The 274431-nt window shown below is 42.9% G+C and overlaps 1 protein-coding gene across 1 annotated transcript; it reads left to right on the forward strand.

Moving 5' to 3' along the window:
• Positions 1-8405: 8405 nt before the first annotated feature.
• VPS41 (VPS41 subunit of HOPS complex) lies at positions 8406-193927 on the forward strand. Its single transcript, XM_030307719.1, has 29 exons — positions 8406-8453; positions 18173-18211; positions 49687-49794; positions 56090-56167; positions 86416-86490; positions 94904-94966; positions 96907-96972; positions 115897-116016; positions 117381-117527; positions 125047-125113; positions 138470-138567; positions 141971-142100; positions 143719-143834; positions 145130-145186; positions 146424-146485; positions 147872-147953; positions 151989-152081; positions 156811-156938; positions 158700-158844; positions 160963-161004; positions 161152-161202; positions 165228-165365; positions 173601-173655; positions 175833-175973; positions 177502-177638; positions 189961-190060; positions 190169-190213; positions 192079-192158; positions 193197-193927. The coding sequence occupies exons 1-29, from the start codon at positions 8433-8435 to the stop codon at positions 193275-193277; spliced, it is 2565 nt and encodes an 854-aa protein (XP_030163579.1). The 5' UTR covers positions 8406-8432; the 3' UTR covers positions 193278-193927.
• Positions 193928-274431: the final 80504 nt, after the last annotated feature.

Here is a 274431-nt window from a genome sequence, read left to right on the forward strand (position 1 = left end):
GTTAACTTTTGGAACACAGTTGGGGACCGCCATTGCTTTTACCTAGATCAGTAGAAACTTCCTCCTCCTTTTTCTCTTCTCTTCCTCTTCTTTTTTCACTTTTTAGAGTCTTTGTGTTTGAAGGATGCCAGATGTATGGAAGAGAAGGGGTCTTGCTCCACAAACATACCTTGAAATTGGATTCTTGCTGAAAAATGGACCTGGTTTCACAAATGATATTTGGATCCAATGGCAGGATGTGTTTAAGCATTTTGTCTCCAATTTTTGACTGAAAATGAAAGATTCTCTATGAAATAGTACATTTGCTTGGCACAGCTAAACACCTGGATTCTGAACAGATTGAATTCATGCTTTAAGTTAAAAAATTAGTTTTGTGCTTTTCTGTCAAAAATGTGAAAGAAGTTGAGTAAGTGGATTGCACATGAGCAGTCTATGTCTGGGGAAAATCCAAACAGATGGCCTCTGAACTATTGCTTAGTAAGACATAAAATAGGAAATCCAAAGGATGAATAAAGGATTTCATAAATTATTCAAAATTACCACATTAGACTATTTCCAAAAAATGGTTTTTTAGGCATTTCTTGATATTTTCAAAGAACTTTTAAGACAACTTCAAGGGACCTCTGACCAAGCCATACCATTTCTACAGTTTTCTTAGGAAATATTTAAGTAAACAAGTGTTAAAAGAAACAACGCTTATCACAATATAGTTTATAATAGTGAAATTTGAAAGCAATCCAAATATTCAAAAGTAAGGGGTTGGCTACATAAATTATGATAATCAACTCAATAGAAGACTATCCAAGCATTGACAACTGTACAGCTCTATATTTATTTACGCAGAATTACATTTTTGATATATTAATAAATTTAAAAATGTGCCACAGAACTGTAAAGTACAATCCAGATTATGTTTAAAATTCACCTTTAGGTATTCCTCCTATATAGAAAATCTGGAAAAATATCCTCCGAAAGTATTGCAGTAAACGTAAGAAAAAATCCTTCTGGAGTCTCTTCTCTCTTATTCATTACGGCGTTATAATTGACAGATCACTTACATATTACCTTTTTCATTTTACAAAGAAATTAATCTTCACCATTCCCCTTAGAAGTCCATAGACGTGAGGTATTAACATACATAGAATGATGATCATTTATGAGAAATTACCATGGAAAGAGTAACCACTGGGATTTTCTATCCTCACTATGGGTAAGATACTACTCTATGCACACTGTAATTGTACAGAAAAATCACATTTTCTTAAAAAAAGAGAGAGAGAATTTTTTATTAGAGCACTTTCAGGTTCACAATAAAATTGAGAAAAAGGTACAGAGATTTCTCATGTATGCCTCTGGCCCTACACACGCATCACCTCCCCAACTATCACCATGCCCCACCGGAGTGGTCCATTTGTTACAGCTGATGAACATACACTGACACATCATTATCCCCCAAAGTCCATAGTTTACACCAGGGTTCACTCTTGATGCTTATTCTATGAGATTGGACAAATGTATAATGACACATATTCATCATTATAATATCATCAGTGTATTTTCACTGCCCTAGAAATCCTCAGTATTCTTCCCATCTATCCCAACCCCCTCTAGGCCACCCCCAGCTCCTCAGCCCTGGCAACCACTGATCAATTTACTGCCTCCATAGTTTTGCCTCTTCCAGAATGTCACTTAGGTGGAAGCATGAAGTATGTGAACTGTTCAGATTGGCTTCTTTCACTTAGTAATATGCACTTCGGTTTCTTCCATGTCTATTCATTTATTGATAGCTCATTTCTTTTCAGTGCTGAGTGAAATCCTGTTGTCTGGACTTAAAACAATTTATTTATTCAGTAAATTTATTTATTTATTCTGTAACTGAACTGGATGTATGGTTATGTTTTCACCCACCGGACATCTCGCCTGCTTCCAAGTGTTGGCAATTGTGATTAAAGCTGCCATAAATGGGTCTTTACGCAGGTTTTTGTGTGGACATGCTTTCAGTTTTGGGGGGTAAGTACCAAGGAGTATGATTCCCGTGTTGTATAATAAGAGTGTGTTTAGTTTTGTGAAAAACCGACAAACTGTCTTCCAAAGTGGCTGTACCAATTACGATTCCCAACAGCAATACATGGGACAACCTTGCCGACCTTTGGTATTGTCCGTGTTCCAGATTTTGGACATTCTAATAGATGTGTAGTTGTGTATGTCATTGCTGTTTTGATTTGTATTTCTCTGCTGACGTGTGATATGGAGTATCTTTTCATACGCTTATTTGCTATCTGTGTATCTTTTTTGGTGAGGTACCTGTTAAGGTCTTTGGCCCATATTTTAATTATTTTTTTTGCTTTGTTTTCTTTGTTTTAAGAGTTCTTTGCATATTTTAGGTAATGGTCCTTTATCAGATAAGTCTTTTGCAAATATTTCCTCCCCATCTGTGTTTTGTCTTCTCATTCTTTTGACATTGTCTTTTCAAAGGCAGTTTTACATTTTAATAAAATCTAACATCATCAGTTTCTTCCATGGATCATGTCTTTGGTGTTGTAGCAAAAATGCATCACATACCCCAAATCATCCAGGTTTTCTCCTATATTATCTCCTGGGAGTTTTATATTTTTGCATTTTACATTTAGGTCTATGATTCATTTTAAGCTAATTTTTATGAAGTGTGTAAGGTCTGTGTCTAGATTCTTTTTTTTTTTTTTTTTGCATGTGAATGTCTGTCTAATTGTTCCAGTACCATTTGTTGAAGGGACTATCTTTGCTCCATTGTATTGCTCCTTTGTCAAAGATTGGTTGACTATATTGATGTGGGTCTATTTCTGGGCTCTCCATTTCTTCCAATGATATATTTGTCTGTTCTTTCACCAATACTACCTTGTTTTGATTACTATAGTTTTACAGTAAGTCTTGAAGTTGGGTACCATCCGCTTTCCAACTTTGTTCTTCTCATTTAATATTGTGTTAGCTTTTCTGGGTCTTTTGCTTCCCCTATGAACTTTAGGATCAGTTTGTATCTATAAAGTAACTCGCTGGAATTTTGATTGGGAATGCACGAACACTATAGACCAAGTTGGGAAGAAGTGCCATCTTGACAATATTGAGTCTCCCAATCCATGAACATGGAATGTCTCTTCATTTATCTGGTTCTTTTTTAATTTGTTCATCAGAGTTTTATAGTTTCCTTATATAGATCTTGTACATATTTTGTTAGATTTATATAAAAATATTTTAATTTGGGGAGTGCTAATATAAAAAGAATTGTGCTTTTTTTTTTTAAAGATTTTTTAAAAATGTTTTTTATTTATTTTGAGAGAGGGAGTGCAAGCACATGTGTGGGGGGAGGAGCAGAGAGAGTGGGAGAGAGAGAATCCCAAGCAAGGTTGTCAGCACAGAGCCTGACATGGGGCTCATTCCCACCAACTGTGAGAACATGACCTGAGCCAAAATCAAAAGTCAGACATTTGGGGTGCCTGGGTGGTTCAGTCGGTTAAGTGTCTGACTTCAGCTCAGGTCATGATCTCATGGTTCTTGAGTTCAAGCCCTGTGAGTTCGAGCCCCGAGTTGGGCTCTGTGCTGACAGCTCAAAGCCTGGAGACTGCTTCGGATCCTATGTCTCCCTTTCTCTCTGCCCCTCCCTTGCTCACACTCTGTGTGTGTGTGTCTCTCTCTCTTTCAAAAATAAACATTAAAAAAAATTTTTTTTAAAAGTCAGATGCTTAACTGACCGAGCCACCCAGGTGCCCCAATATTAAATATAATTTATTGTCAAACTGGTTTCCATACAACACCCAGTGCTCATCCCAGCAGGTGCCCTTCTCAATGCCCATCACCCATTTTCCCCTCTCCCCCACCCCCCATCAACCCTCAGTTTGTTCTCAGTATTTAAGAGTCTCTTATGGTTTGCCTCCTTCCCTCTCTGTCACTTTTTTTCCCCCTTCCCCTCCCCCATGGTCTTCTGTTAAGTTTCTCAGGATCCACATATGAGTGAGAACATATGGTATCTGTCTTTTTCTGCCTGGCTTATTTCACATAGCATAATACCCTCCATAGTATTATGTCTTTAATGTCAAATTCTACTTGTTCGTTGCTGACACATAGGGAAGCAATCGGCTTTTGTATACTAAACTCGTGTCCTGCAAACTTGCCATAATTGCTTATTAGTTCCAGAAGGTTTTGATCAAATCTTTCAGATTTTCTACAGCTAATGCCAATGGCTAACAAAGACAGTTTTATGTCTTCCTTCCCAATCCTTTCCAAACTATAAACTTTTAATTTTTTTTTTTTTTTTTTTTTTGCCTTGCTGATTCCTAAATGGTGTTGAAACAATGTGTTGAGAGGGGACATCCTTGCCTTGTACTTGATCTTAGTGGGAATGCTTTGAGTATTATGTTAGCTGCAGGTCTTTTGTAGATAGTCTTTATCAACTTGAGAAAGTTCCTCTCTATTTTCAGCTTACCACGAGTTTTTATCATCAATAGGTGTTTCTGCATCTATTGATATGATCATGCGATTTTTCTTTTTTAGTCTGTTGATTTTATGGATTACATTAATTGATTTTTGAGTGTGAACCAGTCTTGCATACCTGAAATAAATCCAACTTGGTCATGGTCTCTAATATTTTCATACATTTTTAAACTTGATTTGTTAATATTTTGTTGAGGCGGATGCCTGGGTGGCTCAGTTTGTTAAGCGTTTGACTTCGGCTCAGGTCATGAGCTCACGTTTCCTGAGTTCAAGCCCTGTGTTGGGCTCTGTGCCAAAAGCTCAGAGCCTGAAGCCTGCTTTGGATTCTGTGTGTCCGGCTCTCTCTGCCCATCCCCCGATCGTGCTCTGTTCTCTAAAATGAATGAATGTTAAAAAAATTTTTTTTTAATATTTTGTTGAGTATTTTTGAATCTGTGTTCATGAGAGATATTGGTCTGTCATTTTCTTTTCCTGTAATGTCTTTGTCTGATTTGGTATTAGGGCAATGCTGGCCTCATAGAATGAGGAAGTATTCTCTCTGCTTCCATCCTCTGAAAGAGGCTATGGAGAATTGGCATGATTTCTCCTGTAAATTTTCAGTATAATTCACCGGTAACATATGTAGGCCTTTCGAAAGGTTATTAACTATTGATTTGATTTTTTAAAAATAGATATAGATATAACATTGTCTATTTCCTCCTGGGTGCTTTTGGAAGATTGTATCTTTAAAGGAATTGGCCCATTTCATCTAGATTATCAAATTTGTGGGCATAAAGTTATTCACAGTATTCCTTTATTATCCTTTTAATACAGAATCTGTATTGATGTCTCCGCCTTCATATCTGATATTAGTAATTTATGTCCTCTCTTTTTCTTAGTTAGCCTGCCTTATTGATTTTATTGATCTTTTCATAGAAGCATCTTTTTGTTTTGTTGATTTTCCCAGTTGATTTTTTGTTTGTTTGTTTGTTTTTGTTTTTGTTTTCATTGCTCTGCTCTAATTCTTATTACTTTTCTTCTGGTTGCTTTGGATTTAATTTGTTCATCTTTTCCTAATGGGGAAATTTATGTTACTGATTTTAGATGTCTCTCTTTTTTTTCTAAATTATCCATTCAATGCTATAAATTCCCCTCTAAACACTGCTTTTACTGCATGCCACGATTTTTGATAAGTTGTGTTTGCATTTTCATGTAATCAAAAATGCTTAAGATTATTTCTCAAGATTTATCTTTTGACCCATTTGCTATTTAGAAGTGTTGTTTACATTCCGTGTATTTGGGATTTTCCAGTTATCTTTCTGTTATTGGTTTCTAGTTTAATCTGATTGTGGTCTGTGAGGAGGAGTGTTATGACTTCTGTTCTTTTGAATTTGTTGATGTGTGTCTAATGGCCAAGACTGTGGTCTATCCTGGTGAATTTTCCATGTTAGTTTGAGAAAAATATTTATTCTTACTTTTACCTCCGCAGTTTGTTTTTTTAAGCTTATTCATTTATTACTTTTGAGAGAGAGAGCGAAAGAGAGAGTGTGTGCGTGCACACAAATGGGGGAGGGGCAGAGAGAGAGAGGGAGACAGAATCCGAAGCAGGCTCCAGGCTCTGAGCTGTCAGCACAGAGCCTGACATTGGGCTCCAACTCACAGACTATGAGATCATGACCTGAGCCAACGTTAATGCTCAACCGACTGAGCCATCCAGGTGCCCCAGCCTCCACAGTTTAAAGGTGGGAGAGTGGACTGATGGGAAAAAAAAAAAAAAAAAAAACAAGTGATTTGCCAAAGAATGAAAGACTGTTGGGCTAATTACTTCTCAGACTCTAATGTTCATATATATACCCTGGGGAGATATTAAAAGCCAGCTTCTGGCTCTAGATCTTTGGAGGGGCCCTAAACTTCATTTCTAAAAGGCTCCCAGGTGATATTGATGCTGCTGGTCTGTGGACCACGCTTTCAGTAGCAGGAGGTGAGAAGATCTCTTAGACAAGGGAGCCAAAAACTCTCATTTCATAGGAGGAAACTTGGGGCTCTGAGATCACAGATGAATTTCATCTTGCCCACAGGCACAGTGTGAACCTGCTATCCTGTGTGGGGTTCTTCCTCTCATTCATCATTCTGTATCTCTGTCTCTTCACTTTCTGGTCTGTCCAAAAGGACACAGAAGATCCAACGCTCATCATATTTTGTTATAGTCAAGAGAGTATACTGAACAGGTGCAGACTTGGGGACTCCAGAGTCTCTGAGGTTTGCATGAGCAGAGGATAATCTGCAGAAACTTTGGCTACATCTTTAGTTAGACCCACTAGAGTTTTATGGGTGTGTCTAGATCATAATGGGAAAAGGCAAAATTAGAATTAGGTAGAAGGGCTAGACTTCCGTGGAGGCTGAACTGAGGGTTCCTGCACCTTTTTAGTCTGTGTAAAGCTTCCTGTCAGACATGAAGTAGTGGGACTTGAGCAATGTTTGGGTCCCGGTTGCTTTGCAAGAGATCTTAGGAACTCAGACTGGAAAGGTCAAAACTCAGAGTACTCGGTGCTTGGTTATGGATATCTAAATGCCTTGGGTTGGCCTTTCATCAATCCTTTGTGACTGAGTGATCAGCAGACTGGGAGAGGGACAGGAGCAAGTGTTAGAGGAAGAGGTCATTCAGGCCCTGGAGAGAAGACAAGTGTCTCCCATGAGGTCACTTAGGCCATGAGAATCATGGGTTGACCAGGTTATAGCTAGAGACCTCCTTCCATGCCTTCCTTGTAAGTTGGAGTCAATGAGGCACGGGGGCAAAAAGGGCATCGGGCACCCACCACGTGCCGCCATTTGTGACACCTTTTTCTAGTTATGAATTACTGGAGATGATTGGAAAGAAGAAAATGTCTGTTTTTGGATAAGATATTGCAAATTCCTGAGGATTAGGAAGGAGAGTTTTATAATGTTCAGAAACATGGTGGGGGGATCATTCGTTTTAAAGGATGGACAAAAGACAATGGTTTTACAGATTTTACCAAGGATAAATTTATATTCTATCTTAAATATTTAACTATAGAACATATCTAATAAAAGTTTAACAACTAATTTAATTAAACAATGGAGATTTTTTTGTTTTAAATTTCAATATACAGATGCCAAAAGAAGATGTCAAATGAAAACAGCAAGCAGTACAAGCAAGCCAAATATTTTTAAAATATAAGTTCTTATCTGGTTCTCCACTGCAAGGACTGATTTATGCTTTATAGTCACTGAATATATTTGTTAAAAAGGACAAGACACCTTTTAGACTAGGAAGCATTTGCTAGTCTTTGGCATTAAACATGGCTAAATTCTATTTTTTAAAAAACTTTTTAAATGTTGTATTCATTTTTTGAGAGAGAGAGAGAGAGAGAGAGAGAGAGAGAGAGAGAGAAGAGTGGGGGAGGGGCAGAGAGAGAGCGGGAGGTAATCAGAAGCAGGGTCCAGATCAGATCTAGGCTGTCAGCAGAGAGCCCTATGTGGGGCTGGAACTCAGGAACTGTGAGATCATGACCTGATCCAAAGTCTGATGCTTAACCGACTGAAGCACCCAGGTGCCCCAGAGATGGCCACATTCTAATCCTAGTTCTGCCTCTTACGGGTGTGTGACCTCTGAGCCATGGTGTTCTCCTCTATAAATAGGGGTAACACTAGGGATTGCTGGGGGTATTAAATGAGAAAATGTTTGCAAAACTATAACCCCAGGGCTTCATACATAGCGAATATTAGTAAATAATGTCATAATCATGGAACCAGTAAGAACAACAAAAAAATAAATCGTGAAATCAACAACGGTTTTGTTCAGATTCTCCAGGGGCCACCTCCATTGAGCTGGGAAAGTCAGAAGCAGAGATGCACGAAATGACGCCCCGGTTCAGAGGCTGCTAAAACTACATTTCCCAGCAGCCCCTGTTTCCAGTGTCTCGGTTTCTCTCATTTCCGGGTCTGTCATGTGACTCTCCGGCTGCATCATGGCGGAAGCAGAGGGGCAGGTAAATGCTGCAACTGTTAGGCCGGGGAGGGAGAGACGAGGTGAGGTGATCCGGGCTCGGAGCGGAGCGTGTGGAAGTGCGGAGCTGCCAGAGGGCGAGGCAGGCCCACCGCGGGACGCGCGAGGGGCGAAAGGCCATTTCGGGGAGCAGAGGAGAGGGTGGGATGGCTGCTCTTGGAGGGCACCCGGGGAAAGCTCTCCGACACACCCCCGGCGTTGGAGGGGCGGCCTTGCTTTGTCGCTGCCCCTGTGACCTGTCTTCAGTGAAATTTTGGCTGGAAGGCAGCCTGGTTGTCCCAGGAACTGACTGCCCTTGGGAAGCGTCGAAGTGAAGACAGTGAGAGTTGGTTTGCAGGAGGGCCAGGAGAGAGTAGATGATGAATTTTGTTTCGTACCTATTGTTTTTAGGTGCAAAGCTAAGTCAACTGTGACGTGCAGCAGTGGTTAAGTGCATTTGTCCTGGAGCAAAAATGCCTAGGCTCCAGTGCTGGTTCTCTTTTTTCTTTTTTTTTTTCTTTTTTTAATTATTTTATTTTTTGAGAGAGAGAGAGAGACAGAGAGACAGACAGAGCACGAGCGGGGGAGGGCAGAGAGAAAGGGAGACACAGAATCCCAAGCAGGCTCCAGGCTCCGAACGCTCGGCACAGAGCCCGTCGTGGGGCTTGAACCCACAGACCGTGAGATCATGACCTGAGCCAAAGTCGGACACCCAACCGACTGAGCCACCCGGGCGCCTTTGGTTCTCTTACTTAATATGTGACTTTGGGCTAGTTACTTAACTTTAAATATAAGATGGAGATATAAGAGTAACATTCTTGGAGAGTAAATAAGTTAGAGGGTAGAATAAGTTAGCACACCAGTTAAAGTGCTTAGTAAAAGTCGGGCTCAGTAAAAGTTACATGAGATTCTTTGTTGCTGACAGAACATCAGGTGGCAATGCCAGCCCACACATGGCTATGTGGGGTTGGAGTTTAGAGTAGTAGATAGTGAAGGCAAAAGAGTTATTTTCATACACGTGATAGTGATAATCAAAGCTTAGTTGAAATGACAAAGTACTATCACGAAGACAGAAAAGTGCAAAGCCCAGAACTAATTGTCCATCTACAGGGTCATTTCAGGTTGGCACAGTTTTTCCTTACAAATTAACAAGGCCATCAGTTTCCATAATTGTCTCTAAAAAGTGGTATATGATGAGCTATACCATAATGAAAGAAGTTTAGCTACTTGATAATTTATTATCAGTGGTATTAAGAATACCACTTGTAACATACTTCATTTATGTAATGCAGCGTTGCCCTAAGTACATTTGATATACATCAGTAATTAAGAAATAAAGTAGAAATTTGGTTTGGGTGGTCGTTGTGGTAATAGGAGTGTTGCTACCAGCCACCGAAGCCTCCTTTTTTTGATTCAGTCACTTCAAAGGAAAAATGCTTGTTAAGCACATGCAGCTTCATGAGTCATTGCTGGGTTTGATGATAGTGGTGAGATTGGTTTTCACACTGTTGGTCTTTCTGGTGGAAATAACAGCTTATTTGTTGTTTGATTTCAAACCAAAACGGGGTGCCTGCGTGGCTCGTTCCGTTGAGTGTCCGAACTCAGATCAGGTCATGACCTCACGGTTTGTGAGTTCGAGCCCCACATTGGGCTTGTTGCTGTCAGTGCAGAGCCCGCTTCAGACCCTCTGTCCCCTTCTCTTTCTGCCTCTTCCCTGCGTACGCTCTTTCTCTCTCAAAAATAAATAAAACCAAAAGCCAAGGCCTTAGATACAGGGTAGTAGAGATGGAGAGAGTTGCTCTCAGTATTTACTGCTGTTTTGTGCAGAAGTTTGGCAAAGCTGTCTGATATAAAAACACACATAGAAAGTTAGTGATATAGTAAGTATGCTTTGAATTTTGATGGTACTTTTCAGTGTAAAGCCTTCACATCACATTTGGTCCTCACAAAGTAATTCTGTGTGGTGAATGTTTGTTCTGATACATAAGTCAGGACCAGCACCTCCTATGTTCCAGGCCTGCCAGTGGCTTCCCATCACACTCTGAGGGAAAGTCAGACTCCTTTATAATACCCTAGTTGCCCTACAGGACCTTGCCCAATTGTTCCTTATTCCTTTTCTCTGACTTCATTTTCTGCTCTTCTCCTCTTCTCCCCTTTTGTCACTCTGCATCAGCTATACTTGGCTTTCTTACTGTTCCTTCAACAGGCTGGCCTGTTTCTACCTCAGGGCCTTTGCTCATGCTACACCCTTTATTGACCTCATATATCCAGGGCTTTCTTCTGGGGTTCCTTCACGTCTTTGTCCACGTGCTATCTTTTTGAGTGAGACCTTTGATTGTTCTTTGAGACCTCTTCCTTGCATTATTTTTCTCCTTAGTGCTCATTACCATCCGACATAGTGTGTTTTAAAGTTTCTACTTATTTGTCCTGTGTGTTTCTGTGTTCATTTCTGTATATTCTCCCCATTTGAACATAAGCTTCATGACGGAAAGAATTTGTTCACTGCTGTTTGCCTGACACCTAGAGTAGTGCCACAGTATGTGTTAAATGATTGAATTTTACACATACGCAACTGGAAATTCAGACAACATAAGTAATTTACTCAGGCTAGTGTGTGTAATAAATTTCCAATCTTCTATTTCCAAATAGAAATGCGTTTTCCAGAGCTCATGTTTTTTCCCACTAGAAAACCCTACCTTTTAAAAAATACTTGAGAACCTAATTGTAATTTTTTTTTTTTTACTTTATGAAGTAGAATGAACCTTATCACCTTAATAAATTTCCTTCAAGTCATAATTTCACCTTTGACACTTCAACAGCCTGAATATAGTTAAAGCAGGCATTCATCTCCCCGACAGGGTCATTCTCAAAAAGACCAGTGGTCCATTGTCAATGGCAGAAAGAAGCAGACATTCACAAATTGTCGTTCTGTTTTTTTAAAGCTGGTAAATAATCGTACCTATGTTATCAATTCTTTTAGATTAAAAATGGTTAGATTTTTCTCACCTTGGTTGATTTGTGCGGTAGGGAGCTGTTGAAATCTGGCCTTGTGTCTACAGAGTTTTGAAGGCTAAAAGTGAACAAAAGTGGAGTTAAATAAATTTGTTAATTGTTCTGTTCGGCCCCCTTGAACCTTTTAGAAAATCTTTTTTTAAAATTAATTAATTTATTTATTTTTAGAGAGAGAGAGAGAGAGAGCATGAGTCGGTTAGGGGCAGAGAGAAAGAGAGAGAGAACTCTAAGCAGGCTCCCCACTGTCAGGGCAGAGCCCGATGCAGCACTCAAACCCACAAACTGTGAGATCACGACCTGAGACGAGATCAAGAGTCGGTCGCTCAACCGACTGAGCCACCTAAGTGCCCCGAACCTCTTAGAAAGTCTTGACCTAATTTTTCCCCCTAAAAAACTTTGAGACCTGAGATGGGTATTAAAATGAGCTGTGATGACAGGTTAGGGCAGAGGAAGCTTTTTTCTTGGCATCATGCACTGGGAATGCAGACCGCCTCCATGATGAGCAAGCCAAAAATAAATCTCTCCTCTTAACTTTTCTTTGTTTTTAATTTTTATTTATTATTTTTTAATTTTAGAAAAAGAGTGAGCAGGGGAAGGGTCGGGGGGGGGAGAGAGAGAGAGAGGGAGAGGGAGAGAGAGAGAGAGAGAGAGAGAGAGAGAGAGAGAATCTCAAGTAGGTTCCATGCTCAGCACATAGCCCAGTGTGGGCGTCAATCTCATGATCGTGGTGACCTGTGCCGAAATCAAGAATCAGACACTCAACTGACCGAGCCACCCAGGCGCCCCTCTCCTCTTAACTTTTCTGAGCCTTGTATTCTTTGATGATTGCTTTTTTTTTTTTTACCCTTTAATTTTAGAAAGAACCAAAGTAATAAGATCTATATTGAATTAACATAATGTAAAATCGTTCATGGGCTCTCAAGCTACAAAATCACTTTTTTGGACATGATTGAACATTTTTTTAAGGCACTGGGAGGTCTTTGTTTATGCTCAGTACAGGGAAGGGAGTTCACAGAAATAACCACATGTGTATAGTTTGGAGAAAGGACTCACACCCTGTATTCTGCCTGGGAATTTTCTAACCAGTAGTTTTACTTAGTTCCAAAATGATTTACAGTTGACCTTCATAATCATGGATGCCCAACAGTATTTGTTGAGACCTCTCTTATGAATAACATTCTGCTTGGAGTCTGGTTGTTTGTATATTTGTCTTATGTCTACTACAGACTGCTGAGTCCTCAAGAACGAGGACAGAGCTCACTCATGCGTGCATCTCTCACAGGGCTAGTGCTTTACAGGTACTAGGTGCTTAGTAAAATGTTTAAATGAATTTATTCGGGAGGAGAATGAATGGCCTTCTGAATTGAAGATGTCAAATTGTAAGTGAGATGCAGTAGAATTTGTGTTATGTTAGCTTCACTTGAAACTTTCAAGAGTTATTCATTCAAATGTATTGTAGATGACATTTCCTAAATTCTTTACTCTGCCAGCTCCCCGGGTACCCTTTCATCTTTCCTACCAACCATCAGGGAACCTGGTCTATTAAAATATTTGACCATCTATTCCTTGACAGGAGAGGAGAGTTTCTTTTTTGAATTTTCCCTGTGCGTTTTAGAATTGAGGATTTTTTTTTTTTTTTTTTTTTAAGAGAGAGTGTGAGGGCAGGAGAGGGTCAGAGGAAGAGAGAGAGAATCCTTCAGTAAGCTCCAAGCTCAGTGCAGGGCCCAAATGGGGGGTTTGAGACCATGACCCGAGCCAAAACCAAGAGTTGGATGCTCAACCGACTGAGCCACAGGAGCCCAAAATTTGGGGAAATTTTATCCTTATTGTAGAGCATTTACTGATTATCAGATGACAGTTCATGAGCACATACACACCCATGCGAGTGTGCCCCATGTGTAAAATAAAAATCACATCAACCAATACTTGCCTGTGGACAGAGGCATTTACGCTCTAGAAATCTTGTGAGTCTGAAATGAGATTATGTTAAAGTGGCCAGGTCAAAGTGCCTTATATGTGGGACTAGAGTTTATTATCTAGACTTGGGCTTTGCTCAGTTATATACTATTCTCTTTTTTTACAGTTTGATAAAGATCTTTTGAAAGCAATTTGACTGATAACTAAAGGAAAAATAAAGCCCCAAACAAGCAGTTGCTAAAAGCACAGAAGCCGGGAAATTTTTAGAGGATCCACTCTTTACTGTGTAACTAAAGTGTAGCCACAAATTAGCTAGACGTGGTTATTGCCTTATAAGTTTTTCTGCTCATCTTTGTCTGGGCTGATTGGCTGGAGTCCGGCATCACTAGCTGATTACTAGCGGTCGCCCCAGTACCCACGTTACCACCTTGGGAGGGAGCACTCATCCAATCTGGGGTCTGCGTTTCATGCATTCCCCATTCTTAGCTGTTCGGTCACGGTTGCCTTTGTCTCTGCCTTGGACCTGGTCCTCCTCGGTGTTCTTGTTCCCAGTTGCTTGTGACTCTAGGCTCTTATTTCAACTCAACAAATCCGAATCTGTGAAGATGGCATGTTTGCGTGGGTCCTACCCAATTCCCCAGACTGACCTTATGCGATTGTGATGTGAAGTCAGATTTGGGACTGGGTCACTGGGTGGCCTGGCTGGCCCCTTTTTCCACACTGGCCAGACGTCCATATTTTCCTTCATTTGCAGAATATGATGAGTGCGGGAGCTGAGCCGTGGGGGGTTAAGCGGGGTACCCTGAGTCTGCCCACTCTTGTCAGCCCCCCATGTACTCTTTCATCTTTCCTACTCAACCAGCCTACTGCCTGAGTGACCTGAACTGGCCACAGCTCCTTTGAGCTTTTAGAAATTGAGGCCTCAGGGCACCTAGGTGGCTCAGTCCATTAAGTGTCCAACTTCGGCTCAGGTTATGATCTCACAGTTTATGGGTTTGAGCCCTGCATCGGGCTCTGTGTCAACAGCTCAGAGCCTGGAGCCTGCTTCGGATTCTGTGTCTCCCTCTCTGCCCCTCCCCCACTCATGCTCTGTCTCTGTCTCAAAAATAACAATAAACAAAAATTAATTACATAGAAATTGAGGGCTCGATGATACCGGGATAGCAGGTACATATCACACAAAATATATCCTTTTGCCTCTGCCTGTGTCACATGTTGGGATCTCTCACACCCTGTCTTCCATTAAGCTCAGCTGTGTCCCAGTTTGTTGGCAAGGAGAGAAGGTGGCCGTGTAGCGTTGAGTGTTTCAGCTCTGTCCCCAGGCCAGGCTGATTGCCCAGAGACTGGTCTCCGCTCTGTTTCTTCATCCTGCAGACAAGGGAGCTGGCCTTCCTCAGGCTCCAGCCTCCATGTTTCCCCCAAATTCTGCACCCTCCCCCAACAAATAGTGTGTATAGATTCAAGAGGTCACATGTCAAGCACCAAGATCATTAGGTTTGGATATATGCTTGAGTTTAGGGGATTGGTTTGCAACAGAAAGGTAAGGTAGCATTCCACTGTCGCCCAGATTTTATCTGGCTATATACTTGTCTCTCTGTGCCTTCTAGCTCATCATTTTTGCTTCAACCAGAACAGCACCATTTTATTATTGTGGTAAAATATGCGTAGTATTTACCACTTTAACCATTTTTTTTTTTTTTAAGTTTTACTGTATTTATTTGGAGAGAGACAGAGACTGTGTGAGAGAGGGAGGGGCAGAGAGAGGGAGAGAGAGAATCCCAAGCAGGCTCCGCACCACCAGCCGGAGCCCGACGAGGTGCTTGAACTCATGAATCGTGAGATCATGACCTGAGCTGAAATCAAGAGTTGGACACCCAACCGACTGAGCCACCCAGACGCCCCACCACTTTAACCGTTTTTAAGTGCATTGGCATTGTCAGTGCAGCTGTCCCCACCGTCCATCTCCAGAACTTCTCATCTAGACCTGTTAAACCCTATCCTAAACCCCCCACCCTGTCCTCCCCCCAGCCCCTGCCAAGCTCTGTTCTACTTTCTGCCTCATGTACTTGGAACCCTGCAGTATGTATCTGGTTTATTTCACTTAGAAAACAACACAGTTTTGTAACTTGTATTTTCATGATTTGTTTGAAGTTCTTGGAAAGATACAGAGTATGAAGCTAAAAAACGGTTGAAAACCACTGCCCCTTTCTAAACCGTAACCTTTCCCACCGTTCAGCCTGGCTTTTGGAGCCCTCTCTGGGACTTTCACTTCATGTCTTCCGATTTGCCCCTCAGTCCCCAGGGCATTAAGCAGCGGGGCTTTTTGAGTGGATGAAGCAAGGAGGGAGCAGACCAGGCTCGTTCCTGAAGTCACTCTTGCATGGCTTTGGTAGGATTGCGGGCAAAAGTGTAATTTTTCTTGAGGCCGCAGCTCAGTTTGGGAGGTTCATGCTGGAGCGGGGGTAAGTTTGAGAATGTCCTGGAGTAAATGTTCTCACTGGTGCCAACAGCCACAGGAAGCTTCTGTGAGAGCCCGGTTTTCTTCTGCAGGCTCGGGTTTCTGAGAGTCTCATGCCTCCTGGTATCACAGCCTGGCACCACATGGTTTTTGGTGCAGAGTCAAGCATATAATTTGATTTTGGGGCGCCTGTGTGGCTCAGTCGGTTGCGCCTCCGACTTCGGCTCAGGTCATGATCTCATCCTGGGTTTGAGCCCCACGTCGGGCTCTGTGTTGACAGCTCTGAGCCTGGAGCCTGCTTCAGATTCTGTCTTTCTTTCTCTCTCTCTCCCTCTCTGCCCCTCCCCTGCTCACACTCTGTCTCTCAAAAATAAATAAAGGTTAAAAAAATTTTAAAAGAAAAGAATATAATTTGATTTTGAGCTTTTGGTTGAAATTGGTGGGTGGAGACTTACGCTTTGGTTTTAACGAAGAACGTAAATGGAACATTTGTCCTTTTACCGTATGTGTCTATATGAATGTATCTCAAAAAAAAAAAAACAACAAAAAACCTTCCTTAGGTTTAATGGCACTTTTCTGAAAAGAGTAATCCAGTGTTCCTTTAAAGTTCTTGAGCTGGGGATAGAAATCTAGGGGCAGGTCATTGGCATGGTCGTCAAAGCCTTGTTTCTCGAATGTTAGTAACTTACTATTCAGGGACAGTCAGGGGCGGAAAGGGTGTCAGAAGTCGTTAAGTTCAGCCTCTAAGCCTCAGTGTTCTTACCTCAGGGGTCATTAGGAAATTCTAAGATGCTGGGTACAAAGCATTTAGCATTGTGGGATATATATAATAGATGTTCAGTAAAGATGTCAGAATAGTGACTGTTAATAATAAATGGAGTGTGTCCAGAAGAGAAGGATCACGGTGGTAAGTGGATGAGAACCAGGATCTGGGGATGGTTAGCACAGAGGAAAAACAATTTAGAAGGGCAGGCATGATACGTGTCATTAACTCTCTGGAGAACTGTCAAGCAGTAGAAGAATTGGATTTTTTTTATGTGTCTCATTGGTGCCAAGAACAAAAAGTTCCTATGGCGAGATCGTAGCTCCAAATTAATAAGCATTTTCTAGTACTTAGAAGAACCTTACCGCGTCGGGGTGTGGAGGAGATTCTCATGTTCATCGTGGTTAATGGCACAACTACAATAAAATTCTTAATCACAAGTCACATTCGTCCCCGTTTCACAGATGGCCTCTCAGAGCAAGTACCGTATCGTCCACAAGGCTGTTGCAGAGGCAGCCTGTCACCTGCAAGGTTCTTAGGAATTTCCTATGAATGAAATTAAAATGTGTGCAAACACCAGATTTGTGTTTAGCTTGCTTCGCAACCAGAACTGAGTAATAGAAGCATCTAACTTTTGTTAAAATGTTTATTTTTTTTCTTGAAAAATATTAGTACTTTCCAAGATGTCCTTGCCCCATTTTTTTCGTTCTTGTATAGCTCATGGATTGTTGCAAAATGCTTACATTCAGTGTCAGCATATTAGTTGTAACCTTTTATTGCTATTGATATCTATAAGTACGTTAAGTAAATCTTCATTTTGCTGACCTCTTTGAGGATGCGTGGCATCAGCAGATTCTCTCTTTCAGTGGACAGGTGAGAGATTAGCAGGATCGAGTCAATTTTTCCCTTTTTGCTTTGTTTTCTCCAGAACAGCAAGATTCATGCTCTAGCAAGAGGGAAACTGTGTTAAATGGCAGAATTCGTCTTCTGGCTAATGGTTTTAAGAGTGGATGTAAATTATACAGCTTGTTTGCACAACGGCTGATAGGTACCACTCTAGGGGAATTCTTTTGTAAAAAGCTGTTTAAGCAAGACCATCATTTTGACTCAACCAGATTAATAGCATAGTAATTAATAACACAAGGGCTTTTCAGTATAAAAATTGGCTCACGGATAATTTGAGACGGCAGCTTCCTCTTCCCTTCCGTGATCAGTAAGGCTGCTTTGCTGGACCCGTTTCCATTTTTAGCGAAGGAAAGTGCCTTCTGTGTCTTCCCATGACAGTTCCCACGGTCATTCGTCAGCCTGCTGACCACCCGAGGGAGGTCAGCAGGAGCAGTGGGTCTGAGTGGCCCCAGAGTGACCATCTCAGTCCTGCCACGCATGGGAAGTGGAGGGAGGCCTAGGAGGGTCACACCATGTGGAGTCCTTTCAACTGTGGTTGCAAATTACCTCCCAGCAGGGCAGGTGGGTGTTGGTGGTAGGGATGTGGTGACCCTTTTCCCTCAAAAATATGTTATATTTTATTCTTTTGTCACCTCTTCTGACCATTCTCCCCCTCTGTGCTTTGCAGGAAACTGAGTCTCTCGAAGAATCTACAGATGAGTCTGAGGTAAGGTGGGTGGTTCAGGAGCCTGAGGATTTCTTGTCGCCACATGATCCCGTGCTTGTTTTGCCTCGTGGGGACTGGGGTGCGAAGGGCCGTACATGATTGAACCTTGGGGAACAACATGCCAGTTGTCTTCAGAAATATATTAAAAAAGTTTTTTAAGGCTTATTGATTTTTGAGAGAGAGAGAGACAGACAGCGTGAGTGGGGAGGGGCAGAGAGGGAGACACAGAATCCCAAGCAGGCTCCAGGCTCTGAGCTGTCAGCACAGAGCCCGATGCAGGGCTTGAACTCACAGACTGTGAGATCATGACCTGAGCCAAAGTCAGACGCTTAACTGACTGAGCCGCCCAGGCACCCCCCAGTCTTCAGAAATATTAAATGGATCGGCTTAAATAAGCAGGAGAAGGAACAAAACACTTTCTCCTGATCTTGAATGGTACTTTAACCCAAAGTGCCTTGGCAGTGGGAAATTTGATACAAAGTTTTACAAACTAATCTTGGCCTCTTTAAAAATCTGAATTTAAAACAACCGCTGTAGGTTCTACCATACTTATTTTTTTCTTCATTCTTTTAACGAGTATGGCATGCTCACTGGTGTAATTTATCAATCACCAAAATTAGAGTTTAGTTCATAAAATAAAAAGGAGGAAAGTCACTTCCTTAAAAACTGTTAAGAAGCTAAGTTTTGTTAAAGTTTGTATTTTAAGGAGAATAAAGTAATATGTAGGGTGGGCTTTTTAAAACAAATTTCTTTTCAAGACTATGCATAGGAAATAGGTTTAAGCATAACAGAAACTAATGAACCTACCAATTTTATGGATGGACTTATTGATAATAATACTTATATTGTTTCCTTATTTCATTTAGCTCAGGGGAGTGGAAAAAATATGTGTGATAACCTGCTGGAAATTCACACCAATGTGACTATAGCCAGTATAATGTATAAATTTGGGTTGATATTGCATATAGTTATTACATGGAATTTGTTTCCTTTTTCAAGGAAAAGGTGGGCTTAAACATATTCATCTGGAGAACATGTTATATGTTATGCTATTATGTGTTTGTAGTTTGGTGCTGCAGGCATGGTTCCTAATACCTTTACTACTAAAGACCTGTGATAATCTCTTTGGGGCTCCTGATAAGGCACTGCAGAGTTTGCTTATAGATATGGCATAACACTTGTTAATTTTTTTTGTGTGTTCATTTGTTTTTGAGAGAGAGACAGACAGAGACAAGATTGTGAGTCTGGGAGGGGCAGAGAGAGAGAGAGAGGGAGACACAGAATCTGAAGCAGGCTCCAGGCTCTGAGCTGTCAGCACAGAGCCCGACATGGGGCTCGAACTCACGGACCCTGAGATCATAACCGGAGCCAAAGTCGGCCGCTTAACCGACTGAACCACCCAGGCGCCCCAAGGTTGTTCTTTTAAAGTTGAACAAACCGAGACCCTGCAGGTAACCTGTCGTAATGTCGTATAGCAGGTTCACGGGAGAAGTGGGTTCAAACTCCAGCCCCCAGCATTTTGCTGTCTAGCTCTGGTAGGTGGGGACTGAGGGAACTGGAGTCCGGCCTCAGGTTTATATCTCAGCTGTACTTTGTACCTGCTGTGTGGCCTTGGAGGTAGCACCCAGCTCCTCTGTTCCTCAGTTTCCTCTTAGGGAAAATGGGGTCGTTGCTGACTGTGTGGCTGCCGTGACGATTAGGTAAGATTGTTCTTTGCACAGCATCTTGTACGGTGCTGGCACCTGGGAAGCAAGCAGTCCACGTAGGCTAGTGATTCTCAGCTTGTGTTTTAAAGGTAGCGCTGGTGCCCATTCTACAGCCTGGGGCTTCCACTTGAGGGCTGGAGAGGCTCCCCGAGACCCTGGGAAAGCAGGTGTTCTCCCCGATACTGTGGCTTCTAATGGGTCCATGGGCCAGCGAGGTAGTCAGGCTGGTGGTGGACAAGTCTGGGCTTTTCGGTGTAGCGAGTTGGTTTATAATCCAGCCTTTGGAGCATTTTGTCTTGGGTTTGTCCATTTGAATCACTTTCCGGTTATAGGATTGAGATTGTGAGACACTGCTCAGTTGCCGAAGAATCTTTATTTTTCCTTTTCTCTTCTTCCCACTAGGTTTTATAATGGTTAATTCAACTTGCACAGGGCAGGCCTTTCCTCCTTATACTTCTGCCTTTTCTTTATTCAAGTGCTCAGGTGTTTTTCCATTTCTTTTCTTTTCTTTTTTTTTTTTTTAATTTTTAATGTTTTTTTATTTTGGAGAGAGAGAGACAGAGAGAGAGAGACAGAGACAGAGTGTGTGCAGGGGAGGGAAGAAGGAGGGGAGAGGGAGACACAGCATCCAAAGCAGGCTCCAGGCTCTGAGCTGTCAGTACAGAGCCCGACGTGGGACTCAAACGCACAAACCATGAGATCATGACCTGAATACGACATGTCCGAATACGGACACTTAACCGACTGAGCCACCCAGGTGCCCCAGTATTTTTCCAATTCTGCAAGCAACAGTATTTAGCGTTTTCAGCCATGGAATTGTAACAATTTATCTGTTTCCTTATGAAATGCTGCATTTCTTATAGACAGCTTTTATATTGGGAAGACCCTAGTGTTAGGTTATTCTAAAGTTGTTACTTAAAACATTTTAAAATTTATTTTTAATTGTGGTAAACTACACATAATGTAGAATTTGCCGTCTTAACCGTTTTTAAGCGTACAGTTTAGTATTGTTTAGTGCAGTCATGCTGTTGAGCAAACCTACCTCCGGAACCTGTTCATCTCGCACAACTGAAACTCTGTGCCCCTTGGATTACAGTTCCCTGTTCTTCCACCCTGCAGCCCCTGGCAGCCACCACTCTACTTTGTGTGTTTAGGAGTCTGACCACTCTAGGTGCTTCGTGTAAGTGGACTCATGCCGTACGTATTTGTCTTTTTGTGACTGGCTTATTTCATTTAGCATCACGTCCTGAAGGTGCATCTGTTGTGTTACCTGTGTCAATTCCCCCCCTTTTTTTTCTCTTAATTTTTATTTATTTTTGAGAGAGACAAAGTGCGAGTGGGGGAGGGACAGAGAGCGAGGGAGACAGAATCCAAAGCACGTTCCAGGCTCTGTGTCATCACAGAGGCTGTTGCAGGGCTCCAACCCACCAACGGCGAGATCATGACCTGAGCTGAAGTCAGGCGCTTAACGGATTGCGCCCCTCCTTCTTTTTTAAGGCTGAATAATATTCCATGGCATATACAAACCACATTTTACCTAGTCATCTCTGATGGGCACTTGGGTTGCTTTTACCCTTTTGTTTTTGTGAACAGCGTGGCAATGAACATGAGTGTAAAACTATCTCTTTGAGACAACTGCTTTTAGTTCTTTGGGGTATGTACCCAAAAGTGGAATTGCTGGATCATGTGGTAATTCTATTTTTAATTTTTTTTGAGGAACCACTCTACTATTTTCCATAGAGGCTGCACCATTTAATGTTTCCAGCGGTAGGGCACAAGGGTTCTGGTTTCTTCACGTCCCTGCCAACCCTTGTTTTTTCTGTTTTTCTGTTTGTTTGTTTTTATAGCAGCCATCCTGACAGGTGTGAAGTGATATTGTGGTTTTCATTTGCATTTCCTTGATGATTCAGTGGTGCTGAGCACCTCTTTACAAGCTTGTTGGCCATTTGTATATTTTCTTCGAAGAAATGTCTATTCCAGTCCTTTGCCCATTTTTTAATCAAGTTCTTTGGGTTTTTGTTGTTGAGGAGTTCTTTATATATGCTGGATGTTAATCCTTGTCAGGTAGAGATAGATATGGATAGATCCTTATCGGAGATAGATAGATAAACCTGTTGTCTTTATCTATAAGTCAACAACCTGTGAGTAGGATATATGGGTAGATGGATTGACGTACAGCTATAGATCTGTAGAGTTGTGATTTAACTGTATCTATATAAAGAATATACATAATGTAATGTATAAAGAATATATTTATCTATATATATATATATCCCTATTCAGTTATACAATTTACAATATTTAAATAATTTCTCCCTTTCCATGGGTTGCCTTTTCGCCATGGAGCATGTTGTTTGATGCATAGAAGTTCTACAATTTTGATGTAGTCCACTTTATCTATTTTTGCTTTTTTCCCTGCCTCTTGGTGTCGTATCCGAGACATCATCGACAAATCTGGTGTTACAAAGCTTTTCCCTTATATTTTCTTCCAAATTCTCATTTTGTGTGTTCAAAATTTTTTTTTTTTCAACGTTTATTTATTTTTGGGACAGAGAGAGACAGAGTATGAACGGGGGAGGGGCAGAGAGAGAGAGGGAGACACAGAATCGGAAACAGGCTCCAGGGTCCGAGCCATCAGCCCAGAGCCTGACGAGGGGCTCGAACCCACGGACCGCGAGATCGTGACCTGGCTGAAGTCGGACGCTTAACTGACTGCGCCACCCAGGCGCCCCTCATTTTGTGTGTTCAAAAAAGGAAAACGAACTGCTCAAAACTCTCTGTTGGGGCACCTGAGTGGCTCAGTCGGTTGAGCGGCCAACTCTTGATTTCAGCTTAAGTCATGATCGCAGGATTGTGAGATTGAGCCCCATGTCCTGCAGTGTGGAGCCCGCTTGAGATTCTCTCTCTCCCTCTGCCCCTCTCCCCTGATCGCTCTTGCTCTCTCTCTCTCTAAAACAACAACAAACCAAATAACCCAAAACTGTCTGTGCTTTTTTCATTGTTCTTGGAACCTGCAACCACATAAAATGAAATTGCTGGGTGTAGTATAATTAATATAATTGACAGAGGTGTATATGTCACCATATAAAACTTTTAAGAATTTTAAGTTGTACTTTGCAGTTAAAGTGGAAATTCAAAACCAGATTTCAACCAAGGGAGTATGTTATTTTTTTAATGTTTATTTATTTATTTTGAGAGAGAAAGTATGTGAGCAGGGGGAGGGGCAGAAAGAGGGAGAGAGAGAATGCCAAGCAGGGTCTGCACTGTCAGACCCAGGATTCGATCCCACGACCCTGGGATTATGACCTGAGCTGAAATCAAGAGTCAGATGCTTAGCTGACTGAGCCACCCAGGCGCCCCTACTATGTTACTTAATAGGTAACACAGTTAAGGGTCTTTCATTCATCTTAATACTAAATGACTTGTGGCAAATTTTGTGGGATAACTGAAGTGGTCCTCATGTCTAGTATTTTTTGTTTCTAATATATAGTCTGCTGTTTATCCCACCTTCATATCATAAGCCAGACTATTTCTTAAATGGTGCTTTACTCTTGAAAAACATAACAAAGAAGTCTGTGTTCAAAAGAACTTCATTCCCATTTTGAAGCTCCAAGATCTTGTGAGTACTTAGGGATGATTGCTGTGGCATAGGTTGTGGCAGAGTGCTACAGGAGCACAGAGGAGTGGATGATTGGTCGGGAACGGCTTCATTTGGGGTCTCCAAGAATTAAATATGGAAGACGAATCTAGGCAGAAAGGCTGGGCAAGTCTTCAGGAAGAAACCGAGTCATGAAAGTACATGTGCGTTCAGCCAACCATGAGGCACTCCCTGTAGCTAGAATTTGGAGGAAGTTGGGGAAATGAGGCTGGATGAGGAAACTAGGGTGAGGTTGTGAAGCTACTAACATGCAGACCAGACAGTTTGGACTTGATCCTGTGGACACTGGGGAGCCAGCTAAAGCCTTGATTGTTAAGGGTGGAGATAGGGGCCGGTGATAGATAAACTGGAAGGAGCGACCCGTGATCAGAAGTTCTAGTGCAGGCCCCAAAAGAGAGAAGTAGGGGTGTAGCGATCTGAGCTGGGCAGTAGCAGAAGACGAAGAGGAAATGTTTCTCCAGTTCACTCAAAGGGAAGTGTGAGATAGTATGTGGCAGACGGGCCAGGTGGAGAGTCAAAGATTCCAAAGCATCCAGTTCAGCTGTGTTGTAGGAAACTGCATAAACTCCACTAGTAGTTAAAGTTTTGAAAAAGACATTTTAAACCTGGAGTTTGGGCGCCTGGGTGGCTCAGTCAGTTAAGGCTTCGACTCTTTATTTGGCTCGGGTCATGATCCCTGGGTCGTGGGATCAAGCCCCATGTTGAGCTCTGTGTTGAGCATGGATCCTGCTTAAGATTCTCTCCCCCTCCCTCTGCCCCTCTCCCCTACATACACACTCTCTCTCTCATACTCTCTCTCTCTCTGTCTCTCTCTCTCTCTCTCTCTCAAAAACAAACAAAAAACAAAACAACAACAAAAAACCCCTGAAATTGATATCTCTATATTCAGGTTTTTTTCTTCTAAAGTGGTACTTTCTAATCCATTCTTGATTCTTCTTATAATGGTTTTGTTCAAGCTGAAACAAATAATATGCTTTCATATTAAATATGCTTTTAAAGAAAAACAAATGAGCAAACTAGTATCTGGGATTTTGTTCATAAAATCTCACAAGTTACTGCTTATAGAAGAAAGTTCTGAGCTCTCCTTGGAGCAGAGATGGTGTAGTGGAATGAGCAGTGTTCACGCTCTACTTTGATAATGAAGATTATTACAAAATCAGACTCATTTAGTGTAGGAAACAGCTCTTGGCACTTTGGTGAGCTCTTTAGGTACAGTAACAAGTCCAAGATTTGGCCCTGATTATTGCTTCAGATGAAGAAACAGACTTACAGTGTTTAGGTAACTGGCCAGGCTCACCTGCTGGTAAATGGATTTGAATCCTACAGTCTGACTCCAAAGCCTGGTCTTCTACTGTGTAGTTACAGTGCCTCCAACTTCACTGTGACCTCTCTAATTTTATTCCATACTCTTCTCTGTGTGCCTTTGTAGAATTGGGCAAGATTAAGAAAAAACTCCCTTGGAACTCTGGCCTGTATATAAAATGATATTTTGGGTGATGTTACAGATTTTGGCTTGTTCACCTAGTAGGAAAAAATACTAGTTTCAGAATCTTGGAACTTTGCTTCTTTTCTGGGGAATAGAGAATTGTCTTGTTAATTTATATATAACGTTAATAATTATAATAAATTCCTGTTTTGCCATAAAATAAATAATGTTACCTATTTAGAAAATAGTAACATAAACATTTATAAAATATTTATAAAGTAAATGTTAGGTATAAGTTTGTCTCCTTTGAAAAGTACATCCATCTTTGTGTGCAGACATTTAGCTACAAGAGTGTTCATTGCAACTTTGTTTATAATATAAAAATTTAGAAACAGGCTAAATATCCAGAAAGGAATTGTATTATCTTTATAATTGGTAAGAGCTTTTTACAAAAATGTCATTTAGAGCAGAGGCTGGCAAGCTTTTTCTGTAAAGGTCTAGATAGTAAATACTTAAAGCTTTGCAGGCAAAGAGGCAGTACTGAGGATATTATGTAGGTATGTAACCATATAAATATGTAAAAACTTGCTCGAAATCTGTACCAAAACAGGCATCTGGCTAGATGGGCTGGTCGTAGTTTACTGATTCCTGATTTAGAGTATAATCCAGTTTTTCTCCACCCTCCAAAATCCACATGTAAGCATAGAAAAAAAGATCACAAGACCATGTTGTCATTGGATCATGTGATTCTTATTTTATTTACTATCATTATTTGCCTTAATTTTCTAAAGTTTTGCAAATAGGCATTACTTACATACTTAGCAAAACAATATAATTATTTTTTTAACAAAACATATTAATCTCTGCACATAATCTTACTGTGTTATGTGTAGATGTTACAGAACTTTTGGGTTGCATAGCAATGGGACTCAAAATGAAACTGCATTGTCCTCCCTTTCTTACCTCAAACTCAAAGTAAGGAGTTAGCAGAAAAGGTTTGGTTTGTTTCTTGCTGTCTTTATTTCATCCAAGATTACATAAGGCAAAAATTGTTCTGAACTCTAGTGTACATTTTTTCCTGAAGATTTTTTTAATGTAATTTATTGTCAAGTTAGCTAACGTAACAGTGTATATAGTGGGCTCTTGTCCATCAAGTGAAGAACGGACAAAGAAGATGTGGTTGTATATATACAACGGAATACTACTTGACAATGAAAAAGAATGAAACCTTGCTATTTGCAAAACGTGGATGGAAGTGGAGTGTATTATGCTAAGTGAAATAAGTCAGAGGAAGACACATATCCTATGTTTTCACTCATATCTGAAGATTTTTTTTTAAGTTTTAATTTTGAGATAAATGTGGAGTCACATGCGGTTAGAAGAAATAATAGAGAGATTCTGTATACCCTTCACCCAGTTCCCAAAGCATAACATCTCGCATAACTTTGGTGCAACGTCACAAGCAGGAAATCAATATTGATAACAATCCAGGGACTTGATTCTGATTTCACGAGTTTTACATGCAATCGTTTGTGCACGTGTGCGTACATGTGTTAGTTCTATGCGCTTCTTTTTTTAAATATTTTTTTACATATTTGAGAGGGAGTGCAAGCAGGGGTGGGGCAGAGAGAGGGAGAGGGAGAGAGAGAGAATCCCAAGCAGGCTCCATGCTGTCTGTGCAGAGCCTGACACGGGGCTCGATCCCACGAACCGGGAGATCATGACCTGAGCTGAAATCAAGAGTCGCATGCTTAACGACTGAGCCACCCCGGCGCCCAGTCGTGTGCACTTCTGTCACATGTGAAAAGTCAGGTGATCACCTCTGCAGTAAAGATGCAAGAGCAGTTCACCACAACGTTCACTTATATAATCACGGCCGCTCCCTCCCCAGCGCCAGCGCTTCTCTCTCTCCGTAGTTTTGTCATTTCAAGCACATTATATGAATTGAACCGCACAGTGTGTAATGTTTCCAGATTGACTTTTTTCCACTCTGCCAATTTGTCTTTGAATTGGCATGGTTTGATCATTCACATTTAAGGTAATTATTGATATTTTGGGGCTTAAGTCTGCCATCTTTTATTTTCTGGTTCCTCTGCTTTTCATTTCTCTTGTTTCTCGTTTCTTCCCTGTGAATTAATTGAAACTCTTTTTTAAATATTCTTAAATATTTCTTAAAACGTATCCATAGTTCTTTTTTTCGAGTGTATTACTTTGTATGGTTTTCTTAATGTTGCTCTAGGTATTAAAATATGCATATATAACGTATCCGTCTACTGGTGTCCTTGATATTTTACCACTACTGGTCAAATATGAAAACCTTACTTCCATTTACGTCTGCCTCCTGTTCCCACTTTTTAAACACAGTTGTCTTAAATATTTACATTCATTGAGTACCCATGTCAGAGAGTTGGTATTAAACTTTTTCTTCAACTATATCTTAAAAACTCATAACAGGAAGGATAATTTACCCCAATTTTTACCCATTCCTGTGTTCATTTTAAAGTTCTAAGCCTCCGGGGTGCCGAGTCGCTCAGTGACTTAAGTGTCGGACTTCAGGGAATGCTCTCACGGTTTGTGAGTTCGAGCCCTGTGTCAGGCTCAGTGCTGACAACTCAGAGCCCGGAGCCTGCTGTGGAATCTGTGTCTCCCTCTCTCTGCCCCAGCCCCGGTTGTGCTCACTCCCTCAAAAATAAACATTAAAAAAAAGAAAGTCCTAAGCCTTGTGTTATCTTCTATCTTCTGTTTCTTCCTATTTAGGAAACTTCTTTAGCCATTCTTTAGGCTTTCATTTTTGAGGGATATTTTCACCAAGTATCACCAGATAGTCACCAAAACATTTGTGGTCGACAATTCTTTTCTTGAAAACTGCTCTGCACTCCCTTCTGGCCTCTGTCATTTCAAATGACAGATGTGCTGTCATTGATACTTCTCTATAAGTAATGTGTCCTGTTTCCCAGGCTGCCTTCAAGTTTTTTTTTTTTTTTTTTTGCCTTAGTTTCCAGAAGCTTAATTATGATGTCTCTTGGTGTGGCTTTCTTTGATTTGTCTTAATTGGAGTTTGCTCAGCTTCTTGAATCTGTAAGGTTATGTCCTAGACCAAATTTGGAAAGTCTTCAGCCATTATTTCTTTGACTACTTTTTCAAATTCACTCTCTCTTCTTCTGGGACTTGAGTAATTTGAATGTTAGCTCTTTTGTTATTGTCCCACAGGTCCCTGAGACTCTGGTCATGTTTTTTCACTCAGTTTTCTTTCTCTTGTTCAGACTCGTAAATGCTGTTGATCTGTTCTCAGGTTCATTGGTTATGTTCTCTGTCGTCTCCACTCTACTGTTGAGCCCATCCACTGAGTTATTTCCTTTGGTTATTTTCTTTTTCAGTCCTAAAGTTTCCATGTCTTTTTTTTTTTTTTTAACTTCCATTTCTTTGCTGAAATATTACTTCATTGGTTTCAAGAGAATTTATAATTGCTTGCTTATTGAAGCATTTTTATGATGGTTGCTTTAAATATCTTTTTTTTAATGTTTATTTTTAAGAGAGAGAAAGAGCATGAGCAGGGGAGAGGCAGAGAGATAGGGAGAGAGAGAATCCCAAGCAGGCTCTGTTCTGTCAGTATGGAGCCTGCCGAGTTTGATCCCATAAACCACAAGATCATGACCTGAGCTGAAATCAAGAGTTGGATGTGTAACTGACTGAGCTACCCAGGTGCCCCAGTGATGGATGCTTTACACTTGATCTTAGCCAGAAGCTGAGAAGCGATGATGATGGTTGCTTTGAAATCCTTGCCAGAGGGGCACATGGGTAGCACAGTCAGTTGAGCCTCCAACTTCGGCTCAGGTCATGATCTCTCACTCCGTGGGTTCAAGCCCTGTGTCAGGCTCCAGGCTAACAGCTCAGAGCCTGGAGCCTGCTTTGGATTCTGTGTCTCCCTTTGTCTGCCCCTCCCTTGGTTGCACTTTCTCTCTCTTTCTCTCCCTCTCTCAAAAATAAACAAACATTAAAAAAAAATTTCAAATCCTTGCCAGAGAATTCTAACATCTGATTCATTTCATTTTTACAATATGCATTTTAATAAAACTCTGTAAATCCTGAAGAGTCATCAATTATTTCAACTTCTTCAAGTCCCTTTCCTTGTGTACCATGTATCGTGCTGAGTGCTCTGCATGGAGTATTCCCTCCAATATGATCCATAATTCTATCAGGTACTATAGTAGGCAGGAGAGGTTGGCTATGCTACAGTAACAATCAGTTCCAAAATTTTAACAGCTTAACACAACATGGATTTGCTTCTGAGTAGAACCAGTGGTGCAGGGAGAGGAAGTTGTGGCATCAACAACTCAGAAATGTCCTCATCTTCTGTAGGGTCTTGCCTGTTAATGGACCAGAAATGATGTGCCATGGAGTACTTTGGGCACAGAGCTGAAACCTGAGGCAGCTCTGCTGTGGGCAGAGATGTATTTTCTTAGACCTGGCTTCCTCTGAGTATAGGTTCCTAGGGTATCGTTTAATTAGAAGTGTATTCCACCTTATCTGCAAAGAGTTTAGTGTGCCATACAAAGGACTTCGCAGCAAGAGCATCAAACTGTTAGCCTAACATTTCAAGATGAAACTTGCACAGCGAAGAGAGGAATAACAAGGGAAACAGCATCAGGCTAAAGAGGAGTGGCAAGGGAAGAGAACACCTGTGGGAGCAGTAGTCAGTCTGCTTTGTACCAGGTGAGGGTTCTGGTGACCTTTTGTTATTTGGGAACAGGACTCAGTGCCTGTAGTAAGTTCCTTTGAAGTGAAGATTGCATGTAAATTACATTACCCCTGGCCTGGGCCCGGCATGTAATAACAGAGAGCTAATTAGTGTCACCACTGTCTTGATTTTTGCTACCATTATTAATAAACATGCCTCCTGAATAGAGACCCATTCACATCTGGCTTAGTTCCTCGCAAATGTCCCAATCAGATTGCTTTGAATATGTTAGATATATTAATTTTAATAAACCAGGTGGACTGACAAATAACCGAACCTATTTAAAATAAACCTAGAATGCAATCTATGTTGAATGAGAAATTAATATTAAAATAAAAGGCAACTTCCAGATGCATCCGCAACAAGGATTGTTCTTTTCATTTTGTTAAAATGAAAACCAGTCATTGTGAGAAATCAGGAGATAGCTTTTTTTAATCAGAAAATGCATCACACAAAAATAATTTATTTATCTTACCTGGTGGGTAGAACATGGTGAATCATTTATTGAAACTCAAATTGATTCTTTACATGTATTAATTTTAATAAACAAATTTAGAGCAACTAGTAACTAAAATGGTAATGTACCTTGTTATGAGATTGATTGCTGAGAAAAATGGAGCATGGGGTTATAATATATCCTTCCAAATAGCCTTTGGATCAAAAATTTGCTCTTTCATTTAATGAGCTATTAATATTAACAGGTTCTACTGATTATTGCATCACTCAGGCATGGATAAACATTCCCTTTGAAGCATATATTATAAAAATTATATTTTTGGAAACTTAGTAGAAACTTTCTGGATGCAAATACAGATTTGTGAACCTGTATTTCTACCATTTGTTAGGGATTAAAAGATGAACACGACTCTGGTATGATGTATCCTTGAACAGGAGAAAAATTAGTCCAAGATGGACTGATTGATCATTTTATGTATTTGGCAGATATTTATGGAGTACTTTTGTTTTCTGGGTTCTAGGATACCCCAGTATTTGATGGAGGCAGACAGTAAACCAAAACTTACATATTAGGTGGTAGCAAAAGTTGTGGATGAAAATAACATTGAATTAAGGGACTGTGGTGCTGTTTTGCCCTGGGTGGTCAGGGAGGGCCTCTCTAATAAGATGACATTTGAGTAAATATATGGGAGAAAGTTGTTGTAGGGAAAAGGAAGAGCAGACAGTACTTTCAAGCAGGGTTGCACTAGATGTCTTTGAGGTTGCTATTGGGGCTGGAACTGAGTGTTAGGAAGTGAAGGAGTGAGTGGCCAGAACAGAGAGGCTATAAACTAACTGATGGACTTTGGTTTTTACTGTAAGATGGGAAGCCATCGGAGGGTATTGTTTTCACGAGAGCACCCTGGATGCTGTTTGAAAAAAGTCTTGGGACAGCAAGTAGGCGGCATGCTACAAGACCACATAGGAGGCTTTGGCAGAGCTCTAGCTAGAGGTGGTGAAGGACTTGGGGTCTTTTTTGAAGTAGAGCCAATAGATTTCTTGACTAGGACATGGGGGTGTAAGTGAAAGAGTGGAATCAAGGGTGAACAACCAGAAAGGTGGAGCTGTCAACTGAGATAGGGTCAGGTGTTGGTGGTGGGGTAGATCAGAAGTTCCATTTTGGCTGTTTTAAGCTGGAGATGTCACTTCCAAGTGGAAATGTCAAGTACGTAGTGAGATAAAGAAGACTAGTGCAGGTCTGGGCTGGAGATGAGAAGTTCTGAGTCAGCATTTAGATGGTGTTTAATGCCATGAAACTGGATGAGATCATTTAGGGCCTGAGGTCGGGTGAATGAGAAGCCTGATGCTTGGACCTGAGGGGTACTACCACATTTTTGAGACCTGCTAGATGAAGGGGAGTCCGCAAAGGACACTGAGAAGGAGTAGCCAGTGAGGTAGGAAGAAAGCCAAATGAGAGTGGTGTTCGAGGAGTTGAGGGAGGAACGCATTGTGGGAAAAAGCATGGCCAACTGTGCCAGGTGGCCATGGAGAGGATTAGTAAGAGGGACTCTAGGGATTCACCCTTGAATCTGCCAAGGTGAGGCCATTGGCCATCCGTATAGAAGCAGTCATGGTGACTCATGGCAGTGGAATGGGCGCAAGAGAGATTGGCTTGGGCAATGTCTTTGATGCTCTTCTAAGTTCTTGTACTGTGTGTCACAAAATGGTACATCTAGAATGCTCATAAGGGACGTATTTGTTGTGTGACTGTTAATGGAGCTGATATGTATTTCGTGCTTTGCCTGTCATGGGAAGGTGTGCATTAAGCATGCTGCTGCTGCTGCTTTGTTACTTTCATCCACCTCTGGGCCCGGTGCTTTCATGAGGGCAGGGCCCCTGCCACTAAGGTCTCATTAGCAGAGCTGCTTGCGAATGAATAGATGAATTGATTACATGACTCCCAACAATTATAGGAAACTGGCATTATGTTCTTTTTTTGGAGATCGTGAAACCAGAGCTTTGAGAGATCCTTTGTCAAAAACAGATATACCGAGGACCTCCTGACTCAGGCTGAGAATGGTTTTAGCCCATGCTGTGTCCTCAGAAGGATCATGATTTAATTTAGGGATAAGCAAGTGAGAACTTTTAGCTTCTGGTTTGGCTTGGGGCATCCAGCTCCAGGGCCCACTATCATTTTTATCCTCTCAGTAATAGACAGAATAATGGTAGGCAGAATAATGGTCCCCCAGAGATGCCTATGTCCTGATTGCTGGAATCTGTGAATATGTTACATGGCAAGAGAAATTAAGGTTGCAAATAGAACCTGAGCTGACTGTAAAATAGGGAGATTGTTCTGGATGATCCAAGTGGGACCAGTATAGTCAAAAGAGTCTCTACAAGCAGGTGAGAGGTAGAGGAGGCTGGAGTGATATGATGTGGGAAGGACTTTCCTGGCTTTGCAGGTGCTGGAAGGAGGGGGCCCCCACAGCCAAGGAATGCTGGTGGCCTCTAGAAGCTAGAAAGGAGAAGGAAACAGATTCTTTCCTAGAGCCTCCAGAGGAATGCAGCCCTTCCAGCATCTTGATTTTCGCCCAGTGGTAGCTGTATTGGAGTGTGAGACGACAAACGTGTTGTTCCAAGCCACTGAGTGTGATAATTTGTTACAGCATCCATAGGAAACAAACACAGTGAATAATGTGATTGGATGATCTTACTCACTTAGCACTTTGCCTTTAGCACAGAAAATAGTTGCAATGAAATTGCTGATACTGTCAGGAGCTGTATTTGTAAAAATGTATGTGTCTCTTTTCTGATACCCAAGAATGTTGTTTAAATAATAATCACATTTGACAATTAGGGCCTGATTCTACCCTGTCAGGACTTGAAAGCATTCCTTTCTCAGAAGACTTTTATGGAAGTGCCATAACAAATCTAATTTCTAAAAACCATAGGTTTCTTTTTACCCATGAGCTCCTTCAGTTTTAATGAAGTTTTTTTTTTTTTTTTTATAATTTAACTTTATTTTTTATTTTTTAAAATTTACATCCAAATTAGTTCGTATATAGTGAAGCAATGATTTCAGGAGTAGATTCCTTAATACCCCTCACCCATTTAGCCCATCCCCCCTCCCAAACCCCTCTAGCAACCCTCAGTTTGTTCTCCATATTTGTGAGTCTCTTTTGTTTTGTCCCCCTCCCTGTTTTTATGTTATTTTTGTTTCCCTTCCCTTATGTTCATCTGTTTTGTCTCTTAAAGTCCTCATATGAGTGAAGTCATATGATTTTTGTCTTTCTCTGACTAATTTCACTTAGCATAATACCCTCCAGTTCCATCCACATAGTTAGTGCAGCCATTTTTAAATATACAGATTCACAGGCGTCCATGTTAACATAATTCTTTCTTTGAGAATATGATTGTCTTCTCCAAAGATCTCAGTGAATGAAATAAATCTCTCAAAATAGTATCCGAAGGGATGAGAGTGGGGAAACCTTTGATAAAGCTTGAAGTTTCAGTCTTTTGTCATCATTTCCATCTGTCACTGGGCGCTTTTGACATATTTGGCCTGTGATGGTGTAGGAGTGCTGATAACACTGACTCCGTCTTGTTGGCTCCTCTGTTGCCACTTTAGGTAACTACTACAGACGCCCTAGGCACACAGGTGGCACCACTGTAGAATACAGACCCTCAGGTGCACAGGTGGTGCCACTTTAGATAACTACTCCAGCCCCCCCTCAGACACAGGTGGCATCACTTTCGATTGCTAGGGACCCTCAGGTGGACAGGTGGTGCCACTGTAGATAACTACCCAGTGATCTCACTACCCTGCCCCTAGCTCTATAAAAACTGTGGGTTGAGGTCCAGGGTTTGTGGAGAATGTGTGGTGGAGGGTGGAGGGTGGAGGGTGGAGGGTGGAGGGTGGAGGGTGGAGGGTGGAGGGTGGAGGGTGTGGGGTGGGGTGGGGGGAAGGGGGAAGGAGAACAGCTACTTGGTGCTCTGGATCGTCTGTCTGCCCGCCCGCCTGATTGTCCCTATTAGTAAGTTACCCTGAATAGAGTCCTGTGTAAATGGTGTGGAGTGGTTTCCTTCACTTTTTTGGCATTAAAGTAACTTCTGAGTCTGGAGGATACTTACCTTCCTCCACCCTCGAATGGATTAGCTGCTTCTGGTGTGTACAGGCTTCCAGTAGAGACCGTAGCTTTCCCCTTCCTTTTCTAATAATGTGTTTGAAGACATTGTTTCAACGATGTGGCAAAATCAGAAGTAATGTATGTTCATTTTTTGAAATCCTATAAAACAGGTAAAGAGAGGGGTAATTAGGTTTAGATAATTTTTCTTTCCCTTCTCCCATCCTTTTTAAAATTGTTTTTATTTTTTAAATGTTTTATTTTTGAGAGTGAGAGAGAGGGAGAGCAAGGGAGGGGCAAGAGAGAGAGGGAGACAGAGAATCCCAAGCAAGCTTTGTGCTGTCAGCACAGAGCCCGGCTCAGGGCTCACACTCAAGAACCCTAAGATCATGACCTGAGCCAAAATCAAGAGTCGGATGCATAACGGACTGAGCCACCCAGGTGCCCATCCTTTTTTTAAATTTTTTAATGGCATTAGTAAACTTTACCAGGATTTTCTTCTTATTTCTTGTTATTATCTTTCATATATCTTCCAGCATCCCCTAGATTTTTTTTGTATTTGAATACTTCCTTGGAAAGTATGTTTCAGTGTGAGAATTTGTGCCCCGAGTCTTCTGAGTCCTGGTAAAGTGCCCTTTAGGCAGATCTGCTGGAGGCAGCAAGGCTGGGGGAGTTAATCTCCACTCGGTAGGGGGGAGGGATAGAAGACCAGGAGTGAATGCACCCAGGCCAGGGTGGAGCTGTTGCTGCCCATTTCTCTAGTGAATGGGGGTGGTTAACAAAACCTCAGAGGCCACCTTGGGGAGAGGTGAGCCCTGGGTCTCAACAACTCCCCCTTCTGGATGATTTCGATTGCCTCCAGAGTTTCTCACTTGGGATGTTAGGTTCTAGAGTCCCTCTTTCCTTTTATAGTGTCTTCAGGGCTGGTTTGGAGGGAAGAGGTCAGCAGTCCCGGTAAGCTGTCTGTCTTGGCAGGAGCTGTGTCTTAGGGTTTTGTAGAGAAACAGAACGAATAGGATCAGAGAGCGAGAGAACATCTGAGAGAGATCAGAGGGATCTGAAAGAGAGAAAGAGATTTGTTGTAAGGAGCTTGCTCATGGGATTATGGAGCTGGCAAATCCCCAAGTCTGCAGGGTGAGCAGCGAGCCAGAAATCCAGGAGAGCCAGTGGTTTCACTGAAAGAGCCAAAGAGCCGGTGTTTCAGTTCAAATTTGAATACAGGAAAAAAAAAAAAAAGCTGCCCAGTTTGAAGGCGGTTAGGTAGAAAGAACTTTGAGAGCTACTTGAGAGGGTTGGCCCTTTTTAATTTTTTTAATTTTTAAAAATTTATTTACTTAAATTCAAGTTAGTTAACATACAGTGCAATTTTGGTTTCAGGAGTAGAACGCAGTGATTCCTCTCTTACATATAACAGCCAGTGCGCATCCCCACAGATGCCCTCCTTCATGCCCATCACCCGTTTAGCCCATCCTCCCACCCACCTCCCCTCCAGCAACCCTCAGTTTGTTCACGGTATTCAAGATTCTCTTATGATTTGCCTCCCTCTCTGTTTATATCTTATTTTTCCTTCCCTTCCCATATGTTCATCTGTTGTGTTTCTTAAATTCCGCATAGGAGTGAAATCATACTTGTCTTTCTCTGACTAATTTCGCTTAGCAGAATACACTCTAGTCCCATCCACGTTGTGGCAGATGGCACGATTTCATTCTTTTTGAACATCGACTAATACTCCATTGTGTATACATACACCACATCTTCATTCTGTTCGTCAGTCAATGGGCATTTGAGCTCTTTCCATACTTTGGCTATTGTAATAGCACTGCTGTAAACATTGGGGTGCGTGTGCCCCTTCGAATCAGCATTTTTTTTTTTTTTTAATTTTTTTTTTTTCAATGTTTATTTATTTTTGGGACAGAGAGAGACAGAGCATGAACGGGGGAGGAGCAGAGAGAGAGGGAGACACAGAATCGGAAACAGGCTCCAGGCTCCGAGCCATCAGCCCAGAGCCTGACGCGGGGCTCGAACTCCCGGACCGCGAGATCGTGACCTGGCTGAAGTCGGACACTTAACCGACTGCGCCACCCAGGCGCCCCCGAATCAGCATTTTTGTATCCTTTGAATAAATACCTAGTAGTGCAATTGCTGGGTCTTAGGGTAGTTCTATTTTTAACTTATGAGGAACTTATGAGGAACCTCCATACTGTTTTCCAGAGGGGCTGCACCAGTTTGCATTCCCACCGGCGGTGCAAAAGTGTTCCTCTTTCTCCGTATCCTCGCCAACATCTGTTGTTGCCTGAGTTGTTCACTTTAGCCATTCTGACAGGTGTGAGGTGGTATCTCATTGTGGTTTTGATTTGTATTTCCCTGATGATGAGTGATGTGGAGCATTTTTTCATGTGTTGGTTGGCCATCTGGATGTCTTTGGAGAAGTGTCTACTCATGTCTTTTTCCCATTTCTTCACTGGTTTATTTGTTTTTGGGTGTTGAGTTTGATAAGTTCTGTATAGATTTTGGATACTAACCCTTTATCTGATCTGTCGTTTGCAAATATCTTTTCCCATTCTGTCGGTTGCCTTTCAGTTTTGTTGTTTCCTTCACTGTGCAGAAGCTTTTTACCTTGATGAGGTCCCAATAGTCCATTGCTGCTTTCATTTCCCTTGCCTCTGGAGACGTGTCTAGTAAGAAGTTACTGTGGCCTGCAGGAAATTTTGAGGAGGATTCTCTGAGTGGAGGGTGGGGGAAGACCAAAGTGGCAAAGAGTACAAAGGACCAGAGAACATCACCACAAACAACAAATCTGCAGATAATACAACGGCACTAAACTCATATATTTCAGTAATCATTCTGAAGGTAAAGACTAAATGCTCCAATGGAAATACATAGGTTGTCAGAATGTATTGATAGATAAGATCCATCTATCTGCTGCCTACAAGAGACTCATTTTAGATCTAAGGACACCTGCAGGTTGAAAGTGAGGAGATGGAGAACCATCGGTCATGCCAGTGGAAGTCAAAGAAAGCCGGAGTAGCCGTACTTATATCAGCCTTTTTGTTCTGTTCAGGCCTTCAACTGATTGGATGAGGCCTACCCACACTGGAAAGCACAATCTGCTTTAAATTAGTCTACCAGTTTAAATGTTAATCTCGTCTGGGTCACCTGGGTGGCTCAGTCAGTTAAGCGTCTGACTTCGGCTCAGGTCATGATCTCGAGGTCTGTGAGTTTGAGCCCCGAGTCGGGCTCTGTGCTGACAATTCAGAGCCTGGAGCCTGCTTCAGATTCTGTGTCTCCCGCTCTCTGCCCCTCCCCCACTCACGCTCTCTCTGTCTCTCTCTCTCTCTCTCTCTCTGTCAAAAATAAATAAAACATTAAATAAAAAATAAACATTAAAAATTTTTTTAAATGTTGATCTCATCCCAAAAATCTTCCTCACAGAAACACCCAGAATAATGATGGACCAAATATCTGGGCATTTCATGGCCCAATCAGGTTGATACAAAATTATCACAAGCCTTGAGAGTTTTGTTCTTTCCATACAGTCATATCCTCGGTGAGATCATCCAACAATGATGTATTTGTTTTTCATTTTCTTGTCTTTGACCTTGACTGAAAGTTCTAGATCAGCTTTGAAAAACAGTGATTAATAGACATCAGTGAGTCCTGTTGCTTCTTTTCATTGTTAAGTGAAGTGTCATGTTGGCTTTGATTTCAAATGGTTGTTCTCAGCTCTTAAAAGAAACCTTTTTATTTACTGAAAGCTTTTCTTTTTTTTCTCTCAAAGAATCAGAAATGAGTGTGGAACTTTGTAAATGCTATTTCAGTGTCTGTCAGTGTGGTGCTACAGTTTTTTTTTCCTTCGGTCTATTAAATAATGAAATCAGATTTCTTAATATTCAGTCTTTGTGTTTCTGTGATATTTGATCTTAAAAGTATTCTATTAATGTATTTGCTGGGTTTAATTTGTGAACTCCTGTTTGGAATTTTTACACTTAAATTCTCCTATGAGATGACTGAACTCTGCTTTTTTCCCTGTGATGTACTCTTTGGGAGTTTTGGTATCAGGTTATGCCGCCTTTTCAGAATGAATTAGGAAGTTTTTATTTCCCTGTTATGGGACAGTTTAAATAACTTAGGCACTTACCTTTTTTACCTTTATTTTTGAGGGTGGGGGTGGGAAGAGAGCATAAGGGAGGGGCAGAGATAGGGTCCCAAGCAGGCTCTGTGCTGTCAGCACAGAGCCCCAAGCGGGACTCGAACTCACATATTGGGAGATCATGCGCTGAAATCAAGAGTCAGACACTCAACCGACTGAACCACCCAGGCGCCCCATAACTTAGGCATTTTCTGCTTGAGTGAGAGTTTTCAATAGAACATGCTTAACAGTCTAGGCCAGATACCCTTCTGCAGGTAGTACTGAGACGACTTTTATTTTCCGTTTATTCTGTTTGTGTTTAAAAAGCGCCAGCCCTTGGACTTAAGATTCAGTTTTCTAGTTGACTAATGCATTCTTAACTTTACCTTTCTTGAGTGTTCTCTGGTTCCCTGCAGTGCCCCCCTCCCTGCTTCCAGCGTTCTCCTGGTCCTGCAGTGCTTATGGCTGGGGCTCCCAGACTGTCCATAATGCCCTGCCATATGTTAGGGGCTTTTGGTCTCTGCTGGTAGGAGAAAGAGGTAGACTGATGGTGGCCAGGGCTGGAAGTGCAGGCATGGAGAAAACAGCGGGCAGAGGTTGCACATAGATGCCACCTCCTGGAGAAAACAGCCCCTAAGGGGTGGGCGGTCCTCTTTCTGGTGGAGTGGGTCAGGCTCGAGGTCATGGGCATGGGGGATGGTGGGAAAGCTAAACATCTTTCTACTTTCGTTCAGATTATGTTTTCATGGAACACATCAAGGTGTGTCATAAACTCACCGTTCATTTTCAGCATTTGTATCAGTTTCTCCTTGATTCTGGTAATACTTCGTCTTAATTGTTATTGCTAGTGTAGGTTTTTAAATCTGTTTCTTCATTGAAATTTTTGAGAAGCTGTCAGACTCTGGTCGGGGGGGCCGGCAGGGTGCTTCTCTGCATCGAATATGGAGTGTGCAATTGAAAGATGTTTGGGAGGTATTTAATCTCCTCTAAAACAAAATAGTCTCAGGAATTGTAGCATTTTCCTTTCCCATATAACAAGAAACACGTGCCTTATAAATGTAGATTTTTCATGAACATTGTTTTAGCTGGCAAGATTTCTGTCTGGTTGCAGTTAGAAGATGATAGAGCTTCATTTCTGTGAATTTCTCTGTAATTCTAATTTCTACCACTAACCGAATAGCCACTAGCTTCCCTCTGGGAAGCTTCCACTTCCCAGCCTCCCTCCATTCCATCCCTCCCCCCGTGTCTGCAGAACACATAGTTTAGATGATCTGTGTAGTTCCTTTTGACTGATAGCTTATGATTTGGATTTTCCTGTGCGGAAATCTAAATGAGAAGGTCGTAGAAAAGCTTCTACTGAACTCGGTCTGCTGGTACCGCGTACTTTTGTTTTCGCTGGTCTTTATTAGGTACCCACAGTTTTGTTAGGTGACGTTCAGAACAGTGAAAAGGCATAAACCCTGCTTCTCAGGATCTTGTGATCACCAAGGGATATTGGGAAGAAAGGAAAAGAGGGTTATGTTGGCTTTCAGGGCGGAAATTGTCCACCTGAATGGCATACCTTGAAGATTGGTGAGGTTATTCCATATTGGTGGAAGGAAATGAAAAGCTTACTTGCTTTTTTCATTCCCCCCCTCCTCTATATATTCTTATCGCTTTCCCAATATAAAATAAATGATGGGAGTTGATCCTGTTTATGGTATATGGCTTAGGGCACGGGAACCTTCACCTTATTTTTTTTCCTCCTTGAATTGAACATGCAATTCTGATGCTACAGGGCAAAGGAGAGACCAGGGTTTATGAAGACTGCATATCTTGTGAATCTTAAGTAGAGCTCTTCAATTATTAGAGGCTCAACTTTTTCTCACCTTCGTACTCCGTGTTGCGGTAAGGAAAGCAGCTTTGAGAGATAAGGATCTGAGTTCAGTAGACATCAAGTTTTGAAGAGGATGTTGAACAATGGCTTTAAAAATAGCATTTATTTCTATAATAACAGAAAATATAGAAAATATGGGCAATAGCTCGCAATAGTGATTATTTGCTATTGTCTTTAGTGGTCACATCAACCCTGTGATGGGGGTCCTGCTATCATTCCCCCATTCTACAGATGAAAAAAACTGAAGCTTAGAAAGGTTACTATTTTGGTGCTTATTCTTCTGACTCCTCTCCCCACCCCCCCCCCCATAAGCTTCTCCAATAAAATTTGGATCACGCAGGGACGCCTGGGTGACTCAGTCGGTTAAGCATCTAACTCTTGATTTTGGCTCAGGTTGTGATCTCATCATTCATGAGATTCAGCCCCACGTCAGGCTCTGCACTATCAGCACAGAACCTTCTTGGGATTCTCGCTCTTCTTTCTCTGCCCCCCCCCCACCTTCAAAATAAATAACGTTAAAAAAATTGGGGTCATGCAACGCACATTTTATGATCTACTTTTTCAATTAATAGGACATTTTGAGAACACTTCCCTTGTTATTAAATAGTCTTTGAAAAATGATTTTAGGGCCTTTATAGCATTTAATCTTATGAAATGTATTTAACCCAGAGTTTCTCAGTCTTGATGCTATTGGCATTTGGGGCCGGATAACGTTTTGTTCAGGAGATTGTCCTGTGCATTGTAGGACGGTTAGCATCCTCTCTGGCCTCTCCCCACTAGATGCTAGCAGTGTTTCTCCTCCCACTCAGTCGTGACAACAAAAATGTCCCCAGACATTGTCAAATAAATGTCTTGGGGGAATAAAATTACCCTTGGTTTAAGAACCTCTTATTTAACCATATGTATTTTATGCTTTTAAAAATATATGGGTATGTATAGACTCATTGTGAATTAACTATCTGTATGAAAAAGTAGACCCATGTCATCTAGATTACATCTATCAGCTCTAATTTCAGCTACTTTCTTTGGTTCATATATTTTCAGTAATAGCAATATTGCTTGGAAGTCAAAACTTAACAACATTATTTGCATTCATATAAGAATGTAATTGCTTATCTGTCACCAGTCTGATGGAAAGGCATCCTGGGAGCATTGACCACAGTTGTTTTATTGTAGATGAATTCCATTATCTCCATGTCACTTTCCTAAAAAGTTTGGTCATTGAGGCAGCTATAATACCTAGGGTTATTAATGGAAACCAGAAGTTACTTTTTCAGCTTGTTTAGGTAGTTTTCTTGATACGTTTTGACATTTAAGGATATATAAAGCCATCTTTTCTACCAGTCATCTTTTTATCTAAAGAAAATTGTATTTTGTAATAGAACTGTTATAGCCTCCAATAATTAATAGTTGCACTTGACCTTTTAAGGTAGTAGCATTCATTTGGTGGGCAGGGGATGGTAGGCAAAACAAAGCTAATTGGAATCGTTAGTCCTTGGTTAATTGTGAATCTTTCGTTCAGGGATTTTACGCAGTTTTTTCTCATCATAGATCTGTTCTTTCAGGAAAAGTTCAAGATTGGCATGAGGTATTTGGAGATGTCCTGTAATGTGCATGTATATGCATGTATGTTTACTGATAACGTTATAGTTTCAAATAGATGTATTTACACAATAATGTATAGTTCTTGACTTTGTTGACAATATGATATTGTAGTGAATAGGTCTGTTTCTTAAAAATTTGTTAGTTATGGGGTGCCGGGGTGGCTCAATCTGTGAAACATCTGACTCTTGATTTCAGCCCAGGTCATGATCTCACAGTTTGTGGGTTCCAGCCCCACGTTGGGCAGAGCCTGCTTGGGATTCTGTCTCTCCCTCTCTCTCTGCCCCTTCCCTGCTTGCTCACGCTTTCAAAATAAATTATCTTTTAAAAAAATTCATGTTTTTGAAACTTAAATTATTTGTTTTGATTGACTTAAAGTATAGTTTGAATTATGCTTAAAAATTTTCATTTGTATTTGGCACAACTGTTTTATTTTTCTCTTTTCCCTCTCCCTTCTCTATTAAGTAGTGATTACAGAGATTTTAATATACCATGGGACTTCTTTCAAAGTGAATTACTTGTAAAGAAAGAACATTTTTTAAAATATAGATTTTCTAAAATTCAAATGTCCTGGTACTAGATTTCAATAGCTTTTTAAAACATATTTTACAATATCAATTATATAGATTTCAAACATATAAGGGTGAGTACCAGTTTTGAATATTTCAGTTCCCCTTAAGCTAATTAGAATTCTAGAGAGAATGTTCTAGGTTTTCTTTTATACCTTCATACCCACGATTATTCATTTGCTTTTTATTAACACTTGATTTTTTACTGCAGAAGTTCAAACTGCATTTTTTTTTTGATGATGGCAGTGTCCTTATTGTATCTAGCTTTAAAGCATTGATTGATTATTTCCTAAAAAGATTTGCCCCTTGTCAGGTGCAGTGGTGACATGAGGCCAAGTAAACAGTTCATCTTATCACACTTTTTTTAAAAAATTTTTTTTAATTCTTTATTTTTGAGAGAGAGTGAGACAGAGTGTGAGTGGGGGAGGAATAGAGAGAAAGGGAGACATGGAATTCAAAGCGGGATCCAGGCTCTGAGCTGCCAGCACAGAGCCTGACGCGGGGCTTGAACCCACAAACTGCGAGATCATGGCCTGAGCTGAAGTCAGACGCTCAACCGACTGAGCCACCCAGGCGCCCTGTCACACTCCCTTCCCTGAATGTTCAGCTGAGGTCTTTCTCCTAGATGAAGCTGGCTGGGACAAAGCCCATCTCTGTAGAGTGAGGTTGTGATTTGTCAGGGAGTGCTCACCTGCTGGCATTTTCCACTAGCTTAACTTGGGTCTTATATCTCCCCTGTCCCTTTCAGCATGTCTAGTATTTTATTTCGGGGGCGGGGGGGACAGAACAAAAAAAATCCCACTGCATTTTCATAAAGAGATAGCATCCAGAAATAACATTTTAAGCTCTGTATTAATAGTAACAATAAAAAATACAGCGATCTTTGTTTGCTGCCTGAATACATGTGACGCACATTTTTTCAAAGTAAAATTCTTGGTCCTCTGGGCAGTGGTATATAAAATATACCCATGTGCGAAGGACCTGGATAAAGTTAAAACAGGATGAAAAATTGGTTCTAAATACCAAAAAAGCTTTTCTTGTACATGAATTTTAAGTTATCAGGTGAAAAGTGCAGTATTTCTTGTGCCTATACACATCTAAGTTAGGTGACAGGATTTCTGCTGTGAAAATTTACCCTACAGTGTTAGGAACAAATGCCCAAATAGTTTCTCAGGTGGAAATCTTTAATTGCCTTAATTGGTTATCCGCAAAAGCCATTCTTTTGCTTTTAAGTTTCAACTCCGTAGGAGTGATATGATTGGGATATCGGATTGGGATATGATAGGATTATGATATGAAATTTGTTTTTCAGATACTGTTTTAGAATCCTATAGGGTGGTTTAAAGGACTTTTAATTAAAAGTGCTATACACTTAGTGAAAATCCGTGTTAGCTGAGGAATTGATTCTTGTGAAAGGAAAGCTGCAAATTTTTCTTGTATGGGTAAATGTCACTCTTTTCATATCTTCGCTTTGCTGCAAGCCAGGACTTATACTGTTCCACTAGGTTGTCATAGAAACGCACTTAACTGTCATCTCCACTCGACTGTTGATGGTTTTATTTGTAGGTTTGCAAGATTATTAAAATTTAACAAAAATTATTGATTTGCCTTTTATTAGCACTGGGTTGTTTTCCATGGAAATTAAAACTGCACAAAAGTCTTTTTTTTTTTCCTCTTAAAAATTTTTAAAGGTGACACTATATTAAATCTGCTTGATTTAAAAAAAATACATATATTTAAAATGTGATCTATAGTCTGCAGCAGAATAACCTCCATGAATTGTATTTTTGAATCACTTTCCATTTTCTTTGTTTACAGCATGCAGAAAAAAAAAAAACAACTTAAGTTAAAAAGCAGGCTAGAGGTGAATTTTTAACATAAAAGATACCTGTCAGAAAAGTGTGCAGTGCTACATCAAGTGCCTAATATTGGAGTTTTCATTTTATTTATGGTTTTTGAAGCCTAGCACGAATGCTTCAGTGAGCTGTGTTGTGAAAGTATTTATTTTTGTATATTTATGTGAGAGAAATTATTTAGTTTTCACTTATAAATAAGACAGGCAAACCTTATTTACAGTAACTTTATCTAATGGCCCGTGGATGACTGCTTTTATGCAAAATAGTCAAGAGGCTAGTATTAACTTTTCACATTGGATGCACATTTGATGTCCAGACTTCAGCAACATGTGGCATCTTATTATAAAGACTAGCATTCAGGGTTCAATTTGTATTTAACACATTTACTCCAGAAGGCACACATCATCTTTGCCACATTTAATGTTAACTTTGTAAGGATTTCTGTTTCTTGCCTGTAGGTACATAAGTAGAAATCTTTCTTTTGTTGCTTTTTGTAATTTTCCTTTTTATAGGTTTTCTTAGACTTGGTTAATTTGTTATTTTAACAACAGGTCACTTCTAACATACGACAGCTCCTTGGGTTGACTTTCGTCAGTTACCTTTTTATTTTTACTTTTTAGAGCATGCAAGTGGGGGAGAAGGGTGGAGGGAGGGAGGGGGAGAGTGGGGGGGGGGAGACAGAGAGAGAATCTTAAGGAGGCTCCATATTTAGTGCAGAGCCTGATGCAAGGCGCAGTCCCACAACCCTGAGATCATGACCCAAGCTGCAATCAGGAGACGGATGCTCAATTGAATTAACCATCCAGGCATTCCCTGTCAGTTACCTTTTTAAAGAAGTATGGATCTTTTAGATAACCGTATGTATTATACTTCCTTTTGTCACTATTCTTAAAGTTATTCTTGCAAAGTTAGTAGTGGGTACATCATCTTTGATTTTTCACACTGTTAATAAATAACTAATAGCTTGTATACACTTGGGGAAGAATATTTGATAGCTCATCAGAGACATGGAATACTGATTTTTTTTTTCTTAAATCAGATTTTTTGCTTTTAAAATGTCATTACTTCTGTAGCTAGCCTGCACAATAGCCCCCTGATGATCCTCACCTGTTATTCCTGTCCTCGTGACCTTCCCCCCCCCAAAAAAAAAACTGAATTGTGGCTGACCTGTATGATAAATGGAATATTGCAGGATTGTGCCTCTTAGGCTAGGTCATATATAACTGCTTTCTCTTGGATCACTCACTGTGGGAGAAGTCCCTTTCCATGTCCTGAGGACACTCAGGCAGCATTAAGGAGAGGTCCATGAAGTGAGGAACGAAAGCCTCCTGCCAGCAACCAGCATCGACTTGACAACTGAGTGAGCCATTGTGGAAGCAGATGCTCTAACCCCAGTCCTGCCTTCAGATGATTGCAGCCTCAGCTGACATCTTGCCTGCGACCCCACGAGAGACCTTAAGTCTGAACCACCCAGCTAAGCCAGTCCTGTATTGCTTACCCACAGAAATATTAAATATTTAAAAATTTTTTTAATTTTGAGAGTGAGCATGTGAAGGGGTAGGGGAGAGAGAGAGAGAGAGAGAGAAAGAGACAGACAGACAGACAGACAGACAGACAGACACGGAGAGGAAGGAAGGAAGGGGGGGAGAGAATCCCAAGTAGGCTCCGTGCTCAGCACAGAGCCCAATGCTGGGCTCGATCCCATGACCCCAGGACCATGACTTGAGCTGAAATCAAGAGTTGGATGCTCAACCAACTGAGCCACCCAGGAGCCCCTAAATTAATATTTAAATAGTTAAAATAATGCATATTTTCTTAAATCAGTACATTTTGGCATAATGTGTTATGCAGCAATAGAGGACTAATGCAGCTACTGAACACTTTTAAACGTTTTCTGTTGATCACATAGTTCATAGTTACTTGTAGGCATAGGGGTTGTGGAGGCTTCTGTTATGATTTGTAGCATTTGATAGGAGATTAGGTAGTGTACTATACAAGTCATTGACTTTAGGGCATTCATAACTGAATTTTGGCTCTGCGTATGTGCCTTGATGAAATTAAAATTTATGATCATAGTTTTATGCTGAAAATCTGTAAAATGGAATAATTATTCTTAACTCTTGAGTGTTTTTTTAAGTCAAGATGAAGTGAGATATCTGATGTTAAGTCTGTTATATGACGTTCTGTTATATGAATGTCACCCTTTCCCCCAGTGACGATGTGGTTCTGCGACCTAGAGGTAAAGACCGCTCTTGCCATTTGAGTTTGCACCTCTGCCTGGTGCGTCATAATCTTCAACAGGCCCAGCACAATCATTTTCCTTTTACTTACTTTTTCTTTTTACTAGGACTTGCCTAGGTGTGATTTTCTTCATATTTATCTTGCTTGGGATTACAGAACTTCTTGAATTTGTGGGTTGATGTCTGTCAGTTTCAGGAAATTCTCAGTTGTTCTCTCCTGTTCTCCCCCAACCCCTGGCTCATTTTCCTTATTCTTCTGGGACTGTAATTAAAAGTGTTAGCCCTTTTCACTGTGCTCCACATATCTCCTATCCTTTTTCTGTATTTTTCATCCATTTTTCTACTCTGGCTTCCCTTTGGAGATCTATTTGACCTGTTTTACACTTCAGTAAGCCTTTCCTTAGCTTTGCTAACCTTCTGGTAAGCCATCTGTTGCATTCTTAGTTTCAGTTTTAAAATTTCTACTTGATTCTTTTTTACAGATTATAATTCCCTGTTGAAAAATTTTCTCTCTTTCATCTGTCTTCTCCATCTTCTTTTATTGACCATACTAATCATAGTTACAGTAAAGCCCTTTTTGATGATTCCAGGTCACCTGTGGGTCTGCTTTTATGGTCTTTTCTCCTCTTTGAGTTTTAGTCACTGGGTCCTATCTTGTGGCATACCTTGTCATTTTTTTTTTAATTGATTTTTATATTTATTCTCATTATTGTGAGTGAGAATGGTAGAGGCCCCAGTACTTTTATACTCCAAAGAGAAGTTTTCTTTTTCCCAGGAGTCCCCTTGTCCTTTATTGGACAGATGGGTTGGGGTTACATACCTTAATCCAGTCAGGGGTTGAACTGAGTCAGAGACACACTGAAGTTTGGGTAAGCTACTTTTTCATGTCCCCTGGGGACCTGGGGTTCCAAGTAACGTGTGGTGTTCATCAGGACCTCGTTTGTTGGTAATTCCTGGACTCTAATTCTTATCTTCTAAGCACATCAAGGCAGCTGTTTTGTATTTTTGAGGCTTTGTGTTTAGCTTTTTAGCCTCATGCCCCACATAGCTTTGGAAATTGGCAATTGTCTCATGGGGAAAATTGGCTGTGTAACAGGCTTACTTCTCTGCCCCTCTCCTCCATTGGGGTCTTAGCCCCTCCAGTTTCCTGTTTTGTTACTTGAGTCCCACAAGTGCCAGAAGATTTGCGGCTTTTCCTACCCTCAGCGGTGGCCATCTTCCGAGGCAGAGCCTGGGTTCTCAGCCTCTTGTCCTATACCCAGAATCAGTAAATGGCTGGAGATTGCCAGCTCACCTTTCTGTGGTTTCTCCACCATCTTGGAATCTTGGCCCTTCTAGTTCAGGTTGCTTCAGCAGCCCTTTAATTGATGCCTTAGACTTGTGCTGTGTATTTCATTCAGCCTTTCTGGAGGCTTAGAGATGGGAGCATTGGTGTGCCTGAAGCTATCTGAATGTTAGCGGGAAAGTGAGGACTATACAATTACAGTACTTTTGAAGGGAATGTCAGTGAGTAGGTTGTTTTCATGAACTTCTGTTTTGGCCGGCTTTATCCTGTCACACTTACTGGTACATGCACATTTTATAGTTTGTCATTACATGTTGGTACAGTAAAATAACATCTTTTCCTGAGTCCTCATAATAATTTTTCGTAATTCTCCTTGATTTAATTTAGAACCATTATAGGCCACATAGATTCCTAACTTTGTTCCATAACTGTGAGGATTAAGGATATCTTTTGTTGTTGTATCAATAGTTAAGTTGAACATAGAAAGTGAGTAATAATACATACAAAACAACTAAGAAATTTTTCACACATTTAAAAAAAATTTTTAATGCATTAGGTTTATTCAGATGAAAGTAAATGGTACATTTTCTAACATAAATGATCATGGGTTACCAGTTTTTATAATTAAAATATTTTTTGATGTATGAATATAGTTTGTACATAAAATTTCCAATTTCCTTTCTTTGATTTTTTTTTTTGGTAATTATATTTTTCTAACTAAAATGAGATATTCTCAAATCCAGCAAAAGTATTTATGGTCTTGAAATACAAAATCCACATCTTTAGAGGTTTATTGTATTCCTGTCTCACTGCTGTTTTTTGTCCATGACGTCAAAGTGACCAGTATTTTGTCCACACATCTTTTATTGGCATATATGGACGTACAGTTTTTGTATTTATTTATTTGTCTTTATTTATTTTTGAGACAGAGAGAGACAGAGCATGAATGGGGGAGGGTCAGAGAGAGGGAGACACAGAATCCAAAACAGGCTCCAGGCTCTGAGCTGTCAGCACAGAGCCTGATGTGGGGCTCGAACTCACAAACCGCGAGATCATGACCTGAGCCAAAGTCGGACGCTTAACCGACTGAGCCATCCAGGTGCCCCTGTTTTTGTTTTTGTTTTTTTTTAAGTTTAGGTATTTATTTTGAGAGAGAGAGAGACCGTGCGAGTGGGGAAAGGGCAGGGAGTGAGGGGGGAGAGAATCCCAAGCAGGTTCAGCACTGTCAGCTCAGAGCCCTATGCAAGGCTCAAAGTCACAAAATCACAAGATCATGACCTGAGCTGAAACCAAGAGTTGGACGCTTAACTGTCTGAGCCTCCTAGGTGTCCCTGGGTAGATAGTTTTATATTTAATATGCCAAGGTTGATTACTGTCGACGGTAAGTATGTATACTCCTGTCCTCAACTTTTGAATGTATTCTACTTGTGAAGTTGTAACAGTTGATGTACCCAATTGGAAAAATGGAAACCTGAAGCTCCATTTTTTTTTTTAATTTTAATTAATTTTTTTGAGAGCTAGAGAGCACAAGCAGGTGAGGGGTAGAGAAGGCGAGACAGAATCCCAAGCATGCTCTGTGCTTCAGTGCAGAGCCCAGTGCGGGGCTTGAACTTGCAAACTGTGAGATCATGACCTGAGCCGAGATCAAGAGTCGGACACTCAACTGACTGAGCCACTGGGGCACCCCAAAACATTAAGATCTTAACCTTTACCTGTAGTTGTAGTTATTGACGATCATGGAGGAAGCCATCTCTGTTCCCCCTTAAGAATAATGTGTTTCGAGTCTATTTCAAATCTGTGATGGCTGTCATTTTCTCTGTTTTTTGTGTAGGAAGAAGAAAGTGAGGAGGAACCCAAACTGAAGTATGAAAGGCTTTCCAATGGGGTAACTGAAATCCTTCAGAAGGACGCGGCTGGCTGCATGACTGTCCATGACAAGGTAAGGTAGCCCTTGCAGAGGATTCTTCTCAAAGTCCTTTCTGTTGTTAAGTTTGTGTCTCCTCTCGACTCCTGATGATTTTGGTGGTGGCTTTTTCCAGTAATTGTATATCCCTCCCACTCTTCCTTTCTTCTTCCTCTCCAACAGAAGAATGAAAACGACAACCAAAAACCTGATAGGTATGTACACGCATGCACACACACACACACACACACACACACACAGAACACATTGCAAGGGTGTATCAAGTAGAATTTAGATAGATGTGAAAGATTTCTAGCAAGTAGTTCTCGGCAGCTCTATCACTGTAAATTCTTCAAACTGTTAGTAGTAGAGTTGGGAAGTGTTCAGACTGGAAATCATGTAACACTCGGTGCTTTCATGACGGGAGTAGATGTTGCATCGGAGGTGTTAGGAATCATTAGAGCGGCCCCAAATGATTACTTACATATTTTATGGGTTAATACGTTCCACATCTGGGGCTCTGCCGTAACAAAACCCCCACCAGCTTTGTGAGTCCCCCACCAGCACCCTTGGCCTCTTCTTGGACCAAAACAAAATGTGTTCTGAGGGGGGAGTATTGGAGGCCTGGCGGTTTGAGCCACTGTCCTCTTCTCCCCTGTGGGCCTCCACAAGTGAGGCAGTCTCCCCAACTCTGATCCATCCCCTGGCTTCATCCTGAATCACCTGTAGTGTTTCTTCATCCTCCTCCTTCCTTCTACCCTTCCTTTTGTTTTTAATGTTTTTTTTTTTTTTTTTTTTTTTTTTTTTTTCAACGTTTATTTATTTTTGGGACAGAGAGAGACAGAGCATGAACGGGGGAGGGACAGAGAGAGAGGGAGACACAGAATCGGAAACAGGCTCCAGGCTCTGAGCCATCAGCCCAGAGCCCGACGCGGGGCTCGAACTCACGGACCGCGAGATCGTGACCTGGCTGAAGTCGGACGCTTAACCGACTGCGCCACCCAGGCGCCCCTGTTTTTTTCTTTTTGAGAGAGAAAGCTCAGAAGCAGGGGAGGGGCGGGGGGGGGGGGGGACAGAGGATCTGAAGCGGGCTCTGCACCCATAGCCGAGAGCCCAGTGTGGGGCTCAAACTCCCGAGCTGTGAGATCATGACCTGAGCAGAAGTCAGACACTCAGCCGACTGAGCCACCCAGGCTCCCCCTACCTTCCTTTTTACTTCAGGTTTCATCCCGCTGTTAATAGAACGCTTGTTCTCTCTTGCTTTAACCAGAAACCGCCTCCCTCGGGGCACCTCTTGTTGTGGCTGTCCCACCATCTACCCCTTCTCATTGTCGCCATCTTCCAGTCTGGCATGGTGACCACATCCCAGCCTGCTCGTCACCTTGCTTCGCTCGCTGAAGACTGGCCTTGCCATCCTTCTTGCGGGCCTTTTTCTTGATCTTAAATTTCAGTTTCCATGACTGCCCCCCAGGGACGCCTCCCCAGAATAGCATGCCCGTTTATCCAGGTGCCTCGTTAACAGTTCCACCTTTTGTTCCATTTTTGCCAGAAGCTCGGCTCCCCCATCATGAGCGCCCCTTCTGCTCCCTCTGTAATCTCACATCTGGTTTTTGTTCTCTGTCCCATTTGGCAGCACCACAGTCCCTTTTGTCACCTAAGCCAAAGCTGGCTCTTCCTCTGCATCCACCCAGTCATTCCTAAGTCCTGGTGATTTTCTCCCTTCCCCTGCCTGTGCTCCCAGACCACTCCCTTTTCTAGTTTAATTTTTTTTTTTGATGTTTATTTATTTTTGAGACAGAGGGAGACAGAGCGCAAGTGGGGGAGGGGGCAGAGAGAGGGGGAGACACAGAATCCGAAGCAGGCTCCAGGCTCTGAGCTGTCAGCACGGAGCCCGATGCAGGGCTTGAACCCATGAACTGTGAGATCATGACCTGAGCCGAAGTCGGACGCTTAACCAACTGAGCCACCCAGGCACCCTTCCCTTTTCTAGTTTAAACCCCTCTGCTGCCTGGTTGCCAGAATCATCTGTTGAAAATACAGGTTTAAAACCCTTGGGTGATTTTCACCATCTGCTACATAAAGTCTCAGCTCCTTCATGTGTGGCACGTGAGGCCCCCTAAGATTCTGCCCTCTCGTGTAACCGGCTTTATGTCTTACCCCTTTCTGCTGTATGGGTGGTATTCTGGTAGCAGCGTGTGGCTGTTTTTACTCACACCCTCTCTTCTGCCCGGATCCTACCCCCATCCCACCTGCTCGAGTCTGTTGGTGTAGGCATTTGTCTTTTCTCTTTGGAACTTATGCACATGTTGCTTCACAAATCCACAGCACTTCTTTCTACTAAAAACAATCTTCCAGGGGTGCCTGGGTGACCCAGTCAGTTAAGCATCCGACTTCGGCTCGCATCATGATCTCACGGCTCATGAGTTCGAGCCCTGCGCCGGGCTCTGTGCTGACAGCTCAGAGCCTGGAGCCTGCTCCAGATTCTGTCTCCCTCTTCCCCTCCCCTGCTCATGCTCTGTCTCTCCCTCTCTCAAAAATAAACACTTAAAAAAAAAAAATCTTCCAGAAATTGAAGTCTGATCATGTAATCCTCTGTAGAATTCTTTAGTGGTTTCCTGATGTCTTCATGATGTGGAAACCTTCTCCCACACCCTTTTCCTCACCTGTCTTTCATCTCCATAAATATTCAGATGCTTTCTGTTAGCCAACCTTTCCAGCCTTATTACCTGTCTCTTCCTTGGACGCAAACTGGATGTTCCCACCATGTAAAACTATTTGTCATTTCTTGACTTTGTCCTGCCCTTTTTTTTTTTTTCCAAAGTTTATTTATTTAGAAAGAGAGAGAGAGAGGAGAGGAGCAGAGAAAAGGAAATGGAATCCCAAGCAGGCTCCACACCATCAGTGCAGAGCCCAACATGGGACTCGAATACACGAACCGTGAGATCATGACCTGAACCAAGATCAAGAGATGAACACTTAAACGACTGAGCCACCCAGTGCCCCGACTTTGTCCTGCTTTTTGTAGGACTCCATGCCTTTGAGCAAGTTGTAGTCACTCTGCCTAAAATGATCTTTACCGCGTCCTGTCCCATCAGCCTCAGGGTGTACAGTCTAACTCCTCCTTCAAAGCTCAGCGAGCTGACACCTGCTGTGTTCCAGAGGGTCTTAGAGATGCTCCCATTTTAGGCATACTCTTTAAATTTAATTAATCAGCCCTTTCAATCTACCTCCCTTATTATACCATCACCTTTGAAGTTACACCTGCTTATTATCGAAGCGTATATAGGTGTTTTTTGTCTGTTGAATGAACCTCTGGATGAAGTGGGGAGCACGGTTTGCCCGCCCAGAGACCACACTTTAACACCATAATTAACCAGGTTGGTCAAGGAGCCTTCTGACAGTGGGAACTGTACTCAGTACTGACTTTTAGAACATGCACTCTTAACATGATGCTCATGTTTCTATTTATGAAGCCTCTGATCCAGTTGAGAGTATCTTGGCTCTTAATTCTAACCTTAGGTGTGCCAGTGATTGACTGTTTCCAGGGAGGGCCTATCAACTCCTGGGGCTTCTTTTCTCATGTTGAGTTAAAGGCACTCCCTGCTCTAATATTTTGAATACTATAAAATGGTATGCGAAACATAGATGATTTTATACAGCTGATCACGTATGAAACAGGCTCCTTCTTGTTTCCTTCGTGGGGTCTGAAGGACTGCTTAGGCTTTTCTTCTGTTTCCACAAAGTCCGCTCATTCAGAGTAAAAGCAGTTAAGCAGTTATTCCAGGGGATGGGATGGGTCAGAAGGATTGGATGCCCAGTCTGCTAGTTTATAAAAGGAGTCAAGTTTCTATAATTAAATATGGAAGGGACTAATTAAATTATGCTTATCCTTTGCCCATCCTGGATTTTAAGTATTCCCAGGTTAAAAATGCAATGGTTACAACAGCTCAAGGCTTTTAATGGCTGGAAAGAATCACATGAAAAACATTTTTTTAAATATTTTTATTTATTTTTCAGAGAGAGAGAGAGAGAGAGAGAGAAAGAGAGAGACAGTGAGCAGGCATGGGCAGAGAGAGAGGCAGACACAGAATACGAAGCAGGCTCCAGGCTCTGAGCTGTCAGCACAGAGCCTGACGTGGGGCTTGAACTTGTGAACCGCGAGATTGTGACCTGAGCCACCCAGATGCCCCTGGGAAGAATCACATTTAAAGGGTTTATATTTACCTTTGTGATTTGTAGCCAAGTTTGCATTTTTGTTGTATTTTGAATAGTCTGAAGCATGTGTAAGGGAAAGTGTGACTCCTCGATAGTCTCAGTAGTTTAGATTGTCTAAGACCTATACACTTGTCTTATCGAGCCTTTTTTTTTTTTTTTTTAAGGGCACATATTTATTTCTAAAAGGCAGCAGCAACAATTGATCTAATCCAAATGATGAAATGTTTTAGTAAACAAAAGGTAGCTTGTCCTAGAAACTGCTGCATTTGTGTTCAGAAGTGTTCTAAAGTAATTATGGTTTCAGGTTGAAACCGGAAAATCAAAATAATTACGTTTTCTTTCTATCTGAAATATTAAGTGAATGAAACTAGCAATTTTGAAAGAAAGAAAAAGGGAAGGAATTAATATTTGGGTGCTCTGTATAGAACCTTTAAAACTTTTGATAAAATCAAGTATAACTGGGACTTCAAGAATGGCCTCCACAGAGGTGTTGCAGAATCATCCAGTGTTAAAGCAGTTTAAGGATCCAAGCCCCCTTAGTTTTCTAACAAACTAAATACAGTATTTATGAGGAGAATCAATACCGTCCAGTACTTGGGGCCCAGTGAGCTTTTAAGACTCATTGTTTCACCATAGACCGCTGCGGAATGAAGCGGAGTATTTGTTTTTAGCTAGTAGTATGTGGGTTTTTTTCTATTCAAATACTGTCCGAGTGTCACTGTGGAGAAAAAATTACAAGCATCTGAGCCATCTGAGTCCTCTGTTTCTGATTAGAATGTTCTTTTGTTTTGGAGGCAACGTCCCGGTTTGGTTTAAATATTCAGACTAATTTCCCCCTAGAATTACCTCTTGCCCCTTCGTTTGCAGGGCCCGGGCATCCGCTTACACCAGGCTGGCTGTCTGCCTTGGATGAATAATCGGCACGGCACCTGGTGCATTCAGGCAGGCCTGTGCGGCCAAATCGTCATACCTAGTTATGTCTGCACACCTGATGTTTTATTAACCAGTATTGATTTTTTTACCCGGGGGACTTTTTTCTTCCTGAAAAAAGGCAACCTTGCAGGAGTGAAAGGCATTGCAGGGGATGAATTTCTAATGAGCCCCTTCTCTCCCTTTTTGTGACTTCTGTTTAATGTAGCTTCGTATTTTAAATGAAATTTCATTTTCAGCAATTCCATTTTGATAAAATCCTTTTAAACCTTGACTTCCTGTAAGGTTATTTTTATAAACATTGTGCTGCTTGGCTAAAACGCTTAGTAGTGACTGTAAATTTCAGCATTTCATTATAGGTTGCAACGAAGCATGCTCACATGCAATGAAAGACCTAGAATTCGGAACATTTGAGTAATAGGGAAAGGAGTAAAATGGAAGAAAAAAATCTCCTGTTCTATTTCAGGTAGTTCTCAACTTTCTTCAGGTTTGTTTAGGGTTGGTTCAAAGAATTAAAGGAACGGTGGGAGTCCAGAACTTTCTCCTACCATAAACTGAATACGTAGTTCAGCAGTTATTTTGTGACGGGAAAGGATTCTTTTTTGCATTAGGATATAAACATCTGTAGTCAGTGTTACCCACTAACTTTTGTAGAGCATCTAATGCTAACTGATGATGTAAATGCTTCTGAGCTTTTCATCCCCCAACAGGACTCAGATTTTGCTTCCTAAAAAACAGTACTCTGTTGTTTGTGCGCATGTACATATATGTTTGTTAAACCCACATGATAGCACAGATTTACACATTTGCCGTAAATTAAGGGGGGTTTCATCATTTCCTTTTGACTTTGAACTCAACTGTAGGTTGTTCGTGCTTTCCCAGCTGCATGTGAATTTGCTGCCCCAGTCCGTCAGGCATTGTGTACAGACCGCAGACACACCATTAGTCGTCAGTAGATGAGGGTCGTCATGAGTCATTCTGACAGCCAGCGTGCACTCCTACGGCAGTCAGCCCTGCTCTCTTCTTTCCCTGAAGCTGGAAACAAGCCTCCTCCAACGCGTGCGCATCTTCCGAGGCACTGCAGAGATCACTTACGCATTCAGAGTGTCGACTTTGAAATTGGTTTGATTGCTAAATGTGCGTTGGTGGGCTCACTAATAAACTCCCCCCTCTGTTCTTCTTGCAGTTTTTGGCACTGGGCACACATTATGGCAAGGTTTATTTACTTGATGTCCAGGGGAACATCACTCAGAAGTTTGATGTAGTAAGTATACGGTGTAAAATAATGTATGAGCTAAATAAACTTCATGCTGAAATTTTATGCTTTACATTATTAATTTTAGCAATGTAATAGTATAAAGAAAGGGTCTCTATCAATTAAGTCAGAGTGCTTAAATGTAACTCTGAATTTTACAGTATGCTAAAAATTATAATGGTGAACGTAAAAGGAAAGAGGTCTATATATATACATACATTTTATGTTTTGGCTGAGTATCTTTTGTATATAAACTCCATTTAAAAGTTAATTTTTATAAATCCATTGAATTGTAATTCTTGAGTTGATGATACTCATCCCTTTGGCTTTGAATGGTATTCAAAATATTTCTCTGTGCGTTTTAAATTAGAACAGTGTGGAATATCTAGGCAAGTTGTTATTTAAAAAAAACTTCTTTTATTAGTGAATACTGATCTCAATTTACATATCGGGGGAGGTTGTAGAATCCTTAAAGTGTAAAGCCCTCTCATTTGGTCGGTAGTAAGCATATGCCCCACCATCTTCTCTAGATGCCAGATGTAACTGAAGATTGATCGGTCACCTTGTTGGTTCAGGTTATCTCTCCTAGATACATAAAGCTAGTATTTTATGTGAATGTTTTCATGCTTGGTCCCTTAGGGGATTATACGGATTGAAAGTGAAGAGCAAAGCTTTTTAATTTATTAATTTTGATTTGGAATCATTGAGGATGAAGGAAATGTTGAATCTGAAGCTGGATTTTGGTGTTTAAAATATACCTTGAAAGCTTCAAGAGCGTCCATGCTACTGTGAATGTGAACACTTGGGGTGAACGGGGTGCTCGTTTTAAAGGGCAGATGCTACTTTTTCAAAGAGTGCATCAGCACCTGTTGAAAGATCGATTGTAAGGGATTGGTGTAGTTTACAAAGGAGACCACAGTTTCTGATTTGGGCACATTGTGTCTGAAAGGAATAGGTTCCTTTGTTTTACTTAAAAGAGACTGAACCACTGAATGTTGATGGATTCTTTTGGAACAGTCCATGAAAGGGACTTGTGTGCACTAATCATACTAACATATCAGGCAAATTGTGGGTTCTGGTTTTTCTTCAGCATCTTTCAGACCAGAGGAATATACTTTTGATCCTCCCTATACCTCTTGAACACCCATCTTGGTGACATAAGCATCTGTTCTTTCAGTTGCCCTCCATTAAAATGTGTAGTTGGTGCTGGGGAGAGCTCTTTTTCATCGTGTTACCTGTATCTCCTCACCTATAAAACAAAAACGAACACAAACAAAACAAACAACAACAAAAAAATTTCACCTTTCTGGTCTCTTGAACCTCCTGCTCCAGTTTGATTATCTGACACTGTGCTTCTAAATCAGTCTCTTTTAAGTATTGTATAGAAATTGCAATGCTTGGGGCGTCTGGCTGGCGAGGTCAGTTAAGTGTGTCCAACTCCATTTGGGCTCAGGTAGGTCATGATCTCCCAGTTCGTGGATTCGGGCCCCTCATTGGGCTCTGTCTGTCAGTGGAGGAGCTTAGGATTCTCTCTCTCTCTCTCTCTCTCTCTCTCTCTGCCCCTCCCCCATTCTCTTTCTCTCTGTCTCAAATAAATACACTTAAAAAATTGCAGTGCTTGATTGCTGAGGATTATGGGCATACCTGCTGGTTCAGTTGCCAAAAGAGAAACCAAGAAAAATACTGTAGGAGTTTATTCATGTGTTTGTTCACTCATTCATTCATTCATTCATTCAGTCCTGTGTCTACTCAGTATAAGCCTTCACTACCTCTTCTCTCCTGTCAGTTGTATCCAGTATATCACGTATCCTCTTTCAGGTAATTTATGGTGTCATCTCTAAATTTGCCCACAGCTTTTTTCTTTTTTTTTAATATCTTCCCATACGACATCTATGAAAAATGTTTTCTAGAACCTTGCCTGCCCCCCTCCCCCCCTTTTTTTTTTTGGCAAGGAGGGAAAGATGGTTTGGTGGTATTTTGTTTACCTTCCCAAAGAATTTGATAATCTTCCGTATTAAGGTTTTTCATGAGACCCTGGCTTCTTCATGATCATTACCGTATTAGGCATATGACTTTCAGGTGACAAGTTTCCTATTGTCCTCTTTTGAAAGGAGCCTTAATGTACAGCTTTTCATCTGAGTTTTTTCTTCTTGTATTTTATTTTTCTGTTTCTGATGATGTGATTGCTTTGTGGGTCTCTGTATCACTTTTTTTTTTTTTTAAGTTTATTTATTTTGAGAGAGAGAATATGTGTGTGTACCTGAGCAGGGGAGGAATTGAGAGAGAGAGAGAGAGAGAGAAGGAGAAGACAGATTGAGAGAGATAATCCCAAACAGGTTCTGTGCTGTCAGTGCAGAACCCATGAACCATGAGATCATGACCTGAGCCGAAAGCAAGAGTTGGACACTCAGTTGACTGAGCCACCCAGGCGCCCCTGTGTCACTCCTTTTAAAAAAGGATTCTTTCAGTAAATACTATGATGCCTTGAATTTGCCGGTTTTCTTCGAATGTAATGATTGCTGTTTTAATCCAAAACTTCATTCTTCATTAGAAATGCAGTGAGAGTGAACAAATATTTTTAAAAATTAATGAATAAACACTCCTGACTGTAGTTTTCAGTTCTAAGTGAGAATAATTTAAACAAATTAAAATTAGAGAAAATAATACCTCACATTTGTGTAACATTTATTTTCTCCAGAAAGATCTCTTTACCCCATTCAATGCATTTTTGGTTTTGATTGCAGTAGTTTTGTTTGGCAGGGGAGCGGGGGCACGGAAGGATCTCTTAACAGAGTTTCCCGAGTGATTGTGCTGTTTGAGCTGGGATGGAATAATTGCTCTAGATGTCTAACTTTACTTTAAATACATATGATGTAAAAGAAAATAATGAAATAAATCATTCTGCATGTTGAAGAAAGGGATTTCTCTGCATTTCCACTTGCAGATATATATTCATGACAACTGAATGCTGTGTTTATGTACACACACACACACGCACTCACACACACACATGCACACACAAAATGTATATAGAAGAGTGTTAGAGTAGCTCAATTCATAATAACTCCAAACTAGAAACAACCCAGATATTCATCGGTGGTAGAATGGATAAGTAAATTGTGGTAGATTCGGAGCACTCGGAAAGAATAAACTGTCTATACATGTAACAACATACATGAATTGCACAGATTTAATGTTTGGCCAAAGAAACCAGACACAAATGTGTACGTGTTGTAGGATTCCTTTTATGTGATGGTCAAGAAAAGGTGAAACTAAACTGTGGTGCTAGAAGTCGAATATTATTTGACCTGGGAGAGAGCACAGGAGAATCTTCTGGAATACTGATGATAATCTCTGTTATGATGGTTTTCCATATACACACACACATATACACACACACACACACACACACACACACAGGTATTTACACACAGGTAAAAATCACTGAACTATGTATTTGAGGTTTGTGCTCATTAGTCTATGTGAGTTATACCTCCCATCACACGCACACGCACACACACACACACAGACACACACACAAACAGAAATACCTATACACTTGTCTGTATCTTTGACCTTGAGCAAAACTCACATTATCCTTTGTCTGTTGAAACAACCCTTTCTTCTCAGTTCTAAATACCAGTAAATTTAAGTTGTTTCCTGTTCAGGGATTTTTTATATGAATGGATCATGCCTACAACTGTATATTCTTATACAATTACATAAAAATGTAGGTAGAGAGGATTCTGTGTTACCCCATCTATGACTGTTCTTTTGTACTTTCTTTTAGATGTGGATTTTGCGATTTCAGAACACTTAAAAGAATATTCAGGTGTTAATGTTTTAACCACATATGTGGTTTTTAGAGGTTATTTCTACATATAACTTTTTGTTAATTCAGACTTAAGTGATAAAGTTCACTTCGTAACTCCCAGAGTAAAATGAAAATAGGCCTCGCTTCTCCTATAAAAGTGCTCAGGTTGCTAAGAAAACTGCCTTTAACATAACATAGATCAGGCCATATTCCCCTGAGTAATGGTTGTCTCCATGCTTCCACGGTATATGACATCTGACTTCAAAATTCTTAGAGGATCTCAAAGACCTGTGAAATATCCACATGGTATTCGTACCCATATAATGCCGTTAAAAATCATTGTAGTTACTTTCTCTTTAATAGCTTCCACTTTCCTTGAAGTATATTAATGTTAAGGCTTACTAGTTAGGAGTACTTTCTTGGAAGCAATGAGCAAATTATTTGGGAGCATTATTCCATGTGTTTTAAGTCTTTGTTCTTTTAAGTGTGCTAGAGGGAGAGCAGAGAATTCCACTGACCGGACATAAATTTCTGCTGTTTACCTCTAGGTGTTTTTCTTCCTTTTCTTGAAATAGAAAACGATCCAGCTTTGCTGTCATGGTGCCGTGGCAGGAGGCATCAGATAAATACGGATGGTCACAAAAGTAAAGGGATAAGAAAACAAAATAAAACAGAACAGGGGCTTATTGGGCATTTTGTATTCAGATAAATACCAATTTTTTGAACTAAATCTCTTAAGAGGTGTGTTCAGGATTCTTCTTGAACTCCAGATAGCAGAGTCCATTGATGTTTCTATTCTTGTTTTTTATTTAGGATTAAACTAACACACTGTGCTTCCTACAGCTAATCTTTTCTACTTCCTCGTGTTCATATGCTAATAAAATCCCAGATCTCTATCACACCTTAAGTACCTTCACAGGATGGTATGGTATCTTAACATCCCTTCTACTGGGGGGGAGGGTCTTGTTTCTGTCCCCCCACCCCCGCCTCCATCAGTCTGATCACTGCCTCTGAGAACACTGGATGGCCCCTCATGCCTCCCCGGGTAGAGTTACTCTAGCTCAACACTCAAGACCCTGGTTTGGTCATATAGCCAAACCTACCTTTGTGACCTTCGTTTTAGTTTCTTTTTCCTCCAGACATTCTGATCCACTGACCATTTTCTGAGTATTGCCTTGGACATGCATGCTTGCTTCCAAGCTTTTTATCACATCTTTCTGGAATGCCCTCCTTCCATTAGTTCCATTCTTTTTGTAATGTGCTTGCCCTGGATTGTTGTCCTGAGGGTCCTCTCCTCACTCTGAACTCCTGTGTTATTACTGTTTTATTTGCACTGTTAACCCCCGGAGGGTCAGTCCAGCTTCACATTCATATATATATTTAAGGTTTAGGAGAGCAGGGGCCGTTCCCTCTGCTGGGCCTCTCTCCTCTTTCTCTCTCTCTTGCTCTTTTCTTTGGGACTGTTTAGTACCCGATAAGCATATATTGGCTGATAATATCCTCTTGAAACATACCCACAAAACTGGTTATTTATCTGTCCTTACTTAACCTCTGGGAGTCAGATCTCTGCTCTCCTATGTATTTTTCAACCCCCCCACTTCCCCATTTGGATTTATGATTAGGACTTTTCATATTGAGATGTGAAACTTAACTCCTACTTTCAAAAAGTAACCCTTTTATTTCATAGTACTTACCAAGTGGTTAACATATACTCAGATTTTTCCTAGTTGCTATGGGTAATTCAGGAAGTCATCCAAGTTTAGAAGCTGAGGACACTTAGCTCGTTCTAGATATAAAAGGTGCCTGGTAAGGAAGCCTGAAGGAAATTGGGCTTGAGCCACTTTGGTTCTGTCTTCCCTGCCTCTGTTCTTGCTTGTCTAGGTTATCGTAGGCCTCCCTCACATATGTAGACATTCCGATCAGGTCATTTCCTCTACCAGACTTTGAGATGTTCCTGGCCTGTGATTGACCATGGTTTCATTTCTCTCTCTGGGCTTTGGGACTTGGCCATCTTTGAGATTGCACCCCTGGCCTTCTGCTTTCTGTGGCTCAGAGGAATTCATCTGATATAAATCAGCTCCTTTTTCCTCTTTCGTGTGTGTTGAGACCTAAGTGTTTGCAGGATCATGCATCTTTATTTCCCTTTTCAGGAAAAGAAATGCTTCCTTCCCATCTCCTCCCTTTGTTAGTCTAATCCTGGAAACTTAGAGTTCCTTTCAGCTTCTTGGACTGCTGTTTAAATATTCACTAACACCTTTTATCCTTCACATGATTTGATTTCCACCTCCTCCGTGTTTTTACCACTTCTTGAACATCCAGTACTTGTGTTGAGATTATTAGAATAGAATAGAATAATAATATTCTATTAGAATAGAATGTGAGCTTCCTGAGGGCAGTTTCTATGTGCAGTTTACCTGTGCATCCTTGGTGCTCAGCCTAAAAACTGGTAAATAAGAGATTGATACAAGTTGGCTGAACTCTGATAGTTCTGTATCTGTAACAGATACCTTATATTTGGACTACCTTCCAGATAATCAGGAGGTTTTTACACCTTCCTTTGCCACATCCAGCTGGGTGTGTGTACATTATGGGAAATTGTATGGACATGACCATTTCTGTCAGAGTTAATACCGATACTTTAGGCTCATTCATAATGTGGCCAGGATGATATTGGGCTGATTATTGATGAAAAGAACCTTTGAACAGATTGAAAAACATAAACTATCATTGAACAAAGAAATTGTGCTCTCCTCTTGGTCTCGTGGCACTTGCTTACCCACCTGATGTAAATCCCATCTACAGTATGTTCTTCCAGATACGGCACCATTACTTGGGAAGCATGGCATGTATCTTTTGATATTATCAGCGTCGTACATTGTTGGCTCAAATGTGTCAGTGTCAGGGATGCCTAAGAGTGATTGACAGGCCTCAGATTCCTAGGTGTTTAAAGAATCTGCCTTCTATATTTGGACTCAGTATTTTGAGTGATAAGAAATGTGTCAAAAGAGCTGAGAATTACTTAAGTGGAAATCATTCTAACGGACGCCAAGGAAAATCATATTTCCAGTTTTCTGCATTTTCGTATTAAATCATCTCCAGTTTGTGGATTATTTATGGGTATCTTGGTAACTTTGGTAGCATCTGTGCCTCGAGGTGGCTAAGAACATAATCAACTTTAAGTTGAAGCAATTAAAGCATTATGCTTACAGAAAATTGTAGTATATGACTCTTTAGCGGTAACTATATTTGGGCAAATACCTCTTAAGTAGCTGAAGTTTAAAGTATTTCTTCACTGAATGAAATCACCCTGGTACTTCACACATTTCAAAGTCAGGGTTGTAGTGATTTTAACTTTCTGGAATGAGTCTGAACTGGGTAGTAGATTGGGGCCTCACAGAAAACCTGTGGATTCCATTCTACATACAGTATAGGGGATCCTCTGTTCTAGTGCTTTCTTTCCGGGTCAGACACAGGTTGCAAAGTGAGCACATTGAAAGGATGATAAACAATGTGGAGACTCAGAAGGTGTGATTAGCTTTGCAGGTGGGAGAAAGTGACAATTTGAGGCGAATCTTGAAGGGTGGATGAGCATTTTTCGATTGTCTGAGCAGAGTGATGCAAGCTTCATACAAAATGGAATCTGAAAGGACACTTAACACAGCCTTTTTATCTACATACAGGTTTATTTTTTTTTCCACTAGTAGCTTGGGAATCGGAGAATGGAAAGGGAAAAATGGTGAGATGCAATGAGAGAGACTTTTTCAGCAGGTTTAGTAAGAGAAGGACCAGAGGGGAAAGAAAGGGAATGTTTTCACGAGAGTATCTTCATGGTGACTGGCTTTGGAGTTAAGCGTGTTTAGCAAACTAAATGAAACCATTATAGTGATGGTAAATCAGATGTCCTGGACCAGGAGGCAGGGGCTTTTATATATGGGTAAGGTAAGAGTGTCTGTGTATAGTTTAATAACAAATAATTTTTACCTTGAGTTGATGGTATATTACTTTTTCCTTAAACAAGCTTTCACTTTCTGTTTGAATAGCTTTGTTTTATTAGCTTTATCTAGAAACTATTTATTTGGCTAAAATTCCCAGGTAGTTTTCACTTGACACGATCATGATATATTGTGATAGTTGGGAACCTCCAGGATATTTTGTTCATCTCCCCACCCAAGACATGAGATTCTTCAAAAGCATTCTTGTCCTTTCCTTTTCAGTCCTTATAAAATAATTTTATATTCAGTCCTTTATAAAATAATTTTATACCTCCAGTAAGAAGAAACTTATTACTTCCGGGGGCAGCTATTAGCTCTTAACACTTTAGATATTGTTAGCTTAATTGGTAGCAAGGAAAAAAATCCTTATTAAAATGAAATACAATGGAATACTACTACTAACAACCTCTTAGAATGGCTTACATGACAAAGACTGACCATACTAGGTGTGGGTAAGCCATTAGAAAAACTGGAACTCGCGTACACTACTGGTGGAAATGGAAAATGGTATAACCGTTTTGGAAAACAGTTCAGCAGTTTTCGAAAACATTAACATGTACCTACTACACGATCTCGCCCTTTTACCCCAAGGAAAGCATATGCTTGTACAATCACTTGTACATGAGTGTTCATGTCAGTTTATTTTTTCTTAGCCCTACAGTGGAAGCCATCTACACGTCCGTCTGCGGGGGAATGGATAAACAAAATGTGGTATATCCATACAATGGAATTCTACTTAATCAGTAAAAAGGAACTACTGATGCATGCTATATAACATGGATGAATTTCAGATCTGTCCTGTTAAGTGAAAGAGGTCAATACTTTTAGTATTAGGCCTTTTAGGCCTACCTATTATATGGTTACATTTTATATAAAATGCTGGAAAATGCAAACAAGTCTATAGTGGAAAAAAAGCAGATCAGTGATTGCTTTGAGATAGGCAGAGGGCTTCTAGAATGGCATGAGGAAACTTTCAGGGCTGATAGATACATTCATTATATTGGTTTTGATGAAGGTTTTACGAGTATGTACACATGTCAGGACTTAACCAAATTTATACTTTAAATATGTGCAGTTTATTGTATGTCAATGGTATCTGAGTAAAGCTGTTAAAAAAATAATAACAATAAAAAGACAAGCTGCAGAAAAGATGGAATAATGTGTTCCAAAAGGTAATGTTTACATATTAGTTCCATTTATGCAACCCCAAATTGTTTGGTATGCATTAAGGTGCTTGACATTATAAATGGCACCATACAGAATGGGGTCTAGGTTATCAAATTGCTGGCTGCTTTGGCTTTTCTTTAAATTGAGTTAAAAAAACTACTTTTATAAATTTTTATTTTTATTTCTTTAATGTTTATTTCTGAGAGAGAGACAGAGACAGAGTGTGAGCAGAGGAGGGGCAGAGAGAGAGGGAGACACAGGATCTGAAGCAGGCTCCAGGCTCTAAGCTGTCAGCACAGGGCCCAGCAGTGGGGCTTGAACTCACGAACTGGGAGATCATGACCTGAGCCAAAGTCGGATGCTTAACCGACTGAGCCACCCAGGGGCCCCAACTTTTATAAATTTTTATGTAACTTCTTATTTCTGACCAATGAAATATAGCTGGGGGAAAATACCCGAAGTTTAGCTTCTACATGAGTGGTAGGAGAATTCTACCAATATTATCTTTTTTCCTGTTTTAGTTCTATTTGCATAAGTAATATATGTCCCTTTTCGGGGAGAGTACCACCTTTTATAGAAACGATATAGTAACTGGGAGTGAAATCACTGGATAGGTAAGGATTTGACATATGATTAAAAGGGGGCTTGTTTGAAATAGTAGAAATGTGCTAAGTATCTTGGGGTACATCTTCCAATGTAGCAGAAAGTCTCCCCTAATTTTGTTAACTTTTTTTTTTTTTTTTTTAGATTTTAGATTAGTATCTCAGAGTATTAAATGCCCTGTGAGGTAGTGAGGTAGTCTAAAAATCTAATTCCATTTTACTTATATGGAAAAAAATTAATATATCAGGGCACTTTGGTTGCCCAGTGATGGAAACCCAACTCAGCCAGGCTCAAACAACAGTGGGATTTACCAGCTCCTGTTGTAAGTCAGTTGAAGTGGGGCCGAGAGGCTCCAATGTTGTCTTGCGGCACCGTCTCTGGGATAGGCTCTTTTCATCCGGTGGGCGTCATGGTCAGCCCACAATGCAAGACTAATGTCACTAATCCTCTTAAGTGCGCTCCTTCGGTAACTTTGGCAAAAACCTGCCAAGAAGGGCTCTGATGGGCCTGGTTGGGTATATACTTCTGTTTTAATAGGATGCTCTGGCCAGGCTCGGGTTAGAAGTAGAACTAGATGGGGGCAGGGTGATCCCCACTCTAATAGAATCAGTTTCTTAAAGTAAAACGCTGCTCTGTTAACTGTCAGGAGCTGTCCAGGAACCAGCTTCCCAGTGCCTTATACACTTGATGAACTCTGCTCAATCTTGGAGTGATATTGGGCTGGGCTAAGGAGTCTAGTGACTGATTCTTTCCTTTGAATGCATCCTTTGAGGTGAAGTCACTTGTTCAGACACTATGAACACTTCTAAGGTTTTGCTATAGATTGTTGCATTTCAGTATACTGAGACGATACTGAACTGTACTCCCAGCAACCCTGTATGAGAATATGCTACTGTATCTTGTCACCAGCATTAGGCGTTGTCATTCAAAAATTCGTTTCCACTTAGATTTCCAGAGAATGGGAATTTGTTGACTTACTTTGTATTTTTCTGGTTACTAATGAGGCTGTTTACTCTTTTGAGAATTGTTAGTTCATCTACTTTGTCAGTATCTGTGTAAAGTTCTAAATTGATTTGTAATTAAGAAGTTCACCGTTGACAAGGAAAAATAACAACATTGATCAGGGAGGATCATGTGATGGCTCAAAATCAGAAGTCACCAGCAAGTCAAATTTAACACTTGCCAATAAATCTTTCTGTCAAACGAAACACTGATGATATGCCATTAGGGTGACGTCCATTTTCACCCTAAATTAATACTTTAAATCTGAACTTCATGATTTTTGTTCATTCACTTGTTTGATTTTTCAAGTTCTATAAACCTGTAATCATAAGGTATTTATAGCACATTTTAACTACATATGTTTGTTAAAATATTACTCTACAACAAGCTCTTATAGATCAATAAGGAAAACACACACACCGTGAAAGAAACAGGACAATAGATGAACAGGAAGTTCTCAGATAGAGAAGCCCAAATGTCTCCAATAACCACATGAAAAGACACCCAATTCTCTAGTACTCCTGGGATAATCAGGAAAATGTGAAATTATCTCACCCATAAGATACCATTTTACACTCCTCAGTTCAGCCAAACATCTAAAAGTCTGCTGAGTACCAGGCACAGACACTGGTGGTGGGCAGGGAATCGGGCCCTTCCAGTGGCAAACAGAAGAGTCTAGACATCTCCTTGCTGGAAACAGGGACAGATGCCTTCCAGTCTAACTTTATCTTTTTTTGTTTGTTTTTTAAGTTTTACTTATTTATTTTGAGAGAGACAGAGACAGCGTGAACGGGAGAGAGGGAGAGAGAGGGAGAGAGGGAGAGAGAGCGAGAGAGCCTCCCAAAGCAGTCTCTGCATACCATCAGCGCGGAGCCCAGCACAGGGCTCGAACTCATGAAACCGTGAGATCGTGACTTGAGCTGAAACCGAGTCAGACACTTAACCGACTGAGTCAGCCAGGTGCCCCTATCTTTATCTTTTAATTCCACACTTGTGGTATTTCAGTTCAGAAGCTTTTTTATTTGAACGCAGCAAATATATGTTAATCTTCTCATTTAGAGTCTGTATCTTTCATGTCTTTGGAGAGAGAATTTTTTTGCCCCTACTGAGTCATAAAGCTACCCTTCTGGGTACAGAGTTTTCCTTCTCACATTTAACTTTCCGTTCTTCCGCAAGAAAAAAACCCTGACTGTATAAAGGGGAAGGATTTATTACTTGGTATTGAGATGGAGTCTGAAGTTCTTGTCTTACCGGGAAAAAAAATATATATACAAAAATTTGCTACCCCCTGAGCCTACCAGTTTCTCATCTTCTTTCCCCTGTAATTTTGACTCGGTTGCATTATTGGAAATGCAGCTACCCCGGAACAGATGTGGAAAGAGAAGCTTTGAGGGGGTGGTTGGAGATGCAAGCTGACAGGGCAGTAATGCCCAGCAGAAGGGAGGCTGGCCAGGCTCTGGGGTTGGCAGGTTGCGGTCCTGAGGCGGGAGTTGGGCAGCGTGGCGCTGCGGCCACCATCGGACGTGGGGTCCATCTCTTGGCTTCCAGCTCTTGAACCACGTTCAGTAGTTCAGGCAGGCTACTGAACCTCCCTTGTGCTTTCTTTCTCTGAAATGTCGGGCATAGTCTCACCCCTGACCAGTATGATTCATTTGAGGGTTATTTGAGATCTGCATGTGAAATATTTGGTGCAACGCTCAGTATTAACTACCACGAGGAATGGGATCAGGCCAAGTGTCTGCCGACATTTACGACACTTCAGAAAGAGAGCTGTTGTTTTTTAATTCATTTATGTATTGGGCTCTAACGGTGTTCATGGTGTCTAGGACATGCAAAAATAGAAGAGGGAGGGACGGAGGAAAGGAAAAAACAGAAAAAGAGAAGAAAGAGAAACTTTCTCAACACTCCCATTTGTAGACTGATTTTGCTGCCTGCTCCATCCGATCCTTTGTTTATTTGGGGCGTTGGGTCCCTTTTATAGTATGTCACAAATAGGTGTGTTTCTGTCATGTTACAAGAGCACGCATACTTAGGTAATGATGCTCTGTGAAACTGTTCCCAGTGCAGGTCCGGTGAGCTGACTTCAGGAATTCCTTATTAGTGTAGAGACATTGCAACTTAGTTCACAGGGTGCTCTTTTTGAGAACTGTTGAGAGCTGACCATCTACTTGGGAAAGTGCCCTAATGGAGAATTGATAAAACAATGTTTTTACACTGGAGAGCATTCTAACGGTTTCCGTAGTGAAAGTATAGAGGCAATGGTGGAAGTTTAAATGGTCCTTCTTTGGCTTCTGCCTGAAAAATAAATTAGGCGTTTTCTATCTGATTAATAATTCGGTCTCCATTATTTAAACCATATGTGCTGCTAACCTTTTTAGGTAAGTGATTCCCCCACCCCAAACCCATGGAAGCACCAAGCTTTTGCTTTCTCAAATGCTGTTTTTAGGCATATAGAATGCATTAGCATTGTTGCTGTTATTATTCAGTTATAAATGAAAGAAGTAAGTAAGAACATCTTTGCTCCTAACAGATCTTTCCTTTATCATTGGTGGTATCACGAATGTGCAGGTCGAGAAATGATGCAGGGTTACCTGTGGGCCCTGGTGAGATGTTCACATAGCTCTGCGGTTGGCATGGATTTACACTCTCTCCGGCTTTCTGCACCAGCTTTTGTTAATGAAGTTTGTCCTTCAAGGTCTGGCACAGCAGATGCTTAGGACTTGGCCAGTCTAGGGGCGCTCTCTAAGATTTAATTTAAAAAAATTTTTTTTTAATGTTTATTTTATTTTTGAGAGTGAGAGACAGACAGAGTGCAAGTAGGGGAAGGGCAGAGAGAGAGAGAGGGAGACACAGAATCCGAAGCAGGCTCCAGGCTCCAAGCTGTCAGCACAGAGCCCGACGCGGGGCTCGAACTCACAAACTGCAGTATGACCTGAGCTGAAGCCGGCCCTTAACCAACTGAGCTATCCAGGTGCCCCTAATACTTGATTTTAAAGAATAGTAATATGCTTGTTCTTTCGTTACAGGGATGATAATCCCATTTCTGTTGTATTAACTTTTATAGAAAAAACTTATATGCTCAGGGCAACATTCTCTGGGGGAAAAGTGATTTTTTTTTTCCTGGAATTGTAGCATTAGAACCCTGTAGGCTAGGAACCTCGGGGTGATGGCCACTTGCAGAGGATACCTTATCCATTGTGCCCCCCCCCCCCATTCAGCTGAATTTACTTGGGTAGTAAAACATCAGTAATTATTTCTATGCTAAATTATTACGTGAAGTAACTTAGACAGGTTGGCTTGTGCGATGCATGGAAGCCTCTGTGTCGTGACACAAGGAACTGCTCTCTGCCCCTTCCCTGCTGAGCCCTGGCTCCCTGGCCTGACGGCACCAAAGTGCCCCCAGCAAGGTCCTGCCTTTGAATCAGACCCTGTGTCTTTCGGAAGTGCTTGTTTCTTCATCAGGCCGGTTGAGTGGGCCAGACGAGGTATAGTCTCTTCTTGAATCTAAATACTGTAGCCAAGAAAAAGCCAATCTTTGCCTAACTGCAAAGATCAGCCTTTTCCAGGCATCTGATGGATGTTCCATCTTCAGGAAGCCCCGTCTTCTTCTCCTCCTTGGGGTTTACTTCCGTCTCTGTGATGTTGATCCTCCCTCGTGTGCCTCCATTACCTTGTATATCCCCGAGATTCTTTCCTGAGCTTGTTCGTTCTTTTGCTCGCTCTTTATGTTGCCGCCACTCTTGGTCAAAGCCTTTATTGAATCTCCCCTGGGTTATTGCAGTGAAACCCAGCTGAGCTCCCTGCCTCATGTCCCCCTTAATCCATCCTTCACACAGCTGCCCAAGTAATCTTCCCAAAGGAGTGCCAGGGTTTTGCTGCTCCCCTCCCCGAAACACTGCTGGCTGCTTCTGCGATGGCTGTGGGATAAAACAGAGCTCCTCTCTTCAGCCCTCAGGCTTCCACTGTCTCGGCTACAGTGTCCCCTGCCCCCCTCACTGTGGCCTGTGCCGTATCTGGGCTTTGTCTTTTGGCTTTTGCTGGAATGTGCTTTCCTGTCTTTGCCTGTGGAAATACCCAGTATCTCACCGACTTCATGACCGCTTTCTCGATGGCCCACACGGAAGAGTGCCCTTTTCGTATTCATTCACTGATTGCTTCTTCCTCCTTCAGTAAACCTTTTGTAAGGATGTAGAAGGGATCTAGAGAATGATACAACACAGCTCCTGTTCTCGGGTCTGGTCATTATGGAGCTGGTTATGTAAATAATCTGTAACATAAGGTACTAAATGCTAAAATAGAAGTGTTACAAAGTGCTGGAATCACAGCCTCTGTACGGAAACCCCTTGAAGGCAGGCAACGTTACTACGTTTTTTGTTTAATCATCCTTGTATCATGTAGGCTTTTTGGTAATATTAGTTGCTCTTTTGCTAAATGCATTTATTCTTATTTTTCTTCTGTATTATTCCCTTGCAGTGCCCAAACGACTTCGCGTTTCTGTGGTGACCCCACTTTCCTTTTTCTGTCACTCCTTCCTTTGTATCTTTGTTGGATACGTGTATACGTAAGGAAAATATTAACTTGGTTAAGAACAGATAGGTTTTTTTTTCATCCTACTTCACACATTGTATTTCACCATTTTGAAAACTGTCCGTTGTGTTTCTTTCCAGGTCATTTATATATGTAAGAAATGTTTATTCTTCTGTGGTTTTCCGGCCACACAAATTGTTTTATGGTGGCATCACAAACGCCACACAGTGTCTGGTAGGCGGCAGGTGCTCAGCAGTTCTTCTGGTACGGGTACTGGAAAGAGAAACTTTGCTGGCTCCTTACACTATTGCCTGGACTGCTTTCCTATTCAAGTTTTCCTCCCTCAACTGCCAAATTTAGCATTGTAGACAACTACCCAAGGCATCACAGGGAGACTTCTCCACAGTGCCTACTCTGAATTGCTCAGCAAATGGGCATTGCAAACTCTAGGGAAAATGTGCTCAGACTCCAAGGACAGAGGACAGCAGCACATTTGTCGCAGCCCCGGGATGTCACGGTCTTAAATGTGAACAGCGTGTCAGTGGTTTGCAAGCCTCAAAGGGGCAAGGACCGCATTTACTGTCTTCTCTGGGCATCCGGCAACGGCCACTGGCAGGTGAATGAAAGACGATTGAATAAATACATAGTAGAAGTTGACCAAAAGCCTGATTCTTGCCTTTTTACTGAAGCGGTGTTGTGATCGGTGCCCAGCTGTGAAGGACTGTGTCGAGGACCTGTTGTGTGCAAGCCTGCCTCCCACCGTTGTGTGTGGGGACGTGGCACGCACCGGCAGACGAGGACGTTTAACAAAAGGAAAACGGCTCTAGGAATCAGCAGTGTGCCGGCTTCTTAGGCGGCAATCCCTTCCAAATCCTCCCCGTGCTTTGAAAGGTTGTTAGGATTTAGAAGGTGAACGTCTGTGTAATAAATCTTCTGCCGTTCTGTGCTCCTGCCTCTGGGAGGTTGTACCATCCCGGCAGGGTGCCTTTCACCGGCGAGCCGTGCCTGGGAGCTGTGGGTGCTGGGCCCCAGGCGCGGGCAGCTGCCTGGGCTTTGAGGGGTTGGACGAGGTTGCAAATGCCGCTCTCAGTTTACAGCATTGAAGTCATAACCCCGCGTGCTCTTCTGGGGGAGGTGGTTAAACCTCCTGATTAGAGGATACTCTTGAAAGGTTAAAGTATTTAGTGGCTCAGTAAAGCATCTGACTCTTGATTTTGGCTCAGGTCATGGTCTTGCAGTTCGTGGGTCTGAGCCCCACATTGGGCTCTGCGCTCACATTGCGGAGCCTGCTTGGGATTCTCTCTCTCACTCCCTCTGTCTCTGTCCCTGTCTCTCTCTCAAATAAATTAAAAAAAAAAAAAGAGGTTAAAGTGTTTGGGAATGTGTCAGCGGCTCTCAAAGACTGATTTGTAAGTATTGTTACAAATGCAGAAAATTTGAGCTCGAGTGTTAAAACAGTCATCATGGCACCATTGAACGGACAAAATCCTTTTCTTTTCCAACAAGGTGACTCTTCCTGAGAACGTCTTTCCACTCTTCTCGTTCCCACATGACTTTTTACTTCTTGTAGATTATTTCCAAGGTATCAGAGTTTAGATCACTTTCTAGGGACGTCGTTTTTCTAATAGGAATTTCAGCTTTTGATCGTCAAAATGCAAGTTAAATCTAAGTGACAGATTAGAGATACTCAATTAATTTATGTTTTCCTAGCGAACTGCGTTCTTGTGGAAGTTGTGGAATATTTATTAAGGCTGTTGGGAAATGTAGACAGTGTACTGTGTGTTTTAGGTTGATCATTTCATATACACTCAGTTTTGCAGGATCAGAGGAAAGCTGTGATGAACCAGAAAGCTACTCCAAGCACTGCGGCCAGATTGGAGTCACTGAGGAGTGCCTTTAATAGATGATGATATCGGGGGAGTAATTCAGAGTCCCTGCATTAGGAATACAGTGGACATTACCTCAAATAGCAGACCAGTCATTGTGTCACATTAAAATAGCTGTCAGTATGCCCAGCATTTTAACCAACATGTCATTTAAACTACTTTTCACTTAGAGATCAACTTTGCTTATGTAATAGGTTAGTACTTTATTTTGAGAACATGTGACTTCTTTTCTTCGAGCTTTATTGCAGTGCAATTGAAGTATGGTGTTACATTAAGTTTACGGTGTGGGGTCTTATGATCTGATACACATATATATTTCAAACTATTTACCACAGTAAGGTTAACCTTGGCCTCACAGAATTGTCGTTTGATGGTGATGTTATGGTGAGGGCGTTAAGTCTCATAGCAACTCTCAAGTATATGATACAGTATTGTTAATTATACCTCAGATGGTACCTCAGATCTCCTGAGCTTTTTCATCTTATAACTTCGTACCTTTGACCAGCATCTCCCTATTTCCTCACCTCCTGACTTCTGCAGCCACCATTTTACTCAGTTTCCGTGAATTGGATGTTACTAGATTCCACATATAAGAGAGATCAGAAAGTATTTGTCTTTTTCACTTAGCGTTATGCCCTCAAGGTCCATCTGTGCCATTGTAAACAGCAGGATTTTTTTTTTTTTTAATGTGTGTTTATTTTCAGAGAGAGAAAGCATGAGCAAGGAAAGGGCAGAGAGAGAGAGGGAGAGAGAGAATCCCAAGCAGGCTCCATGCTGTCAGCACAGAGCCCAACGTGGGGCTCGATCCCATGAACCAGGAGATCATGACCTGAGCTGAAATCAACAGTTGGATGCTTAACCAATTGAGCCACCCAAGTGCCCCAGCAGGATTTTTTTTTTTTTAATGGATGCATAATGATCTATATATATATACACACCACATTTTCCTTATCCATTCATGTATGTGTCAGTGAACACTAAGGTTGTTCCCATATCCTGGCTGTTATGAATAATACTGCAGTGAACGTGGGGGTATAGATCCCTTGGAGGTCCTGATTCATTTCCTTTGGATATATACCCAGAAGTGAGATTGCTGGACCATGTGGCAGTTCTGGTGTTAAGTTTTTGTGGAATTCCCACACTGTTTTCCGTAGAAACTGTACCAGTTTACATTCCCACCAACAGTGCCCTAAGGTTCCCTTTTCTCCGTGTGCTTGCTGGGCATTTGGTATCTCTTATAATATAATATAATATAATATAATATAATATAATATAATAAATAGCTGTCCTAACTCACTGTGGTTTTGAGTTGCATTTCCGTGGTGATTAGCGATGGTGAGCACCCTTCACGTACCTGATGGCCCTTTGTAGGTCTTTGGAGAAATGTCAGTTCAAGTCCTCTGCCCATTTTAAAGTCAAATTATTTTATTGCTGTTGAGTTGTATGAATTCCTTATATATTTTGAGTATTAACCCCCTTATCAGGTATGTGGTTTGTAAATATTGCCTTCCATCCTTCAGGCTGATCATTTTGGTGATCATTGCTTTGCTGTACAGAAGCTTTTTAATCTGATGTAGTTGCGCTTATTGGTTTGTGGTTCTGTTACTTGTACTTTTGTCGTCCTATATAAAAAAAATCATTGCTAAGACTGTCAGGGATCTATGTTTTCCCCCTATGTTTTCTTCTAGGGGTTTTAGGGTTTCCTAGCTTACCTTTAAGTTCTTAATTCATTTCGAGTTAATTGTTGTGAGTGATGTGAGATAGGGGTCCAGTTTCATTATTTACATATGAATATGAATTTCCCTACCATTTGTTAAGGAGACTATCCTTTCCTCTTTGAGTATTCTTGAAATACTCAATACTAGGTGACCATATACGCATGGGTTTATTTCTGGCCTCTTGATTCTGTCGCATTGCATTGTGTGTCTGTGTTTATGTCAGTACCGTAATCCTGTTTTGACCATTATAGCTTTGTAATATAGTTTGAAATCAGGAAGTATGATGCCTCCAGCTTTTTCTTCCTCAAGATTGCATTGGTTATTTAGAGGCTTTTGTGGTTCCATATAAAGTTTAGGAATGTTTTTTTCTATTCACATGAAAAAGAGTGTATTTTTGAAAGTATATAAATTTTTAACTGATGATCAGTTGTCTTGTCGTTTGTAGAATAAGGAATATTTCAGCCACATCATCATACAAAATTTGAAACGTCACTTTTACGCAGCTGTGCCTCCTTTCACCACTTACCCCTCCCCCCCCCCATTTATTCAGAGTGGAGAATAATGACTTTGTGGGTTTTTACGTGTTCTAATTATTTCTCAAGTTGGAATGAATTGTTGTGATGGAGCTTTTTCCATCTGCAGAAACAGCAGCTTCTGTTAAAAGCTGGATTATCACATCAAGAGCCTCAAATTAATGTAGTTATTAAGTCTTAGAGAGGTAGGATCATCTTTAAAACCTCACAAGAGGGGCGCCTGGGTGGCTCAGTCAGTTAAACGTCTGACTTCGGCTCAGGTCATGATCTCACGGTTCATGGGTTTGAGCCCCGCGTCGGGCTCTGTGCTGACAGCATAGAGCCTAGAGCCTGCTTCGGATTCTGTGTCTCCCTCTCTCTCTCTGCCCCTCCCCCGCTCATGCTCTGTCTCTCTCTCTCTCTCTGTCAAAAATAAATAAAAATTTTAAAAAAATTAATAAAAATAAATAAAAACCTCACAAGAATACAGTTTTCTTGCATACTCATTTGAACAGTAAAATGTAGTCAGTATCACAGGGAAATGACTGCCAGATGTGGACCGTCAGCTCTTTAGCCATTCAAGCCTGATACTGAGTACTGAAAACCCGAGATGAAATCTTAGAGCCACGGAGAAAATTTGAGGGTTTATAGTTAAAGGTTAGGTTGTTCTGGCCATAGAATAAGTCAGCGAGAAAATAAATGTTTGTTTTGCAGATTTGTAGAAAACCCACAAGGAGGTGTATTTTTCAGAGACTTCTTAAATCCAGCTGGAGGTCTTGCTCACCTCAGGGTGTATCATCGGGGGAGAGTAAAATAAGCAGTAAAAAGAGCTTTTCCCGAGTATGAAAGAACAGGCGTCTGCTTTTCACACATGTAATGTAAGGGCAGCTTGCTTGCTAACTGTGACTAAAGAGCATGAACCTGCATGGGCAACCATGTGGATGTTGGGATTGCTAACTAGCGGATCTCAGAGAACGAAAATGAAATCCATCTTCTGGTTCTTATTCATTCCACTCCGTGTCCATGGGGACGCAGCATTTGTGAAGGAATCAATTATCCATTTGTTAGTCAGAGGAGCCTTACAAATTATACATTAGCAGATTGATTTCTTAGGTTCACTGTTGGGGGACCGATAGCTTCAGGTGGGGTGATGAGGAGTGTCGGGGGAAAAGAAGTTGCCACAAAGAACACCATTAAAGGCAGCTTTCGAAATGACCGTGAATTTATTCCTAATTGAAGAGCTGACATAATCCATACTAAGTGTATTTATTTCCAGCATTTTACATTAGGTGATTGATTATCACATGAGGTGTACGTGTTGGTGATTTTGCCTTTTCTTTAAATTTAAGAACTTGAGGCCACCTGTAGTGGACTTGGGCTTAGAAGGGGTATGCTGGTCCTCGCCCCCTCCTGCTTACTCAGGCTTCTTTTTTTTTATTTTTTGGTTCCATTAAGGAAACATTTTTGTATGTTCTATAGTGTCAGCTTGACATTATTGATTTTTGAACAAACTCACTTATATTGTCCAGAATTCCAAACATGTCTCCATTAGGAATAAAATTGTAGCTAATGGAAAATACAGCTGAGGCCATTCTTCTCTGGTCTTCCCCACACTCCCCCTCCCCCCTCGGTCCCTTTTTCTTGTCTACATCTACTCCAGTATCCCATCTTGGCAGATACCCCCCTCATCTGCCCACCCCCAAAATCTGTGTGTAAAACAGGCAATTAGAAAATTCCATATTGAAAAAGAATCTTGTACTCTGTTTCCCCCTCCTGTACCCTTTCTGTTTTTTCCTTTATTTCAAGTATACAGAAATGGTACATATGTGTGAGGCATTTGTCCCTGTTTCTGTGAGACATGTTCATAGATGCCAGATCTGTTACTTGTACTAATTGGTTGACAGCTGTAATGTTGAAAATCTGCTATTCTTTATCAAATATTATGGAACTATGAATAGAAACCGATGGGCACAATGATGATAGTTGTCTCTTTAGATAAAAATAGATGCTGCAGGTGTGATGGCTTTACCATTTTGGCATCTTTTTGGTTTTAAGTGAATGAACTGATTACATGATCATTTAAAAATATTTATCTTTGAATTACAAACAAAATAAATATATGTTTGTAGAAAACTAGCAAAACATAGGAAAGGACAATCTAAACAATAATAGGATCTCAGCACCCAGCTATGACCAGTGCTAATATTTTGGAGTATCTACTTCCAGTCACATATATTATGTACAAATACTTGTCGGTATAGTCATATTTATAAACATTGGCTCGTGTCTCAGCAGAGCTAGCCAAATTGTTTGAGTTGAGGGCATAGTCTTCCAGATGAGTGTCTGCTGCAGACTTCCAACACCAGGTACAAGATCTGGGAGGTTCTCCATTCCATTCTCCTGATTGATGATTAGTTAGAGGCCTCACAGAACTCACTGAGAGTTATTATACTGACACTTTATTACAAGGAAAGGATACAGTCAAAAAAAAAATCAGCTCAGGTAAGAGACACATAGGGCAGACCCTGGGATACCAGATCCCATTGTCCTCAGGACATGTTACCGCCCCGGCATAGGTATTTGACAACCAGGGAAGCTCACACTGGTCTTCAGGGTTTTTACTGGGAATCTGCTACGTAGGCATGATTGGTTACTGGGTTGTCCACATGCTTGAATTCAGCTTCCGGGTTGGTTGATACCCTGTGACCCAAAGCCCCCACCCGAAATCACAGGGTTAGTCTTTCTGGCATGGTCCACTGAAAGACTGTCGGGTCTTTAGCCTTTAACAAAGGCATCCCTATCAGGTGTGCAGGTGTGACAGATTATCTCCCAGAAGCCAAGGGCAAAGGACTGACTTCTCTTTGGAGAAAGTCAAATTCTTTATTACATAATACGTTTTTTAAGCTTCGTTGTTTTTTGTTGTTGTTCTTTCAATTTTCATCATTTACATTCCTTGCTTTTAGAAGTTTGGATCATTTCTATTTCTTAGTGCCTTAAGAAAGAAACCTGCCGGGGCGCCTGGGTGGCGCAGTCAGTTAAGCGTCCGACTTCAGCCAGGTCACGATCTCGTGGTCCGTGAGTTCGAGCCCCGCGTCAGGCTCCAGGCTGATGGCTCGGAGCCTGGAGCCTGTTTCCGATTCTGTGTCTCCCTCTCACTCTGCCCCTCCCCCGTTCATGCTCTGTCTCTCTCTGTCCCAAAAATAAATAAACATTGAAAAAAAAAAAATTACAAAAAAAAAAAAAAAAAAGAAAGAAACCTGCTGTGGAAAGCATCTTTGCAAAATAACCTTACTACTACTTATGTAAAACAGGCAATACACATTTTAAAGAATTTTGACACACAATGCCAAATGATCCTTAGGAAAGTTTCTCCAGATTTGGCTCTACACTGATAGGGCATGAAGAGTGTCTGTTTTGGGGTTGCTTTGCCAAAACTGGATAAACAATCTTTGCTGGTTCCATAGACAAAATATCTCATGTTCTTATGTATTTGTTATTACTGAGGTTGACTCTTGTTGTTTACCTATAATTTGTACTATTTTTTTTGAGTTGACTTTACTTGATTTACATGAGTAAAAAAATCCAAATATTTTCAAAACCTAAAGAAAATATTTAAGTGTACACAAGAGGTAAATATTCCTAATCCTTACCTGACGTCTCTTGAATCAGTTTTAAAATTATGGCCATCCCACTAGCTCAACAGTTTCTTCCTCTAGATTCAGACTTAGAACTTACAGTTTAAGATTATAAATTTTACCAACGTATTAACTAGACTTTGTCTCCAATTCTGTTTGAAGTGACTTAGGAAATAGAAAGTATTTCTTCTTTCACTTTGAAATAGGGAAAGGAAGGAGATAGGAAATAAACATGTGGTAAATACCTCATCTTCTAAATGAGCCAGTGTATACAGTTGCATTGATTTGAAGTGAGAGGTAAAGTATAATTTCTAAAAATTTAAAGATAATCACTAACAGGATACAGACAGAATGAACAGCATTTAAGTTCATCCTAGACAGGCAAGAGAAAAGAATTTGGAGTGTAACAAGAGTAACAATGGAATGGGGAAACACACTTCTAAAAAGTACAAAATACTTCACTGTTAACTAAAAGAAAAATAGCCTCAGCTTTGATGTTTGAAATAAATACCAGGCATGTTGACAATAAAAATGTGAGGAAAAAGTAGAGTTGAAGGCAAAAGAGCATATTCGCTAGGAGACCCTATATCCTATTGATTACATGTAAAGGTAAAAGGAAACTCTAACAATCATACCTTTGTGCCAAATTACAGGGCATCTAATATCTAGAGTAAACTTTACTTGAAATGCAGGGAGAAATGGACAGAACTGCAGTTGTAGTGGGACGTTGTTGAAACTTGTTTCTGTCAGTCTTTGATCAAGAAGAAAAAAGTAAATAAGAGTATATAGAAAATAATATGATTTAAAAATATGTGTATTTTGAACCACAAATAGGAGTTACTTTGAAATGCCACTTTTTAATGTTTATTTATTTTGAGAGAGAGAGAGAGAGAAAAAACGCATGTGTATGAGCTGGGGAGGCACAGAGAGAGAGAGAGAGAGAGAGAGAGAGAGAGAGAGAAAATCTCAAGCAGGCTCTGCGCTGACAGCAGACCTCACGAACTATAAGATCAGGACCTGAGCCAAATAGTCAATAGTCTATTTGGACCAAATTGGCCCAAGTCTAATTGGACCAAAACCAATAGTCAGACCCTTAACTGACTGAGCTATACCCAGGCACCCCTGATACGATATCTTAAGTTTCAAAGAGTAATCAACTAAAAAAAAGTTACATAAACCGTATTTCTGACCACAGTTGTAGTTATACTAGAGCTTTATTAATAACTAGATAAACAGATAATACTGTCACCATCCTTAGAAATGAAATAAAACAAAATAAAGTGTTACTTTTCCCAAAGAGGAAATAATTACTGCAATTCTTGTATTATTTTCTGGGCTCTGGCCAGTTGGTATACTCAAAGGCAAATGCCGAATGTATGGTTATTTTATGATTAACAGACAAGCAGTAACAACTAATGCACTATTTACTAATGTCAGGGAATTAGAATAAGGTCAAGACAGTTGTTCTAAGACCAAAAGGGAAAGTAAATATAGAATACATAGAAATTAATAAAGTAGAAAACATTAAAATTATTTTTTCATATTTGCAAATAGGAAAAATAGTAGCTACCTCTTCGTATTGCGTGAGGACTAAGTGGTGTATGTATAAAACTCTTAGAGCCTGATGCATGATAAGCATATAGTAAATGTTAGCACTAGTGGTCATAGTAATGTCACTAGTGTTATTGCAATATGAAAAGAAGAAAAGGTAAAAATAAAAAAAATTTCATCACTAGCAATATGAAATGCAGTATTTTCTGGGAAAAATCTAGATGACCGGAATAGAAGAACTTTTGAGTTGCTTGACAGTCACGGGGAGCAGAACATAATCTAAGAAATAAATCTTTGATGGTATTGACCCCAGACGTTTTCATGGGCAAGTTGTTCGTAATTTTATTTTAAATTTTGTAATGCTTATTTTTATTGTGAAGTACAGCTTTACAAAGCACATAAAATGTGCAGTGAAACAAATAGTTATAAAGCAAACAATCACGTAACTAACATTCTGGAGAATAGACCATATGACCTACCTCCTCTCCACGGCTCCCCTTTCAGTTCCCTTAGAGGGACCCCACTGCACTGACCTTTATAGTTAAAAATGCTTTGCTTTACTTTGTCATTTTCTGTCCTCTATGTGTACTGCCTGTGCGCTATCTTGGAATTTTGTTGGTTTATTTATTTTTTTGAGAGAGTATGAGCTGGGGAGAGACAGGGAGACAGAGAATCCCAAGCAGGCTCCAAGAGTTGGACACTTAACTGACTGAGCCACCCAGGTGCCCCTTGCCTATTTTTGTATGTTGTGTAAATGGAGTCCTATTATACATATCAAGAATGAGAAAAGGGTGCTCACTGACGTTGCTACTCCCAGAATACAACAAAAGTATCAGAATTTACTTAGAGACGTTAAAGAAGGTCTAATAAATGGAGAAATGCTCCAGGTTTATGGATTAGAAGAGTCAATACTATAAAGATATCAAAGGGAAAGCTTTCAACATTTCACCATTAAATAAGAATGAGGAATTTTTCTTTTATTATGCCAAGAGTTTTTACCATGAACGAGTGTTAAATTTGATCACTTTTGCATCTGTTGAGGTGATCTTTTGATCATTTCCTCATTTCCCTGCTGTTTTTTAAAAAAATTTTAATGTTTATTTTTAGAGCTAAAGAGTGTGAGTGGGGGAGAGGCAGAGAGAGAGGGAGACACAGAATCTGAAGCAGGCTCCAGGCTCTGAGCTGTCAGCACAGAGCCCAACGCGGGACTCAAACTCCCAAACCGCGAGACCATGACCTGAGTCAAAGTTGGACGCCCAACTGACTGAGCCACCCAGGCACCCCCTCATTTACTTTGTTAATGCAGAAAATTGTAACGTTAATTTCCCTATGTTATACCAGCCTTAGTATTTCTGGAATAAACATGCTTTTTCTATATATGCTGATCTTACTAATATTTTCTTTAGGTTGTTTCATTCATGCTCATGACTGAGATTCCCTTGTACTTTTCCTTTCTCTTAATATCCTTGTTGAGCTTTGTTATTATAAGGTTATGCTGGCTTGGTGAAATGATTTGGGAAACATACATTCTGTTCTCTGGAAGAATTTGTGATTGGAGGTTTTTATTCTTCAAACTGTCCCTCATGTATTTAATATTGTAGTGAGTGAATAAAACTACATAGTAAGGTAGATAGTGGTGAGAGCTACAGGGGGCACCAAGCAGTGAAGCAGTTGCAATGTTCAGGTGAACATTGGAATTTTATATCACTGGCCAGGTGTCCCTGAGGAGGTGACTACGAGTGAAGATTTGGCGGAAACACATTCTGGAAGTGGTCAAACAAGCACAAAGGCTCGAAGTCTGGAAAACAGCAAGAAGGTCATCGTGGCTAGAGGAAAGAGAACAAGGCAGAGAGTAGATGGGGGGGGGGGAAGTTGGAGGCAGGGCTGGGCCAGACTGTTTAGGACTCTCGGGTCATAGTAAAAACTTCAGGTTTCATCCTGAGATGGGAGGCCATGGGGGTAGTTTAAACAAAGGAATGACATTATCTGATCACCCGTGAACAATAGCTCTCTGCTGACTCTTTGAGAACAGACTTCTGGGAGAGTTAGGGCAGAAGCATGTCGACCAGTTAGGAGACTGTTAGGATAATCCAGACAAGAATGATGGTGGCTTGGACCAGGATGGCAGCTGTAGGGCTGGTGAGTGTGGTCAAAGTCTGGGTAAATTTGGTATAAGAGATGGTAAGAATTGTGCCAACAGATACACAGTAGTGTGTGAAAGGAAGACAGAAGTCAAGAATGGCTCCAAGGTTTTTTGTCCTGACAGCCAGAAGAATGTAGTAGTCCTTGACTGAGGTGAGAAAAGCATTAAGAAGGGCCCTTTTCTAAGAGAGTATCAGGATCTTGGGTTTGGATACGCTTTAGTTGACATGCCTGTTAGGCATCCAAGTCCATCTATAAAATAGGCAATTGTATATATATTGGTCTGAGGTAGGGAGAGGCCCAGTCTAGAGATAAAATTCAGGAGTCAGTTCATGGCTGGGAAGGAAATAACCAAAGGAACAAAGATATGTCAGAGAGAAGAGCTGCACAGACTGAACCGTGAAATACAGAAATCAGGAGATTGGGAGACAAAGAGGGGAGCAAAAAAAAAAAAAAAATTTTAACGTTTGTTAATTTTTGAGAGACAGCGAGCAAGCCAGTGTGGGGAGGGTCTGAGAGGGGGCAGGGGGGACAGGATTTGAAGCGATCTCTGTGCTGAGAGCCTCAGAGCTAGAAATTTAGAAGGAAAACCAGACAAGTATGGTTTCCTGGAAGTAAAGAGAGTTATCAGCAGTGTCACATGTTCTCATGAGGTAAAGTAAGCTAGGCACAAACAGTGACCACTGTGTTTAGTAACATGAGGGTCATTTCATCTTAAACTTCACATGGAAGTTGGGAAAAGCCAAGGAAAGTGTGAAGAATTGTGACTAGGTCTTGCCTCTTACCAGATAGGAGAACATGCTAGGTATGCTATGTATATTATAAATAGGTCAGTGATGGATTGATCTTGCAATGGCCAAAAGAGACCACAATTGAAAACCCACAAGGTCATCTCAGTGTTTGTAAATATTTATTGTATGGCAGACATAGTTCTCTTCAGATGAAGGGTGGATTATTTAATGGGGCCAGCCCAACTGGATATCCTTTTGGAAGAAAATGAGTCCTGAAAGGATTAAACACTCAGACATTAAAATAAGGGATAAAACAATAGCCATCTTGCAAGAAAAGGAAAAAAAAAAAAAAGAGAGAGAGACCACATACACTGTCTGGGTGAGGTATTGTACCCAGACCTCATGCCCTAAAAATAAAAAGGAAATTAGCCAGAAAACAACAAACATATTCATAGAACAATGAGTAAGAGCTGTGAACAAACTAAGCTGCTTGAGCACATTAATTGGCCGACAGACTTAAGAAAAATGCTTAAGTTTATTAGCAGTCGGGGAAACAAATCAATGAATATTGATCATTGGCAGAAAAGTAAAAGAACAAATTTCTGTTGCTATTGGTGATATGAGGGAAAGAGGATCCTTATACCTTGTAGATCTGATTCCCCTGTAATATTGCTACTGTGGATTCTACTCAGGAAGAAATGAATTTTTTTGTAATGAAAAGTTTGGCTTGTTTCTGCCCAGCCACTGAGAACTACTGTTTTGGACAGGACAGGAAACCTTGGCGTTGATAAGGCTTCATGCACCTATTAAATTATAATTTGAGATAGATTACAACCAATTGCCAATTAAATTACAGTCAGAGGGATGTGGGGTTTATATTTGGCGAGAACAAAATGGGTATTAAAATGTTGTTTGTGGAGTGCCTGGGTGGTTCAGTCGGTTAAGCGTCTGACTCAGGTCATGATCTGACGGTATGTGAGTTTGAGCACAGAGCCTACTTGGGATCCTCTGTCTCCCTCTCACTGCCTCTGCCTCTGTCTCTGTCTTTGTCTCTGTCTCTCTCTCTCTCTCTCTCTCTCTCTCTAAGATAAATTCAAAAATATATAAAATGTTGTTTGGTGAGGGGCACCTACCTGGTGGCTCAGTCGATAAAGCATCCAACTCTTGATTTCGGCTCAGGTCATGATCTCGCAGTTCGTGAGATTGAGCTTCGCGTTGGGCTCCATGCTGAGCACGGAGCCTGCTTGGGACTCTCTCCCTCTCTCTCTCTGCCTGTTCCCCAAAATAAACAAACTTTGGAAAATAAAATAAAATATTGTTTGATGATCAAAAGATGAGAATTAGGGAACTGGTAACAGAAGATACTCTAGGAGGAAAGCATTTATCTGAAGAAGATTGGTTTTCTATATTCCGTGCTGCCCATGATAGCATTCCCTTTACAGGACGCCGGTCCACTGCTCTCAAGGTCGGATCCCTGGCTCGTTCTCTGTTGTGATTCTCATCCGTGGGCTTCGGTCTATGTTCCTGTCAGAGGGATCAAATCTATCTTCAAGGTCTTTTCCTCTTTAACATTCTAGGAACTTTTAAGGAGATAGGTTGTTTTTCAAAGATTACATTTTACAGGGGTGTTGCTTGTGTGGTGATCGAGATGGGGAAAGATTGTGGAGTCTGCCGTCTCCACCTGGGACGGGGGGAGTTTCTCTCATCCCCTCGGAAGGGTGGCCTTCTGAGGTCTGGGAGTGTTGGTCTGCCCTGACCTTTGCTTACTAGCTCCAAGATGCGTCCCGCTGAGAAAAGAACATCCCATTTTGTATATTTCCATTTACTCCTGTCCAAAAGCCAACTTATCTTAAGGTTAGAGACTTGAAAAAACTAATCTGCAGATTTCTGTCATAACTGATGAAGGCCAACTTTTCTTTCCATGGTTAGTTTGTTCTATCATGTTTTGAGTAAAGTAGCTGGAAACTGCAGTTATTTAAGAAGGAAAACAAAAGCTGGCCATTGTTTAATGTTGTCAACATTTACCAGTTTTTTAAATAAATGTTTAATGTTTATTTTTGAGAGAGAAAGAGAAACAGAGCATGAGCCAGGGAGGGGCAGAGAGAGAGGGAGACACAGAATCTGAAGGAGGCTTCAGGCTCTGAGCTTCCACAGAGCCCGATGCGGGGCTTGAACTCACGAACCGCGAGATCGTGACCTGAGCCGAAGTCGAATGCTTAACCGACTGAGCCACCCAGGCATCCCCAACATTTACCAATTTTGACTTCTATTAGAAAATCCACCTATCTGAATATTTTAGTAAGTAAACAGCTGTCTACATAGAGAACCAGAAAGCTGTGAAAAATAAAAGTTCAGTTGGGTATTTACGCTTGGGAAAATATATCCAAAATAGAATGCCTGCGTTCGGTCTTCACAGAATTTTTAAATTTGAGATTACTGGAAAGAATAAGGAGAACAAATTAGGGAATATCAACTAGACCCTGTGGATTTCCCTCCAGAAAGTACTAAGCATGAAGTATGAATACCAAGTTGATTCAGTGATTTGTGAGAGAAGGACAAATAGAGTGACTGATGAACTGAACTAAAACGGTGAACACTTTTCTTTACATCTTGATTTTTTTATTTTGGCTTTTGTTGTGTTCTTTTAATGGATCTGGTTGGGAAGGAATTTTAGGAGTATGGAATAAATAGAACAGAACAAATAAAAAGGCATGTAACCTGTAACAAAAATAACATTTTAGCTGGGACTTCAAGCACACGAAATAAAAAATTTTGAGGTGATCTTTTTCCATGTGTGAGAACAAAGCTATATGTCACCATTTTCACCTGCAAAAACAAAATATGTGTTGCACTCCTGCGTCTAAGCTAAGAGATGATTTGTATCACTTCAGTGTTTACAAGGAGCCAAGGTATTTGGTTGTTGACGGATTATTTTCCTGAAGTTTTACATGTTTGTTTGTTTGTTTGTTTTTAATAGAGTCCTGTGAAGATAAATCAGATTAGCCTGGATGAAAGTGGAGAGCACATGGGTGTGTGTTCCGAGGACGGCAAGGTATGGCCATGACCTGGTGTCAGAAGCCATCTGAGGGCTGGGATGTCCCCCAACTGCAGGTGCTTGGAAAAGCCTTCTGCTCACTGTACCCCTGCCTTAGGAGAGCCTTGACTCCTCTTTTTGGGTATTGGACCTGCTTCGGATTGCTCATAATTAAAGTAAAATATATTTTGCACAAATGTGCCTGAGGAAAAGTAATTACAAGAATGTCAATAATGTAACTAGTATTAAGCTGATTAACAGCTGTGGCAGGGCAACGTGTCACCTTAATCATTATCCCTGTGCCACTTATACTTCAGTGACTAGTCTGCAGTTCCTGCAAGACAGTAGTTTAATGCCTTTCTGCCATAAATCCACAAAATTGGATTTTGTGGGTATGATTTCTGTGGGCCGGTGGTTTTCATTTCCACACAAGTTATGAATGTTTCTCTTGAATTATAGAATCTTTTGATAAGCAATCATAGTTTATCAGAAGAATAAAGTGTCTTACAATGGCCACATTAAATAAATGTAAAATCAATATATGTACAGTTTTCTAAAAACCTGGCACCCACTTCCTCAACCGAGGACATACATCATTTGTGTGGTGTGTAACTAACAATTATCAGTGCCTCTTGCTGGTGTTGAGCTGTGACATTTAGTGGCTGTGGTGATTGATTTTCCACTTATAAGAATGTCTTTTTTGTTTTTCAGTCGATGGAAGTCTTTTCTAATGTTGGTCTGCAATGATAAAATTCTAATGCATGGTGTATTTAAGCTACTTCTCTAAAATAACAGTTTCAGGAGAAAGTACATGAAGAGTCCTTCCAGAATCTCACATGATCCTGATCAAGTAGAACGCATTTCCTAACCTAATTTTGTATTTTTACATGACCTAAATTCAGTGGGTCATTAATATGAGTGAATGAAAGATCGTGTACTCCATCTAAAAAATTTATACCCGTTTAATCTGTTAACAAGAGAAAAATGAAGTCCTCCCACAAGAATGTATTTTATTTGTATTTATTTATTTAAATTTTTTTTTAATGTTTTTTTATTTTTGAGACAGAGGGAGACAGATCATGAGTGGGGGAGGGGCCGAGAGAGAAGGAGACACAGAATCCGAAGCAGGTTCCAGGCTCTGAGCTGTCAGCACAGAGCCCGATGTGGGGTAGAGCCTAGGAACCCTGAGATAATGACCTGAGCCAAAATCGGTAGCTTAACCAACTGAGCCACCCAGGAGCCCCAAGAATGCATTTTACATGTCTAAGTTGAATGTTGCCCAAAGAGTCTTTTGAAATGGTAATTAGTAACCTCTTTACTTTCCAAAGAGGACTGTCAGATTTTGCAGTAGTTTCTAAAATTCTGTGGTCCACCAGATTGTCAGAGTTGAGGGAGGAGTTGGTATGTATGGAAATTGAGAATGATCCAAACTGTTGAAACCTTTTTACATTCATGGATTTGTACAGAAAGGTCAACTTTATTTTATTCTCTTAAAGAAAACAGAACAAAAAAGTCCTTGTGGGCTGACAGCCAATTTAATTGAACTGAATTGGTTGAAAGAGAACATTCGTTTTTCTTTTTTTTTTTTTTTTAATTTTTTTTTTTTCAACGTTTATTTATTTTTGGGACAGAGAGAGACAGAGCATGAACGGGGGAGGGGCAGAGAGAGAGGGAGACAAAGAATCGGAAGCAGGCTCCAGGCTCTGAGCCATCAGCCCAGAGCCTGACGTGGGGCTCGAACTCACGGACCGCGAGATCGTGACCTGGCTGAAGTCGGACGCTTAACCGACTGCGCCACCCAGGCGCCCCGAGCATTCATTTTTCAAACTGAAAAAGGATTTTTATTAAAATACTTTGTCAAGGAATTTTTGAAGCTTTAAATGTTGAATAATTATTATTTGTGGAAAAGTGGGAGATTTTAACTCTGTCTGGTGGATCATGACCCTCAGATATCATCTGCTGCACTTCTTGGCAAATAGCTGCTTTTTCGCTTGAGTCCAATTCCTCACTGTCCTATTTTGGTGTTGACCCAGGATACAGTAAGAAAAAAAAAATTTTAATGTTTTATTTGTTTTTGAGAGAGAGAGAGCATGCGAGTGAGCATGAGTGGGGGAGGGGCACAGAGAGAGACACAGAATCCGAAGCAGGCTCTAGGCTCTGCGCTGTCAGGACGGGGCCCAAACTCGAACTCGCGAACCGCAAGATCATGACCTGAATCAAAGTCAGCCACTTAACTGACTGAGCCACCCAGGTGCCCCAACCCAGAATACATTTTTTAAAAATAGTTTTCACGTATGTTTTATTAGCATTGATAAAACTGAAAATAAATCTTCTGGTATGCATAATTTATATAAGCTAGCCAGTATTGTGAAAATTGAGCAGCTAGTATAGAATGATCTGGCAAAGTGGTTAGTAATGATGAAAACATAAAGGTTATTACGAAGATAAACTGCAGATATCTAGACCTAATGCATCTTTACATGGCTGTTGTGGTTTTTCTTTCTTTAGTGTACTAAGACCCGTAGATAAAAATGTCGCCTTCATACGTAAACTAGAATCAATTTAGTATAGAGTGCAGGGTAGAGATACTTTCTCTTAAAATTTTGGAAATGTTGTTCCCTTTTGTCTGACCTTTATTTTTGTGGACGTGTCTGAGGCTAGCATACTTTTGTTCTTTCATGAAACCTTTTTAATTTTTTTTTTTTTTTGTCCTGCCTTAGAGCTTAGACTAATAATAATAACAACAATAAAACAACAGCATACGGCCCTTGTAGTTCAGTTTGCTAAGTTATGTCTTGTTCGGGTCTATTTTCATTAATTTTGTCTGGAACACAGTAAGTCCTTGTGATCCATATACTGAAGTATTGTTTTCATTTCAGGAAAGTTTACTTCAGTTCTGATTTTGATTATTGCTTCAGTTCCATTTATTTTCATTTCTTCAAAGAAACCCAATAATACTTAGGCTGGAGGCAGTTACCATGCAGAGGCTGAGAGCATGGCTCTGTATCCCGCCTGCCCAGGCGGGATTTCCGCTCCCCTGCACTGGGCTGGGCTCACTGCTTGCCCCCACCCCCCACCCCCACCCCCACCCCCAGTGTCTCCATTTCCTTAGCCAGGCAGTGGGCACGCCAGGAGGTCTGCATGAGGATGTTGTGAGGTGTTGGATATATGGCGAGCCCTCCAGGTGTATGTTAACTGTTTTTATTGCTAACCATGCATGCCTTTTTAATTTTATTTAAAAAAAAATTTTTTTAACATTTGTTTTTGAGAGAGAGAGAGAGAGACAGAGTGGGAGCGGGGGAGGGGCGGAGAGAGAGGGAGACACAGAGTCCGAAGCAGGCTCAGGCTCTGAGCTGTCAGCACAGAGCCTGACGCGGGGCTTGAACCCGTGAACTGTGAGATCATGACCTGAGCCAAAGTCGGATGTTCAACCAACTGAGCCACCCAGGCACCCTAGTGAATGGTTAATTCCCTCCTTAACCCACTGTAGACTGACCTTTCCCCCTCCTGCATTATTGTACCGGAACTTTTCAAGGAAAGAGGGTGACTGGATAAGCACTATTCACCCTTCTTTTGAAAATATGCAGGTTGTAAGAAAAATCGGTCTTGTTGTGTGGCACACACACATGTGTGCTTTCATTTCTCATTATTTTTATCCTGCTCACTTCTCTGGAGTGGGGGAGACTTTCTTGTCTGTTTCCTTTGCTGATTTGCTTTTATCCCACTGTCCATTTTGCCTTAGGGAGTAGAGTTTTGTTCCATCTCGGATTTTTAATTTTCCTGAAATCTTTCTCTTGTTCCCAGCTCTATTTTCATATCAGCCAGACATATATTTAATTAAACAAAAAAATTTGCAACTTGTATGTCTTAGAGTGCCGGGCAGTTCAGTCTAATGGTTAGGAATGGAATTCTGCCACATGGTAGCCATGTGAGTGCAGGTAAGTTATTGTCATCTCTCCGTGCCTCAGCCTGTTTCCTTCTCTATAAAATGGGAATAACCATGGCACTTGCCTCAGTGATGATTGGAAATAAGTGAGCTAATACTTATAAATCGTTTGGAATAGTATCAGGAACAGAAGAAACACGTAGTAATTGCCAGCTATCATGATCCTGTCTTTCCGCTCCAGACTCATGAAGGCCTTTTCTTCTTATTGAAGTCACCCAATGGTTTTGTAGTTTCCTTTCTTTGCTGGTTACTAGTAAACACTTGTAAAAGCATGCTTCATCTCCCTCCGAGTCATTGGAATGGCATTCTGCGATATCCTTTTTAGAGACCTCGTGTCCATTTTGTATTGCTTGTTTATCCAGTCCAGAACGAGGAGAAGAGCTCTTTCTGAATGTGGGTTGGCAAACACGTTCTGGGTCTGATTGCTCTCAGCCCAGCCTGTTACCATTTTGGGTAGCTCCGCACAGGGGCCTCATGAAGGAGCTTGATTTCCTCTGACCAGAGGGAGTCAGTTTAAGGCAGCCCCGCCAGCGACAGCCTCTGCTGTCCTCTCTCCCGGGTCTCTGACACTCTCCGCGGGCAGAGAAAATGAAAACCAGCCACCTCCTCTGTGATGGTCTCTTCAGCCACCACCCTCGATGAAATGGCAGCTTACACGTTCATCCCTGTTCTAACCTGACCCGTTACTATTTGGAACCTGGGGTTTGAGAAAGGCCGTTTCAAGGGAAGCACTGCCTGGGAGGTTGTCTGATACTCTGGCTACCTCATTCGTGGTTCTCCTACATCAGATGGGCTGTCACCCGTTTTCTGGTTGACAAATCCGTAGAACTCCATGCTCGAGTGGAGAAGAATACACAACTTCCTTATCGATTCGTGAGGATGGGCTTTCTTGACTTCAGGCAGTAAAACACATACCACATCTCTGTGGTCCTCATATGGCCACCAAAGAGATGGTCTGGAGTGAGAACTCCTCCAGGACTGCAGTAGATGGACTCTACGGCCAAGTGTTCAGAACTTTGTTTTTCTTCGTTAGGTATTTTTTGTGACTAGTTGGGGGAGGTTGTTGGGGAACACCATTTTTTTAAAAAATTTTTTTAGTGTTTGTTTATTTTTGACAGAGAGGGAGACAGAAGATGACTGGGGGAGGGAGGGAGAGAGAGAGGGAGAGAGACACACACACACACAGACACACACACACAGAATCTGAAGCAGGCTCCAGGCTCCGAGCTGTCAGCCCAGAGCCCGATGCGGGGCTCAGACTCACAGACCTTGAGATCACGACCTGAGCCGAAGTCGGACGCTCAACTGACAGAGCCACCCAGGCACCCCAAAGGACACCATTTTCAAAGGGAGCCCCGCAATTTTAACCTTTAATTCTATGATCCTTATTTGGGATGAGATCTTCCTTAAAGCCAAAACTGTCTAGGCAGACATTGAACAGGTTCCTTTCACAGGCGAGTATGATATTTAACAGACAAGATGGCAAAATCAAGAGGGAGAGAGAAAAAATGAGTAAAAACGGTTTTGGATTTTATTGGCTATCGTAGTGTAATTGTGACTGAGTTTCGCTTGTTACATTAGTGAAGTGAACCAAAACATCGAGGGTTTTACAAATCACCCTGCTTGTCCCGATCAAGTTAAGAGATTTGTCTCAAGAAGTTACAGTGTTCTTCCATACTGATAGAGAAAATACAGTTATTTGACCAAGAGATGATTCAATTAAACACAGCAATAGAGACTGACCCCAGAGTTCTAGTCTGACCTCTTTTCTGTTGATTCCCCCCCTTATTGGTCTATTACATCTTCAGTATTGGTCCCTAATGTTTAAAGGGGCACTTATCCCTGGTAATTCATCACTTATTTCACCATTAGATTCACAGTCCTGATATTTATCTTCTCATTTACTGATGCCTCCGTCTTTTTCGGTGGGTTCATACATCATTTATTTACATCTCATGTACTTTTCCCCACAGTAAAAATCACCTAGGGGCGCCTGAGGGGCTCAGTTGGTTATGTGTCTAACTTCAGCTCAGGTCACAATCTTGCATTTCTTGGTTTTGGGCCCCACGTCGGGCTCTATGCTGACAGCTCAGAGCCTGGAGCCTGCTTCGGATTCTGTGTCTCCCTCTCTCTCTATCCCTCTCCTGCTCTGTCTCTCAAAAATAAGTAGACTTTTAAAAAATTAGGAAAAAAAAAAAAAAGTCCCCTAACCTTTGTTCTTAAAATCACCTTTAGCCTGTTGTAGCCACAAGGAAGTTGATTCATTTGAATAAAAAGTCTGCTCCGTTTCGTTTCAGCTTTTTATCACAGTTGTCTAATTCAGAGTCTGACATTCACGTTTACTTAAGTTTGGTAAACATTTGAGGCTTTTGAATGGTATTTTCCTGTTCCACTTTTCTTATACTTTATGCAGAAAGATCTCTTATTTCCATATTTTAGGCTATCTCATATAATGTTAGTGTGTAAGAGAATAGGGTATGAAACACTCATCTTGTTCTTTGTGGCCTTGGTCAAGTCACTTATTTTTCTGCACACTCCTCTTTTAAGCAGGCATAATGGTGTTTGCAGTCCATACCTCATGGTGTTGCTTAAAGGACCAAATGAGGCAGAGCAGGATTTTCAGTGCTAGCTACATAATTCCAGTTGTGGACCTTTTAAAATACCATTTCACTCCACCAGAACTGTTTGGTTTATCTAGGATGGGGTCTTGCCATTAGTTTCCAGGGATCTTAACTGTGGAGTAATGATGATTCCCTCTAAACAATGAGAAGCAAGGTGGTGGGGGGGCATGCCTGAGTTTATCATGTCAATAATGCATCCTAAGGACTACCTCAGGGTAAATCCAATTCCCTCTCTGTCATATCATACCATATGCTGTTGTTGGAACCCAAATAACATACTTGGCACAGGTTATAAAAACAGCAGGCCCAAAATGAGTGTCCTGAAAATTTTATCTCTTACCGAATGAATTTGTTTCCAATAATTATATCGTAAGTTTTCCTCTTTGAACTTGCAAAAATGAACCACTCACCACTTACTAAGATGAAAACAAGAAATCAGAAGTCTGAATAGTTTTATCACTGTTTAAACATTTGGATGTGTAATTATTTTCTCACATAGAGCCATCCAACCTAGATAGCTTCACCAGTGAATCCTTACAAAATTAAAGAAAAAAATAATACCACTCTTCTAGAGACTGGAGACAGAGTGCACACATCCCAAGTGCCCCTAACGGTTAGCTCCAAGTTAGTTCTAAGTGCCCCTAACGGTTAGCTCCAAGTGTTTGAGAGCTCCTGGAATCTTAAGCCCTGTTTGGTAAGAGTGTAAATTGATCAGAACCACTTTGTGAAATGGTTTGGCTGTTTATTAAAAGTGAACAGATGCATAGCCTGTGGCAACAATTCCATTCCTACTTACGTATACCCTTCATAAATGTGTACCTAAGTGCACCAAAAAATTTGTAAAGAGTGTTCATGGCATGCAGCTTGTTTATAATAGCCCCGATCTGGACATAACCCAAAGGACCAACAAATGGTAGATACATGTATTGCGCTGTATTCACACATTGAAATACTATACAGCAATGGCAGACAACCAGGCACTGCTATCCACAGCAGTCTGGACACATGTTACAAGGAAGATGTTGAGTGAAAGAAGCCAGTGAAATAGTTTGATTGTATTTATAAAAAATTCAAACATCAGGACAGCTTCTCTGTGGTGATAGATTTCAGGGTAGTGGTTAATTTGTGAAGGTGTTACTAAATGGGAAGGAACACAAAAGTGCTTCTTGGGCTCTGCCTCTTGATCTGGATGGTGTCTGGAGGGGTATGTTTACGTCGAAAAAATTTGTCAAGCTGTAAATTTGTGATCCGCACCCTTTGCAGTATGGATATTAATCAGTTTTTAAGTAAACCACTCAGAAAAGAGATTAAGTATGAATAAAGTACGGTAGTCTTGAGCAACTTCAAGGGAGGCAGTGGTAAGTAGAAACTTCAATCTTACATTTATACACTCTCAGTAGATTCAACATAAGATTATAAATGAAGTGCAGATCACCTAATCTCTTGCCACATTAATCTGCATGTTTGATTTATGTATGTATGTATGACTCAAAAAAGAAGCACCTATTTCCTTCAGGAAAAGGAAGAAAACAGTTCCTTTAGGGATAGCCTATGGAAGTTCATAAAAGAATATTAATAAATGATTCATAACTATTTCATTTTTAAAAGTTGGCATCCCTTTAATAAATTAAATTTGTGGTGAGTAAAGGGAACCGTGTCCACGAGATGCTTATGAAAGCTTAATTGCTTTGGAGTACTCCCACCCTGATAGAATTGTTTTCATTGGATATTTGATAGAGATCACAAGGGCCCTAGATTATTAAATATTCTACTTTTTGTTAATCAATAGTATGTGTTCTCACTGACCCAGCAGCCTTCTTTGTTGCCGTCCTGGTGAACTGACCGGATCCATTTTACTTTTTAGGTGCAGGTGTTTGGACTATATTCTGGAGAAGAATTTCATGAGACTTTTGACTGTCCCATTAAAGTAAGTATTCAGTAAGTTTTAATTTTTCTAAGGATTTTCTCAACAAAGCCGTAAGGATTATAATACTTTGAGCACTATCCGTCTCCCATCAATTTCATCACCGAGCGTCTCTTCAGCACTTCGAATGTACTAGATACTATTTGATGGTATTAGAAGAGCATAGGATGTGTCTTATGTGACTGTGATCTCAGGCTATCCTCAGGATTTTTGTTTTTTTTTTTTTTGTAGTGAGTGAGATGATACATACAAACACCCAGTCTGTCGTTAATGACCCAAAGTGGTAAAAACAATATTAAGGAGTCCAAAGCCGAGAGAAGTTACTTCTAGCTGTTCTTGGCGGTGATGGCTTCACAGGGGGCGTGATGTTTGAGTGAGCTTTAAGAAATGGACAGGGCAGACAGAGAAGCTGGCTTTCCATGTGGAAGAACGATATAATACAAACGGAGAGGGCAGAAAGTTCAAGTTGTGTTCAGGAAGTGGCAAAAATGGCCTCGTTTAGATGGCGCATAAAACACGGACTTGGCAGGAGAGCCATAGAGGCAGATTGGGGCTGGCTGTATTTTCAGGCGAAGGAATTTAGACTCCGTGTGGTAGATAAGGAGAAATTATTGAATGTGTAAGAGCAGAGAAGTGACATAAACTGAGCTAAGCTTAAGGAAAATTAATACGGCGACTATATACAGTATAGATTGGAGGGCTGATAGGTGCGCGAGGCAGGAGGAACAGTCTTAGATAACAGTTATGGCCCTTAAAGTGACGATTAGAGTTGTTGAAGGAAGAGGTCATTCGTTGTTTTCACTTGTTTATTCAAACACTTATTGATCAACAGGTAAAAGAGAGATAGGATCTGATGTGTGTTTTAGGAAGGCAGCTCTGCCGGAGTGGAGGGTGATTTAAGCAGGAGAGGGATTGCAGGCAAAAGGCAATTTAGAAGGCTCATGCTGTCCTGGAGACAGGGCATCACGGGGTCTCAGTGACAGGAGCAGTCGGGAGCGTTCAAGGTGGAGTCGAAGACGTGAAGGCAGAAAGCCTTTAGGAGGTAGACTTCGCAAGCCTTCGTGTTGGGTTGGATGGGGTGACGAGAGAGGGAGGAGCTGGCCCTTGGCTCTGGACGTGGTGTGTGGCGATGCCACCACTTGCAAGAAGGGATTATTTGAATAAGGACGTTGCTAATTTGGTCTTGAGTTCAGCTAACCGCGGTGTATCTGGTGGAAACGGTGTGGAGGTGTTGGAGACGTGAGTGCAGAGCGCAGGGTAGAGACTGGCCCTAAAAACACAAAGTTGATACTCGTTGAGTAAGATGAAACCATCATTCAAAATCTCATCCAGTTAAAAGCTAACGAGCGGGCAGAGAAGACTGGGAGGGGACTGGCTCAGTGGAGAGCAAATGAGGAACTTCGGCTGCAGGGAAAGGGGCATGTCCTGCACGGTCAGCTCTGTAAGTGCAGTCCTGCAGCCCCATTGTCTCCCACTGACAGAGGCTTGCTGTGACGACCCTAAATGCCTTTGAGGCTGCGTTGCCCCACCTGTTCCACTTGGTGCCCTCAAATCACTGGTGGGCATCCCGAACGAGGAGACAGCTGGGTTCTCTCTCTGGGTTTCTTCAGCTCATGGTGTTCAGTTACAAACATTTGTGAGCTCTTGCTGCCTCGATTGACCCTGAAGAGGAGATGTGCACTCAGACAGTCCTCGCGCAGCCAGAAACTACAACGAACTCACTCCTGTCTTTTAGCTTTCACCTGGCTTTCCAGAAGAGCAAAAACTCTGATGTCCTCAGTTGCAGACTATTGCCTGAAGAGACCACTTCTTACCTAGATCTCAGGATAAGTTTTAGATCCTGCTGCCTATAATACATGAAGGGTTTTCATTCTGTGGGTTGGTTTTCATTCTGTGCGTTAACGGTGGCTCCTTAACCAGTGATGGGTCCTTGTTCCTTGTAGATCATTGCTGTGAACCCGCATTTTGTGAGGACCAGCTGCAAGCAATTCGTGACTGGAGGGAAGAAGGTAAATGCTTTGGTCTACCGTCACATGCCGTCTTGGGGTAGGGGGTGGAGATTCTGTGTGCTTTTTAATTTATCTGTAATATTTTTCACATCTGACTATTCAGTAGGAGGAATTGTGAGAAAGACCGATGGGGTGAAATTCTAAGCCCATCATCTCTCTGGGGAGATAAGATTCATGCCTGTCACGATACTCCTTTGTAGTAGGTAAAGGGCAAGAAAAAAAAAGGGGTGCCTGGATGGCTCAGTCAGTTAAGCATCCAGCTCTTGATTTCTGCTCAGGTCATGATCTCACAGACCCCATGTTGGGCTCTGTGCTGACAGCGCAGAGCCTGCTTGGGCTTCTCTTTCTCTCTGCCCCCACCTCTCAAAAGTGAATAAATAAACATAAAAACAAAAGGAAAGAGAGAGCTGTTACTGGAACTGCCTAGTGCTTTGAAATGTCCCTTCCACAAAAAAGGAGGTAGCATTTAAAAATAACAAAAAGAAATGGGGCGCCTGGGTGACTCAGTTGGTTGAGCATCCGACTTCGGCTCAGGTCATGATCTCACAGCTTGTGGGTTTGAGCCCCGCATCGGGCTCTGTGCTGACAGCTCAGAGCCTGGAACCTGCTTCGGATTCTGTCTCTGTTTCTCTGTGCCCCTCTCCTACTCACGATCTGTCACTCACTCCTTCTCAAAGATTAAAAAAATATATATATTAAAAAAATAACAAAAGAGCAATTAAACATGTTTTTCCACTTATTGTAGAAATCTCTAGCAGGCCTTGATAAAGTTTTAGAACAATTATGGCTATTTTTTAACTGACCTGTTTCTGACATATTTCATGATCTTAGTGCTGTTTTAAAAAATAAGGGAGTGAAATAATCCTTGTATATGTTTACATGTTTGTTTACAGACATAGTAAATTCTAAAATTAAAGAATCTTTCTGCTTATGGAACAAATCAAGTTAATTGTCTTCTGGTTTTTATTAACCAGTGGTATCTTTTAACCATTTTTATAACAAAACGCTGTCACGGTACTGAAACAGTGAATATTAACTTCATACGCAGTTTCAAGCTCAGTGATGATGAGGTAGTCTGCGGTTATTTCCGTTGTAGTGCACGCCTACGGAATGGCACCGTGAGGCTCAGCCACCAAAGGGTTTTTGAGAGTTTCATGGTAGTTGTCTGTTGTTTTCCCCTGGTTTTGCTGCTTCCTAGACTGATAGGGCAGGAAAGCATCCTGGTCCATACCCAGCATTTCTCAAGCCCTGGTTTTAGCTCATCATAGTGGCTGAGTGACGGGTCCCGTAGATCCCCGATTCCATCCCACCGCATGAAGCCAGCATTGCACCAGCTCTGATTTCTGGTTGTGAGCCAGCCAGCTTGCCAGCTCCCGCCCTCTCCAGTTCATCATTATCCTTAGGCTGTACCCTCATTAGCTTCACATAAAAATATGGGATCAACCGGTGGGAATTACGGATTTAATCTAACATTCTTTAGCTTAGATCTGCAGCTGATTCACTCCTGAACAATACAAAACAAAACAAAGCAAACAAACAAAAAACTATCTTACTTGTCTTTGCTGACCTCAGGAAGGAGAAGCTTTAAAATTCCTCTATTAAAGTATTTCTTTATGAAATACTTCTCTAGTTAAAATTTTTTAGGTGAGATATAGCATAAATTCACTAAGCTGTAATTTAAACCCACACATTTTTATTTAAAACTCAGTGGGGATAAAAAATGCTGAGTATTCTTTTGTGTGTTTGTTTTTTAAGTGGCTTAAAACAACAAACTTTTACTGCCTCACAGTTCAGAAAAAAATCACAGAGTGGTTTACTTCTGTAGTGCTGCCTCAGATTCTCTCCCTAGGCTTCAGTCTGCATTTTGGCTGGGGCTGCTGTCGTCTGAAGGCTTGACCGGGGCTGCGGAATCGGCTTCATCTGCCTTCTTAATAATAATCCCTCAAATACTTAAAATTGATAAATCACTTTGGCTTAAGTATTTTCCTAGTGTAGAATGCGGTTTTGTGTTCCAGTTTCCAATTTTAGGAGTTAGGAAGTTCACACTTGTCTCCTATTTCTTGGAGGTCTTGGTATGAAAGAACATACCAGAGATAATAGGAGTGGTGATGTCCAAGTGGTAGGACTCAAACTCTGAAGGTGGAATTTTTCTGTGTTAATTTGTGTACTTAATGATCAGGTTATTCGTGAAGCTTAATTAATAGTTGCTTTTATACTGTGAGGGATACCTGTGGTCTCATCAATTCTGCCACAGTTGTCTTGCTACATGGATGTTTTGCCAACCTGCAGGATGCCTGGGTGAACTGTGCCAATCACATACTCTTCATCCTTCTACTTAGCATCTGTAGGAAGGATAGTGTGACTGTGGCTGTTCGGGCCAGAGCTCCTTGAGTAGATACGTGAGCATCCTGCAGACACCCTAGTCCAACCTCCAAGTGCAGGTAGAGTGATTTGGGAAAAGTGGAATTGATACAAAGATGAATATTGTGATGGGCTGTGTAATTAGAATTTACCAGATGCTGAGCAGGCAAGAACATCAGGGGTTTGGTTCATCTCTTTGGTTATCATGGTTAATGTGTTAAATTAAAAGTGTTAATGTGTCAAGGGCTCAGTATATTGGGGTTGACAAAAGTATATGTTATATTTTGATGTGAAGAATACTATGATTACACATGCCATTGTAAGTGATATTAAATCAATTTGTTTTAGGTTTTTTTTTTTTTTTTAATTATTTTTTTTTTTTCAACGTTTATTTATTTTTGGGACAGAGAGAGACAGAGCATGAACGGGGGAGGGGCAGAGAGAGAAGGAGACACAGAATCGGAAACAGGCTCCAGGCTCTGAGCCATCAGCCCAGAGCCTGACGCGGGGCTCGAACTCACGGACCGCGAGATCGTGACCTGGCTGAAGTCGGACGCTTAACCGACTGCGCCACCCAGGCGCCCCTGTTTTAGGTTTTTAACAGCTTTATTGATATATAATTTGCATACCATAAAATTAACAGTTTCAAGTGCACAGTTCGATTGTCAACTTTTCCAAAGTGGCTGCACCATTTTACATTCTCATTAGCAATACATGAAGGTTTCAGTTTCTCACATTCTCACCAACATTCACTTTTATGTTTTTGATTCTAGTCAACTGGGTGTGAAGTAGTATGTCACTATTTTGTTGTGATTTCCATTTTCCTAATGGTTTTCCTAATGGTTTTTCCTAATGGTTTTCATGTGCTTATTTGTCCATTTGCATATCTTCTTTGGAGAACTCTCTCTTCAGATTCTTTGCCCATTTTTTGATTGGGATATTTGTTTTTGTGTATACTTGCAGAAAATATTTTTATGTATTGTTCATACAAGTCCTTTATTGATATATGATTTGCAAATATTTTCTCCTAGTCTATGAACTGTCTTTTCACATTACTGATGGCATCCTGTGAGGTACCGAAGTTTAGATTTTATGAAGTTCCATTAACTACCCCCACCCCCAACACACACACACTTTTTTGTTTGTTTTTGACACTTACGCTTTTGGTGTTGTATCTAAGAAATTATTGCCCGATCCAAGGTCATGAAGATTTATGCCTGTGTTTTTTTTTTCCTAAGAGTTTCATAGTTCTAACTCTTAAATTTAGGTCTAGAATTTGAGTTAATTGTATGTATGGTAGGAGGTAAGGGTCCAAATTCATTTATTTGCAAGTAAATGGATGTCCAGTTGTCCCAGCCTCATTTGTTGAAAAAGTTATTCTGTTGCTGTTGTCTTGGCCTCCGTCAAAAATCAGTTAACCATAAATGTTAGAATTTATTTCTTGACCGAGTTTTATCAATCTGTATATTTATCCTTGTGCCAATTTAGGCTTTAGAATCCCTAATTTTGCTGAGATTATTTATGGGATGATAAACAAATTAGCTGCTCTTAAAACATTTTGATTTTGAGTTCTCTCTCTTTAAAAAGCCATCATAATTTCTCCTATGTATATTAGAGGCTTAAACATTATTATTTTTTTTTAATTTTTTTTTTTAACGTTTATTTATTTTTGGGACAGAGAGAGACAGAGCATGAACGAGGGAGGGGCAGAGAGAGAGGGAGACACAGAATCGAAAGCAGGCTCCAGGCTCTGAGCCATCAGCCCAGAGCCCGACACGGGGCTCGAACTCAGGAACTGGGAGATCGTGACCTGAGCTGAAGTCGGATGCTTAACCGACTGAGCCACCCAGGCGCCCCAGAGGCTTAAACATTATTATGTAAATGTATCTTCCATTCAGGGACTTGTAACATACACACTATTGACTGATTTCTCTGGATCCCTTAAGTTTCTTATATAAATATGTATTAAGCAGTAAAAAAGTAGTGTTTATTCAATAAACTATAATGATACCTTTGTACACAGTTAAATAACTAGGGATTTCCATAATGTGCACCACTTTGGTGCAGTTTGCAGAAATCTCTAGAGGGATTTCCTCCTCCGTGTGCATGGTATGCAATTTTAAAGATCCCTTATGCTGCATGGTTTTGGCATTGGTGTGCTTTGTTGTAAAACACACTTATTAGGTTGAAAACATTTCAGGAAATATTTCTAATTTCGTTAAAGAATATATCTTTGATTTTAAAAACTAAGAAAAAGGCCTTGAGAAGGTGACATTAAAAAGGGGGCACTATTGGGGAACCTGGGTGGCTCAGTAGGTTGAGCGTCCGACTTTGGCTCAGGTCATGATCTCACAGTAAGTGGGTTCAAGCCCCGCATCAGGCTCTGTGCTGACCGCTTACTCAGAGCTGCTTCAGATTCTGTGTCTCTTTCTCTCTCTGCCCCTCCCCCACTCACGCTTTGTCTCACTCTGTTTCTCAAAAATAAATAAATGTAAAAATTTTTTTAAAAAAAGGGGGCACTACTATGAAATGATCATTTCCATTTTAAAAGTGTTGGCAAGTTTTTAGAAGGATCTGTTTTTTTTTTTTTTAACATAACCAAGTTATGGCATTTTATACCTTTGAAAAATGAGAAAAACAGGACAACATTGGCCCAGTTGCAACTCTGATCTTTCTAAGTGCAGTTTCAACTAGCACCATAAACTAAGCAGAGCAAATTTGAAGAGTCCAGGACTGAGCAAATGGTGATGACTTTGCAGTGATCATATATTGTAGATATTGAGACCTCTCCGTTTAGAACACATAGCAGATCCTATAGAGAGAAAAGAGAGTAAAGACAAGTATCATGTAACTGAGAGGTTATGACCTTCCACCTTTAAAAGAGAAATTATTCTAGCCGGATGAAGGTGGAGTGTGGAGGGAAAGGCGTTCTTAACCCTTAAGAACCCTGATCTTCCTTAGACTGACAGCTAAAGGAATCTTGGAATCACCTGAGATCTTCCGTAAACAGTGGTGAGCGTGGCACGGAGACTCGAGAAGTGAAATTAAGTAAGTGGAAGCCCTACAATGAGACATTGGTAAGAATAATGAAGACTCGCCTCATGTAATATTTTAGTTCTGATTTTATTAAAAATCTTGATTCCTGTAAAAACGTTTCTTCAAGTAATTAGAACGTGCAGTTCAGGACGGCCCTGCAGAACAGCAATGTAGCAGAAAAAAACTTGAGGCTGTAGTTTGACACATTTGTTGATATGTCCTTTTTAAGGTTCTAGCTTTTGAGGTCTTTAGAGATAGCTCCTTATCCACCAGGGACTAGGAAGAGGAAGCGATAGTTCTGTCTGGCATAAACTTTTATTTTTAGGTTTTCAAGGTAACTTCTCAGTAGTTGAATGCCACAGCTGGATTTATGGACTCTGCTGCTTGACACATGAGCATAAAAAGCTTATTCTAAATTCTGTTTTGTTTCCATGTTGGGAAAAAAAAAGGCGGGGGAGAAGAAAAAGCACATCTCTTAAAAGTGCCATTGGGAGAGAGCTTTCAAACTTGTGAACCTGTGGATTTCTTTTTTAAGTGTAACCTCTTGTGTAGCCAAAATTCCAATATGTGAGCATAGCAATGAGGTTTCTAGTTTAGAAATAAGTCTGCCAAGCAGCTCTTACCTGGGTGTTTTTTTTAATTGCTCAGCTTTCTCTGTCAGCAGATAAATTTTAGCTTCCTGTGACCTTTACCTTTGAACTCTGAAATAACACTTCGTAATAGTTGGTTCTACCGCTTTGACAAATTATTAAATTTTCACGATGCTGTTTGCAGCCGAGCTCATTTTTAGAAACGAGATAGTCAGCTGTTTGGCGTGGCGGCAGGGTGGAATGAAGGGACCTGGCCGCAGGGACAGGTTGCTTTGTAAGCTAGAAAATGTCAGTCAGCAAACAAAGGGTCTGTGTGCGGTGAAATGAGGAGAAGCACTTCACTGTTCAGGGCTGAAGGCTCCTGGCAGATTTTACGTGAAGGGCAGAGATGGTAGCATCAGCTAACTTCTGGAAGTTTCCAACAGTGATCTGCAAACTCAGATGGCATTCTTTTTTTTTTTTTTTTTTTTTCTTTCCCAGATTGCACTCTGACTCCTTTCTGGAAGGGGATTCAGTAGAGGAGCCTTTTGTACTAATGCAGATCTTTTTAGAATCCTGACAGCCCAGGGAAACACTCCAGGTGAAATGGAGAGGTGGTTCCTTCCGTGTTTCCTGTCTTCTGCTCAGGTTGGAGCAGGGGTTCTTGGGGCCAGAAGAGATTAGACTGTCAGGTATCCTGCTTGGCCTGCTGTCCAGTGGATCAGCCTTTACAGGTGGTCAGATGGCTCTATATGCAAACGTTACATCCTGGTGGTTGCAGGTGGATCCATTATACAGAGATACCTTCATTTTTCAAGTACTAGGGTATAAATTGCAGTTCCATTACTAGAAATTCATTTCATGCCCTAAATAATACCAAAATTGATTAAAAGCCACCCATTAATAGGAAGTACAGCACAAGTATAACCTTCAGAAACATTTTTTAGGTATGTAACACCAAGTTGTGTTACAGCTATATCGCAAAAGGTGTTTGGGTGGGTTTTTCTTCACATACTGAACTGGCTGAAGCCACAAATAGAAATCCTGTTCTTAAAAAGAGAAATCAGTTCAGTGTCAAAAATAGACATTCTTCAGTGCTTTAAAAAATCAAGTTCGTTTGTCTCAAATACTAATTGCTTTTTTGATGTCAACATGAAGGATTCCCAAAGTCTTTGGGATGGATCCATGGCAACTTTAATTTCTTCAGTGATTTCTCTTGTTTCATAGCCATCAAAAGCCTGTTGACAATAGAAGCCTTTTTTCTTTAATGAATTCAGCTCACTTTTCCCAATGTAATATTTCCATATTGTTTGCAGCCTCCCCCTGAATTCGGATGTAAAACTTACCATCTGTCTTCCTGGAGCAATCAAACCATCTTTTGCTTCTTGCTGAAAATATCTTCCTTTGCATGTTGAGAGCGCTGTGACTTTTCTTAAGTATTTTGAATAGTTAATGATTCTGTAAGAATAATTTCCCACTTGAGATTGCTCATTTTCTCCTGGGGTTTAATACCAGTTGACTGTCGTTAACACTGAGAGGTGTTGTCTGTCTGTCCCTCTCCTTCTATATATAGCTGTACAAACACTGTCATTAACTTTGTTTTTTCTTTTTTTAAGATCAGGCTATTAAAGCAAGGGGTCATAATTGCAACTACTGTGGGTCGGTGTCACCAGTACAAAGTAAATCGTAGTCATTCACAGGACTGTTTGACTTGAATCTGCTTCTTGAGCACAACTTTGTGTCATGGTCCATGTTTGGAGCTGTGAATACACAGTCCTGGATTTTAGGAATGGTGGGGCATTTCCAAAAGTAGATGCCAGGAACGCTGTTGGTGGAAAGCAGCTAAACCATTAGACCATGAATCAGAATGGTGATTTTGTAGGAAAAGGAGGATTCTAAGTCTTTTGAGTGGGAAGAATATGTATGTATATATGTATGTATGTATCCCTGTGGGGTGATTTTGCATTCCTTTGCCTTTGTATTTTCTCCCCCTGTTGTTTGTTTCCTTTCAGTTTTCCAATTCGGTTCCAGCCTCGATTCTTTGATGTTTGTAACAGTGAAAATTGGAGCAAAAGAAATGTCTAACAGTAGTGACTGAGCTGTGTCAGTGCCCTGCAAGCAGAGGAACCAAGTGTATGACTGTGGGTTGTGAGGAAGAGGGTGTCAGAAAGAAGGAATTCTAGGGCTGGGGTTGGCGAGAGGGGATCTGGGCTTTGCTCTAGATTGGATGCTTTCAGGAAGCAAGAGTCATTCTCCCATTGGGTATGTTAATAAGTCTTATCTAGGAGGAGGAAAGAATCAAGGCTAAAAATGTAACTGGTAAAGAAGCAGCAGCGTCTCATTTTAGCCAGGATAGGGACACGTTTGATCACTGATGTGGTTGGAAAATGTTCCTACTTTGTCTGTGTTCAGACATGGTTATGGAGTCGTTGTGGTTTTGTCCTGATCTTTCATGGTTGCAAGGCCAGGTCTGATGTTGGTGTTCTGTGAGATTGTACCCGTTCGCCCAGAGAGCGCCGGGCCCAGCCATGAGTGCCCGGCCGGCTCTGGATGTTAGCTTTTCTCTCTGTTGCAAAAATAAAATGCCCAGCGTTTGCTAGATTGCTTCTATTGCGGTACTTTACAAAAATATATGTATACTCAGATTCTTTTTTTTTTTTTTTTTTGTAGCAGTAGGAAAGCTATATGTGAAATTATTAGCAATACTAGTAATATTCACATTAACAATGTCTGTGCAGGATTATAAATGTTCTTTTTGGCCTTCATTGGCATTTTCTGCCTTTTTTTTTTTTTTTTGAAGAAAATAGCCATTACTTTTATAATAAGAAAAAGTAATAGGGGCACCTGGGTGGCTCAGTCAGTTAAGTATCTGACTTTGGTTCAGATCATGATCTCACCTTTTGTGAGTTTGATCCCAAAGTTGGTCTGTGCTGACAGCTCAGAGCCTTGGAACCTGCTTCAGATTCTGTGTCTTCCTCTCTCTCTCTCTCTGCCCCTCCACTGCTCACATTCTCTCTCTCTCTCTCTCAAGAATAAATAAATATTTTTTAAAAAAAGCAATAATAGAAGAATGCATATCTCAACTATTTTGGCTCTTTTTTTAACTTAACATTGCAAATCATATGAAATTCCCTACATTGTTGAAGTCTAATCTTAAGTCAAGCATTCTTTAATGGTTATATAATATTCCATCCTATCAATAGGTTTAATTTTTCTTAACCATTCTCATACTCTTGGACCATTAGGTTGTATCCAGTTTCTGGCCATCATAAATTGTGCTGTAATGAAGTGAGAAATCTTTGGGCATGAACTTCAGCTATGCTTTTTAATTTTTGCTTAGCACTGATTCCCAAGATGGGAATTACTGAGTCAGGGGTCATGATTTTTTAGGCTTCAGATGCATATCACCAAGTAAAAGTGCATTCCAGAAAACATACCATTTACACCGGCTGGTACCTACCTGTCTCACCACACTGTCTTTACTCATTTTGATACACAAAGAAAGATAGTCCATTGTTCTCTTTTGTAACTTCTTTGTATTATTAGCAATTCTGAACATTTTTATTTACTGGCCACTTACACATCTTCTTTTATGATTTGTCTGACTGTATTCTTTGCTTGGGGCAGCTTTTAATATTACCATAGAAGCCAGGACAATGAAGACTGTCCATTTGATATTTATTGTCAGTTTGAGCACAAATTATTGCTGCTTACTGAATAGCCTGCAGCCTTTTCTCCAACTTTGGCTAAATCCAGAATAATTATTCTTGTTCCCAGGGAGGCATTATGTAGGAGTCGTAATGAGACTGTAGAGTAGACACTGAAGTCTGTAAAAAGAGGACACATACAGGCTCCTCCACAGATGTGAGTCTGCCCTCAAACCATCAACTCTGCCATGTGCATGGAGGCTGTCAAGGACAGACCAACGTGCTCTGTTAAAGGCAAGTTCATTTGACTTGGTTTCTTCTCTGATGGTGTTCCTGATCTTTATTTTTTTTCTTCCCTGTTTGCTTTACTTCGAATCGAGTGAAGTGCTTGTTCAAATACATGAACGTGTGTGTTTGGGTGACTTTTTCTGTTACTCAAGGCTTGGCAGTTTTGTATTTCTTTTTCCTGTCTGCACCACGTGAAGCTCTGCCTCCAGCCACCTGTGATAGAGATTATGCACAGTTAACATCAGAGGTTCTTGTGCGTCGCGCAGACCATTAATTCAAGTTTAATGACCCAGTGGATGACTTTCGTGTTTCCTCTGCTGCTGACGGGGTCCAACCTTGAACCCGGCCCTGGAAAATGTATCCTCAGACAGCCGCAAACCGAAATACAGACCCGAGGCATTTGGCATGAACAACCATGGGACTCATAATGGAAGACTTAAAGTGGTAACATTACTTAAAAATCCTTTGTTCACTTTTAAAATCATACTTGCAGTTGTGCATCGGCATAGGCAGAAATTGCGGATTGTTGGTCTACGTAGGAGCCTACCTCACGTGCTGGCCACAGTCCATTGCTGAACCCATATAGATGGGGACGTGGATACACAGATCTGTATCTGTCTGTCGTCACCAGTTTTTTAATATAAAGGAAACTGCCCCTAAGTGGTACCTCTGGTGTTTTGCTTCTTTTGCTCTCATTGAACCCGTAGCTTGGAGTCCTCGGTCACTAAATTGACGGTTATTTTGTCTTGATATGGTGTTTCTTAAGTTTCAGAACGTTGTTTTGTCTGCACACTTTTCACAGAGTTGGTTAACTTCACGGGGCTTGCCCAGAACCTGTGTTGCACTGGCATCGTATTTACTCAGACATTGCTTGAAAGCAAGTGGTCCATCAAGCAAGCTCTGGAAATCTATGTCCTGAGACTTTCTGTGGTAGCAGTTTTGGCCTGTATTTATCCTCTTTTAAGCATGTTAAATTACCTCTAGGGAAAGGAGATTGAGGGATTATAACTCGTCCAGAAAATAACCACTGAATTTAAGCAATACTGTATTTGGGAAATTCTCCTTGTCTTCACACATGCTTTATGTTCTTTCTTAATGGTGTTTGGGAAAAGCTGTGTGTTTGAAACTTTGGTACTGAGCCAAAGCCAGAAGGAGGTGGTTTCTCCCACCTCCATCCAGATTCAAGACTCCTCTCTGTTGTCAGCAGCCAAACACCATCCCAGGTCTTTTCTGTGGTCACTAATTTTTTCTCACTTGCCTTCTTGAATTAAAATTTTTTAATGTTTATATATTTCTGAGAGAGAGAGAGAGAGCGCGCGCGCGCGCGCATGAGTGGGGGAGGGGCAGAGAGAGAGGGAGACACAGAATCCAAAGCAGGCTCCAGGCCTGGAGCTGTCGGCACAGAGCCCAACGCAGGGCTCGAACTCACAAACTGTGAGATCATGACTTGAGCCAAAGTTGGATGCCCAACTGACTGGCCACCCAGGCGCCCCGCTTTCTTGAATTTCATTCCTAATCTTTTCCAACTTTGGATTTTTAAGTCCCTCTGTGACAAGTCCTGCCCATCCTTATGCCCTTTGTCTATTTTTACTGAGACAGTCTTATTTGGCATGTCCTAAACGTGCTGAGTTTTCCTTTTGTTTCCTTATTCCTCCATTTTATTATCTCGAGCTCCAGCACCCTCTGTGATCGGGCATTTTATCTTTGTGGAGTCTGTTTTCTCCAAGCGCCTCAGTCGTTCCTGCAGGAACACACCTGCCATCCAAGACTTGCCCGTGGGCTTCCCCCACTGCCCACTCTTCCCTGCACCGTCGTCTGCCTCCAAGCAAGCACTGCTGCTGGTGTTCAGGAAGCCTGAAGAGTCAAGTGATTTATATACTTGAAAGATCACAAGATGATTAAAAAGGGGCCAATCACACTCCCTTTCCTCCATCAGGGAAGAGTGGACGATGGGTAATGACGGGTGTTATGTTGCCAGAATCGGTGGCTTTATTACAGCCCGATAGGAATCCCGCCCCGTGTGTGGGAGATTCTAGGATGTGCATCCTTACCTCTCTGTAGTGTAGCAAAGTACTAGATAGATTTATCAGCACAAAACGTAGGAGAATAAAGTATATTGCCGAGGATGTGAGGGCTCCTATTGAAATATAAGTACCGAGAGTGCTGACTGCCAGAATGTGGATTTATGGGAAATAAAGCCCTAAAATACTTTCTCCAACAAAAAAGAGACCTCTTGGAAACAGTTTTTCCTCTCCTTTGTACTTAGCTCCCATTGAGCTTAAATTGCTCTCAGTATTGTGTTAATGACAATTCAATATTATGGGATGCAGAAGATGAACCAAATAAATTAACCAGCTGCTTTTAAAGGTAGTTCACTTGATGACTCACCCTCTAAAATGCTTTGTAGAACATTCATGCTCAGTAGGTCTCTAGGCAGTTTTATGACTAGAAGAAAGAAATGGATTGTATTAAATGTCAGTGAAATACAGGCAGATAGTTTTGCTGTAGTTAAATTAGTGTAGAATATTTGTAAGAAAAGTAGCTTATCTTTCCTTATATCACGGAAGCAGAACTTTCCTTGGCATTCCTGCCAGGCAGTGTGTTTCTGCTTGAAATTCCCATAGGTTAGGATTATAAAAGCAAATGGAGAGTGGATAGTCTGGTCCTTTTCTGGCCTGTATGAAACCCTGTACCCTATAGAATCCAAATCAAATCCCCATCTACTGCCTAGTTGTACTGGGAGAGTTTCAAAGTACAGTAATGGGAATGCTTCGTAAATTACTAGCTGCCATTTAAGGTTTTATACTACGTATGGATTGGAAATGAGGACTCATGAGTGAGGAAGAAAGTAGAGTGGAGATGGAAGGCAGAAATAAGTGCTTCAAGGACCAGGGGAGGTAACTCAGAGGAGAGAAGCAGGCCACGGCTAGCCAACCAGGAGAAGAGGGCCTGGCAGTGATGGGGAGAGCCTTAGCAGGGCACAGACACATTTCAGATCCTTACTGTTGGGGCCCAGTGAGAAGCCAGGTGGCATCCCTGAAATAAAGGAATTGCAGTCAGCTGAACTGAAGAGGAAGACTAACCTTAAAAGTACTTCCCAGTGGTGCCTGGGTGGCCCAGTCGGTTGAACTTCTGACTCCTGATTTCAGCTCAGGTCATGACACCAGGGTCATGGGATTGAGCCCTGCCTCGGGGCTCTGCATCCAGCGTGAAGCCTGCTCAGGATTCTCATTCTCATTCTCTCTCTCTCTCTCTCCCCCTCTCCTTCTCTCTCTCTCTCTCTCTCTCCCCCCCCATCCCCCTCTACCCCTCTCCCCGACTCATGCTTGCGTGCTTGCTGTCTTCCATAAACAAGTACCTCCCAAATTTGTGATCAGAGGTGCACAAATTCTGTCTTTTGGCATTGAGCAAAGGGAACAGGACCGACGTGTCAGGCGCAGGACACGGAGTCAGGATAACTGAGCCTTTTCTCAAGGGATGTACTTGTTCCATCGAGGCTGTATTCGTTGTGTATCAGTCAGTCACAGGCTTCTTTCCTTTAGGTTTGAGAAGTTAGGGCAGATGCCATTGTGTCCAAAACAGCTTAGGGACATCACTAACGATGGGCTGAGTAACTGGAGGATTTGGGGGGTGACGTAGGTAGCCTCCTCTTGCGGCAAACACATTGTGTGCGTAGGCAACAGGGCAGGCAAACTTGCAGGGCGCGGGAAGCCTGCTCGCTATCTAATACTTACTGTGCCCTGTGCATCTAGCAGGGCATGTGTGGCCACTTCCCTGCTGTATTTGCGGTGCTCTGGGGAGATGAAAAGTAAATATGTAAATCCCAGCCAAAAGGAGACAGTATGGTATTTGTTATCTGTGATAGAACCAGCCTGACCCTAAAATGTATACAGAACCAAGAAACGAGGAGGACTTATGAAAGAATCCTAAAGGGGCACCTGGGTGGCCCAGTCGGTTAAGCGTCTGACTCTCTGTTTCAGCTCAGGTCATGATCTATCTCATGGTTTTGTGAGTTCGAGCCCCGCGTTGGGCTCTGTGCTGACAGTGCAGAGCCTGCTTGGGATCCATTCTCTCTCTCTCTCTCTCTCTCTCTCTCTCCCTCTCCCTCTCCCTCTCCCTCCCTCCGTCTCTCTCTCTTTCTCTCTCTCTCTCTCTCTCTCTCTCTCTCTCTCTCTCTCTCTGTCCCTCCCCTACTCCTACTATCTCTGTATCTTTCAAAATAAATAAACTTAAAAAATTAAAAAAAAAAGAATCCTAAATGATGATCTTCTCTAATATATATTTAAGGCCGTTTGTTTACAGATCATTTATTATTTTTCATCCACAAAATAGAAAATGATTGAAACTGAGCTATTTGAGGAACATCAGAAAAGAACACAAATCGTGTCTAAAACTGTAATGCAAATGGGTTAAAATGTGTTTCCTTTACAGAAGGTAGGTAGTGTATTAGCCTCCCCCGCCACCCTTCTTTTTGTTTGTTTTTTTGAAACCCTCATCAGTTAACACAGACGTGTGCCATCTGCACTATGAAAATCTCATTAAAGAAGAAGCTTCTTTGATCCCATGTCAGAGCAGGGTACCCAAGGTTTATCGTAATAGAACTCCGGAAACTCCAACTCAGCCTGGAGACCAACTGGATTCAGACTTCTCCCCTCTCTCCTTTCCTTCCTGCCCTCTGCTGGAGGTTTGCCTTGGAGCTAGAGCAGGAGACAAAGGAAGGCCCCTGTCCGCAGGCCTCAGCTTCCTGCTGGAAGCCAAAACACACCCACCAGCGACAGAGGGCTCCGCTGGAGTGAGTTTGGATCTTGGTTGGAATTGCAACGAGATCTCATGAACAGTTTCCTAAAGTTAATGCCTCATTGAAAAAGTAGGTACACTTTATGTGAATTAATTCTACTACATACTCAGTGTGACTCCAAGTTCCTTCCTTCTCTGAGTTTCAGTGAATTGTTGATGCTGTTTCGCTTCAACTGTTACCTGTGAAATTATCCTGATTATAAAAATAAGAGAATGGATTTTCATCCCCATATGTATTAACATAAAATTAATTCACATGTTCTATGCAGAATAATAAAAATAATATAAATCTCCTATCACCTGTTTCTAGAATTAATTAGGATTACTTTGTATTGTATCCTTCAGGTTTTAATATACGGATACACGTTCATTTTGTATTTAAGGGCCATCATGTTTAATACTGTTTTGCAATCTGCTTTTTTATTTAATGGCCCCTGAACATCCTTTTACATTAATAAGTACATCGATAAAATCACTTAAAACTGGACACACACTTTTTGGTGATCTAGCTCCACCACATTTACTCCAGCATTTCCCAGTTGTTAGTGCATTTCTAGCTGTTGCAAAGAACTAGACATACTTCTTTATTCGCTTGTCTGATCACTTTTTAGCAGAAATCTCTAGGCATGAACTTCTTGGGGTCCTTTTTAAAGCTTTGAATCCCCAGTGCTAAGGGATCCTCCAGAAACAGGGTGAGATGACCACGGGGTAGTTTGAGGGCGCCCTGTTCCCTGCGCACCTGGCCCCCGCCCAGGGTCTGACCTCCTTGTTTTGATTCATCTTTATCAGTTCTTCCTTTTCTTTTTACTTCGTCTGTCAGTTCTAGGATCATTGCTATACTGTTTTGAGTGCGAATTTCATAAAAACACCCATTCTCCCACCCACAAGTTGCCCAGTTTAAAAAAAAAAATTCCTATTATTCTCACATATCTTCAAATGAATTGATAGCATTTTGGAAGTTCTAGAAATCATTCCTTTGGGGGTTTCTTTGTGCTTCCATGAAAATCGCAGATTAACTAGTAAGGCTTAAGCTCTTCAGTGAGGATTTTGAGTCTTCTTATCCAGGAACTTAATGTATCTTTACATTTAGGTGGCTTCCCCTATTATATCTGCTAGTAAAATATTTCTGCTTTTGTCATTGACCTAGCGCATGCACATCTGTTTTTGCCGATGTGCAAATGACTGACTTGTAGAGCTGTGGACTTTCCCTTGCTTACAACTTAGCATCCCCTAAAGTTCAGGTTCACAGCACAGTAGTTGTATTCTCGTTTCCAGAGTGCCCTGGTCGCCGTTTGATTTCCTCCCTTACTCGAGGGTATTGAGCATTTATTTTTTTTATTTCCACTTCATTCTGTTCTTCTTATCCTCGGGCGTTCATTTGCTCAATTTTGTTGTCACCCGAGAAGAAGAAGAATTACTTCTCAAGCCCTGGTCTGTCTGGTGGAAAGTCTCATTCGTGTGGAGTCAGGAGTGGGACATTTCCCCTATTCCCTAGAGAAGTCCTGTTGCCTTCCTAGAATACTGAACTTGTCCATTTTGTTGGGGTTTTTTTCTCGTCCATAGTTACTGAGAGAAGTCTATACCCAGTGTTCACAGTTGAAGTCGCTGTGAATGTCTTAGATTTTGCGAGAATTGGTCTGAATCTGGACATGGCAGGAGAAGGAAGTTTTATGGTTTCCTGTCTGCCTGGACTGGAACCCGATTGTCTGTCGGGGAAGTGGCTACCAAAGGGTGTAATTATTGGTGCAGCAGGGAAGTGGCGTATGTGTTAAGAGCCTGCTCTCCGTATTCACTGAGGCAGCTTGAAGTTTGTGCAAGTGGTTCCCGCCTGTCATATGGCCCCGCCGCCATGGGTGGGCACCCACCCCGTCGCCAGCATAGCTGTCTTCTTCCTAGCTGTGTCCCCGGATGACAGCAGGAGTGGCTGCTTGTGTTCCACTGCCAATGTCGACCGCGACCTGTGTGTCCCTGCGTGAGATTTTCCCCGTGACCCCCGTCCCCCCAACCCCAATACACTGAGTGTGCTGGTATCTGCCCTACCAGCGGCTTTCCAGGTGGGCTTTTTCTTGAAATGGGATAAATCCTGGCCTTCACCGGGGTCTAATTTCTGTCATACTTTACAGAAATCTTAATTTAAAGTTTGGGGCCTGTTGAGTTTTCCTAGCACAGGTGCAGATTGTCCCCCTTTTGTGCCACGTCGGTCACTTCTGGGTGGGATTGGAGAGAGAGCATTGTGATGCCACCTGCACCCCACTTTCCTCGTCATCCAGCCAGCCATTCCTTCCAGCAGGTAGTTGTGGGGTACTCCCCGGGCTCAGCCCGCTGCTTAAAATCCCTTCCATCTGAACCAGGCCACAGACGGAAGGTAGGCATTGTGATCTCAGTTCCTCATGTTGAACATGATGGTTCCTAGCTGCCTGTGTTTAGCAGACTGTGTAGCAGGAGCTATGTGGTCAGGCTTTCTCCTTTCTCAGATTCCAGACTTAACCCTGTCACAAAATCCTGAACACATCGAGTGACCTCCTCGGCTCTGTTTTTTACATCCTGGCCGAGGAAGAGGCAGAATCACAGAGGGCAGATCTCAGGGTCTTTAACTGGGAGCAGGGAGGCATGGTGGTGGGGTTTCTTACTTAGATCATGGACTGGGAGAGGAAGGGATGGGTGAGAAGATCTTTGGGAGCCTAGAGGAGGCTTTCCTGTATCTATCTGACGGGAAGATTAGACCCCATGTGGTCAGTAAAAGCCCTACCTCCAGTCTCCACTGTGGACCGTGCGAGGCCACCTTTCTTTTGCATGGGTAATAGAGAACTTCAGACATTTATGTCATTTTAAAGAGACCGTTCTTGGCACGTTTGTGAAGATGGACGCTTATCTGATTTTAAGGTTTTGGGGTGTGTGTTTGTGTGCCCCTTCTGAGTATAGGAGCCTAACTATTGAGAAAGGTATGTAACAAATATAAATGAAATGTGAACTTACTCTCTTTCTCCTGTTCCCTATTTTCCTCCTTCTTAAGGGTGGGAAGGGACACAGAATACACTAAGGTAAACAGACAATTACTCAAAAGATAGAAATTTTTAAACTTCTGTGATGGAATCTGTCATCAGCATTTCTTTTAACAGGTAAACATCTACTTCAGGATTATATGTCCGAAGTTATATGTTGTAAATTATGTATTATATAAATTTTACATTAAGTTATATTATGTAAATGTCTTAAGGGATTTAAACTGGATACATCAAGGAAAAAGTATTGTAGCCCTTAATAATGCTTGAATTACTAGAACTACATCTTTACCAGTCTTAGAGGTTTTACCAGTTATATTTGGCAATAAAATTTATCCAGCAGATTTTTTTTTAAAGATGTTATTTTTAAGCAGTCTCTATGCCCAAGGTGGAGCTCGAACTTAGAACCCCAAGGTTAAGAATTGCGTGTTCCCCTGACTGAGCCAGCCAGGAACTTCCCAACCCCACACAAGCAGATTTCTTTTCTTTTCTTTCTTTTTTTTTTTTTTTTTTTTTAATAGATTCTTCCCTTTAAAATAAAGACCCTGGATAACTATGACCTTTTTAAAGAAGTTTAATCCTAAAGCAAGTTTGTCTTATTTTATAACACGAATTGCTGTTCAAACATCATTATTAAATTCTTTTTCTTGGGTGAAAGGAAAAACAGGCTGCTTCTGACGATTGCAGTTTAAGCCGTGACTAATATCTTACTTTCAAGGAAAAAATTATGAGGTTTTGATTTCCCAAGTTACAAAATAAATTAATTTCTGGCCAATATTTGAAGAACTTTCTGTGACACAAATCTTTTGACTGACTAATGTGTTTTTCTCCATGAATTTTGGTATTTTGCTGCCATCTAGTGGCGTAACTTCATAGTAACTTCAACATTCCGTGGACAGGCAAAGCAAACTGTCAACAAGAAGCCAGTAAAGAAATCTTGTATATGCGTCTCGGTTTCTTTCTTTCTTTTTCTTTTTAAATGTTTATTTCTTTTAGAAAGAGTAGGAGACAAAGTGTGAGTGGGGGAGGGGCAGAGAGAGAGGGAGACACAGAACCTGGAGCAGCACCAGACTCTGAGTTGTCAGCACAGAGCCCCATGCGGGGTTCGAACCCACGGACCATGAGATCATGACCTGAACCGAAGTTGGAAGCGTAAGCAGCTGAGCCACCCAGGCGCCCCATGTTTCTTGGTTTCTAAAAGTCTGTTTTTGTATTTGTCCATAGCTGCTGCTGTTTGAACGATCTTGGATGAGCAGATGGAAGTCGTGTGTTCTGCACGAAGGGGAAGGGAACATACGGAGCGTGAAGTGGAGAGGCCATCTGATCGCTTGGGCCAATAATATGGTAAAAGCACACCTTCATCTTCCAGATCCTTCTTCAGAGCCGGAAGAGTAGCCGCATTAGGAGGGCTGTGACCAAGAAGAAAGATGCCTCTGCTGCCATGGTCTTTTCTAAAGACCTAAAATGGCAACTGCCATCCTACCTGGAAGGTTAAAGAGACTGGATTGCTCTAGGCTTTCATAATAGAGTAATTCTTAGCATATTCTGGACTTGACTTTGGAATAGGAAACGCGAGGCATGGAGAATAGCCAAGAAAATGAAAAGGCGTCTTAATAATTGAAGGGCTGTGTTGGGAATGCGGTGTTGAAAACACCATTTGCCTGTTAGCCAAGGGCAAGGAACAGTTGCTATGAAACAAGTACAGGATATTGCTGATTTCATTTTCCTCCCAGTATAATCACAGGCAGAAATCAGGCCTGCCTTTTAAAAAGTAGATTGTAATTTTTGGTGTTACGCCCTATTTAAAGTTTACTCAATATGAGTTAGGGCAAGTAGAAAGTTTCAAAATTAGCTTTCGACATCTGGCCTGTCTTTTGGAATTCCAGGGTTTAACTTAATAAATTGGTTCTATTCAGTTTTCAATGGTACAGTTCTCCCAGAATCTACTTTGCTATTCAAGACATTTCTTAAATTTCTCCTGAGTCATAGTAAAGGTAAATAAACCTGTTTGTTTGTTTTTTAATTTTTTTTTTTTTTAGATATTTGTTTATTTACTTTGAGAGAGCTAGAACATGAGCAGGGGAGGGGCAGAGGGAGGAGGGAGGGAGAATCCCAAATAGGCTCCGTGATGTTGGTGCAGTGCCAGACATAGGGCTCGATCTCACAACCAATGAGATCGTGATCTGAGCCGAAATCAAGAGTCGGACGCTTAACTGACTGAGCCACCCAGGCTCCCCCCCTGGTTTATCTGTAGTTAGCTGCTTGCTTGATGTTCCCATTTGAGTGCTGTAAAATGTCAGGTGCAGTTTTCCTTACACACAGTGGTTTTTCAGATTCAAAGCTTTTCTAAAAAAAAAACAACCTCCATTTTTGTAGCAGAACAACACAATTAGAAATGTTACTTGTCTGTCATCTTGGAAATGCAGTGCTTGATATCTGTGCATCTCACCCTTGTGTTGTGTTTGAGCCACTGAAGCCATCTGCTAATAGAATTTCTTCTGTCCAGAAAGAAGGGGAGAGGTTTTCTTTTGTTGTGGGCTCTCGTGGGGTTTGCGTGGATAAGGAGCGTGGCTCCCAGCAGTGCTCAATAAACACTGTCAATATTTTGCAGTGCCAGTTACGGGCGGCGTGTGGCAGTGGCTTTATTAAATTTTCCTTTCCTTTCCTTCTCCCAAGTGGAGGATGCCTAACGCTGTTGTATTTTCCAGGGTGTGAAGATTTTTGACGTCACCTCAAAGCAGAGAATCACCAACGTGCCCCGGGATGACATAAGTCTTCGCCCGGATATGTATCCCTGTAGCCTCTGTTGGAAGGACAGCGTGACGCTGATTATCGGCTGGGGGACTTCAGTCAAGGTGGTTTTGCTTGCCTTTCTAATAAGTCTGTGTTGTTACAGATCCGCTGAGGGTGGTCCAAAGGAACAGGAGTTCTTTTTTTTTTTTTTTTTAAAGAACTTTTTAAAAAAAAAAAATTTTTTTTTCTTTAATGTTTATTTATTTTTGAAGGAGAGAGAGAGAGACAGAGCGTGAGCTGGGGAGGGGCAGAGAGAGAGGGAGACACAGAATCCAAAGCAGGCCCCAGGCTCCGAGCCGTCAGCACAGAGCCTGATGGCAGGGCTCGAACCCACAAACCGTGAAATCATGACCTGAACCGAACTTGGATACGTAACCAACTGAGCCACCCAGGTGCCCAAGGAATAGGAGTTCTTGAATTTCTTCCCACAGCCAAAATGTTTCCCCCTGCTTGTTATTGTCCTGTGATATTCATTTAACGCTCAATTCTCTTCATATGCGTAAGTTTGGAGATACATTCCGTCTTTTCCATGCCCTGCAAAACAGATGGGGAGCATTGTTTGTAATGGTGCCTTCATTTATGATCTTTAGATTTTCCATTGCCCAGTTGGCCTTAGCTCTTTATGGAACATGTGGTCGGTTTCAGTGGTTTCTGGATTTTCCATTCTTTTGTGTTTTTTCCATTTCCCTTAGCTTCTACTCTTAGTTAGAGTTAATGGTGGAAAAAGAATGTTACATCTAAATCATCCTGCTTGCTTGGTCCTAGCTGGATGGAGCAGAGGCCCAGACTTCTTACTCGTAGGATTTGGGCCCATTTGGTGGAACACAAGTAAGTGTCTGTCCTTACTGTGCCTGGGTGACAGAGACACAGCCAGTCTACAAAAGCGGGCCCAGAGCTCACTCGCATTTTGTTTTTACATACCAGTGTTTGTCTTGTATTAGATAGTTCAGAACCCAAAGTCGTTGGCTTCCCTTTAAAAACTTATAGCTTAATCTAAACAAAATAAACTGAAAATTAACCAAGGCAAAAATAGTACGAGAAAGTATCCCAGCAGCAGTCTGGTGGCAGAGCTCAGGCTTTAGAGCCGGACAGATGTGAGATCGGTTCCACCTTCTCCACGCACTTCCTGCGTGAGCCGCAGCCTGACTCTCCTCATCCATAAATGGGAGTGCTGACTGTGCTCCGGTCTTGAGTTTGGGGGAGGATTAAATGAGGTAATGTGTACAAGGAGCTTAGCATAGCATCTGACATACTGTAAGTGCTGCATAAGCATCAGTTGTCATTATCGTGCCAGAAAATTCTAGAAAAGTCACGAAAGAGACATATTTATTTATTTATTTTTTAAAGTTTATTTTCATTTTTGAGACGGAGAGAGACAGAGCATGAACGGGGGAGGGGCAGAGAGAGAAGGAGACACAGAATCTGAAACAGGCTCCAGGCTCTGAGCCATCAGCCCAGAGCCCGACGTGGGGCTCGAACTCATGGACCGCGAGATCGTGACCTGAGCTGAAGTTGGCCGCTTAACCGACTGAGCCACCCAGGCGCCCCTAATGTTTATTTTAAATGTACCCTTCTCTGGGGCACCTGGGTGGCTCAGTCAGGGAAGCATCCAACCCTTGATTTTGGCTTGGGTCACGGTCTCATGGTTTGTGAGATTAAGCCCTGCTCTGGGCTCCACACTGAGCCCAGCCTGGAGCCTGCTTGGGATCCTCTCTCCCTCTCTCTCTGCCCCTGCTCGCACACACATGTGCACGTCCTCTCACTCTCTCAGAAACAAAGAATGTACTCTTCTCTGGAAAAGGAAAGCACGAAAATTGTTAACTCGGTGCTTCTTACTGCGAAAACAGTCATTGTTAACTTGAGGTAAAGTCCTCCTGGCCCTTATGTCGGTGTGATTCAAGTCCTCCTTTCTTTCTTAATTGTTTCCACGTATGAAACGAACTTAGCCTGATTCACATTTAGGATAGCAGCAGAGAAATTGTTTGCGGTAGTCCAGGATAAAAGAAGTAAAAAGTGATTTTCTAGTCTTCCCGCATAGTGTGGTTACTCACCCAGTAAGCTTCTGTTCAGGATATTTTTAAAATGCCTTAAATGGACCAAGTGGCTTTTTGTTGTTGCTTAAAGTTGTGATTTTCTTTTGGTGAGAGACCAGGCAAATGAGCTTGTAGGGACACGTGAGAAGTTTACCGATTGCTACCAGCAATGCTTTCTTCCTTAAGCTGAATGGTGGCCCACAAAGGTAGCATGTCCCAATCCTGCAACCCATAAATGTTTCTCTGTATGGCACGAAATATGATTAATTAAGGATCTTGAGATGGGAAGATTATCTGAATTATCTGGGTTGACCCTAAGTGCAGTCACAGGTATTTGTTTTTTTAATTAAAAAAAAAATTTTTTTTTAATGTTTATTTTTGAGAGAGAGAGAGAGAGAGAGAGAGACAGAACACAAGTGGGGGAGGGGCAGAGAGAGAAGGAGACACAGAATGTGAAACAGGCTCCAGGCTCTGAGCTGGCAGCACAGAGCCCAATGTGGGGCCCGTACCCACGAACCGTGAGATCATGATCTGAGCCGAAGTCGGATGCTTAACCAGCTGAGCCACCCAAGCGCCCCAGTCACAGGTATTCTTAAAGATGGAGCGCCACCACAGAAAGAGGGAAGGCAGTGTGAGTGGGGAGGCAGGGCTGGAGGGACATGCGCAGCCACCAGAAGCCGGAGGAGGCATGTGGCAGATAGATTCTCCTCTAGAGCCTCTGCGGGGGGTGCGGCCCTGCAGACGCCTTGATTTTGGCCCAGTGAAACTGGTTTTAGACTTCCGGCCTTCAGAAGTTCAAAAGAAACATTTCTGTGATTTCTAACCGCTAAGTTTGTCCGGTAGAGTAGCCTTGGGAACGGGCACACTCTCGCCACACCCAAATGAGGATCCAACGTCATTTTTCCCATCAAGTGTTTCTTATTATCAGGGATTCCTCTTAGTAACATTTTGGGCGGTTCTTCTCAGCCGAGAATCCCACTGCATTCCGCTGAGGGAAGACAAGACAGGACATAGCCTTTCCTTCCAGAGACGGTTTTGTTGGGGAGAGACAAGCACACAGCGTAGCAGGGCCTGCAGTTAGCGCCAACCATTCATTCCTTCATTCATGCAGCAAATACTTACTGAGTTCCTGTGATGCGCCAGGCGGTATTCTGGCGCTGCAGATATGTAAATAGATGGATTCTCTCCTGGGCAGCTTTTCGTTCTAGTGAGGGAAGCCATCTTCAAGTGGCAAGTGAACACAGCATGCGGATGGCGGTAAGATACCGAGAGGAGTAGTTAGACAGGGAGATGGGGGGAGGGGTTGGGGGTGTGTGCCACGTAACATAGAGCGGTCCAGGGAAGACCTCTGGCATAATGAACGTGCCCTTTGTCAGAGATCTGGAGGGAGGAGGCTATGCAGCCGTGGGAGGGGGGTGTCGGCAGGGGCAGCACCCTTGAGGAAGAGTGTGACTGGTGTATCTTTGTGGAAAATAAAGCCACCATCGCCAGAGTGGTTGGAGCAGGTGTGGAGGAGAGGGAAAGAGATGGGAGGGAGGGGGGTGCATGGTGAAGGGGCAGATCGTGTTGGGCCTCACAGGCCTTTGTGCGGTCTTTGGCTTTTAATTTGAGGCGGGAAGCCAGCACAGGGGTTTTGAGCCATGGAGTTAGTTAAATGATCCAACTTGGATTTTGAAAGGGTCACTCTGCCACGTGGAGCCAGGCGGCAAAGGGGCAGTGAAGAGGGGAGGTGGGGCCGGGGGCTCCTGAGGAGCCTCGGTGGAAGTTACGGTGTCTTGGGTCAGCCTCTATACTATTAGTGGTTCCGTGTGGGAAGTAAGAAAAAGCCAGAGCTCAGCAGACCCTTTTAAGCTGGGAAACTGGGAGATAAAGCTCCCTTTTACTGACCTGGGAAAGGCTGCCCGTGGAACACGCTTAGCGGGGAAGGCAGGAGTAGATTTTGTGTGTCCACTTGAGACGCCTGTTAGACACGCAAGTGGACAAGGCAGTTGGATGAAGCAAATTAGCGTTCTTGGGTGAGAACCTACCTGTCAGTGTAAAGGCTCTTGAGGTTATTGATTTGCTCTTATGCGGGACATGAGCTTAGCACTCAGTCCTCACCCACGTGAGGCAGGTGCCGGGCTGGAGCTCAGGCCACACACGTCTGAGGAGGGAAGAGGGGAGCCCAGCCTCCAATACCGCCCTGCGTCCTGGTCTTCAGAGGGGCGGTAGCATGGCCAGAGAAACAGTCCGGCCTTGGCGTGAGTTCACTTTTTCCGAGAAGCTTTCCTCCAGCCGGTTGGTAGATGCCCCTGCTCTGTATTTCTGTACTTTCCCTTCCTGCTTGAGTAAAATCCCTCATTTGTCTTCCCCTACTGCACCATAATCTTCCTAAGAAAAAAAGCTATGTCTGTTTCTCAGAAGTCTTTTTTTTTTAATTTTTTAAAAAATATTCTTTTCTTTATTTTGAGCAGGGGAAGGGCAAGAGAGAGAGGCAGAGAGAGAATCCCAACCAGGCTTCGCGCAGAGAGCGCAGAGCCCAATGCAAGGCTCGATCCCAGAAACTGTAAGTTCATGACCTGTGCTAAAATTGAGAGTCAGTCACTTAACTGACTGAGCCACCCAGGCGCCCCTCTCAAAACTCTTGTCGTTTTTTTGTTGTGTTTTGTTTTTAAGTTTGTTTTAAACTTAGAGAAAGCTTGAGTGGGGTAGGGGCAGAGAGAGAGGGAGAGAGTATTCCAAGCAGGCTCCACACTGTTAGCACAGAGCCCGATGTGGGGCTCTAACTCACGAACTGTGAGATCAAGAGTTAGGCGCGTAACCGACTGAGCCACCCAGGCGCCCCTCTCAAAACTCTTAACTTAGGACTGGTGCCCTCTAGTTGCTCAAAGTGTTAGGTAGTATTATTTATGGGTTACTTTCTATGATTCTACCTCACACCATTTGAGATACTACTCATGTTCTTTTATCAGCACATTAAAAATCAGCACAGTGTCCATTTGGCACTGTGGGGCATGCCTGCTAGATAATCGGGTAGATACCCTTGTAAGTGTGGACAGAAGAATAGCTAATGTGTCTGACCAAAAGTCTAACAAAAGGAGGGGGAAATTAGGGAAGACTGGGGAAGTGGACAGGGCATTGTCTGAGATGGACAGGCAACAGAAAGCAATCAAGGGAGAATATTTCCAGTCACTTCCAAGCAAATGCATCTGCCTCCACAGCCTTGGGCCGGATCGAGTCCTGCCTTGGAGTGAGGACTGTCGTGTGGTCACTGCATCGCTGCACAGCAGCTTAGACATGTGTGCATAACATACGAAACCTTCTACTAGTTCACGTCCCCCTTGATCTGTCAGTTCTACTTCTAGGAATTTATCCTGTAGAAACAAAAATCCAAAAGTTTTATATCCAAGTATGTGGATTGTATCATGCTGTTGCTTGCCTTTGGGTTACATAGAAGCGAAAACCAAATGTCTAAGAGGGGATCGAGTAAGAAAATTCCAGTACACGCATGCAGTGAAATACTATAAAGAATTGTGGAAGAATATGCAAATAATATATCAAATTGTTAGGTTAATAAAAGTAGTTTCCGAAAAAAAAAAAAAAAAAGATTGTTAATGTGTTCACTTTGTATCAGAACAATGAATAATATTTGTTTTTTCTCTTCGGGTTTTTTTATATTTTAGAATTTTCTATTTTGTAGCTAAACTTAGGGTAACAGTATTTCTTGTGTTCTTTTATAGCTATCTGAAGAAAAAGGAAAAAACTGATGAAAGTTGTGTATAGTCAGCATTTAACTTTAGGCTGTCTTACCTTGATAGCAGAACTTATGTAAATTTTTGTTGTCATGTTACAAAATAGAATATATTCATTTCAGAAAATACAGCAAAAGGGCGCCTGGGTGGCTCAGTCGGTTAGGCATCCAACTCGTTGATTTCGGCTCACGTCATGATCTCACGGTTTATGGGTTCAAGCCCCAAGTCGGGCTGTCGGGCTTTGCACTGTTAGCTTGGGATTCTCTCTCTCCCTGTCTTCTGCCCCTCACCCCACTGCCTTTCGCTTGCTCGCTTGCTCTGTCTCTCAAAAATAAATAAACTTAAAAAAACAAAACAAAACTGCTACACACGCACGTATATATCCAAACTGTATACATAGATTTGATTTTTTAATGTTTTTTTTAAGTTTGTTTATTTTGAGAGAGAAACTGCGAGTGGGCAAGGGGCCGAGAGAGAGGGTGAGAGAATCCCAAGCAGGCTCCACTCTGTCAGCTCGGAGCCCAACACAGGGCTTGAACTCACGAACTGTGAGATCATGACCTGAGCTGAAATCTAGAGTCACATGCTTAACCGACTGAACCACCCAAGTGCCCCTACATGTAACTTAAAATAGAGGTTGGCAGGGGCGCCTGGGTGGCTCAGTCGGTTGAGCGTCCGACTTCGGCTCAGGTCATGATCTCATGGTTCGTGGGTTCGAGTCCTGCATCGGGCTCTGTGCCGACAGCTCGGAGCCTGGAGCCCGATTCTGATTCTGTGTCTCCCACTCTCTCTGTCCCTTCCCCACTCAGGCTCTGTCTCTCTCTGTCTCAGAAATAAATAAACATTAAAAAAAATTTTTTTTAAATAAATAAAAAATAAAATAGAGGTTGGCAGACTTTTTCTGTAGGGGGTAGCAGGTGCTTTAGGTTTTGTGGGCTCCATACTGTTTCTGCTGAATATTTTTCTCCTCCTGCCTTCCTTCCTTCCTTTCTAGCCTTTCAAAATGTGAGAACTATTCTTAACTTACAGATCATAAAAAGACAAGTCAAAGACAGGTTGTAGTTTGCCAACCCTGATTTAAAGTACGTAATACATTGATTTTAAAACACCTGAGAGGAAAGATAAAAAATAAAAAGCCACTCGAGAGAAGAAGAGCATGATGCCACTTACACAAAGTGTAATTTAGCAACAGTGAAATAAATGACTAATATATAATCAGAAACACAGCCCTAACGCGAATGTTGCCCAGATTCGCCGTTGGGCAGAACTTTATTTGGACGATGGTAGAAATAGTCCCTGGGGCGTCTGGGTGACCCAGTCGGTTAAGTGTCTGACTTCGACTCAGGTCACGATCCCACGGTTTGTGAGTTCAGGCCCTTGCGTCGGGCTCTGTGCTGACAGCTCAGAGCCTGGAGCCTGCTTCAGATTCTGTGTCTCCCTCTCTCTCTCTGCCCCTCCCCCGCTCACACTCTTGTCTCTCTCTCTCAAAAATAAACGTTAAAAAAAAAAAAAAAAAAAAAAAAAAAAAGTAGTCCCTAAGTAGAGTTGCTGAGAATGGGTCATTGGAAACGTTTTAAAATGATACTACGGTTTCCCTTCTTTCATTGCCCTTGAATAAGACTTTACTGAAGAATAATGTTGTAGAACCTAAGGAATGGTTGCTATACGTCATTGAAATTAATTTCTATCAGTGAAGTCGATTGTGTGCGTTTCATCTCCGTGCTACACGGCCAGTTTAACGAAAGTGTCCTATAGTGGATGACATGCTATGTCTTTTCCATGCAATGAATGAAAGAACCTGTGAATTTCTTTTCTAGATCTGCTCAGTGAAGGAGCGGCATGCCAGCGAAATGAGGGACTTACCGAGTCGCTATGTTGAAATAGGTATGCCTTCTGCGAGTATAACACGTCAAAAGAGAGTCCATTTTAGTAAAGGGAAACCTAAAATCGTGTTCGCCTTTGGGGCTCGTCCTTTGGCACCTTAGTGAAGTAGGTGGAGAGGCTTTTGTTTTAAGTTTTGAAACTTTGCTATAGTATTTTTTTTTTCTGTCTGTATTTCTACTTTTTAGATGGCAGTACTTTTTCTACTTATGTAGTTGGCTTTGAAGTTGAATTCTGGTTCTGGTTCTGGTTCTGGTTCTGTTGTTTCCCACCTGGACTTTGGACAGATCCCTACATGCCTCTGCATTCTCATCTATAAAATGTGAGAAAGAACCCCTGCCCCACGGGTGTCGTTGAGAATTCAGAGAGAATTCACGCACGCACAGCCCACAGCATGGTTCTGACACCTGGTCCTGCCCACGATGTACCCTCAGAATACTCCCTTCATCGTCACCTGACCGGACCGGGCTGCCGTGATCTTTTCTCTGGATCGCTGCCACAGCCTCCTGAGTGGTTTGTCTCCTGCCACCGTGAATTGCGGGGATCTAGCCTCCCCACCGCAGTCAGCATACAAAGCAGATCACGTCACCACCCTTCAGCCCATTCCCATGTTTGTGGCACAGAGAGGAGATGCGTGGGATCTGTGTTGGCCCTCACCCGTGCCTCCAGCTTTAGCTCACAGCAAGTTTCTCTAACGTCTCTGCACCGTGGCGGCCACGCTGGCCACCTTTCACCCATCCATGCTCCTTCTTCAGGTCTCTCTAGAAAGCTCTTCTTGCCCGTTTGCGCTTCCTTGACCCTTAATCATTCTTTAGCTCAAGGATTGCTTGAGAAAGCCCGCTGCACCTTGCTGACTGGGTCAGCCCCTGTCCTTTCTCACTCCTGTTTCACTTGCCGTGATCGTGCGATTTTTCAGCGTGGGTCTGTCTCTTCCAGCAGACTGTAACCTCCCTGAGGGCTTGCACTGCGTCTGCTTTGGCTCAGTGTTTGTGTCTCAGACGCCCGGCACAGTGCAGGTACTAAGTAATGCCACGTACTGAACGAATTGGCGACTCAGGGACAGCTATTCAGGAGAAGTGTGCCGAGAATGACACGGCACTACGTCCACATCTTGGTTTTAGAACTCAGTGTAAAAGTTATTCGGACACAAGGGATAAAAATAGAGTGACTTTTGCCGATTGAATAGATACAGTGAGAGCTGTTTGGGATTATTCAGAACCAAGCAGAAGGAGACCAAGTTATGTGACGAAGCTGTTTTGCCATCTTAGAAATCAGCTGAAGAGTTCATTTCCCTATTTGGATGGGAGGCGGGGAATATCAGTTTGAGTGGTTCTTACAACAAGGTGAAGCTGAGACAAATAATCTGTACACAACTGTATTTCTGGAAACAGAAAGGTGTGTGGTACCTCCATGGCTAACATAGTCATAGCTTTTAAATCTGGGGTGTTTTGTATTTGAAGACAGGAGTGGGTTGGGTGACAGGGTTTCAATAACTTTCTGCCTTAGACGGAGAAATAAATCCACAGTTCAGATTGTGCAGAGGATGGACGATAAGCATGTGTAGAATATGATGGTACCAAAAAAAGCCAAGGAATGAGGAGCTAGAGAAAACTGAAAACTACAAGGTCAGGGTCATTATTTCTGTGTCTCCATCTTCTTTCCTGCTTCCCAGCCAAAACCTCTGAACATCTCAATGCATAGTGTCCTGAGAGAGAGAAGTCTTCAATGTTTTAAATATAGATGAGTGGCGGGGGATGGGGGTTGGGGTAGCGAAAACCCTGGGAGTTTTTAAGGGTGGAGGAATTGCCAGGAAGACACAAAAGCGTAGCAACTGTCTTCTCTCCTTAGCTGGTGCTGATCACTCAACACGAGCGGTGCGGGTCAGTCCCCCGTGTGGTTCACCTCACTGTCATGGCAGCCCCCTGTGGGGCAACTGGTCTGCTCCTCAGTCTTGTTCACAAAGACAGTTGGGGCTCAGAGACATAGCTATCTTGTCTAAGATCTTACTACAGTGGTGTTAGACATGGACAAACTCTAGGGGCGCCTGAGTGGCTCAGTCGGTTAAGCGCCCGACTTCAGCTCAGGGCATGGTCTCATGGCTTGTGGGTTCGAGCCCCACGTCGGGCTCTGTGCCAACAGCTCAGAGCCTGGAGCCTACTTCGGATTCTGTTTCTCTCTCTCTCTGCCCCTCCCTGCTCACGCTCTGTCTCTGTCTATCTCTCAAAACTAAACATTAAAAAAATTTAAAAAAAAGAAATGGACAGACTCTGGCTGCAGAGCCACCGGCAGCTTCCAGGAAGGCAAGGCGGTTTGCCGAATTCCTGTGTGATCTTGATGAGCCTTCCTGAGCCAAGCTTTCCGTACCTGTAAAGGGGAGCTGATAGTACCTACCTTCGCAGGCGGTTGTGAGAATTAGACATTAAGTAATGTCTTGATCTCGGTGCTTGGCATACAGTAGGCGCTCACTGAATCATGGTGGTGATTATCACTGTGCAGACTTCCATCCCAGCTGTGTGACTGCTAATGGCTGGCCCAGTGGTGGCCCCGGAGCCCTGGGATCATGTTATTAAAGTATAGTTCATCTGGACTACAATTTATGTGCAATAGACCGTGTGTGGGTGCTGGCAATATCACATTACTGACGTTTTACTACTGTGGTTAGTGGTTAAGTACCATTTTTTCCCCTCTTGAGAGCAAACCTTTAAGAATATAAACCATTTCCACAGCAGGAGGCAAAGTGGTTTAGATAAGAGTCCTTGACGAGGATAAAGGAAAAGAGAAATATTAGGAGGTCTGGATTACAATTTGCTTTAGCCCTGAACAGTGTGAGCCACACTGTTCTTTAGTAAATGAGGTGAAAATGGCATTGAGGTTAAAGAACTATCGGTGCTGTACATTTCTTAGGAGCCAAATGTTTGTAGCTCTTCCCTATAAATCAGAATCTCAAGAACAACACAAAAAAGGTTTTGCTCTTTAAAAGGATATTAATTTATTCTTATAAATGAAACGAATGACGATAATGAATATGAGGCTTACTGGGCAATCACCAACCCTTGAAAACATTCTCTCTACATAAGGCTTTTTGGATGTCATTTCTTTTTCCAAATTACATTGTGGGTTTTTTTTTTAAGTTTTTATTTATTTTTGAGAGAGACAGAGACAGCATGAGCAGGGGAGGGGCAGAGAGAGAGAGAGAGAGAGAGAGAGGGAGGGAGGGAGGGAGAGAGAGAGAATATCCCAGGCAGGCTCCATGCTATCAGCACAGAGCCCAGTGCAGGGCTCGAACTCACGAAACCGTGAGATGATGAACTGAGCTGAAACCACGAGTCAGATGCTTAACCAACTGAGCCACCCTGGCGCCACCAAATTACATTGTTAAAAGTAGGTTCTGGTCTAAGCCTGCCATAATTATTTGAACTGGGATCTCTTGCACTATCACGGGGCTCCCTTGCCCTGTGGCACTGTTCACCAAAGTCTTCCGTGGTCTTCCAGGAATGGCCGTTGGAGAGCTCTTGAGAAATGAAGCCTGTATTTGTGGGTCATTTTCTGGGTGTCCTGCCAGGACAGATGGCTTACATGTGAGGAGTTCACGATTGACTTCCTAGTCTTGATTTCCTATGGAAGCTTATTTCAAAAAACAAAAACAAAACCAAAAGGAATCAAAGGAAATATTATATGGGAATCTATGTAAAATGATAGAAGCTAGGAAGAAAGGGAGGAGAAAAGGGATGTCTTTTCACTTTAATTAAACAGTGGCCGTATCTTCAGTGATTGTACACCATGGCTCTTTGAATTTAGCACATTGTTCTATTTTTAGCCTCGTGATTGATTGGGAAAACAGTGACCTGGAAATGAAAGATCTGCGTGCTGGTGGAGACAAGCGTGAGACAATAGTCTTGGCTAGATCTAAGTGTGTCTTCCCATCCACCTGTTACTATGCTGACCCAGATACGCGGGTTCCATGTGAGTGACGTGGTTCATCTCCCTGGCTGAGTCTCAGCAGGAATCAGAACGGTTCTGGTATCATTGAGAGTGTTTTCACTCAAGGATCTAGCTTTATTTGGTGTTCTGTTATAAATTCAGTTCGACTCTCTTATAATCTCGTAATTCTTCTTTCTGCATTAAATTTTTTCTGACATCTTATCATGAGAAAAATTAAAACATACCAACAAGCGAAGAATTCTCACAAAACGAGCACCCATGTAAGCGCTCCTAGGTTCTGCAGTTAAGATTGTGCTATATTTGCATGTCTGGTCCTCTGTCCATTCCTCTTCAAAGTCAGGACTCTTTCCCTCTCAGTGCTGGGAACTCAAACGTTTGTTGTTGGGTGTGGCATTGGTAAATTTTCTCCGTAGCAAGTATCAGTAGGAAGTCTGAAACACTTGATGTAGCAAATATATTTTGTTCATTTTATAAAAACAACCACCAGGCACATGCCACGTAGATAGAATTTCATTTAACCTTCACAGCCAGATGAACAGGGCTGTTAGCCCACTTCATAGGTGAAGAGACTGAGGTTCGGAGGGGTCAGGTAACCTGCTCAGGATCATTACATTCATAAGCAAAGAAGACAACGTTTGAACTCAGGATATGCCGAGTTTCAAAGCTGTTGCTCATCGCCCCTGTGCCATACACTCTCACATGCATTCCCTCTAGCTCACGCCGGCCCTCAGCTGCAGCCAGAGGAACTGACGAGAATGATGGAGGCTTGCCGTGGGCGTTCAGATAAAAACCATAGGGTAGAAAGTCTATAGAATCCAAACACCCCTTTCAATATGCCAGTGATATTACCCGTTCTTCAAAAGCCAGATGAAATTCCGTGGATTTTTTTTGTCTTTATTTTGGTTCAGCCAAGTATCCCGTTCGGAGAAGTAGTTATTTTAGTTCCCCTTGTTTTATTCTGGGACTGATAGCCCTTCACTGTTCGTCTTCCAAATTGTTAGAGAACATCTAGAATATAGGTGCTTAAAGGGAACCAAATCCGGATTTGTGATGTGATGCTTTGCAGAAGAAAAGCTTTTGTTTGCTCTTTTTTATTGTTTGACTTCAGTTTAGTTGACGCATCAAGGTAGTTTCAGAGCGGGGGAGGGGGGGTTGGTCTCTAAAATTATTTCTGTTTTTCAGTTTAATTGTGGTAAAGCTTAAGGTAAGATCTACCCTCTTAATGTTTTTTTAAATGTTTATTTGAGAGAGAGAGAGAGAGAGAGAGAGTAGGGGAGGGGAGGGGTAGAGAGAGAGGGAGACACAGGATCTGAAGCAGGCTCCAGGCTCCAGGCTCCAAGCTGTCACCACAGAGCCTGATACAGGGCTTGAACCCACGAACCATGAGATCATGACCTGAGCTGGAAGTCGGACACTTAACTGACTGAGCCACCCAGGCGCCCCTGCCCTCTTAAATTTTTAAGTGTACAATACACTGTTGACTGTGTGTACAATGTTGAACAGGAGATCACTAGAGCTCACTCATGTTGTTAACTGAGACTTTAGGCCCATTGATTAGCAATTTCCCACTTTCCCCCTCCCGCCCTTGGCAACCACCATTCCACTCCTTGATTCTATGGGTTTGACTCCTGTAAATACATCCTAGAAATGGAATCATGCGGTATTTGTCTTCCTGTGACTGACTTGTTTCACTTAGCATAGTGTCCTCAGGGTTCATCCGTATTATTACAGAATTGTCCTCCTTTGTCCTCCTTTCTTGAAGAATTGTCCTCCTTTCTTGAAGAATTGTCCTCCTTTCTAAAGGCTGAATAATATTCCATTGTCTGTCAATATACCACATTTTACTTATCCATTCCTCTGTTGATGGACATTTAGGTTGTTTCTACGTCCTGCCTATTGTGAATAGTGCCGCCACAGCAACCGTGGGAACGCTAACGTCTCTTTAAGATACTGATTTTAGGGGCGCCTGGGTGGCGCAGTCGGTTAAGCATCCGACTTCAGCCAGGTCACGATCTCGCGGTCCGTGAGTTCGAGCCCCGCGTCAGGCTCCGGGCTGATGGCTCGGAGCCTGGAGCCTGTTTCCGATTCTGTGTCTCCCTCTCTCTCTGCCCCTCCCCCGTTCATGCTCTGTCTCTCTCTGTCCCAAAAATAAATAAACATTGAAAAAAAAAATTTAAAAAGATACTGATTTTAATTATTTTGGCTAAATACGCAGAGGTGGGATTGCTGGATCATACGGTAGTTCCATTTTTCATTTTTCGTGGAACCTCCATGCTGTTTTGCATGGTGCTGGGCCACTCTGCTCTCCCCCCAGCAGCATACAAGGTTCCAGTTTCTCCACGTCCTCACCAACATTTGTCTTTTCTTTTCTGACAATAGCCTATTTACAACTGAAAGTGTAACTTCTTGGTTTGACCCTTTTGACCCAGCAGGTCCTTGACCATTATGACCTTTTCTGCAGCATAAGCAGCGTGTTGTGAGCCGCTCCCTAAATCACTCCTCATCCGTGCTGCTTCCTGAGTGCCAAAGTTGAGATGAGATTATCACAGGAACTGAGCTCTGTCATTTAGCACAGTGGTGTGGCGAATATTGATTAGAAAATATGCAATTAAATTGCGGACTACACTTGCTTTAAATGGCTTTTGTCTTATGTGTACTATTGGCTCCTGGCTTGAATGTTTTTGTTATTTTGTCCATTAGTCATCCCCTTCTATTTTATGCCTGTGTATGAGGTCTTCTCCCTGGTTTGCTGATGTGAAACATGGTAAAGTCGCTTTTACTTTCATGCATCTGCTTTACAGAACAGCCCTGAAGATGTTGGAATGTTGTAATATCCAAATGCATTTTCTTAAATCAGTGGTCAGCCTGACAGAGTGTCCAAACTTACTGGAGAGTCATTATGAAATACTAATACTAGTGACTGAGGGGTCACATTCTCTTGGGAGGAAGGCACTATCACAAAGGGACCTTGATGCTTTTTTCATAAGTGAATGCAAGGCAATGAAAGATAATTGTTCCTGTTTGGAAATTGCTTGAGAAACTCCTGTTTGTTTGCTTTTTAAGACTGAGAGGCCAAAATCTATAGCATATGATTTTATTTAGCTCCAGTAAAGATACCAAATCCTCTGGGTCACATCTGCTGGGGATTTTGAAAGCAACAAAGTGAAAACAAGGGCCTAGAACAAAGAAGGAGTGCAGATTGTCTGTGCTGAGTGCTTTTGCGCTTTGTAGCACAGCAAATTCAAGGGAGGGGCCAGGCACCCCGGCCGCCGGCCACGGAACCACCAGAGGACTGTCAAAGCCTTAACTTGCATTTCTGCCAACTAACTGTAGGACACTTTTAACCTGAGTATCTTTGTTCTGATGTATGCTTTCTAATGTGAATTCTATCTGGGAAAAGGAAGCCTTCAGATTCTTGCTTGAGTTACCTTCTACTTAACTTGAGTTAAGAGGTTACCTTCTACCTAACCTCTCTGAGCTTTAGTGTCCAGTCCCCCACCCCCGTCCCAAAATCAGTACAGGGTGGTTATGGTAAAAAGAAATCATGTCTGTACAATATTCTGCATCCTGCCCCTCCGCATAGGGAATGTTCATTAAACGGGAGCTGTTCATAACACTACGATTATATTCAGTTACTCAGAGAAAAGAGAGAAAAACAGCATTTCTTTTAACAGTCAGACTAAAATACTTTTGTCCACAAAGTCATTTGAAATAGGGATGCCTGGATGGCTCAGTAGGTTAAGCATGTGACTCGATTTCAGCTCAGGTCATGATCTCACGGTTGGTGAGTTTCAGCCCCACGTTGGGCTCTGCTCTGATAGCACGGAGCCTGCTTGGGATTCTCTCTCTCTCTCCCTCTCTCTCTGTTCGTCCCCTGCTTGTGCTCTCTCTCTCTCAAAATAAGTAAATAAACTAAAAAAAAAGTCAATTGAAAGAGAATTGGGGGAAAGGTATAGGTAAACATTTACCATTCCGAAGAGATTAGTATATTTCATGCCTGCATTTTTCAGTGAAATGTATCTTATAAACCTATATGATACAGATGCAAGTAATCAAGAATATTGATTTAAATATCACTTACAGGTCTGAATACACTGATAGTGAGACAATCTACTTGTGAATTATTTGGAAAATGGTCTTTGTGTTCAGACCTAAAATCTTGATTTTTATCCTTTACAATTTGGTATACATTTCTAATACTTTTTTAAAATGAAAACATTTTAATGAGCACTTACTGCATTGTTTTCTTTCATGTTACAAACACCATACCTGCTCTTGAGGGGCTGATGGTCATTGCTGTTTTCACCCTTTTCCCTACCCTTCTGAAAATAAATTCTCTCACTTTGTACAGTACCTTTTTTTATGTATATTTCCATTTTTGCATAGCATGTTGTATTTTATTTTATTATTTTTTTTTTTTTTTTTTTTGGTTCTAGACTCAGGCTCTTTTAAGTCAGACAGGATCTTTAACATTCTGATACTTCTCAAAGAATGTCTAATCCAAATTGGTGCTCGGCGATTCTTTTTTTGAGTAGTTGATAACCAGAGATGTAAGGAGCAAGGTACAAGAAAGGTTTTGCTAATTTCTTTTTCAGTCACGCGGCAGTCGTTTGGAAACCGTTAGCAGGTCTGCTGTCGGAGGTCCAGCAGTACCTGTGTATTTGTGACTCTAACCCTGACGCCATTGCCTGGCTGATGGAAAGCTCGTGTGTCACCCTGTAGCATTTTGTACTTGGAGGATTCTCAGAAGCGGCAGCATAACTCTTCAGTCTGCCCGAGTCGTCACCTGACAAGGGAACAGCTAAGTCACGTGACCAAAACCACATTGACAACGTTGACCACACAAATGAGCGACAGAGTGGACCTGAGAGCCCCAGATACGAGTGAGCGGGAAGGCCCACCGATCGCCGCCAGCCCCGCTGTGGGGCCCATGTCTGTGTGAGAGAAGGTAGAGGGTGGAGGGGAGCCAGGGGGCATCTGGTGAATTTGAGGTCAGGAGAACTCCCGCACGGCAGACGGGTGTTCCCAGGAGAAGACCACTGGCCGCTCAGTGGGTGCGGGGACCGCGTTGAGGAGCATGAAAGCTGAGTAGGATCGGGACTGTAGAAAGGAAAGAGAAGGGACAGTGAAAGTGGGGAGGGAACAGGGCCAGGAAGTCTCAGAAAGCAAGAGGCCGGGTTTTTAACATTCCCTCCCAGAGGAGGGAGCGCTCTGCTATGTTTGAGGAGCTGTCCCAGCCCCTGCCTCTTCCTAAGAGATCAGGGACCGTGTTGTCGCCCACAGATGAGCACCAAAAGGCACCAAGGTCAAATCCCATACTCAGGCTTAAGGAAAAGTAAACAAGGAGCAGAATAACATCGTTGGCAATGAAAGCAAGAAACCAGAAAGAAACACCCAGAACAAGCGGGAAGACTTTTTTTTTTTTTTTTTTTGAATTAGACATGAAAGAACAAAAAAATCAATTTAAAGAAAATTTCAAATGAGATGACAGAAGTCAAGAAATATTTATAAATGAAAGGTCATTTCAGAAATGAAGATTAAACTAGAAGGAACATGGGCAAACAGAAAGACCATGCCGTCAGAGAAATTGAAGGGGGAAAAGAGGACAATTTGAAAACATCGCAAAGCAAGAAGAAAAAGATTTAACAGTGAAATGATAAATACCAAAGACTGGCAAAGATGATTCAATTGACAGGTAAGGGTCCCTGAAGGAAAAAAAAAGACAAGACAAAGGAATGGAGCAGATCCCAAACACAGTAATTCAAGAAAAATTTCCTGAAACTACGAAGAAACGAAAAGTTGAAGCTAGAAAGTCATACCCTGTGTCTCTGAAAATAGTGACCCACAAGGAGCACCATCAAGATATGTTTGGGTAAAATGACTGGACTTTCAAGACAGTCTGTCGGGCGTCTAGATCTGCGCTGCCCCGTTGTAGTGCTGGATTGAACTGTACCGCACGCAGGATTCTAACGACTTAGTATGAAAATAAGTAAATTGTCTCATTAATTTTTTTATGTTGTTCCATGTTGAAAACATTTTAGATACGTTGCAGTAAATATGTTTTAAAATTTTTACCTCTTTCTACTCTTCAATGTGGCTACTAGAAAATTGAAAATTGCATGCACAAGTTGTGTTTACGGCCTGCGTTAATATTCTGTTGGACAGCGCGGATCTAGAACTCCAGGCCCCCTTCTGCATCAGAGTCCCCATTCTGCATCCGTAGTACCTTCCTGGATAGAATTTTCCCGTGAATAGTCTTTTTGATATTTTCTCTCCATATGCTTAGAATCTCTCTTTTTTTTGTCTTTTTCCTTGAATTCTTCTTCTAGCATTTCAGGGAATTTTTATCTTCCAGAATAAGCCAGGGCACAGCACTGCTTCAGCCCTAACAGGCACCTCATTGCTTCATCAGTCCTACTTGAAGTGAGCACAGCGCCCCCTACAGGGCCCTGGAGCCATCCCCACACTCTGTCTTTGTCTCCCTCTAGGAATGGCATTTTTCTCTCCTCTTTCTTCCCCCTCACCAGCTTTGAACTTCTGTTTTGTTTTAGTGCTCTCTAACCAAATTTGTCTTTATTTTCTTTGTGATTTATCTTTTTTAGATAAACCATTTAAAAGATGAGCTTCTGTGGCAATAGACCTAAAAACTCTGTGTGTTTAAACTAGTTTTCTTTTAGGCAAAAAATAAGCAATCATCATTAGAATGATTAAAAGCATTGATATGTGGGAAAGAACAGAATTTCAGGGAAAATAAATTAACTGAAACTTCCACTGGTCCATTGGAAAATTTGAAATAGAAAGCCCGGTCATTACTGGAAGGTATTTTACAAAATCAGCCCATAACGTTTTATATCATTTATGCATGTTCTTCAGGAGAATAAACATTACCATTCCACATTTCCTTCTCTTGGCACTAATCTTGACACGGTTTTTATGTACGACATCCTTTCTTCGTAAATAGCATTTCTCTAGTTAGTTTGTAATTTAGTTACTGCCTAAATTACTACTAAATCTCAGGAAAGTCTGGTAAGATTTAGTACTTAACAAAAGCATTTATTACAGTGTCTGGAATTGACAAGTGAAATAAATACATGGTTCTGGACATTTCTCCTTGTTTTCTTTTGGAACACCTTAGATTTTCCACTGTTCTTAATTAGAGAACAGGAAGTCTTCTGTCTAATGCATGGAAGCCGTTGTGCACTGGGAAATAAGTATGTAGAGCAGGGAAGATTTGGACAGAATTATCTCCGAGCTTTTCTGTTCTGTTTCGTACAGCTCATTCATAGACATCCGGGCTTGATGTGTATTTGGTTACCTTGGGAGAGCCCCTGTGTTCCTTGTTAATGAGCAGCGTATATAGCATCCTGAATGTGGAGAGTATCTTGTCCACCCATCACTTGCTAGATGGTGTTCGTCCTCAAGTGCCTATGGTAGACCAGCACATCAAAGCTTCCTTGTAATTACCATGAATCTGTGGCATCTCTGACTGATTGATTGCACTGGGGGTATAGCATTTCAGTGATGAAATGTAATTTAGTAAAGCAGAACTCAAGTCCATTTCTACCAGATGTGGTTTAACCACCTCAGGAGTCAGTGAAGTCAAAACCTCTGGTTAATATGCCTGCGTGTCTCCTAGAATGTGACACTGCCACCTCTTTGATCACTGGCCCCACACTGTTCAGTAGCACCTGGACATTCCAGACCTCCCCGGGCCTTACCCCACCCCCTCCCCCTACGTGATACAGCAGTGGGAGCTTCTCTAGACTCTTCGGTGCCTGGTGCCCCTGGATGTGCTCATCTGTGCACGTGGCTGTGGTGGAGGCGGCCCCTCTGCACGTGCACTTCATGTGAACATTGATCACGTAACCATTTTACCGAAAGTATTTGCAAGTGCCGGATACAGATACTCAGTTGAAGCCCACAAAGGTTCAGGAAAAAAGTGTTAGTGGCAGTGCTAGGATCAGAGCACCTGCCTTTGGAGTTCTGCTCTGGTTCTTAACAGGGCACCGTAACCACCTGTGTGATCTAACCAAGGCCAACATGTAAGAAATACTACCTTTTTAATGCTTATGTTACCATTTAGTAATTTCTTTGATCCTATGGATCCTCAGTTTTATTTCGGTGTGAAAATTGTGAAAACGGTTGTATAAGGAGGTGGCAATAAAGACAGGCAGGGACAAGTCACACTAAGTGACCTGCAAGGAAAGTGGAGAGGAGGTGGAAGAAAAATTCAGGGGTGCCTTATTTCGTCTGTGTTAGGGATTTTACATTTACTCTGATTCCATTATTTTATAGATGGGAAAAGTTATACCTGCAGAAGTTAAATGACTTGTTCAAGTTCAAGTTATAACCCAGATCTCTTGAGTCTACATTAAATATTGTTTCTAATATGCTACACAGACTTCCCGTAGTCTGGAGAAAAGAATAGTTTCATCCTAGAGATTAAATCTGAAGCTAATACCACGAACTGTGGAGAAGATCAGAGTCCGGGAACTCTTAGACAGTGCGGTGGGTCTCAATGAGAGTTTGCTTCCAAATGAGTCTGTGTGTGCAGAGCACGATTCTTGGAAGAGTCTTTGTCAGCAACACTACTGTATCAGCTAGCTTTGCAGTGTAACAAACCACCCCAAACTTAGTTGCTTAAAACAAAAGTCATTTATTGTAAGTAGTTTACAGCAGCTATTTATTAGAATCACACCATAGCAATATTTGTACTTCAACCACTAAGCTGTCAGGTCTGTGAACTCCATTGTAACTAAATCCATATACTTCTTCTGTGATACACTGGTTCTAAATTTTTAAATGTCTTTGAAAAGAAAGAAATTTCTTTTTTTCTCTGACCTTTATTGCACTTAAGGAATCATGGTGTTTCATCACAAGGTACTCTGTATTAAAACACTTTTTTGTTTTTAACTTACAAGTCTTCAAAGAAAATGTTTCTTGTTTTTTTTAAAAAGTTAGTTTCATAGTTTCATAATTACAAATAGTACTCTTTTGTACCACTGCAGTGCCCTAATTGTGAAAAACTTAAACTCAGTCATTTAAAAAAAAAAATTATTATTGTCATTAATAGTAGTTTACATTGGATTTTATGGGTTTAAAAGTGCCTTCATGGGGTTGAACTATGTCGTTTATAAATTAGCTGCTCACAATGTCACCTTGGACACCAGTGGACACCAGTCACGCTGGTGTTACTGTCAGGTTCGCTTTTGCTGGTGATAGAAAATTTCAAGTGTGAGTTCCCAGATATCCTTTCCTGGCACTTCACTATTGTCAAAAAAGGGTGATTATCCACACCCCCTTTGCGTTGGCTTTCTCCAGTAAATCCACCCAGCGTTCGAAGTCCGTGTGTTCTTTCCTTGGTGGGCTGCTGTTTGCTCCTGTTAACACGGAGTCTTCTCCCCATTTTGTTTGCAGTGTCTCAGTTTGAAACCGAATTCTACATCAGTGGGCTTGCACCTCTCTGTGACCAGCTTGTTGTGCTTTCCTACGTCAAAGAGGTTTCAGAAAAAACGGTAATTTTATTCTATCCTTTTTTTTTTTACCCCAAATACGAAAGGAAGTGCGGATTTGGTTTTTAGCATTATGCCCAGATCAGGTTGCCCAGGAAAGGGCTGTGCTGTAGTCTGAGCAGAAGTTCCCGACCTAGAAAATAAGGTCAGCAGAGATTATGTATTTACCTTTCAGAAGCTCCACTCATTGCCTGCCTTTGTTCCTCTTGCTGAGCAAAGGGGAGTCATTTTTTTACCTCTTTTTTCCATCTCTTGGTATTTTAGGCGAAAGGAATGAAGGATTCCTTTTGCTGAAGGGCGAAGAAACGGAGCTGACACTGTGCATTAGCAGAAATGACAGCAATGAAGTTGATCTGCCACAACAACAGGGGTCCCAGTGGTCAGAGGGAATTACGGAAAGGGCAGTTCGTTATTTCCCGTGGTCCAGACAGATTTGCTTCCTTCCCAGTGGCCTTCCGATCCCGAGCAGCTTGATTTTGCTTTGAAATGGATTGTGGCGAAGTCTCAGTTATCAATGCAAATGTGAGGGAAGGAGACGTAGGGCTGATAGAAAGCAGCAGAGAATCCAAACATCGTTGGACGTGACTTTGGAGGGAAGCCTGTATGTGTGATCCAGTGGAGGCCACATCCAGCGGAGACACTTGGTCTTCCTTTGAAGCTTGGATGAGCCCCCTTCCCAGCTTGTCTTCACTGTTAGTGTCCAGGGGTGCTGCCGGGAAGGGAGCAGGGGTGGCTTCAAGGCATAAACAAGGAGAGCTTACCGTAAAGGATTTTCTCTTAGATGCCACGTATAAAAGAAATTGCAAATTGATTGTCTAGTCCTCTACAATAAGAAGGCTCTCCTTGTCCGTATCCTCTCCTTTTCTCCCCCCTTTTCAACTGGCTAGGAATAAAATGGGGAGAAAAACCCTGGGAGGCCTGGTTTTGAAGTGGTAGCTTGAGAGCATTTCTCTGAGCGAGCACTTGCGGTGGGAAGTCATTGCTATAGTAACCTGAAGCTCTGGGCGCCCACGTTGCTAGGCGATGGGATGCTTTAGACTTAAGTGAATACTCAGAGCTACTAAAATCAATAGGTCTGGCTTCTAGCCCTGTTGCAGGACATCACTTTATTATTTTATTTATTTTATTTATTTATTTTTTTTTTTGAAAACAAAGGAAAGCAGTGGCTCCCAAGGGAGTAAAAATACAGTGCTTTCTGATGAGGAAGGTGGGGTGGGTTGAGAATGTGATTGAAAGACGGAGGAAGGAAGCAGTAAAATGAAAAAGGGAAAGCCCGATGCACAAGTGAGCAAAAAAGAAAGGAAGCAAGGAAACCTTTGCTAATAAAGGAAGAGGATTACAAAGGAGTAGAAACCAAAGAAAGGCCAACCCCATAGACCACATTAGAAAATGGAATTTCTTCAGAGGAAGACTTGTGAGGGTCTTGGAGATGATTTACAGTTGTGTGTGCCAGTACACATAACTTTTTATATAGCACTGAAGTACACCTGAGATCCTTAAACACAGAATAAACTGACAAAATTAAGTCAAAGGCGTAAAGCAAGCGTGGGGGCCAAACCACTCCCCCCTTTGTTCTTTTCTCATATGAAAAAGACAGTGTAACTGTGACATTAGACAAAATTCGTCTTTATGTCACGCATATCCTCCTCCAGAATAGTCTCCCCGTTACACCCGTCACGTACGTGCGTTATTCCGCACCGTTGTTGTCATGGTCGCACGCTTTTCTCTGTTGCCCTATTTTTGTGAACCTTATTCCATTCTCTCTCCATATGGCTGTGTCGTCTCCTGTCATTATCATTTAAGGTGGCCGTGGACAATTCCATCTGGATTTATTCAGCTGTCTCCCTTATGTTTGTTCCATTCATTAACAAAGCATACGTGTAGCAAGAATCATGCTAAGCACCAGGGATCAGAGGCCAGCAAGACCAAAATCTTGCTCCTGGGAAGGTCACAGATAAGCAGGGGCCGCACGACCAGTGAGCAAAAGGTTGTAAAGGAACAAGATGAATCACTGATGGTTTTCTTATGCATTTAAAGGAGCTTTTTATGTGGTCAAGCAAGGTGGTTTTCTTTTACTATTATTTGCTTCCAATATTTTTTTCTATTCTTGCTGTTCTAATTTGGATTTTGTTTTTGCCCTTGTTACAGCAGTTCATTTTTTAAATATTACAACCTTTCCACTTTTTCCCATTGTTTCAAAATTGAGACGGTTCTCATTTTTCCACAGATGTGAAAAATTCTGCTGTATACTCCCTTGTTTTTGCCCTCTACTAGTCGATCTTTCATAATTGTTGTTTTATTTTTGGCATGTTTTTAAACGTATGAGATGCAAAGCTAATGTCATTGCCTCTCAGTTAACCTGACAAAACGGATCAAAGAACTCTTGCAGGCTCACTGCGGTTCTTGGGGGACGTGGGGAGTTGGGGGACATCTCCCACGCGGCCCCGCCTCTGGGTTCTCTGCGCCAGTGTCCCACGGCTGCGGGTCTTGAGGCTTCGGAAAACCGGCAAGCGTATGTTTTATGCCTGTGTGCCAAATGCTCAAAACACAAACTTTCAAAGTAAAACAAACTTGACTTCAAGTCCAAGGTTTACCGTAAGTCCCAGTTTTGCCACACATTGCAGTCTCCCCATTACATGACTTTTCTTTCCTACAACGACATCCCCCGTTCCTTCATCTGTGATATGTGGAGCAGTAATACTCACTTAGGTACTTTAAGGGGTAACTTAGGAGCTCTGTGAGAACAACGTGCGTCTCATCGCCTTCTAGGTTAGTGGCGCTGCCACAGGCCCTAGAAAACCCTCTCTCCCCCTTCTCTCCTGACCTAGAGGTGCACTGTCCAAAACTATGATCACTCACCATATGTGGCTATCTACATTTTAATTAATTAAAATGAAATAAATGCTGTTTCTCGGTCGCGGTAGCCACGAGTGACTCTTGTCTGTCATGTTGGGCGGCGCACATGGCCACCGTTGCCCTCTTCGTCTGAGCGCATTCTGCCTTAGACGTGGCTCTCGGTCCCTGGCTTCTCAGCGTCACCAGTGAGTGTACCAGTGGTGGCAGTGGCTTGGCAGTTGGTCACGTTATTTTTATGCTTCCCCACATTCGTGAGGAAGAGCCGAAGCCAGTTGTGGAAGTGTGCGGTGGCCATGCCCTTGGAGCTGGACGGGCCGCAGTGGGGACCGCCAAAGGACTCAGTAGCACCTGTCCCCTTGGTCTCACAGAAAGGTCAGAAGATAACATGGTGTGACAAGGCTGTCACGCAGGTGGTTAGAAGGGCCTACATTTGTCCAAATTATGAAACCAAGGCATTTAACTAGGACTGACTGGAACACATTTGTACAGTTTCTAGAAACATAACGAAAACATGCCTTTTCCCTCCCTTCCCTCCCCCGCCCCCACCCAGGAGAGAGAATACCGTGCCAGGCCTCGACTGGATATCATCCAGCCGCTTCCTGAAACCTGTGAGGAGATCTCTTCAGACGCTCTCACCGTGAGAGGCTTTCAGGAGAATGAGTGCAGAGATTATCATCTAGGTGAGAGCTCAAGGCTCTGGCTCATGTTGTTTCTTACGCTTGTGGGTTTTTTCCCCTTTCACGCTGTTGGCACAACCAGGAATTTAAATTGAGGTGCTGGAAGGGTCTTAGAGAATATCTGGGCAGGCCTGTTGTGTTGAGGATGAGGGCACAAGGCTCAGAGCTTGCTTGAGCTCCCACAGAAGGGAGGGGGAGACCAAGGTGAGGGGGCTCCGTGGGCTTGGTTCTTATGTTGTATCTCTTGCCCTGTGGAGTGTGACACCCACGGTGACATCAGGCAGCATGGTTCTATGGTTGCCAGATGACTCCCAACTGTGTACGTCTGGAAAACGTGCTCTGGGATGGCAGACAGTCGTCTTCCTGTTAGTGACCAAATGCCTGTCGCCTGGGAGAGTGCCCGGCAGGGACTCGGGGTTCGCCGAGAATTTGTTGAGTGGGTGAACGAATACGCTGGTCACTACTCAGAAGTCAGGGATGAATGGCTGTTATTTGGTCATTGCCAGGCCATCTGTGCTAGAGTGTCATCACATCATCCAAAAATACAGTGATGAAAGTAGAACAGCCTAAGCTTTCTTTTCGAAATTTTCCTGCTTCAAAAGCAATGGATGTTTTTGTTTTTGTTTTTGTTTGTGTCTGTTTCCAGAATATTTTTGGTTCTCATTTTGGCCAAAGGAAAGAAAGAAATATTCTATACGGTTTGAGCTTGCTTGCTTTCTTTTTTTTCATTTTATTTTTATTTTTTTAATGTTTATTTTTTGAGAGAGAGAGGGCACAAGTGAGGGAGGGGCAGAGAGAGAGGGAGACACAGAATCGGAAGCAGGCTCCAGGCTCCAAGCTGTCAGCACAGAGCCCAACATGGGGCTCCAGCCCATGAACCATGAGATCATGACCTGAGCCGAAGTTGGATGCTTTACTGACTGAGCCACCCGGGTGCCCCCAGTTTGAGCTTTCTTATACGGAGCCCCTAATCAGTTGAGAAATTAAGAGTATATTCTGGACTTGGCAAAAAGCACATGTGTTTCACAACCGGAAGTGTCCGGTCAAGGCATTTTGCTCAACACACTTAACAACCCTTCCAAACAGGTTGTGTAATTGAATTCTGCAGGAAACCCTCGCGACTGGCGTTGTGCACAATGTGCTGAAATGATAGATGATGACCCCGGGGCCTGGGGCATCTGTCATTTATGCTTTAGGTGGCCTTGACCTTGATGAGGAGGAAACATTTATTGCCAACTGTGGGGTGTAATTGTTCTGTAAAAATAGAACAGTGCTGTAAATGGCCATAAATTAAGTTTATATACAGAAGATGAATTCTAACACACAGGTGACACAGAGCATTTTGATCACCATCTTTCAGCCGAGGTCACGATGTTAATGTGTTAAACATAGAATTATAAACTACCTTATTTTTTCAAAGTTTTTTGATATTCCTTCCTTCCCTCCTTTTTTTTTTTCTTTTAAATAATTGTTTGCCTTCAGACAGAGCCAAACAGACTTGCCCAAAGGTAGTCAAGTTTTCTGTTTCCCTTGGAATTGTATAACCTGAGTCCCTTGAAACTGCTACTGAAGCATCTAATGCCAAGCCACCCACACTGTTCCTTTCTTGCCTCACCTACAGAGTACTCTGAAGGGGAGTCACTCTTTTATATCGTGAGTCCAAGAGACATTGTCGTAGCCAAGGAACGGGACCAAGATGACCACATTGACTGGCTCCTTGAAAAGAAGAAATACGAGGTAGTTTTGATTTTACTTTCCTGAAAGTATGGTGGCATCTGTAACAGAGGATAAAAGGTTTGTGTAATAAATCTTTCATGTCGGTGAATTAGAACGCCCTAAGCTAAAAATAGGTAGGAGGCTGATAACTTTCCAATACTCTTTTCAGAAATGAGGGGAGAAAGGATTACAAGGAGGTTAACTGGTTTCGTTGTTCAGTGGAGGAAGAGGTGTGGTAGAGGGAGCGAGGCACATTAGATGCAGCCTATTCAAGTGTTTCTCCTATGGTTTTTCAAGGAAAATAAAATCGAGCTAGTGTTTCAGAATTGTCTCTTCTGTCTGTTAGTGACACCATTCATTTGTGCTAATTTCATACATAAGATTAAGCTATCAAATCAATACTCACTTGGAATTGTTTGAACTACTTGTTCAGAGATGATGATGATGTCCACCTCACCGAGTCTGGATTCAGACTAATTTGAGTAGAAAAATGTCCCATGATGACTTTTTTTTTTTTTTTTTTTAACAAAAAGAAAACCTTTTAACTTTAAAAGCTGTAAAGGTATTATTACGGTTGGCTTAGAGAAACTCTCTGGATGGGCTTACATACTAATAAGCTGAAAACAAACTACTCATTTACTGCTTTAAGTTTGTAACCGCCTGAAAGGATTTGGGGGGAAAATGGTTTTCATTTATAAACTAGCTTGAGTCCCGGCATTGCTACAGAGTTCATACCTCAGTGATTACCATATTGCTTCAGATGCAGCAGTTCCTTAAATAATTTTATGTTTTAGACATTTGTGTTAAAGTAATAATTATGAACTTCCCAAGATAAAAGTAAAAGTAGGGTTTTTCGAGATCTTGATTGCAGATACACTTAACTGTGTGCATCAAGTTTTTTTGTATCCCACAAAGGAAAAGTGCCCCTTTGTCACCGTACGTCATGCAGATTTAGAATGACAGATGAATTTTTTTGTTTGTTTGAACCCCAGAGATGTTGCTGTATTTTGATTTGTGTCTGAAATGTGATTCCAATATCCTAATGTGGAAATGCATTCAAATGGAAATAAGAGAAGTCTTCATTTTGGTTGACTGCTTCTGTTGGAGTTTGAATGCAGTGAGGTTCATTCAACCATAACATTAAAAATGCCCATGCTTGAAGCAAAAGCCATGGGAAAATGGGGCTTTATTTATGTAGTCTAGAACTTTAAAACATAATAAATATAGTGTTTATAACCTCAATATCTTCTTTCCCACTCTCTTCCATTTTCCCTCCCTTCTTTTCTGCTCCCTTCATCGTGCTTTTGTAAATATAGGAAGCTTTGATGGCAGCTGAAATCAGCCAGAAGAACATTAAAAGACATAAGATTCTAGTAAGTGTGTAATTTTATTATTTGAAACATAACTTTACCTTTTGATAAGTTATAATGAGACTGAAAGTAATGTGAAAAGAACAGGTTTTTTCCTACCTTTTAGAGACTTTATTTCAGACCTTCCAATCTGCAAGGTCAAAATATTTCATTTTATTGAATCAGCATCTGCTTGTAACCAAGAGGCTTGACTACCTGCTAGGAGGCTGTTTTGGGTAATTTGGAAACTGGATTTGTGACATGCACTTTAAATACAAAACTTTCCCATTGTGTGCGGGGAAGTTTTCTTTGCATTATCCCAAAATGTATCCAGAGTAGTTTCATAATGCCAGATTGCCTCAGTGTCTCCATAATAAGAGTCATATGTGTCATGGAGACGAATCTAGGACCTCGGATACAATTTTCAGTGCATTTTGGACTATGGAAAAATACGGTGACTGAAAGCCCATGTCTTTGCTAATTGTGACAGTGAATGTGCAGATGGAAAGAGTGTGAAGGGTCTTTAGAGATCAGCCAATGCAGGACCATTGTTCACAGATGAAAACTGGAAACCTAGTGGTCTTTTTTTTTTTTTTTTATGTTTATTTTTGAGAGAGAGAGAGAGAGAGAGAGAACAGGTGGGGGAGGGGCAGAGAGAGGGTGGGACACAGAATCTAAAGCAGGCTCCAGGCTCCCAACTGTCGGCACAGAGCCCGACGCAGGGCTCGAACTCACAAATTGTGAGATCATGACCTGAGCTGAGGTCAGACGCTTGACTGACTGAGCCACCCGGGCATCCCTTTTATTAAAATTGATTTCCAGAAAGAAAAAAAAAAAATTGATTTCCATGTTGGGGCGCCTGGGTGGCTCAGTCGGTCGAGCAGCCGACTTCGGCTCAGGTCATGATCTCACGGTCCGTGAGTTCGAGCCCCGCGTGGGGCTCTATGCTGACAGCTCAGAGCCTGGAGCCTGTTTCAGATTCTGTGTCTCCTTCCATGTTTATTTACATCTCATATACTTTTCCCCCCACAATAAAAATCACCTAGGGGCGCCTGGTGAAAATAGAAACACAGATGCATTTAAACATGCTTAGGAAGGAAATGAGCATAATTACGTACAGCACACTAAGGTGTATAAAACAGATTCTAAAGCAGTAGTGTGCCAGCAGGACCCCAAGGTCATGGCCTGCTCAGGAACTGAGGCTCACCTTCCCAGTTTTTCCAGTTAATTATGGAATTCCTTTCCATTTCATTTTCCCTAGGACATTGGCTTGGCATATATAAACCACCTGGTGGAGAAAGGAGAGTATGACATAGCAGCACGGTAATAATGATATTTTCACAATTATTTGTTAGTATAAGTAGAAGCGAGAAACGTTTACAGTAAAATAAGCCGTTCTCTGAGGTTGACATTTTTTTAGATCTTTCTTGCAGGGGTAATTTTTGAGTATTAGCGGCCTTAACCGCAGCCTGGCTTTGTTACTTACCCACCTACTGTCTCATTTTCACCAAACAAGGGATTTAATGAGAAGGATGTGAAAAACATGAAGCGTGTGAGAGTTTACCCTTTTTATAAGCTAACAAGGTAGCACATCGGTTTCACGGGTGCTGGCAGAAGACGTGACTCATGGGTCGGAGACGCAGGCCTGCCTCAGCAGCAGCTGTAGCCAGAGCGTCCACATTTGTGCCACATCCCACAGCCCCAGTTCCTCAGAAGGCCGCCGGGTGGCACCGCGCAGGCCATCGGTCTTGTTACAGGAGAGGGACCCTGAGCTTAGGGCATCTGATTCTTTCATAATGAACAGTAATCCTGCCTGCCCTTAGCTTCAGAGGAACACAGTATTTTTATCATCACCAACCTGCCCTCGGCTCTGGAGGGAAACCCTATCTGTGTCTCTCGTTTCCGGGGCTGTTCACTCTACAGACATCCTTGAGAAGGCAGTCAGTACCACTGCCTGTAATTCAAGGAGAGGGGTCTGCCAACAAGAGGGTGGCAATTACACAGAACTGACCAGATTTCAGGCTTCAGGTTTGCAAGAACACAAATGTTGTATAGTGATTGTGTGGGTGTGTGTGGGTGTGGCTCCCCCTGGAGCTTCAGGGTGCTCGCCTGCGGGACTGCACAGCAGCTTGGACACCTAACTTTGAGGCCTACCTATTATTTTCTGAGATTTAGGGAAACGTGTTTTTTTGCAACGTAAATTAAGTTTTTATTCGTATATAAATATTTCTCCAGATGATATACAATGATAGGCTTCCAATTTTCTGAAGTCTGATTTTGTAGTCTGTTATTTCAAGCCATTCAAGAAGTGGTTTAAATTGGTACTTTTGGGTATGGTGACATTTCTTCAAGGCCCCAAACCTGCTGGTTCCCAAACCAGCAGTGCTCATCTGGCTTAGTAGGAAACCCAGAACGGGATAATCATTGGGAAAACTCCTACAACTCCTAATCGTAGTCTTCTGAAAGGGACTCCTCTTTATTTCTAAGTATTTCATATCAATTTTCATGATTTCCGTCAACCTTGTATATGCAGGCAAGTGGTTGTCTAGTAATACCTTTATGTTCATTGGCACTTGAGATAGAAATTTGTCACAACTCTGCGATGAGAGATTTATCTAAACCAATAGAGGAAATGTATTACTTATTCTTTTTTTTTTTTCTTTCTTTTTTTCTTTTTTTCTTTTCCTTTCTCCCTGGGATGACTGCCAGCAAATGCCAGAAAATTCTTGGGAAAAATGCAGCACTCTGGGAATATGAAGTTTATAAATTTAAAGAAATTGGACAGCTTAAGGTAAGCTAGCCTTATTTTTAACTCTTAATTTTTGTATGTAGGATATTAATATTGAGATGGAAATAAAATGAAGACCATAGTAATCAGTTTGTTCCTGGGAAGTGAGTGTTATCTCAGCTAGGAAGAAACATCAGAACATAAATCTGGTTTATATTTCATGTGTATAAAACATATACCTATATGTTATACCTTCTTACATCACTCCAGTTCTCTCTGTGTTTAGATGAAGTGTTTAATGTCCTTTCTAATGAATACGGAAAGCAGGTATAGTCTCATCCTGCAGATTATAAAAACATGAGTCGTTTTTCAAATGCACTGAAGAATTAATGTACTTTTCAAATAATATTTTATTTGTTGGAAGACAGATGAAAAGTTTGACCATGTAACTATAACACGTAATTCAATATTTCATGTCTTAACCTTCTTTTTTTTTCTTTTTCAAGTTCTTATTAATTTCCAGTTAGTTAATATACAGTGTAATATTAGTTTCGGGTGTGAAATTTAGTGATTAGCACTTACATACAACACCCAGTGCCCCTCACACTTGTTGATGTGATAAGTGCCCTCCTGAATGCCTGTCACCCATTTAATCCATCCCACACCCACCTCCCTCCAGCAACCCTCAGTCTATTCTCTGTAGTTAAGAGTGTCTTATAGTTCGCTTCTCTTTTTTTTACCCCTTCCCCTACGTTCACGTCTGTTTTATTTCTTAAATTCCACATATGAGTGACATCATATGGTATTGGTCTTTCTCGGACTTATTTCGTTTAGCATAATACATTCTAGCTCCATCCATGTCATTGCAGATGGCAAGATTTCATTCTTTTTTATGGTTGAGTAATATTCCACCTTGTTTATCCATTTATCAGCCGATGGACATTTGGGCTCTTTCCATAATTTGGCTGTGGTTGATATTGCTGCTATCATTGGTGTGCGTGTATCCCTTCAAATCAGTAATTTTGTATCCTTTGGATAAATACCTAGTAGTACAGTTGTTGGATCGCAGGTAGGGTACTTCTATTTTTAACTTTTTGAGGAGCCTCCATACTCTCTTCCAGAGTGGCTGCACCAGTTTGTATTCCCACCAACAGTGTAAGAGGCTTCCCTTTTCTCTGCATCCTCGCCAACATCTGTTGTTGCTGGAGTTGCTAATTTTAGCCATTTGACAGGTGTGAGTTGATAACCTCATCGTAGTTTTGATTTGTATTCCCTTGATGATGAGTGATGTCGAGCATCTTCTCATTTGTCTGTTAGCCATTTGTATGTTTTCTTTGGAAAAATGTCTGTTCATGTCTTCTGCCCATTTTTTAACTAGATTATTGGTTTTTTGGATGTTCAGTTTTATAAGTTCTTTATATATTTTAGATGCTAACCCTTTATCTGATAGGTCATTTGCAAATATCTTCTCCCATTCTGAAGATTACCTTTTAGTTTTGTTGATTGTTTCCTTTGAAGGAAACAATTTACCTTTCAATTTTTTGCACAACATCCAGATTAAATAATATTGTTATGTTTGTTTAAAACATTTAATTTTTTCCCCAATATTTGTAAACCTTCTCTTAGAGTTATGAATATGTTCTTAAAAATTTCTAGTTATAGGGTGCCTGGGTGGCTCAGCCAACTCTTGATTTCAGCTCAGGTCATGATCCCAGGGTTGTGGGATCATGCCCTGTGTCAGGCTCCACACTGAACACTGAGTGTGGAATCTGCTTGAGAGTCTCTCTCCCTCTCTCCCTCCCACCCTCCCCCGCCTTCTCTCTCTCCTTCTCCTCCGTCCCTCTCCTCCACTAGTGCTCTCTCTCTCAAAAAATTTTTTAAAAAATTAAAAAAAAAAAAATTCCCGGTTGCTCAGGCTGCCCGCCCTGTGACATCTGCACTTTTGCCCGCATGTTGTTCTTCTTCCCCCAGGGACACTTCTTGTCTTGTTCACTGGGCTGCTCCTGGAGGATCTTATCCAGTCCTGTGGCCATGTGTACGCTGATGGCTCCATAACCCAGACCTCTCTTTTAAATTCAGTGTCTGTCCTGGAAACGCATGATGGCCATTTTTACTTGCATGAACTGCTGATAACAATCACTCAGATAAACATGAATCCGTTGCTTTCCCAAATTTGGTCCTCCCTCTCTCAGTCTGTATCTGTGACTTCACGATACACCCATCCCTCCATGCTTTACGGCTCACAGCCGCTGCCCTGATGAGAACATCTGAGCTGCCTCCCGATTCTGTTTAATCTGCGGCTCTGTCTTACCTTGTCAGCACCTCTCTTCCCCTCCACTGCTGCTGCCTTGACCCTTGTCTGTGCCATTGCAGGGGCCTTCTGACAGACGGACGAACAGCCCTACCCAGGGCTAGCGGTTTAAAAATTAAATCTGCTCTTCTCCCTGCCCTTCTGCTTGAAGTATAAAATCCAAATTGCTTTCATTGCCTCACTTCCCCTTTCTCTCCAGATTTAGCTCACTTCTGTGACCCCTGTCCCACGTCTCTGAGCCCCTCTGGTCTTCCTGAACACAGTGCGCATCCATGGCTCCACGCTATTCCCTCTGCCCTTCCCCATCTTTCTTTTCCTGATGGACTCCTGGTGTCCATTGCATCTGCCTCAGTATATAGGCTCCACCCCTGCTCACCTAGCACCTTGTGAACCCCTTTCTTAGAACACTTAGCACACAGGCTTGCAGTTGGCTGTTTAGATGTGTGCATGCCATCCCTCTGAGGCGTTGAGCCCCTTGGTATGGTGACTCTAGGTCTGTGTCCCCAGGACAGAGTATGGTGATGAGTACATAGTGCACTGCAGGGTCATTTAACAGTGTTTGGAAATTCAGCACTCAACACAGCACTCAAATGGCTAAAGAACACAAGGTGTGTTATTTTCCCTTAATTTCAAATGATGATTATAAGTTTTTAAAGAGTGATAGATTCCATTTTAAGGAAAAAAAATAGGGATAGGTGACCTGTAACTCCTTGATTACTTAAGGTAAAACTTTTATTTCTGCGACATTCTTCCTCCTATTATTTAGAAGTATCAGGAAGAAGAGCGAGAGAAAGTTTAACCTGAGGCAGTTTTTTATTCATCATTCATACATACGTACATGTCGTAGATACTTTTGAATATATATTGTAATGTGTTGTAAGACAGAGTTTATTTGAATTTTTTTCATAATAATTTTCCAAAGTACTCTGTTGCCATACATTTAAAAAAAAACTTTTTTTTATGATTGTTTACCTTTGAGAGAGAGAGAGAGAGAGAGAGACAGAATGAGAACAGGGCAGAGAGATAGGGAAACAGAATCCAAAGCAGGCTCCAGTCTCTGAGCCATCAGCACAGAGCCTGATGCGAGGCTTAAACTCAGGAACCATGAGATCCTGATCTGAGCTGAAGTTAGATGCTTAACTGACTGAGCCACCCAGGCACCCCATCTGTTGCCTTACATTTTTAAAAGTAAAAATACACAGATGGTCTCCTACTTACAGTAGTTTAACTTCTGGTTTTTCAACTTTACATTGGTGCAAAAGTGACACACAGTAGAAACCGTACTTTGGATTCGGATTTTTTCTTGGGCTTGTGATACATGGGACAAGCCTCTGTCGCACTGTCGGGCAGGGCAGCCAAGGGGAACTCCCAATTAGGTCAGCTGCACCATCACCTGGGTCAGCAGCCCATACACTCACAACCATTTTCTACCCACACAGCCATTCTGTTCTTCATTTTCAGTACAATACTTGGTAAACTAAGAGATATTCAATGCTTTCTAATAAAAGCAGGCCGTGTGCTTTTATTTTTAAAGGATTTTGCCCAACTGTCGGCTAATGTAAGTGATGTGAGCACATCTAAGGTACGCTCGGCTAAGCTGTGATGTTCGGTAGGGGGGTACCTTAAAAGCATTTCTGACTTAAAATATTCTCAACTTGTGATGGTTTTATCAACATAACCCTACGATAGGTGGCAAAAGATCTCTGTACGTTTACATTTCCTACGTAATTGGAGTATGGTTTCGTTTTGTCCCTTCTGAAAAGATTTTTTTCCTTTTCCTTCCTTAGGCTATTAGTCCTTACTTGCCAAGGGGAGACCCGGTTCTGAAACCACTCATCTATGAAATGATCTTACATGAATTTTTGGAAAGTGATTATGAGGTACGGCCATTCTGACACGGTCATAGTTACTTTGTCTCAATGGAAAAGTGGTAAGAAATCTAGAAAAGTAATACAGGGGAGCAGGGGGTTGAAAGGGAGCAGATTTGCAGGTCGTGTGTGATAGATAAAGCCGAGGTGAGACCCTGATGCCCACTCGTGTCTGCGTGTCTGCGTAGACCGTGAAAATCTCTAGTCTGCATACATTGTGACCAGTTCCTCTGTTCCTTTATAATTTCCTACAGCTAATTCCTTTGGCTCTTTGAAAGGGCTAAAGAAAAAGGACTAAGTACTGTTTGGTGATTTCGTACACAGAAGAGCAGCCACCCATTGATGCTGGAGACTCAGAACTAAGTTTGCCAAAGGCAGAATGAAGAGAAACCGGGGGGGGGGGGGGGTGGTGTGCAGGAATGGGGAAGGAGATTGGAAAAGATCTGTTTGCTTATTGATGGCGGGAAAAGGCACCGTCTGCAGCTCGTCGTAAAGTTCCAAGAGCCTAACCCAGTGATAGGTGTTCGTTTTTGGTGCCTCATAGTATGCTACCAGCTGTCCCTGCCATCTTGTATCTTGGTGTTATGTTTTAAAAGATAAGGGGGGCGCCTGGGTGGCTCAGTCGGTTGAGCGTCCGACTTCAGCTCAGGTCACGATCTCGCGGTCCGTGAGTTCGAGCCCCGCGTCGGGCTCTGGGCTGATGGCTCAGAGCCTGGAGCCTGCTTCCGATTCTGTGTCTCCCTCTCTCTCTCCCCCTCCCCCGTTCATGCTGTGTGTCTCTCTCTGTCTCAAAAATAAATAAAAAACGTTAAAAAAAATAAAAAAAAAATAAAAGATAAGGAGGACTTTATGTGCATCAGAACTTGAGGTGGCTTCCAAAAAGGTTCATACATGGAGGAGGTGAGCAGACTGGAGTGCCTGGCTTCTGAGTGCCTTGTTAGGATCCTTTTTTACCAATAACAGATTGAATTTAAGGAAGGTCCCATGGCAAACACTATTAGGTTTTAACTCTGACGTGAATTTTAGATCTTAAGGTCTACAGGGCCCCTTAAAATAGTGATCCCGTATGCGGATAACGCAGGTATGCAGTCAGTTACTTTCCGCCAGGTGTTCCTGGATACGAAAGATTCAAGCAGCCTGAGGCACATGTGATCTGTATTGTTCCCTTGCTTTTACAGCATGGATCTACTCCTTTCTAGATCTGTAGATGTAGATCTCCTAGAAGAGTTTATAGTAATAGTTTCTGTCATTTATGTTGGGTGCCAGCTGATGTAGGCTAGAGGCATGGTTCCTATTCATTTCCCATTCCGTTCAGTTCAACAGAGCTTTATTTAGAACCTTCCATGGTCTAGAACTGCGCTGGATCCAAGAGAAATTTAAAAAACACAGTCCTGTCTTCAGTAGATTTACAGGCTGAGGGTGGAGACCACCTCGGTAAGCTTTAAGCAACTGGACTGTAAGTGACACAAGGCAGAGCGATATGTTCTATACAAGATCTAATGAGAGACCATTATAGACCATTATTGGCCATAGTTATTGGAAAAGATTTCTTCAGTGAATAAAGACCTGTAATGGACTTCTGTTTCTTTCCAGTATGTTCTGAGTAGAGAGAGTTGCTGTCATAAATATTCCATCTTTGTACATCTTCCCAAAAGAGAATTATGAGTGTCCTATAAAAATGATGAAGAAAAATATGAATTTTATTGAGAAATACTGAAGCTTAGTATACCTGCCCTCTTTTTAAAATAATGTAATTTAACCATGGAAACCACAATTTTATTATTTTTATGATTGTGTTACAATTCTTTCACATGATTCAACTCTTTTTCAAGAAATGGTCTTAAATTCTGTATCTTTAAACCTATCCTATTGATTCATGTCTGGAAGCCTGTTGACTGAGACAAAAAGAAACAAGCATGACTTAAGCTTAGATTCCGTGGGTATTTTTTCCTGAATAATCAGGGTGTCTGCCTGGTCAGTACTGTTAAGAAGGGTCTACATAATTTATTGTCACTGTCATAAGCTCTTAAAATTGCAGTAAAGATCAGATTGAAAACAAAAAACAGCTGTCTACCTCTCTGGAATATTGACTTCTCAATTTTCTTCCTAAATGAAGATATGAAGTGGCTGTATTTACTTGGAGGTAGTGATGCTTCATGGCTTGTTTCTATGGGGTACAACCTAGCAGAATTATTTTATTATTTTTAAAAAATTTTTTTAAACATTTATTCATTTTTGAGAGACAGAGACAGCATGAGCGGGGTAGGGGCAGAGAGAGAGAGAGAGAGAGACAGACACGGAATCTGAAGCAGGCTCCGAGCTCTGAGCTGTCAGCACAGAGCCCGACGCAGGGCTCGAACCCAGACATGATGAGATCATGACCTGAGCTGCAGTTGGACGCTTAACAGACTAAGCCACCCAGGCGTCCCATAGCAGAATTATTTTATAAGTACCATGGGCTAGCCAGTTGTGCCACTAGAGCTCCATAGTGAGTTAAACTTTGTTTCATAATACTGATGACAAATGTATAAGCTTATTAAAAGTAGGACAACTGGTCTGGCATTTCATTTAATGAACACTGTATAACCTCGTACTTAACTCTGATGGGCACTGAGGTGCTTTCTCACTCTCCCCAGTTGATCAGAACAGCCCCCTGATAACCGTGTCCTCTGATTAGTCGTAAAGGCCACAGGGTTGATTGCATCAGTATTTCTTAGCACATCTGTTAAAGGGTGCACGGAGCCGGGTAAGCAGAGAAAAGCCTAATGTGAAATGTGATAAGTGTTTATTTCAGTTTATTTAGGAGTCATCATGTTTTTGTCACACAATGTGACCGGTCATTTTGTCTTATTTTGTGTGAGAAGTTGTCAGTGCTGCAAGAATGTCACATGAAAGGGGAGAAGAGAAAATGGAGCCAAGCCTTTCCCAAACAGTATTATTCCTGGTCTCAGGGCTACTGAGAGCCACCAGTGTTTGGGTGGGAATCTTTTCAGATTTTTTTTTTTTTTTTATTTTACAAACTATGTGGTCTTAAAACAGAAACTTGATCCAAAGTATCATTTTGGCTCGAAGGACATTTTAATATTCTGATTTAATGATTTTATCTGATACAACATCTTTACTTAAGTACACCTCTCCCCAAACCTCTCAAGTCAAACAGCAATCGTGCTTTTATGTGCGAGGGTTGCAGTTTGAATGGAAAACGTGTTGTCTATTGTTTTGGTCTCTTGCCATCCTTCCCGGGTTAGTTAGGTAGGACTTTAATGGAGACTGTGATCTTGATTCTTCGGGATTTTCTTTGTAGCAAATCTTGGTACTTTACAGAAGCAAATTCCACCACACTATTTTCATTTCTAAATCTCACTTAAGTGGGGCTTCTGGGCGGCCCAGTAGGCTAGTCGTCCAACTCTTGATTGCGGTTCAGGTTATGATCTCACAGTTTGTGAGATCGAGCCCCACATCAGGCTCTGTGCTGACCACGCAAAGCCTGCCTGGGATTTTCTCTCTCCCTCTGTCTTTGCCCCTCCCTCGCTCGTGCTCTCTCTTTCTCTGTCTCAAAAATAAACAAACATTAAAATGAATGAATGTCACTTAACTAAATTCATGGTAGTTTATTAAAGGATTAGTTGAGATACTTAATATTAATTATATCTTTTTCAATAACATGAAGATTTTTACTTCCCTTTGCTGTCTTGAATACATCTAAGGTTTTTCTCTACAAGCTGTCAAGGATCAGTAAGCAAACTGCTCTGCCATACTTTTGAGTTACAAAACCTGAGCACTGAAGCCAGGAATGGGAGGGCAGAGAATGCCCAGGATACTACTGGCCAATAACCAAACGTAGGAGGGAAACAGGATCCAATCGGAAGATCTGGGGTTTTCTACGAGAACCACAAAATGTGAGATCCAGCTAGGGGCTAGGACTTGAGCCAAAGTCCCAAATCCCCTACACAAAACCAGGTTTAGGGGCAAGAATGGAAAGAGGACAAAGATGGTGTCTTGCTGATGGTGGGGCGCCGGTGACTCTGCTGTGGGAACAAGCCACCGTGTGTGGCACTGCCAGCTGCACAGGACACCTGTGTGACCAGTGCACACGAGGCCAGACACAGCGGGCACAGAAGGCGGGGAGGAACGTAGCCAACTGGGGCAGCATCTTCAAGATGTTGAGAATGTCATCTAGCGTTACAGTTTGTCCAGAATGAGGTTAGAGCAAAGCAAACCTAAGCTCCGTGTGTGCGGCATCGCGTTATTGAACACCTGGGGGGCTGCCTTACTTGCGCGGAACTGGATGGCACTACCTCTTCCAGAAACGGTAAGTGGAGGTTAGCGGGCAGTAATGTCTGCCTCCCTCACTGCCCCCAAACCCAGAGCCTGAGAATTGGTGATATGTTCATGAACCGAAGTTTTGCTTGTTTGTTTGTCTTTTATTTTAGGGAGAGAGCATGTGAGTAGGGGAGAGGGGCAGAGAGAGGGAGAGGGAGAAAGGGAATCTTAAACAAGTTCCAGACTCGGTGCAGAGCCTGATACAGGCCTCAATCCCATGACCCTGGGATCGTGACCTGAGCCAAAATCAAGAGTTGGACACTCAACCGACTGAGCCATGCAGGCGCCCCTGGACCAGAGTTTTGATCATAAAATTATTCTGTCTGTTTACATGAATACTTTTAAGCATTGTTTAAACCTTTTGGATTGTTACTCTGTGTATATAGAGTGTTCTTCTGTTTTTTCCCCCTTTGATTAGGGTTTTGCCACTCTGATCCGAGAATGGCCTGGAGATCTGTACAATAATTCAGTAATTGTTCAAGCAGTTCGGGATCACCTGAAGAAAGATAGTCAGAATAGGACCCTACTCAAAACCCTGGCAGAACTGTGAGTACAATTTAGTGCTGCTTTTTCCAATTCAGTCCACATGAGGAGTTTTTCATATTTTAGATCTAGCGCACTCTGGATGGGGAGGACGCAGAAGAGGGAGCCTTTTGTACCATTTTCCTACATTCGGTCTAGTAAAGTCCTTTCATAAACCTCCGGTGCACAGCTAGCAGGTGAGGAAAACATGTGAAACTGTACAAATGTAATGCAGTCTGTTTCCCTGAGGAGAGGGGACCCTCGTCAGCAGCTCCACGTAGAGGCAGTGGTTCAGGAAGGGAAGAATGCCAGGTCTTAGATTCCAGAAGAAAATCGGTTTCCCAGGCAGGCTCTGGATTCTGTCACTCTTGGATCTGCGTGTCAGTTAATCTCTCAGACCTCAGCCTCCTTCTCTGTAAGATGGATACATTCCTAATGGGATGATTTAAAAGTTTGAAGGAGAAGTCATAATTAAGAACTAATTAAGCACAGTGCCTGGCACTGAGTCAGAGCCTAGAAAATGGAAGCTTGGTTAATATTTTTCATATTTGTTGGGCACTTCAGGTGAGCTGGGCTTTCTTCTTTATGCCTGGGACACGGGGATAGGTAAGACACAGTCCTGCCTTGGGGCAGGTCTGGTCTAGTGAAAAGAGAAGCATACTGCGGGTCACCTCAGGAACCCTGTTCCTGTGTCAGCCTCTCCTGAGCATCCCTACCACCTCAGGCCACCCCTCCCCCATCTTCTTGTGTCTTTTGCCAAGACGAAGAAAGTGCACCAAAATGGCTTAGAGTTCAGGGGCGCCTGGGTGGCTCAGTCAGTTAAAGTGTCCAACTTCAGCTCAGGTCATGATCTTGCAGTCCGTGAGTCTGAGCCCCGCGTCGTGCTCTGTGCTGACAGCTCAGAGCCTGGAGCCTGCTTCAGACTCTGTGTCTCCCTGTCTCTCTGCCCCTCCCCCATGCATGCTCTGTCTGTCTTTGTCTCTCAAAAATGAATAAATGTTAAATATTTTTAAAATAATGTTAAAAAAGTTTTTTTTATGTTTATTTATTTTTGAGAGAGAGACAAAGTGTGAGCAGAGGAGGGGCATAGAGATTGGGAGACACAGAATCCGAAGCAGGCTCCAGGCTTTGAGCCGTCAGCACAGAGCCTGATGCGGGGCTCGAACTAACAGGCCACATAACCTGAGATCATAACCTGAGCCAAGGCTGGATGCTTAACTGACTGAGCCACCCAGGCACGCCATAATAATTTTTAACGAATAATGGACAATTTAGGTTCAGTTGGTTTTAAGGAGCTGGCTTCGGAATTAATGTGAAAAACAGTGTTTCAATAAAAAAAACACGTGTCAGTTCTATAAGCTCCCCTGACAGAAAAGCTTTTGGGATAGAATCCATTTGCCAGCTGAACACTGCTTGTAAAAAATTGGAACTGAATTTTTTTATTACTGGAATAAGAATTCCCTTTGTTTTGGATCATACTTTCTTTGCCTGGTATATGGACTTCTACGAAAAATTTTTGAAAATTTCTATAAAAGAAAATGTTTAGTACTTGACCACTGTAAATTCCCTGAGGTTTGGCGAAACGGGAAGCAAGATTCTGAAAAAGAAGTTCTTACTGGTCACATATAGTTAAATCCCAAAGAATAGTCTTCCAAATAAAGTGGACTTTTCTATTTAAACAAATTTTTCAGTTTTTCGTATTGCAAAACATGATTTGTATATGTGTATGTGTGTGTTTAATTGAAGTGTTGATGAACATTAATGTAAAAAATTTTGTATTACCAGGTACACCTATGACAAAAATTATGGCAATGCTCTGGAAATATACTTAACATTAAGACATAAGGATGTTTTCCAATTGATCCACAAGCATAATCTTTTCAGTTCCATCAAGGATAAAATTGTTTTATTGATGGATTTTGATTCTGAGGTAATGCATTTCTTATTTTAATACCGATCAATTATTTTTACTCTTCTAAAGTTTTAATAATTGGACACCTGTTCAAATGCTGGAGAAGGTAATAAATCAAGTAGCTTGGCTGTATAATCATGTTCAGAACACTGATCCTCACTAGATGTTCAGCTATATATATTTTTTTTTTTGAAGCTTATTTATTTTGAAGGAGAGAAAGAGCATGTATGTGCGCAGGGGAGGGGCAGAGAGAGAGAGGAAGAGAGAGAATCCCAAGCAGGCTTGATCTCACAAACCTTGGGGTCATGACCTGAGCTGAGATTAAGAGTCAGATGCTTAACCGACTAAGCCACCCAGGTACCCCTAGATGTTAAGCTGTTTTAGTACTTGGGATTCAGGAATCCTTTACTTGATGTGGTTATTCTGCAAAAGCAATCATAATCTGATGTGGAACTTGGAAAGTTGTGTGTGTGTGAAGTAATTGTTTCATCAAACAATTCACATAATTCATAGAAACAGAGAAACTAGCCATACGCTCTGGCTCATTCACCTCTCTTAATCATGTGTTGCAGAATTAAAATTTTAGGTGAACTTCTGTTTTGATCCATTTATTGTGATTTTATTCGTTGGCATTCATAGATTCAGCATGTGGCGTTTCCACTGGGTCAGACATGGAGAATGTGTTATTTTATTGCATGACAAATTTGAACAGTGGATTGTTTGACCAATGAGGGCACCCAGCCTCCACAGCTCACAGTGGCCTGTGGGTGTGTGTGTGTGTGTGTGTGCGCGCGCACGCACGTGTGTGTAACATAAAAAGCTAATCACAAGTAACCATGATGGACATAAAGTTCATAGAACACAGTTCCTCATTCAGAAAATTGAAACGTTAGTTGAAAAGTAGAACCCGTAAGGCTCCAAAAGAATTAAATTGACTTTTTTATTTTATTGCATTAAAGGATGTTCTGCACTATATTATGTATGCACGTATACATGTATATTATGTACATATTATGCTAATGCTACAGATTAATCGTCATAAACTTAAATAGAAGCTAAATCCACTTTTTTTTTCCCTGGAAGATGCTTTTCGCCCTTTTTTTGTACTGAATGGTTCAAGTCCTTTGGGACTGCCGATCTAAAAAGAGTGAGTGCAGTTCTGAAGAAGTTCAGGGGCAGAGGGGCTGCTTCTCTGGCACAAGATGATTAAGATTAAGAGGATGAAGTGCTTATATAAAAATTAATTACATTTCACCTTATCTGTTTTCCCCTTATTCCTACCCCCCATTCCCGCCATGTGTCTCCAGAGCCGAGTTTGACATGTGTAGCTGTAGAAAAAAATGATGAACGAGCTGAGACTAACTGCTGCTCAAGAGTATGAACCAAAGTTGAGGAATCAGAGTTTTCTAACTAGAAGATGCCTTAAGGATAATCTCTACCATCGTCACATTTTAGAGGGGAAACCAGTGGAGTGGGTAGGTAGGCAGCAGCAGACTCAAGAGCAGGACCCAGGCTCAGGTATCATGAATGACACTCCGTCTGATGGGCTGTCTTCTCACTCCCTGTTGTTACAGACACAGTCTCATGTGTGTTTTGTGAATGTTAAAGGTCAATAAAGTAAATCCCGAAAGTATTTGTATCCGTATGAGACTCCAGGTATCTAATTGTTTTCCTGGCTCTCAGCCTCTTCTCCACATAAGACCAGCCCCTTACACCTGTGAAATCCGTAGAGGGTCTCAGTGAAGGTTCAGGCGGCAGGAAGCAAAGCTCACTTTTGTGGTCCTGGGAACAGTACGCTCTCCGTAGCTAGCACGAGTGACAGGAGTGCCTGTGAAGTTACGTCCAACAACACGGAGGCTGGAATATGTGTAGACGAGATGTTTGGTGTTTGGTGAGTTGTAGCAGGACAGTGTTTTAGTGGTATGCTAAACGCGCAGTCCTCAGATTGAGACACATTAAAATTCGTTCATTTACAAATATCTCCCTTAAGGGCTGTTATAATGCAAAGGAACCCGTATGTGTGGAAAAGAAACCCTCCACCGTGAACTGACGGCATGCAAGGTACACTGTGTTCAGTGTCCTCTTAACACAGCACGTGTCAATGACTGTGGCTACTTTTTTTTTTTTTTATTTCAGAAAGCCGTTGACATGCTTTTGGACAATGAAGATAAAATTTCAGTGAGTGTCTTTTGTTTTCATATGTGTTGCCAGATGAGTGCCTGAGAGCACCTTAGCCATAAGGAAGAGAGATGTTTATCAGATAATCTTGCAGCTATGTTTGTGTCCCCCTGTAACTCCATGTTTAAAAATTCCTTTTCTCTCTAGATTAAAAAGGTGGTGGAAGAATTAGAAGACAGACCAGAGTTGCAACACGTGGTGAGCATGACTGTCTTCATTTGCCCTTTTAACCGCACAGTGGTCGAGCCACCTGTCCGTATTGGTGGGGGATATTGGCATGAATTCGCTCACGTCACTACTCGGATTAGAGGTTTGACCACACACCATAATCCGCAATTAGTTTTGCTCTGACCCCCCCCCCCCACCCCTCGCTAGGGACTAATTACAGATTGGGTACTTTAACTTTGACTCATAATTGGGATTTTAAGAAAAGTTATCATATTCATGTTTGTATCACCAATCTGTGTCCAGAAGCAAGGAGTAAGCACCTTGCTTCTGGAGTTACCACTGAATACAACTGCAGCATAAATTACAACACCTCAGAAGGATCCAAGAACAGAGCCCCATTTTTCTGTCCTTCACCCTCATGCTAGCTCATCCCTGTCCTCTCATTTGGCCTCAGTAGTAGTACTGTTAAGGCCTATTCTAGACTTCCTTGAGAGGCTACTTGGATTCCCTAAATAAAGCAGGAGTTCATGTTTTCTGTGTCTTTTAAAAATGATATGAGAAAAGGCTTCAGAGAAAATAGATGGGTCCAGTAGGACTGTGGGCATCAAATATGATGGGGCTTGATCCCACTTACAATTGGACCAAAAACCACAAAATACTTAGGAATAAACCTAATCAAAGAGGTAAAAAAGATCTGTACACTGAAAACTTTAGAAAGCTTATGAAAGAAATTGAAGAAGACACAAAGAAATGGAAAAACATTCCATGCTAATAGATTGGAAGAAGAGATATTGTTAAAATGTCTATATTACCCAAAGCAGTCTACACATTCAGTGCAATCCCTGTCAAAATAACACCAGCGTTCTTCATAGAGCTAGAGCACACAATCCTAAAATATGTATGGAATCAGAAAAGACCCCGAATGGCCAAAGTAATGTTGAAAAAGAAAACCAAAGCAGGGGGCATCACAATTCCGGACTTCAAGCTGTATTACAAAGCTGTGATCATCAACACAGTATGGCACCGGCACAAAAACAGACATTCAGATCAATGGAACAGAATAGAGAACCCGGAAATGGACCCACAGATATGTGGCCAACTAATCTTCAACAAAACAGGAAAGAATATCCTATGGGAAAAAAAAGACAGTATCTTCAGCAAATGATGTTGGAAAAACTGGACAGTGACATGCAGAAGAATGAACCTGGACCACTTTCTTACATGATACACAAAAATAAAACTCAAAATGGATAAAAGACCTAAATGTAAGTAAGATAGGAAGCCATCAAAATCCTACAGGAGAAAACAGGCAGCAACCTCTTTGACCTCAGCTGCAGCAACTCCTTACTAGACATGTCTCCAGAGGCAAGGGAAACAAAAACAAAAATTAACTGTTGGGACCTCATCAAGATAAAAAGTTTCTGCATGGTGAAGGAAACAATCAGCAAAACTAAAAGGCAACTGACAGAATGGGAGAAGATATTTGCCAATGACATACCAGATACGGGATTAGCATCCAAAATCAATAAAGAATTTATCAAACTCAACACCCCAAAACCAAACAATCCAGTGGAGAAATGGGCAGAAGACATGAACAGACACTTTTCCAAAGAAGACATCCAGATGACTAACAGACATGTGAAAAGATGCTCAACATCACTCCTTGTCCTCAGGGAAATACAAATCAAAACCGCAGTGAGATACCACCTCACACCTGTCAGAATGGCTAAAGTTAACTCAGGAAACAACAGATGTTGGGGAGGATGTGGAGAAAGGGAAACACTGTTGCAGTGTTGGTGGGAATGCAAACTGGTACAGCCTCTGGAAGACAGTATGGAGGTTCCTCAAAAAATTAAAAATAGAACTACCCTGTGACCCAGCAATTGTACTACTAGGTATTTATCCAAGGGATACAGGTGTGCTGTTTCGAAGGGACACATATACCCCGATGTTTGTAGCAGTGCCATCAACAAAAGCCAAATTACGGCAAGTGCCTAAATGTCCATCAACTGATGAATGGATAAAGAAGATGTGGTGTAGATATGGAATTCTACTTGGTGATCAAAAAGAATGAAATCTTGACATTTGCAACAACATGGATGGAACTAGAATGTATTATGCTAAGCAAAGTAAGTCAGAAAGACAAATATATGATTTCACTCATATGTGGAATTTAAGAAACACAACAGATGAACATAGGGGAAGAGAAGAAAAAATAAAAACGGAGGCAACCATGAGAGACTCTTAAATACAGAGAACAGACTGAGAGTTGCTGGTGGGGTGTTGGGTGGGGGGATGGGCTAAATGGACAAGGGGCGTGAAGGAGGACACTTGTTGGGATGAGCGCAGGGTGTTATATGTAAGTGTTGAATCACTAAATTTTACTCCTGAAACCATTATTACACTATATGTTAACTAACTTGGATTTAAATTAAAAAGAAAAAAATTCACTGGGGGCTCTTGTATCTTTGCCCACCTCTTTGCACCCCAAGAGGAGGCTCAGGGGATGGAGTCTTTAATCAGAAGTCAGTTTCACGCAAGAAGCTTTTTGAAGACTCCAGGATGGGAATGTGAGGTACTTTGTTTTGTTTCAGTCAGGGGTTGTGCAGATGCTATTGTGATAGCGTTCACGATTGGAAATCTCAAGATTGTCCACTTTAACAAGCAAGGCGCCACCATGCTGGCCACTTTGGGATTTGTTTATAAAGCAATGATTTCTGGTCTGCTTGAAGCTTGAGACAGGACTGCTGGTGGGAGGTCCCTGCGTGGTAATTAGTGCAGTGGTGAAATGGTGAGAGCGCCCATCAAAGTGGCTCCCCTCAAAGTGGCTCCTCTCCCCTGTCAGGCAACATAAGGTCTCTGAAAATTGGCCTTGGCAGATGTGACCGAGCCTTCCCATCCCATTGCACTTCTGGCGACCTGCACCGAGTGTCCTGCTGACACGCCGACCCCAGTGCCAGGGGACAGGCAGGGCCGCCATCAGGCCACCGTGGAGTGCCAGCCACTCTCTGCCCCCTTCTGGCCTTGGGGAGACACGAAGCGTTGACCTGAGGAGCCGTTTCTCTGCGTGCATGTGTCGTGCTTAGACTCGTTTAGTGAATGTCCAACTCCAGCTAACCCAGTTACAGTCACAGCGTCAGGGGCAAACCGAGGCCCCGTTCCTCACAAACCAGTTCACTCGAGGTGGGAATGTACTTTATGTGACAGGTGCCATCAGGACTGTCCGCCTTGGGTGGGTAACGGGGTGTGTATTTACACTGAACACTAAGTACACATCAGACGTGGATTTCTGACTTCGGCATAATGTATTGATAGGCTTAATCTTGCCTCTGAGTAGAAAGTGAATGACTCACTTCCTTTGAGGTTCATTCACTTTTTCAGACAGCTTAGGGAAAGGAATCGGTTTGGAAAATTGGCTCAGGACACCTGTACTCCTCTTGATTTTTAACCTTGGATGTCACCAGAACATGCAGCATGTCATTGCAGACACAGACCTCAACAAGGCTTAGCAGATGCAGAATGTGTGAGAATTAATTTAGCACTTGTTGCTTGAGCTTCTAAGAACATAACTCTTGTCCCATGACTGTACCCCCTTAATGTAGAAGACCAGAATTTTTAGGATTTAGGAAGGCCACTAATCAAGCATTTTACTTCTGAGGCAAAGTGGACGATGGTAATGATATTAATAACTATTATTAACCTTTCTCTAGTGCTTAGTAAATGCCATTATGGATCCGAGTGTTTTACACCTGGCAACTCATTCAGTCCTCCCAACAACCCCGTGAGATTTTTGCAGATAAACTCCATCACAGAGAGGTCAGTGACCTGTTGAGGTCACATGGCTGGTTAGTAGAGCCAGGTCACTCAAGGCCATTCTCGAAAGAGTACCAGAATGTCCTTGCTCTTCTGAAGGTGTTCTTTCCACTTTTCCTCCACCTAGAGATTTTCCTGAAATCTGCTTTTTCCCCAGGCTATTTCGAATCGAACACAGCAGTGTAAACAGGTATTGTTTTTCTTACTCTCATATTCATGGTTTATTCCTTTGTTCCTTTTAGTATCTGCATAAACTTTTCAAGAGAGACCATCATAAGGGGCAGCGCTACCATGAAAAGCAGATTAGCCTTTATGCTGAGTATGATCGACCAAACTTACTTCCCTTTCTCCGAGATAGTACCCATTGCCCCCTTGAAAAGGTAAGTGGCTCGGTCGGGTAAGCGTGGCTCGGGTGGCTCAGGTGGCTCGGTCGGGTAAGCGTCTGACTCTTAGTTTCAGCTCAGATCATGATCTTGCACTTTGTGAGCTGGAGCCCCAAGTCGGACTCCACTCTGATAGCACAGAGCCTGCTTGGGATTCTCTCTCTCTTCTCTGTCTCTCTCTCTGTCTCTCTCTCTCTCTCTCTCTCTGCCCCTACCCTACTCACGTGGTTTCTCTTTCTCTCTCTCTCTCTCTCTCTCTTTCTCTCTCTCTCAATAAATAAATAAACTTTAAATGAAAAGAAAAGAAAAGAAAAGGTAAGTGACAGACTCATCCCATACACTTAATGCTGGGGCATCCTGATGAGAACTGGAGGTCCTGTTGGCTAAGATTTTGGTGAAGAGTTAGAGCATTTCTGCTCCAGGTTTAATTGGAATAAAGGTTTAATCCGGGGTCTAGGACTCCATCAACCATCAAGCAAAAACGGTATCAGCGGGGCGCTGCGTGGCTCAGTCAGTTGAACTTCCAACTTTGGCTCAGGTCATGATCTCAGGTGGATTTGAGCCCCGTGTCAGGCTCTGTGCTGACAGCTCAGAGCCTGGAGCCTACTTTGATTCTGTGTGTCTCTCTCTGTCCCTCCTCTGCTCACACCCTCTCTCTCTCTCTCTCAAAATAAATAAACATTTAAAAAAAAATGGTATCAGGAGTCCGAGTCAGTTTACCAGGGTCAGAGTGGGGCCTCAGAGCAACCTAGGAGGGAGACCCAGGCTACCCCAAGCCGGAGGCGGTTGTCTCAGACTCAAGGTCAGTAACTTAGGTCCTGCACCCTGTCTGCTTTCCACATCCACATCGTTGGCGTCTCTGTATTTCTCTCTTATGCTACGTAACATTATAATTATAATAAATTGCTAGTCTCTTTCCCACTATCCTGTACATTCTTTAAAGGACAAGGAGTTTGTCTCACTCATTTTTGATAAACCCAGCAGCCAGCACTCATTAGACATTTCCTAAATGTCTGTTGTACCATGAGTGGGTGAATAAATGACTACGTACAAGATTCTAGTTAGGACCGCACATGAACTAGTAAGTTTCGTGAGCCTGCTCTTTCAACACAGTTGATACCTACCACGTTGGTACTAGAAACTGAGCAATCCAAGGCCACAAGTGTTGTTTCCCGTGGTTCTTCTTGCTGTCTGGAGTGCTAACATCTACAGGTATCTTCCTGAATTCAGATGGCCAGGTAACAAATAACTTTTTAGTCAGCTGTATGTATCAACAAAACAAAACAAAAATGTATTTGACCCTAAGAGATATGTATTGAGAAGTTGATTCAGGGGCATCTGGGTGGCTCAGTTGGTTAAGTGTCCAGCTCTTGGTTTCAGCCCAGGTCATGATCTCATGGTTTGTGGGTTCGAGCCCTGCATTGGGCTCTGCACTGACAGTGCAGGGGCTGCTTGGAGTCTCTCTCCCTGCCCCTCCCCCACTCACATGCTGTCTCTGTCTCTCACTTGTTCTCAAAATAAATAAATAAAAACTTAAAGAAAGGAATTGATGGATGGTAATGCAGTTGACGTGCACTGACCACGTCTAGAGTTGCTTCTTCAGCCATGTTGATAAATGGATTTATTATAAACCGATTTCAGCTCAGTTGATTTTCAAAATCTGTACTTAATGAAAAAAATATCTTGCCTGCATATTAGTTGATGAAAAACTTTTAACCTTTTAAATTTGGGTCCTAAGACATTTTCCCAAGAATAAATTTGGAAATCCATCATCTTACTCTACAAAATAAAAGAGAGGTTTCCCTCTTCTTGCTACAGACTCTGTAATCTAGAGGACGAAAGTGAGACTCTTACTCTTTGAGCAGTGCCCCTCCGTTCGTATCTCACTTTCTGAGGAAATGACACTTGCTTCCAGGAGGAGGGGCTGATGCTGGGTGTGGGTCTCTGTCTGAGGAGTCAGCCGTGACCAGCCGCCACCCCGGGCTCCTTCTCATTCACAGAACTCAGGTGTGGGGGCGCCACCCAGATCCCAAGATGTTGGCATTTCTCACCCTTTCAACCCATCAGGCGTTTTCCAGTCTTGTAGTGTTCAACAGAAGGCACGCTGTTCTACCTAAAAGGGGAGCCTCAGAAAATTGCAGACCTACGAATGGCACTTGCAATACCTAGAACTTGCTTAGAGCATCATATAGACCTTTTAGAATTTTTCTCCCTGATCCACTGAGAAGAGCTAGTTGCATGTAAATGAATTCAACAGAAGCATATTGAAACTGATTATGTTTTAAGTAGGTTTTTTTTTTTAAGTTATCATGTTTTCCACTGAAAGAGAATTTTGAATAAAATGAATTAGAGCTGGTTATGGTAGAGACATGCCATTAAAAATAATCAAGTCAACAAGCTACCTTTTTAGAACTTCCTAGATGAGCTTTCCTGTTACAGATCCTTGAGACTTCTTCATAAGAGATTATCTTTAATCAGGATCCATTGTGTATATCCATCTGTATATTCGCACAAAAATACATCATTATCCTTGCTCAGGTACATAATGCCGTCTTAAAGAAGATACACTTTAGTAACTCATGAAGGATCTCATTCTTTTTTCCCTAGAAATGAGAACTTTATAGACATTTAATCATCTTAGAAATCCTTGTATGTTTACTTATAGCCTGAAAAAGAACAAATTCATTCTATATTTACTTATAACCTGAAAAAGCTAGCAATTTATAAAAAGCAAATTTGCCCCCCATGAAATGCATGCCAGGCATGCTAACTGTGAAGTCAAGGTCATGAGTACAGGTGCACCTGTTCTGTCTAAAGAGACTCAGTAAATTTGTATCATTTTCTATTAAATACAAAGTTAAGTACTTAAATTTTTTAATGCCCCCACCAAAGAAATCTCTGTTTCAGAAGAGTGGATAGATGTTTAGTCCTATAAATGCTTTGGTGGTATTTTGGTGTTCATTTTAATTTAACTGGGAAGGGCCTAACATTTCAGGGCTTTATTCAAAACGTGTTGACCCCTCTTGTTGATAATTCACTTCTGGCAGAATAGTTCTGTCTTTTTCTGGTTTTCTGCCTTTGTGGGGATTTGGGTAATTGTTGAGAGGTAGAGTGACTTCAAATGATGGCTGGGTGAAATCTTCCAGAATCCCAGTCAAACTTCGTTTGTATTGCTTGAAATCCCACAATCGATAATATTTGGCCAAAAACTTTATAGAGATTCTGACATCACATCAGAAGTCCTCTAAGGAAGTGGCATTCACAAGGCAGCAGTAGTTATCGAAGACCAGAGTTCAGGATTTAAAATCACCACAACTCCTAAATTCTAAAACTAATCATAAGCCTTTATGAAACTGTTGTTCCTTCTAAAGAAGATACAGAGGTGGTAGGTATTTATAACATCGACAGCAATTTTAAAAGACCATAAAAATCGTTTATGTTTCCATTGTGCCTTGTAACATGTGCCGTGTTTTCATGTACCTTATTTTTATTTAATCTCTACAAAAGCACAGGTAGGTGGATAAAGTCATTTTATCCCCAACAAGCTGAGTCTTCAGGAATTGAAAGAAACAAAACCCAGTCTAGAGCTAATAAGTCAGAGGGCCCAGACTTGGAACTTAGATCTCTTAAGTTAGATGCCCTAGTCTTTCCAGGATGGCGAGGAATCATTTCTCAGGTTTAAAATGTTAATTAAAATAATAACAATGGTAATGAAGATAATCCTTAGTATTGCAAGAATCATGAAAGGCATCAGTTTTTTTTTTTTTTAATTTTTTAAATGTTTTTATTTATTTTTGAGAGAGAGAGAGAGACAGAGCATGAGTAGGGGAGGGGCAGAGAGATAGGGAGACACAGAATCTGAAGCAGGCTTCAGGCTCTGAGCTATCAGCACACAGCCCGACGCGGGGCTCGAACCCACGAACCACGAGATCATGACCTGAGCTGAAGTCAGACACTTAACTGACTGAGCCACCCAGGCGCCCCAAAAGACATCAGTTTTTAAACTAAATTGTCAACAGGTACTAGTTTTCATTTACAAATCTCATTTGTTTATGGCTAGAATAGATAAAAGCAGAATATCAGCTGTGCAGCTTTGGAAATTGATACCTGAATTTAAGATCTCCCTCATTTGTTATGGCATTTATAAGGTGGCAATATTTATGAACTTGGAGGAATAAAGCTGGGAGATGCAAAGTTTATGGATTCCCATTAGTGACCTTTAAAGAGTATACTGGATAAATGATGGCCGGGTCAAGTCTGGGTGGAAGTTATTATTTAATTTATAGATGATCAGGTTCTTGTTAGTTACCCCCAAATTTCTCACTCTGTTCCTTGCCTTTATATGAAATCAGGAAAAGGAAAATTAAAACATTACTTCTGCATCATTTTTTACTCCACTTCTGTCATTATTATTTTTCCTTTTATTTTTGTTATGATTCTCCCTTTCTGTCTGTGTCTGTGTTGGTCTCTGTGTCTGTCTGTCTCCCTCTTTTTGGCTTTAAAAATCTTAGTTTCCCTACTGTTTCCTCTAGAGGGAGCACTGTGGCCCAAGAACATTCAAGAATCTAGGGAAACATGGTTTTATGCACTATGTCAATAATAGAAAAATTCTGTGTACCAGAAATATTTTCTTTTTACAGTTTACTCAGAATTGGTAGAGATTTCTAGAGTCTCTGCTCTCTCATATAAGAGAAAAGAAGAATAATTTCAGATACTGTCAAAAACTAGTCCTAAAACATTTAAAAATCTGGGAAACTCAAATTTCAGAGACTCAGATTATCTTTGAGCTTGTTATTATACATCTGCTTGCATTCCAGACCATTCTTGACTTCAGACTTGTCTTTAGACGTTTCTTCCCACATGACTTGTCATTTTTCATAATATCCAAACAGAGCTGGCAGCATCATCCTGTGGAATGTTCTACAGTGATGAAACTGTACTGCCCTGACAAGATAGCCAGGAGCCACGTGGGACAGTCAGGTGGTCGAAAAGCATCTAGTGAGGAACTGACTTTTCAATTTGAATTTGAATAGCTACATGCAAGAGACTGCTGTCTTAGACAGCTCAGGTGAGTCCTCAGGCTACAAAGTCTGTGTGGTTTGAGACAGACATGTTCTTAAATGCTCAAGAGAAGGGGAGATGGCTTTGTTGGAAACTTCTGGTACTTTAGTGTCAGCAAATTTCCCAGTATGAAACTGACTTATAGATACCTTTTGGTAATAAACTAAGCAGTATACTCTTTAGTCACACCATCTTCCTTTAAACATTCTACCTGTCCGGTCATATCACATTTTGTTGTTTATCTGTGCACAACATAGTCTCACCCAGCCATAAGCTGTCCGTCTGCCTAGCAGCTCGCAGGAGTCAAGGTCCTCAGCTGGTTTCTTTATAACTTTTTGTTGGAATGGTCCCCGGTCCTCTGGACTTCATATTTGTTTGCTGTTTCCTTTCACTATTTAACTGCTCACATGTGTATCCTGTCTCTGCTCTAGAACATCCCAGAAGGGTAAGGAATCCATAAGAAAGTTACATTGTTTGTGATGATGATTCATTTATGGACCTGACAGTATAGAGATAGGGTAAATCGTGTTTTTGATCAAAACAAAGGAAGATCTTCTAGGTGTTAGTTAGGATTAGGTTCAGCTATGAGCGATAAAAATCCCAAAATAATAGTGGCTTCAACAGAGTAGCCACATGGAAGTCAAGTTCTCTGTCACATGGAAGTCCAGGTGGCAGAGCCCTGTCGGTGGTGGCCGCCACGTGGTCTTTTCTCCTGGTCCCTCACCTTGTAGGACCTCGAGCTGGAGGTATAAGATAGTATCATTCATGTTTCCGGGAGAAGATTGGGTGAAAGCACTAAAAATAAGAAAAAGCGTTGACTCGCATTGCTTCTTAAAGAAGATTGCCAGAAGCTGCCACGTTGCCGGTTCATCTCTGTGGGAGACGTTAGTCACACCGCTCCCCTGTGGCTAGGAAGGCTGTTTTTTAAATTCTGAGCAGTCACACACCCACCAGAAATCTTATTACTACAGAAAATGGGTAAAGGATATTGGGGGGTAACCTCTGCCACATAACATTTTTTTTTTTTTTTTTTTTTTAGTTTATTATTTTTTTTGAGAGAGAGACAGAGACAGCACAAGTGGGGTTGGGACAGGGAGAGAGAGAATCCCAAGCAGGCTCCATCCTGTCAGCGCAGAGTGTGATGCTGGGCTCGAACCCCCGAATCCGTGAAATCACGACCTGCGCCGAGATCAAGTATCAGACACTTAACCTACTGAACTACCCAGGCGCCCCTGCCATGTGACTGCTAAAGGAATCTTGTGGGCCATCCAACTAAGAGTGTTTCCTCTTCATCGTGACCTTCTAGTCTTCTCGTTTCCTCACTTAAATAATTTGTGTACCTCAAACTCCTCCCTGTCATTCTGAAGCAAGGGTTGTTTTTCCTTTCTTTAATGTTTGGTTTAGGGTCCCCCCCTCCAACATCGATTTCTACGATCAGCATTTTTTCCTCCCTTTTTAGCTGTTAATCTGTAACCAGAGGCACATTTAAATCTATATTCTACACAAAAAATTTTAACTCAAAAATCAGAACTCCAAACCTGATCCTGCTGCCATTTTCCAAGAGGGGTCATTAGCCCAAAGAGCTGCTGAACTTGCGCTGTTCTTTTTATCGCCTTGTTCTTGTTTTTAAAACAACCGTTGGCTTTTTTAACCCAACCGTTGGGTTTTTAAATGACTACGCAACCCAGTAATCTTCCTCCTGAAACCTTTTCTGCCTACTCCATCTGTTTAAAAAAAAAGATTTCCTGCACACCCACTAGGAGCCAGGCATCGTGCAGGGCACAGGGCTCGAGTCACGCGGTCCTGGGCTGCGGAGAGCAGGCGGTTAGGGGTGGTTAACGGCCCCGGTAGGTCATCGGCCCCGGTAGGTCATCGTGGGGAAGAAGTGTGCGGGCTGCCCCGAGGCTGAGTACCTGGGGTCTGGCCTGCTGGGGGGCCCGAGGAATATTTGCCTGAAGGGGCGGGGCAGGGGGGGTGGGGGGAGGGAGGGCAGCCTTCCAGGCCAAGGGACCGCAGGGGAGGGGTGAGTGGAGTGTGAGGTGTTGCTGCCCAGAAAGGCAAAGGCAGAGCAGATCGTGGATGTCTCGTAGGCCCCAGCAAAGATTCTCGGCTGTCAGAGCACAGCAGCGCAGTAGGAAGGTTACACATGTAGGTGGGGTGGGAGATGTGGTTTCCGGGTGACCCTCCTCATACCGCACCCAGTTCTGATGCCACACCTCTTCCATAAACCGGAGCTCATGTCCCGTGTCTGTGCACCTGGCCCTCTATTCGTGCCTCCCTGGTCACGTGATTGTGTGCTGTTGCCTCTCTGTGAGCCTCCCTGGAGTGCAGCGGCCGCGTGCTACCTCCTTGCAAGGAGAGCTCTCCCCCACCCCGCCCCCAGCCAACTTCTCTGGCGACATCAGCATTAGCATTATCTTTACTACCGTCCCCTTCGCATCTCCATCCGACGTGACCCTCCAGTGCCCAGTAGAGTGTTTGGTAAATGTGTGCCAGCCCGTTCGCAAGTATGCAAGTATTTATGGACACGGTGTGTCTTTTTTCTTAGGCTTAAGGAAATGCAGTCACCTGTGGAGTCCCTCGTTTCTTTACTTGATCTCTTTTTTGATGCTTCTTGATCGTCACATATGGTTTTTTCCCCTCTCAGCTTTTGACAGACCCTTGCCCAGCATTCTGTTTCAAACCCTGTGAGCCAGCAGTGGAAATATCTGATCTGTGTGCTTGTTTGTGCATCAGACCAGTGAGCTGTGGTCCGCTCGGTGCTGGGAACGTGCCGCGATGAACAGCAGTGCCTTCCCAGAGCTTGCATTCTGGTGGAGGGACAGGGAGCTGAAAGCGGTGACTGGGAATTAGGTGGGGAGCAGTGCTTGAAGAAACCTGAAGTCACATCGAGAGAAAGCCTGGTGGGAAAGTCCTTCTCTTCTGCCTTTGCTCATGGAAGGTTCTGCATTATTTCAAATACGTTACCAGTTAAATTCTGTTCAGTCCGGCACCTGAGAAGCGAGTGAGGCCAGCCACCAGCAAAACCTAAGACTTGGGTGTTGTTCACTTTTTGTTTTTAAAGGGAAGCAATGGAAAAATTCTCTCGAGCATCTATGTGTAAGTGAGTCTATTGAAATTTATTCTTGCCTGATAAGCCAGAGTAACATTTTTACCCTGTTCTCTTTGAAGGCTCTTGAGATCTGTCAACAGAGAAACTTTGTGGAAGAGACAATTTATCTTCTGAGTAAGTAGCATTTACTCCCTTTGGTCTCTGTAAGCTACACAACGGGGCGATGGTGTCATGTAAATTGTCTAAGAATGGACATCAGCTTTAGACCACGGTCACACAAAGCTTAGAGCCTATTCCCTATAAGAATTTAACATATGGAAAAGGAGACTTCACAGCTCAGTAGCGAAGGAAATGTTATTTAATAAATGCTACTGAGATAACATCTTCATTTTGTGTAATAAACCAGACTGTATCAGCTGACACATCACAAATAAACTGTAGATGGGTTGGTGAGTTTGTCTATTTAAAAAAAAAAAAAATGACAACCGGGCGCCTGAGTGGCTTAGTCGGTTAAGCATCCAACTTCGGCTCAGGTCATGATCTCGTGGTCCGTGGGTTCGAGCCCCGCATCGGGCTCTGTACTGACAGCTCAGAGCCTGGAGCCTGTTTCAGATTCTGTGTCTCCCTCTTTCTCTGACCCTCCCCTGTTCATGCACTCGCTCTCTCTCTCTCTCTCTCTCTCTCTCAAAAATAAACGTTAAAAAAAAACTTAAAAAAAAATGTCAGCCTATTTTACCATGATCTTGGTAGAAAATAATGTTCATTGTCAGTAATCACACTTTAAGTGACCGGAGAAAATGCGGTTGAATATGGACATTTTGGAGAGAGGAAAACTGTTTGGTATAATCTAGTTCTGAGTTGCCCCTAGGCCTCTGGCATGGCCTCCGTATGTGTCATAGTTTTTGTACCAAGGGCGCAGGACCTACTGTCTTTCCCATTCCTCCTAAATGAACCACTTGCAAAGAAGCAGGGTGGATTCCTGAAGGTTTCCCAAGGAAGCTCTATGCAGATATTTGTGGTATAAGCACAGAGTTCAGACATTAGGTGTTTCTCCAGCATCTCTTCCCCAAAAATACTCCAGTCGGGTCGATTTTTGTCACAAGGTCACATTGTCTTAGCAGACAAGGAAGTAGAGGACTTACAAAGGGAGACATAATCTCCTTTTTTAAAGTTATAAAAACTTTAAAATCCTACACATATTTTAAAAATTAACCATTTTAAAGACCTAAGACAATGGGAATAATATTTGTAGGACAAACAGGATGCTATAGAAGGTACGACAGATTGGGATCTCATTTTATTCCCAGGCCAGCTATTATCACTGGATAATGGCGGCTCAGAATGAGGAGGATTCGAAACCCGCTACTGGTTCCTGCCACAGGGCTGTCACTTGCTGTCCCGCCTCTGAGTAAAGCTTTCTACATGTACTGTATTAAAGACTCGTGGAAACTGTTAAAGCCATTAAAATACCAGTAGATCAATGGGCAAAGTGTGTAAAGATAATTAACCGAATAAAAGCATAGTTGGTAAAAATTTCATTTAATGAGGGCAGTTGGAAGGCTTTCCCCTGAACTTGGAGAGAAGGAAATGAGGTAGTTGATAGTTGAACTTGCATTTGGCACAAAGTGTATCAAAAGAGCAAATCCAAAGCTACCTCAAGAGGCAGAATGACTCCAGGACCTTTAAGTCTTAACTGTGTCTGGGTATGAATGGGTCCAAAAGAAATACACGTCTGTCAGAGGGAAGTCGGAATCTGACAGACTGGGTCAGATTTCAGATCTGCCGCATAGTAGCTGTATGATCTTGGCAAGTTATTAATGTTTCTGTGTCCTCTTCCGTAAGACAGAAATATTACTAGACCATCCCTCGTAGGATTATAGTGTCGGTTAAATGATGTAATTTATGTGAAGCACTTACATGAGTACTTACCACAAAGGAAACACCCAGTAAATAGGGAGATTCATTATTTCACTGTGTTTAAATAGTAAAGGCTAATGTCACATAAGAAAACAGTAGCCTTCAAGACCAGAGATGCATAAACAAGAGGTAGGCGATTTCTTTAAAAATGTTTTATTAAAAGATCCTAGGGGCGCCTTGGTGGCTCAGTCGGTTACGTGTCCAACTTAGGCTCAGGTCATGATCTCATGGTCTGTGAGTTCGATCCCCGCGTTGGGCTCTGTGCTGACAGCTCAGAGCCTGGAGCCTGTTTCAGATTCTGTGTCTCCCTCTCTCTCTGACCCTCCCCCATTCGTGCTGTGTCTCTCTCTGTCTCAAAAATAAATAAAAACGTTAAAAAAAATTAATAAAAAAAAAAAAGATCCTAAATGAAGTATTTCTCCCATCTTTGCTAGGCCGAATGGGCAATAGCCGAAGTGCCCTGAAGATGATCACGGAGGAGTTGCACGATGTTGATAAAGCGATTGAATTCGCCAAGGAGCAAGACGACGGAGAACTCTGGGAAGACCTGATTTTATATTCCATCGACAAACCGCGTAAGCAGAAAAGCCCATCTGCGATCAGGCCTCTTATCTCTCAATACAGCCAGTGACATCTAGAGTAAGAATGATCTCAAGACCCACTGGGTGGAAAATAGGGCCAAGTATCTGTGATAAAAATAGGCTAAGTACATTGTAACGACTTCCAGTGCTTCTCCTGCGCAGAGAAGCCTGGGGCCCCATCACTTCGCATGACCTGAATGTGAAAAACAGGTGGTTAACCTGATGATATTCACTGTGTCCCCGTCAACATCTTCTTACCTACCATACCAACCTCAGTAAATGTGATCCGGCTGTTTTGTTTTTTCAATTTGTATACATGGGCCTTTATTTTGCAAATGTAAAGCCCTTGCCAGTGCCTTTTTATGGACCCCTAGAACTGTCACTACACACTGACGGTCCTTGGATGTTTGCTGGGACAGTAACTGGCGGTCTCTCCGTCCCACCGTACTACCTCAGTGCAGCTCCAGGAGCATGAGTGTGTCACCGCCACGGGATTGTCCGCCTCCAGGGCTCCCACTTCGGAAAGAAATACACAGTCACCCAGCAGTAACCCAGGCCCTCTTTTGAAGATCTAGAAATGATTCCAAAACTGGCAACAGTGGTTCAAAGTCTGCTCCCTTCCCTTCACTATTTTAGTAAGAAGGCTTCTCTGTTCCAAGGCTCTCAAGTTTTAGAAACTGCTCTCGGGATTGTCTTTTTATCAGAGATGCAAGAGGATAATGCGGTTCAAGTCAGTTGCAGATGTAGATTGTCACATGTGCGTGCATCTTTGAGAATCTAACTCAGTGTGAGAAAGTTGTCGTTTACCGACCTTCAAGGAGGCAGGGTGGGTGAAACGGAGCACAGCATGACCTGGCCCGGGGTCTGGCCTGGGAGTGAATTTGGGCTTTTGACTTGCTAGGTATGTGGCCCTGGATGAATCAGGCAACCACCCCATTTCCCTTTTCTGTAAAATGGAGGCAAACAACACTGCTACCTTGCCGAACATTGGAGAAAAGCGAGAGCCAAGCCATAGTGTAAACTCCCGGTAAATGTTAGGCATCAGCATGGCAGGCTGTGTTCTGAAGTCCTCATCTGCTCTCGAGCTGTTTTTAACTCATGGGGCTTCTCCTTTATGTCATGAAGTGAAAAGAAAGTTAGTTTTTGGGAATTCAGCAATTTAAATGGTTTTAGCACTTCCTTTAAAGGAAATAATTTGGGGGGCACCTGGGTGGCTTAGTCGGTTAGGCGTCCAACCCTTGACTTCGGCTCAGGTCATGATCTCGTGGTTTGGGAGTTCAAGCCCCACATTGGTCTCTGGGCTGACAGTGCAGAGCCCTCTTGGGATTCTGTCTCCCTCTCTCTCTGCCCCCCTGCCGCTTTCTCTCTCTCTCTCTCTCTCTCTCTCTCTCTCTCTCTCTCTCAAAATAAAAATAAGCTTAAAAAAAATAAAGGAAATAAGTTTTTATTTGAGTCACTTTTGGCCTAAAACTGCACTATGTAAACTGCTTATGTCCTAATTATTGCATGTGCTATTTTGCAGCATTTATTACTGGCTTACTAAACAACATTGGCACGCACGTAGACCCAATTCTCCTGATTCATCGTATTAAGGAAGGAATGGAGATTCCCAATTTGAGAGACTCCTTGGTTAAAATTCTGCAAGACTACAATTTGCAAGTAAGTATCCTTTCTTGGAGAAACCCGCCTGGGGGCGGTGGGGTGGGATGAGTTGACTTCCGGATAAACATTTATAGGGTTATTTTCGAGATCTAAGAATTCATTTGGATAACTACATTTTCTTTCGGCCCAGATATTTGGGAAACTCATGGAGTAGAGAAATAAGAAATCTCCCTAGAAGCTACTGAATTGTTTTAACCATTCCCAAATTTCCTCTCCTTGATACGCAGTCATTCTTCCATTTATGTGGTTGATGTCACATGGCATTTGCAAGGCTGAGGGGTGGTTGCACTGGCTGCCGGGCCACTCAAACCAGTTTTGAGTAGAATGAGTATTGTGTACACTGGGAAGAATAAAAAACATGTTTTTCAAATAATTCTTTTATTTCCTTGAAGTTTCTCAGTAACCCATTGCCTGAAACATGTTGAATACGTGATCTCATTTAAAGTTTTGTCTGCTTCCCCGACCATTACAACCTCGTTGTCTGTAATAGTTCAGAACTTGGTGATAAAAGCAATGGAATGCCTTATTTTCATATAAGTAATTAACATGCTAATTACAAAGCACCCTCCCCTTTTCTCTAAAAGGACTCCTAACAATTACTATTTCCCGAGAGGCTGGTAGCTTCCACAGAACTTGAAACTGTTGAAAGCACATTTCTTTAACAGTTTGGACTCTTCTTTCTCTACTTCGTTTGAAAATGAGTTTCTATTAGGATAGAGGGAAATTGCTTTCTTGGAAACACAAAGATTTTGCAGGCAGAGCCAGAGGATAAGGTTCCGGGGAGAGAAGTGATTGGCAGGTTAAGTAAGGAGAGGAGCGTCATGACGAGGATTTGTGGGGCCCCTGGCCGCTGTGAGGGGTGCCGAGTGGGGGGTTGCCCGCTGCACTTGGGCTGGTGGGCGCAGGTAAGAGGAGAAGTTGAGAAAGACTGATGGCAACAGGAAGTCGAGGGACAGGTGGAAAAGGACAGAGGGACAGGAATGTGGGACCCGGAAGTGGGGTGTGGTCACATTAAAATTTCCAAACGCGTCCTCGTAAAATTTCCAAAGGGGTCCTTCAAAAAGTAGGGTGAAGGGTGAGGGTCATCAGTGTGGAATTAGTCCTAAGACTGTGGGGGCAGTGAGTCCTCCCCAAGGGTGCTGAGGGATGTGGGTAGGAGGGCTGGAGCCAGGCCCCAGCAGCCTCCGTGAGCTGGGAGGCCAGCCTCTCGGCCTTCTGGGGCTATAGCACTGAGTAGCACAGCTTAAAGGAGAAGGGGTTTTCCTGAGGGCAGGACGTGAGAAGACAAGGGGCCTTCCTCAGGAGGGCCTGCGGGAAGTCGGGGTCCCCGGAGAGATGGGTGTTTGGTGCAGGCAGAGGTAGAGGGTTTCTTGTGTGCCAAGCTTTGAGATACACACGTGTTTATTTACAGAGGAACTGGGAGGTTGCGGACAGCCCAGGGAAAGGTTTTCAGGACAGAGAATGAGCCGGACGGGAAGGAGAGAGAATTGGGATGGGTGACTAGGTAGGCATTGTGGGCGGTGCCCCAGGGCTGCGGGAAAGTGGTCCAGGCGGGGGAACACTTCCTGAGTTCTGAGGTTGGAACCGGGCTTTGGGGAAAGTGGTTTCAGCGTCTGACCTCATAAGGCCCTGCATGTGAGTGAGCCTGATGATGATCTGTGCACTTCACGGGCTCTTCCCAGGCCCGGGTGTGCCGGGACCTGCTCGAAGTTTCAAGTCCAGATGTGTTGAGAAGTCATTTAGGTGCGGTGTCCCTGAGCATCTCTGCCCCATGGAAGGCGACAAAATGATCAGTCCTCTGTCCTCCAGATTACAAATGCATCAAGCTTAGCCTCTCGGTTGAAAATGTGTCTGTTTTCCCAGGCTCTACAGTGCCGACAGACACACCTAATAAATCCCTCTTACTAGGCTCTTAATCCAGAGAACCAAGCTCCCGGCCCCGACTGGATTTCACTCCTCATTCATTTTTTATGAATAAAATTGCATTGTTCTGAGTCAGCCAGGAATAAAAATAAATTATTAGATGCAAAATGAATTCCATATTAAAAAATCATCCACTAAAACAGCTGATAAATCAATATTTTATCCTCTTAATTATGTTTTTAAGTGGACTGAGAGCTTTTCCTTAAGACATGTAAGTGTGCAGTTGGTGATGCATTGAGGAGGCCGGGAGTTCCTTCTCCAGTGGATCCCATAAACCTGACCAGGGAGTGGCCTCTGGGACAAGGGGCGAGACCCCCGGGGAAGGTTGCAGAGCCTCTGGGAACTGCACCTGGGTCTCCCCTGGAGCTCGGACATCTCACTGGAAGGTACAGAGAGGAAACAATGAACTCGGGCAGGTGGTTCAAACAATTCCAGGGGACGCTCCCTTCTTATATGTAAAGAAAGACTTTAGAAGTTTTTTCTATACAAAAGGCTACTGTCTGTCATTAATGGCCACTTATATTCTTTCTCCAGGCCACCTGTTAAAAATAACTTAAGCCTACTTCTAGATTATAGAGCATTTGGAAGTTTCCAGAAAGGTTTCACATACATATTTTTCACTCTTGGTCTCTTTCGTTTGTTCCATAAAAGTATATAGTTGATTTTTACATGTTCTCACAGGATAAAAATGGCTAGCTCTGGTAATCTCCCAAACTGGGGGGAAATTTTGCAGATGCATGTATTTGCGAGGACCTGGAACCTTCTCTGTTGGAGGCAGGGCGGAGGGGAAGGCCCCTGGCGGATATCGCGGACCATTCAGTAAACAAGGATCCACGGTCAGATGTCAGGGAAAGGGCTCCTCCACGTTGGGAATGTCTTGGGCAGATTTACAGTAAAATGTGCTGCACTGTAAAATGTCTTTCGCCACTGAGAATGCTTTGGGAGAGCACTGATTAGCCAATTGCTAATTGGAAACAGAAAGCAGGAAAAGTTGTGGGAAAAAATTTAAAATAAGTATCTCCTCTGGTTTTAAAATTTGATGTTTTCCAAAACGCAACAACTCTCCTCAGCTGAAGTTCAGGCACGTTAGCGTTCTGTGACATCACTAAAGTGAAGGAAGATCTCCCCTCGGCCGCGATGTTGGTGTTTACATTTTTAAAATTTACTTTATTATCATGTTTTTGTACCTTGTTACACAGTTCGTATAATGACTCAACAAATTTTACAAGCTTCATGAAATCCATAAGATGAAAGTAGTCCTGATTGTATTTCATAAACTTAAAATGTTCCTAGTCCTGGGGCGCCTGGGTGGCTCAGTCGGTTAAGCGTCCAGCTTTGGCTCAGGTCATGATCTCATGGTTCGTGGGTTCAAGCCCCACATCAGGCTCTGCGCTGACAGCTCAGAGTCTGGAGCCTGCTTCGGATTCTGTGTCTCCCTCTCTCTCTGCCCCACCCGTTTGCACTCTGTCTCTCTCAAAAATGAATAAACGTTAAAAAAAAAATTTATAAAAAAAAAAATGTTCCTGGGGCACCTGGGTGGCGGAGTCGGTTAAGCGTCTGACTTCAGCCAGGTCACGATCTCGCGGTCCGTGAGTTCGAGCCCCGCATCGGGCTCTGGGCTGATGGCTCAGAGCCTGGAGCCTGCTTCCGATTCTGTGTCTCCCTCTCTCTCTGCCCCTCCCCCGTTCATGCTCTGTCTCTCTCTGTCCCAAAAATAAATAAACGTTGAAAAAAAAAAATTGTTTAAAAAAAAAAAATGTTCCTGAGCCTGATTTCAAGGACAAAAAGCTTTTGTGTAATGTAAGATTATTTTCAAAACAGTATGGTATAAATGACATTTCAGTGCTTACATGAAACTGACAATAGTTTCCAAATTATTTTTATGCTATAGATTTTTCATGTTTATACTTTATATTTTTAAAATATTTTTATTTCTAAATTTAGCATTCATATCCGTTTCTGTTTTTATTTTCCCAGAAAAGTTCTAGCACTTTTGTTCCTATGGTCTTGTTTGACGGCCATTTCATAGTGGTCATTAGGGACTACTTCCCATATCACAGATGGGAGGGCTGTCTCAAAGGATTTGCCAGCCTGGGAAGCTGGTGAAACTGGGTTTGAGCGCAGGTCTTCTGACTCCATCTTGTGTATTCCTTACTGTTTGGTTGCTCCGTTGGTCTCTGGAGATGCATTTGCAGTCCCGGCAGGTTACAGCAACAGAGGAGTATCCGAGATTGACCAGGCAGCCTGCTGTCTTGGAAAAGCAGTGGACGTGATGTTTGCAGAGCTGGACTCCGGTCCTGGCTTTGTCACCAACAAGCCTGTGGCCCTTTGGGAGGGCACCTAACCCTTCTGGATCTCAGCTTTCCCATTCGATTAAATCAACATTTGCCAGCCTGGCTACACACCCGACTTCCCTGAATTCTTTTAAACCTTACCTAGTTTCAGTAAAATAAAACCTTCCAGATCTGCTAGATTAGAATCTCCTGGGGAGGACTAGGGGACTGAATCCACTTTGATTTTCCTTATCGCTAAGCCTGGCGCAAGTCTGTGCATTGACATTCGGCATTTAGGAACCTGGAGATTAGATGATCTCTAAAGTATCTTCCGTCTCTCAAGTTCTTCAGAGTCATTTCAGAAACACGCCTTTATGTTGTGCCATTTCTTCTTCTTCCTCATCTCTCTGCTTTGAAATCCAGAGACAAATAAATTAAGAGGAAATAGTGACTTCTTTCTTACCTGCCTTTTTTTATTTTTATGTTTATTTTTGAGAGAGAGAGACACACACACACACACACACACACACACAGTGTGAGTGGGGAGGGGCAGAGAGGGAGACACAGAATCCTCGAACCAGACAATAGGCTCTGAGCTGGCAGCACAGAGCCTGACGCTGGTCTCGAACCCACGAATGGGTGAGATCATGACCTGAGCCGAAGTCCGATGCCTAACCAACTGAGCCACCCAGGCACCCTTGTTACCTACCTTTTTCGGGGGCTCAGATGGGTGGTTTCTTGTTCAAAGTACATAAACTCTTCATTTCTTCCAAGAGATATATTTTTTTTAATTTATAGATCTCTGAAATGGATTTAAAATGGATTAAACGGATTTAAAATGGATTTTTTTTCCCTCTCAAATGATTTCCATTTGGCGTCATAGCAGCTTTTAGGTGACATAGGTGGCCTATGACTACCAGGTGTAGCTTCTTTAATCAATCTGGCACGTGTATACTTTGTGCTGTTGTAAATTGAATACGATTGTAATACTGTTTTTGAACTCCCAACATGAGACCTTAGAGCCTTTCTGTTTTTTCCTTATTTCTCTGCATTTCATCTTCTTTGATGATAATCTCAACAAAAAGCAAAGCTTTTTCAATTAGAATTCACATCCCATAGCATCATAGCCTACCTGATGGGTTAGAAATTAGGCAAAATGGTTACCCCAGCTAGCTCCGGGATTGGTATCGTACTGGGGCTTGTAAACCCAGGTAACTCTCTGTGTTTTGCAATTCTAATGACAAGCACTGCAGTATGAACAAGGCAATGTCAGCAAAAAATTCAACACTCCGAGAATCTTTTAAAATAAAAATATCAGAAACTCGGCAATTTTTTATGGCATTTTTCCCCCCACAGCAGCTGTTTCCAATGAAGCATAATAACATCACTGATGTACGATTCTTTTATTGCTTTATAAAATATCTATGAGTCTGGTGCTTTGCACCGGGATGATGATCAATGATGATGAACTGCAGAGAAATCAGGAAAAACCGGGAGATTCTATCTAGAGTCTTCTGTTGGTTTTTGACAGCTGTCTTATAAATACGTTCTTTAAATTCACAGTAGAACAAGGTATGCTTACAACAGACCGATTCTAGATCCTACAGCTGGTTGGTTGTCTTGAAAGTGGTGAAGACAAAAAAGTAAAGGTAATGCTGGAAAGCTTTGCTCTATGGAGAAAACAGTGCAATGGTGAGAAAACAAGAGTTGAGAACAGAGTGTGGGGAGAAAAAATAAGGAAACGTCCCATAAGCAAAATGAATCTCTGAAAGGAAATGTTGTACTTGCTAAGCAACCCCCACGCACACTTTTTGAGATGAAAGCTTGATGCCATTTTGAAGTTGAGGAAAGAAAAGACCAGTGGTGTACTTCCCTTGGTGAAATTCTAACATGAACTGGAGCTTCTAGTCTGAGATGTGGATTACACAGAAGAATGAGAAGTGCGTGACAATCTTAGTATTTTCAAGAACTAAAATACTGCATCAAACTGAAAGGCATTATTAGTTAAGTGTCATTTAAAACAAAGACACGAGGGGCACCTGGGTGGCTCAGTCTCGGTTGAGCATCGTACTGGGGCTCAGGTCGTGATCTCGTGGACTGTGAGTTCAAGCCCTGCATCAGGCTCAGTGCTATCAGCAGGGAGCCTGCTTCAGATCTTCTTTGCCCCCTCCCCTATGTGCCCCTCCCCCACTCGTGGGTGCGCTCTCTCTCTCAAAATTAAACATTAAAAAAAAGACATGAAAAAATACATCCCATAATAAAAAGAACACTATGATAGAAAATAGGAATACTTGAAAAGTAACCAAATAGAACTCTTTGAAACTGTTTGGGTATTCATTTAAATTATCAGTTCAGTGCAAGGTCAATAGTAGATTGGACTCAGCTGAAAGGGAGAATGAACTGGAAGATCTGATGAAATGGTATATGCAGCACAGAGTAATTAAGAGATCATAGAAAAGAGTGGCCAGTGGAGACAGGGAGGTGAGAATGTGTATGTCCTCAACCACAGGACTTCTGGAGGAGAGAAAAGGCTAATAGGGAAACCTCTAACAAAGTTGATCAAGAAAAAGAAAAAAAAATCCATATATATTAGGAACAAACATGACAACTAGATGCAGACAAAATTTAAAAACTAAATGTTACAATTTTACATCCGTATATTTGAAAACTCAGTTTTCCACACCCAAAAAACAAATAATCCAGTGAAGAAATGGGCAGAAGATGTGAATAGACACTTCTCTAAAGAAGACATCCAGATGGCCAAGAGGCACATGAAAAGATGCTCAACGTTGCTCCTCATCAGGGGAATACAAATCAAAACCACACTGAGATACCACCTCATGCCAGTCAGAGTGGCCAAAATGAACAAATCAGGAGACTATAGATGCTGGAGAGGATGTGGAGAAATGGGAACCCTCTCGCACTGTTGGTGGGAATGCAAACTGGTGCAGCCACTCTGGAAAACAGTGTGGAGGTTCCTCAAAAAATTAGAAATAGATCTACCCTATGACCCAGCAGTAGCACTGCTAGGAATTTACCCAAGGGATACAGGAGTGCTGATGCATAGGGACCCTTGTACCCCAATGTTTATAGCAGCACTTTCAATAATAGTCAAATTATGGAAAGAGCCTAGGTGTCCATCAACTGATGAATGGATAAAGAAGTTGTGGTTTATATATACAATGGAATACTACTTGGAAATGAGAAAGAATGAAATATGGCCTTTTGTAGCAACGTGGATGGAACTGGAGAGTGTGATGCTAAGTGAAATAAGCCATACAGAGAAAGACAGATACCATATGTTTTCACTCTAATGTGGATCCTGAGAAACTTAACAGAGGATCATGGGGGAAGGGAAGAAAAAAAAAAAAAAGTTAGGGAGAGAGCCAAACCATAAGAGACTCTTAAAAACTGAGAATAAACTGAGGGTTGGTGGGGAGTGGCAGGGAGGGGGGGTGGGTGACGGGCATTGAGGAGGGCACCTGTTGGGATGAGCACTGGGTGTTGTATGGAAACCAATAAATTTCATATTAAAAAAGAAAAGTCCGTTTTCTAGGAAAATATAAATTACCAGTATTTACTCAAGAACAAATAGCCCTATAGTCATTAAATCAGTAGTCAGAACATAAAGCCACAATAAAAGCACTAATCCACAGTCAACTTTAGAGATTGGTTTTATCAAAGTTTTAAAACACAGGCAGTCCCCAAATATATTTTGTAGTTAACCTTTTAATTAAGCCAGGATCTGCAAGGAGAAGAGGGCAACATTTCTACCCTGCAAAGGAGGTGAGAAATGGTCTGTCTTCAGGACACGATGGACCCAACTGACACCTGAGGTCCCATCAGCTTCCAGGAAGAGGAGGACAATGCTGGGAGGTGGCCAGCCAAGCTGTCACAGCCCTGCCATGTTGATTCAGTGAATAAAAGAACCATAAAATTCATTCCAGAGAGAAACCCAACATCTCGAAGATTGCTTTGCTGTTCATCTGAAAAAATAAAGAATAAAGCCTAAACAACCAAACCCAAGCAATCCCTATTTTACATAAACTTTTCCAGAGGATAGAATAGAAAAGCTCTTCAGTTCCCTGGGGGATGCTAGTCTAACCTTTCCAGCATCCTAGGAGGGCAATCTAAGACCATTAGAGCCTTGTCTCTTTAACAAATGCAGAAAGTCTACACAAATTGTTAGCTAATTGAATCTAACCCTTTAATTGTTGACAGTATGTACATAACCATAAATGTCATAAATTCTCTCTAAAGTAATCATCATCTATATGTTTGATACAATTCTAATCAAAACCCCCAAAGAATTCTTTACTGTCCTAAGTTTTTGTACAAAGTGGCTAAGATTAAGAAGAATAAGGAGGGGAGATTTATGAGATATTAAAACATAATATGTGGGAACGTAAAATGGTGTAACTGCTTTGCAGAACTATTTGATAGGTACTTTAAAAATTAGGCATATACCTATTTCATAACCCAGCAGTTTTGCTCTTAAGTATTTATCCAAGATGAAAAGTAGGTCCACAAAAGAACTGTACAAAAAATGTCCTTTGCAGCTTTATCCCTAATAGCCCTAGAGTGGAAACAGCCTAGATGTCCATCAACAGGAGAGTATATCTCCAGATTGCTGCCTCTTGGTCACAAACCAGATGCTGTATCTCCGGACCGCACATCCACATTCCAGGCAGGAAGATGTGGGAAGCAAAGGGTTCTTTCCTGATGAGGCTTTGCTTTTTTATTTGGGAAAGGATGGCTTTCCAGCCTCTACGTTCATCTCATTGGCTAGATCTGTGTTGCATGAGTCCCAGGCAGCTGCATGGTTTAGTTGGGGACACACTGAACATAGACCTTAATAGCTTTGCTCAATCTAAGTGCAGAGACTTGAGTATATTTTATTCTCTATGTTTGCTGTATTTCACGATTTAAAACGGAAAGTAGCCCAAAGTAGTGGCAGAGGATATATTCACAACGTGACTGGCAGTGACTCGATGGCATTTTGGTCATAAAGACCTGGATGGCAGGAGAGCGTGCCTGTGCCCCACGGACGTGAATAATGTCAGGTCTGCAAGGCTGGAGACCGTGGGAGGTGAGCGTCCACAGGTGGGAGCAGGCTGCGTGTGACCACCTTGGAAGATGGGAGTTGTCGGAAATCATGAAGGTCAGAGAGGGCTGAAGAGGACGGAGTTGGACTCCGCCACCGATGTTTTAATAAAGGCGTTCGTGGGAAACACCAAGTATCCACTTTTAAGGTTGAAATCAGTGACCACTACAGCCAATTTTTCACGAGTCACTGATGGTTGCTACAGCGAATGATCCATGGTCAGCCTAATGCCTTGTCATGTCTGACGCTGAAAATAGTACCTATCTGATGCTACGGTGTTCTTGTGTGGGCTTCACTCACCTGCTCTGATTGCCCTCGGAGTACTCCCGGTTTTGTGGGATAACTGGGTCTTCTGCACCGATGGTAGCTGCATTTCGTGCTCTACCTACCTGCCTGGTATCACGTAAATGAGAAACCGTTTTTGTGTTTTCCTGCTTTGGAGGCTTGGGTTTTGGGCAGATGAAGTATAAAGTAACATATACCATGCTGTATTTGTGTATTTTCCCTTCTCCTGGCTGAGGGCCTGTGAATACTGAAGTTTTTCCTAGAAAATGCCTTGCTGTGGGCAGGCGGATTGTACCTATTTAGAAAAACGCAATCCTGGTAAAGAAACGGTTCCTCCTCAGTTTGCAGTTTTTTTTGCATTTTCTTTTTTAAATTTGCAGGCACTGTGGCTTCTGTCCGTACTGCTGGGTCTGCCCTTCCTCCTATATCACTCGTGCGGGAGACCCACTGAGGGTCAGAGCCAGCTCGTTTTGAAACGTTTTACCAAAGATACTTTGGCACTGTTTTTCTTAAGTTTTTTTTTTTTTTTCAACTTTTATTTATTTTTGGGACAGAGAGAGACAGAGCATGAACGGGGGAGGGGCAGAGAGAGAGGGAGACACAGAATCGGAAACAGCCTCCAGGCTCTGAGCCATCAGCCCAGAGCCTGACACGGGGCTCGAACTCACGGACCGCAAGATCGTGACCTGGCTGAAGTCGGATGCTTAACCGACTGCGCCACCCAGGCGCCCCTCTTAAGTTTTTGTTTTGGTATCGGAGGCAGAGCAGTTTTCTATGTTTGGTTATCAATTTTCCTAAAGTTACTAACATCAGTATTTTTTTTTATTTTTGAGAGAGAGCGCGAGCAAGCGAGCACATACATGGAAGGGGCAGAGGGAGTGGGAGAGAGAATCCCAAGCAGGCTCCACATCATCACTGTGGAGCCTGACGTGGGGCTGAAACTCACAAACCGTGAGAGCAGGAGTTAGACGCTCCGCGAGTCGAAGTCGGACGCTTAATGCACTGAGCCACCCAGGCGCCCCTGGTATCAGTATCTCCTAGATCTCTTTCTTACCATATTTTTCTCTTCCTGTGTGCTTTAATGATACCCATTAAAGTTTTAATGCCTTTTTTAAATGAATCCAAAATCCGATTTTAATAGCATTTTGAAGAAGAAAACGTCATAGGCAGTGTCTCGATTAATGTAGAAATCGTAGAGCTTTATTTCCTGTTCAGCAGTACTAGAAATGGCAGATACAGAACTTAGATCTGGGCATCAGCTCTGTTTTCTTGAGTATTTGCTTTTGTAGGACTGGGGAGCAAGCCCTTGGGCTGCATTCCCCCCAGCCCATGCTGTCCAGGATTTGAGAGGAGCGTGTATTAGTGTAGACACTGGGGATAGCAGAGCCCAGGTGGCCCAGTGGCATGAATTGAAAACCTGAAAAGCAAGACACATGCGTAGTATGAAGAAGGGTGGGACGCACCTCTTGAGAGCAGCATTTGCTGTGACCCAGAGCTGGACCAAGGGAGGCGGTGAGGGCATCATTCTGTGAATTTCTGGGACAGTTACATCTGACCGCACAGAAACGTGCATTAAGACCCATCGAGCCAGAAGAGCGAGCCACAGACCCTGCCACAGAGAGCCTCACTGCCCTTCAGGCCCTGAGTATCCCCCTCTTAGAAAAGCAACAAGTTCTGGTTCAAAAAAAAAAGGCACTTGGCATAAGCACACCTCACACAGCCTCTGCCAATTTCTAACAAAACACCTCGGAAAACCCAGAACAGGCTGGAAACTCTCACCGGGGCCCATGGAACGGGGCAAAAGGTACAGCGGGTGGTCTGTCTCCTGTGCCCCAAGCAGGTGGGCACTCTCTGTCTCCATCCGCCCCGGCTCCGAAACACAAGGTGGGTGCCACCCAGCAGCATTGGCCTGCACTGTGGGTGTCGTGACTTGTGAGGCTGCTGTGGGGGTCCCTGCCTCTCCTCGTTGTCCAGGCAGCGAGGGAGAAAATATGTAACTTACAAAGTAGCAGGAAAAATGCATAAAGAAAAAGCACAGTACTGGGATGAAGAAAATGGATCTTGTAACAGAATATGAACATCTGTGGTCAGTTTTCAGTCGTCCGCCCCCCTTAAGAGTCCCCAAATTGGAGGGTTAACAGAGACACTTGAGACCCTTAGCACTGCGCTGAACAGTTGGGATGGGAGAAGAGAGGGATTGCGGCCAGGAGGGGGGTTAAGACAGAGATCCTGTCTGCTTAGCTGCTCTGTGCCCTGTTCCTTGTCTGTGATATGGACCCCATACAGATCAGTGCAGTAGATAGACGGAGTTATCAAATGGAACATTCTGGAATAGCAGGTTTTCCATCCTGGAATGAGCAGGTCACAGAGGGGCCGAACTGCCAGGCAGAGTCCGCGTTAGAAAGCCTTGTAAGATAACGTCAGCGTTCGTTAATACAGCCTTCCTTGCCAGACTTTTACATCCGTATGTCATTTCACAAGCGCTACAGGAACGGCCATACATTAAGTGCAGTTGTGACTGCACGGAGGCTGGAAAGGTTGGTCTGACAGGTTTGGAGGGAAGAGTGTACCAAGGGCCGGCAAGCAGTGAGTGCTTCATCGGGCAGCTTCAAACACCAATTTTTGGAATTCCCCAGTAAGAGGGTTCTCCCCCATATTTGAGTCTTCTAAAGATGTGGGTTTTGTTTTGTTTTGTTTTGTTTTGTTTTGTTTTGTTTTACAACGAATGCATTAGATCCTGCTTCGTGAAGGCTGCAAGAAGATTCTCGTAGCCGACTCTTTGTCCTTACTGAAGAGGATGCACCGGACTCAAATGAAAGGCGTTCTGGTCGATGGTGGGTATCATTGAAATAATCCTATTGGAACCATAGGCCTTGCTTTCAGAAGAGACAGAGCAAACAGAAAGGCTGTCTAATCCCAAGTGTGTGTGTGTTTCCTTGCAGAGGAAAACATCTGTGAGTCGTGCCTTTCCCCTATTCTTCCGTCAGGTAAGATGGTTGGTGGGCGGAGATCCCCCAAATATGTGTTTATGAGGAGAATTAATTTTTTTTAATTTTTTATATTTTTGAGAGAGAGAGAGAGAGAGAGTGTGTGTGTGTGTGTGTGTGTTCACGTGGGGGGGGGGGTGCAGAGAGAGAGAGAGAGAGAGGGAGACACACAATCTGAAGCAGGCTCCAGGCTCTGAGCTATGAGCACAGAGCCCCAACACCAGGCTCGAACTCACGAGCTGTGAGATCATGACCTGAGCTGAAGTCGGGCATTTAACCCACTGAGCCACCCAGGCGCCCCAGAATTAAAATTTTGACGTTAGCTAATCTATAACTTCTGGAATAATCTGTGTACAGAATTTCGGCCCACAACCCTACCCAGTTGCAGGCCGGCACCACCATTCTGTAAAGCTGAGGCTCTCATCCTAGAGTGAGCCCGCATTACCTGGAAGGCTCGGGAAGCCCAGAGTGCTGGTACCCCCCCAACACGTGCAGAGGCAGTAGTTCCCGAGCAGGACCCAAGAATTTGCATTTCCAACACATTCCCGGGTCACATAGATGCTTCTTCGGGAGCCATTCTTTGAGAATCATGGCTTTAGAGTAAAATAGAATGGAAAAACTACCATCAACATGTTTAAATTCCAAGGAAGAAGAATCGTGTGTATCTAGGGAAAAAATTGTACACCAGCACAAAAAAAAATTGTACTTCCCTTTTCTTTAAACTTTTTCTCTGCTCTGTGGTTATGGGCACCTAAGTTATCCCCGATTTCGATGGAAACCTACTATGTGCCGTCTCCTCAGAACACAAGCACGTGTTTATTTATAGTTGGTAGATATATATATATATCGTGGTGTGTAATCGGAGCGCCTTACGTAAGGATAGGACAGAAGGGGAAATTCCAGAATTTGAAAATAGAAATGAAAGCATAGCTGCCGGGATGCAAAAAAAGTGCTCCTTTGATACAAATTCAGCACAGAGAAGTACCAAGAGAGCTAGCTGCTGCAGGGTTTACTTAGCTTTAAGGGATAATCTAACAGCAACATGAGAAGTCTGTTCCCCCCAGGGTCTTTTCTAGAGGAAATGGGTTTGAAGTGTTCATGTTAAAAACCGCAGCGGACGCAGGAAAAGTGAGCTTTCGCAGTGTTTTTAGGCCGTGTTTTAACAGACCTGCAGACCAGTGCACCCGCGGTGTGTAATTAAATTCTGCAGAAGTGCTCGCAGCACGGTGCAAGGTCACAGCCTAGGATTGTAACCCTGCTCTGCCCCCCAAGTCACTGAGTGGTCCTGGCCAAGGCAGTAGGTGAACTGGCAGCATTTCTCTAAAGCCACGGAATGGACTGAGGGATATGGTGTGTATAGTGTGTGTGAGGGCACAGGGAAGGGAAGAGGGGATACACATCCTAATTTGTTTTGAGCCTTAGAATGGGGGAGGGGCGGGGAGAGAAACCCAAGCAGGCCCCGTGCTGTCAGCACAGGGCCTGATGCGATGCTCAGTGTCACAAACCATGAGATCATGTCCTGAGCCGAAATCCAGAGCTGGACACTTAACCGAATGAGCCACCCAGTTTCCTCCTAACTTTTAAAATAAACGTGGTTGCATTCGTTGGGAAGCAGTCCCCGGTTTGTAGGCGTAACTGACGTGGAGGTCTGTGACCTTGACTCAGAGCAGCTCGGTTGTGGTAGCTGCTGTGCGTTTGCTCCCAGCACCCCTCCGGGATGCCTCTGTGACCGTGCGGTCCTCCTATGGCGGCTTCCTGCCGGAACGTTGAACCACAGCTGGACTTGCAGTCGGGATCGGTTCCCGAAGTTCCCGATCTGCCTGTTTCATTGGGTTCTTCTCTCTTTTCTGCCCTGTGTCCCCCAGATGCCGCTAAGCCCTTCAGCGTGGTGGCCTTCCACTGCCGCCACATGTTCCACAAGGAGTGCCTGCCCGTGCCCAGCATGGTGAGTGGGAAGTCCGAAGTCTAATGTGTCATCCCGTGGCTCTGTGGCTTCTCATAATTCGTTCTAGATCCCACGAGAAAATGACTTTATTCCTCAAGGGTAAAGACGCTTAGTATGCTACCCAGTAGGGCCCCCTTCTCTGTGGTTGCGGTCACCCGCGGTCTGGAAGCAGGCAGTTGTCTTCCTGACGAACAGCCAGGTCAGTAGTAGTCTACACGATGCCTGTTTCGTTCCTCACTTCACCTCCTCAGGCAGGCATTTCCTGCTCCTCCTCATGGGAAGAGGGGTGAGTACAGTACAAGGTAAACCGCGTTCACGTAACTTTCATTGCAGTGTATTGTTATAATTGTCTGTTTTATTAGTTATCAATCTTGTGCCTAATTTATCCTAGGTAGGGATGTACAGAAGAAACAGTGTATTTAGGGTTTGGTACTGTCTGTGGTTTCAGGCATCCCCCGGGGGTCTTGGGACATACCCCCAAGGATAAAGGGGGATTACTGTGCTAAACCCAAAATCGAGTGGATTCATGTAGGTATAATTGATGAGGGTCAAGCCATACAGCTGCGAGATACAGTGAAAACCATTTTCTAGTGTTCACTTTTTCAGCCCGATTTCTGTATCGTGACACTGCTATTTTCAGTATCAAGTCAGGTCCCCCATGTGCCCCCTGGTCACATTAGACTTGTTTTGCTGTGGGGGGGTTCTCAGAGTCTCACAGAAACCTCTGTGACCCAGCAAAAATCTCCAGGAAATGGAGGGACATTTCCTAGCTTCCTCCCCACCCCCTGACCAATGCTCCCCTAAGATTTCTGAATATGAGAATAGAAAGAGTTTTTATTTTTTTAATGGTTATTTTTGAGAGAGAGCGTGCACACAGGGGAGGGGCAGAGAGAGGGAGACAGAAGCCGAAGCAGGCTCCAGGCTCTGAGCTGTCAGCACAGAGCCCCATGCGGGGCTCGAACTCATGGACCGCGAGATTATGACTCAGGCAGCCGAAAAAGCTTTTTTAAAACCCGTGTCTTGTAATTACGTTTCTAGAATTCGCCTGCACAGTTCTGCAACATCTGCAGCGCCAAGCACCGCGGACCAGGAAGTGCCATCTTGGAGTTGAAGAAATAGCCCGGTTCGGCTGGTCACCCCTCCTCCCCGTGCTCTCCAAGACTGTTTTTGCAACAGTGGCAGCGTTTGTGGACACCAACGCTGTTCAGAGATCTGTGCGTGTTTAGGTCACGCTCAGAAGAGGTGTGTTCATCTTTGCCTGCCTGCTCGGGGCTTCTCTCTGCAGGTGACGTTAGGGTTCCCCCCCGTCCCTGCCTGGGGCTCACACTCCACACTTGGTCGTTGGCTGGGTTCGTTCTTTAGGAACAGAAGAGAAGGGAGCGGGGTGGAAGTGAGGTTCTGGACCCTAGCGAGGCTTTCCGGCCGTCGAGTGCACTGCCGAGAGCCGTCCCCGCTGCCTGGGCACAGCTCCAGGACCTGCCCGGCAACTTGGACCTGTTTCCATGGCCTCTGCTTAATCAGCCCTCCCATTCTGGGGGTGGCTTCGGTTTATGGCATCAGCTGTGCTTCTCTTCTTAATAGGCATCTAATGAAACACTGTGTAAATTGTCACTTAGTCAAGGACATCTGGGAATACCAGGCGCAGGCTGACGTCATGCTGTTTCACGTTGACTGATCACGTGTTCTCTGTGTCCTGACGACCAGCCGTGTCCGGCCCTGGCAGACAGCCCATGTTTGTTGACTGAATAAATGTTCACTCTTACAAAAGACTCCTTGTAGCGAATTCTGGCCCCCTAAGAATGGAGGAGGGTTTCCACACCTCAGAGTGTGAGGGGTCATGGTTGGGTCCTGCCAGCTGGGAGGAGGGAAGGGATGTTACAGAGATGTCCTGAGGGAGTCTCAGGAGAAATGGGACCACCCAGTGGCGGGGCCTGGGCCTGACACGTGTCCTGCAGCCTTGTCGGCCCTCGGGGAACGCAGAGTGGAGGATGCAGGGACAGGATCCGAACTTGTGACCATCTTGCAGCGGTCGGCTTCATCCATCCTGGGCTATGTTGTGCCGACCTCCTGCCATGGGTGGAAAACACATGCTGTCACCACACTTAGTCCCACGGACACGAATAAATGCAGCTCTCTGCTTTATTTTTTGGGGAGTGGGCGGGATGCTCATGCGTACTGAGCGCCTTCCCACCACCAAGCCTGGCCCCACCTTCCCACCGGCAGCACCTCGTTTCATGCTCAAGGCACCCCCCCCGCTCCAGGAAGAACATACCACATCCCACGGTATCCTGTCGAGCAACTGAAACAGGGAGACATCATCACGGTTGCAGAGGTGACTGCCGAGCTCCAGGGCATGGCTCCCTGTGAGAAATCGGGGCAGAGGGCCAAATTCAGAGGAAATGCATGGTAGGTCTCCGCAGCAGAGCCCCAACATTCTCCAGCAGACATCAGGCTTTTCCTGTTACTCCTACAGATCCCAAACTAGAAAGTCCTCAGCACCCCTCCGTATCCCATTCCCTTGTTCCAGTTTCTGCTGGTTTTCCTTGTGTTCTAACCAGAGAAATCCTTATTTCACCAAAAAACTCACAAGTAAAGCCAATTTGTAAGCACACGTAAAAAGCAAAGCTGCTGCACTTACTTTGGGGAAGAGGGGCGTGGCTGCAAAGTGCACGTTCCCTCCCACCCCTGTACAGAAAGCCACTCTGAGGGTGAAACAGCCAAGTTCAAGGTTCTCTGGTGAGAGCCTGTTTTCTTCTTCTAGTCAAAAGGATTTTTATACTAGTTTAAAAATGAAAAGTTCTCAATTTTTTTAAGTTTGAGAGAGAGAAGGCAGCACGAGTAGGGGAGAGGGGCTCAGAGAGGGGGAGAGAGAATCCCAAGCAGGCTCCACATTGTGAGCACAGAGCCCCCCCCCCCCCCAGGCTTGAACTCACGAAACCACGAGATCACGACCTGAGCTGAAACCAGGGTTGGACGCTTAATCGACGGAGCCACCAGGCGCCCTGACAAATTTTTAACTTGGTGGTTATAATCTTAACCTATATATTTTCATATTCTAAAAACAAGCATTCGAGCAATTACTGTGGGTCGGGCGTTGTTGCAAGCACCATTTGTATTCTTCGTCCCAACTCCGAAACAGGCCCCCCCCCCCCCCACCAACCTCGTTATCTAACAGAGAGGAAGCCAGAACCCGTAAGGCCGAATACATCTGTCTCAGGTCAGGTAGCAGGCAGGCGGCCTTCAGAGGCCGTGATCTTAACCACTGTGTATTTTTTTTTTTTTTTAAAGTATGCATTTGACCTGTGGTGATCAGCACATAGAAAACAAAATCCTCTCCAGTCCTAGAAGGGAATTTGTTATAAAGTAGCCAGTGGCTTACTGAATCATCGAGAGGACAGAGGAAGCAGATGCAGGGAGGGCGTACAGGAACACGTCACAAAGCCCCCCACAGAACTGGGCTGCCCAGGGCACCCCCAGCCCAACCTCCGTCAGAGGACAGGCAACACGGAGCATGTGAACCACCGCTTTTAAGTAAACTGTGTAAATAAAAGTAGGCACATTTCTCAGTTTCTTTTCATGCTCAGTCAACACTGAATAAGGATTATGTGTGCACGTCTGTGTAGGAAACCTTTGTATGTGCTAAATACCACGCCAGTTTATTCTGGCTTCTCTAACCAAGACTCAGGCTATTGAAACTCCGCCAATTTCGATACTAAGCAGTAACTGACTTCCCAGACCCCCATCCTGGGCTCGCCGCTGATCGTCACTTTATAAGATCTGGAAAGAAATGCCTTTCCTCCTGCACCTCCTGTCGGGGTGATTCGAATCAGTGTGATTGTTAGAGACACGGGTACGATAGAGAGAATGAAAAACGTGGCTTCCAGAAGCAGGGATCCCAGAGTTCGCCAATGCCCGGCCTTTCTTTACACGGACCCAGAATGGTGATTCTAAATGAAAATGGGGTCATGTCGCTTCTCTTTGAACCCTCAGGAATCCCAGTGCCCCGGATGTGAAGGGACTTCAGGTTTGGTCCCTGAGCTCGGTTCCCCTTGCTTTCCCATTGCTCTCCGTTAGCCGACAGCCCCGGGGCTCAGTGTGACTGACTCCTCGCCCACCCTGGCCTCCTCAGATGGCTCACCTGTCCTAGAAGGCACCCGGGCTCCGTCTGCTTCTGGCATACCACACTGCAGCGGTCCACGTGCACAGACTCAGGTCTGCAAAAGAGCAACATTTAAATCCTCTCTCGAGGGGGTGCCTGGGTGGCTCAGTTAAGCATCCAACTTGGGCTCAAGCCCCGCGTCCGGCTCTGTGCTGACCGCTCAGAGCCTGGAGCCTGCTTTGGATCCTGTGTCTTCCTCTCTCTCCGTGCCCCTCCCCTGCTCGTGCTCAGTCTCTCTCTCCAAAATGAAAAAAACATTAAAATCAATCAGTCTTCTCGAGTCCATAGTCTACCTTGTGGTGTGAGGTTCTCAGTTCATGGTAGATAAATCGGGCTTTGCTGTAGTTTAGGGACGCCGCCTTTCTTCTGTGGTGGCGGCAGGGATCATCTCAGTGCGTCCAGTATCCATGAGAAGAAGGCATCTCGTCAGTTGGCCTCTGTCCACACTGGCGCTGGTTGGAAGGCCACCATCCCCACAACCTGCTCTCCCCTGCATCTGCCGCGGGCATCTCCCAGATCTCTGCAGTCCCAGCCTGTCCCTGGTCCCCGCTTCTTGTACTGCCCCTGCTGCTCCTGACCACCAAGCCTCTGTCTGCCTCGTGGCCCTGGTACCTGGGAAATTCAGTCTGGTCAACTGAGTTGGTCTCCGTCTGTTGCCTCCTTGCCGTTCCCAAGAGCGCGCGTGGTAGGTGTGCGGGGACAGGGTACGTGTTGGTTCGTAAGGCTGGCTGCTCAGAGGAAACGGGAGGTGGGGACCCTCACATAGCTATCTGCTGAGTCCATCTTTGCTGAGACCGCAGTGTGGGGCTCAGAGCAAGGTGGCCCTTGCCACTCAGCTCTCTTCTCTCGGGACCGGTCTCCTCGGGCTCTCCCCCAGTCTGGTTGAGTGCTTCCTACAGGTGCAGTGGAACTGGCTGCCACGTTATGTATCGTTGATGGTACCCAAAGGTTGAGGGGCCTGCAGGCTGTTGGCTCTGTGAATTTTTAAGAACTTAAAATATGTCTGCCTCTACAGTGGACTGGGAACAAGGAACAAGGAACATACCGTGTTCCCCTCTCCCCTGGTAGAGGGGCACCCAAGCACCTGACAATGCTGAATGGAAGTCCAGCCTTTCTCCCTTGTTCAAGATCGAGAAACGTACACCTTCCAGCATCCTGTGACATGAGGGACAGGACTTGTAAATGTGGTAGATGTGCTCATCCAGAGACCCACTGTCTCTTCCTCCCTTTTGGGGTCTTCACGGCCACCATCAACAAGTCTCCTTTGTCTCCATTCTTCCACAGTCGGTACGATTTATTCTCAAGTGCTAAAATCTCTTCTTTGAGTGTCTTTCCTCCTGTGTCTCCCCATCCAGTCCTCCATCTTTTCTGCCCATCTCCTTCTCTCTTCCATGCTCACTGCCATGGTCTTGACCCAGATTCCTATCATGAAGCCTCTAGATGGATCAGAACCAATCCCTTCTCGGTGTTCCTGCCTCCAGTACCCACACTTCTGATTTATCCTGCACTCAGTTTCTGCATGAATCTCCCTTCCAGACTGATCCAGTCAAGTTCCCAGACATTTTGCTATTCCCAGTGCTAACACTCTCTCACTCTCTACAGTACGTTTTTCCACGTATTCGGTTCCCCTCTTCCAACTCCTCAGTTTAGATCTCATCCAGCCTTCAGAGTCTAACTTAATGTCTCCCCAGGTCCAGGTCCTCCCCAACGTACTCTGCCCCCCACCTAAAGTGGTCTGCACTCCAACCTCCCACAGCCCTGGCAGAAGCAAGACAAAGGTATTTGTGATACATACCTACTCATGAATTACTCATCACCAAATGCATGCTACAGAAAGCCCACTCAGTAAATGTCCCTTACTGGACTGAACAAAGACCTCATTCTCCTGCTGGGCGTGGGGTTCTTTCCTCTGGAAGGAGTGTTGGTGATATTATGGCACAAAGAAGAGAAGAGGCCTCCTTGGGCAGTTCCTATGCTTTCTCCTTCTGGATACCTAATGGCAACATGGATACATCTGCTTTCCAGAGTCCCCTCTTTGTGCTGTGATTTTCGAAAAATAAACCATTCTATTCACTGTCAAAAAACAAAGACATTAGGAAGGTCCTTGGTCCCAGCATTATAAGTGCCTGACTAGGTCAGGTCACCACAGGTCAACGTATTCAAATGAGTTAGGCTAAAGCATTTTTTCCAAAATGAATCTAGCTTCTTGCCCCAATTATTCCAAGTAGCCTCAATTCCCTCTTTTCTTTGATGTTCACACATCAACGAGAGCTTTTCAAAATTCATCAACTGCTCCTCGACTGTAATGATCATGTAATTCGTGACTCCAAGCATGGCATTTTGAGAATGTGAGGGGGTGCTATTACAAACCACCGCAAGCCAACGCGACAGTCCCTGGCAACCTAGGAAGCCTGTCACCCTTCTTTTGACGCCTAGTACTACTGGCTCAACACTACGTGTGACAGAGTTGAAGAAAACGATGCTGCTTAAAAGCCAATGCTGACAACAGGTTCTGTCTTCTAAAGGCAATTGGAGGGGCCATACCACTGAAAACATAAACCTTTCTCCTCGCCTGCACTTACAGAGACTGATGGGCCAAGTGACAGAGGCTCAAGGGGGCAAGAGGAAGCATCAACACTTGAGAACCTCTGCAGGTTCCTGGCTGCACACTTTTACATAATAAAAGTTAGCAGAGCTCTGTCTGGAGCCAAGAGCTGAGATGCTCTGCTTTCTAAGGGAGGGGCACTGAGAGGTGAGGATTTTAGGGAAGGGGAACAAGCAACTGGGATAATCAAAGGGATTTAAGACAAGACCAGGGGCGCCTGGGTGGCTCAGTTACGCTTCTGACTTCGTCTCAGGTCACGATCTCCCAGTTCGGGAGTTCGAGCCCTGCATCCGGCTCTCTGCAGTCAGCACAGAGCCCGCCTCAGATCCTCCGACCCCCTCTCTCTGCCCCTCCCCTGCTCGCTCTCCTTCCCAAAAGTAAACATCTTAGAAAAGACTGTTCAACTGTATGTTGCCTTGATGCCGAACCCTCCTACCTCCCCGCTGCGTGTTCAGTAAGGTCTGGTGTATAAATAAGGTCATCTGTGAGTAGGTTCTAGGGGAAACTGAGGAGCTGGGTTCTATATCCAGGACCCTGAACAGCAGAGGGAGCAGAACACCCGCAGGAGGCAACAGCCGGAGTTGACTGAGAACAGGAGTTCAGACCCGCGTGTGACAACAAAAACATAAAAACCCCGGATTTGCTGGCATGCTGGGGGAGCAAAGGCTGGTCTTCCTAAAGGAAAACGGATGAAGGCCCTGAGTCAATTTTATATAAACGTGAAAGGACGGACTGGGTGACTTCACTTACGACTGAGTTACATATTCGGGTCCATATCGACAAGACGTGGCTACGGAGTGCAAACTTAAACTTCAATTTTGTAGATAATTTTACTTCAGAAACTATGTACGTGTTGTCGCCGGGCTTTTATTCTGATCCTAATATTTATCCAGTTTTGTAGGCACATCTGTGCATGCTGATCTCTTCATGGTTGTCTTACATGTAGATGGGGTCTGTGGATGGTGCAAGGATGGCCGAAGGAATTCACAAATGATAGAATAAGAATGGGGGCGTGATGGCGGCTCAGTTGGCTGCCAACTGATCAAGTGCCCGACTCTTGATGTCGGCTCAGGTTGTGCTCTCATGGTTCTTGAGTTCAAGCCCCACATCGGGCTCTGTGCTGACAGTATGGAGCCTGCTTGGGTTTCTCTCTCCCTCCCTCGCTCGCTCCCTCTTTCTCTCTCTCTCTGCCCTTCCCCTGCTTGCTCTTCGTGTCTCTTTCAAAATCAGTGAAAATTTTAAAAACTGAAAAAAAAAAATAAAAAATAAAAGAATTAAGAACGAAAGTGTCCCGTAATATTGAATAAGCACGTAAAACAATACAGGTGAAATGCAAAATTCTTCAGTTATACTCAGCAAAATTATCTGTACAAAGATGGGTTAGGAAAAGACCTGGTTAGGAGTCCAAATGAAGAGAGACCTTGGGTAAAAAGCAGGAGCATTTCGCTCTTGAAGGTCAGCCTACATTTTAATCCACGCTCTGTCACTAAGAAACGAGTTGAATCAGTTAGCACTTCCGAGCCTCCGTTGCCTCAAATGTAAAACGGGATGATCGCCGCACCTCTTCTGGAGGATGTGGAATGCCTTAAATGAGATGCCGCATGGAGAGGGCTCGGCTAGTACCAGCACCGGAAAAAGGAACCAGCCTGTAGCGAATGCTACATGAAGGTCAGCCTCTGGGGTGGCCCCCGTTATCCCCACCCTCTACCAGGGCTGGTCTGTGGCCAATAGAGTGTGGCAGAATTGACGGTACGTCACTTCCGAGATGAGGTCATAAAAGACACTGAGGCCCGGCATCATTCACCCTGGAGGAAGCCGCGCCATGAGGACAGGCCCCGTGGCGAGGAGCCAAAGCCCCTGCCAGCAGCGTGCGAGGGAGCTTGGAAGTGACTCTCCCGTGCCAGATCCGAGTCTGCAGCCCCAGCCAACATCTTGACCACAGTCTCCGGAAAGACCCTCAGCTGGAGCCACCCCCACAAGCCACTCTTAGATTCCTGATCCTGAGAAACAGAGGTGATGAATGTTGGTTTCAGTGGCTAAACTTGGGGGGGAATTCGTTGTACGGCATTAGATAATTAATACAGCAAGTACTTACCAATCATTAGCTTGCATTTTTCCAAAATTAACCCAGGTTTCTGCTGCTTGACCACTAATACAGAACATCAGTGACTACTAAAAAAAACAAAAAAACAAAAACAAATGCAAACTTCTGGTGGACTGTCGGTCCTGTTCACGGGAAGCAGCATCCGTTCCGCATGTGAGAGCACTTTGCTGGGGACCTGTTTTAGCAGACGTTTTGACAAAGTGGAGAGGACAGAATTTGAAATCCTACCACTTAAGAAACAAGCAAAGGAACTGGATAGCACATTGCTTCAAAGACATGAAAACTGAGGGGTGTTGCAAGGTTTAGAAGTAGGTCACGTACGAAGGGGAAGAGGAGATATGCTTCTGTTGCTTTAGAAGTCCAATCGCTGAGGTTCGAGTTACGTCAAAAAAAGGTGCAGGTGCCTGGGTGGCTCAGTCAGTTGAGCGTCCAACTCTCGATTTGGGCTCAGGTCATGATGCCAGGGTCGTGGGATCGAGCCCCATGTTAGGCTCCGTGCTGAGTGTTGAGCCTACTCAAGATTCTGTCTCTCTACCCCTCTCCCCCCCCGCTCATTCTAACAACAACAAAATTGTATTGGGGCAACTAGGTGTCTCAGTCGGTTAAGTGTCCAACTCTCGGCTTCGGCTCAGGTCACAATCACCTGGGATCAAGCCCCACACTGGGCTCCACACTGGCAGCACGGAGCCTGCTTGGGTTTCTCTCTCTCCCTCTCCATCCCTCCCTCACTCATGCTGTCTCTGTCTCTCAAAATAAATAAACTTTAAAAAAAAAAAAAAGACCAGGGATTATGTTTAAAAGAAAAAAAAAAGTGTTGAGGCACTGGGGTGGCTCAGTCAGTTAAGCATCCAACTTTGGCTCAGGTTATGAACTCGCTGTTGGTGAGCTCGAGCCCCCTGTCAGCTCAGAGCCTGAAGCCTGCTTCTGATTCTGTGTCTCTCTTTCTGCCCCTCCCCCACTTGCACACTCTCTCCGAAAAATAATAAACGTTAAAAAATTTTTTTAAAAGATGTAAACTCAAGAACTTTCTAATCTCTGAGATGTCCAGCAATGGAGGCACGTGCCCCCTCGGAGGGCCACTTCCTGGAGGTGGGCCAGGTTCCAGCCAAGGCTGCTGACCGCCAGTCAGACCCATGGGCTCATCTCTGGGCTGCCCATTACAGTAGCCGATTCTAAGCCCCTGTCCCCTCTAAGCATAGCCAAATCCCTCTAGAAACAGCACATTTAATCGGTTACTCTCACACGCTGTTATTTTTATACTCAGATCCAATGCCCATCTGTCGTGCGTCTGAATACCCACGTCTTTGGCTGGCTCATTAATTCGGTGCCACTACAGGGTCCTCACTCCCATCCCCCCTGCCAGGCAAGACCCACTTGTCTCCCATCTGACCACGTTACAGCTTCCTTTCGTTTTTTGCCAGACGAACGTAGATCTTTGGCTCATAATCATGCCAATTCTTGTAGAGCTGCCAACATTGCTTTTACTTATGTGCCTGGGGGCATTTTCCTAAACCTAAAAGGAGCATGACTACGTTTCCACACGTGTTATGGGCCAAGTCGCGTCCCCTTAAAAGTTCTGTGTTGGAAGTTCCCCCCTCCACCTCAGAATAGGACTAGACTCAGAAAGAGGCCTTTGAAGAGGTAATTAAGGTAAAATGAAGTCCTAGGGTGTGGGCTGTAATCCCAGGTGACTGGTGTCCCTAGAAGAAGAGGAAATTTGGACACAGTCACAAAGGAGAGACCATGTAGGGTCCGGTGGGAGGGCAGCCATCTGAACTAAAGGAGAGGCCTCAAGAAACTAAACCCGCTGACACCTTGGTCTTAGACCGCTAGCCTCCAGAACTATGAAGAAAAGACACTTCTGTTGGTTAAGCTGTCCAACCTGTGGTACTGTGCTAGGGCGGCCCTAGCTGACGGATGCAATGTACTAATCCCTCCTTCCATAAAGGGGCTGGTCTCCGCAGAAGCACACTGCTGGTCTCCGTCCAGGAGACCGCTGCCTGCACCTCTCAAAACACCAGGCATGCCCCCTGAGCCCACTCACATGCCGGGCCCCTTTTGAGAATGTCCTAGGGCTTTCTCATTCCTCCAGGTGTTACTTATGATCACGCTTCCTCTCTGCTTGGCGCCCGGCTTCTCCACCAAAATGTACGGGTGAAAGTATAGCAGGAATTGTCTCAACAGTGTGGGGGCGCCAGGGTGGCTCAGTTGGTTAAGGGTCTGACTCTTGACTTCAGCTCCAGTCATGATCTCATGGTTTGTGAGTCTGAGCCCCGCATCAGGCTCTCTGCTAACAGTGCGGAGCCTGCTTGAGATTGTTTCCCTCTCTCTCTGCCCCTCCCTCCCTTGCTCTCTGTCTCAAATTTAAAAAAAAAAAAAAAAAATTTAAATAGTGTATAAGGACATAAGAACATACATTCTGAATTCCAAAACTCTAGAAGAGGTGCTCTTAAGAACTTAATAAAATATTTGTAGATGACATCACCTTAATATGAAGTTCATTTTGATATAAGTAGCTTAAGATTCTTTCTAGCTTCAATTTTTACAAAGGCTTGTGCTAAGATTTAGGTTCAAGATACGTACTTTCAGCCCCTCCAAACGTTAACATACCTGCATCAGTCAGGACCCTTGGTTGCGTGAGAAACGCAACTCAACTAAGCTCGGTCAAAATGGAGAATTTAGTGCAAGGGACGTGGAATTAGAAGAAGGCCAGCATTGTGCCTGGGCTGCAGGAACTCTGACGAGGCCAGTCTGAAGAGAAGAGCCTCCCGCAGCCTGAGGACACAAGGTGGACTTCCTGGAGGAGGCGGCACCCACCATCGACCCCCCTTGCACGATCCAGAGAAACAGACTGGCGCACCCAGACGCAGCCGCGGCCACCTAGAGGAGCCCGGCTGCTAGCTTGGGCGGCCCACTACTATGCGAGCCGGTGCTGGCACTGCTTTCTCACATTCTGCCTTTCTCAATTGTGAGTCGTGTCCGCTAAAGAGCGGGGGCCACTCTCCACGAGCAAGGATAGCATCTGGGCCCCACTTCTTAATACTGGAGGAGGAAGTGATGGCAGGTAGAAAAGGAGAGTCGCCAGATGCCTCCTCGCTCATCCCTGCACATCCTTCAGCTTCAACAGCCCTTCCCCAGAGCGGTGGTCTCTGTTTTCCACGTACGTCTAGCTTCCCTAGTACGTGCCTCCATGGCAACCTGGACTTCTCCAAAGACTTGCGAACTCTTGAAGTTAATTATCCGCTTGATTCCCATTAGACCACAAATCCCCAGGTAGCAGGGACTGTCCACTTAATTCTAGTTCTCTCCTCAGTGCCTAGCTAAGGGGGCTCTATATGAAAGACACTCAACTAGGTTTGCCGACAGGTGAGAAAACAGAGCTGACTCTGTATCACCTCCACTCTACTCGGCCCAAATCCAGTAGCTGAAGGTAACACAGCCAAGGACACGTGAGCCCCTAAACACATAGAAGCCTAATCCTGGGCCAGTCTTCATGCATCTCCGTCTGCTTTGGTCAAGTGGTCAAGTATAGCACCGTTGCCATTGTGGTTTTGAGATCGTCCGGAGAATCGGGCATGACCCTTTCTGTGCCGTGGAGAGGTTACAAAAGGAGAAGGAGGCGGAGGAGGAAGAAGAGGAAGGTGCAGAAGGAAACTAGAAGAAAAGAACATTGGTCCTAGAACTGGGAGGTCAAAGAGATCTATCACCTACAATGAAGGGAACAGCATCTCATGAGCTGGAACTCCTTGATGACGGAGGACTTTCCTTAAAAGTGAGCCATTTTCCAGAACCTCTGGTTTTTCAAGGTCCAAAATAAGTCAGGGTTTGCCTCGCCCCTTTCTTTTCTAATTTTTAAAATATTTTTGATAGAGCGTGAGTGGGGGAGGGGCAGAGAGAGAGGGAGACACAGAATCCGAAGCAGGCTCCAGGCTCTAGCTGGCAGCCCAGAGCCCGACGTGGGGCTTGAACTCACGGACGGCGAGATCATGACCTGAGCTGAAGTCAGATGCTTATAAGCACCTGAGCCACCCAAGCGCCCCTGCCTCTCCCCTTTCTGTGTTCACCTACCATCTTGTACAATTCTCTGGCATAGCCTATGATAGTGATCAAAGTGTCCATCTGCTCGAGTCGACAAAGACTGTGTCATGTATATGTGTGCATAGATATCTCCACCCCTCAGGGCCTATTTAAAATGTTTTTCACAGTTTCAAGGCTTAATAAATAGGATACTGATACTCTGTGGATGGAAAAGAAGACAACAGCACCAGAGATCGCAGGGCGTGTGTGTTCTATCTGACTTTAGATGACCCTTTATTCTAGGCTGTACCATCAGGGCATAAATAGGTTTCTTCCCATTCATTTCTCTCTTCCAGGCATATGGATTATCTCATATCATCGTTGTAATATGATAAGTGTTATGAGCCTCATTTTACAAAGCCTGAGACCCAAAAAGGTAAAATGCCTCACCCAAAGGAAAGTGTCAGAATCCGAAGTTGTCAGCAGGGCCATGTGACTGTCCCACTCCAGGCTCTACGTTTTCATGCTGGACTTTCTCTTCCTCTCTGCCAACCTACCATCCTGCCACGGGATTAAAATAAAGAGTGAAAGCTGAAGAATGTTCTAGCAAAGTATTTTGCACACAGTAGTTTCTCCACATATATTTCTTGGTTCAAGTGTAAGGGCTTGTCCCTTGCTAACACCTTCATCTTGCTAAGCAGATTCGGGGCAGAGCCGGACCACGGAAGGAGGGTTCGGTCTCACTCGTCCAAGAAGGACAAAGAAGACTGTTTCCCAGAGGGCACCACTCTGTTGGATGCACAATACGGAAGACCCACAAAGCAACTAAACTACCGCTTGGTTTTGCGCTCACTTTCTTCATTACACAACAGCAACCACACTCCTACCTGGACTACCTCTGATTCCCCGCCACTTGACCTGCAGATGACCCTGTATTCAAGGCTGCACCTTTCACACGGTTAGGGTACTCCTTCAAGATCGCTGGAAACAGACGCCAGTTTTCTTCCCAAAGTGCTTCTTATATTCATTTAATATAGAAAAATGACTTTAATAACGTCAGCAGCCTGGGCACGGGCAGTAGCCACAGCTAAGATTTTATGAAGATCATTTTTCTTTGCGGCCACAAAAATAATGGAAACTTCATTTTTTTTTTTTTTCACTAACAAATGGTGAGGTTCCCGAATGGAAGAGACATACTGACCTCTGGAGACTTGAGCTAAGGTTTCTGCCCCCACCCCCACCCCCGAAATGCATTTTGAGTCCATCGGAGATTCAGAGAGCAGAGAGTTCCTCTTCCAACAGTTCCAGAACATTCTCTCTGTGGACAGTGATTGGCATAAACTGGTTTATATGCACACTTGGAGCCACTGGATGGGAGTCAGTCCCATGCAAACCACACAGATTGAGAGTGAGAAGGTGGCTGTGCTTAGGAGGAGGTGTTAAAGTGAATACATTTTTTAATACATTTAAATAACCTGTATAAATTTCCAAAAGAACCGTACGTTCCCCAAGAATTTTCCACAGTCTACCTCCTCACTTGCCAGACTAGTGTTCTAGGTACTATACTGGGCAGAAGCATTTAAATAAAAATGAATAAGATAGTCCCTGCCCTCAAGAAACTAAGTAGAGTTTCTCTCAGAGGGAAACTGGTCAGGTACAGAGAAACTCTCCTGGTCTGTTTCAAACAGGAAATTTAACCCAGGCAAGTATGGGACAAAGATGCTCTAAAGGCTAGAAGAGCGAAGGGCAGAATGAGGGAGACTGGAGAGGCAAAAGGGAGGCAGGGGGACACCCAGAGAGAAGGTTCCAGCATCTCTGGGCAGCTGTGCTCCACCAGAGGGTGTGAGCCGCCATCTTGCTGTGAGGCCGCCGCAGTCACTTCTGGATGTGCTGAAGCTATGGAGCTGCCGAAAGGTGCTCCTGGCATCTGAAACTGCTCCAACCTGCTACCACTGGAGCGGCAGCATGGGCAGCCATGACAAACGCCAGCTGAGCTGGCGACCCCCGTGGCGTTGGAGCCAGAGGTCAGGAGATTGTCTCTTCCTCCTGCCTTCTGATCTGCCGGTTGTGTTTTTTGTTTTCAGTTAAGTTTATTTATTCATTTTTGAGAGTGAGAGAGAGTGGGGGAGAGGCAGAGAGAGAATCCCAAGCAGGCTCTGCACGGTCAGCACAGAGCCTGACGGGGGGCTCAAACTCACGAAGTGTGAGATCATGACCCGAACCAAGATCACGAGTCAGATGCTTAACTGACTGAGTCACCCAGGCGCCCCCACCCGTCCCCCGTTGTGCTTTCTATTGGCAGGACATAAGAATGTGGCCCAAAATAGAGCCTAGGGACTATAGTTTGCAGACTTCCAGCCCCAACAAAGGGCAGAGGGCAGACACGGGGCTGAGAGACAACAGGTAAATACCAGCACCACAGTGCAAGCAGATTGCTAACAAAACAGGAAACGTATGAAATGCTACAGGAGTGTGTAAGTAAATCATCCCACCCACATACAGGCTGGGGAAAACCACCGGAGCCAGTTCTGGAAAGATACATATAGTTTAGCCATTTATGTATCCCTTCGTTCAGCAAGTATTACGTACCAAATAAAGGGGTGAGAGGCTTCAAGTAGAGGCGGCAGCTTGTGTGAGACAAAATGAGGCCTGTCCTATAAAGGAAATGCACCGTGTGAGGTAAGAAGGTGAAAGTGAAGGCCACACAGGCCACGCTGGGGGGTCTGAAGTGTGCCCAGGGGGTGGGAGGAGTCCTGAAGGATTTTGGTCAGGGAATGACATGGTCAGACTAACCTATGTTCTGGAGAAAGTATTTTAGGAGGGACTAGATCAGGACAATCCCTATACGCCCCTGAGGGCAGTGGTAACAAGGCAGCCACGAGACCAGCATCTGGGACTCGGACACCCTTAGGGTCGATCAGAGCACCCTTCATGCAGGGCTCCCCACCTTACACAGGAGTTCCGTCCCACTTGGGGGAAGCTGTGGTCCAACTCACTCTGACACTGCACGTACCATGAAGATGTCCCACTTGAGAGTATTTATAAATGGAGAATTCAGTATATTTAGGAAGCAACATAGATCCTTGGAAACAAGTTCAAGGCTGACATGGCTGGTGACACGCATGTTCATCAAAGCCTGAGAAGTGAGAGAAAAGATGTGAGAGGCACACTCACTCCCCCGCCAGCCCCACGCCTCCTCATGCCTACCCGGCTGCTGCAATTGGTCATGATTTTTTAAAATAGGAATGAAATAGAAAAGAAAGCGTATTGGGGCACCTGGTTGGCTCAGTCGGTTAAGTGTCCAACTTCAACCCTAGGTCATGATCTCGCAGTTTGTGAGTTTGAGCCCCGCATCAGGCTCTGTGCTGTCAGCTCAGAGCCTGGAGCCTGCTTCGGATTCTGTGTCTCCCTCTCTTGCTGCCCTTCCCCTGCTCTCTCTCTCTCTAAATAATTATAAAAAGAAAATAATTACAAGCATTCCCCAAATACAAGAAATCATTAGGGAACCCAAAACTGTACATTTCACTTGCATTCACATCTCCCCCTAATGCATTTTATAGTCAGATGAAGAAAAATGTAAGAGAACAGATGATTTATAATTAAATACGGGGCGCCCGGGTGGTTCAATCGGTTAAGCATCTCACTCTTGATTTCTGCTCAGGTTGTAATCTCACAGTTCTTGAGTTCAAGCCCTGCATCGGGCTCTGTGCTGACAGCTCAGAGCTTGGAGCCTGCTTCGGATTCTGGGTCTCCCTCTCTCTCTGTCCCTCCCCAACTTGTGCTCTGTCCCTCCCCTCCCTCTCTTTCAGAGATAAAGACACTAAAAAAAAAAGCTTCTGCACAGTGAAGGAAACAATCAACTAAATTAAATGGCAACCTACAAGATGGGAGAAGATATTTGCAAATGACAGATCTAATAAAGGGTTAGGATGCAATGTATATAAAGAACTTATAGGGGCGCCTGGGTGGTTCAGTCGGTTCAGCATCCAGCTTCAGCTCAGGTCATGATCTCATGGTTTGGGAGTTCAAGCCCCATGTTGGGCTCTGCGCTGACAGCTCAGAGCCTGGAGCCTGCTTCGGATTCTGCATCTCTCTCTCTCTCTCTCTCTCTCTCTCTCTCTCTGCCCCTCCCCTGCTCATGCTCTGTCTGTCTCTCTCCCCCTCTCTCAAAAATAAACATTAAAAAAAATTTTTTAAGGAAAGAAAGCATATATAAGGAAAACATACAGCTCACTTCCATTACCAGTTTACATTCATAGGAGAACTTCTGGAGTCATTTAAGGATGGATGATGGAACAACACATAGCCACCGCATTTATCTTCAGGGAACCGATGCTCGCCTTCAGAAGGCTGGCATCCTCCTTTGAATGGTAACACCAACATGCACTAACCAGAACACCAACCTGGAACTAGAGAAAGCTGGTGCTCTGCACCCTCCCCTGCTAGAATTCCCCGACGACAGACATCTACCTCACACTTCCAGGGCTGAGGGAGCAAGTCTAGCGGGCACGGCCTACGCCCCACCAGCGCTGCCAACGACGCCTGAGGGGGGACAGGGTCAAGGGTGATCAGGCCAGTGGGCTCTTGGCCAAGGCAGAGAAATCACTTTTTAAGCCCATGACAGAAGCAAGAAGGGGGAGAATTGGGAGATTGAACTGCTTCAAATTTGAGGTGAAAAAATCTGAGCGGACTAGCGGATGGAATGAGACAGAGACAAGGAGGGATACAGACCAAAACTGGCTTCACGGACTAATTGCAAAGTGCGGGCCTCTGCCCCGATGCCACTCCTGCGTATTCCTGCCGTCCGCCAGGGGGGGTCTAAGTGTGACATCCATTGTTGCTGACTTTTTCAAATGTTTTACTACACACGTTTGCAAACATGTGCAAAAAGAGGGAGTTTATAGTCCTTAAGTGCTCATTACCCAACTTCAATAATTATTTTTAGTCCACCTGTTTCTTCTGTATACCTCCTCCACCCCCTACACCAGATAATTTTAAAGAAGTATTACACATATTATTTCATTCATAAATACTTATATACATGTCATGAATTTTTATTTCAAAGTTTATTCTGAGAGAGAGTGAGCATGAACAGGGAAGGGGCAGAGAGAGACGGAAAGCAAGAATCCCAAGCAGACTCCACATTGTCAGCCCAGAGCCTGACGTGGGGCTTGATCTCAGGAACCGTGAGATCACGACCTGAGCCGAAATCAAAAGTCAGACGTTTAACCATTGACTGAGCCACCCAGGCTCCCCCATGAGCTTTTTAATACCAAGACTACAATCTCATATCTAAAAAATTAATAATTTCATAATTACAAATATTCACTCAGTGGTCACACTAGCCTAATGGTCTTATGGTTTTTGTTGTTGTTTTGTTTTTTACAGTTTGTTCACATCATGAGCCAAATAAGTCACACTGATGTTTCCTAACTCCTTTTTAATCTATACGTTCCCCTCCGCCTTTTTTTTTCTATGAGGAATTTATTTGCTGATAGTTTTCAATAAGTCTTCCTTCCAGTCATAAAAGCAAGTGCATATGGGCATTGAAGAAAGCTTGAGAAATGCCAAAATTCATCATTGTTTTTAAAATCACCCTAAGTTGGAATCCCAGTATCCAACTTCATCAACATTTTGGTATGCTTTCCTTCCTAATGTAGTTTGAGGTAAAGACTAAACAGAAAGAAAAAATAACACCACTGCAGAGAGATCGATCATTGGCGTCTTACCCACTCCAGTGGAATATAGATCTCTGTGGCACTGTGCCCTTACAATAAATCCTCAGCTCCTACAACATGCCCGTTTTTAAGATTTCTGAAACATAATACCAGATTGCCCTCCAGAAAGACTACCAACCTGTTCCCTCGCCAGCAGTGTTTGGGAGCACGAACATAATCTTCAATGCCTGGTGGGACTAGACTAGAAAATGGCTTGGTTTGGAAAGACCAGGGAAGCCCTCTGGAAGCTTAGGGATGTCAGGAGGGCAGGAAGTGAGCCCTGGGGGAGACAGACAGGAAGGTAGGCCGTCCTCAGGAACAGAGGGTACCACCAGCCTCTCATACAGCCGTGTGAAGATGGTCTACCGAGCCAGGAGGTGTCCAGAGTCCAACAGAAACCTTTGTAAGCAGTGGAAGGGGACGACTACTGGAGAATTCCGCTGACATAGCCTACAGGAACAGCGCTTTCTCAACAACGGGGACTTAAAGCCCTTTCATCAGCCAGTCCATTCACCCCGAGCTTTCCTGAGGGTGCAAACCAAACTCTGTCTGTCCTTGAACACCATTTGCTTTGGGGGTTTTACCCTAGTTCCTGTCTGAATTTCTAATAAAGAGGACATGCCAATTTCCTCATGAAAACGTGTTAGGTTGGTTTCATCTCCTGACCAGGTATTTCTGCCCAGTTCTGGTCCTCGCCAGGATACTGACTTTTAGAGTAGTGACTATGTTACGTCTACTTTTTTCACATGGCTTTGCAAGCTCACGAGTAGTGGAGGCTTACCCAAAAACAGTCTTTAATTTTGGAAACTTCATAAAAATAACTTCGCCCAGGTCCTTAAAAAGGAATAAAGCATGATTCCTGCCTTCCAAAAGTTTAGAATGTCCTCTAAATATATACAGCATGTAATCGACTAAGATGAAATTTGAGAAAGAGAGTCCAACAACCCAAGTAAGAAACAGACATAGAAACGATTCACCAAAAAGCAAGACAAAGGGCAAAAGGATAGAAAAAGCTCAATGTCACTAATATGTCGGTAGATGCAATGAAATATACTCAGGCTGTTGGCAAGGTACTGAGAACAGATACATTTATATACTGTAGGTTGGAGGTGTAAATTGTCACAGTTTTTTGGAAGGTAATTTGGCAACATCAACTAAAATTAAAAAAACAGTCTCATCACAGTAATTCAACTTGTAGATGTCTATCACGATCAGTGATGGTCACTGTGAATGTCCATTAGTAAAGGCCTGCCTGATCCATGGTTCGTGTTCTGGAATTCTAGAGAACAGCCCCGGCACTTAAACAGAGCAATCTCTAAAGTAGACCAATCTCTGGGACACATTATAAAGTGTAAATAAACAAGGTACAAAGCAGTACATACAGAATGGTTCCACCCGTGTACAATAAAGCAAAGCAATCGTGTTTTTTAGGTAGGTGTAGAAGCGGTAAATGGCCAGAAATAACAGCAAGAAGTTGCCTCTCAGGTGGAGAGGGGCGCTGGGGAAATAACTAGGAAGGCAATCTTTTGGCCTTGTCTGTCTATATTCTTTGTATAAGAATGTATTTATATATTGGGGCACCTGGGTGGCTCAGTCGGTTAAGCATCCGACTCTTGATTTCAGCTCAGGTCACGGTCTCAGGGTTCATGAGTTCGAGCCCCGTGTCAGGCTCTGCGCTGACAGTGCGGAGCCTGCTTGGGATTCTCTTTCTGTCTCTCTTTGTCTCTGTCTCTCTCTCAAAGTAGATATATAAAAACAAAACAAAAAGGAATGTATTTATATATTACTTGGGTGACTAAGAAATATACAAAATTTTAAAGGCTTAGCAGTAGCACGACAGTATTCTGACAGTCCTCAGTTTCCTTTCAGCAGTAAAGAGGGTCTACTTCTCCTCAAAAGTAAATACTCCTTATGGTTTTCTATCGTGTCATGTCTAGTAGGACCCTCAGTGTTTTACTTGACTATGAAGTAAAAACGGTCGTGTTCGTTCGTCCAACAGTTCAATGCCAAGTTCATCCTGACCTGGGAAGAACTCTGCATCGAGTGCCACTGGTTAGTGTATTAATGACACCACAAGCAAATACTTCCATCAGCTATTGTTTGGATATGTGTAGGTACCACTGTGACTTGGTGAATCTTCTATGGCATTTTCTCAGAGCCAACTCAAGCTGTGGATCTGCCATATCATCAGGTTTGTGGGTGATGTACTTTTTTTAAGGAGGCGGCAAGACTTGGCTTGCCTTCTTTGGGAAGGCATGATTTTATTTTCTCAATCTGTGTATCTTGTGACCAGCGTTGGGAAAATTACTAGGATCGGTGATAAAAAATTATTTTAATTTTCAGCTATATTTGAAAAAGCAGAATCACGTTTCTGTCGTCTTTCTTTTAAAGAAGATGATCTAGAAAATTTCATCCACCAGACAACATCACGATATGGACCGTGATCTTCTCTTCTCAAAAGAAATCTACAGAAGATCCAGAAAGATGAACAGGAGAGGGGAAGAAAATGTTCATTCCAATATGTTGATCATAAATAAGAATGTCGGAGGGAAGACCATTTTGCAATGATTTTCAGGAGAATATTCACGGCAGCTCTTGGTCTCAGCATATGGAAGGGTGTGCGTATATCTAAGGTCTCTTGTTTGCTCCAGCTGCAGAAACGCTAAGCTGTTCTGTCCATTTGTGGGGTCTCCTCTCACATACACGTCACCACCACTGACAGATAAGACACAGGCACACGGAAATACACAGAGTACAGGAATGGTCTCCAGTGCCATCCTTGCGACAATTTGTGATCTGGGAAAACAACCAGTTCTCTGCCTTCTTCAAGCACTTCATGAATGAGGGGACTTAAAAATAGAGGAAGGAGGGGCGCCAGGGTGGCTCTGTCGGTTAAGCGTCTGACTTCGGCTCAGGTCATGATCTCGCAGTTCACGGGTTCGAGCCCCACATTAAGCATCTGACTTCGTCTCAGGGCATGATCTCACAGTTTGTGGATTTGAGTCCTGTGTCGGGCTCTGTGCTGACAGCTCAGAGCCTGGAACCTGCTTCAGATTCTGTGTCTCCCTCTCTCTCTGCCCCTCCTACACTCACACTCTGTCTCTCTCTCAAAAATAAACATTTTTAAATTTTTTTTTTTTTAAAACAGAGGAAGGAAAAAAAGAACCACTAGTAAAAGTTTTTACAATGGCTATCACTGTGTCTCTCACATACTTTCCTTACAATATAACTGCCTTCACCACTAGAGGGTGGCAGAGGGGACCAAGCCTAGATCATAAAAATGCCATGCATTTCCACGTTGCTCTCTTAGACCTCCACCTTACCGTGCTCTGAGCGAGCGCAGGCCACGTGCATGAAGAGGCTCTGAATAAGCGGTCCAGGTGACAACCCCAGCCAAGGTCCCAGCAGATAGCCAGTATCATCCATCATGCATGTAAGTGAGGAAGGCTTCATGGTGACTTCTACCCCAGCCACCCCCAAATGCAATCCCAAATGAGAAAGGCCTTGCTGACCCCAGGCAACTCCCGGTACCATCAGAGATAATAAAATGATTGCTATTGTTTTGAGCCACTAGGTTTCTTCTTTTTTTTTTTTTTTTTAAAGTAGTGAGAATTATACTTCTTAAGCAATTATTAGGTTGTAGACCTAAATGTATGTTAAGCATTACACATATGTTTTGTCACTTAAACTTCACAAACAGCCTATTAAAGATGGTGGGTGTTGGGGTGCCTGGGTGGCTCAGTCGGTTAAGCGTCCGACTTCAGCTCAGGTCATGATCTCCTAGTTCATGGGTTCGAGCCCTGCATCGGGCTCTGTGCTGACAGCTCGGAGCCTGGAGCCTGCTTCGGATTCTGTGTCTCCCTCTCTCTCTTCCCCTCCCCTGCTCATGCTCTGTCTCTGTGTCAAAAATAAATAAAAACATTAAAAAAAAAAAGATGGTGGGTGTGACACAATTAAAGAATGCTATGAAGGCCACCCAACCTGGGAGCTGGCAGTCTGCAGTTCAAATCCAGGAAAGTTTAGAGCCTGACCTCTCCTCTCACGATGGCCTGTCCCCTCGGAGGGTGCAAGGGAGCCCTGGAGGTTCCTGGAAGGCCACCCCATCCCAGCCTCTTGTTCCAGATGGGGAAATGGCCTGTCCAGCTTGCACAGCCAGCCCAAGACACACTTCCCCCTCCGGCACTTAGGAGAAACCTGCACTAGGAACCCAAGCTGCATCTATAAATTCTTGTTCGTCACTTGGGACTGACACAGGCCATGACTGCGCCCCACTGCTGGGTCATCACTCTGGTCAAGAACAGCAGTTTGCTCTCTTTTGTGTGAGTGTGGTAAAATAAACATAACATTTCTAGATTCCAAAAGGCTTCCCAGACTTTTCCAAGCCTATGGACTTTCTACGCCAGCTCCGCTGATCGCAGATTATGTTCATGTTCGCAAACATTACTGGTGAGAGAACATTTAGCCATTTAGTACATTTAAGCGCTCGGTTCCGTGGCATTAAGTACATTCACCTGTTGTGCAACCATCACGACCATCCAATGCTAGAACTTTTTCATCCTCCTGTTCGAAACTGTGCACCCATTAAACAGCAACTCCCCACTGCCCCCAGCCCCAGGGAACTGCCATCTTACTATCGGTCTCTGAAGTCTGATGACTCTGGGTACTTCATATAAGTGGGATCCTACAGTTGCTGTCCTTTTGTGACTGGCTAATTTCACTTAGCACAAGGTCCTCAAGGTCTATCTATTTTGTCGCATGTTTTGGAATTTTCTTCCTTTTTAACGTTGGATGTTATTCCATTCCATGTTTACACCACATTTTATTTATCCATTCATTTATCAAGAGACATTTAGGCTGTTTCCACCTTTTGGCTATTATGAATAATGCAGTTATAAACATGGGTGTGAAAGTATCTGGTCAAGTCCCTACTTTAAGTCGTTATAGATCCCAAAGCGGTATTGACGGATCATGTGGTAGTCTTTATTTTTTACAGTCCCACCAACAATACACAAGTGTTCCAATTTCTCCACATCCTTGCCAACACTTGTTATTTTCTGTTTGTTTTTTATGATAGCCACCCTAACGGATGTGGACTGATACCTCATTGTGGTTTTGATTTGCATTTCCCTATTGAAAGCTGCTAAGTTTGGGGATGATTAGTGACACAGAAATAGATGACCAGGACATTAATTAATCACATTTCTTTTGATCATTGCCTAGAGCAGATAGCCTTGTCTTTACAGAAATAGATTATTCTAGTCATTCTGGAGCAGTCTCTTTCTTACTCTTCACATTTTTTTTTAATGATTACTTCTTTGTTTGGAGAGTGAGAAAATGAAGGACCAGAGGAGGGGCAAGAGAGAGAGAGAATCCCAAGCAGCCTCCCCACTGATGGCACGGAGCCCTACACGGGGCTTGATCCCACAAACCGTGAGACCGTGACCTGAGCTGAAATCAAGAGTCAGTTGCTTCACCGACTGAGCCACCCAGGTGCCCCTTGCTCTTTACGTTCCTAACAGAAGCTAAATACTCTTGCCTCATACCTCTCAGAGATGCTCAGATCCAGCCCTTCTCTCTAGTTCAGTTCTTTGTGACTTTGTACTTGGACTTAGTGTTTCCATTCAGGAATTCCTTCTCTGTACTGGCTGCAAAATCTGTTGTCACAAATCCTGAGGGGGAAAAAACCAGTCAAGAAGTTAGGAAAAATGGAAAAAAAAGAATGCAGTGACACTCACAGCTTCACAGTCAACACAGAGATGTTACGGTTTCAAGGGAATCCACTGATGTCAAGGGCAGGAAACGCTGATGAGGGAATCGAATGGTAAGGACGGCATTTTCAGGCACCGGGGCTGGAGCATGGAGCAGGGAAGTTCACCGTCTAATCACACAGTCTGACTCGTAGCTGTTGCCATGTTACAAGTGTGTCTGAGGTATGGTCTGCTGACAAGGAGCCATTCGTGGAAACAATGGTAATAAATTTATACACACGGTGTATTTCATATAAATCCTGTGAGTGGGATTCCAAGAAGTAACATGTTTAAGAAGCAGAATAAGTCCTTAAATTCTGGAACTTCAACACATGATTCTATCTAGTGGCATCAACCTTGCTAAGAGATCCACACGTCTGTTATTTGAACACTCTCCGGTCATGTTCACAGTTTTCCAGTGTTTACATGCTATAGGTTACTTTGACAGAAGAAATACAAACATAAGAAAATAGGAATGCTGTTGTGGAATACTCCAGTGGGGAATTAGAAACCGATGGAAAACTGAATCAGCAGAGCAACGCAGATTGTATGTTTGATAGCAAATCCCAAACCAGGGCAAAGAGACGAAATGTTTTCATCAGTAAAAGGGAATAAGCTTATGTGAAGCAGCCAGTGACCCTAATGCCTAATTTGAAGATGGTTTTGGATGCATTCTTAAAAATTCAACTAATGTCAATGCGAAATGCAAGAAAATTTTCTGGTTCTGGGATAGCCGTCATGAAATGAAGATCAAGACTGTACAACAGAGGAATTGGTGCTGTGTGGTTTTAAAGTTTTCACTTAAAGAATGGACAACTGGCTGACACTAATAGAACCCTGCATGTCAACTACAATTTAAAAACAACTTAAGCACCTGACTCCTAATTTCAACTCAGGTCGTGATCTCACGGTTCATGAGTTTGAGCCCCACGTTGGGCTCTGCACTGACAGCATAGAGCCTGCTTGGAATTCTCTCTCCTCTTCCTCTCTCTGTCTCTCCCCCATTCTCTCTCTCTGTTTCAAAATAAGCAAACATTAAAAAAAAGGTTTTAAAAAATAAAAAGTGGGCAAATGGATAAATACTAAATATGGCATTTCAAGTGTTTTAAGATGATTTTCAGTTGGCTTTTGTGTCCGTATTCCCATCTTACATTTTTTATCATCAGATATATTAGGTGGAGATCATTTTTACATATATTACATATTATTTTACATATATTACCTATGTCCTCTTGTTACAATATATTTCTCAGCAATAAAAAAAACAACTATTCACATGTTGCTATATCTTTATAGCAGAAAATCAAGAGCAAGTAAATAACCCCATCACAGAAAAAATATTTACCACTTATTATGGTCACTCGTTATTTAAAAACATAAATAGAATTTGTTTTTAAGAAAAACAGAATGGTTTATGATTTGGGGATTTCATGGACATTCCAGAGACGTTCCTCTTCTTGTTCGTGAATCACAAAGATTCCAAGATTAGCCTGTTGGGAATCTGGAAATAAAGCTGGGCTACTGCGGACTCCTCCCTCTTGGCCCTGCTGTTACCTCTGTCACGCTCTATCTGTGCTCCTCCTGTTCTCTTAAAGGTCCATCAGAAAACCAGAGCTGCACACATCATTTTCCTGCCTAGAACCCCTCACCACGTCTCACAACATTTGTGTGCACACACCCCTACGTGCCTACAGTTTTTAGAGCCCCCGCAATATAGGTCCATTTATAAACTGCATTGATGTGCTACTATACAAAACCTGGACGTTCAAACATGCAACCTGTAAAAATTTTAAAGAATGAAATTTTTAAAATACAAAACTTCTAATTTTATATCCCAGCAAACCAGTAAATGAATCATTTGAGGTAACTTCTAAGAGGTCACACACCTTAGTTTGGGGCTCACTGATTTGAAGAATAAAAATTCAAGTTCCTTAGCAATTTTCTGCACGATTGGGCCATCCTCACACTTCTCTGTGCTTTGAGCACCCTCCTGTATGTGGAACATCTCATTATTTTGCCCTCTGTAGTCCTTGCTGCAGAATGATCTGGTCTCCTATTTTGCTTGGTGAAATTCTTCCCACTTAAAAAAAAAAAAATTTTTAATGTTTATTTTATTTTTGGGAGAGAGACAGAGTGTGAGCTGGGGAGGGGCAGAGAGAAGGAGACAAAAAATCTGAAGAAGGGTCCAGGCTCCCAGCTGTCAGCACAGAGCCCGACGCGGGGCTTGAACCCATGACCCGTGAGATCGTGACCTGAGCCAAAGTCGGACGCTTAACAGACTGAACCACCTGGGCATCCCAAAATTCTTCCCACTTTTAATTCACAGCCTAATCATCTACTCTTCCAAGAAAGCTCCTTTTCTCTAAGAAGAGTTGGTGAATGATACTAATCCTAGTTTTTATTTTCAGCTTCAAGCCCAGACTGCCCGTCCCACACCAGGCAGTGCACAAGGAGTCTACAGACACCATCTCATGTATGCACAGCAACATCCCAGTGAGGCACTTCATGCTCTCCTTTTTTGGACAAAACAACGGAGGCTCAATCCACCTGGATTTGGAGCCCAAGCACAAGACTGTTTTCCAGTGACTTCTTTCATGGCCCTTCCCCATTGCTGTACACTTTTCCGTAGCCCTATCCCTCACACAGCAGTGTGCCCTGGAAATCTGGTGCTGCTTTTAACTAATTTCTACATTCTTGCCTTCCGGCGTCATACCTAACATAAGAAAGCAACTCCACACTGGACCAGATGGACTTAACAGATATATTCAGAACATTTCATCCTAAAGCAGTGGAATATACATTCTTCTCCAGTGCACATGGAATGTTCTCCAGAATAGACCACACACTGGGACACAAATCACGCCTCAACAAGTACAAAACGATCGAGATCATACCGTGCATATTTTCAGACCACAACGCTATGAAACTCAAAGTCAACCACAAGAAAAAAATTGGAAAGGTAACAAATATTTGGAGAACATCCTACTAAAGAACATCCTACTAAAGAATGAGTGGGCTAGCCAAGAAGTTAAAGAGGGAATTAAAAAGCACATGGAAGTTGGGGCGCCTGGGTGGCTCAGTCGGTTAAGCGTCCGACTTCAGCTCAGGTCGCGATCTCGCGGTCTGTGAGTTCGAGCCCCGCGTCGGGCTCTGGGCTGATGGCTCAGAGCCTGGAGCCTGCTTCCAATTCTGTGTCTCCCTCTCTCTCTGCCCCTCCCCCGTTCATGCTCTGTCTGTCTCTCTCTGTCTCTCTCTGTCTCAAAAAAAAAAAAAAAAAGTACATGGAAGCCAATGAAAATGATAACACCACAACCCAAAACCTCTGAGTTGCAGCAAACGTGGTCCTAAGAAGAAAGTATACAGCAATACAGGCTTTCTTTCTTTCTTTCTTTCTTTCTTTCTTTCTTTCTTTAAACTGACTGAGCCACCCAGGGACCCTTTATTTTATTTTTAATTTTATTTTTTTCTTTTTTAAAATTTACATCCAAATTAGTTAGCATATAGTGAAACAATGATTTCAGGAGTAGATTCCTTAATGCCCCTCACCCATTTAGCGCATCCCCCCTCCCACAACCCCTCCAGCAACCCTCAGTTTGTTCTCCATATTTTTGAGTCTCTTCTGTTTTGTCCCCCTCCCTGTTTTTATATTATTTTTGTTTCCCTTCCCTTCTGTTCATCTGTTTTGTCTCTTCAAGTCCTCATATGAGTGAAGTCATATGATTTTTCTCTTTCTCTGACTAATTTCACATAGCATAATACCCTCCAGTTCCATCCATGTGGTTGCAAATGGCAAGATTTCATTCCTTTTGATTGCCAAGTAATACTCCATTGAGCAATACAGGCCTTCTTAAAGAAGGAAGGAAGGTCACAGATACACAACCTGACTTTACACCTTAAAGAGCTGGGAAAAGAACAACCCAAACCCAAAACAAGCAGAATACAGGAAATAATAAAGATTAGAGCAGAAATCAGTGCTATTGAAACCAAAAAAAAACCAAAAAACAAAACAAAAAACAAAAAACAAAAACAAAAACAAAAACCCACAATAGAACAGATAAATGAAACCAGAAGCTGGTTCTTTGAAAGAATTAACAAAATTGATAAACCCCTAGCCAGTTTGATCAAAAAGAAAAAGGAAAGGACCCACATAAATAAAATCAAGAATGAAAGAGGAGAGATCACAACCAACACAGTGGAAATAAAAACAATAATAAGAGAATATTATGAGCAAGTATATGCCAATGAAATGGGTAATCTGGAAGAAATGGACAAATTCCTAGAAACATATACACTACCAAAACTGAAACAGGAAGAAATAGAAAATTCTAACAGACCCATAACCAGTAAGGAAATAGAATTAGTAATCAAAACTCTCCCAAAAAACAAGAGTCCAGGGCCAGATGGCTTTCCAGGGGAATTCTATCAAACATTTAAGGAAGAGTTAACATCTATTCTCTTGAAGCTATTCCAAAAAATAGAAATGGAAGAAAAACTGCCAAACTCATTCTATGAAGCCAGCATTACCTTGATTCCAAAACCAGAAAAAGACCCCACTAAACAGGAGAACTACAGACCATTTTTCCTGATGAATACAGATGCAAAAATCCTCAGCAAGATACTAGCCAACTGGATCCAACAATACATTAAACAAATTATTCACCACGACTAAGTGGGATTTATACCTGGGATGCAGGGCTGGTTCAATATCTGCAAAATAATCACTGTGATACATCACATCAATAAAAGAAAGGTCAAGAACCATATGATCCTCTCAATAGTTGCAGAGAAAGCATTTGACAAAATACAACATCCTTTCTTGATAAAAACCCTCAAGAAAGTAGGGATAGAAGGATCATACCTCAAGATCATAAAAGCCATATATAAATGACCCAACGTTAATATCATCCTCAATGGGGGAAAACTGAGAGCTTTCCCCCTAAGGTCAGGAACAAGACAGGGATGTCCACTCTCGCCACTGTTATACAATATAGTATTGGAAGTCTTAGCCTCTGCAATCAGACAACACAAAGAAACAAAAGGCATCCAAGTGGGTCAGTAGGAGGTCAAACTTTCACTCTTCACAGATGACATGATACTGTATATGTAAAACCCAAAATATTCCACCAAAAAACTGCTAGAACTGATCCATGAATTCAGCAAAGTGGCAGGATATAAAATCAATGCACAGAAATTGGTTGCATTCCTATATGCCAACAATGAAGCATCAGAAAGAGAAATCAAGGAATCGATCCCATTTACAATTGCACCAAAACCCATAAAATACCTAGGAATAAATCTAACCAAGGAGATGAAAAATCTATACACTGAAAACTATAAAAAGCTTATGAAAGAAATTGAAGAAGACACAAAGAAATGGAAAAAGATTCCATGCTCCTGGATAGGAAGAACAAATATTGTTAAAATGTCAATACTACCCAAAGCAATCTACATATTCAATGCAATCCCTATCAAAATAACACCAGCATTCTTCACAGAACTAGAACAAACAATTCTAAAATTTGTATGGAACCAGAAAAGACCCCGAATAGCCAAAGCAATCTTGAAAAAGAAAACCAAAGCAGGAGGTATCACAATCCCAGACTTCAAGCTATACTATAAAGCTGTAATCATCAACACAGTATGGTACTGGCACAAGAACAGACAGATCAATGGAATAGAACAGAGAACCCAGAAATGGACCCATAAACATATGGCCAACTAATCTTCAACAAAGCAGGAAAGAATATCCAATGGAATAAAGACAGTCTCTTCAGCAAGTGGTTCTGGGAAAACTGGACAGCAACAGGCAGAAAAATGAACCTGGACCACTTTCTTACACCAGACACAAAAATAAACTCAAAATGGATGAAAGACCTCAATGTAAGACAGGAAGCCATCAAAATCCTTAAGGAGAAAGCAGGCAAAAACCTCTCTGATCTTGGCCACAGCAACTTCTTACTCAACACGTCTCCAGACTCAAGGGAAACAAAAGCAAAAATGAACTACCGGGACCTCATCAAAATAAAGGCTTCTGCACAGCGAAGGAAACAATCAGCAAAACTAAAAGGCAACCGACAGAATGGAAGAAGATATTTGCAAACGACATATCAGGTAAAGGGTTAGTATCCAAAATCTATAAAGAACTCAAACTCAACACCCAAAAAACAAATAATCCAATGAAGAAATGGGCAAAAGACAGGAATAGACACTTCTCCAAAGAAGACATCCAGATGGCCAACTGACACATGAAAAAATGCTCCACATCACTCATCATCAGGGAAATACAAATCAAAACCACAATGAGATACCACCTTACACCTGTCAGAATGGCTAACATTAACAACTCAGGCAACAACAGATGTTGGCGAGGATGTGGAGAAAGAGGAACCCTTTTGCGCTGCTGGTGGGAATGAAAACTGGTGCGGCCCCTCTGCAAAACAGTATGGAGGTTCCTCAAAAAATTAAAAATAGAACTGCCCTACAGTCCAGCAATTGCACTACTAGGTATTTATCCAAGGGATACAGGTGTGCTGTTTCAAAGGGGCACACACACCCCAATGTTTATAGCTATTTAGTTTAGTGCTATTAACAATAGCCAAAGTATGGAAAGAGCCCAAGTGTCCAATGATAGATGAATGGATAAAGAAGATGTGGTATATATATATAATAGAGTATTACTCAGCAATCAAAAAGAATAAAATCTTGCTGTTTGCAACTACATGTATGGAACTACAATGTATTACTCAAAGCGAAATTGGAGAAAGACAAATATCACATGACTTCACTCATACAAGGACTTTAAGACACAGAACAGATGAACACAAGGGAAGGGAAGCAAAAATAATATAAAAACAGGGAGGGGGACAAAATAAAAGAGACTCACAAATATGGAGAACAAACTGAGGGTTGCTGGAGGGGTTGTGGGAGGGGGGGATGGGCTAAATGGGTAAGGGGCATAAGGAAATCTACCCCTGAAATCATTGTTGCACTATATGCTAACTAACTTGGATATAAATTTTTTTAAATAATAAATTAATTAATTAAAAAAAAAAAAGAAAGCAACTCAATGGGGATGCCTGGGTGGCTCAGTTGGTTAAGTGTCCAACTTTGGTTCAGGTCATGATCTCAGGATTCATAAGTTCAAGCCCCACGTCGGGCTCTGTACTGACCACTCAAAGCCTGGAGCCTGCTTCAGATTCTGTGTCTCCCTCTCTCTGTGCTCCTTCCCCACTCACATTGTCTCTCTCTCTCTCAAAAACAAACATTAAAAAAAAAGGAAAGCAACCCAATGGTTACTGAATAACTTTGTAAGCAATGTGAAAAGTAATCTTGTCATCCTCCACAGTTTGTATATTGATATGGTTCTGAAGCAAATACATCCTCATAAACGACTATATTATAAAACTGAGCCTCCCAGGCGTCCAGAGGAAAAAAAATGTTTAAAAAAAAATTCAGTATTCCATGTCTCTGATGAGCGGCCAGATTTTCTTCCCCAAGCATATATAAGTTATTAGTTGTTTAGTTAGTAAGAGTGTGAAAAATCAAAGATGATGTACCCACTACTAACTTTCTAAGAATAACTTTAAGAACAGCAACAAAAGAAAGTATAATAAGCATGGCTCCCTAAAAGACCCATATTCTTTGAAAAGGTAACACCTGGGTGGCTCAGGGAACACCTGGGTGGCTCAGTCGACTGAGCATCCGACTCTTGATTTCAGCTAAGGTCATGGGATCAAGCCCTGCATCAGGCTCCGTGCCAAGCATGGAGGCTGCTTGGGATTCTCTCTCTCCGTCGCACTCTCTCTCTCCTTCTCTCCCTCTCGGTCTCAAAGACTGGGCACTCAGGACTCCCTGGAAATTTCTGATGGCAAACACTACTCCAGCAGACATCCAATTGCTGCAAATCTCCTGCACACTCTCTCCACATTTACACAGCTCCCCATTTGGGGAAAGGAAAGCCTGTCTTCATGAGACAGACTGAAAAACTCTGTAGCCTGCCAATCACATGCACCCAGGAGATGGTCTCATTGGGACCCAGGATGCCTGAAGCCCCGTGGTCACTAAAGCAAGCTAGGTATATATAGAATACAGAAAGTGCACACAGTCCTTTTCTTAGAATCCAGTTCGCTTCTTCCAGCCCCAGCTGGAAATATGGTGAGGAAATATGGACACACTTCTCTACTCCAATTTGTCTTCCCAGGTCCAACAATTGGTTTCACAGCAGTAAAATTTCCAGCAAATTTGCTAAAACTAATCCCTTCAGGGTCACAGGCATGGCCATCTATCATACTTAGCAGGGAAAGCCTCCTCACCCTCACTCTTCCCTGGCCCCAGAGTCATTTTAGCCAGATGTCTACCACCCACACTCTGAGGGCGTGAGCACAGCTTCTGACAGAAGCTGTCAGCGAATTTGCCTCCACTTGGTTTAGCCAGAATGGAGGGGGAATCCCCCCAGATCCAGGGAATGGAGGGGAGCTGGCTACCTAAGAGATAATTCAGTATTTCACGATCACCCCCTATGTATAGTTTCTGTGAGTATTATGTAGAAAAGAGTGTCCCTTTCTTCATCTTGAGTTTCAGAACGGAGGCCCCTGTCATCTAAGCTTTAGTCCCTGCCAGGACCATGGACAGAAAAGTGGATCTGCTCTGGGGAGAAGAGGGTAGAAACCCATCCCACAAGGCTAGACTTTCAATTAAGAAATATCCTCCAAAATCCTGGGTTCTTAAAACAGATGTCTGCCCGGTTATGCAATCTTGACACACTATCTAGGCTTCATGGTTTAGGAGAATTTCCTTAACTTAAATCTCCCACTTGATAAAAATGTGAGCACAATTGTGATTCCCACCCCCCCCCCGCCCCCAGTGAAAGGATACAGTGCAGTTTAACTAATTAAAAGCTAACCAGAGGACCTTGCACTTGAGCCATGCAGAACGCCTCATCTCTGAGTTACCCAACAATAAAAGCCAGAAAGCAACAACAACCCGGAGACCTCCTAACAAAACAGTTTGAAGACATCGGAGGGCAGCAACATACTCAGGACTTAGAAAAGAGAAGGGAAACTCAAGGAGGGGAGCTGGAGTTTTCATCCACAGAGCGTTTGCTAATTCACAGTACAGGGCACAGAGACCTAATGCAGTCCGACACTGGACAGGTGAGATCAACACTGGAGTTCAGGGCTACCCAGTCAGCTAGGAATTGAGGACTCAAGATCCTGGAGAAAAAGGAACTGCAGAGAAAGAGAACCCACATTCCACGCAGAGGCATCTGCTAGAGTGTACATGGCAGAGTGGGACAGGGGGACAGCAGGAGGGCGGGACAGCTGGAGGGAGGCAGCCATGCTGGAGAGCACTGCCTGGTCCCATGAAATGTACACACGCCAGTGGTACAGTGACTAATAACTAAGGAATAAACACATCAACACAAAAATGAGCAAGAAGCTGGTGCAGAGCAACAAACTGAGGAGTGTAATTAACCTGAGCGTCTACAATTAAACTACAAGGAAAAACGAAACTATAATAGTAACTTAAACTATAAGATACTTACACGCAGATGTAAAAAGAAATGTAAGAGATCAGTATAGAGACTTCTGAATAATTGAATAGACGGAGACCTCTTGGATTTCTGGATAGGGAGTCTCAAAATTATTAAGATCAACCCTTCCCACAATAGTCTGTATATTTAACACAACTCCAGGTGAGATCCCAAAAGATTACTGGGAACACTAGATGAAAATTAATTCTAAAATGAATATAGAAGAATAAGCCTAGAAGAATTAATTCTAAAATGAATATAGAAGAATAAACATTCGGAGAATGTTTGAAAAAAGAAAGTAGTGAGGACAAACTGTCCCTAGCAGCTTAGAATACATTACAAAGTTCTAATAACAGGGATAGCTATCACGGAGATAGACTAGATCCTACATGGATTAAAGACATGTGTAAACAAGTCATAAAACACAAACTATAAAAATAATGCAATGTAAGTCCTTATTTATATATATATGGTGATCTCTCCTTTTTTTTTTTTTTTTTTTTTGAATGAGCGCATACAAGAGCTGGGAGAAGGGTGGAAGGAGAGAATCCCAAGCAGGCTCTGCACTGTCAGCACAGAGCCCCAGGCGGGACTCAATCTCAGGAACTGTGAGATCATGACTTGAGCAGAAGTGAGGAGTTGGACACTTAACTGAGCCATGCAGGCACTCCAGTAATTTCATTTTTTATAACACATACCTTGATCCATTTTGGAACTTTGTTTGCTTTAAGGAAGTAGGAATTAAGCTTTGTTTTTCATGAGTGATTTATAAATAACCCTCCTCCTAAGCTGGTATCCTGTGATTCATTCACTGTCTCATCCTTTACCTATTATAATCACTACATTTTCATATGTTTTCATGTGCAGGGGTAAAATCTACCGATTTTGTTTATCTCTAGATTTTCTCCCAGCTATTCTCTTACATATTCTTTCATATGACCTTTTAAATTATTTCACTAGGGCACCCGGGTGGCTCAGTCACTTGGGTGTCTGACTTCATCTCACAGGTCATGAGTTCAAGTCCTGTATTGGGCTCACTGCTGTCAGCTCAGAGCCCATTTTGGATCCTCTCTGCCCCTCCCCTGCTCGTGCTCTTGTGCTCACTCGCTCTCTCTCAAAAATAAACATTAAAAAGTATATTTCATCAAATCACAAAAATAACTTTTGTTTGTGACTGCATTTAATTTCTTGATACATTTGGGAAGAGGTGACATTTCTACAACGTTGACTCTTTGGACCCAATCAGAAGATTAGCTAATAAGTTTTCTTAAAGAGGCATATTTTCAAAATAAAGGATAGAATATATGTATTTACTAATTATATTATTCAGCTGTAATAATTTATATAATCTGTCAATGATGGAAAGAGATTTACATCTCTATGATTAGGTTGTAATACATTTTCAGCAATTTTTATCTTAAAGGTAATCCTGATATTTTTACATTTGATTTTCATAGAAGTTGAACTTCTATACATTTTTAAATGATTACTGATTCCTCTCCATTCGCTCTGATATGCCAGATCAGATTGTGAGCTTCCTCAAAATCTAAGTTTTTAAAATTTTAATTCCAGGAGCACCTGGGGGGCTCACTCGATGGAGTGTCCCATTTCAGTTTAGGTCATGATCTCACGGTTCGTGAGTTCGAGCCCCATACTGGGCTCTCTGCTGCAGCATAGAGCCCACTTCAGATCCTCTGTCCCCACCTCTCTCTGACCACCCCCCCCGCCCACTTGCTCACTCTCAAAAATAAATAAAACATTTAAAAATAAAACATATGCTCTTTGAAAAATATGAAGGGATATTTAAAAAAATAAACTAAAAAACTTTAATTCCAGTATAGTTAAGTGTTATATTAGTTTCAGGTACACACTATAATGATTCGACAATTCTGTACATTACTCAATGCTCATCAAAGTGTACTCTTAATGTCCTTCACCGATTTCTCCCATCCCCCCACCCACCTCCCCTCTGGTAACCATCAGTTTGTTCTCTGTAGTTGAGAGTCTATTTTGGGTTTTTTTTTTGTTTGTGTGTTTATTCGATTTACATAGGAGTAAAATCATATGGTATTTGCCTTCTCTGACTTATTTCACTGAGCATTATACTCTCTAGATCCATCTATATTGTTGCAAGTGGCAAGATTTTATGCTTTTTAATGGCCAAGTAATATTCCATCACACACACACACACACACACACACACACACACACACACCCCACATCTTTATCCATTCATCAGTTGATAGACACTTGGGTTGCTTCCACAGTTTGGTGAATGAAAATCATGCTGCAATAAACACAATTGCATGCATCTTTTTGAATTAATGTTTTCTTTGGGTAATTACCCAGTACTGAAAGTACTAGATCATAGGTATTTCTATTTTTAATTTTTTTGAGCAATCTCCATACTGTTCTCTAGAGTGGTGACACCAGTGTGCATTCCTACCAACAATGCAAGAGTGTTCCCTTTTCTCCACATCTTTGCCAACATCTGTTGTGTTGATTTCAGCCATTCTGACAGATGTGAGGTGATATCTTAGCGTTACTTTTCTTGTTTTCATATGTCAGCCAGCCAACAGTTCACTTTTGCTACTGTTACTATTTTGTTGTCTGCAGTTATTTGCAATATTAATTGTATTTTGACCTTATTTTATAAAAATAATTGAGACATGGAAACATAAATGGGTTGGTGCTAATAATAAATTCTATCACAATAAAGGAAAAATTCACCAGGTATATTTAAAGCAGCAAATCCTTAGCTTTAACTAGGCATTTATCATGAAAACAAAGCAAAATTAGATGAATTATGTCAAAATCATATTAAGAAAGATGATCGTGTAGAGGAGTAGTGTCCAGTTGAACAGCATACAAGCCACTCAGCTCAATTTTAAGTTTTAGCAGCTACATCAAGGTAAAAACAAATTAAATTAATGTATTTTCTTTGGCCTGATATATACATCATTTCAACATACAATGCATACTAAAATTTTTAATATGGGATGAATTTTTTATAAAAAGACTTAGAAAGCTACTCTTAGGGGTCCCTGGGTGCTTAGTCAGTTGAGCATCCGACTCTTGATTTCAACTCAGGTCATGATCCCAGGGCTGGGAGATTGAGCCCCCTCTCAGGCTCTGTGCTACGTGCAGAGCATGCTTGGGATTCTCTCTCCCCCCTCTGCCCCTCTTCCCCGCTGGTGTGTGGGGGGGAATACTTATTTTTTATTAGATGTCTCTAATAAAAAATATGTAATTCATTTATTAGAGATCTCTAATAAAAATAATTAAAAATAAATAAAATACTTGCTAAAAAAAAAAAAAAGCTACTATTTATTTTACACTTTGAGTCTCCCTTCAGGCCAGCACATTTTCAACCACTCCCAAGCTCATGTCTGATTAGTGGCTACCGTAATGGATGGCACAGATCTAGAAGGCCAGGTATATTTAGGATGTTTACCATACTTTAGAGGTCTTGGAACAAATTTCCTTTGTAACTTAAAAGACGGTCCAGAATGGCAGGTTACATCTTCATAAAATTTTTCATGAACGTATTTTATTTTTTTTTTTAAATTTTTTTTTTTCAACGTTTATTTATTTTTGGGACAGAGAGAGACAGAGCATGAACGGGGGAGGGGCAGAGAGAGAGGGAGACACAGAATCGGAAACAGGCTCCAGGCTCCGAGCCATCAGCCCAGAGCCTGACGCGGGGCTCGAACTCCCGGACCGCGAGATCGTGACCTGGCTGAAGTCGGACGCTTAACCGACTGCGCCACCCAGGCGCCCCTCATGAACGTATTTTAAAAAGAGAACCATCTGCATGACATTTTAATGCTATAGGTTCTTGGCACTTAGGACCTTCTGGAACTTCTTGACCCAGCCACGTAAAGTGACTCTTTGGCATGTTTCAAATTCTTTGCTTAACTTTAACTTTGTGGTAATCTTATGACCCATGCTTTTGTTTGCAATTCCCTGACCTATTGTGCCTATGCTTTTACTTAAAATTTTGACTGCTCTGGTTTTAAAAGCATCTCTTGTAGACATGTTTTAATGACCTGTTTTAATGGTCCCTCTACTAGACATTAGTTCATTGACTTCGATCTGTGATCCAATACGTGAGTAAATGCCACTTCTACATGGTATTACTACAATTCCACGGATATTTGTGTGAGCGTACATTGATTGCCCATCCCCGCTACACGGCCTGTGTTTTCCGGGAGTCCATCTTGCTTTTCTCCCTCTGGCAGTCTGAAATTATTAAGAATGATCTTATTTCAACTTTAAGTAACATACCTAAATATGAATATTTTAAGTCAACTTCACTCAACCTCAGAAGCAGAGCAAATTCTCTTTACTTCTCCCTATGGAAGGTAAGGAAATTCACCCTCTTAGACTGCCTTCTGATATCAGCCCCATGTTTTTGTTGCGATATACTTTTGCCCATGATTGTTATTTTTTTTATTTATTTTTTTTCATTTTTGAGAGAGAGACAGAGAGTCAGCAGGGGAACGACAGACAGAGAGAGAGAGGGAGACATAGAATCCGAAGCAGGCTCCAGGCTCTGAGCTGTCAGCACAGAGCCCAATGTGGGGCTCGAACTCATGAACCGTGAGATCACGACCTGAGCCGAAGTCAGACGCTTAACCGACTGAGCCACCCAGGCGCCCCCATAATTGTTATTTTTAACATCATGAGGTTTTTCTGTAAATAGGTGTAACACCTACACTCTGTATTATAAACATGGTTATTCTAAGTTTAAATTTTTTTTTTCAATGTTTATTTATTTTTGGGACAGAGAGAGACAGAGCATGAATGGGGGAGGGGCAGAGAGAGAGGGAGACACAGAATCAGAAACAGGCTCCAGGCTCTGAGCCATCAGCCCAAAGCCTGACGCGGGGCTCGAACTCACGGACCGCGAGATCGTGACCTGGCTGAAGTCGGACGCTTAACCGACTGCGCCACCCAGGCGCCCCATATTCTAAGTTTAAATAATGGAATGTTTACGGTCCATCAAGACCAGCTACACAATTTGTAGGGCCCCGTTCAAAATGAACACATAGATCTCTTTGTTCCAAAGTCAAGAATTTTGAAATGGCAACAGTCGAGCGTGAAACTCCATGGGACTTTTAAGCATGAAGCCCTGTGTGACGTCACTGATCAAAGTTCATGAAGACCCTGCTGAACACTTTTTATGCGGCTTCTTGGTTATTCTTTTTAATAAGCTTTTAATGTTTACTCTGAGACAGAAAGAGAGCTCTCACAAGTGGGGGAGGTGCAGGGCGGTGGACAGAGGATCCGAAGTGGGCCCTGTGCTGACAGCAGAGAGCCAGATGTGGGGCTCGAACTCACAAGCATGTGAGATCATGACATGCACCAAAGTCCTATGCTTAACCGGCTGAGCCACCCAGGCACCCTCGACCCCTGTTATTCTGCTTTATCATTTGGTCTACTGGATGAAGACCAGTCTGTACCAGTCCGGGGCCTGCTGGCCCTCAGATTTCTTCCTCACCCTTCTACTAACTCTGATCCATAGAGGGACTTTCCTCTATAAGAGATTTTACCAGATTGAGTCAGCTGGTTTTCAGCCAGGTTTGGCCAACGGGAGAGGATGGCACAGAATGAAAAGGATGGAGTACCGGGAAACAGTATTTCTTGCTTTCTCTCCGTCCACCTCCAGCAGGATCTCGAACACCAACTCCTCCTGGGGCTCAAGCAATAGCTCCATTCTAGGTCTGCCAGAATTACAGCTCCCTTCAGGTGACTGGCCCCTGGGGTCCTCCGTCCCACCAAGAAGGCTTACTGTCCCTTCTTGCTATTGCTAATCTTTTAATGTTTATTTTTGAAACAGAGACAGAGCAGGGGAGACAGAATCCGAAGCAGGTTCCAGGCTCTGAGCTGTTGGCACAGAGCTTGACGTGGGGCTCGAGCTTATGAACCATGAGATCATGACCTGAGTCGAAGTTTGACATTTAACCAATGGAGACACCCAGGTGCCTCTTGTTATTGCTAATCTTAAAGTGTCTTTGTCCTACGTGAGCTGCTCTTATATCAAGTGTGAAACCAATTTTCTTCACTCAATTTCTCATTTCAAATACTCACGAGAAACCTATGTCCTGAGTCCATACAAAGAAGAGATGGTGGTCTGTTACCTTTCTGTGTAAATGACAACTTAGCACGGTGCAGAATTCAGGAATTGCAATGTATCCAAAAAACATACAACAAGAACAAAAAACCACACCCCCAGAGCAGAGTTTCACACACTTTACCTGGAGGGTTTATTAAAAACACATTTCTGGGGCGCCTGGGTGGCTCCGTCAGTTATTGTCTGACTCATGATTTTGGCTCTGGAAATGATCTCAGTGGTTTGTGAGTTTGAGCCCCGCACTGGGCTCTGCACTGACAATGCTGAGCCTGCTTGGGATTCTCCTTCTCTCTCTCTTTCTCTCTGCCCCTCCTGCCTGCGCTCTCTCAAAATAAACACTTTTTTTTAATGTTTATTTTTGAGAGAGAGAGAGAGAGAGAGAGAAAGAGACAAAGCGTGAGCAGGGGAGGGACAGAGAGAGAGGAAGACAGAGATTTCCACAGTAGGCTCCAGCCTCCGAGCTGTCAGCATAGAGCCTGACGTGGGGCTTGAACCCATGAACTGCGAGATCATGACCTGAGCCAAAGTCAGATACTCAACCCACTGAGCCACCCAGGCACCCCCGAAATAAACACAGTTTAAAAACGAACCAACAGAAACACAGTTCTGGACCCCACCTCCGGAAAACTGAGGGTAGGGCTCTGGGAGCTGATGTTGTAAGAAGATGCCCAATGGTGAAGCTGGCACCCTACAGACCAACAGAGAGGCACTGCTGGGAAAGCTGCTCCAAGACCTATGAGGATTTCAGGCCACTTAAAAGATGCCCGCATTTATCTTTGGTTTCAAACTTAACAGGCCATGTGCATAGTTATGCGATTCGGACCTTAACCTTGTAGTTGAGCAAATTCACTGGAATATCATCACAGCATTGTCCGCCCACTGTAAAGGTTTCTTTTTTCCGAGCTGAAGAAGATGGCCTGGACTTATTTTAGAAAAAAATACTTTCAGAAAATTGTTTTAAGTATACATTCCTGTTTCATTTGTTCTCTGTCCTCTACTTGAGGCAGCAACACCAAATTATGCACACATTGGCTCTCCACCGTTGAGACCCCAGCCAGGACACTTCTCCTTGGGGTCTTACAACTTGGTGAGATGTCCTACTGGGCCCAGCTCATCTTCCCAGAGGAGTGCTGCATTGGGAATGAAAGTAGGCACTCTGGGAACTTTGTTTCACAATAAACTTTTCTTTTAATGTTTATTTTAGAGAGAGAGAGAGAGAGAGAGAGAGAGAGAGAAAGAGGGGAGGGGAAGAAAGAGAGGGGACAGAAGATCCAAAACGGGCTCTGAGCTATCAGCACAAAGCCCGATGCAGACTCGAACTCACCAACGAAGAGAACGTGACCTGAGCCAAGTTGAAGCTTAACCAACGCCACCCAGGCGCCTCCTTACATATTCTTTATATGCATCTGTTAAAATAGTGGGGAGCCAACCACAGATCTGGCCTCTGAGAAAGCCAGGGTCTGTAAAATGAAACATGGCACATGGCGTTGGCTACTTCTCCATCCTGCCACCAAGGTCATTCTGTGTTGAGGGACTGGCCTGACCCCGTTTTCTCCCTCAGTTTTTCCAGATATCTAATCTCCATCCTCCAAATTGGGGATTCTTAGTAGGACCTTAGAAAATCCCTGTGCTTCCCTCCTTTCCCGTTGCAGCCTGTATAGGACTCCTCCTTCAGTTTGGTCAAGATTAAAGTGATCTATTAGTTACTTTTTATAATCTGAGGAGTTTTTAGAGAAAAATACCTGGTTTCTGAATACCAGGTTTTCTAAACTATCGTTAATATTTTTGTTCACTTAGGTTGTAAGGAAGGTTTTTTTTTTTTTTAATTTTCCAGCAAATTTCCTAGTTTAAAAACAATACCTTCATAATGGAGAAAATTAGGAAAGCATGGAAAATAGAAAAATAGGATATAGGGGCACCTGGGTGGCTCAGGTCATGCTCTCACGGTCTGTGGGTTTGAGCCCCGCGTCGGGCTCTGTGCTGACAGCTCAGAGCCTGGAGCCTGCTTCAGATTCTGTGTATCATCCTCTCTCTCTGCCCTCCCCCACTCATGTGCTGTCTCTCTCAAAAACAAACATAAAAAAAAAAGGAAATAAAAATTGCCCATCATCTCACCATCTGGAAGTAACCAATGCTAACATTTTGCATACTTCCTACGTTTTTCTTTGGATTTTAACTTGGTGAGAGAAAGATTACATAATTCAATTTTGATCTTATATTTTTATTAGTAGAAATAGGGTGTCTAGGTGGCTCAGTCAGTTAGGGGTCTGACTCTTGATCTTGGCTCAGATCATGACCTCGAGGCTCCTGAGTTCAAGCCCTGCGTGGGGCTGACAACGTGGAACCTGCTTGAGATTGTTTCTCCCTCTCTCTCTCTCTGCCCCTCCTCTGTACATGTGTACCCTCTCCCACATAAACTTAAAAAAAGTAAACTAAATATATTTTCCAGGTCAGGTGCAGTGATTTGGTGGGAATATAACCCCACCTCGATGGCATGACCAAAGGTCCACTTGATTACACCTTTGCTCCAGGGTAATTATTAGTAATGCCTCTTTCACTCTCAAAAGTGTCTCAGTGAAGCCAACAGTGAAGAAAGTTGGAGAAAACGGCTTTATGGGGAGCTTAAAGGAAGTCAAGATAAAGGTGACTGAACCAAAAAAGGCGAGTTTTATGTGTATTATTTAAGGTTTGAAGATCCATTATATTTAGCTTTTCTTTTGGTAATAAGCAGTTGGAAAAGCCAGAGGGAGAGGAGAAAGAAGGGTTAAAGTGAATTTAATCCTTATCTTGGATGTAACCCACCAGGAACAATGGCATCAAACAATGCCTGACTCTTCTATTAGAGCTGTTCTCCTGGAAACTCCATTGTCCCTATTGCTTGGCACTTGTGATGCTAAGGGTTCGAGTCTAGGCTACACCTAGACCACAGAACCTCTGCCAGTTAGTGCAGAAGAGGCATTTCCACCGACAAATTTGCCAGAAGGGGCCTCAATTTGCATTTGCAAATTACAAAAATTTACAAATTTTTTTTTCTTCTTAGTTTTATACAGGCCGTATGTCTGCTTAGTGAAAACTAGGTCACATATGGATCTCCAGCTGCAAGAGGGTCTGGGAAATGTAGGTTTACTTAAAAACAACAACAACAACAACAACAACCCAAAAAAGATTTCCAGCTTCTATAGTACAGGAAGGCAATAGAGGGTGTTCGAGTTTGGGTTGAGTGAGCCAGTTTACAGGATTTGCCATAACCTACCTGCCTAAATAGCAACAGTTGCCAGTATGTAAAATACAAATACACATATACAAATTGAAAATTCATACAGTACAGAAGGCATAAAATTAAAGGTAAAGCTGCTTCGTATAATTCTTCTCCATCCTCTCTTCCTGTATTAGTCATCTATTGCTGCATAACAAATTAACCCCAAACGAGGCAGCTTTCGAAACAAAACACTTACCCTGTTCCTGTGGGTCGGAAATCTAGGCACTGAGCAGGTGGTGCTCTACGGCTCCCGCTGTCGACTGGACTTCAGTCTCTTGTAACTGCTCTGCGCAGGAAGCTCCGTGCTCCTTGGGAGCACGCTCACTTGTGGGCGGGATTCGCTCCCTCATGGACAATGGACCGACGGCCCCAGCTCCTCATGGGATGTTGGATGCTGGCACCCTTCGGTTCCTTGCCACCTGAGACTGTGCATCGGGCAGCTCACAAATAATAACCAGCTCCCCTCCAAGTGAGCAGACTGGAGAGAGGGCAAAAGAAATCCAAGATGGAAGCTGGTCTTTCTAGAACCTAATCCTGGAAGTGACATCCACCACTTCTGAATTCTATTCATTAGAGACAAGTCAGTAAGAGCAGCCTACACGCAAGAGAAGGGGGTTTAAGAACCAGGAGGTGGCATCATCTTAGAGGCTGCCAGTCACACCCCCTTCCCCCCCCATGTCCCTGTCACCAAAAAGCAGCCACTGTTAATAGTGTCTTCAGATTCCTTTCAGTAGGGAACACACACACACACACACACACACACACACACACACAACTGGATTTAAATCAACTTTCCAGAAGTAACCTGAAAGTGTGCCAATAGTTGCTGCTAAGATTTAAATGTCAACCATTTCTAAGTGGCATGAAAGTCATCCCCCCAGCCAAGGGGACCAGATGAGCACCGAAACGCACAGCTTGTGTTCAGCAAACGAGGTAAACAGTACGGCTGTGGTAATGTGGTGACGGTGCCCAAATGTATGTTTACATTTTCAAATAAAAAAAAGAAATCAACCACAGAACATATGGGCCATGCCTCAGAAGGAATTTTGGGGACACCAGTCTGCTCAGAAAATAGGTCCACCCATGTCTGCAGGGAACAGGCTGATGTTCCACGACACTGACATGTTGTAGCCAGAGATACAAACAACAGTGATTGGGGTCTGCTGGCTCCAGCCACCACACTTCCCTCCCTGCCTCTCTCTCTCTCTCTCTCTCTCTCTCTCTCTCTCTCTCTCTCTCTCTCTCGGCACTCCTGGCCAACTCTGGAAAAGTGGGATTATTAATCCCTCTCAGAGATGAGCAGACAGATTCCAAAAGAAGAGATCTGTCCACCCTCCCCAACCTGGGGGTCTTCTGGCTTCAATGACTGCTCGTTTACTCAACTCCCCAGTGCCAAGGGTCAGCGTTAGACTCTCCCCACTTCTACTGATGCTCAGACGCTTCCACAGCTATTGTCTGGCTTGCTTATCATCTCCTTCTAACTCAGAAGGATATTTTCCAGTGGTCACCTGCCAGCCCCTCTCCCAAGTGAAGGATGTGGGGAGTGAGGATTATTATATGGTTCTCATCTGGTTCCAATTAATCTGGATAAGGGATGCTTCCCAAGGTTTTGGGTTTTTTTTTTTTTTTCCTTTTACAGAAGCCAACAAATAATTAGAAGTCATTCTTAAACTGTATACTGCAGCAGGACACTGGCTGCTGGCTTTTGTCCTGAATTTAAATTAAGAAAGCAACTAAAAATAGATAGAAGACTCAGCTATTTGGAGAGAAAACTCTACAAATAACACTTGTAGAGACTGTCCAAATATAACCACTAAGACATGTAATTATGTTAGAGAGACTGCTGGGTATTAGAAACTACTAGAAGCTATTTGATTTAGAAATTTGAGCTGTAACTGTAGTTGGAGGGTAGAGGCGGGCCAGGAAAGTGTCCTCCAGACTGAGAATGCCCTTCAAGACTGAAAAATAAAGGGGCACCTGAGTGGCTCAGTGGGTTAAATGTCCAACTTTGGCTCAGGTCTCGATCTCAGTTTGTGGGTTCGAACCCTGAGTCAGCTCTTTGCCAAAAGCTGAGAGCCTGGATCCTGCTTTGGATTCTGCATCTCCCTCTCTCTCTGCCACTCCCCTGCTCACCCTCTGTCTCTTTCTATCTCAAAAATAAACCTTAAAAAAAATTTAAAACAAACAAACAAAAATACCGAAAAACAAAGCAAGCCACCCCATACCGTTTTCACAAAGCTTTACTCAGGGTAACTTACTGACTCCGGGCAGAGGTCAGGTGGATGGATGATTCAGATGGTATGTAGTGATCTTCCACCCCTATTCTCCATCCATTAATCCCCAGCTTTTGGTGGGGGGCATGGAGAGGAGGTCAAAGTTTTCTCAAGTGGTGCCACCTGGGCACCTGTCATTTCTCTTCGACATCTGAAGCGGGACCTTTTGTGCGCCACGTCAGGGACATCAGGACAAGCCTGCCTGCATTCTGGGCAGGGCGTACATTACCCTCCGTGGGGTCTGGAGCATGTGGCCCCAAGGGTGGTCACCACGTGGGCATCAACAAGATGGAGAGTCAAAGAGGGAGTAAGCACTGCCAGCACTCCCACGCTCCACACCCCCCATCTTTATGGCCCATACAATGTTCACGCACTGTTCTTCCAAGATGGCCCCAGAGCCAGATGTTGGGAGGGGCTAGCATCCCTATGCCACAGCAGCCATATAAACAGCAACAGGAGATTAACCGATACCACCCTGGCTTTTTGCCATTCCTAATTCTTGAGAGGCAGGGACAAGAACTGCCCTCGCTAACTTCCTGCTGAGAAGGGCTGTAGACCAGGATTTGGGGAATGAAACTGCCTTGCGTCCAGTGGCAGATACTCCCCAGTACGTAGCTGAGCCCCTATCCTTCATTAGAGCCGTGATTTGGGAACCTTCGTATACAGTCTGAAACAGGATCTCATTCCACATTTCCTAACAAGGTCATTCAGGTCAGTTCAGCTCAACAGTGGTCTCACTGCAGGAGGCGGTCCTGCAGGTGGGCTTTCAAAGTCAAGCCTATAGTGTGCAAGCGATCAGGCAGAAAATTAGCCAGATACGCAGGGAAACCGGAAGAACTCAGGATCCAGCCTAGTTTTATAGGTAAACAAACATTCAAGGACAGTTAATCATAACTAGAGTCTAACACACATGAAAGTGTGTTACTGAAACCATTTTTTTTCCTTTCTAAAATCACCTTCATTTCCAAAGGTAGCCAAATTAAGACTAAGTTGTTTGTGGAACAAGTTTTAACAAAGTTAGCCTAATTACTTATGTAAGTGCTACAAGAATGGAGACTGGCCATTTAGGCTTTTAGATCTGCTTTGCTGGAACTTCTCATAAGGAATTTCAGATGTGAGCCTCTAACAACAGCCCTCCAAGGCTAAGAGCCAAGCCAAATACTTGCCTTCAGACTCGCCTGAAATACCTATAGATTTGGGTTGCCTCCTTTCTTCTGGAGGTCCCCAAGATCTCCTGAGGTTCCAGAGCCTGCCATGAAGTGACCTTCTTTACTCACTTGGTAAGGCTTTCCCAAATCCTGTAATCAAAGTACCAGGCCGACTTTTACCACAGAGCTTCATTGGCTCCATAAAGTCAACCTTCGTTCTTTAAGGCTGTCTGCTCATATGTGAGCCTGTGCACGTCTCTATCAAATAGAACATTGCATTCACAGCCTTGGTAATAAAATGTTTCCAATGGTGTAATGTTATAAGGAGAACATTCTTACTGAACTTATGGGAAGATCTATAGTTGATTTTCCATCTTGTCATTGCCACAAGCTCCCGCCAACCCTGCCTGGATATAAACTTACATCCCAGTCACAACTCGTATCTGGCATGAATAGAACAAGGGACTGTATTTGTTTTACTACCATTTTGGCTGTTAAAGCCTCTTGTTAGTTAGCACCCCACTCCCAATGGCTTCCCTTCTTACTTTCTTACATCATACACAAAAATAAACTCAAAATGGATGAAAGACCTAAATGTGAGACAGGAAACCATCAAAACCCTAGAGGAGAAAATAGGCAACTACCTCTTTGACTGTAGCCATGGCAATTTCTTGCTCAACACATTTCCGAAGGCAAGGGAAATAAAAGCAAAAATGAACTATTGGGACCTCATCAAGATAAAAAGCTTCTGCACTGCAAAGGAAACGATCAATAAAACTAAAAGGCAACTGATGGAATGGGAGAAGATGTTTGCAAATGACATATCGGATAAAGGGTTAGTATTCAAAATCTATGAAGAACTTACCAAACCCAACACCCAAAAAACAAATTAATTCAGTGAAGAAATGGGCAGAAGACATGAATAGACACTTTTCCAAAGAAGACATCCAGATGGCCAACAGACACATGAAAAGATGCTCAACATCACTCATCATCAGGGAAATACAAATCAAAACCACACTGAGATACCACTTCACATGGGTCAGAGTGGCTAAAATTACAGCTCAGGAAGCAACATACGTTGGTGAGGATGTGGAGAAATGGGAACCCTCTTGCACTGTTGGCGGGAATGCAAACTGGTGCGGCCGCTCTGGAAAACAGTGTGGAGGTTCCTCAAAAAATTAAAAATAGATCTACCATACGACCCAGCAATAGCACTACTAGGAATTTATCCAAAGGATACAGGAGTGCTGATGCATAGGGGCACATGCACTCCAATGTTTTGGGCAGTGCTTTCAACAATAGCCAAATTATAGAAAGAGCTTAAATGTCCATCAACTGATGAATGGATAAAGAAGATGTGGTTTATATATATAATGGAATACTACTTGGCAATGAGAAAGAATGAAATCCTACCATGCACAGCAACGTGGATACAACTGGTGGGTATTATGCTAAGTGAAATAAGTCAGAGAAAGACAGATAGGTTTTCACTCATATGTGAAACTTGAGAAACTTTACAGAAAACCATGGGGAAGGGAAGGGGAAAAACAGTTTCAAACAGAGAGGGAGGCAAACCATAAGAGACTCTTAAATACAGAGGACAAACTGAGGGTTGATGGTGGAGGGGGGGAGGGGAAAATGGGTGATGGGCACTGAGGAGGGCACTTTTTGGGATGAGCACTGGGTGTTATATGTAAGTGATGAATCACGGGAATCTACCCCCAAAACCAAGAGCACACTGTATGCACTGTAGGTTAGCCAACTTGACAATACATTTTTTTAAAAATGGTTTCCCTTCTTAACCAAGACATACAAAGGTCTTAGTATTTGTGCTAGATGGGGAATAAAAAGTTTCCAGTAACCCAACCAACCAATAAAAGCCTGTAATTCATTACCATTTTAGGGACTAGGAAGGCTTACTCTATCTTATCAATGACTGCTTATGGCATCTCTTTTGTCTTATGTGATCACAACTTTTCCTATTGACCTTGCCCTCCTCATCTTCATGACTAAGTCCACCTGTAAGGACGAGGCTATTTGAGACAGAGAAGATAAATGAAAGGTTAACATGACATCTACAGAACAATAAGGCACCATCTTCTCTGGCAAGATCCATTTTTCCAAATCCCTGGCTATCATGCCTTGACAAATTGTGGGACTATGGAGTACTCTTGGGGCAACCCCTGGAGGGTCCATTGTCTCCCATCCCATGTGAAAGTGAATTGGTCTTGGGATTCAAGTCCTAATGGAATGCTGAAGAAGGCAGTAGATAGAGCCTGTATACAATGATGTCTTGTGTGTCATGATTTTTTCTAACAATGAGACTATATTGGGTACCATGGCAAGGATGGATAGAGTGATTTTCTGAGTTCCCTGTAACCTACTGTCATTGGCCAGGCCCCATTAGATTTCTTTATAGGCCACACCTGACTATTGAATAGGTTTTGATCAGGCCTAATTACCACCCTCCCCCTTCCAATTCTTTAATGGTGGCAGTGATCTTGGTGATCTCGTTATGCCCCCCCCCCCCCCCCCCGTAGCTTATATTGTTTCACATTTCTTACTCTCCAGGGAACTAGCAACAGTATAGGTTCCCATTTTGCATGACCCATGACAATGGGTTTCACTACTGGGATAAGCAAGCTGAATTCTCCTGTCAAAGCTGTGGTTAGATCCAGATTCTGTAAAACATCTATGCCCAAAGAATACTCAGGAATGGGGGAAATATGCACGAGAAAATAGCAGGGAGGAAGTGTGCCAGTCTGTAGGAAGACTAGTTTGGCCTTGATAATTTGTCCCCCATACCCATCAGCAGCCTCTATTTCTCCCTGAAATTTCAAGGAGTTTCCATAGGTAAGTGTACATTTAGCTCCAGCATCTATCAGAGTTAATACAGTCTGTTAGAACAAGACCAATAAATAGTTAATTCAACACGGGGCCTCTTCTGGTGGACTCCTGTTGCTCATACTAGAGGGCAACACAGGCCTAGTCCCATTTCTAGGGGTGGGGTGGGGGGTGGGTAGCCACTCCCAAAATTCTGGTTGTTACTATCAGGAAGGGCTCTTAGCAACACACCTGGAGTTTTTGAGCCTTCCCCCAAGGAGATAAACTTCTTTCCCTCAGGACACATCTTCCATAGGTTTAGCAAGACCTAATTGGGTTGTTGGTCTAGATTTTCTGTTGGGGTCCCAGATAACATTAGATCTTGCCACACTTGTTTAGGAGAGACTTTGATGAGTTCCCTTCCCACCATCTTATTGATGGCAAGATCCTTGGTTTTTCCCCATTTTCCAACCCATCTCTTTCCCTCGTGACAATTTCTTTGGGGTTCACTTAGGGCAGCCGCTGTGGTGGTTGACTTAACAGTGGGCCAAGGAACCACAGGGTAAGGACGGTTACTGAAGGCCTCTACCATGCCCCCCCGGGGTGGGGGGAGCTGTGGGATAGGGTCCTTCACACAAGGGGGAAGCAATTTTTCTTGTGGGCCAATAAAATGCTGGCATAGGAGGCAGGTTTCATTCCTAGTTCACCCACAATTTCTTGTAGCTCTTCCACAGAGGTCCAGCAGGACAGACGGGAGGGAATATCCCCCTTGTTAGGCCAGGTTATCTTAACAGATAGCATTTACCAATCATTAAATTAGCTAAGGGTCTGCTCTTCTCGCCCACGCCTGTGGCATGGAACCTTCATCACGACGCAGTTGACCAAGGCCGTCCCGACATCCCAAACCCATTCAACACCACACCATCACCCCCAGTATCCCCAGGTGGAGACGCCCAGGCTGCCGGCCCTTCTGGCACCCAGACCTCCACCAAAAGTGGCTGGTTGGCTCCCCCAATTCCACAGCTGGCCACTTCGTCTCTAAAGCCCACGTTTCTCTGTCTATCCCAACTCTCTCCTTATGGGAAGCTCCCCGGCCGCAGAGTCTGGCAAATCACAGATCAACAAGCAAGCTACTGCCGGAATAGCTTGTTCACTTTGGCTCCTCCGTTTCCGTTTCCCCACCATCTCAGAGATCCAACGAGCCCCTGGGTGTCTTGGGGCGTCCCGTACTCACACACTGTCCGAAGTGTTCAAAAGACCCAGTCAAGTCTCCCCCCATTACAGTGGCTGCCAGCTGGGGTTTCAGCCACCAACAGCAGGCTTAAGCAATGGCTCTCCCCCAGCACGGCCCCTTTGCCCGAGCTTGCTTCCTTTTCAGGCTCCTGGGGGACTCTCCCATTGTTAGAAGGTGGGAGAAGGTCCGTAAAGTGTCCTCCAGACTGGGACGGCCCCTTAAGACTGAAGGAAGGAGGCCACACAGTCCCGTTTTCAGAGTACCGTATTCATTTACCCAGGGTAACTTACTGGTGGGGGCAAGCGAGCAGAAGAACAACCCAGATCACACACACCCATCCTCTACCCAACCCAGACCTCAGAGCCCAGCTTTTATAGAGCGAGGGGCATGGTGGTGAGGTCATAGGGTAGTTATCTAAAGTGGCAACACCTGTGCACCAATCAGCTCTACTCGTTAATCTAAAGTGAACCCTTCTGGGGCCTGGGGAGCTCAGTCTTTTAAGTGTCCGACTCCAGCTCAGGGCATGATCTTGTGGTTCATGAGTTCAAGCCCCACGTCAGGCTCTGTGCTAACAGGACAGACCCTGAAGCCTGCTTTGGATTCTGTGTCTCTCTCTGCCTCTCTCTCTCTCTCTCTCTCTAGCTTATGCTCTGTCTCTCATAAATAAACATTAAAAAACTTTTTTAAATCAAAAGTGCTAAAATAGCGTTTCAGGATGAAGTATACGTTTGACAAATATTTGCTGACCTGAGATCAGGCATAGGAAATGCAAAAATAAACAAAAGCATCTCTGTGATTCTAAGAGTCTGAAGAGGCAGAATGACGGGGGATCATATAAAAATATGTACAGTACTCTGAAGGGGGCACTTATTTATTTATTTATTTATTTATTTATTCATTTTTTAATGTTTACTTATTTTGGAGACAGACAGAGGGTGTGAGCAGGGGAGGGGCCGAGAGAGGGAGACACAGAATCCGAAGCAGACTCCAGGCTCTGTGTTGTTAGCACAGAACCCAAGGCCCAGGAAGGGGTGGGGGAAAGGGGGCGGGGGGGGGGAAGGGCACGGGGAGGGGGGCCTTGAACCCACAAACTGCGAGATCATGACCTAAGCCGAAGTCGGATGCTTAACCAACTGAGCCACCCAGGTGCCCCTGATTTATTATTTTCTAAAGCTTATTTATTTACTTTGAGAGACAGTGTGAGCAGGAGAGGGTCAGAGAGAGAGGGAGACACAGAATCTGAAACAGGCTCCAGGCTCAGAGCTGTCAGCACAGAACCCAATGCGGGACTTGAACTCACAGACTGCGAGATCATGACCTGAGCTGCAGTTGGATGCTTAACCGACTGAGCCACCCAGGCGCCCCCAAAGGGGACATATATTTCCCAATTCTTACGTTTTCGTGAGGAACTGGTGTTAGACAACCCGAGGCTTTTCTCCACCCCTTCCCTTCACTGGAAACCAGGCCACGGGTGGATTACCTGGTAATCGGAAGAGGAAACTGGACTTGGTTCTTTGCTCTCTCCTTCTCCGTCACCTCGCCCCTGCCCTTAGGTTCTCCACCATCTAACTCCAGGAAGCCTGGGAGGGGAGGTTCTGCCCTTATTGGTGTCAGCCCACATGACCGCACACTTAAACTTCATCTTCCAGGGTCCAGCGTACAGGGAACGGAGCTGGCAGTCTGATCTCCGTCCGATGTTCCCCATGTCCCTCTGTTAGAACTAGGTAAGGAAGAGAGATTTCTTTACTGTGCCCCTTAAAACTCCAAGAAAAATAGGACTGGTGTTAAGTACGGTACATGTTGTAGGACGTGAAGGAGAGACCCCCTCTTCCCACCGGGTATGTAAGGGCCTCACAGCACAGATGTTCCTGGGGCTAGATGTTGAAGTATCTGGACAAGGAAAGCAGGAAAGAACATGCCAGAGAAGATGTTGGAAAAAAACCTGCCCTGCACGAAAGTGTGTGTCATGGCAGGAAAATGGAAAATAGTGCATGTGGCCGCCGGGTGTACAGGCTGTGGGGAGGAGAAAGTGGGGCTGGGGTCACACTGTGGAGGTCCTAAGGTGGAGGGCATTAGATAGGTCCCTGTACCCCACTCCCAAGAACTCAGTGCCTCTGAGACAGAGAATCACTATTTGTTCATTGCAAGAACTACCCCAGATGGGGCACCTGGGTGTCTCAGTCAGTTAAGTGTCCGACTTTTGATTTCAGCAGCCCACATAATGACAGCACAGGCCTGCTTTGGATTCTCTCTCTCTCTCCCCCTTTCTCTCTGCCCCTCCCCCATTAGTGTGCGTGCTCTCTCTCTCTCTCAAAATAAATAAACTTAAAAAAATAAATAAAACTTAGTTGTTTTTTTTAATTTTTTTTTAATGTTTATTTATTTTTGAGAGACACAGAGACAGAGCATGAGCAGGGGAGGGGCAGAGAGAAAGGGAGACACAGAATCCGAAGCAGGCTCCAGGCTCTGAGCTGTCAACACAGAGCCCGATGCAGGGCTCGAACTCACAAACCGCGAGATCACGACCTGAGCCGAAGTCGGATGCTTAACTGACTGAGCCACCCAGGTGCCCCAAAACTTAGTTTTTTAAAAAAGAAGAAATTAAGCCACATTTTTTATCAATGTTTGGGATTTGTACTTTGAGATCAAGAAAGATACCATGCAGGGCGCCTGGGTGACTCAGTTGGTTGAGCGTCAGGCTCTTGATTTTGGCTCAGGTCATGATCTCACAGTTCATGAGCTCAAACCCCTGCATCAGGCTCTGCAGTGACAGCTCAGAACCTGCTTGGGATTCTCTCTCTCCCTCTCTCTCTGCTCCTCCCCTGCTTGCTCTCTCTCTCAAAATAAATAAACATGAAAAAAAATTAAGTATTTCTATTTGTCCACCCGTTGATGGTAAACGTGCTGGCTGACACACGATTGTGGTTGGTGTGGGGGCCGTGGCGTTCAGTGGCTGCATGACGTCAGGAGCACATCTACTGAGGAAGCATTGGCCTTGTGCTGCCTCTCAGCTCCAGAGACACCCTTTCTGCCTGTTCCGTGATGGTGGAAATGGGCCTTGTAAGCATTTTCCTTTTGTCCACCTGGTAAGCTTTTAAGGCAGAGAGGCCCGATGAGACATCCCGGCTCCAGTGAGGCTCACCGGCTCTGCCCTGGAGCCACTTTTGTTTTTACTGCTCCTTCGATGCCAGGTGCCCGCAGGGCGCAGCTGTCTCTGGCATTTCTATGCCACACTGCCTGCTGCATCTTTCAACTCGGGCGACGACAAAGTAGCCAGGAGTCCCAGACACTTTAGGCTCGTGTCACTGTTCTCTGCTCCTTGTCCTCACCCCCAGCCATGTGCGCACATGGTGTTCAGGGCTGGTCGCCTAGTGAGTTGGCTGCCTGATGGTTTCCCGAGCCGTGAAGCCCCAGCCACGCACGGAGGCACGCTAGACTCCGGCAGAAGGTGGCTACATCCACTCCCAGTTACAGCAGCGATAGCGGCCGGGCCCTGACGCCCTGTGTGTACCAGGCCACCAGCCGTGGCTAAGCTTTGCCCCGGAGACCGGTCTCTGTGGCCCTCCTGATTCAAACACCACATGCTCCACACTCGCTGCCCACCTGTCCACCCACCCTGACTCGTGTGCACGCAGAGGCTGCTCCCTGCTTGCCCAGCATCTGTGGCCCAGCTCTGTCCCAAACAACCCAGCAACTTCTCCGCCACCCCTCCCCTCTTCAATGAATTCTGAGCCAAGCCTTGGGAACGGGGCCCCTTCCAAGTCTGTTCTTCCTTATGTATTTTCCTTTAGTGCTTCTGACTTCTCTTGAAGTCTTCCAAGGTCCTCTCTGACCATAGCTTAATAACCATCTTAAATCATGAGCAGGCAAACTTTTGCTCTGAAGAGCCAAATGGTAACTATTTTAGACTCTGCAGGCTACAATCTCTGTGACAACGACTTCCACCTGCTGTTAGTACTCGAATGCAATCACTGTCCATGCACAGAAGCATCGGTGTGGCTGTTACAGTAACACTTTAGTCACAAAGCTAACCCAACCGTGGTCGTCATTTCCCTATACATACGTATATCAAACGACCGTGTTGTACATCTTCGACTTGCACAACGTTATCTGTCAATTATACACGCTATAATATAATGTAATGTAATATAATCCAATACAATGTGTCAACTGTCAGCACTCTGCTCACACCTCAGTGAATGTGTTTGCTGGCAGGTGGTGCTGCACACGGATCAGAAGGCTGCCCTCAGGCAGCTCCACTCCCTTTGCCCCTCCCCGATCCCCACCCCCCAGGCCAGAGGTGCCCAGGAGAATGGTCTTCAGGGGCGTCACTTAACCAATAATTCAAGGGAATGGGGGTATAAATACCCCAGCTCCCTTGCCCCGTGGCCAGGATAATTCCAAGGCATGTGTTTTACAGGGATCCCTAGAACTTCCCATAAGACGAAGCCACTGTGTTAGCTGCCTTAGGAACAGACCTGTTATTGGCTTCCTTCCTTATCCTACATCACCTTCCCATTCTCCCGATGGCTTCCCGAACCCCCAAATAGACGCTGTGCACTCAGTGCTAGCCTCAGTGTCTGGTTCCTGGGGGAAATCCTACTGGGAACGAGATAAAAGTATTTAGGGGTTGTTTTTGCTGACACAGCACAGTCAGAGTAAAAAAAAAAAAATTAAATTCTTATTAAATTAAGAAACCTGTGCAGCATATAATTCACAATCGCACTCAAAAACCCTGAAATCACAATAGCAGCTGCACTCATTAAACCTCAAATACTGTATATATGCCAGTACGACTGAACTGCATTTTTTTTTTTTTTTGGAGTGGAAGCTGAGAGTGAAAACAAAAACACTGATAAAGGGCAATTCAAGTGTTTAATCTCTTTGCCTCCTGTCATCAACTGGAGTTTAGAAATGTTTGAGCCTTTGAAGAATTACTCTGTAAATCAAGTTCAGTGTCCTACAAATGGTATTAAACTTTTTTGTAATGTAGTAACCTAAAGTTGGTTTGCATTTTGTTTAGAATATTAAGCAAATGCAGCCCCCCAAATCTCAGCATCATGAAGTTTTGGATTTTGATTTAAATTGTAGTTTGAAAACTATACTTGCACTCCTACAACTCAACAAGAATAACATAAACAAGCAACCCAATTAAAAAATGGGTAGGGGTGCCTGGGTGGCTCAGTCGGTTAAGTGTCCTATTCTTGGTTTTGGCTCAGGTCATGATCTCACAGTTTCATGAGGTCCAGCCCCACACCAGGCTGGCCGCATGGAGCCTGCTTCAGATTCTCTCTCTCTCTCTCTCTCTCTCTCTCTCTCTCTCTCCCTCTCTCTCTGCCCCTTCCCCTCTTGCATTGTCTCTCTGAAAATAAATAAACTTTTTTAAAAAATGGGTAAAAAACTTGGGGCACCTGGGTAGCTCAGTCGGTTAAGCATCCGACTTTGGCTCAGGTCATGATCTTGCAGTTCATGGGTTTGAGTCCTGCATTGGGCTCTGTGCTGACAGCTCAGAGCCTGGAACCTGCTTCGAATTCTGTGTCTCCCTCTCTGTCTGCCCCTCCCCCACTTTCTCTCTCTCTCTCTCTCTCTCAAAAATAAACATTAAAATTTTTTTTAAATGGGTAAAAAACTTGAATAGATATTTCTCCAAAGCTGTACAAATGCCAAATAAGACCATGAAAAGATGCTCAGCATCACTCGTCATCAGGGAAATGCAAACTGAAACCACAATAAGATACCACATCATACCCATTAGGACAACTCTCAAAAACAGGAAAAAAGAAAACCCCAGAAAATTACAGGTGTTGGCAAGGATGTGGAGAGACCGGAAGCTTTGTGCACTGTTGGCGGGAATGCAAAATGGTACAGCCACTATGGAAAACAATGTGGCGGTTCCCCCCCCAATTAAAAATTGAACTACCATATGACCCAGCAATTCTAGTTCTGGGTTTCTGTCCCAAGGAACGTAAAGCAGGGACTTCAAGAGATGTTTGCACTCTCATGCTCATAGCAGCATTATCATTCACAACAGCCAAAAAGTGGAAGCAATTCATTATGTCCACAGACAGATGAACGGATAAACAAAATGTGAAACATACAGATGATGGAGTTATCACTCAGTTTTTAAAAGGAAAGAAATTCTGACACTTGCTACAACACGGATGAACCTGGAAGACATAACACTAAGCGAAATAAGCCAGTCCTAAGAAGACAAATACTGTATGGTCCCGCTTGTGTGATATTATCTAGAGGAGTCAGATTTCTAGAACCAGAAAGTAGAATGGTGGTTGCTAAGGACTCGGGGAAGGGAAGAATGGGGAGCTGTTTGCTGAACGGTACAGAGTTTCAGTTTTGCACAGTGAAATGAGTTGAGTTCTGTAATGGTCACACAACAGTGTAGCCCAAATGTACTTAATGGTTAAGGTGATAAATTTTATGTATATTTCGCTGTAATTTAAAAAGGCGAAATACAAAAAAAAATTAAGTTTATTTATTTTGAGAGAGAGAGAAAGCATAAGTGGGGGAGGGACAGAGAGAGGTGGGAGACAGAGAATCCCAAGCAGGCTCCATGCTGTCAGTGCAGAGTCCAATGGGGGGCTTGAACTCATGAATCGTGAGATCATGAACTGAGCCGAAATCAAGGGTTGGACATTTAATCAACTAAGCCACGTAGGCACCCCACAAAATAAAAATTTTAACACAAGATACTTTGTATGGAAGCAAAAGCCAAGACCTGTATGAATATTTGGGCTGAAATATTTACATATTTCTCTTTTTTAAGTTTATTTATTTAGTTTTGAAAGAGAGAGAGAGAGACAGTAAGTACATATAAGTGGGGGATGTGCAGAGAGGGCGAGAGAGAATCCCAAGCAGGCTCTCACAGTTGTGAGATCATGACCTGAGCCAAAATCAAGAGTTGGATGCTTCATCAACTGAACCACCCAGGCGCTCCTATTTGCACATTTTAACATGAAAAATTTTGAAAGGAACATATTCTCCATTTAGCAGAATTTTTTCTGTACTCACTTGGCATGTTAGTACCTGTAAAGCTATTATTTTCTTAATTAAAATATATATTATGGTATGCAGAGAAGAATCAAGTAGAGCTGTGAACAATTTTAATTTTTATAAAAACGTGCATTTGTTTTTTTTTAATTTTTTTTTAACTTTTTTTTTTTTTATTTTTTATTTTTGAGACAGAGAGAGACAGAGCATGAACGGGGGAGGGGCAGAGAGAGAGGGAGACACAGAATCGGAAACAGGCTCCAGGCTCTGAGCCATCAGCCCAGAGCCCGACACGGGGCTCGAACTCATGGACGGCGAGATCGCGACCTGAGCTGAAGTCGGATGCTTAACTGACTGCGCCACCCAGGCGCCCCTAAAAACGTGCATTTGAAGATTACTGGCAATTTTGTGAAAAAATATTTAAATCATTAAAAAGTATTTCAGACAACTATTGGTGACAGAGAAACAGATACGGCGGAGAAGCAGATTAAAGTAAGTGAATGTGTAGCAGGAATAATTATTTTCCTTACGTCATTTCAAAGGGTTAAAGAATCAATAAAAAGGAGTTTTTATAAATTTTGCTTTAATATATGTAGAAATCTGTTACCTTCTCTAGAAAGTATTTTTCTTTAATGTTTACTTATTCTTGAGAGAGAGAGAGAGAGAGCGCCCAAGGGGGGAAGGGGCAGAGAGAGAGGTAGACAGAATCCAAAGCAGGCTCCAGGCTCCGAGCTGTCAGCACAGAGTCCGACGCGGGGCTCAAACTCACGAACCGCAAGATCATGACCTGAGCTGAAGTAGGACTCTTAACCCGCTGAACCACCCAGCCACCCCGAAAGTATCTTATTTTTAAAAATAATTTTTATAGAATTACTTTATAAGCCCATCAACATAATAAAACCAGGTAGGGGACAATAAATAAATATTTCAACTTATATGATTCATTCTTAGCAAACTTTTTCGGTCTTAAAAGTATTCTTGTTGGGGCGCCTGGGTGGCGCAGTCGGTTAAGCGTCCGACTTCAGCCAGGTCACGATCTCGCGGTCCGTGAGTTTGAGCCCCGCGTCAGGCTCTGGGCTGATGGCTCGGAGCCTGGAGCCTGTTTCCGATTCTGTGTCTCCCTCTCTCTCTGCCCCTCCCCCGTTCATGCTCTGTCTCTCTCTGTCCCAAAAATAAATAAACGTTGGAAGAAAAAAAAAAAAAAAGAAAAAAAAAAAAACAGGCAGAGCTTCACACGGGCTCCCGGGCAGCAGGGAGGCAATGTTGCTCTGCTGTCACAGCTTGTTTTCCTCTTTCATCTGTGTCTCAGCCCCGGCAGCTATAGCAACTTTAACTGCAAAAAGCGCCTACTTGTCACATATGCCTCAGGGCTCTCCCTGAGCGATGCTGGGGGCCTTGGTGCATTAGCTGTGGGCCTAGGCAGGTGGCCCTGGATCAGTGTTCCCAGATGGTGCATCCAGAGGCAAGAAAGGAACCGGGATGAGACCAACGTCTTGATATCATGTGGCTTGTGTGCGGTTTCTTGAATCACCTCCTCCTTCTCCCCAACTTTGGGTCGCTGATCACATATACTTCATTGTGTCCAGTATTTCATGACCCGGGCTGTGGTTTCAATCACAGTGAATGATGGAATCTGTTTTATCAGCAAGTAGATAAGGAGGGGCGATGGCCTTGTTATACGAGGAATACGTCATCCCGAACTAAGAAGGATTCTGATAGGTTGTCTTATTCTTTGCCAAATATTTTAGCTTTCCCGCCTTATGTGCTTTTCTGGCACATTATATACTCCCACAGCTGAAGTCAGGAGTGGCCACGTGACTTATGTTGACCGATGAAACGAGGGCAGAAGAAATGTGTGCTAGTGCTAAGCAGAAGCTGTAAGCGCCAGTGGGTGATTCTCCATGTCTCTTCTCTCTCTTCCACAGCAACTGCCAATATTTCAGGTCGAAGCGGCTCTTCTAGCCTGGTCCTAGTATGAAGATGTCACAGAGCAAACCCATAGCAACCCGTCACAATAGATAGGTAATGTGAGTCAAAAATAAATCGTTATCGCTGTATGTCTCCAAGATTTGGAGTCTCTTGTTACTGTAGCATAATCTGACTTATCCTGACTAATACATAATTTTTATAAACTCAAAGGCTAGCAAAAAAAAATTAGGGGGTGCCTGGGTGGCTCAGTTGGTTGAGCAAAATACTTCGGCTCAGGTCGTGACCTCATGGCTCATGAGTTCGAGCCCTGCATCGTGCTCTGTACTCTGTACCGACAGCTCGGAGCCTGGAGCCTGCTTCGGGTTCTGTGTCGCCCTCTCTCTCTGCCCCTCCCCTGCTTGTACTCTTTCTCTTACTCTCTCAAAAGTTAATAAACATTAAAAAAAGAAAAAAAAGTCTAGGTGTGCCTGGACACTCTGCTTATAGGACTCCCAGGAAAGAAGGGGATGAAAAACGCAGTAGAGGCAAGCCAGGCAGGACTGCAGCAATGTAGTCTCAGCTGTGGTTAGATGTTCAGGTAGTGGGAGGATGTTTCCAGGGTAAAAGTGCCTCAATCTGATAGGTGGGAGGGGTAGAGGTGGGCATAAACGGATGTTCTAATAGACTCAGAACTTGCTATGCTCACATTCCTTATTGTGGAGAACCTAGGAGATACCTTATGGATGACTGTGTTGGGAAAACAAATGTTTAAGTGCAAAAGTAAAGAGAAAAGGAGTAAAAATAGTCTGGTCTATTGCACAGCCCTACATGTGCTAACGAGGAAGCAGTGTTCCATTCTGTCTCAGCGGGTCTGCTTGAAAAGAGCAGGAAACAGGAGAGAGAAACTGGGCTTTAGAGGTTTATCCTAATGTGACAAGAAAAGAGGCATCAAAAAGACAGTTTTCTACTGTTACAGAAGGCATACAAGTTACTCTAAGACTAGAATTAAGAATCTGATGCCTTAGGGGCGCCTGGGTGGCTCGGTCACTTAAGTGTCTGACTCTTGATTTTGGCTCGGGTCATGATCTCACGGTTCCTGAGATAGAGCCCCTTGATGGGCTCTGCACTGCGCATGGAGACTGCTTGGGATTCTCTCTCTCCCTCTCTCCCTCTCTGCCCCTCTGCCCCACCCTGATAAAATATTTTCTGGGCTCCTGGGTGGCTTAGTCAGTTGAGTGTCTGACTTTGTCAGACTCTGTGCTGATGGCTCAGAGACTGCTTGGGATTCTCTCTCTCTGCCCCTCTCCTGCTCTCTCTCTCTCAAAAATAAAAAAATAAACTTTTTTTTTTTTTTTTTAAAGAATCTGATGCCTTGCTTTTCTGTTTCTGCTGTGACAATTCTGCCCTGTAGCAACGGAGGCCCCATCTAGTGGCTAATAATGATCACGGAGGGGAGAGCACAGGGAGGCATGGGAAACACCTTGGCGAATGCTTCCTAATTCTGTCCGTTCCCTCATTTCGTACAGCATCACTTCAATTTTCCTCCTGCTACACTGCCCTGTGGGTGCGGTTCTGGTGCACAGTGTCTGGGGGGATGTGGCACTGTGACCGGTAGGGCAGATATAGGAAATCCCTAGCCTGGCCATTTAGCTCATAACATGCATATAATTAAATATACCTCAACCAATGTGACTGGTGTGCCTACAGGCAGGTTTTCAAGAAAGAAGAACATCACCAGAGAGACCCAGCATGAGCTGCAGTGAACAGAGGGCTGGCACAGCAGGATGTATGGACAGCAGGAGAAAAGGTGCAGCAGCTTAAAGGGAATATGGCAACTCTGCCCGAGGCCCTGTCCCACAATCTGGGCTAAGATAATCTAACACCCAAATGAAGGAAGGGAGTGCCGGATGGACTTTCAAAAGGCAACACTCCCGGGTGCCTGGGTGGCACAGTGGGTTGAGCATCTGACTCTTAATTTTGGCTCAGGTCATAATCTCATTGTTCATGAGTTCAAGCCTGGCATCGGGCTCTGCACTGACAGCATAGAGCCTGCTTGGAATTCTCTCTCTCTCCCTCTCTCTGCCCCTCCCCTTCTTGTGTGCGTGCTCTCTCTCCCTCTAAATAAACATAAAAAATTAAAATTTAAAAGGCAACACTCCTGTTTTACAGCAAGATATGAATAATGGATGATTTGAGACCAAAATGGTGAGTTATGCTTCCCTTTCCCCAAAGACTAATGCCTTCATACATGCACAGGTGTGTGCACACAGACACACGTGCACGTATGCAGAGACACAAACCGAGGACTGACATGACAAAGGAGACAGGGCTGGCAACGGCACACTGGCCTGACCTGAGGTGGCAGGGACCCGGGAGGGTGTGTGGAACGTGAGAGCTGCATGTCTGGCTCGGCTGTGGCTGAGATACAGGCTCTGTTGGAAGAGCTGGAAGAGGGGATGTCTGGGGACAAGCACTGGTGAGGGAGGGAGCAACATCACATCCCGTGCCAGTCTTGCCCTCTGTACAGAATTGGGAAGGAACTAACGAAACCGTCCCCTGAAGCTTGAAGCCAATTCTAAATATAGATGCCGCAGGCATCGTCTGGGCTCCGCCCAGCCCCTGGGATGTTTTCTCTGCATTCTTCTCCTGCCTTCCTTTGCTTTGGCCCACAGAGCTCTGCAAGTACGATTCTTCCAGAAGACTTCCCCAGCCTCCCAGGGCAGCCTCTCCCTGCCTCAAAGATGCCCCAGCACTGACCAGTAGTGCTACTAAATTTCTCCCATCCACTCCTTCTCCTGCTGCCAACAATGACTATGTCAGATCATGTCTCGTTCTTCTGAGAAGGCTTTTCATCTCAGCACATAAGCCCACTCCCCATCTGACTGAGAACGCTGAAGCCACCAGACAGGAGCTCCTTCAGCTTCCTGATACCAAACCTATGTAACCCACGCACATTCACACCCATCGGGGTGCTCCTGCCCCTGCCGGCCACCCCCTTCTCCCGGGCCTGGGACCCTACTTGCTTCTGCCATCACACTATCAAATACCCCTATTCCAGGACTCCTGGGTGGCTCAGTCACTTATGCATCCGAACTCTTGGTTTTGGCTCAGGTCATGATCTCACGGTTCATGAGTTCGAGACCCATGTCAGGTTCCACGCTGACAGTGTGGCACCTGCTGGGATTCTCTCTTTGCCCATACCCTGCTCTCTCTCTCTCTCTCTCAAAATAAATAAATAAACTTAAAAAAAAATTCCCCTCTGCATCCCCAACCAACTCTTCCCAATTAGATCTTTCCCAACACCACTGAAATGTGCTCAAGTCTCTTTGGTTTTTAATATTACCTTCCCTTCAGTGGGATGTGATTAGGGAGCAAACACATAGGCTTCTAAAATTCTGGTAATGTTCTTTTCCTGAAGTTGGGTGTGGGTCCATGGGTGTTTGTTTATTATATTCTTTTTTTTTAATTATTATTTTTTTTAATTTGAGAGAGAGAGAGAGAGAGCGAGCAAGGGAGAGGGGCAGAGGGAGAGAGAAAGAGAATCTTAAGCAGGTTCTGTGCTGATGCAGGGTTTGATCCCACAATTCTGGGATCACAACCTGAGCTGAAATCAGGATTTGGACACTTAACTGACTGAGCCCCTCAGGCACCCCTATTTTGTACTTTAAAATATACATACATTACATATGTTCCTTTGTGTATATGAGTTCTTCATAATTGAAAGGGCAAAACGAAACCAGGGCATCTGGGCGGCTCAGTTGGTTGAACATCTGACTCTGGCTCAGGTCATGATCTCATGGTTTGTGGGTTTGAGCCCGCGTCGGGCTCTGCTTCGGATCCTGTGTCCTCCCCTCTCTCTGCCCCATTTGTGTGCTCTCTCTCTCTCTTTCCAAAGTTAAAACAAAAGGCAAAACAAAACCAAACCTCTCAATCACAAATCATTATTTATCCTACCACCACATTTCACTTTTCTTTCACAACCAGCCTTCTTGAAAGAAATGTCTGTTATTTTCTATTTGTGAATATTTTGCCTCTTTAGGCAGTAAAAATTGAGAACATTGTTTCTTCTAGAAAGTAATTGAATGTCTGATATTGTGTTGTTCATTTAGATCATGACATTAGGGAGCTGGAGGGGGTCTTCAACCTCAGAGTTAAGAAACCATACTTTTTTCCCCTCTCAATGAGTTGTAACATTTGCAACGTGTTAAATGTGCAATTTCAAATCCTGTCTTTTTGGATAATGTGATCTCACCTTTGCATAGGATAAAAACCAGAAGGAAATAATGTATTATTAACCCTAATTGTCTCTTAAATATATTATTAATAATAATTGTCCTTTGGTGATAGAATTAATGAGCTTTTATTCTTCACTGTTTTTCTGCACTTCCTAGGATGTCTACGATGAGCATATATTGATTTCACAATAGAAAACAAACCCTTCTGAGGAAAAAAAGAGAAGTCTGTATTTTCTGCCTGTTGTCTTAATTCCTTAAGTTTCTCCTTAACCTGTTCCAGGCTGGACGTCCTGCTCCCACATTACCATTCCCCAGTCACTCCTCTGAGCTGGCTCTGATAAGGTCAGCACTGATGTCTCCTATGTCAATGGCAGATACTGTTCAGACCCTGTCTGACTGCACAATTCAGCAGTGCTCCTGAATGCTCTCGACCACATCTGATTCCTTGCGACTCTTCCCTTGCCTTCAACACTGCCACAGTCTCCTGCTTTCCCCTCTCTCTACCCCTCTGTCGGCCCCTTCCTAGCCCTCCTTTGTGGACTCATCTTCCACTAAGCCACTAGATCTAGAGTTTTACAAGGCCAAGTCTTCTTTTTTTCTTCAATATATGCTTTCTTTTTACACAACCCTATCCAAGATCATTAGTTTTAACTGCTATCTCGAAGCTGTTTATATCCAGTTATACCTCAGGCTCACACATTTTCTTTGAGTTCCGAGTACATATATCCAACTACCTACTTAATATCATCCTTTGGCATCAAAGGCACTTTAGGCACCTCATGTGCAAGACCAAACCCGGGCTCTTCCCCCACAATTCTGGTCTTCTGCCAGTGGTCTCTGTCTCAAAGAAGCCTCATACCTGTTTTTCTGGCCATCTTCTCTTCCACCACAGGACCTTTGTACATCTCAATCTAGCTGCACAGAATGTTCTTCCTTCTTCTCTTTCCTGAAGGTAACTCCAGACATTATTCATATGTCAAGTGTCTCTTCCTCGGAGAAATCTACCATTTCCTACAAACCTGCATTGGTTTTCTATATTACATTCTTTTGCCCTGGAGCATTTACCTAAACTTGAAAGTTTGCATTTATTAATTAGCCCGATTACCTGATAAATCTTTGGGGCTCCCTCTAGACTCTTAACTGTCCTTCCCACAGAACCACCCTTGTTAGTGGCACCCTTGTAGTGCCTGACACCCGTGGAGGAGGCACTCAAAAATATCTGTTTAAAACGTATGTACAATGAGATGCTACCTCCCACCTGTCAGAGTGGCTAAAATTAACAACACAGGAAACAACAGGTGTCGAGGAGGATGCGGAGAAAGGGGAACCCTCTTACACTGTTGGTGGGAATGCAAACTGGTGCAGCCACTCTGTAGAACAGTAGGGAGGTTTCTCAAAAAGTTAAAAATAGAACTACCCTACGACCCAGCAACTGCACTACTAGGTACTTACCCAAAGGACACAAAAATGCAAATTCAAAGGGGTACATGCACCCTGATGTTTATTTTCTTTTAATATTTTTTAATGTTTATTTGTTTTTGAGAGAAAGAGAGAGACAGACAGAGCATGAGCGGGGGGGGGGGGGGGGCAGAGAGAGAGAGAGACACAGAATTCGAAGCAGGCTCCAGGCTCTGAGCTGTCAGCACAGAGCCCAACATGGGGCTCAAGTCACAAACCGCGAGATCATGAAATTGAGCCGAGGTTGGATGCTTAACCGACTGAGGCACCCAGGCGCCCCTGCACCCTGATGTTTATTAACAGCATTAGCCAAACTATGGAGAAAGCCCAAATGTCCACCAACTGATGCATGGATAAAGAAGATATGGTATACACACACACACACACACACACACACACACACACACACACACACTGGAATATTACTCAGTCATTGAAAAGAATGAAATCTTGCAGGGGCACCTGGGTGGCTCAGTCTCTAAAGCATCTAACTCTTGATTTCAGCTCGGGTTATGATCTCATGGTTTGTGAGTTCGAGCCCCGCATGGGGCTCTGCGCTGACAGCTCAGAGCCTGCTTGGGATTCTGTCTCCCTTTCCCTCTGCCCCTCCCCTGCTTATTGTCTCTCAAAATAAATAAAAATAAACTTAAAAAAAAAGAATGAAATCTTTCCATTTGCAACAATGTGGATTGAGCTAGAGTGTGTTAAGCTAAGCGAAATCAGTCAGAGAAAGACAAATATCATATGATTTCACTCATATGTGGAACTTAAGAAACAAAACAGATGAACATATGGGAAGGGGAAAAAGATAGAGAGACAGAAACAAACCATAAGGGACTCTCAAAGATAAAGAACAAACTGAGGGTTGCCGGAGGGGAGATGGGGGGGATGGGCTAGGTGGGTGATGGGTATTAAGGAGGGCACTTATGATGAGCACTGGGTGTTGTAGGTAAGTGATGAATCACTGAATTCTACTCCTGAAACCAATGTTGCACGCTATGTTAACTTACTAGAATTTAAGTAAAAATGTGAAAAGAAAAAAAAAAGCATGTGCGTATCATCATAAATGAATTAATGATTAGCATGTATTGCGACATACTTACTCCCTATGTTTAAATGTTCAGTAATTTGGATGCTTTGTTTTATTGGGAGTCTGGATGTGTTGTGTTTTTGTTTTGTTGTGTGGCTAATATCCAGTGAAGGGTGGACGTCTGTCACACACTGGATACTCTACTGATGTGGGGCTGGTATAGCCCTAAAGAATGGGATGCTGGGCACCCACGGAGGAGTATTAGGAAAACTGTTCCTTAAGAGAACACCGAAAGCCTCCCATCACCTTCATCTTTTGCTTAGAAGCTTCTCTTGCTAACAGTATGTTAAGGGATATGAGTTACTGGGGTAACACGAAGGCAGGAAGGTATGTGAGACAGTATCTCATGGCCAGGGGCTTCATCTGTATATGCTTTGGGTGCAAGTCCCTTCCTCTGAGATAGGCTTTAAAGGGTGCAATGCCTGCTCTTCTGAATATAAAGGACCCCCGAGGACCACGAGATTATTCTCAGGTTCTACAAACAGACCTTTCTTTTCTATCCACTCCCTTGAAGATCACAAAGGAAGTATGCTGGCAACAGTAACAGAGGGGAAGTGTAAGGACAGATAGGAGGCTGAAAAGTAAAGAAGAAAAGAGTAGGGGTGAAAACTCAGTGACAATCAGAATGAGGATAACCACATTTATATAGCACTGATTATGGTCTTGGTACTGTTCCAATGATTTAATATACAGTAACTCTTTTAATCCTTAATACAATCTTTTTATCTTTATCCCGATTTTAGAGATGAGGAACCCGGAGCAGAAGAGCCAAGGAACCAGCCCGAGATTATTAATGCTGTGCCATCAACTTTTCCAATATAAAATGGGTTTAGCCATAGAAAAGGAAGCATACTGTACTCCACAAAATGAACAAATGATAACTGGTGGGAGAAAGCCTGCCAACTTCCAGAAGTAAGAAAGACTCTCAATGGGAAGGCTGTTGACTTAGAGCTGGGACAGTGCAGGCGGGGTTGTGGGGCGGGGGCACCACTGTTTGCAAATCTGTCCCTTCTGAAGGCCGCTTCCTTCTTGGGTGAGTATATTTATCTATCCGAGTCTTGAGATTCAGCAGATTCTGCTGAAACACATCGTGGATATAAACCAAATCCCTCTTAGCCTGCAGAGCTGACAGACCCTTGTGGGGCTGAATTTTTATTTTCAAAAGTTGGGGTACCGTGGAATCTGGAAGCAAGGGGAGATTGTGATCCTAGGTCCTTAATCCATTTGCACATGGGTCTTTAGCATTTTGCGTGGATTCAAGGACCCTTTGGGTCATCAGCTATGTGTGTCTCAGAAAACATGATATGATAGATCATTCTCCTCTCTGTGAAGACAGCGTGCACAGAGAAAAAGCAAGGGCATTCTTAATTTAGCTAGACGCACTTCTCAAGTGATAGATCCAGAATTGGAAAGGCTTGACAAGAGGCCAAAGTTCACTGTGTTAGTGAAAACAGAAATACACTCAGAAAATGCATTAGTGTCAGAAAAATTGGGGGACAAATGTGTAAGGCCACTGGAGCCAGTGAATGGCAGCTGTAAAGGTTCTGTGGCAGCTCAGTAACCAGGATCCCAGAGATGCAGGTAAGAACTACCCATGGGACCATGAGAGATCACAGTGGGAATAACACTCCCTAGAGGGTGAGGGGGATCCCTCTGGAGGCCTGTAGGGTCAGAGTCATTCCACTCCCCAAGCCTCTTGTGGATCTGGGCCAAGGACCTTTAGACAATGGCTCCCTAGGACAAGGCTGGGGCTGCCGCCTCCACTTCCCAGAGAGGGCATGGCATCTGACGTAACTGGGGCTTGCAGTGCCGCGCACTTCGAGGGAAGCTGTAGAAGAGATGGGGATGGGGCCGCCCTGGGTGTGTGAAGGTCAGTTAAGCCTTCCACTCTTGATTTCAGCTCAGGGTCACGATCTCACGGTCTTCGTGGGAATCGAGTCCTGTGTTGGGCTCCCATGCTGACAGTTGCAAAGCCTGCTTGAGATCTCTCGTCATCCCTTCTCTCTCTGCCTCTTTCCTCTCAAAATACATAAAATAAACTTAAAAAATTAAAAATAAAATAAAATAAAGAGGTTGGGAGGTCCTTGACTGCACAGCAAGGACACCGGGAGAGAGCTGGGTGAGTTCTAAGGATTTGGAGAAGATGCCAGAAGGAAGACATACCCCCCTCTCCCAAACTATGAAAAAGGGTGATATAGCATTTATCATCAGAAATGTATATTTGGTCATCCTCCACAGTTCCTGACTCATAGCCCTGTAAACCCTTGGAATTTCCTAAATGCTGAGAATGACAAAGGTGTCTCTTGTTACTTTAATGAGGTGACTTTTGGGCCTCACTTAAGGATGGGGGCTGGTTGCCAGGAAAACCAACCATGTGATTGGATGGTTGGGAACTTGCAGTCTCAACCTCCCCACCCCCCCACTCCCCCGACCAGCATCTTCAGGGAGGGGAGGCCTGGAGGTTACATCAATAACTAATAGCCAATAATTTAGTATGCTATGTAAAGAAGCCTCCACAAAACCCAAGAGGACAGGGTTCGGAGAGCTTCCGCTTCAGTGAACACATGGCGATTTGGGGAGAATGGCACACCAGGAGAGGACGCGGAGGCTCCACCCCACCTCTCCGTATGCCCTGCCCTATGCGTCTCCTCCAGAGGGCTGTTCCTGAGTCATATCCTTTTACGATGAACCAGCAATCCAGTAAGTACAAAGTTTCTCTGAGTTCTGTGAGCCATTCTAGCAAATTAACTGAACCCAAGGGGGTTGTGGGAACCTCTGATTTGTAGCCAGTTTGTCAGAAACACAGTTAACAAGCTCGGGAGCTTTCCATTGGTATCTAAAGTGCAGGGCAGCCTTAGGGCACCTGGGTGGCTCAGTTGGTTAAGCGTCCAACTCTTGATCTTGGCTCAGGCAGTGATCTCACAGCTTGCGAGTTTGAGCCCCACATTGAGTTCTGTGCTGTGTGGAGCCTGCTTGGGATTCTTTCTCTCTCTCTCTCTTAAAAACAAACAAACAAACAAACTTTGAAGTGGAGGGCAGTCTTGTAGGCCTAAACCCTTAACCTGCGGAATCGGATGCTATCTCTGCGAAGACAGTGTCAGAATTGGGTTGATTTTGTAGGACACTCAACTGGAGTGAGAGTATTGTTGGTGATGTGGGAACTCATACACCCCACCACTGCCCCCATACAAACACAGTGGAATTGGGAGCAAGAAGCCATTTAAGAGATGAGAATGTATAAAAGCATCTTAGAAGAGGCAGAGTGTGTGATGAAATCAGCTAAAGTCACCATTAGGGAGGCACGGATAGACGCAAAAAGTACTAGGCGATTTCCTCTGATTGCAGGGTTATCTCAGGTGAGTGTTTGCATAAGCCTACCCTTCGTGCCTTCATAGGAGAGCATATGGGGGTCAGTGCCAAATGAGGGCACAAAAGAAAACACGAATACACAGAAAGTGGTGCCATGTTCCTCAATGAGATATTTTATTATCACGAAATGTGAATTCTCCCATTAAAATAGAAATTAGAACCCTCGTATGTGTGGGGGTTTTTGAACTAAATGAACTTAAAGTTCACATGGAAGAATAGATGTTCAAGAAAAGCCAAGAAAACTTTGAAAAGGGGGGACCTTATAAGATATTAAATCAAGTGGAGCCTCTGTAATACAAGCAGCATGATATTAGCACAGGAATAGGCAACAAGATTAGCAGAACTGAGTAGGACAGGATGGTCTAAAATAGACTCCGCTGCCTGTGGGAAATTGATCTGTGAAAAATACATTTTAACTCAACAGGGAATGATGATTTATTTAATAAATAATACGGGCAAGATTGGTTATGCATTGGAAAAGGATAAATTCAATTTCTGTCTCTCACACAAAAAGAAACTCCAGATAGAGTCAAATCTTAAATGTAAAAATAAAACAATAAAATCTGGAAGTAAATGCAAGATGCCGTATACACAAGCTAGAGGCAGGAAACTCAGAAGCTATGAAAAAATTAAACACATTTTTTTTATAAATATGAAGACATTGTAAGAGGTAAAATGTAACAAAATATAAAGAAGCATACAAACTGTGAATGGAAAAAGACTTCTGCAATGGTTGTACAATTCACCCCTGAATAACATGGGTGTGAACTGCAGAGATCCACTCTAGACGCAGATTTTTTCTGGATAACTATAGTCTAGCGTACTGTAAATGTGTTTTCTCTTCTTCACGATGTTTAAAAAAAAATTTAAATTTATATTTTGAGAGAGGAAGAGAGAGCGCAAGTGGGGGAGGAACAGAGAGAGAGGGAGAGAGAGAGAATCCCAAGCAGGCTCCGCACTGTCAGCACAGAGCCAATGCGGGGCTGGAACTCATGAACGGTGGTGAGGCCATGACCTGAGCCAAAAACAAGAATCTGATGCTTAACTGACTGAGCCACACAGGTGCCCCTTCTGTATGATTTTCTTAATAAAATTTTCTTTTCTATAGCTTACTTTATTGTATTGTATTCTGTATATATACATGTAACATACCAAACTTACATTAATTGACTATGTTATCAGTAAGGTTTCTGGTCAACAGTAGGCTATTAGGTTTTGCGGGGATCAAAAGTTATACATGAACTCGCAACTGTGTTGGGGATGGTGGCCAGCGCCCCTAACCCCCACACTGTCCAAGAGTCAACTGTATTAGCTAAAGGGTATATTATGTACAAACAAATAGAACAGATTATTATGCACACCCAAAACACCACTCAGTAGAAAAATGGACAACAGGCAAGTCACAGAAGAATAATTCCAAATGGCTTGAAAGATCAACAAAAACAAAAGGTCATTAAACTTTCTAGTAGCCAGGGGAAAACAAATTAAAGTGATCATGAAGTATCACTGTAAACCAATGATATCTGCAAAAATGAAAAAGACATTCTGTCTATGGTTAGTGTCTTACTGTCAGGAAAAGGGAATGCTCCTTCGCTGCTGGTTAACATGTGAACTGTTCTGCTTTTTTGTGAAAACAGTCTAGCAAAATCTGTCAAAGAAAAAAACCCCAGCAACCTAACACCTGGAAATCCAATCTCTAGGTATAAGAGCAGCAATGCAAAAAGAAACACTACTCAGATGTTTGTTTCAGCATGCTTTGTAGAACTAAGAATCTTGGAAAGGAAGTGAGTACAGGTCAGTAGGGAAATGGTTACATAAATTGAGATACATCTGACCAAGGCATATGATACAGGTATGAAAGAATCTGTTAGAGCTACACTAGTCAACTTGGAGGCTGGTAAACCAGAAATACAAGGTGTATAAGACAATCTCACTTTTGTGAAAGTTAATGACAAAAAAACCCTCCTTGATTTTATATACGTGTGTGTATGTATACTGCATATTTGTGTGACTTGCTTACGTAAATATATACATGTTCATAAATGTGTGCACCAAAGAATCACGAAAGAATAATTACCAAAAGGTCACCAGTGGTCACTGTGGGACATGAGGTTTGTAAGTGACCCTAGGGGCATGTGAGTCTGGGGTGGGCCACAGAGCAGAGTGGGTATGAGGATGGGCTCTGGAGCCAGATGGGCTGGATTTGAAGTCCACCTTGGCTGCCTTTTAGCTGTGAAATTTACTTGTGCCTCAGTTTCCTCATTGGTAAGTGGATTTATAATACCTAACTCACAGACCTGTTATGAGAATTTAATTAAATGAGCCAATATTTAAAGCATCTAGAACAGAGCTTGGCACACAGTAAGCTGTGTATAAGTCTTTGTTAATTAAATGTTCACACATTGCTTTATTTTGTTGCAGTGAGAAGGTGTTATTTATGTGATTGGAACAAACTTGAATGACTTTAAAGGAACAAACCCAGAAATTGTTACAGTATAATTTTCTGCTTTAAAAAATCATACAGCTTTTATTTTTTAGAGACAGAGCGTGAGAATGGGGAAGAGGGCAGAGGGAGAGAGAGAGAGGGAGAGAGAGAGAGGCAGAGACAGAGAGAGAGAGAGAGAGAGAGAGAGAGAGAGAGAGAGAATCTTAAGCAGGTTCCATGCTCAGTAGAGAGCCTGGGATCATGACCAGAACTGAATTCGACAGTCAGACACTCAATGGACTGAGCCACCCAGGCGTTCCCCAAATTATACAGTTTTTAAACTTCTCTGCACTTTCTGCGAAGTGTGAGCAAAAAACCCCCACAAAATTTCTCTTTCTGGGTGGGAAGTGAGGAAGACCAGAAGAGAAGGAGGAAGAGAAGCAAGAAAGAATGGAAAGCCTGAAAAGAGGAAAGTGTGTATGTCCCTAAAAGTATGTGAGTGGATAGTGCCAGGTGCGAAATCATGCGTAAGGAAGATCCTCTGTGTAAGTCAAAATAAAGATATGCAGAGTGAGGTCAGCAAGGTGTGAGAATAGTAGGTCCCAGCACATGTGCCCCACAAAAACAATGATGTAACAACTATCCACGGACTGAAGTAGCACTGCCCTGGAAGACGGGAGCGGCGGCAACAGAGTAGAGCCCAAAAACAGAGCAGAAAGGCAGGAAACCTTTTACCTGCATCACGCCATCCCCGGGACCCGAAAACCCCTCTCCCTGGACACGAGTTCCCTCCACGCACAAAAGGAAAGCAGGAACCCACGGAGGACCCCAACGGCCCTCGCTGCTGTGGTGGCGTCTTCCCCCCTCAACCCTGCAGGTCCTTCACCGCGCAGGACCTTCACCGCGTCCTTCACTGACGCGGAGGACGGTGCTAGAGCTTCCCAGAGCCCATCCCACCGAGCCCCTCCAGAGCCCGCGCCGCCACTCCTCTCGCCCCAGCAAGGGCGCCACTGCGCATGCGCACCCTGTATCTGGTACCCCTGCACTCTTGGAGCGGGGGCGCTGCGAACTGGCACCCCCACGTGACTCTGGACCCCTCGGACTAGGCACAACACAGCGCCCCACTGGGCCAGGGCCCTTACATCCACTCACGAGTGACAGTTTCTCCCTATTAAAGTCAGTCGATAAAATCTTGGAGAGGTGAGGGGCGCCTAAGTGGCTTGGTCGGTTGGGCGTCTGACTTGGGCTCAGGTCATGATCTCACGGTTCATGGGTTCAAGCCCCGGGTCGCGTCGGGCTCCATGCTGACAGCTCAGAGCCTGGAGCCTGCTTCCGATTCTGGGTCTCCCTCTCTCTCTGCCCCGCCCCCCTCCCAACTCATGCTCTGTCTCCCTCCATCGCTCAAAAATGAATAAACGTTAAAAAAAACCTCAAAGAGGTGACTACTTCTTCAAATGGGAGGACACCAATGCAAGCCTATAAGGAACATGATACCACCAAAGGAAGACAATACATTTCCAGGAACTGACATAAGAGAACTGTAAGTCTACGGATGTCTGATGAAAAATTCAAAGCAATTGTTTTAAAAATTCAAAAATTGTTGTATATAATTGTTATACACACACACACACACACGGAGAGAGAGAGGGATTATTAGCCGTAGAAAAGAAAGAAATCCTGCCATTTGCAACTTTGATGAACTTTGTGTATATCATGCTAAGTAAACCAGACATAGACAAATACTGCATGAGTCTATTTACATGTGGAATCTAAAACTGTCATACTCATAGAACCAGAGAGTAGAATGGTAGTTACCAGGGCCTAGGGAGGGGGTGGGAGTGGGGTTAGGAGATGTTGGTCAAGTGTACAAAGTTTCAATTATGCAAGATGAGTAAGTTCTAGAGATCTAGTATACAGCATGGTGACTATCTTAACAATAATGTATTATGGATTTGAAATTTGCTAAGAGGGTAGATCTTAGGGGTTCCCACAACAAAAAGTAAATAAATAAATAAATAAAGATTTTGGTAACTATGTCGGTGATGGATGTGATAATTACCGTGGGTGTATATGTCAATCACAGCATCAAGTTGTACGCCTTAAGTACATATAATTTTTACTTGTAAATTGTACCTCAACAAAGACAAAAATAAAGATATGTACTAAATATGCTGGTCTGTATGTAAAATACTTTCTGAAAATAGATTTTAATACTTGTTACTTTTGAGGACTTCAACTGGCAAAGGGAAAAGGGTAACATATTTCTCACTGTTTTGTGCCTTTCTTGTTTGAATATTCTAATCACATACATACATTATTTCATTCTTAAAATGTCATCGGGGTAGAGCACCTGGGTGGTTCAGTTGGCTAAGTGTTGGACTCTTGATTTCGGCTCAGGTCATGATCTCAGGGTTGTGGGATCCAGCCCCCTGTCAGACTCTATGCTGAGTTTGGACTCTGCTTAAGATTCTATTTCTCTCTCTCTCTCTCTCCCTCTGCCCCTCTCTGCTGCTTGTGCTCTCTCTCTCTCTTAAAATAAAAAAATGTAATCAGGATTTATTGGAGTGATAGAATGATAGACTACTTGTATTTCTTTGTTTTCTTATGTTTATTTATTTATTTTTGAGAGAGAGCATGAGTTGGGGGAGAGGGCAGAGAGAGAGAGAGAATCCCAAGCAGGCTCTGCACTGCCCAACACGGAGCTCGAACCCACGAACCATGAGATCATGACCTGAGCTGAAACTAAAAGTCGGATGCTTAACCAACTGAAACACGCAGGTGTCCCTAAGCCATTTCTATTTCTATTTACTTGGTTTAAGTATGCTATGAAAGTTCTTTTGTTTTTGTTTTTGTTTTTGTTTTTGGTAACAGCTTTATCGAGATAAAATTTACACACCACACAATGTGCCTATTTAAAGTATACAAACCTTGGGGCACCTGGGTGGCTCAGTTGATTAGGTGTCTGACTTCAGCTCAGGTCATGATCTTGCGGTCCATGAGTTCGAGCCCCGCATCAGGCTCTGTGTTGACAGCTCAGAGTCTGGAGCCTGCTTGGGATTCTGTGTCTTTCTCTCTCTCTCTGCCCCTACCCCGCTCATGCTCTGTTTCTCTCTCTCTCTCTCTCTCTCTCTCTCTCAAAACTAAACATTAAAAAAATTTTAAAGTATACAAACCAATGGTTTCTAATATATTCCAAAGTTGTGCAACCATGGCCACAATCAATTTTAGAATGTTTTTGTCACTTCAGAAATAAACTGTACCCTCCCCCCCTTCCCCCCCCCCCCCAGTTTTAAGCAACCACAAATCTATTTTCTTCTCTATAAATGTGTCTATTCTGGACGTTTCATGTAAATGGAATCATACAATATGTGACCTTTAGTGTCTAGTTTCTTTCACTTAGCTAATGTTTTTAAGGTACACCCATGAATCAATACTTAATTCCTACATTAATTACAGCATGAATCAATACTTAATTCCTTTTTATAAGTGAATAACATTCCATTGTGTGGATATACTGCATTTTATTCATCCATCTATCAGTTGGTGAATATTTGGATTCTTTCTACCTTTAGGCTGTTATGAATGATGTTACTATGAACGTTTTTATACAAATTTTCTGTGGACGTATTTTTTCATTTTTGTTGGGTATATACTTGGAAGTGTAATTACTAGGTCACATGGTACTCTAGTGTTTAACTTTTTGATAAACCGTCACACTATTTTTCAAAGTGGCTGTTGCATTTTATACTCTCATTAGCAGCGTAAGAAGGTTCTAATGTATCCACATATTCACCAACATTTCTTATTATTTAACTATTTCTAAATTTGTACTCAATTTTTTATAGTACTTTTAGATTCATAGCGAAATTCAGGGAAAGTTACAAAGATTTCCCACAAACCCCTGCCCCCACACATGCAAACCCCTCCCATTGTAAATATCCCCGCTAGAGCGGTGCATTTTTCAGTGGATGAACCCACATTGACACATCATAAACACACAAAGTCCACAGTTTACATATGGTTCACTCTTATTGTTATCCACTTTATGGGTTTGGACAAACATAATAACATGTATCCATCATTATGGTAACATACAGAATATTTTCACTGCCCTAAAAACCCTCTCTGCTTTGCTGATTCATCAGTCTCCCACTCCAACCCCTGACAACCACTGATTTTTTTTTTACTGTCTCCATAGTTATGCCTTTTCCAGAAATCATAAGGTAAGTAGTCTTTTCAGATTGCCTTCTTTTGCTTAGTAATATGCATTAGGTTCCTCCATGTCTTTTTGTGGGCTTTATAGCTCATTTCTTTTTAGTCCTGAATCATATTCTATTGTCTATATGTACTAAAGTTTGTCCATTTATATACTGAGGGACACCTTACTCTCCCCCAGGTTTTGGCAATGATGAATAAAGTTTCTTTTTTGAATTTTTTAAATGTTTATTTTTTTGGGAAACAGAGACAGAGTGAGAGTAGGGAAGGGACAGAGTGAAAGAGGGAGACACAGAGTCCGAAGCAGGCTCCAGGCTCTGAGCTGTCAGCACAGAGCCCACCACGGGGCTCGAACTCACAAACTGTGAGATCATGACTTGAGCTGAATTCGGACGCTTAACCGAATGAGCCACCCAGGTGCCCCGTGAATAAAGCTTCTGTAAACATTGGTGTGAGGTTTTTGTGCAGATGTAAGTTTTCAATTGTTTTGATAAATATCAGGGAGCACGACTGCTGAATTCTATGGCAAGTGTGTGTTTAATTTTGTGAGGAACCACCAAGATGTCTTTCAAAGTGGCCGTACCTTTCTGCATTCCCACCAGCAATGAATGAGAGTTCCTGTTGCCCCACATCCTTGCCAGCGTTGGGTGTTGTCAGTGTTCTGGATTTTGGCCACTCTAATAGGCGTGTAGAGGTATCTTGTTTTAATTTTCATTTCCCTGCTGAAATACAATGTGGGGTATCTTTTCATATGCTTATTTGCCATCTGTTTATCTTCTGTCTGTTAATGTCATTGGCTCATTTTTTAATAGGATTGTTTTACTTTTTGTTGAATTTTAAGATGCTTTCGTGTATTTTGGCTAACAGTCTTTTACCAGATAAGTCTTTTGAAAATATTTTTCCCCAGTTTGTGGCTTGTCTTCTCCTTCTTCTTGGCATCATCTTTTGCGGAGCAAAAGTTTTTCATTTTAATCAGGTCCAGCTTATCAATCATTTGTTTCATGGAACCTCTCTTTGGTGTTCTATATAGAAAGTAATTGCCACACCTGAGGTGATCAGGTTTTCTCCTATATTACTGTCTAGTTTTATAGGATTGCATTTTACATTTAGATCTGTGATCTATTTTTAGTTGATTTTTGTGAATGGCTTATGGTTCAAATCTAGATTTAATTTGTTGTATGTGGATGTTGTGCCAGCACCGATTGTTGAAAAGAGTTATCTTTTCATTATCGCACTGCCTTTGTTCTTTTACCAAAGATTAGTTGAAGGACACCTGCGTGGCTCAGTCGGTTGAGCATCCGACTCTTAATTTTGGCTCAGGTCATGATCCCAGGGTCATGGAATGGAGCCTGTGTCAGGCCCTATGCTGAGAGTAGAGCCTGCTTAAGATTCTCTCTGTCTCTGTCTCTCTCTCTCTCCCTCTGCCCTATTCCCCTGCTAGCACACTCTCTCTAAAATAATGTATATATCTTCTTATAAAAAAATGAGATCAGTTGATTATATTTAGGTGTGGCCATTCCCACTACTTAGAATACCTTCTCTCAAATACCCAAGAGACTCCTCCTTCAAGTCTGCCCACATCTCACCTTCCCAAAGAGACTCACACTGATCACCAAAGTCAAAATGGCAACTGCCAGGATCCCATTCCCTGCACTTCCAATACTTTTCCCCTACCCATTTTCATGCATTCATCATACTCATCATCTTCTAATGTGCTTATCTATTGGTCTTAGTGTTTATCGCCCTCTCCTCCACTAAAACATAAAGCATAAATACAGATATTTTTGTATGCTTTGTTCACGGAGAAATCCCAAGGACTTAGATTAGTGCCTGGTACATCTTCAACAATGAAAAAAAAATTATCAAATGAATGAATGAGTGAAGAGATGAGGGATTTAAACAAAGGCTGCACAGGGCCTCCTCGAAATTCTCCTCCATATCTTGCCACTTTTCGCTTTTAAAAAGCAAGTAGCACATGAACTGTTCAGGCCTCAAATTTCTCAAGTTGAAATTTTGAGAGAACACAAGGTGTTCCATACAATGGGAAGAAAATAAAGAAATCACTCACATTATGACAGAGGGAATAGGATGTCAGAGAAGGGTCAGGGAGATATAATTAAGATAAAAGAAACAGAACAGGAACCTGTAAACCTACTACAGAAAAAAAAAAAAAAACAACACATAAAACTCAACTCTTCCCTACCAAAGACAAACCCAGTCCAGTAAATAAAAATGTAACTCAGAGAATGGAAGGAAACTCCTCAGGGATGTTTTGTGCTATAAAACAATTACTAAAAACATAAACTCAATAAAGCAAGAGCTTGGAATTGTGTTTTTGACAATGATGAACTATCTTGTAGTAAACTCACCTTCTTACCAACAATGTGTAGAAAAGCCAAACAGAATTAAACATGTATGCACGTGCACACACACACACACACACACACACACAAACCATCTGAAGGTATCAGAGAGCTACCATGTCAGTGAGGACTGAAGGAGGTAAGATTCTATAAATTAGGGAAAAGAGGCTGTTGACACTGAGATTTGGCACCATTTTTTTTACTCCCTGCTCTAGCTGGGAACTTTTATTGATTAAAAAAAAAAAAAAGAAGCTGCAAGTCTGGAAGTTGAGAAAATTGTGGTTTACAAGACAGAGAAGCTGAGTAGAATTTCTAGAAGGCTCAGGGGGCTTGGTTATAACACTAGAGTACAAGCCCAAAAAGGAACAAGACAGCTGGAATCATTCCATTCCATTCCAAAAGTGTAGATACTCCAAATTACAGTGAATCATAAACTGCCCAGCCTTTACAAAAAACAAGTTTGAATGAGTTCAATCTCTATTGGAATCAACGTGATCTTTATTTCTCTAACTGTTCACCAAAATCAAAAGAAAGTCCTAGCTGGAGGAATATATCATTGAGCCTCAATTTATCTTGACAATATCATATGCGATGCATAGTCAACCAAAAACAACTTGCCATGCCAAAAAAGAAGAAGGAAGGAAGGGGAAGGGAAGAGAAATGAAGGGAGTAAAAAGAAAGAAGGAGAAAAAAAAACAAAAAATATTTGGATGGGAAATTTAAATATTCGAGTTCTCAGATAAGAATATTAAAATAGTTGGGTCACCTGGGTGGCTCAGTCGGTTAAGCGTCTGACTTCAGCTCAGGTCATGATCTCACAGTCTGTGAGTTCGAGCCCTGCGTCAGACTGTGCTGACAGCTCGGAGCCTGGAGCCTGCTTCAGATTCTGTGTCTCCCTTTCTCTCTGCCCCTTCCCTGCTCATGCTCTGTCTCTCTCTGTCTCAAAAATAAATAAAAACATTAAAAAAATTAAAAAAATAATATTAAAATAGTTGTGATTAATACACTCAAGAAATTAAATGACAAAATAATGAATTTCAGCACCTACCAGATGTTATAGAGAATAACCAACTGGGAATTCCAGAACTGAAAGACACATAACTGAAATTAACAATTCACAGGTTGGAATAGTTTCACTGCTGATCAGGCTGCCGATGTTATGAAACATCACACTTCCTGCCCAAGCAACATATCAGATAAACTGCAAAATCTCAATTTTAAAATTACATTAAAATGATATTGAAGAGCTGGGGAAACAATAAAGTCTAAATGACCTATACTGAAGAACATGGCAAGCCCTTTCCAAGTGAGGAATGAGCGGCAGCTATTTTCATATGTAGGAGTAATTGTCCTGTCTGGTAGCATGGATATGCCACTCAAAATCTTCAAGGAAGGACTTATTGGCTTAGGGACTGGGAATGCTGTCAGAAGACAGACTTTGTTTTTTAAATCCTTCAGTGATTGCCTGAACTGCAGAAAGCCAAGTGGCCTAACATCATGCTCTTCTGGGGATGGTCTTTATCTAATGACTGATTGGGCATCTTGACTCAACACAAGAAAACGGTGACTGGCCATTTTATTCCATAACTACTTGTGGGATTGGCTGAGAATACTGGGTCTGCATTGCAGCTTGATTTATCTTTCTATCTAAACCCACTTCTCCCTCCTCTCTTCCATACATGTCAATTCCTAATAAACATACTGTCCATTAGACTGTCGTCTCAGACTGCTGTACAGAGAACTCCAGCTGTGAGAGTTATTGCCATGAGTGGCCAAAAAAGTGAACATTTACAGTGAGGTTTGGGGGGCACCTGGGCCACTCAGTTGGTTAAGTGTCCAACTTCAGCTCAGGGCATTATCTCACAGCTCATGAGTTAGAGCCCCCTGTCAGGCTCTGTGCTGACAGCTCAGAGCCTGGAGGCTGTTTTGGATTCTGTGTCTCCCTCTCTCTCTCTCTGCCCCTCCCTTGCTTGTGCTCTCCCTCTCTCAAAAATAAATAAATACACTTTAAAAGTGAGGTTTTGGAGTTAGATTACTCTCTTCAGCTGGCAATGAGGACTCCATCATGGTGATAAGTGGAGCACAGAGAGTTATTAAAACTTTCAGCAGTGATGAATGCTGACGGTACACCTGGAAAAGTGCACTAGCTGGTCAAATATATCAGCCAATGTTTGAAAAGTTATGGGAGAGCAAAGGACCTCCACATATTAAAGCTGAATACGAAAATTCCATAACTGATATCATACTCACTGGTGAAAAACTAAAAAGCTTTTCCTCTAAGATCAAGAAGAAGGCAAGGATGCCCACTCTTACCACTTCTAATCAACACAGTACTAGAAGTTCTAACCACAGCAGTCAGATAGGAAAAAAGAAATACAAATCATCCAGATTGGAAAGGAAGAAGTAAAATGGTCCCTGACTGCAGTGACGTGATCTTATTTATAGAAAATCCTGAAGACGCCATAAGAAACTACTATGGTATGAGAAAAAAGACTGCTAAGACTGAAAAATAAATTCATTAAAGCTGGAGGATATAAAATCAATATACAAAAATCAGAGACTGAGATTGCGGTGGACTAGGAGGACCATACACTGGTCTCGTCCTGCAAACACAACTAGATAACTATCATCATCCTAAATACCCCAGAAGTCAACCTGAAGACTGAAAGAACAAACTCCACAACTAAAAGGAGAGTGGAGGCTACAAGCAGAAGGTAGGAAGTGTGGAGACATGGTTTAGGGGAGAAATGGATCATGTGTGCTATGGAAGGGAGGGAACTGTGGTCATGGAAGAGGGAGAGAGACAGGAGCACACAGGGGAACACACAAGGAGAACATTTCCCCAAAGCTATTGGCTTCGAAACTGAGAGGGACTGAATTTCATGCACCCAGTGGGGCTTAAAGCCTGGAATTTTAAAGGTCCGCAGGCTCAGCTGGGATAGAGCCTGGAGGGCACTACACTACTCCTAGAGAGAATGTAGACCCCTCTCTAGGAACAAAGGAGGTGGCTAGTGCCATTTCCCTCCCCCACCCCTTAGCATAAACAGAGAGCCACCTGTGGAAAGCAGGTCAGTGTCCACACTGGCCGCCTAACTTACATACACCAAGGCCAATCCCCTTGTGCTCTGGCGGGGCTGCTCTTCTCAGCACACTTGTCTCAGTCCCAGTGTGGCAGACCTCACTCCAGAAGACCAGCACAAACCCGTGCCCACAACACATCTCCCAACCGGAGAGTTCCGCAGGGCCTCAGTGGAGGTAGTGTCAGGTCTCATTTCACAAGCAGACCAGAGCACATCTACTTAAAACTTGCCATATTCAGGTGGGGGACTGACAGACAGAGAGCCTATGCAGATGACTAGCCTGAAGGATAGAGCAGCCAAACACAATAGCAGAGAGAACACAGCACACACTGGAAACACTCCCTGAAGCACCAGGCCTTGGGTACTAC

The sequence above is a fragment of the Lynx canadensis genome, chromosome A2 (genome assembly GCF_007474595.2).
Source record: "Lynx canadensis isolate LIC74 chromosome A2, mLynCan4.pri.v2, whole genome shotgun sequence".
Taxonomy (NCBI): domain Eukaryota; kingdom Metazoa; phylum Chordata; class Mammalia; order Carnivora; family Felidae; genus Lynx; species Lynx canadensis.

Bases quoted from the DNA above. Each gene is read 5' to 3' on its own strand.
- VPS41 (XM_030307719.1), top strand. From the start codon at position 8,433: ATGGCGGAAGCAGAGGGGCAG. The intron at 117,528-125,046 runs GTGGTTTTGCTT...TTTCTTTTCTAG, and splicing joins GCTGGGGGACTTCAGTCAAG to ATCTGCTCAGTGAAGGAGCG. The intron at 190,061-190,168 runs GTGGGTATCATT...GTTTCCTTGCAG, and splicing joins GAAAGGCGTTCTGGTCGATG to AGGAAAACATCTGTGAGTCG.